The following is a 247802-nucleotide window of genomic DNA, read 5'->3' as shown; positions in this document are numbered from 1 at the left end:
ATTGATTCATGGGACCTCGGCATTCAGTGAGGGAAGTCTCTTCGGAGGAACATCCATGGGTGCTATTCCCCTCACAGCTGTAACACTGGAAACCATTCAGTGGCAGGTTTTGAAGCTCCAGGACTTGGGAGAAGACAAGTGACCCAGAAACCACGGAAATTAGCACAGAGCGTTCACAGCGTTACCTCCCCAGCACGCGCGCGATGTCGTGCAGCCCCCTTGTGGTCAGGCATTTGAACAGCACCCTCTTTGGAGGGTTCTCTAGGGCCTGTGAGAGAAATCCCAACTCCCAGCTCCCCACTCACCCGTATCTATCCAGGTACTGGGTAAGACAAAACAGTCCCTGCCCTCAGAGGACTTACAATTTAGAGCTACACTGTCCAATATGATAGCCACCAGCCCCAAGTGGTTGTTTACATTTAAATTGAAATCAGTAGTCATAGGTGGCCAGGGCTGCCATATTGGACAGTACAGATATAGAACCTTTCCATCACCGTGGAAAGTTCTGTTGGACAGTACTAGTTTATAGAGACAGAGTAACACAAATGATATAGATGATACTGGAGGGCAGAGATAGGGAAGTTTTCCCTGAGGATGACGCTTTATAGCTGAGACTCAACAAATGAGAAGGAGCCAGTCAGGTGAACTCCTGGGGAAGATTGTGTGTCAGGGTACTGCATGTGCAAAGGCCATGAGGCAGGATGGAATTTGGCAGTTGTAGAAATGAAATGAAGACCATGAGGCAGACATAGGATCTAGGAGAGCCTTTGGGTTTCATTCTAAAAGCAAGGGGAAGTCATTGAAGTGTTTGCGGAAGGAGAGTGACATGATCTGATTTACATTAAAAAAAAAAAAAAACCACTCTTGCAGCTGTGTTGAACATTGCAGGAGAGGCAGCAGGAAGACCAGCAAGGAGGTCATTGCAGCAATCTAGGTGGGAGGTCATTGCAGCAATCTAGGTGGGAGGCCATGGTGGCTTGGACCAGGTGGTGAGCCGTGGAAGGACTGAAGAGGATGTAGGGGCATAAAGCATGGGTATTCATGAAGATTTGCTAGTTTCATTGAATTTCTCACAGAATCCTTCTTTGAGGGAGGGCTTGATAGGTCCATTTTTCAGAGAAGGAAACAGAGAGGAGGGTTTGCCTGCCAGCGAGCAGCAGTCAGCCTGAGCATACCTCCTTGCCCCGATCCCGGGGATCCCCTGACTCTTACCTGGGCCCCCATTGCATTTTGTGGTGTTGCAGCACCGCAGGAAGTGGAAGGTATGGTTATTGTGGAAGCCGGTTGGGCCTGGGCATCCTGGAAGGTTGCCACAGCCTCGGGTGTGGCGCTCATCCCTTGGACTCTCTGTAGGGGGCAGAGGAGGAGGTCAGATTGCTAATGTGGGCTGAGACTGGATTTGCCCACTGCAGCAGTTGACTGTCTGTCCTCTGCTTCATCCTTCATTGTAAGACCCTCATTTTCTTTGGGGCAGCCATATATTCCAGCCAAAAGATGCAATTTCCAGCCTCCATGTGGCTAAATTCTGGTCAGTGTGATCTACAGTAGAAAAGTTTTATGGGACTTCCAGAAAGGAGAATTGTTACAAAAGGAGGTATGCCCCTTTTTTGCCCCTTCTTTTCCCCTTCCTCTTTCCTGGAACTTGATCTTGAGACCTCGAGTTCCAGCAGCCATGTTGGACTATGAGGCAATCTTGAGAATGGAAGCAATATGTAAGAAATGAGAAGGCACCTGGATTCCTGGTGACTGTGGAACGGTCCTAGTGGCCCTGGACTTCCTATCACTGGATCTTTTGTGTGAGTACTAACTTTGTGCCTTGCTTAAATCCCTGTTATTTTGGGGTTGTTTAGTGCAGCCTTGGGGAGGAGCAAAGCAGGGAGGCGTGGATTGGCAAGTTGGGACCCACCTTCTAGGCTCCGGTGAGTTACCACCTCCAGGCACTGTTCTCCAGGGTTGTGGCACTGCAGGCTCTGGTCCCAGCCCCTCTCACAGCTCAGGTCTGATGAGGCACAGGAAGAACATTCGAGGTAACGCCTTCGAGGAAAGAGAGGAGGCCGACCTGTTTGGGGAGGAGCAGGAGGGTAAGACTCTGGGAAGAGCCCTAGAGACCCAGCTCCCTCAGCATCAGTTCCTCCTTATCCCACCCTTCAGCCAGTCATCAAGTTCCGCCCACTCCATCTCCTGAAACTTTCTAGAATCCATCCCCTCCTTTCCAGCTTCATGATCAGGTCAGACCTCCTTCAAAACCAGCTTCCTCTCTGGCCTCCTGGTTTCCATTCTTGCCCTTCTCACCCCAGAGCATCCCACATGGCCCAAGAAGGATGCTTCTAATACTCAAATCCAACCCTGCTTCTCCTCTGCTCAAAACCCCTCCATGGGTCCCCAGTGCTCTCAGAATTAAATCCAAGAAACTCAGTGTAGCATTCAAGGCCCATCAAAGGCTGGGTCCTGGCCACCTTTCCTGCCTCATCTACCTCCACTACCCCCTCAGACTTTGCTCCACACTGACTTCCCTCAGTCCCCGAGTGTATCTGCTGCGTGTCATCCAGCCTTTGCATCTGCTGTTGCCTTTGCCTAGAACACTTTCCCTATCTCCTACTCATTCTTCAGGGGTCATCTTCTCCAATTTCACCTCCTCCAAGAAGCCCTCCTCGACCTCCCAGGCTGGATCAGGTGCCCTACTGGGCTCCCCATTTCCAGCCCTGCCCATTCTGGGTCATCCCTGTCTGGTGCCAAGTCTGTTTCCCTTATTGGAGTCCATCCCAGGAGGGTAGGGCCAGGGCTGTCTTGGTCACTACTATGTCCCAACATGACCCAGCACAGGGGCCAGGGCCATGATCTTCAATAAATATTTGTTAAATGAATGAATGAATGAATGAATGAACAATTCCTTAAAACCCTTATGTTGTTCCCTGGGATAGCCAACCTCCAAGATGACCCCCAATGATCCCTGCTTCCTTATACCTGTGCCCTTGTGTAGTCCCTTCCAATAAAGAATAGAGCTCAGGGGAGGGTATAGCTCAGTGGTAGAGTGCGTGCTTAGCATGCGCAAGGTCCTGGGTTCAATCCCCAGTACCTCCATTAAAAAATAAATTAATTAAAAAAAAACTAATTATTCCCCCCAAAACCCCCAAAATAAAATAAAACAGCTGCTTAATAAATTAAAAACAAGAAAAGAATAGAGCTGACCAGACCTGTGGAACTAATAGGATATTGTGGATATGACATGTGTGACTTCTGCACTAGATCATGTAAGACATCACCACATCTGCATGGCTCTCTCTTCAATCACTTGCTCTTCAATCACTTGCTCTGGGGGAGAACAGCTGCTGCCATGTTGTAAGGACACTTAAGCAGCCCCACCGTGAGGTCTATGTGGTGAAGAACAGAGGCCTTGGCCAAAGCCATGGGTGCAGATCATCCACGTGAGAGACACTACCTTGGGCACCTTCAGATGACTGCAGCCCACTGTCAAACCCTGACTACAACCTCATGAAAGATCCAGAACTGCCTAGCTAAACCACTCCCAGATTCTTGACCTTCAAAAACTTTGTGAAATAATAATGCTTATTTTTTTAAGTTTTGTGGCAATAGATAATTAAAACACTACCCAATTGTGTCAGAGGTCAAAGCTTCATGTGATGGAGCTGTGATAACTTGGCCTCTCACACAGACCTCCCAATCCAGGCCAAGTGGATTAAGAGTTAATTTTCCCTGGAAACACCAGTCATTCCTCTGCCCAGGTCTTGGCTCACACTGCTCTAAAGCCTGGCATGCCCTCCCCTTCCTGACCCCAGATGTCCAAGTTGAGTTTGGGCCAAGTCTTAGAGAAATTAGAGGGCTGTCTCCGCCAAGGCTCTCAACTGGCAGGCCAGCAGCTGTAATCCGGTGAATCATTTATAGCCAAAGCCAAATCTTTCTCACCAACCATCCCCAAAAGAATAAAACTGAAAGGCCAACAACCCATGTCCTCTCACGTGAACTCCCATGAAAATGGAAGCATGAATTACCATTATTGCCAAAATGGCGGCCTTCACATCCCCACACCTGTACCCCCAAGTGCCTCCTGGAGGTCTCCTGGCCGTCCGTCAAACACCTGAATCTCTATATGCCCCAAACGGGACTCTCCATCTTCTCCAAATCGCTCCTTCTCCTGAATTCCACACCTCTGAGATGGTCTCATCCAGTCCCCCAGGGTAGAAACCTGGCAGACTCCTTGATCCTCCATATCTAGGCATCAGTCTGGATACTCCCACTTCCCTGTCTTCAAGTTCTGTAATCCTTTTGCTTGGCTGTTTCTGATCTTCACGAAGCCCATCTATTGAGTTCTTAATTTTAGCCACTGTTCTCTGTTTCCTGTTTGACTCATCTTAAAAATGGATTCCAGATATCCACTAAAAATTATCCTTTCCTCTGTTTTCTTGATTATGTTGATCATCGCTATTTTAAAGTTCCCTGTTTAGTAACTCCAATATCTGATTCATGATATGTCTGTTTTTACTGTGGGATTTTTCTCTTGGTTTCTGGTCAGCTGGTTCTTTCTATTTTCTTCAGGATATCTTGTATGTTTTGATTAGATGCCAGACATAGATGACAATTTGTCACGGCTCTAAATGATGTTATCTTCTTCCAAAGAGGATTCAGTTTTATTCCTGTCAAAGATTAGATGTAGGCATTTTGGGGTCTGGTCTATTTCAGTTTTGCCCTAACTCCTAGCACGTGGTCTCAGAGGAAAGCCCGAGACCTCTCTTTCCAACTTGGCAACTTCGTTCCCCCAGCATCATATGCCTGCTGGAGTCTCTGCTCAGTTCTGTAGCTTCCCAGAGACTATTTTCTGTAGAGTTTCTTGGAGTCTCACCCTATGCATGTACAGCTTGCCAATGCACTGAAGGAAATTTGCAGATTTGGGGACTCCCTTTCCTGTGGTGCCATGCATTCTAGGATTTTACTTCTCATTTTTCCAGACACTCTGGCAGCCCCAGACTCCAACCTCTGCCTTCTCAGTCTAGCAACGATCGTTTTCTATTTGTGTTCTATTTCCCTTCCACAGCAGCGAGTTGGAAAGTGCACTCAAGGAAAAAGCCAGCTTGTCTGTGGAATGCAACTTCTGTGCTTCCCTTATTTCAAAGATTGGAGCACCGCCACTTCCTTTCTTCATTTGCTGCTCTTGAGTTACTTCAATAATTGTTTATGGGGAGGCAGGGGAGGGTATAGCTCAGTGGTAGAGTGTGTGCTTAGCAGGCATGAGTTCCTGGGTTCAATCCCCAGTACCTCCGTTAAAAAAAAAACAAACTAATTACTTCCCCAACCAAAAAAAAAAATTGCTTATAGTTTGTCCAGGGTTTATAGCTGTTATTGGCAAGGGGGTTGATCCGATACAAGTGACTCCACATGACCAGAACTGCAAACCACTCCTTACATCTAATCCATCGCAAAGTCCTGCTTATCTACCTGCTAAATAGCCCTTAAATCCGTGCACTTCTCTCCATGGGCACAGCGGACACTTCTTTCTTTATCTGGACAATCTCACCTACCTCCAAGTTGGTCCTCTCTCATTTACCCGCTTTCCATCATTGCTTTCCTGCAATCTATCTTCCAGTCAGAGGTCAGAATAATTTGCTCAAAAATACAAACCGGATCTTGGCACACTCTATTTAAACCCTTTCATGACCTCCTACTGTTCCCCAGATGAAATCTCTATTTCCCACCACAGCCTAGAAGGTCCTATGTAATGTGACCTCACCAATTTCATCAGTTCCTCTTGTCCCATCCTTCCCTTCCTCCAGCCATGCTACTTTCACCCACCTCTGGGCCTCTGTATCTGTTGCTCCCTCCGTCTGAAAAATCCTTTCCCTTGTCTTTTGATCAGTCTGCCTCCTACTCATCCCTCAAGATCAAGGTTAGCTGATGCTTCCTGTAGGAAACCTTCCCTGACCTGAATCAAGTATCTCCCCTAGGGTCCACAGCCCTTACTCTTCACTCATCTCAGCCCTGATCACTCGGGCCTCTGTTTCCCTTATCTCAGCCCTGAACTGTGCTTCCCTGTTACATCTCTGACCTCTCTGGTCTGTTTCCCTGATCATGGTCCTGACCCCTTTGCCTGTGCTCCCCTATCCCAGCTCTGAATCATCTGGGCAGTCACTGTCTGGTGATGAGTCTGTTACCACCACCCTCCCCCCACACACATACCCAAAAACACAGTGGACCATGGGGCCCAAGGCTGCCTTGGTCTTGCTGTGTCCCCAGTATCACATAAGGGCAGGATGCGGTTTAACCAACCTAGTCACCACAAGCAGGGTACGATGGCATTAGAAATGGGGCTGATCTAGGTTTATCAGTTGTTAAATTACTGAATTAACAGCTGCTGCCCAAGCTCCTTGGTGGATCCTTGACCACACCCAACTCTCTTTAAAACCCACATGTCCCTGAGACCCACACCAGACCCAGCAGGAGGCTCCAGGGGAGCCTGTTATGCTTGGTCAACGCCTTCTGCAATGCCCAGGACTGTTAAATATTTGGACTATGATCTCTGGTTACAAGTATTACTTAGACTCAATGTTAGTGCTTTCCTTCAGCACATCTAACAGGGAGAGGAAGCTGGCATCCTCTGTCTTGTCACTTCCTTGAAAACAAACGTCTGAATCAGTCCCCACCAACAGATGAAAGTTTGAGGTTAGGATGAATGAAAATCAAACAGAGTCAGGAGGGATGAGGAACAAACAAAAACCCAGCATAGATGAAGTCACTCTGCTTACTGATGTCATTGTGACGAGACTGGCTTTCTCACCTATTTCCTTCCTCACTAGGGCCAGAAAGAGGTATCTCAGCCTGACCAGGCAACAAGGGTCCATTCTTTCCCCACCCTTCCTCTCTTGTGAGAATTTGGGGAAATTTGAGCCTTTTGTAGTCTTTTTCTTAAACTGACCAGAGCCTAAATCCATGAAACAATCAAAGGTTTTGTGAACTTTCTTGACATCATTTTTCACCACCCAACACAAGGATCGTGTATTCCCGGGGACTTCCCAAGCCCACAGCACCCTGTCTGATTCCCTCCTTTTTTTACTTCCCTTAAGGACTTTCAGTCTCTGGTATCTCTCTGGTCTTTGTATCTTGGTCCCTTCTTAAGGGATCAAGAAACTAAGCACCTACTGCCTGAACCATCTCCTGTCCCATGAAAAAAATTAGATGGCAAAACATCAGTGAGATACCTCACTTACCTTTTGAGTGTGTGTATGTGTGTGTGTGTAGCTTCTTAAAGGCAGGTGTTGCCTCTTATGCATAACAACCACACACACACGTAAAACACATATGGGATGGGATAGGATTAGGGATGGAGGTGAGTCTGCAGTTGGTAGAGGGATTGGGGACAGTCTGAGATGAGGTGGGGTTGATTAGGGGATGGGGTTAGAGATGTGTTTGGAAGGAGAACAGGTATGAGTTGGAGAATGTTGACAGTAAAATGAAGTTGGGGATGGGGTTGAAAGTGAGGTTGAGTTGGGGCCGAGGATGGGGATGGAGCCAGGCTGGAGATGTGTTTGGGATAAGGAAAGGTTTGAGTTGGAGTTGGCAGTGGGGTAAGGCATGGAGTTGGGGTTGGGGTAGCCTAGGATTGGGGACAGGACCAGGATGATGGTGAGGCTGGGTTGGAGATGGTTTGGGGTTGGGGAGGGCCAGGGCTGCCATACTCACTCGGTTTGGGCCGGTTACACAAGTTTGACCCACAGATGAACTCTGTAAGGGTGATGATCTGCATGTCTATCCGATAGCTCATGGTCCTGTTGGTTTTCTCTGGGTGGGCACAGCCTCTCTCCACCACCTCCAGCTCCTCATCTCCTGTGAGGGAAGTCTCTTTGTCACTCCAGAGGCTCCTCTGGGCCCAACCAGCCTCTGACACTCTTGGTTATAAGGTCACCCACTCCCAGGGCTGACCCCTACCAATCCTCTCCTCTAGCTTGAGTCCAACTCTGTCTTTTCTAGAGTTATCCACCCTCTCCCCCACCCCTCTACACTGGGAGCCTACTTTCTCTTAGTGACAACCCTATCCCTGGGACCTTCTCGATCCATCAACCCCTCCCTTCCAACTTGGTCAACTTGACAGGGAGATGCCTCAAATAGGAATCTTTAAAGGAAAATGCTTCAAGCTTACCAAAAAGTATTAAAGAATGATATTATAAATATTGTGCATTCATCATCAAACTTTATAAAATATTATCATTTTGCTTATATTTATTTCAGATTTTTTTAAAACAAGATACCAAATTTAAAAGATACTTAAAGCCTCCTGCTTACCCCCCCAAATCCCATTCCCTTTATGCCCTGTCCGGAGGTGTAGGTAATTCTCATACCATGTATACTTAACAGTATATACTATTGTTTATTTGTATATTGTTTACTTTTTTTGTTGCTCTATACTATTTATATTAAAAGGTATCAGATTCTGCAACATGCTTTTTTCTCTCTCAACTTTATGTTTTTGGGAAGTATCTATGTTTAACCTGCAGCCCTAATTCCTTCATTTAAGCTGCTGTGGGTATAAAATGTGTGATTATACCGTCATGTTTCTCCTCTGCTAACGCCTGACTTCAGGGTGTCTCCAGTTTTCCATATTACAAACATTATTGCTAAAAAACATTCTTATAGATGTGTCTCTGGTCACGGGTGGCCAAGGTGCTTGAGGTCTCTATATTCCTAGGAGTCCAGCGGCTGGCTGTAGGGTATGCTAATCTTTATCTGTACCAGACATTGCCACATCGCTCTGTTTGGTGGATGCACCAATTTACCCTCCTAATAGCAGGGTTGGCAGCACCACATCCTCATTGACCTCAGTATTGTCAGATTTTTAAGCGCTTGTCGATTTGGTGTGCGTGAAACGGGTCTCCTTGTCATTTTCATGCGCATTTCCCTTATTTCTTGTGAGGTAAGATTTCTTGGTCACTCGGCATTCTCTGCCACGCTGGAGTCGGGGAGCTCACCTTCCCGTATGCGCAGGATTGTGGTCCTGCAGAGGTCCTGGCCGGGGGAACACTCTTCCACCCTGCAATTCCCGTTGCTTTTACACAGCATGCACTGCAGGCCCCAGGAGGCTGAGGCAGAGAGAGGAGAGGAGAGGACAGGTGTTATTGCTCCGCACCAGGATCCGCCTCTCGCCCCCTGGAGCCCCGATACCAGCATCAGGTCTCCAGGCCCTGTGCACTCAGGTTCACGCTCCACTTCTGCCCGCCCTTCGGTTCCTAGGCTGGGTTCCCGCGGGCTGTAATTACAGGCTATCTTTAGACCAACGTTCTATCTCCGCCTTCTACCCTACCGTTCCTTCGCGGCCCACAGGTCCTTCCTACTTCCTGCCCCTGCACGTTTTCCCCGTGATCCTGTCTGCGCGCAGGACCTATCCCGAAAGGCCGATCCCCACCATCTCTGCAGGTCTGGACGTTTTAGCCCTGCTCCCATTTAGGTCCTTTCCCCAACCCCACCTGCCCTCTCTCGGTCTATTCCGCCTCGTGAGCTCTCCTCGGGGTGTCCTATCCTCACCTACTCCAGTCGATCTTTACCTTCTACCCCCGTTCCCGGTGCCCCCCGCTAATGCCCACAGGTTCTACTCCCCTTGGTGGCCTCCCCTCAGCGTTCTGTCGCCACCCAGTAGTTCGCGCCAAACTTCTAACTCCGCCCATGAGCCCTGCGGAGATTCTAACCCCAACTAAAGTGGCCTCCTCTGCAGTGTTCGCCCCGCCGACTAGCTGTTCCCGAGCTATTAGCCCTGCCCACTGGCTCCGCCCCAATATTCTGACCCCGCCCACTATCCCCGCCCCAGTGCTATAGCCCCGCCCACTAGCCCTGCCCCAAGGCCTTTTCCTGCGCACCAGAGCTCCTCCGTGGTCCCTTCCCCACTCCAAATTCAGAGTCCTCCCGAGTCATTACTCGTTCTTGGCCTCCCGCGGCCCGGAAAGTTTTCCGAGTTATTCATTACCCAACCACCTCCCAGCCCCTTCCCCCACCTCCCGCCCCGCCCTGACAGTTCCTTCTCTATTTCCTTTCGTTTTTCAAACCTTTTTACATTTTCCAGAGAAAGGGAGTGAGAGGGCCGTGTCGGCTAGAGGACAGTGAAAAGGAAGGCTCCTCGAAGGACAAGGCTTGGGTCCCCGGCGCCTGGCTCTGCCACGTTCAGCCTGACTCTCGTTAGCCCTTTTGTATAAGGAGCTCTGTCTTCCAAGTGTGTCTGCGTGTCAGTGTGTGTGTTGGTGAGGGGTGGTGGGGCGGAATCAGACATAGTGAGGAGCGATGTGGGAGCCTCTGCGGAGTCAGAATCCCACTTACTCAGTGACCTCGGGTCACTTAGTTCACCTCTCTGTGCCTCCTTTTCCTTCTCTGTGAGCTAAATTGTTCCGCCTGCCAAGTTCGAAATTGCAAGGAAGGCGCTTAGGAGAGTGCCTAGAATAAAGAGCCCACTCATTAAATCGTGGTTGTTAAGTGCCTTCACTCATCTATTACTTCCTGAATGTCTGCTATGTGCCAGGTGCTGTATCGTGTGGGGCTGCAGACAGCAGGAGAATTACTTGAGTTGGAGGGAAGGGGGCCTGGAGACTGCGCCCTTCTCCAACTCATCAGACTCTGAGCTCTCTTCCCCTCCCCTCCCCACTCCCTTCCGGGCCATCGGACCCTGTCCCCTGGGATTCGGGCCCCACCCCCTACCTGGAATGCTGGCCTGAATTGACAGCAGCAGCAGCGGCAGTAGCAGCGGCGGGCGGCCCATGTCCGGCGGCTGCTCCTCTCCGTGGTCTCCCTGCACCTCTCAGTCTGGCCCCACGAAGGAGACAGTTTTGTGGCCCTGAGGGCTCCTCCCAGAAATTTTGCGAAAGAACGAGTCAGCCCCAGATGCGTGGTTTATCATGCACCCTCCCTCCTTCCTCAAAAACTTCCTTCTCAGGGTGCGGCCAGCCTGGAGTCGGGGGGGGGGGGGGGGGGGGGGCGGCGGCTCCTCTCTGACTCATGTTGGCCGTGGTCACCTCTGTCATAGACTGCCTGGGTGCAAATTTTCTGTTCTCTCTTCCTGCTATGGGCAAGGGACCTCAGCCCTCGGATTAAAACTCTTCCCCACTGGAAATTTGTGACTGATTATTAGATCATATAGGGCTTTCGTTAGTTTCGTTAGGAGGGATAATGGTATTGTGGTTGTGTAGGAAAATGTCTTTATCCTTTAGACGCTGAAATATTTGGGGATGAAATAATATAATGGCTCCAGTTTACCTTAAAACACTTTAGCCAAAAAGTAGGTATTGCTGTTATGATGGTTTTGTGGTTATGCGGGGAAATTTTTCTTATTTTTTACAGATGCTCACTGAAATATTTAGAGGTTGAATGTCATTGATGTCTGCCTTTCCCTTAAAACACTTTAGGAAAAAAGAAAGGCAAAATAGCAAAATATCTGTATCAATTTTATCAAAGTAACTTACCTGTCTCCTCTGTGTTTGTAAAGATTCAGAATAAGTTTTTTAAAAAGGAAAATGAAGTGCAAACAATAAAATAGTCTATCCCTCTCAAGATGCTTCTAACCAGTCAGAGCAATTTAGTGCAGTTGAATTAAATGCCTGAAACAGTCACTGGCCCATATGCAAGGCTCAACAGATTCTTTCAACATTTACCGAGGACCTGCCAGGCACAGGTCCAGGAGCTGGGAACACAGCAGGAAACAAAATCCCTGTCCTTGTGACTGTGACAGTAGGGAGTAAATACCCGTTGTCTAATCTATCGCTGTCAGGCAGTGATAAGTAAAATGCAGAAAAACAAACCAGATTGAAGTTACTGCAAGGGTACAAGTGAGGCGAGGTTGGTTTTAAGCCAAGTGATCCAGGAGGGCTTTCCTGAAGAGGTGGCATTTGAGCAGAGACTGAATGTAGTGAGGGAAGAAGTCGGACAGATGGTCCAGGGAGAGTTCTAGGGAGAGGAAATAGCCAGTACCAAGGCCCTGACGTGGGAGTGGACCTGATGAGATCTAGGGACAGCAGAGAGGCCAGTGTGACTGCAACAAAATCAGGAGGGACACAGTGGTAGGCAGTGAATAAACAGTAGCTCTGTCTACACTATGGTAATGATTATACAATTGTGATTCTTACTAATTCATCAGAGCCTTAAGGTAATCATTTTAAGATAAAGTGAGAAAAATCCCAAAGAAATTCTCTCTTCTAAGAGGCAGTATAGCTTAGTGGTTAAGAGTGTGGGGGTTGGGACCAGACTGTGAGGGTTCAAATTTCAGCTGCTCATTAGCTGTGTGGCCTTGGGCAGGTTACTTAACCTCTCTGTGCCTCAAGTCCATTATCTGGAAAGGAAAGCTCAGTACCTCCCTCCCAGGGCTGTTGGGCTAGGGACATAAAAGAGGCACCTGCCACATAGTACGTGCTCAATTTAAAAAATCATCGTCACTATTGTTGTTACGCCTGACTCTAGACTCTGGCCCTGCAGTTCCTCTCTGGGGGATGAGCAGGGAGGTGAGAAGTCATAGTCTGAGGATGGCGGTTGTCATGCTGACCCCCTAGCTGGATCACCCTAGATCAACAGATACCCTCCTTCTCGAGCTTCAGTTTCCTCATGTGGAAAATGGGACCCCTCCCGGGACTGGCATGAAGACTGAAGGGGATATTAATGCATATGAGGTGGGGGGATAGAAAGATGGGGTGTTGGTCCAGGTGGGTTTGAGACTCAGCTCACCCACTTGCTCGTGGGGGGCCTTGGGCGGGTGGCTTCAATCCCTGGATCCTGCCTTTTTCCAGCTATGAAATGGGTCTGGGGTGGGTGGTGGCGTCTCTCAGTGGAAGGTAAGTTCAGGTCTGGAGACACACAGAGCTGCGTGGTCTGGCACTAACCACTTCCGGGCAGGATGACCTCACTGCTCTGGGCCGCAATTTCCTTCCTGGTTGGGAGAATGAGAGCTCTGTCTGGGAGCCCTCCCATCTCTACCCAGGCTGCTCTGGTCTCCCGAAATCCGTCCATCTGTCTCCCTGTCTGTGTCTGTCTGTCTTTTTTCCCTCTCTGTTTTGATCTTTTTCTTTGTCTCTGTCTTGCTTTGTCTCTCTCCATCCCTGTCTCTCGTTCTGACTCTGTCCCACTCCCTCTCTGTCCCTCTATTTCTGTATCTTTGTTTCTTCTTTCCGTCTCTTTCTGTCTCTCTGTCCGTGTCTCTCTCTGACTCGTTCTCTCTCACACACACAAGTGACACACACTTGTGAGGCCCAGTGACGTGTTACAGGAGGGCGCAGGCAGGAGGCTGGGCCGTGCTTCATCCCAGAAAAGCGGCAGGAACGTCCCTCCTCCTCGTGACTCACCTGGGCCTCACCCGGCTCCTACCTGTCTGCTGGGTCCCCAGGGAGGCCCCCAGGTTTTGGGGGCTTCCCGGGGCTGAGGAGAGGAGACTCTCGTGTAGAGACAAAGAGGGAGAGAGATCAAGAGAAACAGAGACACAGACAGAGGGAGACAGGAAAGGAGAGACAGTGAGAGAGTAAGAGGCCAAAGATGGACAGATAGGGGACATCTGAGAGGGACAGAGACAGAGACAGAGACTGAGAAAACAGCAACTGAGAGCTGAAGACAGAGACAGCAAGAAATAGAAGGACAGAGAGACAGAGAGAGAGAGAGAGAGATTGACAGATGGAGTTATGGAGAATGACCTCCACTTGCCTTCAAAGAAAGAAAAGCAAAGACAGAGACTGACAGATACTATGCGCATGCAGGCTCATCTGAGAGCCCCTCAGCCTCTTGCCACCTGCCTGAGGAAGTGACCATCTCTGTCCTGGGCTGATTGTGGGGGCAGGTCTGTGGCCATTGCCTCCCTAACTCCAGGAGGCCTGACAGGCAACACTCATGAGCTTTCCCATCCTGGCCTGATCACCTCCTAAATGGGGGGCATCTCCGCTTGGGGCCTCAGATTTCCTCTGTAAAAGCGGGGGACAGAAGAGGAATCACCCTCGGGATTGGCAGAGCCAGGAAACCCCTGAAGTCCACACCCTTCTTCCTCCACTTTCCAGACAGAGAAACTGAGACCTGAAGGGGGAACTTTATTTATTTTTTATTTAACCAATTTTTAAAATTGAAGTATAGTTGATTTACAACCTCGTGTTAGTTTCTGGTGTACAGCAAAGTGATTCAGTCATATATATATATATATATATATATATATATATATATATATATATATATATATACATATTCTTTTTCATTATAACTTATTACAAGATATTGAATAAAACTCCTTGTCCTATATTGTAGGAACTTGTTGCTTATCTGTTTCTTTTTTAAATGGAGATACTGGGGATTGAACCTGGGACCTCATACATGCTAAGCATGAGCTCTACTGACAAAAGGTAAGAAGACCATTGTTCCCCTACAGCCTCCGGAGGGAGGGCTCTGTCAACCCCTTGATTTTGGCCCTTTAAATCATTTCAGATTTCTGACCTCCGGTGCTGTAAGAGAATACATTTTTTGTGGCTTTAGACGCTAAGCTGGTGGTAATTTATCATAGCAACAATAGCAAACGAATACAGGAGGTTAAGCCACTTGCCTATAATGACTTGTAAGTATAGAGTCAGGATTTGGACCCAAGCAGTCTGGCTCTGCCGCCCGCGATCATAACCACCATGCTGAGTGTCGCTGCCCCAGGCAGACAAGAACCAGGAGTTAGAAGCCCCCAGCCTCTTTCCATCCCATCCTCCACCAGTCCTCTTTGCCATGCTTCCCACTGGCTTCATGGGGTTGGGGTGACCTGGGAAGAAGAGGGAATCTAGAGGGAAAAAAATGTGCTGAGTTTGTGCAGAAAAGAAAGGTTCTCCTGCCTCCAGCACGTTGCAGTTCAAGTTCCACTGCTTAGCTGCCATAGCAGAAATAACCATTGCAATCCAGGGGCCAATGCTGCTAATGGGTAAAGAGCTCCTATTAGGGGTTAAAATGTGTGCCCACCCCCCCCCCACCCCTGCCAGGAAAGGAGCGAAGGAAGGAAGGAAGGAAAAAAGAAAGAAAGAAAGAAGGAAAGAAAGATGTTGAAGTCATAACTCCAAGTACTCAGAAAGTGACCTTATTTGGAAACAGGTTTGTTGCTGATGTAATTAGTCAAGATGAGGTCATAGCAGAGTGAGGTGGGCCCCTAATCCAATATGACCAGTGTCTTTATAAGAAGACAGACACTGAAGACAGAGACACAGGGAGAAGGCCATGTGATGGTGAAAGCAGAGGTTGGAGTTATGAGCTGCCAGCCCAAGGCAGCCAGAGAATCACCAGAAGCTCGTAAGGGGCCAGAGAGGATCCCTGTGTTTCAGAGAGAGCACAGTCCTGCCAACACCTTGACTTTGGACTTCCAGCCTCCAGATCGTGAGACAATATATTTCTGTTGTTTTAAGCTCCCCCCACCCCCGCCTTGGTGGTACTTTGCTGTGGCAGCCACTGAAAATGAATACAGATTCAATGAACTAATAGAAAAATTAGGAAAAATGGGAAGCACAATGGCTCTTATAGAAATGAAACTGGAAAGGGGGGAAGGTATAGCTCAGTGGTAAAGCACCTGCTTAGTATGCACAAAGTCCTAGGTTCAATCCCCAGTGCTTCCATTTAAAAAAAAAATTTGACACTAAAATACCTTTTGCATTAGCTGGCTTTTGCTGTTACACCACCCCCAAAATTTAGCGGCTTGAAACAACAAAAATTATGCCTTATGCCTTAAGATTGTGTGGGTTGGCTGGGCCCATCTTGGTCCAGGCTGGCTCAGCGAGGCCTGGTTAGTCTTGGATGGCTTCACTTGTAGGTCATCGGCTGGAGTGGCGGGGGTGCCCAGAGCCCTTCCCATCCTCCGGGAGGTAAGCTTGTTCACATAGTGGCAAAATAGGTTCTCAGGAGCAAGAAAGTGATAACAGAAGCTGCAAGTTCCCCTTAGGCTGAGGCTCAGAACTCACACAACATTATTTCTGCCGCATTCTATTGGTCGAAGAGAGCTCCAAGGCTGGCTCACAGTTGAGGAGAAGGAAAGAGATTCAGCTCTTGATGGAAGGGGATGCACAGAATTCATGGCCACTAGCATCTTACCACGCCCTTTCACCTACAGACTGGCAAAACTAAAAGAGTCAGATGATGCACAGAGTTGGAGAAGCCGGGTGGAAATAGACACTCCCACACGCAGCTGGTGAGAGTGTAAATTGTTACAACCCCACTGATGGTCATTTTGCAATCGCTCTCAAAATTACAAAAGTAGAAAATTCTTTTGATGTTGCAAAACCACTCACCTCTTCTGGAAACTTGGTACACATGTTCTTCACTGCAACGGAGATTGTAATACTGAGCCATAGGAAAATACCTGGCTGTACAAGAGGGACTTTTATCCAATGGGAAAAAGAAAGAGGAAATTGTATAATTCAGATTACACGATGGTCAGGTGGAAAAATCCAAGGGCAGAACAGTGTATGACATACCGCTGTTTGTAGGTAAAAGGTGGCTGGGGAGGGGATGCCCAGCCCTTATTTGTTTGGAAGCGCATTAATTAAAGAACTCTTCTGATATCCCCTCACCTCCAGGTTTCAAATTAAGGGCAGGAAAATGTCCCTTCTCTGCCTCCCTGCCCTTCACGCTCTTCACTCCAAAATCCTCATATTTGTGCAGCTTGTGGCCTGTTTACCCAGACCGAGTTATCAGCTAACTTTTGCGGAGACTGGCTTCTGGTCACAAAGCCTCCAAAACACCAGGCGCCACTCCTTCCTCCCCTACTCCAGCCTCCCTGGGGACTGTTCTCCCTTCTTCCCACTGCCTAAACCAAGGCACTCGGGATTCACCTGGGAAGGAGGTGGGCTTCCTCCCCAAACTTGCCCCTGCCTCAGCACCCCATCAAGAAGAGCTGCCTCCGGGTTCCTGTCTCTCTCCCTTAGGACCGGCACCTTTCAAAGATTGCTCCTTGACTACACACCCTGATTGAGGGACCTGCCCCAGCGTTTGGGAAGCCTGACAAGCCTGCGGAGTGCCCTTGGACTGGTCTTTTCTCTTAGTTGAGACCTCTCCTCTGAGCCAAGGGGAGAGGCCAATTCCAGCCTTGCCAGGCCCACTGCTAGATGATGATGGTGATGATGGTGATGGTGGTGATGATGGTGGTGACAGTGATGAAGGTGATGGTGATGGTGGTGATGGTGGCGATGGTGGTGATGGTGATGGTGATGTAGCGTTGACTGTTCTCAGCACTCTGCATAATTCAGCTCATTTTACCCCCACAGCAGCCCTTTGATGTAGGTCCTCCTAGCTGCTCTATTGGAAAAACAAGAAAGCTGACGCTCAGATGAGTGATTTCTCCAAGACCACCCATCTTGAAGCAGCAGAAGTGGAACCTGAATCCAGGCTTTCTGGCTTCAAAGTGCTCACCCCTCTCTGGATGGGTGTGTGGTTTCCTTGAAGCTTGAGCATCACTAGTAAAAATCCCCCCAGCTGTGACATAGCCAACACTTGTCGAGCGCTTATGGGAGGCCCTGGGGTTTGCCAGTTTAGTGGCTGAACACACTGAGGCCCCAAACAGGGGAAAGGATATCCCCTGAGTTACCCTTCAAAGGTAGGGACCCAAAGCTATTAATAATAATAACAACAACAACATGCCCATCACCCTTCTCCACTATGTAGTTTCGGTCTTGTCCCACGTGCCCCTTGGGACTCAGTTTCCCCATCTCCCTGCTCCCTAACACCCCTTCTCCCCTGCCTGGTATCTCAGTGGCCAGGGTCACAGGTGGGGCCACTATTTCCTCAGCCTATTTGCTTTCCCACGTCCAGGACTGCCACCCCAGCCAAGGCCCTTGAATAAAAGGCCAGGGCACCTGGGTCTGGCTTCCTCCTCTGCGGTCTAGATCATGCTCTGGCTCCTCCCTCCCCTGGCGCTCCTGGGCGCTCTGGCAGCCCCAGAAGGTATGTGCATTGTGTGTGATCCCTCAGAGAGGGGGAGGGTTGGCTCAAAATCAAGCGGGTGGTGGGATTCTGGCTTCAGAGTCTGAGCCCCGGCTCCTTCTACACTCGGCTGTTCGTCCAGCAGAGGCAAGTGGCGGGAGTGTTTGAGAGCATAGTTCTGAAGCCCAGCTGCCTGGGTTGTAATCCTGGCTCTGCCCCCTTCTTAGCTCTGTGACCTTGAGCAAGCCACTTAACCTCTCTGGGCTTTAGTTTCCCCATCTGTGAAATGAGGATGATAATGACCTGGCATCTGGGGACCATGGGGGGCATTCATTGAATCAATACATTTGAGGAGTTTTTTAAGAGCTTAGAGTAGTATCAGGTGGTATGTAGCCTTGTCTGAAGGTGAGCTCTTATTAATAACTTATTATTCCTTTCCTTGGCCTGCCTGTCTCCCCGTTGGTGCTAATTCTACCACCTTTGGCTCAGGCTGGGAATCACAGGATCCTAGCCAGGGTCTCACTGTGTGATCTTGGGTGAGATGCCAAGTCCATCTGGCTTCAGTTTCCTTATCTATAAAAGGAAGGTATGAGATGAGGTCAGCAGTTTTCAGACTGCTCCTTGGAGCCTTGAGGGTTCTTGGAAAAGCTTCAGGGGTCTCTGGGAGGTTAAGAAGAAGGCTTAGTGGACAGACAGGACTCTTCTCAGCCCAGATGATGAAGGGAAATAACACTTTAATCTATCCTGTTCTTCAGTTGTGAGGGAGATGTTGAGAGGAGGCGTTCCATGGCGAGCCCTAAAAGATTAGGGAGACTGTCAGCAGCTCCAGCTTGGAGAGGCTGATTCCATCTCCAGACCTTTGCCCACACTGTTCCACCCACCTGGAATGCCATTCACACACCGCGGGGAAAGTCATTCTTAATGCTCTCCACACATCCCTCCCCTCCCACCCTCAGTCTTTAGATCTATTCTTGAATCATGTGTGAGTGTGTGTGTGTGTGTGTGTGTGTGTGTGTGTGTGTGTGTGTGTGTGTGTGTGTGTGTGTATGAGTGTATGTGTTTGTTCTCTTTCTCAAATTGCAAGGTCTGAGCACACCTCTCTCCCCGCAGGGACCTCCAAGATGTATCCAGTCTGCCCTTGGCTGGGAAACTGCACTGAGAGAACCTGTCCTCCGGCCCAGGACTCCTGCCTGTTTAGCCAGCTGCAGCTGGGTGGGGGCAGAGAGGATGGACAAAGTGCGTGGGCAGGGGGTTGGAGGGGAGAGGCATGGACGGGCCGCCCTGGGCCTGGAGGTTCCCAACTTTGCCTGGTAGCACAGCTCAGTACCGCAGGGAGTGGCAGCGGGGAGGGGTGGTGTCCACACCAGCTGAGGTCCCAGGTTGACCTCCGGGATTTGCTACAGAGTGGGCAGAGGTCTGGGGGGGCGGTGTTGGAGGGGTCTGTAACCTCTCCTTAAATTCTATCATCAGCAAATGGGACTCTCATCAAGCACGGGCCCTGCGTGGCCCCTAGGGAATGCTGAGAAGGTGTCTATGCCCTGACCTACAGCCCCGACTTGGTCTCCGGGTCAGCACAGCCTGCTGTGAATCAAACAACGGCAGCAGGGCTGCCCAACAAGGTCTGTCAGCGGGGCCTGGGGGTCACACACCCGGGTGGGGTGTCACGGGAACCTGGCCCTGGTTGCCAGCTCTGCCTGGCTGCTTGAGGCAAAGACAGCCTTCATTTTCTCCTCTGGAAAATGGGTGTGAAATAACTTTGGCAGGGGGTGCCTCCAGCACAAAGCTGTCGGCACTTGAGAAACGGTAGCTGTGCTTGTTGAGAGCTCGGGGTGGGGGTGGGGGGCTGCGCAGAGGCCCCAGACTCTTATTTTCTCCTTAGGAGAGGGGCTGCCCTGAAGGTTAGCCAAGCAGAACGAGAAATGTCATGCGCGGGGACGGGCCCAGATCCCGGGTGAGGGGAGGTGCTCGCTTTCAGGTGCTGACGCTGCATTTGCTCCACCTGGACAGTGAGCCCCTCCTCACCGGCCTCACTCTAGACCTGGCTCTGAGTGGTGATAAAGATCAGGTTTTTGGCTGCCGGGTTCTTTTTCCAAAGAAGGCATTTGTATCTATTTGACAGGTGTAGCAGTGGGGAGAATGAGGCCTTTCCACACTCGGGGCTCCTAGCCTTCCTTCTAAACCCCTGGGATTTCCCTTCTCTTAAACTGTCCGCATCAACCAAATAAAATAGCCAGGGGCAGGTGGAGAGGCGGGCATGCTATTCTGTACATAAAATGCCAGTTATGATCATAACTGCTTCAAACAAAACTCCTATGTGCAAGGAAAGGTTGAAGGGACCACCTAGGAATACTTTGATCACAGCTGTGCTCTCCGTAGAAACTTTTTTTTAGTATTTTTTGAGGGTAATTAGGTTTATTTATTAATTATTATTATTATTTTTAATGGAGGTACTGGGGATTGAACCCAGGACCCTGCGCATGCTAAGCACTGCACGCTACCACTGAGCTACACCCTCCCTGCTACCATAGAGACATAATGTGAGCCATACAGGGAATGAAAGCTTTTTGAGTAGCCACATTCAAAAGCACAAAGAAATGGATGACATTTATTTTAATAATAGAGCTTATTTAAAGCAACAAATCTAAAATATTATTTCAACAGGGAGATAATCAATATGAAATTACTAATGAGATATTGTACTTTCTTTTTTCAAATGAAGCCTCTGAAATCTAGGGTGTGTTTTATACTCACAGCACATCCCAAAGGGAACCAGCCACATTTTAGGTGCTCAGTAGCCACGTGGAGACACTAGTCACGTGTCAGCCAGCGCAGTTCTCTCATCTGCTTTTCTGTATCTGCCAGTGTTTCCATACAAACCTCCATTAAAACGATTCATGGTTTAGTTTTGACTCAGGAAAAATATGCTTAGACAGCTTCCTCTTAAGTGTTTCAGGTTTCTAAGAAAACTCTGCAAATTAATCAGATGGTGGAGAACCTGCAAGCCACGGTCCTACTCTTTTGCAGAACACCACAACATCTTAAAACCTGAAACACCAGCCTCACTTTTTCATCACTTTTGGAGGCCGGGGTCTTTGAGGGAGGGCTTTTGCCTGTGTGGTCAGTGTTGCGTCTCCAGGACAGAACCTGGCACACAGTAGGTCCTCGAGAAATCTTTGTGGAATTAATTAAAGAACATTTAGGATTCAGCCTGAAGGTTTGTTTAGGACAGAGGAGCAATTTAGGACCAACCCCACCTAGAGGTGCTGTTCACTGCTCCTTGGAAAAAGTCTTCAAGGGCTGGAAAGAGGTGGCTGAGACTAGGCTGGTCCCACTTTGGAGGAAAGTGCCCCGGGGGGTGTGGGTGGAGGCAGCAGGTCCAGAGGGCTGGTGGGGGAAGGAGGGCTGAGAGGTGGGTGGACCTCAGCCCCGTCTCACCCTGACTATACCCACTCCCACCAGAGGCAGGACCCAAAGCCCAGCCCAATGGGGTGAAGTGTCACTATTATTCTGGGGATAAGTTGGCCCCATGTGACTCCCTTTCCATCATGAACTGCACTGGGAACCAGACTCTGTGTCTCACCCTCCATGGGACATGGTCTGGATATAAGAGTTCCTTTCCAGAGGTTATTTGCATGGCTGGCCTCGCTCCCACCTGCACAAATGTGTTGAGGTTTATTTGCATGTCGGTTCTGGTTATCTATTGCTATTTAACCAATCACTCTCACCCGTAGTGGCTTAAAACAACAAGAATCGTATTATTAACTCTTACGGTTTCTGTAGGTGGGAAATTCAGAACACAACTGCAGGAAAGTTTTGAGTCTCTCATGTGGCTGCAGTCAGAGAGCGGCTGGCGCTGGAGCTACAGGGTTGAGAGCAGCCAGGGGCTTGCTAAGCATCTCATCCATGTAGGCTCTGGGCCTTTCCATGTGCTCTCTCCACATTGGTTAGACTGGGCTTCCTCACAGCGTAGCTGCCGCCATCTTTACATGGCAGCGGAAGACTTCAAGAACAAGTATTTCAGCAAGCAAGGTGGCAGCTGCATGGCCTCTTATGACCTAGCCGTGGGAATCACACGATGTCACTTCTGCCACGCTTCACTGGTTGAAATGGTCGCAGAAAGTCCATCTGGTTTCAAGGAGAGGCGATACAGACCCGCCCTTCTTGGTCTCAAAGAATTTGCAGATGTATTTTAAAATCATCACTGTGTGTTTGCAAATGGTTGGAACAGAGGCTTTTTGAGCAAAAGGCTTAGAATAGAGCTACACTGAGCAGAGGACAAACTATGAAACCAACACAGTGATAGAGAGAAGTGGCCTGGGCTTCTGCTCCTGGCAGTCTCAGGGACTAGCTCCCCCAAGAACTTTTCCTGCTATAAGCTGTAGCATGCTGGGAAAGTAGGGTGAGAGGAACCAGAATGGTGGGAGTGGTCCACTCTGGTGGGGAGAGGCATTTTACCACTGCCATTATTTAGAAATGCTGGTATATGGTGATGATAAAAAACAGATTGACTTTCACTTGATTTTATTGTTCTTTTAAACTGCTCTGCAAACAATGCACCCTCTTATATCCTGCTTCTGGGATGGATTGCTCCCACTCCCCATCTCCCTTGGTATTCTGATGTTTACAAATGAACTAGATGCTATAGAAAAAAAAATGTTCCCATGATTTTGGGTGCTTACAGGAAATTAGGGAAATTTCTGAAGGTCTCCAAACAAAACAAAAATGTGAGCAGAAATAAGGAGAGCAGTGAGTAAACATGGATGGCACAGTGGCCCTGAGAACGAATGCTGTTAACAGCCTGCTTTGAGTGATTAGATTTTGGGTCCACAGCATGGTTGTGGAGCTGACCCTTTGACTCCCACATAAGCCAAGGACCTTGGAAGGAGGTTGAAATGATGCCAGCTTGGTAGTACTCCCGGGCTTTCAATATAACCAAAGGCAAATCCCCATCTAGGGAAAAGTCTCCAGGACTCCCACAGATGGACATCAACCGAATATGAACTCATAATCCAGAGCTCAGGAAATGCGCAAGGAAACAAGCCACCATGAGTGATAGCAGAAGTAACAAACAACAGATACAGATCGACAAGGAGCTGTTGTAATTAGCTGCTACAGAACATAGATATATGTGACACATGTTAAAAAAAAATGAAGCTAGGACTGCTCCCCCACAAATGAGCAGGCAACAAGAGGTTGTAGGAAACGACCAGAAAGATTTGAAAATGAATCATATGGAACTATGGGAATTTTCAGACAAAGAAAGGCAGACATCAATGTGAAAAGGCTCAAGCTCTGAGTTTCCCCCCTGCAGCTTACCCCTGTTTCTGCAGTGGATCCCCAAATCCTGAAGAGCCGTGCTACACCAGAGATCTGCCATCTGCAAGCAAACAGCACCCTGGGCCCAGAAGAGTCTGGATTTCATCTGACCGACAAGCCTGAATGCTACTATGTGGCTTCTCTCGCTCAGCCAGGTGTCTTGAACCCTGACTTCCTGAGACCCTACCCTCTCTATCCTTTCTGGATTCCACATGCCCTTCCCAATCCTATATGTTCCCAGGGTACTCCCTCCCACTACCATAATGCTCCCAGGGAGTTCAGTTACCCATATGCACACACACACACACACGCGCGCGCACATACACACACACGCGCGCGCACACGCACACACACGCGCGCGCACACACACACACACGCACACAGATTCACACCACCTGACACCTGGAAGTAGAAAATTCCGTTGGCGCATATCCACACATCCACAAACATCTACATTTACATCCCAGCACCCAAAACACACCTACAGAGGAGCGCACATTTCAAAACACACACATCCTGTTGTGTAAGCGAGACTAAGAGATCTTGGTTTAAATAAGAAACCTGGTGGTCTTTTCCTTTTCTTCACTTCCTTGCTTGTGAAAGAAGACAGATTTGCCAACAGTCTTCTCTGGGTTGAACAAAGAACATGGACAATAATTTTTGTCTTCCAGAAAAGAGAGATGTTAATTGAGATAGTATTTACCAGGGCAACAGCTATCTAAGTGAGACAACTGAACAGAATGACAGGTGTTTCAGAGGCACAAAGGCAATTTTCAAACCTGGACAGAACAGCATCTCGTTAGCTCTGGGGACATAGAAGTCGCTTTTGTTCGAACCTACACAGCAAGGACAGTTCTGTGATGCAGAAGAGGATGTGTCTGCTGAATCTGCAGGCAAAGTGGGAACATTCTCACCAACACTTCCTCAGATTACCAGCTGCTAGGAGTTTTCCTTTTCAAAACTAAGCCCAGGATTAAATGAATGATCACAGTGAAGAAAAAAAAAAAGAGGTAGACTCAATCTACAGATGCTAAAATTTGCACCATGGAAAGGGAAAAAGGGCAAAATAGGATTGCTAACAACTGGAACAAGGGACATGGAATTTTTGTGTATACAACCCCTGTGGACATGTAATATATCCATGCAGGGACACGTTGGTTGTCAGAGCCAAACACATGGACTGGGAAAGAGACAGGTACAAACACAGAAACATACAAAAGTACAAAATATACACAGACGTGCTGAAACACTTAGTAACATCCACAAACATTCGCATCTGAACACCAACGTCTACATCCAAGCACCCCAGACCTTGCTGGAAACACAGACACACCCAGACACAGAAATATACACAGACCCACAAAACCAGCCTTGTACACATACACATAAACACGTGCTCTGTTCACACAGATATGCACGTAGACACCTACACGTACAGCAACTCACGGAGGCAGACACACGAACATCCCCACCCTTCCTTAGACCATTTCAGAACGTATAGACAGAGCGCAACGCGGGCATGCACAACCACGTGTGCACAGAGAAATGGGCCTGCGTGCTTGTACACACAAACTGCATAATCACAGAAGTGCACACAGCAGCGTATTTGCGTAGTCACAGGTACATACCGATATGCTCAGAAATGCACACACACACACACACACACACGTTGTCCTCCAGCCAGCTCATCTGCCTCTTTCCCCAGGTTCCCAGGTACCTGCAGCCCACTCCAAGGCTGAGGGCACCATCTGTTTCACCTGCTCAGACATCTACCATTGTGACCCTCTCCCCTGCACGGAAGACAGGAACTACTGCCTTCAGATGGCAGGCGTCGCAGGTGAGTGCCCTGCGGACAGGACTGGGTAGGAAAAAGCCACAGAGGCTGGTGTCAGTGGAGGATGTGAGTTTAAAGTCTGATGCCACGTTTGTCATAGTTATTTATTGCTGAATAACAAATCAGCTTAAGACGCAGTGCCTTAAACAGCCACCAAAGGACAAATACTGCATGATTCCACTTACATGAGATACTGAGAGAGTCGTCACAATCATGGGAAAAGAAAGAATGGCAATAGTTTCAGTTTTGCGAAATGAAAAAGTTCTAGAGATCCATTACACATCATGTGAATATTGTTGTCACCACTGAACCATACACTTAAAAATGGTTAAGAAGGTAAATCTTGTTTTATGTATTTTTTCAACAATAGCTCCTTTTTTTTTTCTTTTAAAGTTGGGGAGGTAATTAGGTTTATTTATTTATTTATTTTTAGAGGAGGTACTGGGGATTGAACCCACCTTGTACATTCTAAGCATGTGCTCTGCCACTTAGGCTGTATCCTCCCCCCTTAATTATGTTTTTTTTTAAACCACAATGATAAAAAAAATAACTTCATGGCTCAAAACAACTATTTATTATTTCTCACAACTTGTTGAATTGACTGAGCTCAGCTGGGCTGTTTTTTTCTGCTCTAAGGAGTGAAGGCTGAGGTCCAAGGTGTTGGCTGCATTCAGCTGGGAACTCAGCTAAGGCTGAATGTTCGATAGAGCCTCTTACCTTCTGGGACCTCTCTCCATGTGGGCTGTCATTAGTCTGTAACCTAGTTGAGTTTCCTTACAAGACGGCAGTTAGCTTCTGAGGAGAAAGAAGTGGAAACCATCTGCTTCTTAAGAGACAAGCCCGGAAGTGGGGAGGGTAATAGCCCAGTGATACAGTGCATGCTTAGCAGGCATGAGGCCCTGGGTTCTATCCTCAGTACCTCTATTTAAAAAAAAAAAAAAAAGGAAGTAAATTTTGAAAAAAAAGAGATAAGCCGAGAACTGTCATACTGTCACTTCTGCACAGTCTACTGATCAGAACAAGTCACAAGGCCAGCTCAGGGGTGAGGAAATAGATATCACCTCTTAACCTGGGAGTGGTAAAGTCATGTTGCAAAAAAAGCATGCAAAAGTCTGCATCTACTGAAACATTCTGACCAGGGAGCCCCCAAGTCCCCTGTCAGTCTGCCCCATAAAGGGAAAAGCTGGATCTTCTGTAAATGGGATAAAGAGTTGAACTGAAACCAGCTCTTCTCTGGCATAAATTCCAAGAGGCGCATGAATGGGAGAAATAGGAATTCCAAACCAGGAGGAATAGTAAGGATCATGTACCAGACCCAGCGCTGGGCATTTCTGGGGTTCTAGAGAAGTTCCTGGCTAAGCCCATGCAGGACTCACAGAGAGGTTAGGGAGAGATTACAGGTACAGAGCAACCTTGTCAGGGAAAGAAAGACTTTCTGAACCACGTGTCTTGATGAACAATGTCAGCAAGTGCATTAGAGGGCACCTAACGCATCTCAGTGCATCTCAGGCAGAGTGAATGCCAACAATGGCACCCAGAGGGATTTAGGGAGCTCAGCTGGGGGGTGGCTCATGACTACTTCTCCCCCTGCCCTCCATATCTCTCCAGCCTTAGGCAAAGATAACTGTGTTGCTTGGACAAATTATTCCTGCGTGGCCTTCAATGACTGCACATTTGACAACTTCATCTCTACCTTGATGTACAGCATTGGCTTTGGCTTCTGGATCAACATTACCTGTTGTCAAGGCAACTGCCAAGAGCCCCCTCCTCTCGGTATGCTGCCACCAGAAAGCAGGCAAATGGGTGGCCAAGGAGGTGATGGGGTGACTTTGGAGGAGAGTTTGTCCTGGGTTGGGGAGGGCAGGCACTCAACCCCCATTCCCCAACCAAGCTGCCCTAAGGCACCCTGACCCCAGCTCAGTGGGAGAGACCGTTGAGGTCATTAATTCCCCTGTAGTAGAGCCCATGAGTGCACGAAGGGCCCTGGGAGGTCCTGAGAGTCCTCCCTTTTGCCCACGCTCCCCTATACAGCCACTCTGCCAGCCTCAAGAACCCTGAGCACGTTCTTGTGTCCTACGTGTCCTGGGGGCCACTCAGGGCCCTGCAACCACTCCTTCTACATGCAGTGTCCCAGCGGGGAGACTGAGTGTGTCCAGATGAACCTGGTGTCGGAAGAAGGTAAGATGGGCGTGATTGAGCCTGAGTGTACTTGGGTTTGGATCCAGGCATGCCTGGGTTTGGGAGTTCATCTCTATCATTCACTCTGTGTGGCCCAAGATAAGTAACTTCACCTCTCTGAGCCTCAGTTTTCTCTCCTGATAAATGGGAGTGGTGGAAGCACACCTCACAGGGTTTTGGGAGGAGGAAGTGAGCTTATGAGAGCGGTGATGTAGCAGAGGGCATAAAGCAAGATTCTGGGGCCAGGCTGCTTGGGTGCAAATCCTAGATCTTATGAGCTGGATCACCTTAGGCTGGGGGTTTCCTTTCTCTGTGCCTCAATCTCCCCATCTGAGAAAGGGGATAATTAGAGTCTCTTATCCATAAGACTGTTGTGAAAATTAAATAAGATCATCCATTAAACTTCTAGATGAGTGCTGCCCAGAAGAAATACAATGTTCACATGTGTAATTTAAAATTTTCTAGTAGCCGTATGAAAAAGTAACAGGTAAACTTAATTTAATAGTACACTTTATTTAACCAATATATCCAACAGTTATTTCAACATGCAAATGATATAAGAAATTATAAATGAGATATCTTATTCATTTTTTCCTACTAAGTCTTTGAAATCTGGTGTGGATTTTACACTCACAGAATGTCCTAGTTTGTTTGTTTGTTTATTTATTTATTTATTTTTGGATGGAGGTACTGGGGATTAGAACCCAGGACCTCCTGCATGCTAAGCATACACTCTACCACTGAGCCATCCCTCATCTCCATGTCCCAGTTTAAACCAGCCACATGGCAAGCACTCAATAGCCACATGCAGCTAGTGGCTACTGTATTGAAAAGCATAATTCTAGAACATAGTGAGGGCTATGTATGGTGTTTCAGTGAATCTAAAATGATATCCTTGCAGGGGTAGGGTCTAGCTGAGTGGTAGAGCACGTGGGTTCAATCCCCAGTACCTCCATTAAAATGATATTGATGGGAAGACAGGAAGGCAGCTCTATTCAGAAACGTTAAAGTGTATGTGTGATGGGAGCATGGGAATATGCGTCTTGGAATTGACAACATTCAATTTTAGTGGCCATGACTGTTATGTGTGCGTAAGGCTTACATGGACAGACCTTCAGTCAATCACTGTCCAGAGATGGATGTGTCGGCGAACTTGGGTTTGTGTGTACAGTGGCATGTGTGTATTGTGTGTATGTGTGTGTGTTTCCTTAGAGGGGTGATGTGTCAGCAGGGAACCTGGGTGTGTTTGTGCAGATTGTTTGAGCCTCTGGGGGCATCTTGGGTGCTGTATGTGATTGAGATGTGCCTGTGTGCATGTGTATGCGCTTGTGTATATGTGTGTGTGGGTGGGTGTGGGACCATGACTCACAAACACGGCTCTTTGAGGAAGTGTACTCCAGTTCAGTGCAAGAGGAGATAAATACAGACCATGCCGTGACACTAACATTTCTTTCTCAATTTTGTATTCTAGAGAAATTCAAAGATAAATAAAAGAATGAACCATTTAGTAAGCCCCACGTACCCTTCATCCAGCTCCAGTAATTATCATGGCCGATCCTGTTTCATCTCCACCCTAGCCCCATCTAATTTTGAATACACACTCAGATATCCTATGACTCAACCCTAAGTATTTCCACACATCCCTAAAAGATAACTGACCTAAAAATAACCAATCGTGATGAAGTGTTTTACTGTTGGCAAAATAAGGCTATTTCACTTTCACATTCCCCATCAAATCCTCAGTAAACTAGCTACATTTGTATATTTACCTTTATACATAAACAGATCACATCCTATCGTATTTACTATGTCATATACGGCCCTGAGAGGCACAGAAAATAGTTGGGAAACCAGCTGGAGGAATGTGCGATGCAGCGTGGCCTCCAGGTGTTACAGTTTTCATTCATATTGAACACAAGTAAAAGAGCACCTGGAACGTAAGTGTAAGGTGTAAAGACTAAGAACGGAAGGCACGGCCGTGACCAGTCGCAGCTCAAGAATCAGAACATTCCTGGTGAGTTTTCCCGAAGGACATGGATTTGAGGGCCTTAAGTTCCCTCCGAGGTTGGCCCGGTCCCATGTGTCCCTTTCCATGTGACAAAGTCTTTTACGCAGGCGACCCCGCGGGGCTGGAGGGAGTTGCAGGGAAATCTGCTTGGTTTGGAGAAAACCCCGGCATCTGGGGATGGCGGCGCGGAGATGGTGCCAGTGGTGACGCACGTGTGCCAGGCGTGCCCGTGCAGGGGGGACACCTGCCCGCGCGCATCCTCACGTCCCGGTCCCCACGCGCGTCTCCGCAGGCGGCGGGAACGTGAGCTTGGGGGGATGAGGCACGAGCGACCTGTGCGACAACGAGGGGTTCCCCGAGCTCCCCGGCTGCCGGCTGGCACACCCGCCGGTCTGCAGGGCCAGTCAACGCGCGGTCATGGACTCCGAGTGCTACTCGGGCGCGGCGCCTGGCGCCCCCATCGCCCTGCCTCTGCTGGTGGTCGCGCTGGGCATCGCGGCCCTCTCTTGAGCCCTCCCACCCCAACCATCCTCCCCGTCCCCGAACCCCGCTTGTTGTTCGGCTAGATGGCGCTCTGATCTATACTGGGGCATTTCTAGGGGCCTGGAAGATTCTGGTGAGAAAGTAAAAAACCAAGAGTGAGCCTCCTCCCTTAGATGAAGGGCTTCCTTAAGGCTAGTCCTCTGTCCTCACACCCGGACCCCAGAGGCTATACCTCCCCCCTCAGACTAGGCTGTTTTTCTTCCTCATAGTAGAGATGCTGTCATGGTTTACACATTCTCCTTCAGGTTGGGGGCCCCAAAGACTAAGCATCCTTCCACAAAGTAGGGGGTCCCCAACACCAGGATACTCCCTCTGGCTAGGGCTGTGTCTCTTCTCGCCAGCACTGGGAAACAACTCCTGCCTCTGTCTTCCTCTTCAGGGTCTAGCAAAGTCCTGGGCAGCCAAGGCGGAGCTTGAAGACCAAATGCACACCCAAGCCCCCAGGCTTTTAGAGCAGCCCATTCCACTCCCACCATGGGCTCTCCTCAGTCTGGACTCAATCTCCCAGTTGTAACCAAATCTGAATGAATCACATCCCACAATGCCGAGTGCTTTGGGTTTCCTTTTTCTGACATCATACCCTGGAGCCCCTTATATGGTCTGCTCTCTCTTCTGGGGGTTCTGGGATCTGAGGGGATGTGCAGATGACAATGCCTGGGAGCCAGGATGGGCATAAGATCAAATGCTCAGTCTCGAGTGAGCATCATTTTAGAGCAAGCATTGGACCCAAAGGATTGAGCAGAGAGGTAAAGCTGGGGAACTTACAGGAGGCAGAATGCCAGGAACCATTTGCTCTCAGCTGACAGTAATAGAAAGTCCAACTAAAAGAACTGAAACAATTCACCCCGCATTCATTTAACCACTATTTATTGATCACCGTGCTATGCACCAAGCACAGTTCTAGACACTGGAGACACCTAGTAAACAAAATCCCCAGCTCCCAGGAAGGTTATGTTTTCGTGGGGGAGGAAGATGATAAACCTCTCATAGGGTATTCGAGACAGTGATGAGTACTCTGGAGCAAACAGTGCAGGGAAGAGGAGTGGGGACCACTGCTAAAGGAGTGCACTTACGTACAGGGCAGGTGAGGAGGCCTCGGTGAGGTGACAGCTGAGTACAGACCTGATGGGGCTGTAGGGAGGGCCATGCAGATGTTTGGGGAGCCAGCTGGGGGCATTCCAGGCAGAGGGAATGGCAGAGACAAAGGCCCTGAGGCAGGAGCAGTGAGGAATAACTAACGTTGTACAGAATAATAGAAAGAACGGAGGTGGGGGTATCCAGGGGTCATTAATTCAACAGTACAAAGTACTGCTTTTTACTTGTTAAGTAATATGCCTAGAAAGCAAAGATTTTGTGTTTTATTAAAATTATTTCCTCTGCTTCATGTGATCTTAATCAGATCTTTGATTCCTTAGAAAAACAGAAACTTCTTAATATTTAAAGAGCTAAGTTTTGCTCAGAACTATGTAACCTTCTATATTTGCCTTTGAAATCTTTTTGTTACTTTGGTGAAGTAGGCAAGTGTCATTGCATGATAATCTGTGATCCAATTTAGTCAAGTATCCAAAACCTTTTGATGTTTTTTTTGACAAACTTCCCCCAAATAAAATTCTAAATAAAATCTTTTTGACCTGAAAGTAACTTTGGGAGTTTCCAGAGGGCCTCTGCAACATCTTAAAAGATGCATTCCCTTTATTAAAAAATAGATATTAAACTTATTAGGCTAATTTGGAATGTTAAATGGCATGGTAAACATTGTCAAATAAGTGATGGTAAACCTTCTTAGGTTATATTGCATGGGTGAATATTATTAATGTGTGTTCTAGAAATTGTATGAATTCCTAACATTCTGATATGTCCTGGTATGGTATTTTGGGACATAATTCTGGTTACTGTCTTAAAATGTGTGTTTCAGAAATAACCAAATTTCCTTGTCAGTTGCACTATACTGAACTTTCTCTCATCAGAGCCCTAGCCATTGCCATTTTTGAGTCCTTTCTCTTTTATAAACAGTTATTGTTTTATTCAGGTGCTTTTACAAAAGCATTCCTGCAAAAGCACTTCCTATTCAAAGCGATTCAAGGAAAGGACTTTTGACAAGTACAAGTTTCTGCTAACTTTAAGATCATAAAAGTGACCTAGGTAAGAATTTCCAGAACTAAAGAAAAAACTGGATTCAAGCAGAACAAGTATTCATTACATAGGACTGAATGAACTGAGGATGATTATAATGTTTAAAATCACTTTTTGTTTGAAATAATACTGTTCTTTAATGCTTTGTTTTCTCATATTTAAGGAAATCTTTCCTCTTAAGCTATCTATGGCTTAACAATTTGACAAAGTACACCTTTGTAAACAAAAATTAAACATTTACTTTCTCTCTCTACTTGATCTCCCTCAAATTTGGAAATTTTTGAGTATTATTTTTATGGCGATATAGTTATTTACAAAAGTTCAAGAAAAACCTATTCTCCTTGTAATGGGACAATTAGAAACATTGGCTGTGTGACCAAGGCTTTAACTGGAATATCATATTCAAGTGAGATATGCTTAGACTCAGATAGGACCAGACAACTTTAAGGAACTGCTTGAACTTGGGCTTGGCTTCCTGGCCTTGAGAGGTTTTTAAGAGTTCCATCTGAGATTCCTTACAAAAGTTCCAAAAAAAAAGAGATTTAGAAAGAGCTTATATGATCAATCACTATTCTTGCTGCATTTATGTAAATTTATGTAAATAATCAGGCCAAGTTTAATGCAAATAAATTTAATTTTACTCTGTATCTTTGATAAAAATGGGAGCAACTATAGAGAGAGAAATTATGTTTGCATCTTTGTCTATAATCCAATCCTGTAATGGTCTCTGAGGTTTTGCTATATATCTCTAAATTGGACTGGATCCCGAATACTTCTAGTTTCTTCAGATATCTGGCTATGAGTCTCCAAACTAATGTTTCAGTCACTAAGAGCAAAGATTGCCCTTGGATCTCCTTGGAAGGGACTATACCAGGTACTGCTCATTACCTGGATGGCAGCCAAAATTCAGGGACTTGAACCTTAGAGACGCATCTCACAGCTGAGAAAGTCTCTGCTTTCTGCTAAGACCTGTCTGTCTTGGCTTAAAAGCCAGCCTAACCAGTTACTAGTTTTGTGACCTTGGGTGAGTATCTAGACCTCAGCTTTCCCGTTGGTGAAATGTGGTAATGATGGTTTCTACTTATAGAACTGATGTGAGGGTTGAATGAGTTGATACGAGCAGAGAAATCAGAAGAGCACACGTGGTAAAAGTTCAGTCCAAGTAACCAGGAGCCTTTACTATTATTACTGGGGAGGAGGATCCCCTTTGGATCATGCAGCCAGGATATGCATTTGACTCCCAGAACCCCTTTCTTTCTGCTCCCGACATGGCCTGTCTAGAGAATGCCTGCCCTGAGGTGTGGGTGCGGAAGAGCCTGGGGTGGCAGGGCGGGGATGAGGAAGGAAGGAGATGTTTCTGTGGGACTGAATCCCCCACAGATGGGGCCAGGATATGATCCACGTCGCTGAGCCAGCAGCCCGTGGCAGGTGTTCAGGAAATGCTTGCAGGCGGAAGCAGTCATTGAATGAATGACCGTGACCCTGGAGTCTGCAGCGGGGAGAAGGGGACTTTGGGGGTGGGGGTGGGGCCAACCTGGACAGAGACTTTAATTTTATTGTACATTTCTACTGAAATAATCATGACACTCCCGGAAAAGCCTTTGGTTCCCCCCACAGGTGAAAGGTGTAAAATCCTCACTGTGGGCTGTCATGATACCTGGGGCCAGGTCACCTCTCAGGCCTCATCTCCTCGAACTCAACCCCTCGTCACTCATTTCCCTCTGTACTAGCCACCGTGATCCTTCCTGGACACACCAGGCTCACTTCTGCCTCAGGACCTTTGCACTTCCATGCCCTCTGCCTGGAATGCTCTTCATCCTGATGCCCACGGGGCTTGTTTCCTTACTTCATTCAGATCTCTGCTCAAATGGAATGTCACCTTCTCAGACAGGCTTTCCTGGACCACTCTCAAAAATAGCACTCTCCCTCCCCCAAATCACTTGGCTATTTAGTGACCTAAAACTTGTTATTTCTCACAAGTCTGTGGGTTGGCTACTTCCATGTGGTGTCAGCTGGGGTGATTCCTATGGCTGCATTCAGCTGGAGCTCAGCCTGGCTGGAATGTCCCTGATGGCTTCAGGCTCATCTCCACGTGGCCTCTGTCTTCTCCATGGGGTCTCCCCAGCAGGGTAGCAGGACCTCTACATGGTAGCCCAGGGCTCTGAGGAGGAGAAAGCAGAAGCTGCCCTCTTAAAGTCTGGCTGTGGAAATCCCAGAATGTCATTTCTGCTACATTCTGTTGATCACAGCAAGTCACAAGGCCGGCTCAGGTTCCGGAGAGCATAGAGACCCTCTCTCTTGATGGGAAGAGCAGCCTGTGTCTATGGAAAGGGGAGAGATAGTTGGCAGCCATAGCTACAGCAAATACAGGAAGTACCATCTCCATCACTGCTGTGTTCCTGGACTAGCAGACGCCAAGTAGACACTTGGGAAGCACCTTCATTGATTCTGTGATGTGCCTCCCACCTTTGCCGCATTTTAGCAAGTCTGAAATCAGGAAGAGTCACAGTCGATGGCGCCTTACAATCGCCATCAGCCAGGCAGCCATGGTTTCGTAGCTGTCACCGCCTGGATGTGATAATCCAGCTGCTTTGAATTGCTTCACGGCTGCTCCCCAGTGGAGGACAGAGGACTTGTGGTGTGCAACAGCAGGGCTGTCCATGGCTCAGGGGCAGGAGTGACTCCATGGAGCCAGACTCTGCTTGTAGGTACAGCTGAGCCAGTTCACATCCCTTGCATTTTCTTAGTTGGCACAGACAAGATAATAAGACACAGATGGCCTTTGCCTTCATGGAACTTATATTTTTGGGAAGATGTAGATAATAAACAAAAATATGATAGTGTCAAAGAGTATTCCTAGATAGACACATGAGTGGTATATGATAAAAATCCATATATTCTAAGTCTACAAAGAGCTCTTGCAGTAAGTGTAAAATAAACATTTTAAGCGATAAAAGGAAATAGAATTTTATTGGCAGTAACCGCCTCCCCCCCCCCCCCCCCCGCTTGTTAGTGGGATAGAAAATGATGCATCTGACAACCAGTGGCATCTCAGTTTGGATGATCTGGGGAGCAAACTGGTGGAAGGAGTGGATGATGGGAAGATGTGTTCATCTCGTGTGTCTGTCTCCCCTCAGCCTCAGCTCCTGGGTTTTGTGTCTGTCTTGGGAAGACAAGTGGGAAATCAGAATTCTAGCCCTGGTTAGATGAGCCACTCCTTGTGACAGGCTTCACACCCACACCTGGCGCATCCTAAATGCTCAGTAAGGGAACACTGGGCCCTAGAGTGTGATCACATCAGCACCCCCACCAGCCCAGGAGGTCTGTAGGAGCAGAGATGAGTGTGAATCATACATCTGGACCAGCACAGGGACTGGCCTAGAGTCGGGTCTAAACAGATGTTTGTGGAATGACCAAATAACTCAGTGAATTATTGGGGGAATGAGCTCGCTCTCTCGCTCGCTCTCTCTCTCTCTCTCTCTCTCTCAACTCAGCTTCTTTGCACGGGCTGGTGCCTTAGCCTGGGAGGCAACTCCCTAGCAGGCCATGATTCACTCCTACTCATCCTTCAGATCTCAGCTCAGATGCCTCCTCCTCCAGGAAGCTCTCCTTGACCCCTGAGCTGGGTCAGGTGGCCCCTTTGTGCTCCCACAGACCTCCAGTGTTCCCCATTCCAGTCCAGCTGGCTCTGGGCCTCCACTGTCTGGGGATAAATCTCTGAGTCCTGTGGGGGCAGAGGCCGGGGCTATCTGGGACATTGCTGCGTTCCCAGCACCCAGCCCAGGACAGGGCCTGGAGAGATGCTGAATGTTTGATGAGTGAAGAGAGGAGAGGAGGCTTGGCAGACAGGCATGGGTGCAGCGTCTCTGGCTGGCGCTCTCAGGAGCTGAGAGAAAAACCCCTGGCAGCATGCCAGCCAGTATCAGATGCATCTGTCCTGATGGCCCTGCAGCTGTCTTGGCACACAGTCACCCTGAGCTGTGACCACCCCCTTTTCCTCCGACATGGAGCCCCCATGGGCAGAGCCTGTCCTGATGCACTTCTGGGGCCCTGGCTCATGTCTGGGCACATGGGATCAGGAGCTGGAGGAGAATGAATGGACCTGGTGGGTTTCTAGAGATGCCATCCGAATTTATTGTCTGCATGTAATCGTGACTCTTCTGGTCTGGAGGTCTGTGTGCGCCTGAATGCGGGTGGTTTGCGAGGCTGTTGCATCATGTTTGTCTAAGTTTGGTGTTTCCATAATGACTCTGTATTTGAGGATCTGTGTCCTTGCTTTCCCTCGTGGGCTAGAGGTGTGTGTCTGTGAATTTGGCGGGGAGGAAACCAGGTCTGTGTGTTTGCTGCCTGGAAATGTCTGAAACTATTTTGCAATCTCAGGGTCTCTGCATTTGCGTCTGTCAGCGAGGATGTGAATGAATCTGCGTGATTGCTGGTCTGCATTTCCCTCTTGACTGTGGTTTAAGGACGCTGTGCTCTGTAATCAGCAGACTACTCTTCCCCATTCTCAGTGTGGCCTCGAGCTAGTCTCTTCCCCTTCTGGGCCTCCACTTCCTCCTCCGCTGTTTTTGGAGGCTCTTTTCCAGAACTAAGCTTCGAATCCTTCAGGAAAATCCTTTGAGTAGAAGGGACCTCGGGTTACATCGCAGGAAATGGGGGTGGAGGAAGGCTTGGGCAGAGAGGAGGCCAGGAGGAGACAGTTACAAAAGGGCCAGAGGGTCCAGGGGAGGCTTAGAAGCTGCAGAGATGGGGCCGGAACTGAGGGGAGCTGGGGGAGTCCCCTGTGGCTGGGGTTCGGGTATCTTGATCTCTAGAACTTCAGCTCCTTCTCTGTGTGCATCTCAATCCTGTCCCTAGGGTCCCGGCTCTCTGACTCTGAGTCTGTTCTGTCTCTGAGCTGGTCTCTCATTCACTGTGTTCTCCTGCCTGACTCTCCCTCTGTTTTTTTTTTTTTTCCTGGGAGTCTCTTTCCCACCTCAGCTCTCTTCTCTCTCTCTCTCTCTCTTATTTTTTTTTTTTTTTTTTGGAGGGGCAGGTAATTAGGTTTATTCATTTATTTATGTTTGAGGGAGGTACTGGGGATCGAACCCAGGACCTTGGGTGTGCTAAGCATGTGCTCTCCTACTTGAGCTACACCCTCCCTGGCACCCCACCCCTCTTTTTTCTCATTCACATCTCTTCCTACTTCCGTCTCCCTCCTTGTCCCACTGATGCCATTTGTAATGGTCTTGAGGAAGCCGAGGAGGCAGAAAGCAGAATGGAGGAAGGTGTCCTGGAAGAGTCAGCACCTGAGTTGGGATTAGAAGGATGGGCTGGGGGCTTGGGAGGAGAGGATGTTCAAATTCCAGGGCAGGAGGAAGGCCAGGGTCAGGTAGCCTGGAAACCAGATACTGAATTGGGGTGTGGGCACTGCCCCACCGCCACCTTGGGCCACAAGTCCTGGCCAGGGCCAGGCAGGGTCATGCTGGCACAACCTTTGGTGAGGTGGGTAGGTGAGTAGACAGTGCAGAGAAAGGAAAGTGAATGACTTGTTTGGAAAACTGAGTTCTGGGATGGAGGAGAAATAGAGGGTGGAGTGGCCAGCAGGGCCAGGTCCTCAGATGCCAGGCTGCTGAGCTGGGACTTTGTCCTGGGGGTGATGGAGACCACTACCAGGTTTGAACAAGTCTTGGTGTCAGAAAGATCTCTCTGGGTCGCTGGTGGGGGACTGGGGGCCCAGTGAGACCAACCAAGTGAGCAGCTGGGGGTGGGATCCCTGCCCCACCATGGGACCCCGCCCCCTGACATCACTCACATTATTGCACTAGGGCTGGCTGGCCAATAAGCTGCAGCTTGCTATTATAATGGGTCCTAGCAACGGGCCCTGGCCTTGGGCTAACAGGGAGGAGACCCCACCAGCAGGGAGAGTGTGAGGGGAGAGGGAGAGCCTGCAGGGCAGGTGAGTCCCCCCGAGGGCAGAGCTCTCCAGCTGGGCCCCTTGGGTCAGCCAAGGCAGCTGTGTCCAATCCCAATCCCAGCTCCCTCAGCCCTAATTCCACCCAGTGGCCACTGGCTGTCCACCCCTTGCAGTGGGACCCAGGATCTCCCACTTCTCTACCCAGGCCATGCCCAGGGTGCAGGAGGGACTAGGTGGAGCCTGGGGGAAATACCCTTGCCTGGGATAGAGAATCAGACCTGGCGGGAACAAAGGAATAAGAACCTTCTTCTGCAAGGGGTGGGAATGGTGGAGGGGATGGGGGCAGCCAAGGAGATGAGAGGGGAGGCAAAGACACATGGCTGAAGGGAGAGCAGCTCTTCGGAGGGACCTGGGTTTGAATCCTGGCTCTGCCTCTAAGCGGGGACATCACTTTTCTAGTCTGAGTCTCAGTTCATCTCCATCTGATTGGGACAATGATCCCTGACCTGAGCGTCTCTCCCAGGGTTCCCTGAAGAGCCTTAGTCAATGAGGAAGTGTATTTTAGAGGCGATGGACAAGAAGAGAGTGTGACCAGGAAGAGGGAGGGCCAGGGAAGCTCTAAGGTGAGGAGAATGGGATCTCAGGAGAGAACATCATGACGGCTCCGGGAGGTGGGAGGGGACTTGGCCGAGCATGGCCTGCCATGCAGGGCTCAGTGTTTAATGAGATGCCCGGTGTGGGGGTCTCCCCTACGCAGGCACTTCTACCAGCTGAACCCAAGAATGTCTCCAAAGATGACCTAGGGACAGACAGATGATGGCCCTCATGATGGTCACAGCAGCCCCACAGGGTGGGCAAGGTTATCTTCCAGGGTGCAGACCCTGCAGCTGAGGCTCAGAGAGGGCAGGAACATCACATAGCTAGGATTGTTCATCATGATCATAATAATGACAATGCCGATAACACAGACTACCTGCTCTGGGTCAGGCACAATTTTAAGTGCTGTCTATGTATGAACCCATTTCATTCTCAACAGCCCCGGGAGGTGGTTTGCTATCATGATCCTTATGATCTTACAGTTGAGGCTAGTGAGGCAAAGTTAAGGAACTTGCCCCTAGTCACTCAGCCCTTCCGTGGCAGAGCTGGGGCTAGGTCCTAGGCAGCCTGGCTCCAGGGTCTGGGTCTGATTTGCCATCACTTCACGTTGCTCCCAATTGCAGCAGCAGGAACGCAGTCGCTCTCTGCCTGGGCCCAGGAACTGGGCTGAAGTCCCTTCCTTTGCAGTCCTGGCTATGTAAATTGAAGGACCAAGCTTCAGATATTTAGAAATTTCAGTCAGTGTCAGTAGAGCATTAAGCCAAGAGCTGGGCCTTCTAAGTGTGGGGCCCTGTGTGACCGCACGGGTCACAAGTTGCCCATAAAACGGTTCTCATTCCTAGATTATCCCAGAGACTCCTTAGCGCCTCAGAGGCTGGTCAGTCACTAGCAGAGAAGCAAACAGGCTCAGAGAGTGCCTCATTTTACCCCAGGTCACACAGCAAGTTAGCCGTGGAAATGGGATGTGAACCGGAGCCTGCCAGACTCCAAAGCCCCCACCCCACCCCACCCCCGTCCAAAATGCACCCCAGGTTTTTAAGGAGGAGAGGGCTGTGGGGTTCTCGAGGGACTTCCTTTCTACCCCTGGTGTATCTCTCTCTCTCTCTGCCTCATGCCAAGGCCCAGGAGGCGTGAACTGCTCCCTTCCCACCCCTCCCCCGCAGACGCTGAGGCTCCTGCGTCAGTCCGTGACTCTCCCACATCCCCCGCGCCGCTGAACCGCTGGTCACCATGGCTACTTCCAAGTTGCCAGCGGTGCCCAGGGAGGAGGAGACCACCATACTGATGGCCAAGGAAGAGCTGGAGGCCCTGCGCACCGCCTTCGAGTCGGGCGACATCCCCCAGGCTGCCTCCCGCCTCCGGGAGCTGCTGGCCTCCTCGGAGAGCATCAGGCTGGAGGTGGGCGTCACAGGCGAGTCGGGCGCCGGCAAGTCGTCCCTGATCAACGCCCTCCGCGGCCTGGGAGCCGAAGACCCCGGCGCGGCTCTCACCGGCGTCGTGGAGACCACAATGCAGCCCTCGCCCTACCCGCACCCGCAGTTTCCAGACGTGACCCTGTGGGACCTGCCAGGGGCCGGCTCTCCCGGCTGCCCCGCCGACAAGTACCTGAAGCAGGTGGACTTCGGCCGCTATGACTTCTTCCTGCTGGTGTCCCCGCGCCGCTGCGGCGCCGTGGAGATCCGCCTGGCCTCCGAGATCCTGCGCCAGGGCAAGAAGTTCTACTTCGTGCGCACCAAGGTGGATGAGGACCTGGCGGCCACGCGCACGCAGCGGCCCTCGGGCTTCAGCGAGGCGGTGGTCCTGCAGGAAATCCGCGAGCACTGCGCCGAGCGGCTGCGCGGGGCTGGCGTGAGCGATCCCCGCATCTTCCTCGTGTCCAACCTCTCGCCCATGCGCTACGACTTTCCGCTGCTCGTGTCCACCTGGGAGCACGACCTGCCCGCGCACCGGCGCCACGCCGGCCTGCTGTCGCTGCCCGACATCTCACTGGAGGCCCTGCAGAAGAAGAAGGACATGCTCCAGGAGCAGGTGCTCAAGACGGCCCTGGTGTCGGGCGTCATCCAGGCTCTGCCGGTGCCCGGGCTGGCGGCTGCCTACGACGACGCGCTGCTCATCCGCTCGCTGCGCGGCTACCACCGCAGCTTCGGCCTGGACGACGACTCGCTGGCCAAGCTGGCGGAGCAGGTGGGCAAACAGGCCGGGGACCTGCGCTCGGTCATACGCTCCCCGCTGGCCAACGAGGTCTCCCCTGAGACTGTCCTGCGGCTCTACTCGCAGTCTTCCGACGGTGCCATGCGGGTGGCCCGGGCCTTTGAGAAGGGCATCCCTGTGTTTGGTACGCTGGTGGCTGGAGGCATCAGCTTCGGCACCGTCTACACCATGCTCCAGGGCTGCCTCAACGAGATGGCCGAGGACGCCCAGCGGGTTCGCATCAAGGCCCTGGAGGAGGATGAGCCCCAGGCTGAGGTCAGCCTGGAGGCGGCTGGTGACAATAGTGTGGAAAAGCGGGGGTCTGGGGAGGGGAACAGTGAGGAAGCCCCGCTCTCGGCCCGCCGGAAGCTCGGCCTCCTTCTCAAGTACATTCTGGACAGCTGGAAGAGGCGGGACTTGTCCGAAGACAAATGAAAGTGCAGCCCCCACCCCCGCCTCACTCACACACCAAGCCTTAACAAAACCAACCCAGCAAACAAAAAAGGCTGATGAGAGATGCAGTTGCTGAGGGGCGGGGTGTGGAGGGCCAAGGGAGGCAGGTGGGCCCAAGTCCCAGAGGGGATATCCTGACCTGGGGAAGGAACTGACCTTGGGAAGGAGAGGTTCAAGGTGTGGATAGGGGGCCAGGGCTCTTTAATGGTCTCACTCTTCCTGGTCCCCAAGTGGCCAAGGGGGATTTGTGGGGCGAAAAGGCAGCCTGGCCTGGATCCAAGACAAGAGCACACTATCAACCTAGGTGGGTGGCTGAGTAGGGACTGGGGCCTGCAACCTTGTGTCCTATTTGGAGACATCACCCGTGTCCCAAAGGCAGCCTTTGGCAGGGGAGGGGCAACCAATTGGAGCCCGGGATGCGCACAATGCTGCCTAGCAACTGAGTTAAACAGGAAGATGGGACATCCTGGGCCAACCCTGCTGCCTGTGAGTGATGGTGGGACTGGGTGGCAGAGTGGGGGAAGCCAGTTGGCCACTGGGCTGGCCTCTGTGCGTAGCCTGGGGAAACAGAACGGGAGTGAAGGTGGAGAGAGGGTGGGTGGGTGCTTCTATGAGCATCCAAGGGGGGAGGATGCAGGGGCACAAGCGGCCACCTAGAACAGGTCTCGTTTCAGAAAGATGGTGAGTGTGTCTGTGGGTGGATGTGTGTGGCGATAAGCTTGCTGATGTGTCTGTGATTGGGAGGAGTCTTGGTAAGTCTCTGTGATTTTGATGCTGTGGGTCTAAGATGGTGAGTAGTTGGCTGAGACTGGGGTTCCCAGTCTGTGTGCTTGGCTGCTTGGCTGCGTGGCCGTGTGTGAATGATGAGATGGGTCTGAGAGTGAGGCCACCTGGTGGGATTTCTGAAGCTGCACGAGGCTTCGAATGACAGAGAGTGTGCAACACACTGAGTGACGGTATCGGTCTGGCCCAGGCATCCCTGGAAACCCAGCTCCTTGGTACAGCCTCTCGGTCTGTGCTTGGCTCTCCAGCCGGGATGCAAGAGTGAAACTGACACCTCATCTGCTCAAGCTGAATTTATATGCTGAGTCAAGGGTCACAATGTTTAAAAAATTAAAGAACCACCAGACTGGAGGGCTTGGACAGGAAAGATTGCCCCAAGAGCTTCTGTGGGCTTAGATGAGGATCAGGGAAGAGTGGAATTTAGGTGCAGTTCTCTTTAGGGTGAGTTTCCAGGTATTCACTAGGCAGCTCTGGTACAGTGGAGGTGGCCTTACCCCAGGTGCCCACCAGTACTCCCTGAGGATATTCCGGGATCTGGTGATGGTTCTAGCCTCATCTGGGGGCCTCAAACTACCCCTGAGTCTGGGAAACAGACTAAGAGGTTCCACTTATACTTGGAGGATTAAAGAGAGGGTGTCAACGCTTGTTCCTAAAGAGCTCCTTGCTTTGCAAAAAGATTTTTTTTCTTCCCAGAATGCCTCCCACTGTCTCCATTGGGACTATCCGGGTTTCACATGGACCTTTCTGCACCAAAGCTTTGTGGGTGATCATGGTAGGGATATCTCAGACCTCCAGATGCACAAGAAAGATGATTCCTTCCAAATCCATTCCAGAAACAGCCCACATCCCTAGACCTGTGAACCCTCAGACATCATTTTGAGCACAGGGCGACTGGCCTCCAGTGTCTTGGACGGAAAGGTCAGGCGTGAATATAGTGCATGCTCTCACCGCACTGGGTCTAAGGTCAAGAGAGAATGGGTTACTTTTGTCTCCTGCCTCCAACTGTTGGTCTAGTCTGGTCCCTTCTTTCTCCATCTCTCCCTTCCCCATCCCCGGTCTCGACCCTTGGCCCCTGTTCCAGCTCAGACGTCACCCTCCCCACCCAGGTCCTGCCCCCCAGGGCCCTCACCTTGCCTCCCAGGCACCAGTCTCATGTACCATAAATAAGGCCACAGAGGGCTCTTTCTAATGTCCACAGACCTCCCCCTCCCCTGCTCAGAAACCTTCCATGGCTACTCACAGATCAAGATCCAAGCCCATCCCATGCTGGCCTCTGCCTGAACCTCGTCTGCAGTGAGACCCTGAGTCTTCCTAAAACAGCAGAGCTGAGAGGGCTCTGAGGAGTCCGCTCTCCATTCAATAGGTGAGGAAACTGACACCCCCACCCCTCACAGAGGGGAAAATGAAGGCTACAGAGGGGACCTGACTTGCCCAGCATCATCCCGCAAGTCCCTGGCATGGCTGGGACTAGAAGCAGTTGTGCAATCCCAGGAGGTGAGTGCTGCTGCCCCGTCCATCATACCAGCGAGGACTCAGAGGCCAAGTGGCAGGACAGGGCTTGCCTGAGTGCCCACTGTGGTTCCTGAGCAGACGTGGGTACTCACAAGCCAGACAGTGCAGGTGAGCAATGTGTCCACTAACGTACCAGACCCATCGGGTCTCTTTTCTTAAAGTGGTCCTGGCACATAGTGGGGCTCAATTGTGCAAAGATTGGGGGCGGTTTGTAAGACAAAAGCATCAGAGGGAGCTGGTCCATATCCTGGCTCCGGTGCAGGCTGTGAGACATTTAGCAAGTGACCTTTACCTCCCTGAGCCTCTGTTTTCTGCTCTGTAAAGTGAGGACTTGATGAAATGATGCATGTGGTTAGAACAGTGGCTGGCCCAGGGTGAATATTAAACATTAAGCTTACCAGCAATGGATGAGGATTCCAGCTCTGAATCGCTGCCCTGTATGGCAGTGATTGATCCTAGTGCCTCGTGCATGGTCAATGCCCCCCAGAAGTTAAGAATTTGAATTCTAGCATCAGGAGACCTCATTCCCATTCCCAGTATCCCCATGCATGAGCTGGAGGCCTCAGGCACGTGATTCACCTTCTCAGTGCCAAGTGTGGGTAGGAAGGGAATCTCCTTTTCTGGCTCTTCTGAGGCATTTATGAGATACTCCAGGAGGAGAACCTGGCAGTGATGAACAAATGTGAACTAAGATAAAGCACTAGCGCTCGGCCTGGCATACTGTAGCACTCTCCGCGCTATTACTGGTGATGCCTCAAATATTTCGGGCATGCTGAGGGATGGAGAGAAAGCAACTCAGAGTGAAAATCCTCCCTTCCCTGTCCTCTCCAAGGGCAGCAAGTCCTGAAGACAGAGAACTGGGGGTCGGGCAGCCCACGGCAAGCGAAATTTTCCTATCATGCCTCAGCCAGTCCAAAATACTGGAGCTCTCAAGGGACACCAGGGCTCTGAAGGAAGCCTTTGAGGCAGGGGACCTGCCAGCCATAGTCACTAAGTTACAGTCTACACTTCATTTGCTGGAGAATGTCCACCTGGACATTGCTTTAACTGGGGGGACAGGCTTGGGCAAGTCAACCTTTGTCAATGCCTTCGGGGGGCTGGGGGACGAGTACTCCAACTTGGCCTACACAGGCGTGGTGGAAATGACTGTGGACCCTACGCCATCCCCGCACCCCAAGTACCCCAACATTGTCATCTGGGACCTGCCAGGCATAGGCGCACCGGCTTTCCAGGCTGACAGATACCTCCAGTACAACTTCTTCCTCATCCTTAAGTCAGAGAGCTTTACTGCCAGCCACGCCCAGCTGGCCCATGAGATCCTGTAGCAGGGCAAGTGTTTCTACTGCGTCCGCTCCAAGGTGGACATGGACATCGCCGCCTCGCGCAGTTGACCTCGCCTCCTTCTTGGAGGAGAGGGTGCTCAGCCAAATCTGGGATGACTGTGTGCGGTGGCTGGAGGGTGAGGGCCAGGCTTTGGGGGGCTAGATTATAGAGGGATTGCCCACCCCTTCCCCTGCATCATCTCGCTGAGGCCCAGAGTGGGGAAAGGGGCCGCCTAGCGTCACAGAGTATCACAAAGTGGGACATTGCTTACAGCTGCCATTTCCTAGGAGTTGGCACTTCTGAGTCACTGGTGACAGAGCCCAGTCACTTGCATTAAGGAACCAAAATGTAGGTACTGGCTTGTGTATTTCCCAAGTTAGAGCAGTGCCAATGTGATCCATCCATGTGGATGCTGGCACGTGTCGCTGGTGGCAGGTGACGTGTCTTACGGGCTCACTGCAGGCCAGGCACCACTTTTTGAACTCAGTTCCCCACCATGACGACATCCCCAGGAGGTAAGGACAACAATCCCCTTATTTTACAGATAAGAAGCCCAGAGAGGTTTCGTAACTAGCCCGAGGTCACACAGGGAGTAGGGAGCAGGCTGGGATCTGAACTCAGGCAGCCTGGCTCCAGGGCTGATGCTCTTAAACCACGTGCTGTACTGACCCCCGGCAAATGCTTGCGCAAGGCAGCTGGGCCTGCTGGGCGCAGACACCCACTGAAGGTGCTCTTGCCTCCGGCAGCGGAGGGCCTCAGGGACCCCCAGGTCTTCCTGCTCTCCTTGTTTGAGCTGGGCAAGTATGACTTCAGCCTGCTGGAGGAGTCAATGGTGAGGGGGCTAGAGAGCTGCAAGTGGCCCGCATTCCTGGTGGCCCTGCCCAACGTTCCAAAGCCCACACTGGAGAGGAAGGCAGCCTCACTGCAACATCACATCTGGCTGGTGGCCACCGTGGCCTGTGGAGCCAACCCGAGTCCAGTGCCGGGCGTGACAGAAGTGGCGTGCAACCTGTACACACTCACCTGCTCCCTGGAGGGCTACCGCCACAGCTTAGGCCTGGACAAGGGCTCCCTCAATAGGCTGGCAGAACAGACGGGCGACCCCTGCACAAGGTCCTGGAGGCGCTTTGGGGCCCGAAGACCAAGTTCAGTGAGGCGCTGGTGGCAGAATTGCTGGGTCAGGCCTCCAGGGATGCCTCAGCGTTCAGCCAGGAGCTCCTCAACATGCCCACCCCGGGTCACCTGGCTGCCTGTGGCCTCTCCTTCGCCATTGTCTACCGGATGCTCCACACCTCCCTGGAGGTGGCCGTCAAGGATGCCCAGAGTGTGCTGGCTCAGGCCATCAACAACCCCGAGCACAAGCTCCTAGATAAACCTGATCAACAACCCCAGCCCCGAGCCTAGGCCAGCTGCAGGTGGCAGCAAGGGGTTGGGAGCATGCGGGCGCCCATCTGTGGTGTTGGGGGATGGGAAGGAAGAAACTCCAGCTCTCACTCTACTGGACTGACCTGATGTGCTGTTTTGTGCTTTTGTGCCCTGGGTCTCATGCCCTCTGGCCATTGCCCCTGCTTTCCCTACTCCAGTGAACTCCCACATCAACCAGCGGTCCCCCTGGGAAGCCGGGGGAGGGGATGGGACATGGGAGTGCTCAGTTCTGACAAGGCAGGGAAGAGCCACTAGTCTGGTGGAGAGCAGTAAGGAGGGTGTCCATGCAGGTTGGGGCATGGGGACAAAGCATTTAGAAGCACTTCAATAAGAGGGCAGTGAATGTCACAGCCCTCTCGAGCCTTGGGGGGTCATTAAGGGAGGCTTCCACCAAAGGTTTCAGTCAGCAGGTGGCAGGGCCAGAGCCTGCCCTGGGTGTCATATCTCCCGACCTGCCCCAGGTCTGCAGTCTCACATCCCGCCAAGAACCTCTCTGGCCTGAGTGCTTTCTTCACTGCCTACCACCCTCTTCAGCTGTGCATTTTTTTCAAAAGACCCTGGGGATTCCCATGACCTGGACACCTGAGGGCAGGGGGAAGGCATGGGGGACTGGACAGGTGAAATCAGCTGGTTAGATGGGGACAGGCTGCTTTACTGAAGGGTGGAGCGGCCTGATTTGCGCATCAGGACTAATTTGGGATTAGGGTGTGTGACCTGACTCATCTGGAGGTATACTTTGGGAAACACTAAGATGATGTCCCTTGTGTAACTGAGCAGGTGAGGGTAGATATTGTAATGAACTGTACGGTGTATTTAACTGAGAGCAGGCTCTGGATTTAAAGGTAGGGACCACTTCTCAGCAAGAGTAGATGAGGCTTATAGGGGACAGAGGCCACCATGTTTAACCAACAGTAGGCATCGTGTGGAAAGGTAACACCTGAGGACTTGAATGAGGGAAGAACCTGTTTTGACTTTAGGGGAAGCACACTGGGCCCTCTGCATCCGAGGGCTCCACATCCATGGATTCAACCAACCTGGGATTGAAAATACTCAAAGAGAAATTTCAGAAAGTCCCACAAAGCAAAACTTAAATTTTCCAAGTGCTGGCAAGTATTTACATATCACTTACAGTGTATTTACAACTATTTACAAAGCACTGACACAGGATTAGGTTTTTAAAGTAATCTAGAGATGACTTACAGTGGCCAAGAGGGTGTAGGTAGGTTATATGCAAATACCACGCCATTCTACACAGGGGATCAGAGCATTCAAGGACTTTGGTATCTGCAGGGGGTCCTAGAACCAATCCCCAATGGACACTGAGTGACAACTGTACTATATTTAATTAACTGTATTTAAATTAAGGACATGTTCTATTTTTTAACACTGAATTAGGCACTGTATTTAACTAGGCACCAAAAGGCAGGCACCGTCTTCACGTGAGAGTGGCCGACACAAGGGTAGTCACTGCATTTAGCCAGTGGAGGACCCTGTACTTTCCTGTCCATGACAAGGGATGGAAGGCTTGATGTCACCCCAGGAAACAGAACTCCTCTTTCCAGAGGCTTCCTCCTTAGCGGAGACTGGTCTCATCTGCTCCCAACTCAGTGACCTACAGTGGATGTGTCTCCATGGGCGGTTCATTCAGGCTCCAATGGGTGGCCACAGCTCATCTGTCCCCCAAGGGCTGGGACCTGAATTTGTGAAGCTCCCCAGGACAGCATGCTGGGGAAAGGGGAAGAAGAGGAACCCCAGAACAGGCTTGCTTGACAGTTTTTATTCCAACCATCAGATCTGCTCCAGTGAAGAGCCCCTAGATCCTGCCTCACTTAACAGGAAAGGGCCTGCCGTCAGGGGAGAGGGACCTGCTGCTCCTGCCCCTGCAGAGGGAGGCCAAGATGGAGACTGGGCTTCCTGGTGACCATCCAGGCTCCTCCCACTGCCTGTCCCTGTAGGGGACTGAGGATGGGCTGCCCTGCCCACCTTGAGGGCAGGATCTCAAGGTCATCCCCCTAAACAGCGCTCCATTGAGGGTGGGGGGCCTGGCCCTGGACACCTCGTGTCTCTGGGCGAGGAAGTTGTGGTCCCACGCCTGGGAGGTCTGCTGCCACTCTCTACTCCGTGAGGGGAGGACGTGCGTGCCCCTCGCCAACCCCTGGGGCCCGGAGGGGGAGTTCGCTGCCTTACATTCTTCCCCTTGGCTTTAAGCCAGCAGGCGGCTGTACTCTGCCAGGGCAGAGGACTTTTTCACCCCGTCCCAGATCCGGGCGGCGTAGTGGAACCTGTGAGAGGAGGTCAACAGTCAGGGCTGCCCTGCCCGTGGTCCCTGCCTGACCTGAGAGGTCAGTCTCCTCACCCAGGATGCAGGGCAGACGCCAAGCTGAGCTGAGGCAGCCTGGGCGCCTTACTTCTCCCAGAGGAAGAGAGCCTGAAGGTGCCTGGTCTTGGACTAAGACCTCAAGCCCCCACCTCTAAGCTCAAACTTCTTCCCGCTCCACTCGGTGTTGGCCTTTGTGGGTGGCGGGTCTGTCTCCACCTCCCTCCAGAGTCTTGTGATGATCAGAAACGTCTAGCAGCTGTGGAACCCCCCTACTTCCCCGATTCTCCTCCTCCCCACTGGGCTCTGGTTTAGATCAGTGAGAGCAGCGCTCTGACCCCGCTGGCCCTGCCCTCGCCCGAGTGGCCGCCTGCTGCTGTGTGTGCACCCCTGGCCCCTTCTGGCCACAGCTGACTGCAGACAGACCCAGGGGAACCACGCTGGAGCTATGCCTCAAGTTTCTGTTTCCCTTGGAAATTAGATGATGTAGACCTGAATCTGTGGCAGATCTGCTGTGGGCTCTGGACACAAAGTCATGCAGAATTGGGGCTGGGGCGGTGGTGCAGGGCTCAGTGAGGGCAGGTGGAGAAAGCCCGCTGGCAGAGGAGGAAAACTGGATGAGACTTCACTACCCTGTGGGGGCCGATGGAAGCTGCAACTCTGGCTCCCGATGGCTTTTCCATTTCCTCTTCTGTAAGACTATGCTTTCTGCGCTCAGGATCTTAGAACACATCTTTAAACTTGACCAGGCTCACTGGTCTTACTCTGTGCAATCAGGTGACACCTAACCACAGGTGTGTGATCTCCCTGGGTGACACTTTCTCTGAGCCTAAATTTCCTTACTAGGAAAGCTGGTGACAAGATCTACACTCCACTGGCTCATAAGGATTTCATCTTAAAGCAACAAGATGGTAGTAGTCACCTTGCTGCCAAGGTATGGAGGGATTTCTGAAACCCTCGATGTGGTCCAGGTGGGGGCCTTCACCCTGACCCCCTCTGCCAAGTGTTCTCACCAGTTCTTCTCAGTGAGGATCGTGTGTGACAGCTGCGGCCGGGCCATGGACATCACCTGGCTCCGGAGCTTGCTCACTAAGGACTGGAAACTGGGGTGGCCACGGTACCCAGGGAGCAGGGAGAAGAGTGGGCTGGAACCGGGTCCTGGAAAGTTAGAGCAGGATGAGGGGGACAGCCTGCCGAGAGAGGAGGCTTCCTTCCCGTCGACAGCATCCTGGGCTTCCAGGAACACCTTCCAGGACTTGGAATTGTGCTCCTTTGAGAGGGTCCAGGTACCTCAGGAACATGCCAGAGTCTCCCCTCAGACCAGGGTGGGTTCCTGTCACCCCCAGACCGGGGTAGCCTGTGTCTCCCCTCAACCAGGGTGGGCTGTGTCTCCGCAGGGACCAGATCCCTTCAAGGGGGGCTGTACCTGCTCTTGGTGGGTTTTCACTCTCTGCTTCACTGTCCATGAAGGGGACCAGGAACAGGTTGACCTCGGAGTCCAGGAAGTCAGGCGGGAGCCCCGGGAAGACGTTGCACTGTAACATGGACAGAGTACCTGGCGGAGAGAACCTATCAGGCTGCAGGCACCGTGCTGCAGGGCAGCGGGCGGGGTATGCACGTGACGGTCAAGCTGGGGTCAGGAGCGGGCTGGGGCTATATGACCAGGAGCCAGGAGGCCGCTGGCCAGCCTGGGGGACAGTCGGGGGACCCTCACCCTTGTAACGCAAGTGGGAGTGGGCCATCAGCTGGTCAATCATCAGGTGCATCTGCCGCAGCTTCCGGGGACAGAAGTCCTCTCGGCGGGCTTTGTTCTGCAGGAAGACTGAGGGTCGGGGGGGAGACGGGCCTGTGGGGCAGCGCGCACTCGGCCACGTGGACGCCCCTTCCCACATCAAAACTCTGCCTTAAGCCCGAGTTCCCACCACTCATCGTGTTTACATGACCAGGAGCCTCGCTTTAGTACCAGGCCCTGTGCTGGCCCGTGCTGGGGACCAGAGAAATGAGGCAGCTCTGGTTTCTGCCCTCAGGAAGCCCCCTGTCTGCTGCAGACAGAGGCAGAAGAGGAAGACGGCCATGTGATCAGGAGCAGGACAGAAAGACTGAGGGCTTGGTGAGGTGGAAGAACTGGATCTTTACAGAAGCAGTGCGTCCAAGAGCAGAGCAAGGACAGAGCAGGCCAAGGAGCTGCAGGTGCGGGGGCCAGAGCAGGAGAACAGGGTGCACAGGGCCTCTGGGGCTGACTTGACACTCACTCCCTGTGCCCCGCGCCGGGAGATGTCAGGGACCCAGAAAGAGGCAGACTAGGGTCCTGTCCCCAGAGCCAGACTCGGGGGTCCCACTCCTGATGGCCAGGGGCACCTCAGAGGAAGTGGCAGCTAATCCTTTTTGACTTCCCTCCTCAGAAACCTCATAGTTGCTCCCCCAAGCACCCCACTTCCCTAGAGTGCTCCTGGATTTTGCCCGCCCCTCTCCCCACTGCCCACCCTCCAGGCCCCAGAAAGCCACTCACCCAGGTGGGGGTAGTACTCAGTGCCTTCATCGGAGCCTGAGGAGCTGCTGGACTCGTGGCTGGGGGATGGGGTGGAGGGCTTCACCATCTCTGCTGTCTGGAGGAACCTTGGGGTTGAGGGTGAGAGGTTGGTGCTCTGGCCCTGGCCCTCCATGTCCCACAGCCTGGGGAAGGAGGGGGCTCCCTGTGCAGATCCGATTAAAGCTACAGCCACACTCAGAAAAATGCAACATACACACCATATTCCTCATACAATTTCAGGGAATCCGGGACAACCTTGTCAGATACCACTCCATGGTATGTCAACATACGTGTGTTTTTTAATGAGTTTATGCTATCAAGAAAAATATTTTTTAGAGAAGTTTTAAGTTCATAGCAAAAGTGGGTGGAAAGTACAGAGATTTCCTATAGACCCTCTGCTCCCTGCCACAGCCTCCCCATTTGTCAATATTCTGATGACACATCATCATCACTCAAAGTCCATGGTTTACTTCAGGGTTCACTCCCGGCATTGTATGTTCTATGGGTTTTGACAAAAATCACACATATCCACTATAGAGAATCACACTGAAGGGTTTCATGGCCCCCTAAATTCTCTGTGTTCTACCCACTCACCCCTCCTTCCCCCTCCCCACCCCTGGCATCCACCATTACTTTTAGGTCTCCATAGTTTTGCCTTTTCCAGAATGTCACAGAGTTGGAGTCATACAGTATGCAGCCTTTTTAAATTGACTTCTTTCATCTCATAGTATGCATTTAAGGTTCTTCCTGGTCTTTCGTGGCTGGACAGCTCATCTCTTCTGGGCTCTGAGTAGTACTCCACTATGTGGAGGGACCACAGCTCATTTACTCATTTATCTACTGAAGGGCATCTTGGTTGCCCCTTGATTTAGGTCATTAGGAATAAAGCTGCTATAAACATCTGTATGCAGGCTTTTGTGTAAGCTTTCAGTTTATGCGATTTTGAAATAATTTGTCCAAATATGTCAAAGTAAACAGAATAAACCTGTTACCTAAGGTTAAGTGATGATGGGATCTGATCAACTCTGGGCCCTCCCCTCACACAGACACACGTACAAATACGTGGTCCCCAATTTCAAGGGAGTCACCTGCCCTGAGACGCCCAGTTGTAGACTCTGGCTTCAAACCAAGGCTCTGTGCGTGCCAGCCAGGGCCCGTACCCCTACCAGATGTAAACTCCACAGAGCAGTCTGTCTTATCTATGTTTGTCCACACCTGTGTCCCCAGAGCCCAGGACAGCGAATGGCATGCACAAATGTCCAACACATCTGTCATGTGAATGAATCCCAATGAATGATGGTAGCAGGAGGGGGAGTGCAGGTTTTAGAATCAAGTCCCTCAGGTCACAACAGCCAGCTCACCCGGCAGGTCGTTTCAACTGTTGGCCAGACCTTCAGCTCACCCCCAGGGTTACTGACACAAACACTAAGTTCCCATGTGTCAGTTGTTTGCTATGTACCAAGCACTGTGCTGAATGCTTTACATTCTTAAACTCACCGAGTCTGCATGAAAGTTTGCCTATGAGGAACTGTGGGAGAAGCAGGCCCTTGCCTAGCAAGAACTGGGATTCAGACCCAGGGCTGCCTGACTTGAGACATCTGCTTCCTTCGGGTTGGCTCTCCCCTCCCCACAAGCACCTGTTCCTTCCTGCTGTCTGTCTAGGCTCTGGGTCCCAGGCTGCCAGCCTCCCCAGAGCTACCTCCTGGGGCCTGAGGCCAAAAGGAGCCCATGCGGCCACAGGATCAGGATTTTTCCAAGGGGCAGAGCCAGGAGCCCAGCCTGACCTGACTCTTAAGGTCCGATTTGGGGGCATTTCTGGAACCTCCAGCTGCTTCACGCAGGACTCCTGCCAGGTCCTGACTCCCTCCCTCTCCTGTCCACCAGGGTACCATGGGGATGGTGCACACGACTGGAGGAGGACAATGAGCCTCCAAGGACCAGACAAACCAGCTCCCCAGGACGTTATTCGTTCAACAAACCTGGATTAAATATCTGCCTTGTGTTTGGCACTGTGTGAGGCACTGGGGATTCTGTCACCCTGGGGCTTACGTTCTAATGAGGCAGCCAGACCAGAAAGAGGTCTGTGCCATCCCGCCAGGGAGCAATCCGTGCAATAAAGGAAAACACAGCAGGGTGTGAGCGGGAGAGTCACAGGAGATGCAGTGTGAGCAGGTCAGGCAAGGCCTCAGGGTGACCTGAAGGACATGAGGAAGGGAGTCCGACACCTGCAGGAGGAGTGCTTCTGGCTGAGGGATGGGGTGCAGAAGTCCGAAGCTGCACTAGGAAAACCATGAGGCTGCTGTAGCTGTGATGGAGGGGGTGAGGGGAGGGAGGTGGCAGGAGAGGTCAGTGCGGTGATGGTGACCCCATCACGTAGGGCCCCATAAACCACACGTGGGAAGGACCCTGGATTGTAGTCTGAGTGACGTGTGCAGTCATGCCGGGTGGTCCGTGTATTGAGGGAGGTGAGGTGGCTGTGTCCTACTCCAAATTACATTCTCAAAGGGTCCCTATGGCTGCCGTGTGGAACTGTGAGAGCTGGGCAAGGCGCCAAGCCTCAGGGCCTGCCCGGCTCCCCACCCACCAGCTCCTCACCTGTACAGGCTGAGGTCCGTGAACCAGTCCTGGACGACAATCACCACGTGGCACACCGTGAAGAGGAAGGCAGCAATCTGGAGTGACTGAGGGTAGGCGGGAAGGGACACTCGAGTTGAAGCTCCACTCGGCCCACCCTGGGGTTCCTGATCCCAGGACTCAGCTGAGGGGGCAGCAGAGCAACGGCCTCGGAGCCTTTAAGTGCCTACTATGTGCCCAGACTGTGCTGGCACTTCTGCTACAGACCATCCCTCAATTGGGCAAGGGGGGCGTGATCACCTCACTTTACACAAGCGGATATGGAGGCTTGAGGGGGGATTTTTCCAAGGGGCAGAGCCAGCAGCCCAGCCCGACCTGACTCTCAGTGCTGGGGCACCCAGGGCTCTCAGGAGGCAGAACCCAGGCCGACCCACCCCAGCTCCCCGACAGGAGGTGAGGAGCTGAGGAGCTGCAGGCCTGGCTCGGCCCTCACCTGCATCTCCACGTAGGTGTGGGGCAGGCTGTACTCCGGAGGCAGCTTGCGGTCGTTGTTGATGAGGTGGTCCAGGATGGACGGGCTCAGGATGGGCTGGAGCAGGAAGAGAGGGAGGGGTCAGCGAAGGGCTGGGGGCCGGGATCCCAGGGCACATGGCCATCTGAGTTCCACGTGATGATGGCAGATGCAAAATAAGGTCGGAAACACAGGCAGTTTCTAATTAGTACAGAGCCAGTCAGTGGGAGGAGGTGAAAGAGAAGTTTCCAAGCAGACACTTTCCCCAGCTCTTTTACAGAACACCGCTGCTCTCGAGCGCCGCGCGCCCCCGAACTCTCCTCGTGCTCATCCATCCAACGTCTACTTGAATGAGTCACATCCCTTGTTGTGTTAGCTGTTTCAAATGCTTTCAAAACTTCACTAAGATAATGACTTAGGTCAGGAAACAATGATTAGTGTGAAGACTGGTGAGGATTTAAAAACTGCATCAGTGGCTGTAAAAGAATTAGTGGTGAGCTTGTCACCTTTTCTTAAAGGAAAATTCCATTTAAAAATTACAAGAACCAAAATGAACTGGAGAGTCTACCCACTTCTTACTGCAGTGAGTGGAATTCTTTAAGAGAGGCTTCCCTGACGGCTCACTTTCTAAGACTCCAGACTCCACAGTGTTTCACTCTGTCTGGTTTTAACTTCTCCGCCCCACGTGGGCATGGCCCACGCACAGCCGGTTCAGTTCACCTCCAGGTCCCCGGGGTTCCTGGCACTGGGCCTGGCACACAGGTCTCACACCACATCTGTGAAAGGTTTCCCAATCTCCATGTGATCAATGTGCACAGTGGCCAGAACTCTGTTCCTCTAACAGTCAGTGAGCATCAGCGGAGGGCCAGGACCTCTCCCTGGGGAGCTGAGGGCAGGTGGGGAGTGGGTGCAGTGCACAAAAACCAGATCCATCAATCCTGCTGCAGTGGGAGGTGCACATGGGCACTAGCAGGCGCTCAGAGGAGGGGAAGGCTTCCGGGAGGAGGCAACGCCCAGTGGAGTCTTCAGGGAGGAGAAGGGTTAAATTAGCCAGGCAAACAAGGGGAGAGAGTTCTAAAGACAGGGACACCGACAGCCAAGAGTACTGAGACCCTGTTTCATGTCAGGCACTGTTAGGACTTTACTTTCATTAACATGCTGAAACCTCACAAAGACCCTGTGAGGGAGGTAACATTGTTTTTTCCACTTAAGAAAACTGAGGCATGGAAATGTTAAGTAACTCGGCCAACGTTGCACAGCCTGGGAGAGAGACTATGGCGAGGCCTTGTGGTGTGCGTGGTGGGGCCGGTGACTACCCCTGAGAGGAAGCCAGAGTCTGAAGGAGGCAAGCCACACCAGCCCTGGGTGCCAGGCTAAGGAACAGGGACCCTGGGGAAGCTGAGGACAGTGCCAGTTAAACGCAGGGCAGGTCATTTCTAACAAAGAGGAGGAGCCTGGAGGCACACCGCGTGCCCAGTCCCATGTCAAGCCCTCTGCCTGTGCCATTCCCGACTCCTCACAGCCACCTAGGGAAGCTGAGAACAACTGTCACCCGTTTACAGACGAAGAAGCTGAGGGAGGGTGTGTGTGTGGCTGGGATGAGGGAGGGTTAAAACTTACTCAAAGTCACCCAGCTGGTAAGGATTAAAGGCCAGATTTGGATACAGCCCGACTCCAAGGCCCACACTTTGAACTGTGTGTGATTCTTTAGGCGCCTGTGCACACGCTGGATGGGAGGGGAGGGGGGTTAAAACCTGGTAAGAAGAGACGGAGGGCCAGGAAAAGACACACTTGCCCAAGGGCACTAGCAAGGTCATGGCTTGGCTAGAGCCACGGGGCCTCCAAGCAGGGTTCTGGCTTAGGTACACTCGGGGATGGAGCTGAACACAGCACGCGCCAGAGTGAGGCGAGTGGAGGCCGGTACCTGTGTGTCCAGAAAAACAATCCGCTCCTGGGTAATAAAGAAGTCGATGCCACTGGTCTGGTTGCCCCCTCGCTCCTTCATTTCTGCGCTCTGGGCCCGGAAAACATACGCCCTGTGGAGAGGAGCAGATGGGGGCACTAGAGGCCTGGTTCTCGTCCTTCGACGCCTTCAGAGTGTGGCCCAGTGAGCAAGCACGCAAGATGTGATTCCCGCCTGCTCACAAAGCCTTCCATCCATGGCCCCTGCGGTCTAGGGGCTACACTGTATACCACATGACTCCACTCCTATCCATAAGTAGATCTGTTAACATATTCAACAAAATCAGTAAACAGAGGTGTTTAGGAGCAGGGATCCTGCCAGACTGCCAGGATTTAAATCCCAGCTCTGCCTCTTCCTGGCTGTGTGGCTTGAGTAATCTCCTTAATCTTTCTCCTCAGTTTCCTCATCATCAATGGGGATACCAATAGTCTCAAGTTCTCAGGGTGACTGTGAGGTTAATATACGAGAGAGAGGGTAGAGGCTTGGACCGGGAGGTGGGAGTAAAGGAAAGAAGCAGGCAAATTCTCAAGATAATTAGGAGGGAAAACTTAAGAGACCTGATGGCAAGAGCTGGTACCAAAGTCCACTGGCTGACCTGCCTCAAAAAGGTACGTTACGCCTATAAGATTCTCTCTAGCTTGGGAGTCTGAGTTGAGAGCTGTGGGGAAGTTCTTCTAGTTGAGGGTGGAGGCTGACATGAGAAGAAGGCTACCCAAGAGAGTGGCAGCTCTCCCAGAGCAGAGCCGGGCTGCGCTGAAGCCAAAAGTGAGAAGAGAGGGATGGAGCCGACCCGGGAGGCAGAGCAACCCTGCAGTTCTGGTTCTGGTGATGCATATTCTCATGACAGTGGTTCTTAACCTGTGGGTTTCCATCAGGCCCCTCTGAGATCTGGTGGAAACCACAGACCCTTCCCCTAGAAGAAAAGCCTGATTGTAGATGAGTGTAAAATTCTGCATATTCCGTCAGAGGGTGCATGGACCCCTGATGCCCATTCATGGAGTCCAGGGTAGTATCACCTGCTTTGTAAGAAACCAAGCCCCTGTGTTTTTTAAATAACCCCAAGTGCCTAATGCCCCTCTCACTCCCCATCTGGATTCTCCCTTATTAGACTGTCTCTGTCTCCTACTTTGCCTTCTCTCTTTCCTTCCCTGCCCCTAGTCTGGGGCCCTAGTTCTTAAATTCCCTCCTCCCCCAAATCCTCTCCTGTGACTTCATCCTTTATCTTTTTTTAATTTTAATTCTTTAAATTTTGGGGCAGGAGGTAATCAGGTATTTATTTACATATGTTTATTTTTAATGGAGGTACTGGGGATTGAACCCAGGATCTTGTGCATGTTAGGCATGCACTCTACCACTGAGCTATACCTTCCCCCCTCATCCTTCATCTTTGCAATCACTCCCCATTCCTGCAGGGGAATGCAGGACTGAAGCTGGTCTAGAACTCATGCCCCTCATCCAGGTCTCCTGCCCCACTGTCTCCCAGGCCACGTTGGCCACATCCTGGAGCATTTGCTCTGTGTCAGGTTCTTGTTAACTTTTGCCTTCCTGATCTTGTCTCAGCCTCTAAAAACCCACTTTGCAGAAGAGGAAGTGAGATAGTAGGAGGTGAAGGGCCCTAACCAAGGTCAACTAGCTGGTGAGTGGCAGCGCTGAGACAAGAGGTGAATCTAAATCCAGACTTAATGAAGACATCATCCCAGTTCCTGGCTGGGCCCTGTACCATTTTCTGGAGCAAAGCAGGGAGGGAAGGATGGAAGAACAGGACTGGTTACCTTGGAGCTACATGAAGATTTGGTCCAGCCCCTAATCATCCTCGTCTGACAAAGACATTGAGGTCAAGGGAGGAGAAACAACTTCCCAAAGTCCTTGGTGACACCACTTACAATACCCAGGCCCACGCTCCCCTGACCCAGGTGGGTGCCCACCTCCCTCCCAGCCTCTTCCACACACTTCCCCAGTGACTCCCCTCACCTCTGGTCCTCCTCAGGAGTGTTGGCTGACAACAACGACATGACCATGGACTTGCCTGTCCCCTGGAGGCCCAGGACACCAACCACCAAGACATCAGTCTGATCCAACAGGTACTGTGGGAAGATGCAGCAATGTGACCCTGAGAAATCTGTCAGTTGCGGGAGCAGAACGGAGAGAGGGGCCCTGGAGGCTTCCGTGGCTCACATACCTGCCTTGTCAGATATGAAGGGAAAACTGTCATGGCCCCAAATCCCCTCAATTGGGCAAAGGACCTCTGTATGTGCATGGTAGTGAGGCATATGATTGTTCTGGGCACAAAGAATGGCATCTGCGAGAGCTCCAGAGTAGAAAAGAACCTGGTGTGGTCAAGACACTAACAGGAACGCGGGTGGCTGGAACACAGTGGGAAAGGGCTGCTTGACTTTTGGGAGAGAAGGGCAGAGGCACAGAACAAGACAATGGGGGAGGACAGGACTGGGTAACTGAGGACAACTGGAGCAGACTCCCGGGAGGTTTTTGGCTTCAGGTAGGTTGGGAAACACGGGGCAGCAGTGAGCAGGGAGGGGAGGCCAGTCTGTCCTGTCTGTGGGACTTAGAAGAGTCCTGGAGAATCCTGAGATCTACACCTCAGGGCCACTAGCTCTGCTGACTTTCACCACCAGGGGGTGTAAGAGACACGCCTTAAGGAAAACAGTCAAGTACTTAAGGTGGCTGCTGCTCCTTAGAGTCACCTGGAGAGCTTAAAAAAAAAAAAAAAAGACAGCTAATCCTGGGCCTAACCCTAGACACGTTAAGCAGAATATGGATATCTAGGGTTTGCTTTGTTCTATATGATAGAACCTGATTAAGTCTGGCTATTTAAATTTAAATTAATTCAAATTAAACAAAACTAAAAATGTAGTTCCTCAGTTACACTAGCCACAAATGGGGATGTGTGGATCAGTGCTCAATAGCCACACACAAAGACAGTGGCCACCACATCAGATGGCACAAATACAGACCATTTTCATTACTGCAGAGAACCATCAAGTAGAAGGGTGGGGCCTGGACACTGGCTCACTCGCTCTTTTTTAAAGCTCCCCAGTTGATATCAATGTGAGCATGGACATAGAAAGGCAGCAGGGGCCTGAAAACAGATGGGCTTGGCATGCTGTCCTCATAAATCCAAGCTGCTGGAGAAGGAGAGGGGACACCTGGCAGAATCTGAGCAGGGATGTGGTGATAGGTCGGGGGGAAGGCAGCAGGAGAGGGGAAATGAAGACTGGAGATACAATGGTCCAGGAGGAGATACGTAGGAGATACGACAGAGATACGAGGTCTGAACTAGAGTGGGGGCCGCTGGGATGGAGGGAAACCTCTGGAGCGTGACATTCAAACCAGTTAACACTAGGACAGCGCGGGTCTCAACCACTTAGGGGAAGGACTGGAGCAGGCCCAGGAGGGATGGTGCAGGAGATCCCAGCACATCTGCTGTGGTCGTGGCTCCTTCTCTGCTAATCAGTATCAATGTATTTCAGTAGTTCAATGACCAGCACAGCTGAGCTAGTGTAAGCCACTGAAATTCAGCCCAGCTGGCTGAGGACTTTCCAATCCAATCCCTCTCATTGCTGCAATTGCCTGAAAGCTGTCCAGTCTGGCATCACCTACCAAGAGGGTGGGGAGTGGGGAGGAGGCGAGGGTGTGAGACCCGGAGAAGGTGGAGCAGGGAGGACCTCCAAGCCCCCGGTACCTCGATGGCACTGTCGCACCAGTTCATCTGGTCATCCACCAACTTGATGCTGTGTTTCATGCGCTCAGGGGGCAGGAGTTTGGCCTGGCCCACAACAGCTGGAGACAGGAGAAAGCAGGAGACAGAGGGTGTGCTGAGGGCCTGTGCGAGGGGGTTCCAGCTCCCATCCAGACCCCGCCTGGCCCCAACTCACGGTCCATGGCTGCTGGTGCAGCAGTGCCCATGCCCCGGTTCTGAATCTGGTACACAGGCTGCGTGGGCCTCTGCCCTTCCTTCTCCCCCTTGGGTGGCGCGGGGGCCGCAGGGGGTGGGGGCGCGGTGCCCTCGGGGGTTGAGGCACTTGTTGAGGCCACAGGCCCTTTCCCCTCCTCCCGTGGTTTCATGAGGACGATGGGTTTCTCAAGAGGGGTCGGAGCAGGCGGGGCAGCAGGGGCTGCTGGAGGCGGTGGCTGTTTTGACTACGGAGTGAGAAGGTTCCAGTCACTGGAGGAGATCTTGGCCCTAATTGCTCCCAGCCTCCCTTTCCAAAAATTCTTCCCCACTCACCCGCTCTGCTGGAGGTTTGGAGAGGATTATGGGGGTTTTCTGCATGACCGACGCGCTTGCCTCTTCGCTGCCATCCTGCGATCAGGGAGGGCGGTTACTCAGGAACGGCTCCCCTGACTCCCTGGCCACTCCTTTCCATGCCAGGTACCCACCATTCTGAGTAACTCCTTCAATCCTACCAACAACTGTGAGAGATACTATTATCCCCACTTTACAAATGAAGGAATGGAGATCCAGAGAGGTTAACTGGCTTGCCCAAGGTCACACAGCCATTAAACTGTGGAGCCAGGATGTGAAACCAGGCAGCCTGGCTCCAGAACCATGCTGTGGGCCCCTCCATTCGGCTGCCTCTGCTAGACAAACCAAGGGAGGAGGAGCCAGGGCTCTGGAGCTAGATCGAGCCAGGTTCAAACTTGGCCCTGGCTTTTGCTGGCTATGTGAGCGCAGATCAGGGACCGCCCTCACTTAGGCCTGCTTCTTCATCTGGTGAATGGGGATAGAATTCCTTTCAAGGCTGAAAGTAGACAGGACTCATTGAGAGCTGTCCACTGGCATTCAGGGCATGGCAGGTGCACACTACCCTGTCCCAGCCTCTCCTCCTTGGCTCTGCTCCAGGGCTGGCCAAGTCGGCGAGCTGATTCCCACACCTTGTCCTCTTCATGCCTCTGCTGACTCACCCCCGATCTGCTTCAGAAAAGGGAGAGACCCGAGTCTGAGTCTTATTCTTTCTCTGGTTCCCTGAGTAAGACAGAGTCCTGACACCTTTCTGGGTCTGTTCCTTCACCCACATATTGAGGCTACTTACTGAAATCCCGTTCACTCACTGGCCTACGGTGAAGGGCAAACAAAAGGATATGAAAGTGCTTTGGTAGGAATAGTTGAGTGGGGAGAGAAGACAACAGCTGGGAGGCACCATGGTGCCTGACGGCGTGGGGGGAGTCCAGGACGAGGCCCGCTGGGCTATCACTGACACTGGGAGGGAGAGGAATGGCAGGAAGATGCTGAGGTCAGCGGGAGACATGGAGGATGTGAGGAGTCCTCTGCCAGTCAGAAGGCTGCCAGGGCTCAGTTCCAAGGTCAGGGTCAAAGACAAGAGTCCTGGGAGCTATTGTTCAAAGACTGAAGCTGAGGTGCAGGAAGATGGTAATGTTCCCCAGAAGGATGTGTGAGGGAGACTGCGTGTTCTCACTTCTGCTGCAACCCCAGGGGAGGAACAAGCAACAGCCAGGCTCACTGTGAATAAATTTCCTTCATGTTTATAGTTTTATGGCTTAGAAACTGGTCCCAACCGTTACCTTCTTCAGCCCCACCAAATAGCCCTCAGAGGTGGGTGGAGCCCTGGGGAAAGAACCCGGGGGAGGGGGCAGGTTCTGGCAGTGAGTCACCTATGCCCAGGAGAGGAGCCAGGCAGGGGCCGGACCAACACCGAAGCCCACGATTCCCAGGCCGGAACACTCTATGGCAGGCAAAACACTGCTGTGCCTGAGGCTCCCTTGGTTTGGGGTTCGTGTCCTGGCCCCAAAGCTCATTGACTCTGTGACTTTCTAAGCCTCCTCTCATTAGTGAGAATTGGATCTGCCGTAGGCTCCACTTCATGGAGCTGCAGGAGCTCAGGAAGACCCAAAGGGTAGAAAGCACTCTGCACGGGGCCAGCGCACTGCATGCTGCTCAATAAACAGAATCAGCTGCTATGATCATACGACTCCTTCAAACATGAGTGCAGGGCACCTCTCGGCTCAAACTCTCCAATGCCAATTCCATGCAGTGAAATTCTAAGTTTTTCAGGGCCTACCAGGTCCCATGTATGTGGCCCAAGTTCTCCCTCTGACCTCATCCTCTAACACTTTCCCTTCTTCTTCATCCACTGCAGCCACACTGGCCTCTTGGCTACTCCGTGAACTCACCAGGTGAAGGCCTCAGGGCCCTCGCATCTGCTGTTCCTTCTGCTCTGAGTGCTCTTCAATCAGATTTTGTCATGGCCAGTTCCCTCCACCTCCTTCAGGTCTCTGCTCAAAAGTCAGTTCTCCAGAGCGGCCTTCTCTGACTGCTTCATCTACAATAGCCCCTTTATCGCCCTCTGAGGGAGGGCAGTCCGCTTTGTCCCCAGATGTGTCCCTAGCATTAAGATGATGGCCTGGCACCTGGCAGATGCTCACCAAACTGCTGCGGAAGGAGTGGACACATGAATGCTGCCCTTGGGCCCAGACACTCACCCGTCTCTCTCTTTCCCAGGGTGCAACGTAGTCCCTCTCCCGACCGCCAGGCCCAGAGAGATTCTGGGGGCCACCAGGGCCTGGCTCCTTCCACCGTCGTCGCCTCTCTATCCCGTAGAGCCCAGGCTGACTGTGCCCAGACTCAGACATGGTTACCTACAGGGAGAAAGAGGTCAATTCCAGGGTGAAGAGAGTCTCTCCCTACTCTATTTGGCTTACTCTGGACTATTAAGAAGGCACTTCCTTTCAAGAGAGCTCTGTGGCTGTGGTGGTGACTGCTAGCTGGCTCCCAATACCCATTCTTAATTTCTTCAAAGAAAGAAAACCTCCAGTTCTGGGTACATGGCTATCCAGAATACACTTCTCAGCCTAGTCTGCAGTTAGGTGTGGCCATGTGACTAAGTTCTTTCTGGCCAATGGTATGACACTAGAAGTGTGTCATGGCAGCATTCAGAAACTTTTCTTCACAGACTCTGGCACATGTCTTTTGTCCCTTCCTCCTCCTAGCTGAAAGGAATGTGGGTATGGAGGCTGGAACTCAAGCAGCCACTGTGGTCTGTGAGGCAACTTAATGGAAGGAAGGCATGGCAGAACAAAATACAAAGTTCAGGGGTTCCCTACTAACCAACCTTACATTGCCTATCTCTGGAGGCAGTGAGAAACAAATACCCTTCCATTTCTTGTAGCCAAAACTATTCCCAACTATTAACCACTTAGCCACAAAATAAATAATAGCCCAAAGGAGGAAAGTCACATAAAAATGGGACATACTCTTTCTCAAAGTGCAGCAAAGTGTTTCCTTACAAATCTATAACACGATCCCCAGTCTGAAAACTACTCTTTTGATTACACAATATGGGCACATGTTGGGGTGGGGCTGCAGCATTCAAGGGCCTATTTTCATCTGGTGTCCTACATCTCAGCATATTTACCTTCCATTCCTAATGGTCTGCCATCCATCACACTCCAAGGTCTCACTAGTGTTTAATCTAAGATGTTATAAAATGTAGGATAACCTATATGACACTCCCTACCATTCAACTAGCTGTTTACAGGTCCCTAGGGAGTTTCTTCAGCTGTTTATACTTCATTCCAGGGAAGTCTTTGTCTGCAAAACTGTGAGGCCAACCGCTGCAGCTCACAGGTCAAGTGGCAAACTGTAACCTATGAACCAAATCTGGTCTGCCTTCTGTTTTTGTAAATAAAGTTTACTGGAACACAGCCACATCCCTCAATTTACACACTGTCTATGGCTGCCTTCTTGATACACTGGCAGGGCTGAGTAGCCGAGACAGAGACAGTGTGGCCTGCAGGGTCTAAAATAATTAGTCTCTGGCCCTTTACAGAAAAAGTTTGCTGACTCTTGCTTAGCTCTTAAGTGCCTTCATATCATTCTATGAATCCCCCCACCTTCCACCCCAGTATACAGTGACATTAACACGTCCCTGGGAGACACTTTCCCCAGAACTGAGGTTTCTGTTTACAGGATGCAAAAATAATTTTGCTAGCCAGGAAGACATTTGTTTAGCTCCTCTCTCACTGCTGACCTCTCCTTCAAACACAACTAGGTGGAAGACTGTCTTCTGAGACAAAGGAAGGCAAGGCCAGTTTACAGATGCTTCTGCAAACTGATTTATTCAGCACTTAAATGTTTAGTCTCAGATGGAGAGTCCCTTCAGAAACTGGGATTCCGCCCTCCTTTGCAATTAAGCGTCTGTTTACATATTATTCTGGAAACCTCCCTCACACTTACTTACATCTGTCTTCATGCCTCAGTGGAGATCCCGCTCTAGCACTAAGGTGTCTGTTTAAATATCTGTGAGGACCCCCTTCCCACCCGTTATTCTGGGAACTTCCACAGTATTTGAGTCTATTCAACAGTCTCTATGGGGAGCTCCCCAGAATTAAAGGATCTACTTACAAGCATTTTGGGGACCCCCCAATAATTTCCAGGCTCCTCTGGGGATTCCCCCCAAAATTATAAAGCCATCTCTGTTCATTTACAGGACTCTTACAGTAACCTCCCAGAGATTGAGTCTTAATTACAAATTCTCTGGGGGGCCTCCTCAGTACTTAAGCATCTATTCACATGCCCCTTTAGGGAATCTCCCAGAATCTAAGCGTCTATCTGCAAATTATTTGGAGAGACTCCAAATTCCTAACTCCATATTTACGGTCTAATGAAGCACCCCTGGCCGAGAACTTAAGTCTACCCACACTATTTTTCTAAGAACTCTTGAGCACTTACACATACAGATACAGTCTCCTATATGGGGCCTCCTCTAGAACTCAAGTCTACCTATATTTTATTCTGGGGATGCCCCACCATCAGGCATGTGTTTATAAGGCCTCCCGTGGGGAACTCCAGAAGTTCAATTTCTATGTACACAGTATCTGGAGATATCTGGAGGACCTCCCTGTGTTTAAGGATCTGTTTGGACGCCCGCTCCAAGTGCTCCCAGAACTTGTTTCTCTTTACACGTTATTGGAGGGATCTTCGAGGAACTTTCTGGTCAGTTTACAGGCCCTCTCTATTACGGTCTACCAGAACTGAAGTTCCTACATACACATTATTTGCCTTCTTTCCACCCTACTCCCGCCAACCCGGTATTTAACCGGTTACTCTTGGCTCCGTACACAGTTACGCACACCCGCGGGGCGTCCGAGCGACCGGTTAGCGGTCGAGGAGGGGGCGGGGCCCCGAAACGCGCCCCCCGCCCCGCCCCGCGCCTGCCCCGCGCGGGCACGCGAGCCCCTTACCTAAGGCGGCTGCTGATTGGTTCCTGGGGCGCAGCGGGGCGCGCGCTCTCCGTGACGGGGGTGGGTGGGCTGGGGGCGGGGAGTACCACCACAAGCCACCGGCCTGTAAATGGAGTCTGGGGGTGCCGGGAGTGTGGGAGAGAAAGGGAGAGAACCCGCACCAGTTACTCCAGAACCGGTGTGGGCATTCCAGAAGCGGCACCCAAGGAAGGACAGCCCGAAGGAGGAAGAGACAGAGGCGATATCGCGAGGCAAAGCCGAGCTCAGGTCTCGCGGGCTGCCTTACGCACGCGCCGCGGGCTGGGCGCGCGAGCTGGGCGCGCGAGAACCGAGCGTGAGCGCCGGGCTGAGCATGCGCTGATGGAGATGGTTGGACGCAGCACGCATGCGGATTACGGAGGGGCGAAGGGAGGGCGTTGCGACTCCGCCTCAGTGCGCGTGCGCTTCGCTGGAGGTATGAGTGGGCGCACAGAAAAGAGGAAGAGGGGGCGACCCGGGAAATTCGAGGTTCGAGTCCCACCTTCTCAGTGGTGTTGGCGGGATGCGGTCGGGTGGGGCGGCAGGGAGGAATTTCAGTGTCCTGGGCTGAGTAAGTGGTGAATGAGTCAGACCTGGCGTGTGCGCTGGAAGATGTCCCGGTCTGTGGAGGGAGACAGCTAGGGGATCAAATCACTTAGGGAAGGGCGAAGGTCTGGTTAGACCTTGAAGGGCAGGGCGAGGGAACCCCAGGAGAAAGGTCCAGACTGACTAGGACTCATGGAGTTCCACCGGGGTGGGAGGTGAGGCAGCTGAGATGGGCAGGTCAGATCTTGAATGCATGTGAGACGCGGAGTGGTCCCTACGACCACGTAAGTCTCTCAGGGGCCGCGGTGGAGGAGGGATCCAGTACAAAGAGTCGAGATTCAAACGCCTGCGGGCGGATCCCTGAGCGCGCCAAAAACGAAAGGCCAGAGCACCGCCCGCGGAGAGCGCATGCGCAGGCCGAAGGGCTTCGCGACTTTTTACCTGGAGCGGGTGGTTGGTTGCCAGGGGGAACGACAGATTGTTCAAGAGAAGAGAGGAGTATAAATATATTCATAGATACGTGAGTGGGGAGTTTCCCGTTTTTAATTTGAAATCTTAGTAGTTTTTTTTTTTCGGGGTGAGGGGAGGTAATTAGGCTTATGTTATTTATTTTATAATAGAGGTACTGGGGATTGAACCTAGGACCTCGTGCTTGCTAAGCACTCACTCTACCACTGAGCTACACCCCTCCCCAGTAAAGTCTTAAAAGTTATATTTGAGCACAGAATGCATGTACATTCTGACAAAGTTCAAGCAGCCAATGGGGTACATGATAAAAGTAAGTCTCCACTCTGGTTTCCATATTCCTCCATTCCTAGAGCACCAGTTCCCAGTTTCCTGTGAGCTGCTGTTACAGCAAAGCATTGGAGTTGAGAGCTTGAGCCTGGGTTCCCATAAATGGTGGGGGACCTTGGCCAAGTTCCTTAACCCTCTCTGCCTCTAGGTCCCTGTTTTTTTGGAGGGGTGGGTAGCGGGGAGGTAATTAGGTTTACTTATTTTTCTTTTTATTAGAGGTATTGGGGATTGAACCCAGGACCTTGTGCATGCAAGCATGCTCTCTACCACTTGAGCTATACCCTGCTCCTTGGGTTCCTGTTTCTGAAATGGAGATGTGGGGCACCGGCTGATGATACTGGCAGAGTTAAATGGGTGAAAGTGCCTCAAAGAGCGCCTGGTAGCACTACGTGCTGTCATTTTGTAGTTTACGAGGATAATGATAGTGATTGAGTCTGAATCGCCCCCTCCCCTCCAGGCCTCATCCCTGCTACCATTTTCTCAGCACAGGTACCAAGTGGAACCATATCTCCAGGCTGTCACAGGCTGAGTGAAAACAACCACCAGATAGACTAAGTTGAGAGTCCTGTTGTTTATGGATTCTCCAGAAGACTGGGTGTTTGGTGGAGATATACATGACAAGCTACCTTAGTGTTGTTTCTGTCAGTGTCCCTTTTAAGCATCTTCATTTGTTAGCTCGTATCGTTTTCTTACTTGAATTTCTCAACCCCATGTTACCCTCCATGCCAGTTTCACATATGGGCAACCCTCAGAGGTGGAACTTTGACTTAAGGGAAAAGGAAGGACTTGGCGTTGGACCACAGGCCCACTGAATACTAGGTTCTGGCTTACGTACCTCACTCCAACCTTCTCCCCTCCTCATTTAACAGATGCAGAAAATGAATCTGAAAGAGAAGGGCTTACTGAAGTCCCCATAGCCAGGAAGCATCAGGGCCTGGATTCAAACCCAAGCCTGCCTGCCTCTAGGGTGAGCCCACAGTTTTTCCCTGGCAACAGGCAGCCTGCCTAGCGGTGAGTCAGTGGTGCAATCAAACACCCAGAGAGCTGCCTTTTCTCTTATATAGTGAGATGGAATGCTGTTGTGTGAATGTACTTTATTTAATCACTTCCTACTGATAAACATTTAGGCTGTTTCTGAACTTTTGCTCTTGTGAACATTTGCCACAATTAATATGCTTGTACATCTGATTGCATGTATATGATAGTATTATCATTAGAATATCTTACTTGAAGTAGAGTTGCTGACTCAAAGGGTGCATGCACTGGGAATTTTAAGAGCCATTGCCCAATGACCTATTCATTCCTCAGTTCACTTCTCTGTCCATTTCTTTCATTTATTTGTATATACTGAGTGAATTATGGAACTCCAGTCATCTGCCAGGCATGGCTGTCAGCTGGAGATCCTATAGTGAATAGGACAGAGTATCTGTCCTTTAGGAACAATTATCGTAGTGGGGCAGCTGATGCCAGGTAAAAGATGCTTGAAAGGAAAAATCAGGATAAAGGAATTGGAAGTGATGGAGGTCACAGAGAGTGACAGGTCTGTCAGGGAAGGCTGCTCTAAAAAGGTGACATCTGAATAGAGGCCTGAAAGACTGTAAGGAAATGAGCTTCATGAAGATGCTGAAGAACAGTAAGTAGAAAGACCACGAAGCAGGAGTGAACCTGGGTGTTCTTGGAATATCGAGGTGACCAGAGTGGCTGGAGCAGAGTGGAAGAGGATTATTTAGAGATAGAGCTGTAGAGAGGGCCAGGTTGCATGGGGTTCTTATGTGCCATGGTAAGGGCTTTTGAATTTACTTTCAAGTGTAACAGGAAGCCTTTGGAGGGCTGTGAACAAGGACCAGGATGTTGTGATGTATGTTTTATAAAGACTTCCCTTGTGAACATGAAAAAGTAATAACAGGTTGCATGTGGGGGTGAAAGTTATAGGTCAATGTGGATCAGAACCATGAGGAAGACTTCTAAAGACTTACATTTTTGAACCATGTGACTGTCACCTATGCACATAAAAGCTAAAGCGGTCCTGGCTGCCATGAGGAGAGTAGGATGCAGCTGGGCAGGCCTGGAAGCAGAAGATGAGGAAGCTGCTGTCCCTGCCCGGACGAGAAATGATGGTGACTCAGGAAGAGGGTTGTGTGAGAGGAAGCATGAATCAGGGATGACTTGAAAGTTATCCTGAAGGTTTGGGCCCCACCAAGTGCGTGAAGAGTGATGCTTTCTTTTGTTTTAATTAATTTTTTATTGACATATAGTTGATTTACAATATTGTGTTAGTTTCTGGTGTACAGCAAAGTGATTCAGTGATACACACACACACACACACACACATACATACACATATATATATACTCTTTCAGATTCTTTTCCATTATGGTTTATTACAGAATATTGGGTATAGTTCCCTGTGCTCTACAGTAGGACCTTGTTTCGGAGTGATGCTTTTTACCAAGTTGGGGAGGAGTAGTCTTGATGGGAAACTGACAAGCTTTGAACTTCTTAACTTTGAGGTGCACATAGGACATCAGTTAAGTGGTTGCAGTTGGGAGAAGCCAGGGTTTGTAGATACAGAATTTTTACTGCCTTTTCATTATGAAATTTTGAAAACATATATAAAAACATATAAAATTATTTTTAAAAATGTACCATAAAACCTTTGTGTATACTTGGTATGTGTTTGGTCTAAAGAACTCCTTCCTACCCACCACCCAGTATGGACAGTCATCTACATTTTACTTGTTTCTTCTATTTCCTTCTGGTACATACATATAAGCACATTTTTTCCTTTAGTTTCTTTCCTAATTTTTTAAGCATTTAGGCAAATTGCAGCTGTCCTGCCATTTTATCAGTAACTATACAAGTATGCTATTTGAGGGGGTTGTTAATATATAGATGGTATTTAAAGCCTTGGGATTTGCTGAAACCATCCAGACTGAGGGGCTGTAAAGAGCAGAGACTGGGCCCTGGGCCTCTCACATTTAGGAATCAGGGAAAGGACCAGCATTCTGGACAGAGGCTAACAGGGAGCAGGAACATTAGGACAAGCGATGACCTGGGGCCAGGGGAACAAAGGGTTCCAAAAAGATGGTGATCAACTAGAGAGCAGCAGGTGGGGAGGGCAGAACTCAGTGGTAGAGTGGGTGCTTAGCATGCACCAGGTCCTGGGTTCAATCCCCAGTCCATCCATTAAAAATAAATAAATAAACCTAATCCCCCCCCCAAAAAAATTAAAAAACAAGAAAACAAGCAAAACCTAAGGGGCAGAGTTACGGGCAGTAGCTGGAGGTGGACATGGTGTCTGCCATGAAGAAAACATGGCTGTCTTATCCCCCTGTCACTGTGTTATGGAAATGTTTCAATATCATAATACAGATTTTATAAGGAAAAGTTTATGGGTACTTATTTTTCCTTAGCTTTTTACTGGTGAGGTATAACTTAAATGTGGCAAAATACAGAAAAGGCACAGATCTTAAGGGTACCGGTCAATGAATTTTTATAAATATATATACTTGTGTAACCACTATCCAAGTCAAGATACAGACCATTTCCAGCACCCCAGCAATTTCTCTTGGGCCCTTTCCCTGTCAACTCCCCCACTCCAGAAGCAACCACTGGTCTGATTCTGGTCACTGTGGTGAGTTGTGCCTGATCTTGAACTTTATATATATGAAATCTTACAGCAGGTCTTCTGTGTTGTCTGCCTTCTTTAGCTCTTTGGTCTGTAAGAGTCTTCCCTTTTGCTGAACGTAACAGGAGTTAGTTCTATAGAAACTTTGAAAGGATTTCCACACACTGATTATTTTGCAATATCTAAAATAAAGCCTCTGAATATGAATTCCAGATGTTTTGCAGTTTGGTGACTCATAGGGAGCTTTAAGGATAATGGAGGATATAAAGTGCTTCATGTCCCAGTGGCGTGTTTTTAAGATGAGAGGGATGACAGCACGTTTGTGTGCTGATGGAAGTAAGAGCGGGGAAATGGACAAGAGAGGAGACTCAGGACCTGGGTCCTCAAGAAGATAAGAGAAAGTGCAGACGGGGTACAGGTGGAGACGGGGTTGGACCTGAATAGAAGGAGGGCCAGCTCATCCTGGTAAAAGAAAAGAAAGTGTTACCATTTGACATCCCCTCCAAATTATAAAAACCACTCTCCTTGTCTTTATATGTTGGAACTATTCCACACAGCATCAATGCTCAGAACAGGTCCTTGGCGTGCAGTCTGGTGTTGATGGAGATGATATGGCTTCCATTATGGATCACAGTGAAGAACTGGCCAAACACTGGCGATGTTTGTTCTATGTGGGTGAGGCAAAATGGATGCGAGAGTGGTGTGCAGTTACAGCGAGGAGTCTTTGGGAAGGAACAGGAGTCCTGGGGCAGGAGCAGCTGTGATACTGTCATTTGTAATAAATATGTACTTAGTCTTTGTCCTGGAGTCTGGCACAGAGCTCCCAAAACTGTCGGAACTTCCTGTGATGAGAACAGATGCCAGAGTCTTTTGTTATGTTAATGAGGTGGCTTTTGGAAAGCACCTAGGTAACCTAAGGATGGCTGGTTGCCAGGGGACCCGACCATGTGATTAGAGGGTTGAGACTCCTAGTCCTGCACCTCAGCCTCCAGGGAGGGCGGAGGGGTTGGAGGGCAAATCAAGGGCCAATGGTCAATGATATAATCAATCATGACTATATAATGGAGCCTCCATAAAAAACTCAAAAGCATGGAGTTTGGAGAGCTTTCGGGTTGGTTGAACGTGTGATTTGGAGAGAGAGGTACCTGGAGAGGATATGAAAGCTCCCTGCCCCTTCCCTGTACCTTACCCTAGGCATCTCTTCCCTAAAGTAGTTCCTGAGTTACTTCTTTTCATAATAAACCAATAATCTAGTAAGTAAATAGTGTCTCTTGGTTCTGTGAGCCACTCATCAAACCCAGTTGCTGGAACCTCTGATCTGTAGTCAGTTGGTCAGAAGCACAGGTGACAACCTGGATTTGCAATTGGCATCTGAAGGGGGGAGGGTTGGGGGAGTCCTGTAAGACCAAGCCCTTAAGCCATGGATTCTGATGCTGTCTCCAGGCAGTGTCAGGGTTAAGTTGAATTGTGGTGTCTGAGAATTGCTTGGTGTGGGGAAAAACCTCACACACTGGAATTGGGTGCAGAATCCTGAGCAGCCAGGACAGGGAGGCTGGAGGAGGGCTGGAGCCAGAGCCTGGAGAGCCCCTGCTCTGCTACCCCCCACCCCCAGCCACAGGTGAGGCCTGTGGGTGTATTCACACTATCCCGTAGTGAAAACAAATGCATACCTGGCTGGTCCCAAGAAGCAGGTACCAGGTGTGCAGCACGGTTCTTTCAAAGTTGGGCAGAAGGAGTCAAGATGGGAGGGACGTGAGAGTTTTCGGGACCAGAAACGTCAAGCTGGAGCTGTGTGGTGGCTACTTGGGTGAATGCATTTGTAAAAATCAACTAAGCCTACACTTAAAATTTGTGTACTTTATATAAAATCAGTCTCAATGAAAGAGAAAGTGACTTAAGCCTAGGAGCTAGACTTTGACAGAAGGGCAGGTGGGAGCCATGGAAAGGTTTTGAGCAAGAGAAGGGCCCAGTCGTGTCTGGGGCCATGTAGCAGGGGAGAGGGGGTTGTATGTGTGGGAGAGGCCCTGCCCTGAGCCTGGGCTCCTGACTGCCTCTCTAAGCCTGGTAAGCCCCAGGCCTCTCTGGACCCACTTTTCTCCACCCAGTTCTCTTCTGGGAGAGGAGGCAAGACAGAAGGAGGAGAGAGAAATGGCCAAAATCACTGTGAGACAGAGTCCCTCAAGGACGGAGCCCTCCGACTCATGCCTACAGCCCCCACCCCTGGTGCAGGGCCTTCAAGAAGTGCCAGTTGGTTGAGGGGATAGCAAAGGTTGAGGGGTGGGGATCAGGACCCATGCCCCACAGTGGAGAATGGGGGCAGGGAGGTGAATCTGGATCCGAGATAATTCAGAACAGGAGCTCTCTTGCATGTGCCCTTAGTCACTTAGGCAAAGCCCCCTCTAACCAGTTCCCATCTCAGCGAAACTAACGTGGCAGGTGATGAGCCTCTGGCCATCCCAGGTGGTCAGCGTGTTCATTCAGTGCTATTCACCGAGGCTCTGCATACGCCAGGCCCTTGACATTGAAGACATGATAAAGAACAAAAATGAAAATCTTGGATGTAATGATCTCCGAGTGTCTGAATGGGCAGCTGGCTAAGTGCTGGGGCGCTCCAGAGCCAGGCTGCCGGGATCAGATCCCAGCTCCCCCGGCTCTTTCTTGTGGTTTTGGGCAGGTTTCTTAATTTCTGTGTCTCAGTTTCTTCATCTGTCAAATGGGACCAGTAATACCCACCTTACCTCCTTTTGCAGAGGTTCTGTGAGATCATTTATATAAAGGACTTAACATGGGGCTTGGTGCAGTAAATATTCTTGTGATAGAGGCAGGTTCATGGGGCTCTGGGAGCTTCAGAGAGGGCCTCCTGGAGGAGGGGATGTCTAAGCTAAGACCCAAAGGAGAAGTAGGAAGGAGTTCACCAGCTGAAGCAGAGTAGACTAGGAAGGGAATGAGTCTGCAGGGGATCTGGCAACACTGAGGAGGCCTTACTGCAGGGGGAGGGTGTTGGAAATATCTTTGGAGGGCCTGTCTAGTTCCCGTTGACTCTCCCCCCCAGATAGGCTGGCGGCCAGAGGAAGGGCAATCAGTGGGAGTGGGTGGCATAAGCCCCAGTTTAGCTCTGGGGGCTGAGGGGCAAGGCTGGCTGTGGACCTGCAGGGAAATCCAAAGATAGCTCAGCAGGGGATGACTGGCAGCCTGGGCTTCCCCACAAATCAAAGGAAGTGAGGATGAGTCAGCCTCTCAAAATGGAACTAAGTGGCGGTGGGAAGGGAGACCTAGGTCTGGGGTCCAAGGCCACTCTGCCTGTGACTCACCTCAAGTAGGGCAGAGAAGGCGGGCTCAGGAGCAGAATGAGATGGGTGTGAATCTGGGCCCTGCAGCCCAGATTCTCTCTCTGTCTCTCTCTTTTTTTTTTAAATTATTTTAATTTTTCTTACTTTTTTCTGGCCCTACTCTTGAAACTTCAGTTCCTGTGTCTGTACAGTGGGATGGAGTGGGGCAGGGAGTGGGGGTGGTGATTTATAAAAAGAGAGCGCAGAGCTGGGCATACAATAGACCTCCCCTTTTCCTGTCTGAGTCCCAGCAGATACGAAAGGAGTATATGGGATGGTCTGGGGTTCCTGTTAAGTCTCCTGATGGGTGAGTTGTCGTCTAGGTTCTGGTGGATATGAGTAGAGGGAAAAAGGCAGCAGAGAAAAGAAAAAGGGCCGCCATGCATTCCTTGTGTCTGAAAATCAATAGCATAATAAAAACAATTAAGTATCTCACTTCGATTTGCTTCTTACTAAATGCCTGACCTCCCCGCTGCCCCGCTGTGCCACTCCTGGTTTTAATCTTCACAGCAGTCCCATGGGGAGGTTGGCTTCATCTTACAAGTGAGGCAAAATGTTCAGAGAGGTGAAGCCACTTGCCCAAAGTCACACAGCCAGTGGATGGCAGAGCCAGGATTTGGACTGTGATCTGTCTAAATTGGAAGCCCTTGCTCTTAACCTCAGATCTGGGCGAGGCAGGGGGCTGGTGTTGAGGACTCACTAGCCTGCAGACCTGGGAGGGCACTTCTGGAGGCCTCTGTTCTATAGATGAGGAAACAGGTTAAGAGAGGGCAAGGGCCTTTCAGTGGCCGATCTACTTGTTTGGAGTGTGGTTATGTTTAGAAAGAAACAGTAACTTCTGACTTTAACATTTATTACAAATAATGCACCCTCCACCCCCCAGTCCACCTTATCCAGACAGGTAATTCTCTGCTGCTCTGGAAAAATGGTGTCCTCCTCGCTCTCCCACCAGGGGACGCTGCCTCCCACCTCATCCCAGCCTCAGGCCTGGTTCCTTTGGCTCTGCCGGCCAGCGGGTGACTGAGGCAGCCCAGGATCCTGGACGCCCCCACTCCCCTCCTCCTCTGGGACCCAGGAGTCCCAGCTCCCAGGCAACTCCACGTCTCACTGAAAGCAGGTGGTCGTCTGTAGCAGCAGACTGAGGGTGTTTTTGTCGAGGGTATTGGGGTAGGGGTGACCATTTTCCCATTTGGGGCCTCGGTGGGGGTTGGGCCATGGCCTCCCTCCTTCAGCCAGTGTCCCCTCCAGCAGCCAGCAGCAAGTCAGCCCACCCCAAGGTGGGGCCCCCTTAGATCCTCACACTTGAGGTGCTTTCTGCCTGGGGCTGCGTCAGGAGTAGCAGGGAAAATGTCCTTGACCTCAGTCCTGGGGAAAGTAGTCTGGTTCTTCCTCCGTGGGTCCTGGGGAGACACAGAGAAATGGCTAGACAGGCAGGCCAGACACCAGAGGGAGGGCCAGAGCCGGGGCACTGAAGTAGAGACAGACAGGAACCAGTGGGTGGAGGAGGAGGGTAGGTGGTCTTGATACCAAGAGACAAGGGTGTGGATGGGCACTTGGGCAGAGCCAGAGAACATGTCCAGGGACAGGCAGAGACAGAGACCATGCAAAGAGAGAGGGAGAGGGTACTGATGGTCAGCGGAGGGCAGAAGGAATGTCTGCTTCTTTTGCTGCCAGTTCAGCCCGGAACTTGGAGTCCTTTCCTCCAGACAGAGCCAGAGCAGAAGAGAAAGAGTGGCTGGATCCCCATCTCCCACACCCTTAGCCATGTGAGGTGCCAGCCACAGGCATCCTTCCTCCAGGATGCTCTCCTGCCCAAGTCCCAGCCCCCTCACCAGCTACGTGGCCTCCTGGCTTGGTTCTGGAAGCTGCCGGGGCCCCAGGGCCGCACTAAGCAGCTCGGTCAGGGTGTCCAGCCTCCCTGCCAGCACGTCAATCCGCTTCTCCAGGGCCTGGTGTGAGCTGCTCAGACCCAGCTGCAGGTCACACAGGATCATGTGCATCTGGGCAGGGAGAGGTCGGAGGGATCAGGGGGCTGGGGAAGGTGCCCTCCCGCCCTGTGGGGTGAGGCAGCAGAACCAGCATTGACTAAACCCTTACAGGCTCTTGGGGATTATGCCCAATAAAAGCAGTTACCATTCCTGCCACATCCCAGCCACCTGGCCCAGTGCTTCTCATATATAGTTTAAAATCCTCCTAAAAGTGAGGGGAGCGAGAATCTTGTTTCCATTTTTAACTGCTGAGGAAACAGGCCTGGAGCTGTTAAAGGACACGCCCAAGGCAGCACCTAGAATAGGGAGGCCCTGGGACGTAGTAGGTGCTCACTTAAATCTTTGTAGCCTTGATGACCTCCTGGCTTCACAATCCACACAATCCGTGTCCCCTGCCTTCTCAAACTAGGATTCACAGCTTCATCCTTGAGGGTGTGCGAGCTTTCTATAAGAACTCTTAACTTCCGTGTTTTGGGCCGGATGGATAGCCTTGGAAATCAGGACCTGCCAATTCCGGCACATCTAGGCCACCACTGCCTCACGGAGGCCTGCCGTGCAGTTCAGGGGCCGGCATCTGGGACTGTGTTTACCATGGCACAGGTGCCAGGGGCCACTGTTTGAATTGTCGCGGACTAGTGAGAAAAAAACAAAGGCTACCGGATTAGCAAGAGGTTCAGTGAGCCAAGCTGTGGGGCCACAGGGCAGGGTGCTGACGTCACCACCTCCTCCTAGCACTTCAGAGTCAAGTGGCCCCAGCAGGGAGGGCCAGCTGACTCACATCTTGGCCAGGCAAGGGTGCCCAGGATAGGAGCACCCAGGGCCTGGGGCCCCGTCTTCACAGTAACAGCACAGATTGAGTTTTCCCGAAACAGTGTCACCCTTTTGTGTGTCGGGGCTGTTAATTTTCATTTTATTGCTTTGCCCTTTATGTTTGAACTTGGTTTGTCAATTTGCTTTGGTTTTATTGTTGTACAAGAGTTGTAGTTGAAAGGAATTTTTGTATCCGCCTAGTGCAAATAATTTAACATCAAACACTGGAGTTCTTTGTACAAGTTCTTTTAAGTTTGGAGGAAGCTGCATCTTACAGGAGGAACTCTGTTGCATCATTCACTCACTCATTCACTTATTCATTCAACCACAAACCTTTATTGCCTGTGTGTGCCAGTGGTCCCTATTCCCAGGCCAGATTTCCTTACCAGCTGCCCCTAACCTCCCTCTTCCAGACCCCCATTCAGGGGATCCTGGTACCTTGGAGATGTCCACCATGGCATTCACTTGTTCCCGGAGCTTTCTGTGTTTCAGCCGCACCTGGCGGAACCTGTAGGACAAGGAAATGGGGGATCAGAAGTGGCCCTAGCTCGGGGTGAAGTGAGGGGAGGAGAGACCCACGGAGAAAAGTACAAAGAGGAAAAGCCAGAGAACTGAAGGGATGGGAGAGGGTGGCTGCACCTGTGAGCCTACCTCCCAGGTAGAGGCCCAGGCATCCAGTCCCCCAGGCCCTCTGAGACATGCAAACTGAACTGTCACAGACACACAGAGTCAGTGTGAGGTCCAGGTGGGCCCGCACGTGGGCATCCCAACCTGGGCACTCATTCCTGCTCGGACACACAAGCTGTGCATAGAGGAGGAGACGCGGACACAGATGCACACGGCATGCACACACAGGCCCTCACGTGTTGATGGCAGCCAGCAGCCTGCGCTGGTGCCTGCGGGCAGGTCTGGAGTCCTTCCTGCGCGTGTGTTTGTAGAACATCCAGGACTCTTGAAGCACCCGGGCGGCTGACTCCTTCATCTGGGGGTGGGCGGCACAGTGTTGATGGAGATGGACCCCTGGGGCTCTGGGAAGACAGGGCGGGGGTGGGGCCTCCCGAGACTGAGGGAGGGGTGTGCCCTGGGCGCTGAGCCTCACCTCTTTGGCATACTGGATGTCCATCATGAAGTTGTGCACATGCTTCTCTGCCTTATTAAACTCCAGCTTCCGGGCCACCACAGCCACCAGCAGGGCCGTGCAGCAGACCCCCTGTGGGCACAGCAGAGCAGTAGGGCTCTGTGGGCAGCCATGTGCCACCAACTCTCTCCCCTTGAGCCCTCCCCACAGCCACAGATGCAGGCATGACCACCGCTAGTTGACAGAGAAGCATACAGGCCTAGAGAGAACCAGGGTCTCACAGCTCCGACAAGCAGAGCCAGGATCCTAAATTACATGTCTGGGGTCCAACCCCTGGGTGTGGCTTTTACACCATTAGACTGGCCTCTTTTGTTAAGAGTGTGATTGGAGATAGGAGAGAAGGGCTGGTTTTGAGTGAGGGGCCGAGCTCTGGCTCCTGTGGGACCCCCTCCTCCCCACAGCCCAGCCGGCCATCAGGTCACCAAGGGTGTCCCTCCCCCTCCTTCCCACTTCCACAGCCTCTGCCCTGCTCTTGCTGTGTCCTTTCCCTCCTGGACATTCTTTAGCCTCCTCCTTATCCCACCCAAACCCCGGGGAGATCTAATACCCAATTATGACCCTGCCCCCGTCACATGAATCTCCTAGGCTCCAACTGTCGCAAACTTCATAGAGAGGCTTTTAAGGCCTTCCAAGGTCTAGGCTGCTCTTCCTTCTCTGCCCAGCCTCCCTCCCAGGCAACTCAGCCTCAGCATCATTCTTTCTCACCTGCCTGAGCACCTTGGTCTGAACAGTCACTCTTTTCCCTTCCTTTTCCCAAGGCCTCTGGTCCTTCAAGGCCCCATCAAATCCCATTGCTCTATAGCACCTGTTCACTCTCCCTGGAGCTGGAATCGGTCTTTGTAGCCTTCCTCCACCCTATGTGTTTCCGCTTTGGACCATCAGAACTGGCTTGTCATTTACCAGTTACCAACATTGGCTTGGGGACTGCCTCGGTTCCAAGTCCAGCTCTGCGCAAGTTATCTAATCTTGAGTTTCTTATCTGTAAAATGGACACACCCTCACACTATTACTCCGAGGATTCCATAAATTAACACCTGGAAAGTCGTCAGAGCAGGGACTGCACGGAGTCTGTGTCCAATAAAAGTTAGCCATTATTACTATTATTATTGTTATTGTTATTGTTATTATTTTGAAGCTGGGGAAGGTAGCCATTATTATTCCGTTGTGCCATGGAACCTCTGGGCCAGGAGTGGGCTGTGGGCTCTAGTGCAAGTCACTTTCTCTGTCTCTGTCTCAGTTTCTCCTTTTCAAATGAGACAGGAGGTCCCAGGCAGCCCTGAGGGTCCCTGACCCTTTGGGAGTGTTGTGCTGGCTGAGCCTCTGCCCCACTTCCTAGTTGGAAAGGCTCACCAGTTGGTGGGGAGGGGGAGTTGTCACATTTCCCTGCCACCCCATCCAGCACCTGTGGACCCAGGGCTGGAAGATTCAGCATGTCCTTCCTGGGACGACAACAGGGCTAGGGGAGGGCAGCTTGAATCCCTGAGGGTGAGGGGAGCCAGATCTCATGGGGACATGAAGGCCAAGGCATTGGGGGCTGGGTACTGGAGGGGGATAGAGGCTGGGTGGGGGGAACTGGAGGCCTGGGTCTCTGAAGGGAAGGGAGTGGTTGTCTAGATTTGGGAGGAGGCTTGAGTCTGGGGCTTGGGGAGCCTCTGCCTCATCCTTGAGGACACAGGAGCTGGGGTAGGGATAGCTGGATGCTTGGAACCAGTTACGATAACAGTGTCAACCATCCCTACCCCGTGACCCATTTATGGAGCATTTCCTATGTGTTTTAGACCCTTTACATGGTTTAATTCATTTAATATTCTCAGGAAGCCCATGAGGAGGACAGTGGTATCAGCAGCCCTGGTTTTATAGATGAGGAAGCTGAGGCCCAGAAAGGTTATATGGCTGACTCCCAGCTAGGAAGTGGCAGGAGCAGGATTTGGACCCAGGCAGCCTGCCCACACAGGCTGCTTTTGATGATTGGACTCAGTCGCCCTAATGGAGGCTGGGAGACTGGGTTCCTGGATGTTGGAGGAGCCTAGACCTAAGAAACCAGGTTCTTGAGTGATTGAGAGGGCAAGTGGCGGGGGAGACAAGACACCCACGCCTTAATGGAGCTCTGCACTGGATTCCTGGATCCTGGGAGGAAACAGGGCTGGGAAGTCAGGGGCCTTTGTTCCTGAGGAGGATGACGGCTGGGGTCCTAGGTTCTGGAGAGAGCAAGGACTTTGGGGGTGGATTCTTGGGTTTTCAAGGGAAACAGGCTGGTGTCTGTGTCCTGGACTGGGAACAGGACTGTAGGGACAGACACCCAAGTTTCTCAGGGATGTCCCTGAGTGCCTTTGTTGGCTCCATGGTTTCCTGGGGCCCAGGGTATGAGCAGTTTGGGATAAGGGTAGGGTCCCTGAACAGGTAAACTCACCATGACCCCAGTGCAGAGGCAGACAATCTTGCCCCAAATGGTACCCGGCACCACGTCCCCATAGCCGATGGTCAGGAATGTGATGGGGATGAGCCACAGTGTGTCTGAAAGGTGTCCGGTGGCATTAACAGTCTGCCTGTGGGGAAGGGGTGGGGGTTAGTTCTGAAACGCCACCCCAGGGGTTTCTGTGATGTTTGATACCGTTCTTATTAACATGTACCCACTGTCCCAAGAAGCATTCAGAGAAAAAGCCAGTAAGAACTGGGCTTTGGCGCCTGGCTTCCTCTTTGCTGTGAGATTTGAACCTGGATCCGGCCAATTCCTAAGCCTGTTTGGTTTTAGCTAGGCTACCAGGGCTGCCAGGCATGTGATTGAGGGGGTTTAGAGGGGGCCACTTGTCAGACTGGCAGGAAGCTACATGACCCCGAGGAAAGGGCACCTTTTTCTAACTTCTCAAAAACTCCCAGATCCCTGATATGACCTGGAGACGTCCCTATCAGGACTAGAAAGGTGGGACTCTCAAAAGGCTTGGCAGGACTCTACCCCCTTTCCCCCTCATTTCATAGAAAGGGACATTTTAGGCAGTCATGGAAGGGATTGAAAATTAGGATTTGTCTAACTCTGACCCACAGTTAGACCAAAGCAGGGAAAGCATCATTCATCAGCGCCCCAGATACCTCAGACCCACTGAATTAGTGTCTGGAGGTGGAGTTGAATCTTCACTAAGCCCCACCCCCCTCATCCCAAAGTACATTCCAGTTTGAGGACTTCTGTCTTGGGATTTAGAAATTTGACTTCCTCCCCATCCTCCCATTTTTCAGCTGAGAGAATTAGCAGGAGGATCACTTACAGATCCTGACTGATTTCCCCACTGAGAGAACCGAGATCTGTAAGATGAATGAGATTAAAAGCTTGAAAGATTAGAATTGCCAGGGAGATTTTAAAGATGGTGGAATTTGACACCCATTTTACAGAGGCTCAGAGAGAAGAGATCTAAGGGCAGATCTTCTCATTCACCACCTCCCCTCAAGAATCCTTTATCAAATGTACTAAAGTAGAAGTTCTCAGACTTGAGACAGCATCAGAATCAACTGTTAAAACAGATTGCTGGGCCCCTCCCACCAAGAGTCTTGGATTCCATAGATCTGGATGGGGGCCTGGGAATTTGGATATGCAACCAGTTCCCAAGTGATGCTGCTGGTCCTGGAACTACACTTTGAGAACCACTGGCCAAGACTACCCCTGATTTCTTTACCTGTAAGATAAATGGAGGCCCTGAAAAGGTACAGGCCCAGCACCAGGTCAAAGTCTAGCAGGCAGCCTGGAATTCCATACCAATTCCCTGCAGGGCAGTCCCTTCCAGAGCAGCCCCCGGGTCACCCGGAGTGCCTACGGTGCATCTGTGCTAATTCGGAAAAGGTGTCCGGTTCTTCAGTGCAGATGCAGCCCTTGGCCAGGCCCCAGCGCCTAGCTTTGGAGACTGAACAGATGCCTGGAAACCTAAGGTAGGAGAGGTTTGAAAGCAGGAAGGGCAGGGCTTCCTGGGGTCTGTGTGTGTCTGGGGAGACTGGAGGCTGCAGGTGGAGGAAAGGGTCTGGGGCTGCCCTGTGGTGTCCTCCCACCCCAGTGGGTGAGAGTATGGACAGATAGCTTTCCCCAAGTGGCTCCTCCAGATGCTCCAGGTACCCTCACTCCACACCCTCCAGCACCCTCACCTCTCGGCCACCGACAGCACCCAGGCGGTGGTGAGCCAGAGGCCAAGCGTGAGGCAGAGCAGTAGGCGGCCGGGGTGCGTGTTCATGTACAGCTTGGCCACGAACCAGTGGCGGAAGCGGACCTGGTTGAGCGCGCCAATGCTGCGGTAGGAGGCGTTGAGCAGGACGCCGCTGCGCAGGAGCACGGCGCGGGGCACGAGGTAAAGGCGCAGCAGCATGACCAGTGACAGCACTGCCTCCCCCTGGCCCAGGAAGCCCGGCCAGGACTGCGGGACCGCTGTCTGCTGGGACCTGGAACGCAGCGTGCACGGCGGGCCACTCCCAGGCACCGGGTGCAGCCCGCATACCACCAGCTCCAGCACGATCTGCGCCACCTGCCGCCCGGTCAGCGCCACACGCCAGTCCCGGAGCCCGTTATCCGTCATGAACAACTGCGGGGAGGGGGCGGACGGAGAGGAGAAGGGGTCACACGAAGGTCAGGTGCTCGCTCCCCAGCCTGCACTGGAAGATAACGGGGGTGTGCCTGCTGGGCACGAGAGGGGATAGAGCAAGGCCAGGGCATGGGGCTGGGGAGGGTGGGGAAGGAGCAGGGCAGGACCGAAGGAAGACATCTCTCCACCTTCTCCCCTGTCCTAGGTTTAACCCACTTCCAGAGCTTACAGCCCAGGAACACTTATTGAGTGCCTACCGTGTGCCAACATTGTTCTATATACCGAGGATGTGGGCGAACAGAACAGAAACCCTGCCTCCCTGGAGCTTACGTTCCACATCCATGGAGCCATGTCCTGCTCCTTTTTGGGGGGACACTATAGTAACTGCAGTCATCCCAGTAGTAAAAACAATAGTTAGCATGTATGGGGCACTTTGGAGGTACTAGGCATTGCTCCATCCCTTTTATGGGTTGTGACTGCACACAAGTCAGTGAGGTTGAAAGTATCCTTATCCCCATTTTATAGATGTGGAAACTGAGGTCCAGGGCTCAAATAACTGCTATTAATGATAATGTGTACTTATTGAGTGCCACTTGTGTGCCAGGCACTGCAAGGGGCACTACCTCACATGGCCAATAACCCGCATTTTATACCCAAAGGTATGGGGGAAAGAAGGGCAGGCAATGTGATTGGGGATGTGGGGGATGGGATGAGAGGGGAAAGGGTAGAGAGCTGAGTGTCCAGTGAGGCATGAGATAGGAGGCAGGATATGGGTGGGAAGGGCTCCTGGGTTTGGGGGTGGGTTATTGGGAGCTCAGGTGTAGGGAAGGACCTGTGGGCACACAACTAGGATCTTGGGTTGCTTGGGACTGGAATAGGTGAGGACTCAAGGATGCAGAAGGAAGATCTGGGAGGCTGTGCCCTGCCTGAGTCTGCCTGAGGGCAGGAACTCTCAGCATCTACAGGAGTGCAAGGTGAGACCAAGGGCAGCAGGTGGAGAAAGGTCAGAGCTGCTCCAGGTGGCTCTGTCTGTCTGTCAGTGGTTCATCCCCTCCGGGTGGATGAGGGTGTGGATGCATTGCAGGGTGGAGGAAGCACATTACTCAGCCCAGGAGGTGGAAAGTGTGAGCCAACAGGGTGTGGTGGGGGCAGGGGGGAGCAAGGAAGGGACTCAGGGGCTGGGCCTGCCCTACCTGGACCTCTTTGGCGTGAAAGGCCGCAATAAGGCATAGGAGCAACAACGTGGAAATGCTGATCATACATTTAACCAGGAACAGGTAGACCGCCCACTGTCGGGAGGGAGAGAAAAAGGGGTAAGATCCTAGGTCAGTTCCCTCTACCTGCCTCCCAAACCCACATCCCTTCTCAATCCCCAATTTCCTAGTTTCTTAATCCCCAACCCAGTTCCTCCCAATGTCTCAGGTCTGGGGACGTCTCAAAACCATCATCTGGTCCTCAAGGAGAGCACCCTCTTCTTTCCCACTGGGACAGCCCTGGCCTAGATGCCAGTATCCACCCTCCTCCTCAGCTCTTCTAGGACCACACGCCTGAGGAAAGGCCTTGAAACGCACATTCCTTCTTAAATCCCCATACCCTTCCCCGTCAAAAGTAATTCCTCAGTTTGTGTGTGTGTGTGTGTGTGTGTGTGTGAAGGGGTGTCTAGAAACAGACGTTTAGTCTCTAAAGAGCACCCCGCCCCTTCCCTTCCCACTCAACTGGTTTCTGCCCTAGAGAGCAACTTCAAGTCCCCCTGAATCCCCCCCACCCAATCCCCAAGGAATGAGTAACACCCTCCACTGCCCTCATCCAGGGAGCTGGGTCCCTGAGACCCGAGCCTAGCTCTGAGAAGGGCCCCCCAGTCCTGCCCTGTGCATCTCCTCTCCACCTGCCCCCGCAACCTACCTCCTGCCCTCCCTCCTGGCTCTAAGCCCAGGACAGATCTGGCCGGAAGCACATGGCCTCCAGAAACCACGGGAAGTTTTTTTTCCCTCTCTTTGTGTAACAGTAACTTAGAGGAATCTAGAATTCTTGAGCGAAAGATTTAGAGGAGACTGGGGCTGCTGGATTCCCTAGGAGGTGTTGGGGGGGGGTTCCTGCCTGGGAGGTGGTCTGGGGACGAAGGGGCCACCTAGGCTCCCACACGGAGCTCAGCACCTGTTTCTCCTAAAAGGCTGCCAGCTCCCCTCGCCTGGCCAGCCTCTGCAGGGGAAGAGGGCCAGTTTCCTGCCCCAGGGAGCCTACCCCCCCTCCCTGAACAATGGTCCTCTCTTGTCCTTAGCCCTCCCCCCCCTTTCATCCTTCCATGGCTCCGCAGTTACCTGTCTTCTTTGTTTTGTCCCAAACAACACCCCACTAGACACAACCCCCTCCCCACTCCCCAATCCACTTCTCTGGTGGTCCTATCTCCTTTCCAGTTCCTCTTGCCCCAGATCCTAGACCCCTTTCTCTGTGGCTGTACCACTCTGTCTCTCACTGCATCTGTGTCTTGGTCTCTCTCTGTCTTTGTCTCTCTGTGTATCTCTGTCTCTCTCAGTCTCTGCCTCTGTCCCTCTCTCCATCCTCCCCTTTTCCCCAACCCCTGCTGATATCCCCGTCATGTTCCCCTGCACCCGTGGGATTTGGCACCTGCCTCTGCCCCTGTCCCTCCCCTCTGGTGAGCAGGTGCCTGGATCTCAGCAAAATGAGCCATTAGATTGCGATGGAGGTAGAGAGAGGACATGGATGTTGTCAAGGCTGTCACAGAAAGGGGGCTGAGGAAGCATGTATTTCAACCCTTACCCCCAGTTTCCAGTTGGGGAAACTGAGGCTCAGAGAGCTGCAGCAGATTTCAGAGTCCCACTGCTGGACGGAGGCAGCAGCCTGGCAGGTGGTGGAGGGAAGGCAGCCATGGGAGGTGAGAGGGCCAGGGGACAGGGTGGCGAAAGAAAGACCACCCCACCCCCCATCCTTCCCATCAGCCAAAGCTCTGTCCTCACCTCCCCTGCTGGCGGGGCACTGAAGCATGGGAGCGGTGGGTCGGCCCAGCCATGGGCTTCCTGTTGGCAAGGGCTTTAGCGGCCCCGCCCCCTCAGTGCCCGCTGCCCTCGCCTGGCTACCCAGCCAGAGGAAGCCAGCCTGCCCTGACCCTCCGTGTGGCTTCCGGTCACTTCCAAGCTGTCTTCCTGTCCCACCTGCAAATTTCAGCCTGAGCCTTGTCCCCAGGAATCCCCCAACTCAGTCCTCAAATCAGTGTGCCCCAACCAGTCCAATTCCTGGTCCCTTACCCCAGACAGATCCCCAACCCCTCCTTTCCTGTTGAGTAATTCTGTCCTGTCCTTAAGCCACCAATTTTGACCTGGGTCCTTCATCTGCCCCCATTGCTGCCTGGACTGGGGCTGAAATGTGCTGGGAGCCTGCTCAAACCTGTCCTGGGGCCCCATCTGTTCTTTCCTTCCCCACTCACACTAGCCTCAAAGTCAGTCCCTCTTCCCCTAAAGATACTCTAAGCCTCCTTCAAACTCAGGAGTCAGGACCCCCCCAGCCCCTCCTCCCCTGGGACCCAGGAGTCCAGGCTACTATAAACCTACCTCTCCCTTATTTCCCAGCCTGTAGATTCTGGGGAAGCTGAGCTGCTTAATGATAGAGAAAGGGGAGTGGGAGGTGGGGGCTGGTTGTTTTCCATTTCCCATCCCCACTCCAGCCAGTCCTTTGGTTTCTGCCCTTTGCTTTTGAGATACTGGGTAAACGTTAGAGTTTAGATAAGGACCAAGGAACTGCTGCCTACTGGAAGAACTTAATCTCTCTTCTCACCACCCCCTTCCCTGAACCTGGGGTTACTGCTCCACTAATCTGTTCTTGGGAATCTCCAGTATCTTATCAGCCAACCCTGGTCTGCAGGGGTCCTGGACCTCCAACTGTCTAATTGCAGTACCTTTAAGACTGACACTCTGTGACCCCTATTCCCTTCCTTTTGCAGAGAGGGCTGCAAACATTTACCTCCCTAGGTCCCAAGAGTCCAGCCCATAGCCTCCTCCACTCTCAGACCCAGGAATCTTGGTCTCCAGCCCCTCCTCCCTCAGACCCCAGAATCCCAGTCCCCAGCTCCTCCTCCCTCAGACTCAGCAGTCTCAGGCCCCAGCCTCCACTCACCGAGCACCCCCCAAACCATAACATCTCCGCGTGCAGGACCATGAGTCCGATGCCGATTCCTGCCAGTGCCAGTGCCCAGCCGGCCAGCCGCTTCTCCTGCTCCAGCAGGCGTTTTCGCCGCCGCAGGGCCCCCAGGCCCGGCACCAGCTCCCCGCCCATGGCCCCCGGGGTCTTGGGGCTCAGCCAGCTTCCTGCCCAGGGTCCCGCACCTCGCAGCACGCAAAGGGCAGCCACTGTGGCTTGCAGGTCCCTGGCCTGCACTGCTCTCTTGCTCTGGACTCTTGCTTTGAGGCACAGCAAAGCCTGTGCCCTCTGGGGGGTGGTGACTGCTGGGCAGGGCGGGGAGGTGCTGGGGAGGCCCCTGGGCAGAACGGAGGCTCCCCAACCCTCCCTCTCAGACTAAGGAGGGGCTGGGGTGTGTCTTGGGGCCGAGCAAGGAAGAGGCGTGCGTTCACGTGGATGAAGACACACACTGACACACAATGGGCTTTGTCACACAACCGTCTGCAGCGTGTAATACACACCTACACTCAGGCCACACCCAGACACCACGCGACACTGGGTGATACACTCTCACACACAGCGTGGCCGGAGACAGAACCTAACACCCATGAGCACACAACACAACCTACACTGGGTGACTCACAACTCCCGGCAAGCTCTGAAACCCACAGCCACACCCAGACACCACACACATGGTGTGACACACGCCAGCACTTGCCGAGGCAGTCAGCGCCCCGTGGCACACATGGCCACCCAAATACTGTCCACACACAGGCACACACGTTGCAATCAAAGTTGGCACAACCTCCTCAGACACAAATGGCCACACTGAGACGCCACACAGGGTGATGCCAATTCATAGCTACACAGAAACAACAGATACCATGTGTTCCACAAACACACAATCTGTATTGACCTAGCAGTATCCAAATGCCACATGCAACATATCTTTGTGAACAGGGCACTCATAGCACCTAGATGTCACACTCCCATGGAATGATAACCAACAGGTGCAAACATACAATTAAGGACACACCCCTGGCAGCCTCCAATCACTCAGCATGTAGAGGAACACACAGACGTACTTCATGGCACACGGTGACTCCAGCACAAGTGTTCATAAAATGATTCACAACACACATGGATTCACCTCGACACACCATATACCCGGCGCACAACACCATTCAAATACACAGTCAGAGAGAAGGATGCATGTAGGGACCTACAGGCTTAGTGACACACAGAAACCCCAGTAGCACTTGCCCCATGTAAGACATTCTGATCTACTTTGATGCATCACGTGGCACAACCCAGAATGGTGCCCCACGGGGCCAGGCACAAGCTACACGGACCCCGATGCCCAAGAGCAATGTGCACAGAGTAAATCAGGCACCGTCGCCTCAGACTGACAACACATACCGCACCTACACACGGCCTGGGACACCACACACTCCGACACGGGTGGCCACACAAACACAACATATACAGAGTAATATGCAAAGACAAAATGACGCAGAACACATTGATACAGTCTTGCCAGCACAGCCTTTCACAAACACCACGTGTCACACGAATCAGCAGATGCGACCCAGTGACACAGCCGACACTTAGAGCTGCATCAGCACCACACATTGCATCAGGAGACACCCTCTGGTACAGTGAGATCCATAGCCCTGCAAACACAACACTCCAAGTGTGGGTACTTGGGCTGTGTTCTTGGCAGGGAAAGGAGCAGCCCCTGACATGGACAGGTACCTCAAAGGAGACACAGGTCACATCCCTGAGTGATACACAGCTTTACACACACGATGCCATAAAGAGACACAATACACACTGACAGGCAGGAAAGCAAATACTATGCAGAGTGATGCCTGGTGACTCCCAGAAGTCACAGCGACACAGCGTGTGACCACATGCAGCAGCACAGAAGTCACATACGGACCCGTACACACCATACACCTGGACACAGATCAAAACCGTCTTACAGCAATGCACAGGGACCCACTGGCGCAGTGACACAAAACTCCTCGCATGGTGTCACCGGTGGCCCTCTGGACACCACTCTTGGGGGAACACACGGATGTAACTCCTCGCCCCTCCCGTGTCATATGTCATGCAGGAACGTGGACCCGCCAGCCACAGCGCAATAAGACACACAGAGGCATGCCTGGCATCACACCAACGCAACCCACACAGACACACCCAGAGACACCAAACCGCACACATAGACCCACCCAGTGACAAAAACAACCTATGCTGGGGCCCCGCCCCATGGCGCAAATGTGATTCCCACTCGGGGTGAGATGCGGTAGTGGGAGAGTGATGGAGACACTCCTGGACGTCGCTCGCATATCTGCTGGAGAAGATGCCGCCCATCTGTCTCTCCCTCTCTCTGTGCCTCTCTCCTTCCTCTCACCTTCTCGGGGCCTCACCCCAGTCTTTCCTGCTCTGGAAGCCTCTGGGTTCGTCCTTGTCTCTGACCCTGTCTGTCTTCCTCTCCTTTATGCCTTTGTCTCCCTCGGTCTGTTCTGGCTCTGTCTCTAAGTATCTCTCTGTCTGTTTGTGTCCGTTTCTCTCTCTGGCTCTGCCTCTCTTTGTGCCTCTCTGGCTCTCAGCAACTCTTGTCTCTATCTCTGCTTTTCTATTTCATTCTCTCTCCTTGGCACTGACTCTGCCCCCTTGTCCCTCTCTGTGTTCCTCGCTCTCTGTCTCTGTGCTCCCGTCTCTGTCGCTCGCTCTCTGATTCTATCTCCATCTCTGTGCTCTCTTTTCTATTCATTCTCTCTGTCTCTAGTGCTTCGTATCTGCATCTCTTGTTGATTCTAGGTCTTTCTCTCTCTGTCGGTGACGCGGTTTCTCTGTCTTGCTCTCTCCCTGCCTCTAGGTCTCCCTTTGGGCCTCTCTCTATCTCTCTCTTTGAGAGTCTCTAAGCTGACCTCGGCCTCCGTTTCCCTCTCCTGTTCACCAGCGCAGCTGGGGGACAGCCTAGCCCCTTCCAGTCGCGCTCCAGCCTCGCTCAGGTGTCAAGGACCGGAGACGCAGAGTGCAGCTGCCTGAGAGGGTCAGCAGCCACAGAACAAGACCACCAGCCGCAGGCCCTCCACAGCCTCTGTGCTTCAGTGCAGGCAACTGTGAAAAACTGACCCAGACAGAAGAGAGAGGGAAACTTTGAGTTCTGTAGCCAGAGGGGAGGGAGGGAGGGAGACAGACAGAGGAGGTGGGGGAAGAGGTGAAGGAGAGAGAGAAAATTTTTAAAAATCTCAAAAGAGACAGAGACAGAAGAAACCCAGAGGTAAAGAGAAAGCAGGAGTCAGAATGAAGACATGGAAGTTAGAGCAGAGGGAAATTTTGTCTCCAAAGAGATCATGACTAAAAGAGAAAAACAGAGTGAAGGCTGGGTGTGGGAGACGCCAGGGTGGGCAGCAATGGGGTCGCAGTGGGAAGGGCACCTGCCTCCAAAGGGAAGTTCTGGGCTGTGTGGGTCAGTTGGTTGGACACGCGGCTCCAGAGCCAGCTCCCTCCAGCCCAGAGAGGGTGACTCAGGGCCCCAGCGCTTCCTGTGACTCAGTCTTGGTCTCAATCCTGGAGTAGGGAGTGGAGGGGGAGAGGGGTCTCTGGAAAAGAGGGAGGGGGGACCACCAGGGGACCCCTGTGCCGAGAGGAGGGGGTGGGGCAGCTGAATGGGACTTTGAGGGGAGGAGGGGCTGTGGGCCTGGACTCTTGGGTCTGAGGCATAAGGGGCTGAATCCCCTATTCCTGGTCCAGGAAGACTAGAAGAACTGATTCCAAAGTCCCTAAGACTTTTCCTTTGGCTTCGTTCCAGCTGCCCCACCTTCATCCCAGCCCCATCTCCGGGCCTGGAAATGTCCCAGATGCCTTGGGGCCCAGCCGGAAGGGGCCAAAGACAAAGAGTTGTTTAACTAGGCAGGGTGGCGGAGGGGTGAAGAGGGTGTCTCAGACGGAAAGGTCACTCATGGCCCAGGGTTGTTCAGGGAAAGGCGTGGCTCAGCCCCTGGGGGAAGACATCCTGAAAGTCTGAGGTCTGTGGCAGCAAATCCTCCACCGCTGTTTTTTGGATTTAGCCGTTTGGAGGCTTCAGGGCATTGGGGTACTGCCACCTGGTGGTGTCTTTGGAACTGCAGGCTCTCTGCTTGTCTAGCCTCGTTTCTGGCGGGCATTGATGGAGCGTCAGGTACTGCTTTAAGCGTTGGGGATACAGTCTTAACAGATAAAACCCCTGCTCCCATGGAGCTGTCAGGCTAAAGGATGGAGACTTTGTGGCTCTGTCAATCTCTCCCTTTTGCTTTTCTCTCTGTGAGTCTTTCCTTCTCTTTCTGTATCTCACTGGCCTTACTTCTTAGTTTCTGTCTCCCTGGTCTTTGTCTCCAAGTGCATGCCTGTTTTTACTTTCTCTTTGTATCTCCGTGTTCCCCACCAATTAAAAATTATGTATTTTATTAGGTTAAATTTATATATATTTTGGGGGGAGGGTATAGCTCAGTGGTAGAGTGCCTGCTTAGCATGCACAAGGCCCTGGGTTCAATCCCCAGTATCTCCATTAAAAAAAATAAATGGAAAAAAAAGAAAGAAAAAATATATATGTATAGCTCTATCACAATCTGGGTGTCTAGAGACTTTGGGTCAGTTGAGTCAAACCTTAGTGTGACCATGGCCACTGACTTTATATTTTTGTGTGGAACATAACACATGTTCAGCCTGATTTAGAGACAGACCTAAGTTCATGTCCAGCTCTGCTATCCCTATGTGCCCTGTGAAACCTGTCAAATGGGGATGCTTGTATTCTGTTTCACAGGGTTGTTTGAGGATTAGGTGAGGTGGAATATCTGGATCCCTCAGCACAGGACCTGGCATATGTAAGCACTTGTGGTACATTGTCTCCCAAGCTGGTTCCAGTAATTCCTCCTCTCTGTGCCAATGTGTGGCTTCTCCAACCAACAGGTAGGCTCTTTGTTCCTTCTCCTTCAATCTGGCTGGCTTTTGGATTGTTCTGACTAATAGGTTGTGGCAGAAATGCTGCTGGGCCAGTTCCCATTCCAGTTCTTAAGAGATCTAGAAGCTTTTGCTTTTGTTCTCTTCAAACTCTAAGACTGCCATGCTGTGAGGAAGCCCGACTGGTCGAATGGAGAGGCCTTGCAGAGGAGGATCAAAGCATCCTGGCCAAAAGCCCCAGTCCAGCCCCAACTGAATTCAGCTGCTTGAGTGACCTCTGAAGAGACCAGAAGAAGTGCCCAGTCAACCCTCAGAATCCTGAGAAATAATACACAATAGTAACAATAAGTTATCATACTCATCTGTTCACTTTTATGTTTTATTAAAAGTTTCCATAATAAAAGTATATATGAATATGTATATATGAATAGCTAATGGAATAGATAGTAGAAATTGCACTTTCTAAATTGCAGCTAGTATCATTTTGCTTCTCTCTTTTTGCCTCTTAGTCTTTCTTGACTCTTTCAGTCTCTGCTTGTCTTTCATATTTTCCTATCACTCTTTATCTCTTGCTCTTGGTGTGTCTTGGTCTACTACTATCTTGCCCAAACCCCTCCTGCCACTTTCCCCTCCATTTACTTTGCTCCCCCACATTGGCCTTCTTGCTGCTCCTCAAACACGCCTTGCCCTTTCCTGCCTCAGGGTCTTGGTGCCTGCTTTCTCCTCAGCCTGTGTGCTTTTACCTCCAGTCTACTCATGGATCATGCCTTTCCTTCATCCATTTGCTGCTTGATACGGTCTCCTCCTTGACCACCTCTTCAAAAATGGTCTCCTCCCACCTCATAAATAACCCTATATCATATTTCATTGCTTTGTCTTTATCATGGCACTCAGGACTACTCAAATGATCCTGTTTTCTTGTTTTTCTAATTGTTCAGGACAGGGATCTTGCCATTCCCAGCATTCAGAACAGTGCCTGGCGCATCGGAGATGCTCACTGGCTGTTTGTTGAAGGAATGCTCTTATTCAATAGTACTGATTGGTTCTCCTTCAACTCTACCCTCTCACCCTGTTCCATACTGTCCTGGAAATGGGAAGGATGTCATTTCCTCATTTCCTTTGTCCCACCTATAGGAGTTGAGTTGCTGTCTGTGGTTCTGAGACCCAGTGCTGTGGATCTGTCCTTGGTCCTGACTCAGGCTCCCATTTCCATTAATCCGGGGAGGGCAGCAGAATGTTAGGAAAGGGACAGTGTGTGCATGATCCAGGCATTGGACCATCTGGATCACCGAGAGAAGGCAGGCATCTGAATTCTGAAGGGAGGGAGTGCCTGGGTTATTGGGTTCAACAGGTATGTGTTCTGTCTATCATCTATCTATTCATGCATACATACATTTGTATACATATTATTATCATGGAAAACTTCAAACAAACAGAAGTGCACTGAAGAATACAATAAACCTCCATGTACCCATATAACAAATACCAGCTCATGGTTAATTGCATCTCACCTGTGCCTCCTCCCACTTTCTCACTTCCTATGTTATTTTCATGCAAATCCCAGACATGATATCACTTAATTATATGTCGTATTTTGTATTTTGTTTCTTTTTGTTGGGGTTTGGCTCATACATTGTAAAGTTCACAGTTCTTAGGAGTACAGCTTGATGCTGTCCTACCTGTGTATAGACACGTGTGACCATTACCTCAAGCAAGCCATTGAGCACCTTCATTGTCACAAGAGGTTCTCCTGTGCCCTCTCCCAGTTGATACACCAGAGGTAGCCAGTATTCTGATCTCTGTCACCAAAGATTAAAAAGCCACACTCGGAGAGTCCCAAGACCTGGGCTCTAGCCTTGACTTTACTGTTGGCATTAGTAATTTTTTTGGTATGAAATATACCATGCGTGCAGAGAGTGCATAACTATAGAGCTATATATTGGACAAGTGACTATATTTGTGAACCTCCATGAAATCACCACACACCGAGAGAGAAAACTGCCACTCCCCAGAATCTTCCTGTGTGTTCTTTTGTGACCACATCCCCCTTCCCAACCTCTAGAGGAAACCAGTCTCCTCACTCGTCAGGAATTTTACTCCTCAGCCCTGACACATTCTGTTTTCTTGGTTCTTCCTTCTCCCTCTGAGCCCTTCAACACTAAATGACCTCTGACCCTGGAAACCGTGAATGAGAGACCCCATCACCAACCTCTTCCTGGTCTTGCTGCCTCTTTCCCTGCCGTGGGTCCCCTGCAGGATCACAGGGACAGCTGGCTTTGACCATGCTTCTCCCCTGCTTGAAGCCCTTCTGTGGATCTCCATTGGCTGCAGGGTAAGTTCTGGAAACTTTATCCTCATCTGACATTTTAAGCCCCTCAGGGGTGCTGCCATCCTCTCCATCCTCATCTTCTTTTCTCACTTTGTACACAGACCACGCCCCGCCCTGATGCATACAGTCCTTCCTACCTGGAATGCCCTTCCTCCTGCTCCTTTGCCAATTCCTGCTTGTCATTTAGGAGTCTTCTCAGAGATCCATTCTCATCAAGAGCCTTCTCTGGTCTACCTCTTTGGAGTTCCCTTAGACCTTCGTGCTTTGTGATTCATCAGCCATGAGCCTCCAGGTTTGGGACTGTCTCTTTCCAGGCCAGGAGGGCTGGGTTGGGTCTGACTCATTGCTGGGTCCCTGGCATCACCCAGTTCAGAAGAAGAGGTTATAAATGTTTGCTGACTGTCCTTCCCTGTAGCTCCCTCTGTCGCTTATTTGTTCCTGCTTCTGTCCTGCTGTCTCTCTGCCATTTAACAAATGTTTTCTGAGACCTTGTTGTGGGGTGGCCCTCCTGCCTGGAATGCTCTTCCCTACTCTGTCCACCTGGTGACCTCCTACTCACCCTTCAGGACCCAGCACAGGCTTCGTCCTCAGTGAAGTCACCCCCGATGCCCCAACCCCTAATCAGAGTAGCATATCTATCTATCTATCTATCTATCTATCTATCTATCTATCTATCCACCTGGTGTAAATCCTCCAATGGATTCTGTATCACTCTGGAATCGAACAACAGAACTAGTGGGAGATATATATTAAGAGATTGATTGCAAGGAATTGGCTTATGTGATTTTGGGGGGCTGCCAGGCAAGTTCAAAATCATAGGGCAGACTGTCAGGAAGGGCAGGCTGTCAGGAAGGACAGGCTGGAACTGTTGGTCATGGGCTGAAGCTACTGTCTACAGGTGGATTTCTTTTGCAGGGAGGCCTCAGCTCTGCTCTTAAGGTGTTTGAACTGGCTGAATCAGCCCCTGGCCAGATGATCTTGGATAATCTCCCTTAGTTAAAGTCAACTGATCATGGACTTTCATCCCATCTCCAAAAACCATTCACAGCAACAATGAGATTAGCATTTGAATAAATAACTGGGACTGTAGCCTAACCAAGTGGACACATCAGACAGACCACTGTAGCTTTGAACCACATTTGCAATCAAATTCAAAGTCAGCTTTCCCCACTAGAAAGGCTATTTCCTAGACGGTGGGCACTTTTGCCTGTTTTGTTTACTGCTGTAGGCCCAGCAACTGGAACAGTGTCTGGCACACAGTAGGTGCTCAGTAGTTGGGACAAATGTACGAATAATGACATTCAGCTTCCCCATCTTTGTCAGGCTGTAGGGACACCTAGAGCCCCTCTCCTTGTCCTCACAGGCATGTAGCAGCGTTTCTGAGATGCCCTCCTCCCCACAAAGCTGCCTGGCAGAATAGAGTTGAAGATGTGGAAGTCCATCCTTGCTATGGCACTTACTTGGAAAATCACTCTCTCTTCCTGTGCCTTGGGCAACTTGTCTGCAAAACGGGGATGCAGCGCCCTTTCTTGTTTACCTCACCAGGTCATTGGGAGGATTAAGTTGGGGGGAAATGATGGGAAAGGACACTGTAAAGCACGTGCACAGAGGATGTGCTGGAGGATTCCATGTCTATGAAGCTCACTTGCTTGTGTAAGTGTCCTGCACACCCTGGGTCCCTTCCTACCTCCAGCTCTTTGTCCAGGCTTTCTCCTTGACCCAGAATGCCCTTCCTCCTCCTTCTCTTTGCCATTTCCTCTTTATCCTTTAGGATTTTGCTTAAGGTTGCTTCCTCCAGGAAGTCTTCCCTGATCTCCATTGGTTGGAGAATTTTGCCTGGTTCAGCTTTGCCTCCAGTGTTTTTCTGTCAGTTTAATCAACACTCATGTGTCTGGGAGGTGGAGTTGCCTAGCAGTTCATAGGGCTTGAAGTCACACTCCAGGTTCCCCATTTACTGGATATATGAGCTCAAACAAATGCCTTCACCTCTGATTTCCTCATCTGTAACATGGGGATTAAGGCAGTTGGCTACTTGGGTGACTTTTGTGTCCCTGGGACTCCATATTCATCCCATTAAATCCTGATCACAACCACTCTGAAGTAGTTCTTGTCATTATGGTAGGTTTTATTTTCACCCCTGCCTGACAGATGAGGAAACATAGGCTCAGAGAGGTTAAGGATCTTGCCCAAGGTCACCCACAGGCAAGTAGAACTAGGGTTGGAATCTATGCAGCCTAGCTCCAAGGTCTGGGCTCTGAACTTCTAGAATATACTGGATATACTGCTTCTTGAGGCTCCCCTGATGATACTAATAAAGACATCATCGTAGCTCCTTGCTGGAGCTGGTCCTAGGCTCTGGAGAGAGAGCACAGGAAATGGGTTTTGAGGAACCAGGGCTTGGTGCTGAGCAAGTGATATCTACGATCAGGTCTGCTCTTCATGCAGGGTGGGATGTGGCTGTTTCTTCCCACTCTGGGATGCTGGGGACTCTGCCAAATTTCTCCTAGGCCTGCTGACCAGGTAAGGACTGGGCATTGGTGGGAAAGTAGGAGGAAGAAAGAGACAGACAGGAGTGCAACATTCCAGGGACTGGGCAGTGAGAACGGGGTGCGTGTGCCCTGCCCCCAGCATCCTGCCTGTGGAGAGGCTGGAGGGGCTGTCTATGAGGAGAGCCCGAGGGGCCCTCTCAGAGTGCCAACCATTAGGGGGACCGTGAGGAGCAGGAGCAGGAGGTGGGGCGCCCGGGGAGGGGCAGTGGCCGAGGCACTGGTGAAGGACTGGCTCACGGAGTCCTTGTTGCAGAGATGCCCCTCACAGCAGGAGCCCTGGAGGTCGATGTTGGTCCACGGGCTGGTGGTGCCCTTGATGGTACAGGAGGGCCGCTGGCAGGTTCTGATGTACACAGGGACTGAGAGATTGCCTGGGGGTAGAGCAGTGGGGAGGGGTCAGAATCGAGGGAGGCAGCTGCACCTGAACCTCCATCTCAGAGGCCAGGGTCACGACTGGGCCCTTAGATCACCTTCCAGTCTCCCTCTTTAGAATAGGGCCATGCCTCCTCCTTCAGACCGGAGCCACGTCTCCCTGTCAGGCCTGCCCTGTCTCCACACCGGTTGCCCAGGCTTTCCTACAATCCCAGGTCCTCACCAGCGGTCATTTGGCCATTGCCCTGGAAGCAGACCCTTTGGTCCTGGTGACACTGGACCCGTCGGGATTTCTCCGGGGTGCAGTCCTCTGGATGGATCCCCACGCAGGCGTAGCACTCGATGCCGCTGAGCGTGGGTGGGTTGGGCGCTGGCAAGAGTGGAGACGTACACTCAGATAATGGTCCTCAGGTACGGTCGTGCGGGTTGCGTGCGCACTGCCTGGCTCCAAGTAGGGGCTGGAATCCTAGCGGGCCTACGGGAGGAGCCCGGCGGAAGCCACGCCCCTCCCGCCTGGGCCTGGGCCCCTCCCAGCCCGGTTGGTCCCGCCCCACGCCCAGCCCCGCCCCCTCGCACACCTGGGCTCAGATTGGGGAGGGAGTCGTGGGTCAAGAGGTGCGCGTTACAGAAGTCGGTCCCACAGCCGCGCACCACGGAGTAGTCGGGCGGCAGCGCCTTGTCGTTCCACTGCATCTGGCCCGTAGGCGGGCCTGTCCAGCACCCCTTCTGTACCAGGGTCACTGCGGCGCGGTACCCTGGGGGCAGGAGGGGATGGGGTCTGGTGCACTGCCTTCTCCTCCCCAGCCCTCTCCTCCTCTCCCACGCCCCCTCCTGTCTTACCTCTCCACCTCTCTCCCTCCGGTCTCTAATCTCTCTCTCCTCTCTCTTCCGCCTTCTCCTCCTCCCCTCCTCCTTCTCCTCCAACTCCTCCTGGGCTCTCCTCTCTCACACAGCCCCACTTCTCCTTCCTGCCCTGCCCTTCCCTTCCATCGCTTTCTCCCTCCCTCTCAAACTCCGCTTTCCCCTACAGCTCCTCCCCTCGCCTCTTCCCCTCCCTCTCATCACCAACCCTCTCTGCCTCATCTCTCCCTCCCGGCTTCCTTTCTGCCCTCTCCCACCTCCTCTTCCTGGCCTCCCACTGTCTCCTCCTCCCATCTCCTGCCCTCATCCCCTTTTCTCTCTCTCCCTTCTCCTCCCTCCACCTCCCTATCTCTAGCCTTATCTTTCCCCTCCTCTTCTACCCAATTCCACCCCCAGCCCCCTGACTCCTCTCCCTCCCCGCATCTTTCATCCTTGTCCCTGTCTCACAGCCCTCCCTTTTCTGCACTTCTTGCCCCTCACCTGTGTTCAGAGACAAGACAGCCTCAGAGCATCCGTGGAGACAGGAGATGTTGAGGAATTTCGTGCCACTGAGGTCAAAGGGCCCAAAGTAGATGTGCTGAAAACTGTAGCATTGCAGGGCTTGGGACCCTGGGGAGAGGAGCAGGGGTGGGGTGAGAGGAGCAGGCCAGAGATGAGCCTGTGCCAGGAACTCAGGGCTCCACCCTGCAGGTGACAGTCACACGGGCCAGGTTCTTCTGCTCTGAGGGGAGACAGGCCTTATTGCCTTGAGTTAAGCAGGGTGGTTCTCACAGGATGCTGTGGCTGGTCATGGCTGTGTCTACCTCTTGACACAGTAATGACCTCTGCACCTGTCAGTCCAGTTCTTTCCCCCTAGGCTGTTCCAGATCTCCACCCTCTCTGGAAGCCCACTGAGATTTTGATAAAGGAGGAAGTGATTCACTTCTGCTCTGTTTGTCCCTCTCCCAACTAATCTCACCATGTCCAGCAGCACCAAAAGGCCACCAGTTGAAAACAGACACTTTAATACAGTCAGTGGGATGTGCAATCTCATATACAAATACACACACAGCCCCAGCAATACACACACAGAACAGATACACAAACAGGCCACACAAAATAAGTACCATACAGACCCTCCAGTAGAACTCCCCCAAACTAAGGCACAGCATCTCACACAAGCAAAATCACAATCACAGGCAGAAAAACATATGGATACAGAAACAGTCACAACACACAGACCCAGAAACAGAGGAAGTCATACCCAGAGAGAGACAGATACAGACCCAAGAATCACAGACTCACAAATAAAATGAGAGACCACAATTAGGTGAAGTGAGAGATCCACCAAAAAGAGACCCACAAAAATAGACAACTTAAAATTGTATTCATATGCAGGATACACAGAGACGCGTGACACAGATACACAGAGAGACAGACACACACATCAAAGCACCCAAACATAGGTACACGGAGAGAAATACACGCCTGCCAATCACAGAGATGCACAGACACAAAGAGAAACAGATATGCAAATTGATACACACATCTCTTTTACAAAGAAACCGAGGCTCAGAGATAAACAGACCCATAAAAGCATTTGTTCAAACACGCAGACACCAAATCTTGATACAGAGAAGCACACACAAGCGCAGAGACCCACAGGACATGCTAACACTTAGACACAAACAGAAATCAAATTCTCTTCTGTGAATGAGCGCACACACACACATACACAATCACTGGGAGCAGGCGTAGCCTCCTTCCGGCCTCTTGAATTCCCTGTCTTTGTACTTGCTTCAGTCCTGATATGAATATGTCCCTGTCCTGACCCAAACTGGGGGAGGGGGTTGCCCAAGGATGAGGCTAAGGTTCCCCGCCAGTTCTGGAGGGAGCCTCCATGATTCTCCAGAAGAACCTTTGAATGGGGGCGTGGGCAAGGAGGATGGGAAAGGCTGGGGTGGTGGACGAGAGACAATAGAGGAAATCAGTGATATCGGAAGAATGGAGGAGGGAATGAGAAATGGAGAGGACACGGTCTCCAGGCCTCTTCCTACCAAGACCCAGGATTCAGGCCCCCAGCCCCTCCTCCCTCAGACCCAGGATCCAGGCCCCAGCCCCTCCTCCTTCAGACCCAGGAGAATCCTACGTCCCCCCACCCAACTGCCCTTCTTACCATTGGACTCAAAAGTCTGGACACCTGTCAGGCAGAGAACAGTCCCAAAGAGGCACAGCTGGACGGTTCTGGGGACTCCCATTGCCAGATTGTGGAGCTGAATGGAGACACCGAGGACAGCTCCTCTTGCTCTGATTTCTGCCAGGCTGGTTCTCCCAGCCAAGCCCCAGGCATGCCGGCTACCCAGCCTGGCCAGGATTCCTCCACCCCCGCCCTCCCTCCCTCGCTTGGGCTGGTCTCCTCCTAGATAATCACGATGGGGTTGTGTTGTGTCCTGGGTTTGAGGGAGGAGGGGCTGGGGCTCTGGATCCTGGGTCTGAGGGAAGAGGGGCTGGGGGCCTGGATCCTGGGTCTGAGGAAGGAGAGGCTGGAGCCCTGGATCCTGTGTCTGAAGGAGCAGGGAGCTAGGGGCCTGGAACCCTTAATTTGGGGGGGGATTTGTGTTTTGCAGGCTCTTTCTACCCTGTTCCCCACACTGTTCTAGTCTGAGGTTGGCACATGTGGTCTCTTGATTTCTCTCCTCTTCTTCTGCCCCAGCACACACCACCTAAATGGGACCACGTCTCCAGGCCCAGAGACACAAACATCACCTCCTTCCTGAAGACTTCTCTGACTCTCCCCACCTCAATCATCTGCCCACCCTCAGCCTCAAGCACCTCCCTGTCTCCCAGCCTTGGTCACCCTGGGTTGGGCTGGTGTCTGTCTCTTCCATCAGGCTGTGAACTCCTCAGAGGCCTCAGGGGATGTTGGTGATGTATGAATGAGTGAATTGATGAAACTTACAAGCAAACAGAGAGGCAGAAAGAGAGTGACAGGGAGATAGAGACACCTGGAGAGGCAGTTACACATGGGATGCAGAAAGACAGACAGACCTGGTGTGGACAAATGCAAAGGTAAACAAACCCAGACTTGATGAACGGGCCATGCCCACAGAAGGTGCTTAATAAGTGTGTATTAGATTCTTAAATGAATGAATTAAAAAACATTGGGGGAGGAGGGGGAGAGTATAGCTCAGTGGTGGAGTGCATGTCTAGCATGCACAAGGTCCTGGGTTCAATCCTCAGTACCTCCATTAAATAAATAAATAAACCTAATTATCGCCCCCACCCCAAAAACCCCCCAAACCCAACCAAACAAAAACATTGGAGGAGATGAGACACAGGCAGACAACCAGAGGGATACACTGTCCCCTAAAGACACAGACAAACCCACATGGACACTCAGACACTGGTCCACATGGATGTCCCTGCAGGCGGTGGGAGCCAGGGCAGAGACCCCAGGTCGGTACCTCCTAATCTGCCTTGCTTCTCGCGGCTTGGAGGAGCACCAGGCAGGTGCAGAGGCCGTTTGGATGGGCAGAGGCGACATAATGGCAGTGACGAGCGCAGCCTTAAGAGTCCCCTGAGCTCACCGAAATTTTACATGGATTTCTTCCTGACTGGGTCCGCGACCTCCCTTTTCTTAGAACAGTTACTTGGGAACACGTGTCACTGCAAATTCTTCCTCTGTTCCTTTGAAATGGAGGTAAATCTTCTCCCGGCTCTTGCCAGTTATACAACCCAGGAATGACTTTCTTAGGGACCTGGAGCCATCCCTTTGAGATATCATCAAGGAATATAGAAGCCCTGTCCCTCGGGCTCTGTGAGAAGGTAGGAGTTGAACTTGAATACACAGCAATTAGCAAACACAGATGGCCAGATCACAGACAAAAACATTTGCAAACTCAGGAGTAGGTCAGTGTGCTATCTACTCCCATGGATCAATCTCCCCTCTGTCTCTGGCACTTTCCCACGAGCCCATCCAGCGCTGAAAGCCCCTCCCATCTTTTGTTTCAGCGGAGTTGAGTTTAGTTTCTTTCTCCTATTGCCATAGTCTTGAATAAAGTCTGCTGTGCCTGTTTAACTTTTCTCAGTGCAATTTTCCCTTGACAGCAAACACCCAGGCACGGTGGACACTCACCAGAGTCCTGGACCCACTCTTGCCAAATCCCTGCTCCTCCCAGCAGACCCCAGTTACCCAAACCTGTTTTGTATCTAAATTATTCTTCCTGTTTCTCCCATCTCTGCCCCAGGCTCTCTGTCAGGGGCTGGTCCCTCAGGGGCAGGGTGGAGCTAAGGGCCCCTAGAGAGTAGAGACTGGCCAGGGGAGGAGGCTGGGTTTTCTGAAGCCCGTTTGAAAGGTGGAGGCATTGGAGGTGTCCACAGAGCTTCACAGTTTCAGAGTTTGAGTTGGGCAACCAGTGTGGGAGTGTGTGTGTGTGAGAGTGTAAGTGGCTGTGTTAGTGTGTGGTTGTGTCTGTGTGATTTTAACTCTGGCCACCTTCAGATCCCTTAGGATGCTGTGAGATATCAGGTGGGCAGCTCCCCACTGCAGGAGGTTGTTGACAAAAAAAATTAATCAGTAGTCCATCTAAGAAATAAATGAAAAATTGTATTCAAGCCAACCCGAGGATTATAACTCAGGAGACAGTCTTTCCGAAAGCTCGGAGGACTGTTTCCACCCATCAGAGGTTAAAGCACAGTTATATACGTTTTTGAGACAAAGGGGTAGCTGTCAAAATGTGAAGGAAAAGCCCAGCTGGGCTAAGAAGCTAAGTCACAAATCTAAGTGTAACAAGTGTCGGATTACTGATGTGAGTTCTGCTGGGCTAACTCGTAAATCTGAAGTTTAGTGTCAGTTTACTGGGCTAACAAGCTAACTCGTAAATCCAAGCTCTATAAGTGTCAGTAACATGATCTGTTCCAAACTGATAAGCTCCAGTGTACTGATTCCTTGCTTTTTGTTGTTTGAACCTTATTGGCTAATAGCCCCATACTTGTAATTAACCCTATAAAACCTCATGTGCACGTCTTGGAGGTGCTCAGAGCTTCGGAGCAGAAGCCTCTCTGAGCCCGCCGGTGTAATAAATCTGAGTATTCCAACCCTCCGAGTGGTGCTTGTTTCTTGGCTGGCCTGTCATTTCCATAACAGAATGACAGATTGACAGTTTACACAACCCTGATCTGCAGGTACAGAGCAAATCCTGGGGCTTCATGATCCTTTACACGTTGAAGAAGGAAGTTATCTCTTAAGGAGGTCTGGTTAATGCAGATGTACAATATACACTAAGGGGAAAGGAGGATGCCCAAATGGGCAGAGAGAATTTTTATGTTTAGATTTTTCTTATCTTGCCATAAAATAGGAATTTTATTTCATCAAGGGTAATCACGTGGAGACCCAGTGATCTAGGTCTAGAGATCTTGGCAGGGCTCCTGCATCTACAGAGGATGAACTCCGAGTTCCCTATGAACCCAGAGGTTCTTCTTCTTTTTTTTTTTTTTTTGGTAATCACTTTTTAGTAATTAAACTGGCAATTAAGTGATTAATTATTTGAGAGATTGGGGAAAACTGAGGGTGTTTTGTGGTGGCCATTAAGGTGCTACTTTTCAAACTTTTCAAAAATTGTCAAACACACACAAACACGCAGAGAATAGTGCACCCATCACCTGGACTTGGCAATTTTTAACATATCGCTAATCTTGCATTATTCTTCCCAGCTTCGGTGCTCTTAACCAAATCTTGAATTGGATTCTTGCATTTGTTTTCTCAAAATATTAATTTTACTGAAAACACCATTTCAGTGTAGGTGATTTTCAAAAGGTAACTTTGGCTTATGTTCTAAGGTACCAATCTTTAGGAACATCATGAACAATTTCTAAAAGGGTGCCACTTGCTACCTTGAATTGAATTCTTAGTGTGTTCATGTCACCAAATCCACTTTCTCTTTGCATGTTGAATAGTTTCAAGTCTATTTTCAATAAATGTATTTTCAATACACTCATTTATTAGAAGCTGGAGAGTGGTTGTGGAGTGCTTGAATAATGTTTAAAAATTCAGTGGTATAGAAAGAACTTTTTGCTGCATTATTCGTTACTCGGTTTAAAGAATGGGCAGAAGAAGGATTAGCTCTTCCAAGAAGAGAGAAAGGAGGCAGATCAGGAGGTGTTACCCAGTCTCTGCCCAACTCCAACCACCTACTGGAGCATCTGTGTGGATGTCTTCAACTGCCTGTTGTTGGAGCATCCACATGGGTGGGTTGAATGCTTTGAACAATTGTCAAGGATCTTTGGTTGTATTCCATAAGTCCCCATGAACTTTTCCATTCCCATGCACACTTACAAAGCCCTGGCTTCTCAAATGATTTTTCCCCCAGATTTGATTTGTTTCAGCAGTTTACTAAACGCAGGCATCATCTGTGTTGGTGTGTATCCTCTACTGGACAAAAGTCCCCGAAGCGCTTACACATACGAACAGGTGCAATCTAGAAATTCACCTACCTAGCAAGAACTGTTAACTGGCTTTTAACTACAAACAGGCTTTTGTAGCCAAAACAATTAAGAGTTACTTAGTATTCCTTACCTTATTCGAAATGATTCCACTAATCCTTAACATGATATAATTGTAATGATTTGTGTTTTTTTAAAATGTCATCTCCTAAAATAGTGTGTGACTTCACTTGCTGACAATCTTTATATTCTGCATAAATGTTCTTTGATACGTTATTAGAACTGGGGAGTTTTCTTCTGGAACTCTAGTCACTGACTTGCCAAAAAACTGAATTGTGTGTATTGTGTGCCAGTATTTTCTTTTATTTTCATGTAAACTCTGCCTGCCACATCAATATTTCTTTTTCAGATCAGATTTACTTTTTTTTTTTTACAGTTTAGTAGTGTTAAGTATGTTTATATTGTTGTGTGACCAATCTTTCGACCTTTTTCGTCCTGCAAAACTGAAACTTTAGACCCATTAAACAACATCTTCTCATACCCTCTCCCCACAAACCTGAGCATCCACCATTCTACTTTGTGTTTCTATGAATTTGACTACTCTAGATACTTCGTATAGGTGGAATCGTACAGTGTTTATCTTGTTAGGACTGGCTTATTTCATTTAATATCATATCCACATGGTTCATCCATGTTGTAGCATGTATAAGAATTTCCTTTCTTTTTAAAGGTTGAATAATATTCCATCATATTTATATACTGCATTTGCTTTATCCATTCACCCATCGAAGTGCACTTGGATTGCTTCCACCTCTCGGCCATTGTGAATAAGGCTGCAGTGAACATTGGTGTACAGATGTCTGTTTGGGACCTTGTTTTCAATTCTTTTGGGTGTATACTAAATCAGATCCTAACTTTGAATACTGCAAACTATTGTGGATGTGCCCTTCACTTTCTTGTTTTTAAATATGTGATCAAGGCTACCAGTTTGTGTGTGGCCCCTTGGGAGGCAAGACTGAGGCAGAGATTAGTGCTAAGGACAGTGGGACCCAAGGTGTGGAAGGGAAGCAAAGGGTGCAGGTCCAGGAGAAGCAGGGCTGTGATGCAGTCCCAACAGAGGACTCAGTCCACCCCAGGAAGCTCTGGTGTGTGGGGCTCTCAGCAGCTGAGGCAATCTTCAAGGGGGCATCAGCTGAGAGAAATCCTTCGTTCCTAAGCAGTTCTTGGTGGCAGATCACAGCATCTGCCACACTCTACTCATTCTCTTTTTTAGTGTATTTTTTTTCCAGTCTCCAGAGTTTGACATAAAGATGGGTTACAGGAATCTTTGAGATGAAATAAGCTTACCCGAATCTGATCATTTATTTCCCAATTGGAACGATATGGTGAAACAACATTTCTGTCTACCATATTGTCTTTTGGAAGTTAAACATTCTTATTTAAAGGGAATAATTTTAAAGAGTTTAAATTTGAGTTTGATATCGTAACATTCAAATGTTGAGTTTAGATTTAAGACTCTAATATTCAAATTAGATGGCTGGGTACCTGAATTGAATTAAAGATGCAAAAACCATATTGAATTAAAGGATTCTTCATTTTCATTTTTCTCCTCTTCCACTCATTTCTTGAAATTTTTCCTTCATGGTTTACATGGAGGTAGGAGGTAAATTCATGCCAATCATTAATGGGTCTGGATTCATCTATATTCACCTGAAATAACATCTGTGGAAAATTTTTCCCCGTGCCACCTTATTTTTCACAAAATGTATTCAGTGAACCAGTTAATTCTGTAATAGTTTTCCACTTTCTGATCCTGATTATTTTTCCTTCTTGATAGTGTCAAATAGAGTTAGTTTTTTTCTTTTAAGAATTTTAACATCTTAAAATAATATGCAGGTAACAAGTCATTAAATTTAAATAATTGTTAATTTTTATACTGTTGCAATTTCTAAAGCAATAATAAACACTGCTATAATAATATAATTAACAGACTATTGTGTAATACTCTTTAATTTCCACCCACCTACGTTCTTTGTGTATTACTAATGGTAATTGGATGTTGGTTATTATATAGTGATTTATGCCAAGTGAAAAGACATATGCATTTAAATTTGGAATTCAATAATTCTGGTCTGGTGCAGTAAATAATTTGTAGAAATATGAACTGCAATATGAAACACTGACTGCAGCCAAAGCACAGATACCAATAGGGATTTTTTTTTTAAGATTCTCTGTATATTGGGTGGAAAAGTAGTTCTTTGTTTAGAAGCATGGGCTATTTTAGATGCTATGAGATCGACAAAGTCTTTCCATTTTCAGACTTTTCCTTTGTAAGTGGAAGATGAATGGGTGCTACCAACTCTGTTGGAACAAGACACTTTACTGCCATCTGCTGGAAAGTGGTTGCAATAAATTATAAATCACTTTGAAGTCAGCAAAAGAATAACAATATACACAAACATTTCCAAAAATTTGTTTTCAAAATAATAAAGATGTCCATGATGTGAATGGTACTCCCTTAGGTGTAGTGCTCTTGTGCAGTCCCCAACACAAACAACTGTACATGGTGACACTGGAAAGCCACACACAGATGAGGCAGATGTGGGAGAGGGATGGGAGGATTGGCTCATGACAAAGAAGTCAGAAGGCTTCTAGGAAGAGATCCACAGCCAGAAGTAGCAGGACTTGGGAGTTAGATAGGAGTGGGTTTTAAGACCATCTCAGTGGATGATTGGGATCAGGGACAGGCAAATCAAGATGGCAGGTGTTGTTGGAAGGTCATCATTTGTGGGCCAGGAGAGCCAGGCTCTACCCTGCATTTAATGTGTCTCCTTAAAAGAATCCCTCCTTCTCCCTGAGTTTCTTTTGCTCCTTTTGGATGTGGGGGAGGGCAAGATTTGCTGTACTCTGGGAGCCCTGACCTTTTTGACCTTCCAGGTTTCTGAGAACTAAAGAGACTGGGGTCTCCAGGAATGGATGGGAGGGGGCAGGGATCATATGGTGTCACTGTAGGAGCAGAAATGGCTGAACTTCAGGGAAAATTTGGCCATGTTCTGGCCACACCAATGTATACACTCACTCATGGTCTACACTGGTGGGGTGAAGGACTAGGGGATCTCAGATAGTGTTGGGAAGAACACTCAGAAGAGTCTCTCTTGATCCCTGGATTTCTATCCACAAATTTTTTGGGGGGAGGGCGGTAATTAGGCTTATTTATTTATTTATTAATGGAGGCACTGGGATTGAACCCAGGACCTCGTGCATGCTAAGTATTCACTCTACCACTGAGCTATACCCTCCTCCTGCGTCAGTTAGCTTCTGCTGCACAACAAGCAACAGACAGAACTTAGTGGTTTAAAACAACAAGTATTTTATGTATCTCCTGATTCTGTGTCTCCCGGGTTGTTCTTCTGGTATGGGCTGATTTGACTGGTCACTGTTGGGCTCTCTCACGTGTCTGTGGTCAGCTGTTGGGTTGGATGGTGGCTAGATGATCTAGGCTGGTCTCACTCACAAGACTGCTAGCCAGTCAGGCCTCAGTTCTCCTCCCCATGGGAATGGCAAAATTCCAATGGGCAGCGAAAAAGGACAACCTCCAGTAAGCAAGTGATTTTCATGCCTTTGCTCTGCAAAGTTATGTTTGCTAATGTCCCTGGCCAGCAAGTCACCAGGCTTGCTCAGTCAGTGTGGAAGGGCACTAACAAACTGTGTGGACAGAAGGGAGGGGAATAATTCATGGTTATTTTTGCCCTGTCTGTCTACCTATCTGGGTTGAATCACTAAAGTCCAGTGACAGATATCATTTTGCTTCACTTCTAAATATAAATCCTGGAGTAGGCAAGGGATCTTTCCTCAGTGTGACTCTCCTCTTCCCTCTCTGCAGGCGATTTTTAAAAATTTTTTTTAAAATTGAAGTATAGTTGTTTTACAATGTTGTGTTAGTTTCAAGTGTACAGCAAAGGGATTCAGATATATATCTATATGTAGAATATCTATATATTCAGATTCCTTTCCATTATAGGTTATTACAAGATAACCCTGTGCTATACAATAGGTCCTTGTTGTTTTTCTATTTTATGTATAGTAGTGTGTATCTGCTAATCCCAAACTCCTAATTTATCCCTCCCCTCCTTTCCCCTTTGGTAACCATAAGTTTGTTTTCTGTGTCTGTGAGTCTGTTTCTGTTTTGTAAATAAGTTCATTTTTACCATGTTTTTAGATTCTACATATAAGTGATATCATATAGTATTTGTCTTTCTCTTTCTGGCTTACTACACTTAGAATGATGATCTCCAGGTCCATCCATGTTGTTGCATATGGCATTATTTTATTTTTTATGGCTAAGTAGTATACCATTATATAAATATACCACAACTTCTTTATCCAGTCATCTGTCCATGGACATTTCGGTTGTTTCCATATCTTGGCTATTATAAATAGTGCTGCTGTGAACATTGGGGTGTCAAATACTCACTTTAAATAATCAGTTATTGGTGTTTAGCCTCTCTGTTGCATCAGTGTTTTCTACTTAATTTATGCTTATTACTTGCTTTGACACTTTTTTTTGTTATTCACTCTGGTATTCTTTGTTTTCTAACTTCCCAAGTTGGACAAAGCCTATAATTTTCATCCTTTTTACTTTTCTTTCTTTTGAACTTATGTTACATTCTGTACGCAATAAATGTAATACCTAAATTTCTTGGTGTTCTATTTATGTTGTTTGTTGTTTTTGCTACTGAAATTCATGGTGGCTTGTCTCCTTATGTTAAATTTAGGGTCATCTGTAAAAATTCTTCAAGACATGAATGGATGTTAAAATCCTCCAGAAATTTCCTTGATGATTTCTCCAAACATCCTGGCACTCCAAGCTGAGGATCAATTTTATACTAATATCTCAGCCCAAGTTTCCCAGTACATGCTGGCAATATAAGTCAAGCTACTAACAAAGTATTAACAGAAGTATACAACAATTTACAAAAAGGATCTTACATCATGCTGTAGTTGGCTTATTCCAAAAATATAAGGTTGGTTTAACATTCAAACAACCAATGTATTCTTACCATGTTATCAAAATAAAGAAGAACTTTACGGTCATATTAGAGGATACAGAAAAGACATTTGATGAAAAATCAGCATAAATAATAATAATAATAACAACAACAACAACAACAATAATAATAAAATAATAATAATGATGAAAACTCTTAGCAAACGAATTGAAGTGAACTTACTTCTTCAGATTAAGAGTGTCTATTTTTTAAAAAGAAAGAGCAAACATAATACTAAGCAGCGCCCCCAACAAACGTACCACGCAACAAACGTACCACTCAACAAACACACACAATACTTGTCACACATAGTCACAGAGCTATATGCTGACGTGTCGCAGGCATTGATGGTCATACATACACACTTGTACCACATAATCACAGAGCTACACCCCAGACCTGTCACACATCACACAACACGTTCACACCCCTGCTCATGATACACAAAAACACGGTTCCATCACAGTCACAGATTCAGCCTGATCCTGTCGTGCAGAAAGTGCTGTCTTCTCTCTGGTGCACACACACATACAGTTTGTCACACAGTCGTGGAGAAACACTCCAGATCCGCCCTGAGCACCAGATAAGCACATGCAACGCATTCTACATACAGTCACAGAGACATACACTGGCCATTTCGTGTGCACAGACGCCCTCTTTTACAAACACTTAAACACACACACTCCATCCGTCACAGGACATCCCAGTCCTGTCATGTGCGCAGTCATGCAAATGCAACATCATCTTTCACACAGTGAAAGATGTGGCTCTACCATGCACACGATGTTCACACACAACCCCTACACCATGTCTGTCCCTCACCATCATGGAAACGTCGTGTCCCATACCTGACTCTCCGTTGCACCTGTCCAGGAGACACCCTGACCTGTTTTGACCACCCCTCCCCGTCACATCTGTCACACCAGCAATTCCTTCAGCAGCTTGCGTTCTCCTGGAGCGCTTCCCTCCCGCCAGTGGCCGCCGGCTGGGCTCCGAGTTCCCAAATTTCTCTCCGCTTCGCTCTGCATCGATTTGTCCTTCCACTGGACCTGCTCACACGCGGAGCCCCAAAACCACTAGGATGCTGTAGGGACACTTGGGAAATTCCAGGTTGTTTGGGCCCAGTGGCCTATGGGAAATGTAGTCCAGAGCTGGAAAAGCAGGAGACACAGGAATCCCAAGGTCCATGGAACCACCCGCCTCGGGGGTTTCTGGGAGTTGTAGTCGTTGCTAGCATTGCGCAGGCGCCTGCACCTGAAGGCCTTAGAGGGGGGTATGCGTGTGTGCGTGCGCGCGCGCGCGCGCGCGCGAGCGATTAAACGGCTGTAGATAGATGTAGCTTTGTTCTGGAGGCAGTTCCTAGCGGCAGATTCTCACAAAATTTGAGATGGTATCCACTGGGGTTCCAGGGCTCCCACCTGGGATTAGTGCTGAGGATGCTTAAGTCCCTTACACAAAACGGTGTAGTATTTGCATGTAACCTATGTGCATCCTTCCTTATACTTTAAATCATCTGTAGATTACTTGTACTTAATACAATGTAAATTCTATGTAAATAGTTACTACTTGCAGCAAATTCATTTTACTTTTTGGAAATTTCTGGAATTTTAAAAAATATTTTGGATTAACGGTTGAATCCAGTGATGCCGAATGGGTGGATATGGAGGGCTGACTGTATTTAAAAATTATGTAGACTTACAACAAAGTGAATACATTTAGAAAACTAAGGTAATAAATATCCAACATGTTACTTCCTAATTATTAACTATCCTCTTGAGATTATGTCTATTGCATCTGTATGGTGGAAATACTGTATCATGGTATACTACTGTCCATCTCTTCCCAACCCCACCTGCAGGAATACCACATTGGTAGCTAGAAATTGGCCATGACCAGGACTGTTCACACCATGGGAACTGACAATTGCAACAAATCAGGGCTTGATTTACTGTTTGTTGATTGGGGGTTGGGGAGCTCCCCAAAGGCCTATCTCCTCCTTCTGCAATGTCCCCCTAGTGCCGTTTCCTGGTAAGGCTTACCATTGTGAGCTGAGGCAAAAAACTGATAACAGAAAAAAATGACATACTACATTTTCACTTATCAAATTTAAAAAACATGTACATAGTATACAGTATTGTTGAGAATGTGTCAGAAATGAGAACTCTCATAGGTAGCTATTGGTAAGGACAACAACCTTTTGACAATTGAGTTGAATTAGTAACTATTACAATGTCTGAAAACAAACCCCTAATCAATGAGCATTTTTACATTTAAGAATACAGCTTACAAAAATGCTGACTTGAAGGGAAAAGGTGTGGATATAGTAATGCTAACTGAAGCCATGTCTGTAATACTGAAGAACTGAAACCAACCTCAGTGTTCATCTTTTGAGGAATTGTTACTCTCAGTTGACCAATATGGTAGCTATTTGTGGCTATTTAAAGTTATTAAAATTAAGTAAAATTTAATAGTCAGTTACTTAGTCAGTCTAGTCACATTTCAAATCCTCAGTAGCCAGTGTGACTAGTCATTACTATATTGGACAACACAGATATAAATAAAACATTATCAGCATCACAGAAAGTTATATTGGACAGTTAGATAATAATTCAACATTTAAAAGGTGTTAAATCTCTATATTCCACACTGGGAATAAATCTGAAAAAAACCAAAAACTCTAATTTGAAAAGATACATGCACCCCAGTGTTCATAGCAACATTATTTAAAATTGCCAAGGTATGGAAGCAACGTGTGTCCGTCAACAGATGAATGGATAAAGAAGATGTGGCATATATATATATATATATATATATATATATGTATATATATATTACTCAACCATAAGAATGAAATTTTGTCATTTGCAGCAACATGGATGGACTTAGAGGGCATCATGCTAGGTGAAATAAGTCAGAGAAAAAACAAATGCTGTATGATTTCACTCATATGTGGAATATAAAAACCAAGCAAAAAACAAAATCATGAACAAATCCAACCAAATCTAACCAAACATGTAGTTACAGAGAACAGAATGGTGGTTACCAGAGTGGGAGGCAAGTGGTGGGGTGGAAAGTGAAACAGGTAAAGTGTGTGTGTGAGTCAACCACACTGACTCCATTTTGCCAGCTCCATCTCAGGCCCACAGTCCTACTCCCACGCCTCTCTGCATGACTGAAACTTAGCCCACTCACAAGGGCTGCGCCCAGTGTCACTGTTTGCTTCTCCGGAGTAGATCCTTGGAGCTACATGAGAGGCTGTCTGCTGGGCTATAGTTCTGAGTTTGGCTCAAATGACTCTTTTCTATTCCAAGTATAGGTGGCTTAGTGATGATTTCCGTCGACAGATGGATGTATGGATAAAAGGAAAGATGGATTGATGGATGAATAGAGAAGAAAGCAGGGGTGGCCATACTTACATTACACAAAATACACTTTGTCAAAATTTCAAGCAGGGCATAAAAATACCAAGAGAAAATACGTGAAAGCCTACTACCTTGTGATAATGATTTTGAGTATTTCTTAGTATCTTCTAATGCATACACATGTAAATAACAGAGATGTATGTATGTATTTTATTTTAAACTTTTAACAGGCATTTTTCTTACATCACTTACCAGTTTCTCCTCTGTACCTACTTTCACAAGCCCCTGCACTCTCCTTGTGTAGAACAATGTTAAAAATCTGGCATACATATCCCATAACTTTCTCCATGTTCATACAATTCATATACAAATGCACACAGTTCCCTTCAACCTCTATATCAAGACATATTTAAATTTCATCACAAGTAAATTATTTATAACTAATGAGGAATATACTTTGAAAGTATACAATTATGTAAATACAATCCAACTTAAGAAATAGAGTACACAAAGTAACTCAGAATCCTTCTGCAAACTTATCTCTTCATCTTCCTGCCTTCCTGTAGTTTCCGCATTCCTGAATTTTGTCATATCCTGTTTTTTTAAAATTACGTACCATTTATGCATAAAATACCATTTATTTTGCCTCTTTTTAAAGTTTTGTGAATGGAATTATACAGTATGTATATTTCTGACTCGTTGCTCATCGTATTTGTTAAATTCTGTAGCTTTCACTGCTGTGCACTATTTCACTGTAGAGGTCCTCCACACCTAATTATCCATCTTTGATTCATTATAAAATATCCAAATTTTTGGCAGGTAAGTTGCAAACCTTTTTCTGCATGTTAAATTTGATTCTTCCAAGACGATGTAGTAACACTATTTTATAGGTAACAAAATTGTGGACTATTGTCACTCACTGTCACAACACACAGTCACATATAGTGGTTGGTAGTCAGATAATCAAACTAACACATACCAAGCGAGGCAACGTTGTACAGTTTTTCAGTCCCAGCTGGATGGTGGTCTACTTTCACAATCAAAAGAAAAGCGTATCAGGAAAAATATCTCACAAATATTGTCACCTTCAGTTACTGACATTAAGAGAAACATACAAAGTCACAGACCTCAAGTCTCAGTCCTACAGACACCTCCTCAAGGTCCCCATGGGCACAATTACCATTCACGACCACTTATTGTTGCTTTCCAACAGTGGCATATAATATCTAATATAAACCACCTTACCCCAAAGGAAACAAAGATTCACATTTGCAGAAACTACCCCATGAATATAAACAACTCTACACAGATTTCCAGACACCGAATCGGACCCACAAGCTCACGGAAAGCAAGACACACTCATTTTTTCAACTGCCAGACCCTGCTCCAGTCTCTCGTACCCCGATTAACGCGCGATGTCTCAGCTCACCGAGGGGTCCCTGGTCACCTCCCACCCCATTCCCATCCCCACCCGCTCTGGATTCCACAATGGGTTCCTCAGCTTTCGCTGAGAACCTTTTAATTCGCCCTTGGCCACGATAAAGACAAATGAGCCATCAGGTTCGCGCAAGACACAAATGTCTCCCTCCAGCAAAGACCAGAAATCCCGGCGACCTTTGGAAAACCTTCCTCTGATAGGCAGAGCCGAGTTGCATGCTGGGAACTTCCGGGGCTTCACCTACTGCGGACTACATTTCCCAGAAGTCGCCGAGCACAGGTTTTTCGCTGGGTGGGGCCAGTTTGCCTAGGAAGAGTGCTTTGAACCGCCTGGCTCCGAGCCTCCGAGGATTTTCCGGCTCTTATTTCCCATGAGCCTCTGGGCCCAAATTAACCTCCGTCTCTAGGTCCCTTTCCGGTGTCTTCAAGGTGCTTGGACTCTGGGCGGTGAGTTGGACCTGTCCGAGGAAGTAGTCAGTGCAGAATGAGGGTGGGAGGGCTCCGGCGACTTCACCGGAGCCGAGTCGCAACCGGCAGTGAGGGTGGGGTGGGGTGACACTGGGAGGCGCTCGGGGTAAGAAGGTCCTTGTCACGAACAGGCGCCTCAGGGCGTGTCGTGTCTGGAGCCTCAGTCTTGTATGTGAGAAGAGTAGTGCGTGACAGATGGCGTGACAGGGCCCGGGGGTGTCTCCCTCACGATGTGTGCCTTTGGGAATATGTTGGTGGGGTAATGAGATGCGTGGCCTTATTTGTAGGTTCAGTTTGCTTTGGCTGTGTGCTCTGGGTTCCCTCTAGACTGTCTTAGGGACTGCTGAAGTTAAATGACCGCAAGAAAAGAAGTCCTGTACTAAGCCCTAGAATGTACATTTCCAGCAACAAGGCAGAGATCTAGTCTTGGAATGAGAATTTTACATCTGGAAGGGTCCTCGTGACAGGTTTCTGGGAAGACATGATGGGGAAGTCCAGGAAGTAGAATTCCTAGAAGGGGGCACTTCATTTGATACAGGAAAAACAAATGTGAGGCAAGAGCAGGGCCATGTCCCAGGTCTCAGTTGAGCCCCTGGGATGTGCCCCGGCTTCATAGAGAAAAGAATTCAAGAGTGGACCACAGTTGAGTAAAGGTAGGTTTATTTAGGGAGATACATATTACATAGAGTGTAGGCTTTTTCAGAAGATGAGAGAAAGGCCTTGATGTGTAGGGGTTGGGTGCTCAAGTTAAAGTGTAGATACACACTGTGTAGGCAGAGTGTGGGCATCTCCCAAGAGGAGGGAGCAAGAAAGGCAGCAAGGTGCCGTGTTGCTAGTTTTTATGGGCTGCGTAGCTTCATGTGCCAGGAAGTGGGAGGACCATTCCAACTACCCTGGGGAAGGGGCTGGGATTCCCAGGAATTGGGCCACCACCCACTCTTTGACCTTTTATGGTCAACCTCAAAGCTGTCACGGTGCCAGTGGGAGTGTCATTTACCATGTCAGTAACATAATGAGCATATAATGAAGCTCAAGGTCTACTAGAAGTCAAATGTCCTACCATCATGAGCCTCAAGGCCTACTGGGAATTGAATCTTCCACCATTTGGGTGTTAATTGCTCTATCATTCCTTGAACGGCTATGCCTTGCCCTACTTTCCTCCTGTCTCACCCTGGGGGCCAGCTACATGTTTCACTGGAACCAGAATCCTGTCCCCAAGAACTGCTGTCAACTCAATTCCAGCTTCCCCTTTAATTCCATTTGTTTATGTGTGGATAAGGCAGATGTGGCCCTGGAGGGTGTTTCATTTCTGTTTTGTTTTTGGTTTTGTTTTTAGTTAAGTCTCCCAGTGTTCCAAGAAATACTAGCGTCTTGTGGTTTCTTTTTTCTCCCTCTTGCTGCTCGGTTTCTAAAAAGGACCATGAGGAGGAGTGGAAATTGTTGCATATTTAGAAATCACAGATCTGAGTTTTCCAGAGAGATAAGATGGAATGTGGGATTTCTTGGTCTCAGCCTCAACTTGTATGAGATCACAGGCTTTGTGAGCTTTCAGGATTAGAGTGGGGAGTGAGTGGTTCTTTCCAGGGACTCTCTAGACAATAAACACCAGTGTCAAAGTCCATTTTGTTATTGGCCAGGATGTGCCGTCTGTGCCGTGTCTGATATCCTTTATCAATATCCTCCAACTTGGGGACAAGGAATATGTTAAGTGATGGGTGGTTGATGATACCATGTAAGAAAATGATCTAGACTCCTAACTGCTGGGTGATAATAGACTCCTAGAATTAAGAAAATCTTTAGAAGTTTTGTTCAAACTAAATGTATAATAGTTATTGGTCTCATATATCAATATGATGAACTGAATTACAGCTCATAAACATTTTGTGTATTCATCATAATAAAAAAAATGCTTGTGATATAATCTAATAGAATCATCCACTTGAGGCTTAATGGTAATTCTTTATGGAAGTCACTTTTCTAAAACAGATTTTATAGTACATTTGGGAAAAAAGTCTTTTTTTGTGTGTTTCTTTTAAAGGGAAAAGATGGTATAGCAATTCACATTTATAAGGAATTTATGAAACAGGCACTTAGCAGGTTGTATATATGTATATACACCCATAAACATCTGTATCACTTCCCCCAACACACACTATTTTTATTTAATAGAAGAGAAACTGGGATTATTTTATATATTATTAGATCTGGATAGCTGAGTTATCTCACAGAATCCAGGAAGTTTTTTTCTGCTGTAACTGGATTCTTCTAGAACATGAAAACACTCTGCTTTAGTCCTATTAATTTTCTTACTTTTCCCTACCTGTACATCTCACAGTGATTGTTATATTTTCTTCTTCTTATAGTTTATTCTTCATAGTCCTCTTTTTTTCCCCTTGGAAATATTTTCTGAAACTCTTAAATGTCTTTAATTTCACAAGTAATGTGTGGCCATCATTAAAAAGTCCACACTGTCTCCAACATTTATTATTCATGGACTTTTTAACGATGGCTATTCTGACTGGTGTGAGGTGATACCTCATTGTAGTTTTTCTTTGCATTTCTCTGATAATTAGCAATAAATTAAGGAGTTTTGTATGTAAACTTTTTCTCAAAATCTTGTGAATATCAGGAGAAAAGACTGTCTCTTCGATAAGTGGTGCTAGGAAACCTGGACATGTAAAAGAATGAAATTAGAACACTCTCTAACACCATATACAAAAATAAAATCAAAATGGATTAAAGACCTAAATGGAAGATCAGATACTCTAAAACTCCTAGAGGAAAACATAGGCAGAACACTGACATAAATCACAGCAATATTTTTTTTTTAGATCTCTCTCCTAAAGTAAAGAAAACAAAAGCAAAAATAAACTTATGGGACCTAATTAAACTTAAAAGCTTTTGTACACAAAGGAAACCATCGACAAAATGAAAAGACAGTTCTACTGAATGGGAGAAGATCATTGCAAATAAGGGGTTAATATCCAATGTATTAAACAGCTTATACAACTCAACGTCAAAAAAACAAGTAACCTGATTAAAAAATGGGCGAAAGAACTGAATAGACATTTTTCCAAAGAGGACATGTAGAAGGCCAATAGGCACACAGAAAGATGTGTGTGCCTCAACATCACAAATCATCAAGGACATGAAAGTCAAATCCACCATGAGATATCGCATCACACCAGTCAGAATGGCTATCATCAAAAAGAACACAAATAACAAATGTTGGCAAGAATGTGGAGAAAAGGGAACCTTTGTACATTGTTGGTGGGAATGTAAATTGGTGCAGCAACTGTGGAAAACAGTATGGAGGTTTCTCAAAAAACTACAAATAGAACTACCATATGACCCAGCAATTCCTCTTCTGGATATATATCTGAAAAAAAAAACACTAATTCAAAAAGATACATGCACCCCAATGTTCATAGCAGCATTATTTACAATTGCCAAGGTATAGAAGCAATCTAAGTGTCCATCAACAAATGAATAGATAGAGATGTGGTATATATTCACAATGGAATACTACCCAGCCATAAAAAAGAATGAAAATCTGCCATTTGCAGCAACATGGATGGACTTGGAGGGCATTATGCTAAGTGAAATAAGTCAGAGAAAGACATCACTTTTGTGTGGAATCTAAAAAATACCACAAACTAGTGAACAAAAAGAAGCCGACTCACAGATATAGAGAACAAACTAGTGGTAACCAGTGGGGAAATGGGAGGAGGGGCAGTATAGGGGTAGGGAGGACAAAAGGGTTTTTATGAGATTACATGAAGTCATGTGTGTGAAATTTTTGAAAATTGTAAAACACCACAGAATTTAAAGAACCTTTTTATTCAATAAAAATCAACTAAAAAAGAAACAAGTCTTGTGAATATCATTTATTATATCTACATAATTAAAATATCTATCAAGTTTTCCAAATTTTTTTGGAATACAATACTTTATCTTTCTGTACATAATTGTTGTTGATCATTTTCAAACCTTGTTAATAGAAATAATTGTATAGAAATGTACTTTTTTCACTCTAGTTTATCTCATTAACATGAGATACATAGATGGATTGCTGGACTTAAACATATGCTTATTTTAAATAAGGATATAACATACTCTCTACAAATGTTATGTATGATTTATTTACCACCAAAATTGATTAGGGATTAATAGCACATCAAAGTTAAGGTACAATGGATATTATTTTAATAAAAACTTGCTAGTGTCAGTTTTAAGGCCAATATGGCATATTTTATAACATTTTTATTTGTCGTAAGCTAGACAGTTTTTATGTACACATTCATTCATTTTTTATTCCTCTTTTATTAAATCTCCATTTCTATCCTTAGCTCATTCTTTTTACATTGATGTATTCATATGTATATTATTTTTAAAATTAAGTTCAGTATTTTGTTTCTCATAGTTGGAACAAAAATTTTCCACTTAATTTGCTTTAACTTTGCTCAAGGGAATATTGAAACAGGAGCTTTACTATTTTCATAGGTAAGTTTATTCATTATTTACTTTGTTTTCTACTTGGATGTCATGCACCCACACATGGATTATAAAAGCCTTCATTTATATTTTATAAATATATTGGTAGTCTATGTTTCTTTCATTATTTTTCTTATTATAGTTAAAATACATATTATAATGTTTACCATTTTAACCATTTTTAAGTGTTCAGCTCAGTAGAACTAAGCAATTCACACTACCACTATCCATCTCCAGAACCTCTGCATCATCCAAAACTGAAACTCTGTACTTATCAAACAGTAACTCCCCATCACCCCAGCCTCTGCTCCTGTAAGCCCCTGGTAACCACCTTCTACTTTCTGTCTCTGAATTTGACTGTTCTAAGTACCTTATATAAGTGAAATCATACAATATTTGATATTTTGTGTCTAGTTTATTTCATTTAGCGTAATATTTTCAGGGTTTCCATGTGGTAGCATGTATTAAAATTGTACTCCTTTTTAAAGCTGAATAATATTTCATAATATGTGTAAACTACATTTTGTTTATGCACTCATCTATTGTGTACATGTGTTTTTTTCCACCACCTTTGGCTATTGTAATGTTGCTATGAACATTGGTGTACAAATACCATTTAAATTCTTGCTTTCAGTTCTTTTGGGTATATACCTAAAAGTGGGATTGTTGGATTACAGGGTAATTGTATGTCAAAATTTTCGAGGAACCACCATATTGTTTTCCACAGCAGCTGCACCGTTTTACATTCCTACCAGCAATGCACAAGAGTTCTAATTTCTCCACATCCTCTCCAACACTTGTCATTATCTTTTTTCTTTTATAATAGTAGCCATCATAATGCATGTGAAGTGGTATCTAATTGTGGTTTTGATTTGCATTTCCCCAATAATGAATGATATTGATCATCTTTTCATGTTCTTTTTGGCCATTTGTATATTTTCATGGAAGAAATATCTGTTCATTTGCTCACTTAACAATGGGGTTGTTTGTTTTCTGTTGTTGAGTTGTAGAAATTCTTTATATATTTTGAATATTAATCTCCTGTCAGATAAATAATTTGAAATTTTTTTCCCTTTCTGAGGGTTGCCTTTTTACTACATTTATATTTACCTTTGATGCACAAAAGTACTTAATTTTGATGAAGCCCAATTGATTTATTTTTTCTGTGCTTTCGGTTTCATGTCCAAGAAATCATTGCCAAATCCAGTGTCATGAAGATTCCCCTATATGTTTTATTTTAAGAGTTTTATAGTATTAACTCTTACTTTTAAATCTTTGATCCATTTTGAGTTAATTTTTGATTATGGTGTGAGGTACGTGTCCAAATTCATTCTTCTGCATGTAGGTGTCTAGTTTTCCCAGCACCATTTGTTGAAGAGACTGTTCTTTCCCCCATTGAATGGTCTTAGCCCCCTTGTCAAAATCAATTGACAATTGATGTGTGAGTTTTTATGGACTCTGAATTCTATTCCATTGATCTGTATGCCTGTCTTTATGTCAGCAACACAGTTTTTTATTATGATACCTTTGTGTAGGCCCCCGCTGAAGGCTCTGGAGAATAAGCCATGGGCTGAACTGATAAACAAGCTATGAGGAATATCATGTATCCAGTATGGATGGCTGGATAGCCAATGACAGGTAAGATCCTCAGAGGAGGACAACCTAAGACAGGCACAGCCGGCTGGATGAGAGATGGCCTACTTAATGAAGTTTCGTGATGAACTTTAAAACATAATCTGTCCTTGATCATGTAACATCCTGTGCTTACTGCAGGAACTTGGGGACCTAAATAGATTAAGATTATTAACATTGTCCTAACTTAGATGATATGTGAGGCATCGTGCATGTCTGATATAAACCCTTTTCCAAGCATCAATAAACAGAGAACTGCTTCGCTTCTCTCCACACGGTGTTCGTGTGTACATGATATCACACCACCGACATTTGGTGACCCGATGTGATATCAGCGTGGCAACTACATGTAAGTAAGGGGAAAAATTTATATCGGGGACTTTCAGCCTATCAGGCATGCCACAATGTAACTATGGGACAGCAGCTGACAGTACAGCAGACAATTTATTTCCGTATTCTGCAGCAATTGTTAAAGGCTATTTCAAAGCAGGGCACTCTCCCAGGTGCCCCTCAAAAACAAATATAGGAAGTCACTGTCAGCCAAAGTCCCATCTCACCATTTCTGACCTCATCACAGCTTCCCCCGGGAGCGCAAGTTTAGCTCTAATGACTATTGATAATGAGTTGATACATGACAGTAATAAAACCTACTTAATCTCTACTGGAGTTTGGGGACCTTTACCTTCTGGGTATTTTGGATTGCTATTAGGGAGATCATCTGTGGGCTTAAAAGGGTTAACAGTTTTACATGGTGTTATTGATAATGATTATACTGGAAAAATTAAAATTATGGTTCATGCCTCTTCTTATTACATTATTCCTAAGCAATCTCGAATTGCTCAAATTATTTTGATACCTTATTTACCTGCTCAAAAATTTGCTGAAAATAATAGAGGAGATAAGGGCTTCGGACATACAGGACAGAAAGCTTTTGGGACACATCCATTAACTGATAACAGACCTGTTTTAACAGTTTCAATACAAGGAAAGCAATTTACAGGGTTATTAGACACAGGAGTGGACAAAACTATTATTTCCAGTTTCCATTGGCCTTCTTATTGGCAAAAACACAAATCTGATGTCACTATCAAGGAGTTGATGGACTGATGGCACCTAAAATAAGTTCTCACCCACTAAAGGTCCAAGGGCCTAAAAATAAAATGGCCTTTGTAACTCCTTTTATATTACCAATACCCTGCACTCTATGGGGCAGGGACTTTCTTGCTCAGTGAAACCTGACCTTAAAGATGATCCTTTTTAATAGGGGCTGCTGCTACTATCCCAAATATTATTCCCATTGCTCTAACATGGACCCAACAGCAACCTGTTTGGGTGGAGCAATGGCCCCTTCCTAAAGAAAAATTACAAACATTACAAAAATGGGTTGCAAAACAACTAAAGTTGGGTCATTTAAAACATTCTACTAGTCCTTAAAACACACCTGTTTTTGTAATAAAAAAAAATGGAGGTTATTGCAAGATTTGCATGCAAAAAATGCTGTAATGCAACCTATGGGACCCTTACATAAGGGGCTGCCCAATCCTTCACTTATTCCTGACTCTTGGCCCTTACTTGTTTTTAACATAAAGGATTGTTTTTTCTCATTACCTTTGCACAAAGCTAATAAGAAAAATTTGCCTTTACTGTTCCTACCTGTAACAATCAGGAGTTTTCATACTACTTCATGAAGTCCTGCTAGACTCTGTTTTTGGTGCCTACCTGCCTCAGCCCCCTTTCTTAGCTCTTAGTTGCAATACATATGAGTATCTTTTTATTGATCTGCCTTTCTAAATTAACAGGCAGATCTTTGTAGGCAGATACATTTCAGATTTGTCTGTATGTCCCCTTAGAAAGGCTATCTTAGGCTAGAAGAAGGTCCTTGGTCCCAGCATCCTGATAGGAAATGAAATCACAGAGACAGAGTGTCAGAGGTTGTGATTAGAACTTATGCAAATTTAGTAGATGGTAGGTTGGTGGAGGAAGGAGTTGAAATATTTGTTTCTGGGCTGAGAGGGGTAAGGGCCAATCACATGTCTACAGGGGTTAATTTGGGTATAGGAGTTCACGGGAGTATTTATTCCCGGCCTTAGGACAGAAACTTCCATCCTTACAGTGTGAAGGACATACGTCTTATATCTGGTTCTTTATGTCAGGAATTTACCTCAAAATAGGTCAAGGATGGACATCATAGCCTTAATCCCCAGACTTTTCTGTGGGTCTAGTTTCAGTTCTGCCTCTTTAAAGAAAAGCTGTAATCACCCTCTGCAAACTCTGAATGAATCAGAATATGGCATCCGTTTGGCTAGAGTTCTATCTTCACTCTTGAAAGAAACTAGGATTCCCACAGTTGGAGTTAGGAGTCCAGAGTTAATAAGTCCAAGTGTCAGAATGGTATTATTGTAAATTGGTCATTTAGGAGATGGCAAGACAAGACTGTTCCCTCCTGGATTGTAACCCCCCTTTCTCTACCTGCCTCAAAGCATTGCTCTATTTCAGTTTCCCAAAGACAGACATGGGGGAACAATCAGTTACTCTAATCATAAAAGCCAAAGATAGCAGGGTTTGATAATTCCACTTACTTCTGCCAATGCCCACTACTTGTGTTTCTCAAGCTTAGGAGCCTTTATTTCCATAAATCAACATGGCTGCTCTTCTTCCCTCAGGGATAATCTCAAATAGCATCCCCTAATGCCTTTACTTCTAAAAGTCATGCAACTTTCAAAAATGTCATTTAGCACTTCCCTCATCCTGCCAGAAAAACATGTCCTAGAAGGAAAATATAAGTGCTTCCCTCTTGCAGGTACTTGAGTTTTTGATGAGGTGGGGATGAGTACTTACAAGGGAACATTCACGGGAAATCTTTACTCTGCTTTTGATGGAGATGAGATAGGAGGGTTTGATGACTATTCTTAGTGTACAGCAACCTGGGTGCACTGATAAAGATTATGTTTGGCTGTGAGTAAGACAGATAGACCCAGAAGGACAGTGGTTCAACCAAGAAAAATTTTCTGTCACATAAAATTCTGGAGGTGGGCAATTTAAGTCTGGCATTGTGGCTCTGCTCCAAAGCCCTCCAAATCATCGTATTCAAATCCGGGCAGCAGAATGGAGGCATAGAGGAAGAGAGAGAGAAAAGGGGATGAGCCAGGTACACTTAAGGAATGTTCCCCCAAACTGCCACACAATTCTAATTATCTCCAATTGGCCATAACTGAAGATCCATGGACCAATAAAGTGGGGAAAGAACCATGAACCTAAGTGACTTACATGAGCAAAATTTTTAAAAATTTTTATTATTGGAAGAAAGGGGGATAAATACTGGGAGTAATTAGCAGACGTGGCCCCTAATTCAGATACCAGTGACAAACACAACTTCTGGACACTAGCACTGGTATAGAGGATCTAGCAGATTGGAATAAATTAACTGAGATGGAGGCTTACAGGTATACTTTACAGTGTTTGAAAATCTTTCCGGAATTTTTGGTTTCTCACATCCCATTAGTCACCATGTCTTGCTGATTCTACTTGATACATGAAAAATATTTGAGATTTTTCTATCACAGCTGTAGTGGAGCTTCCTTATGTCCAATCTGGATTATTGTGATAATCCTAGTGATAATGTGCAGATACCTTGCATTTAGTTTTTTCTGATACTCCTCTTATTCCCACACTACATCTAATATATTATATATTTCCACCAGGTTGAACTTTCTAAGACATAAGATTAGTGTGACTAAAGAACTAACTTTTTAATTTTATCTGATTTTAATTAATTAAATCTAAATTTAAGAACTGAAGCAGCATCAAATATTTTCCTATTATTGACAACATTGTTTTGCTAAGACTGCATTTCACTGTAGTCACTGCATTGCATAGATATTTTGTACAAGTGTTCATGTTATATGTATATGTTGTGTCTAGCATTACACAAATACAGCACTGATCTAGTTGATGTCATGAAATTGATGTGTTTATCTGAATATTTTATGAAGACAACATGAGTTCTGCTGATATGAAGGAAATAATAGTTGGTAACTAAATTAATTATGATTAAATTAGTATTCTAGGTTTAAAAATAAGTATGTACATATTTTTAAACTTTAAAGAAAAATGTACTACTGATGCAGAATCAAATGGAGGTCAGTGCTGTGGCCAGAACAGTAAAAAATAATAGACTGGAAGTAGATATACTGTGAATTTCATGACTAATGCCAACTACAGTTTGCTGTGGCAGAGCAAAACAAAAAAGCTGTTTAATTATGTTAAAAAAAAAAAAGGTTACGTTAATAAAGTGGAAAACATTGTGAGACATTTTCAGCAGATACATAGCAAATTTGATGAGAAATTTCCTCTTGATAAGCAAATAAGAATAAATGAAATTAGTTGCCTGAAATCAGAATTAAATGTGCAATGAAAATTTTAAATAAATTTTAAACAAATAAAATTTAAATAAATTTAAAACATAATCTGAGCCTATAACTTTGTCTAGCTATAAAATGGCTTCGGTCTTGCACAAAAGAATAAATCAAATTTTAGATGGTGATATAGCAAGATAAATGATTAGTTTTAATTGTGGAAATTTTATTATGATTTTATAAGAGACTAAAAATTATACAAAAAGTGAAAAAGTCTTCAATTACCATCTAACAACTGCTCATAGAATACAAGATCTTTCTAACAATGTAAAAAATCAGCTATCTCAACATTAGAAAAGCTACACATACTCTTCTTTAGCTTCAGATGAGTTGTACAGTATAAGATACTGCTCAGTTATTACTCTGGGTATATTTTATCTCAAAATATTTCCAGATCAAAAAGAAATGTTGTCCGTTTGCAGCCTACAAAATCAGATTCATAGCATAGATATTTTCAAATTTTTTATATATGTCAAAAAACAATTTCCACTAGGTATGAAAAAATTCATTTCTAAAACAATGCTCTAGCTATGTTAGGTTAAAAATGTGGATTCCTTAGAATTTTAAGGCAAAAGTCTAATGTCTCCCTAATTGCTTTGCTCCACAGTATGAAAAGTATCATGGTTTAGTATATACACATAGATATTATGAATCATTATTACTTTATGGAACTGTTGAAACAGGAAACAATGAATTAATTTATCATATGTTCTTTGCCAATGTGCACTGGTTGAATGATTGAGTTTTACAAAGATTTACCATACTTTGAACTTTGAGACTTAAAAAAAATTTGCCAAATGTTTCATAATCAAAACCCCCAAAATGACAATGTGATGTATGTTTTCTCACATACCACACTGCATATAAACAAACAAAATCTGAAACTCCAAGGAGAGGAAAACTTTTTTGTGGCCTAGATAAAAAAGTAGGAACATTTGTTGAAACTGAAACTTTTCATACATTAATAAAAATAATTTTACATATTTTCTAGATGAATCAATATAGAAAATATTTTCACTGTAATCAAAAGCATTGTGAAAATATTGCTTGCAATGAAGAAATAGGAAATCTTAGTTAAGAAATAGAAATTATAACAAAGTACTAAATAAAAAGTCTAGAATTGAAAAGTGCAATATCTCAAAATTTGATAAAACATTTGATAAAAAAAGCTTAACAGCAGAATTGAGAGGACAAAAAAAAAAAAATCAGTGAATCTGAAGACAGAGCAATAGAAATTATCCAACCTGAAAAACTGAGAAAAAACATTGATAAAGAACAGAGCCAATGACCTGTGAGACAGTATCAAAAGATTTAACATATGACTAGCTACTTGGAATCCCAGAAGGAGAAGTAAGGGCAGAAAAAAAATCTGACACATTACACACAGAGGAAAAACAGTTCAAATGACTTCTTATAACCTATGGAGACCAGAAGTCAGTGATATAATATCTTTAAATATATCTGTATCTGTATCTATATGTGTATAACAAACCTCAGAATTCCATAGCAAGAAAAAAAATCCTTTAAGAACAAAGGCAATCCAGAAAAAAAAAAAAAAACCTATGAAAATTCATTAGCAGACATGTACTCCAAGAAATGCTAAATTAAATTCCTCACGCTGAAGGGAAATGATACCAGATGGAAATTTAGATCATGTGGAAGGAATGAAGAGCATGTGAAAAGGTAAATATATGAGTAAATATTTAAGATGAGGGGTTTTTTTTGGTCTTGATTTTTAAAAATACGTAAGGCTGCTTCAATTTCCAAGTGGAGTGCTGATGTGATTTTCCATGGATTACTTCTTAATTGCAAAGAAAAAACTGTACCAATACAATGGAGAGAGCTGGTGGTCAACACATGAACCAAGAGATCAAACATAGCTTCACTTTATGTCACCTGCTCTTGTACAAATATTGAATACACAGTATTATCTATGAAGTTATCTTGCCAAAAATTTAAAATCTGAAACATAATGAGGCCTCTAGACGTAACAATCCAGTTCACAATAAATAGGAGGGATAGAGAAACCAGTTAAGCCTGCCTGGAGAAAAATTAGGGCAAATACAGAATGTGGAACATTATATGCGTTACTTCTCCTGAGTCTTCAAAAAGTTTAAGTTACAAAGCAGGTGGAGGATAAGTTCTTGACTAAAAGAGACTCAATAGCCATAATCATGTAAAATATATGGGCTTAGCTTGGTTTTTGGCTTTTAAAAAAAGCCAGCACTTTTAAAAGACATTCTCTAAACTGGAGAAATTTGTAAATGGACTGATTACAGAATGGTATAGGTCTACTGTTAATGTTTTTAAGGTGACAGTGGCTCATTGGTCATATAGATTATCTTTAAATCCAGGAGTTGTATGTTGATTTTTTAGAGGTGAAGTGATGCCTAAATCATTCACTCCAAAAGCACAGAAAAATGATTATGCAGTATATATATTCAATATGTGATAAGTGTGATACATGTGAATCTGTATATATACATTTTTATATGAGAGAGAGAGAGAGAGAGATACTGAAGGTAGAGGGAGAATAAACAAACCTAAACCTTCATTGGACCACTGTTGTGTCTTTTCTGTAAATTTGAAAATTTTCAGAAACTTGAGGGAAACTTTTCCATGTCAACATCTGTTTTCTGTCAACCTGTCACTGTTAATATCTTAAGTTCCCTGAATTGTAGAGAATGTAGATTCTGTTACCTGTATTATAGAACTTATCATAAGAAAATTTCTTCAAATCACTTTCCAATTTTTCATTAGCTATGCTCTCACTCTTCAACAAAAGCATAGAGTTTCTTCCCATTATTAATCTTCAGGGGGATAAGCTTTGAATAAAACAGTTTCTTGTTTAATATGTTCTATGGGAATTTGTCCAAAATGAATTATCTAAAGTAAAATATGGATAAGTGATGATAGAAGGATTTAAAAAATATACTCATAGGGTCTTCCTTCCACATGAATTTGTTTATAGTAATGCTAGTAATTATCATTTTAAATGATAACAATATTTAGTAAGCAAATACTGTATCAGACGCCCTACCAAGCATTTATAATTTACATTAAATAATTTAACCTTTACCATAATATCATTATGTGGTGGAAGAGTGATAATGTTAAAGGATGTGCCATGGCTAACAGCTTTCTGACTCTCATTCCATTAAGAGTTTCTCACCTGTGTGAAGTCTTTGATGTTGCGTAAGTTGATAGCAATGAGGAAAGGCCTTCCCGCATTCCTTACATTTGTGTGGTTTCACACCAGTATGAATTCTCTGATGTTGAGTAAGTCGATCGCTTCGATTAAAGGCCTTCCCACATTCTTTACATTCATAAGGTTTCTCACCAGTGTGAATTCTCTTATGTTGAGAAAGACCTGAGATAGAACGAAAGGCCTTCCTACATTCTTTACATACATATGGTTTCAAACCAGTATGGACTGTCTGATGATAAATTAGTTGAGAATTAAGTCTAAAGGTTTTTCCACATTCCTTACATTCATAAGGTTTCTCCCCGGCATGGATTGACTGATGTGTTTTAAGGTCTCCTACACGACTGAAGGCTTTCCCACATTGTTTACATTCATACGGTTTCAAATCACTATGAATTATCTGATGTTGAAGAAGGTATGAATGGAGCTTAAACATCTTCCCACATTCTTTGCATTCATGTGGCTTCTCACCAGTATGAATTCTCTGATGTTGTGTAAGTTGAGATCCTCTACAGAAGGCCTTCCCACATTCCTTACAGTCATAGAATTTCTCACTGCTATGAACTCTCTTATGTTTAAGAAGGCTTGAGCCCCTACTAAAGGCCTTTCCACATTCCTTACATTCATGAGGCTTCTCACCAGTATGACTTCTCTGATGTTCAATAAGCAGATAGTTGCGAACAAACACCTTTCCACATTGTTTACATTTATATGGTTTCTCACCAGAATGAATTTTCTTATGTTGATAGAGACTTGAACGATGACCAAAGGACTTTCCACATTCCTTACAGATATAGGGTTTCACACCATGATGAATTTTCTGATGTAGACACATATGTCGATATAACCTAAAAGTTTCCCCACATTCGTTACATTCATAGGATTTCAAGCCAATATGAATTTTCTGATGTTCAGTAAGGTGAGAATGACGTCTGAAGGCCTTCCCACATTGCTTACATTCATAAGGTTTCACACCAGTGTGAATTATCTGATGTTGAATAAGCTGTGAATAAAACCTAACGGCCTTCTCGCATCCGTTACATTCATAGGGTTTCAAATCAGTGTGACTTTTTTTATGCCTAATAAAATGCTGGAGAACTATAAAGGCCTTTCCACATTCCTTACATTCATAGGATCTCACACCACTGTGGTCTCTCAGATGTTCAGTAGGGTGTGAATATTTCCTAAAGCCCTTCCTACATTCCTTACATTCATATGACTTCTCTCTAGTGTGAATTTTCTGCTGTAGGGGAAGGGATGTATGTTTTCTGAATATCATTTGACTAAAGTATCCCACTTTAGGTGCCTGTTGTCTCTCAAATTCAGTTCTGATCCATGAGTCATTCCTGAAAATAAATCCCATAAGGTTGAGAGTTGAAGGTTTACTTCTTTTCATTGGCTCACAATGGTATGAATTTACTTCATAGCTGCTTTTTTCTGAAGATAATCCTTTGCTCTCAGTTGTGAAGTCAATGTCTGAAAGAAAACGAGAAAATGTTAAACAAATGCTATCTTCCTATACTGGGGGTCAGAAAAGGCCTTCCATAGTGAGAACAGTGATAAATTGACAAGTATATCCATTAGAAATGAAAGGGTCGTCAAATCCTAAAATACAGTGATGAAATTGTTTAAAGGCAAGAAGAGCTCAGAAAATTATGAAAGTTCACACAAAACTATAAAGTTTGTGAGGAGGCAAAGAGAAAAAGTCAGCAGTTCTCATATTTAGTGTGGATCAGAATTACCAAGGGAATTTATTACACATACTACCCTTCCGATATCCACTGAGACTAAGCAAATCAGAATGTATGAGTGGGTCCTGTTCGTCTGCATTTCTAATATTCTCTACCAGATGGCTCTCTGTGATTTTTTTCAATGGTCTGTCTTCACCTTAGAATGAAACCCAACCACATAACCATGAATAAGAAGACTCTTATCTTATTTCTACAAATTTTCATTTCAAGCCCCTGACATCTTTGTTCCCTAAATCCGACAACACTGCATCTTTTCAGCTACCAGAACATACCACAACCTTTCCCACTGCCTGGGGCTTCATGCAAGATGCTCTACCTTTCAGGAATCCTCTTAGATGGCTTCTTTCCATTACTGTCTCCAGGTGTTGCAAGTTAGAAACCACTTCCTCAGAAAGGCTGGCTCTGCTAACTCTGTGTAAATTCATATCCTTTATTCTACCTCCAACAGCTAAGTCTGTGTCTTCATGGTACTCTTCTCTATTACATATTTATTGTCTCATTTGTTTTTCTACTTATTTTCTTACTCTAAAACTCACTTATGGACTTGAAATTCCTTTCAACTACCACTGAAAAACAAGTTCTACCACAAGGTAAGTATTAAATAATTATCTGTAGAATAAAATACTGAATTAAAAAAGTAATGGGTGAAAAATCAAGGTAAGGATGAAAATCAAGGTCACTGGAGAAGGCAGCTAAGTAAAATAAACATCTAGTTTCTGAAAATTATGCAACAGTTACCAGCTATCTTTCTTTGACTCTAGTCTCCCACCTCTTATTATTGTAAAATGTGCTTTCCTCTCTCATTTACCTTACAGATGAGAAAAGTGCACATCCAAACCAACTCAAAAACATAAACGGAAAAGTTGATACCTGACTGTTCTCCAGCTGCCTGCCCCCTTAAAACTATACACATCTTTACCACTGTTGTTTAATCCTTCTGTGCATGGCCATGATTGGTTTTGTTTTCAAGTAATCAGATGTTATACTACCTTCATCAGGATACTTTCAGTATTATCCATCCACCCTACAGATCTCAATGTTTTGTCTCCAAGGTCTTTCCCCAATTGTCCCTTTTATTCCTTTATAGCCAAGGCCAATTGTTTTTGAATTTTACAGAAATGTGTATCAATAATTTATCAGGAATTCTATCAATTGATTACAAAAGTCTAAGCAAATGAACTTGGGGATGTTGAGGGAAAAACAGAGTAACTGAATGGGAGAAACTTGAGTGGCTAGGACTCTACAACAAGGGATATGCTGAATGTAGGCTGAAGACTGGTAATCCAGATGGTGGAGCAGCCTGAGGAAATCTGATGTGCTTAGTGGATCAAGTATGAATTGAAGACAAGTGGAATTCTTCTTTGAATAAAGTATGATATGTTTAAAATGTCAAAATAATACAAGCAATATTCTCTGAACCAATGAGAAATGAGTAACAATCTCAAAAAGCCAAAACATTTTCTATTTATAAATGAAAAGCTCTCAACAACTGCTGTTAGGTCAATGAGAAAATACAAACTGAAACCACAGAACTTCTTGAAAACAATGATAATGAAAACACCACACTTCAGAATCTATGGATTTCAACCACAGTGCAGCAAACTCAAGAGACTAAAGACTAATGTCTATTGAAAAATAAAATAATTAAAATGAATAAATTAAGCATTCCATTTAAAGATTAGGAAAAGTAAACAGAGAAAGAATGGTAAATTACACTGAAAGAAGACAGAAAAGGGAAGTTAATACAAGAAAAGCAAAATGTAAATAAAATAGTATAATTAACATACAAACCACTAGCCTTATTCAAGGAGGCTAGTGGTTTGGATTTTATAGGAGGAAAATCCAAACATAACGGCAACAGAGAAATAGTCATCAATCAAGAAAGAGAAAATTTAGGAAAAAAATCATACAACTATGCAAGTAAATTTGAGATGTACATGAAATGATGGCTCTTTCTGAAAATATAATTCATCAAAACTGACACCAGCTAAATTTACTGACTTGCTTCTAACAAATAAGAATATAGAAAGGGTAAAATAACTTTACAGTGAAGAAAACTGACAGGAACCACCTTCAACAAGTTTTTAAGGCTAATACCCCAGTATAAATCATGTTGCTATGTACCCCCAATATCAGAAAGGTACTTCTCTGGTATTCTTCCCACAAATCTATAATCTCAGCTTAATCATAAGAAAGCATCAAACAAACCCAAAATGTGGGGCAATTACAAAATATCTGACCAGTATTCTTGCAAAGTACCAAGGTTATGAAATACAAGGAAAGACTGAGAAACTGTCACAGATTGGAGGAGACTAAGGTCATGTGTTGACTAAATACAATATAGTATCCTGGATTGGATCCTAGAATAGAAAAAAAGAATGCAAAAACTGGTGAAACCTGAATAAAATAGGTAGTTAATAGTATGGTAAAACATTAATTTGATAGGTTTATAGATGTACCATGGTTGTGTAAGGGACCAGTACATTGGAACTCTCTGTACTGCATTTGTAACTCTTCTGTAAATCTAAAATAATTTCAAAATAAAAAGTAAAACAACAACAACTACAGACTCCAGAACAGATGAAAAATCTAAACAAACCGATTTCCACAGAAGAAATAGGGGAAAAATGTGAATTTATCCCCACCAAAAGGCAATCGCAATGAGCTCCCCCTGTTGGCCAGGTTTCAGTCTCTATAAATTATTTCCACTAATATGAACTAGGGTGCCTAGAAGAAGCAACTGCAGGATGGATCAGAGGGAAGTAGGAAGGTAAATGAAGGAGGGAAAATTTAGGTGCTGAATGCAGATGCCCATTTCAACCTAACAAAGCTCAAACTAGTCCTTTGAGACCATGGAGCAAAAACTTAACTGGTTTCTTGGCACAGAGCATAAAATATAAAGTAGAGAAAGTGGATATTTCAGATAACAGATTCTACATTATTTCAGCCAGATGTCCTTACCCAGTGATACCAAGTTAGTATAATTCTCCAACATCACATCTCTGTACAAATTCTTCTGATCTGAGTTTAGGCATTCCCACTCCTCCTGAGAGAAGTCTATGGCAACATCACTGAATGTCAGTGGCACCTGAAATGACAAATCCATGCATTATTTGTAAAAGTAAAAAAAAAATTTCAAGATGGAATACTGAATTGCAGTATGAGCGATATATAAAAACAATAGGCTTAAGTTAAAGATCATGACATGATTATATGACAATAAATAAATTAGCATATCTGAAGTAGGGTGCCTACACGATCTTTAAGAATACTGTTAGAGTACACAAACTTTCTCTTAAAATATAGAAAAACTGATATATCCAAATGTATGAAAATGAAGAAAGTAATCAGACTTTCCCAATTAAATGAAATCGTATATGTAAGCACATACTTATATACATACCTGCTATGTGCCCTAGTCACAAGCTATTAATAAATGCAAGTTCTTACATGTTTTCTCTTCAAGGAATATGTAAAAAGAATTGATTCTTCCCTAAAAGTGAATTATAAAATCCCAGCCAAAATGAGATAACAGGGCTTGGATTGACCCTCCCAAAAATGAAAAAATAACCAAAAACCTGGACAAAATGTATGAAACAATGGTTTTTCAAGACATAAGTCATTGGGCAATGAAAAACTGATCCCTGAGAGACAAGTAACAAATGAAGTGAACCCTATAATTGCCCTCACTTACTACCAGGAGAGAGGACTCTTATACAACTATCAGAATGGCTATATGTTTAAACACTGACCATTTTTAGCACTGGTGAGGATGTGAAAAAAATAGAACTCTCATACACTGCTGTGGGAATATAAAATGGTACAATCACTTTAAGAATAGTTTGTTGGTTTCCTAAAAGGTTAAACATCCATATGACCCAGCTATTCTACTTCCAGTGTTTACCCAAGAGACATGAAAGCATATGTCCATGCAAAGATCTGTGCATGAAGGTTCACAGTAGCTTTATTTGTAGAAAGTAGAAAGAACCCAAATGTCCATCAACAGAGAACAGATAAATTGCAGTACATCCTGAGAAGACTAGTCAGCAATTAATATGGAATGCACAACATGCATGAATCTCAAACTAAATATGCCAAGTGAAATAAGACAGACAAAAAAGAGCACATAATGTATGGTTCTATTTGCATAAAATTCTAGAAAAACCAACCAACCTATAGTGATATAAAGCAGAACAGTGGTTGCCTGGGCATGTAGGGTAGGAGGAGGAAGGGACACATAAAAGGAGAAATGAGAAAAATGTTGGAGCAATGGATATGTTCATTATCTTAACTGTGGTGATGGTTTCATGGTTGCATACATCTGTCAAAACTTATCACATTCCACATGTAAAAGATGAGCAGTTTATTGTCAGTTACATTTAAGTAAATATGCCTTAAAAAGATAAAATACATACAACTAATTTTATGTCAGATATCCCCCAAAAGCTGATGAAGTTTCCTTCTTAGAAATAGGGTTGTATAAAATTAAGTAATTTTACCAAGACACAAGTTTATTATATGTCAGATTATATCATAAGCATTTCCTTTATTCTGACAAATTAACATTTTCATTTAGTCTCTCTTAAAGACATCAGATTTAATCTTAAAGTACTAAGGTATTATTAATAATATTAATATAGAGAGTATTATACTATAATAGTATTTAGGTGGGCATAAATCCTAGCCTCTTCCCCACTGTTCAGTATTATCCACCAGACATGGTTCTAGATGATCTTCCTCTCTACAATCCTTTACTGAACTTCTGGTTCATGAGTTAGAACACACTAACGTTGGATGACTCAGAACAACGCTGAATCACTCAAGACCAGCAATTTCTCTTCCACCACAAAGTGGACCTCCAAACCCTACTCATTTCTCAGAGACTCCTTAGCCAAACCATTCCCCTCACCTCTAGGCAGGCACCAAGTCCATTTCTATCCCAACCCAAAAGATTTTCAAAGCTGAGATGAGACCATTCATTACCAAATTCTCCCTTATCTACCTGGAAAATTATAGAGGAAGTTCTCCCTCCTCTGGTCAGACAGGACCACCATTTCTATATAACAAAACTGTAAATCTGACAAGGGAAGCTCAAATATTTCCTTCAAGGTACTTCAACCTTTCACTGCTCCAATACTGCTCTCAAGAGAAGACTGAACACAGAAGATGAATAAATTATTTGATGGATAAGTGAAAAATCAGTTTGAAAAAAGGGGGCAAATAAGAAGGGCACCATCCTTCTCCTTAAGGAGAGGAACTCTGAAATAGGTTCAGAGATACAGGTTTCCTAGGAGGAAGGTTTGGGGATAAAGAATGAAAATATTACCTGAATTAAAAATCCTAATATTTCAGGAAGGAGAGACATCTACTTACCTGGGACATGGTTTTTGAACTGCCGTCCTCCTCAGAAACTCAGTCCAGAGAAGCCAGAGCTGAGGGAGGAAAAAGAAGCCTTGAGACGCAACATATCTCAGAACTCCAAAAATTGTTTAAGGTAAGAGAGCCTTTCTTTTTTCTTATTTATTCCTGCTTCCCACCATCCTCACCCACTCCCTGCCCTCCCAAACACATAAACACACTTTAGGGGATATGAAAAGGAGTCCAGACAAATCCAAGCCCCTTCCATGCCTGGGGAAACAAGCCACACAAGCATGGATGCAGAGCAGAGGCCCTCATGCACCAAAGCCAGATCCAGACACCCAGCTCTGGTCTGTTTCTCATTCTGATCATGCCTAATGTACCCAGCCTGGGTTGCCCGGTCATACTGAGTAGATCCCAATCCAGCCCTACCTTCCAGGGTTGAGACTGCGCCATACAACCCAAGCTTCAACAACCTTATTGGCCCCAAGGTGGACCTGGACTCTGCCAGTCAAAAGGCAGACAACAGCAGAGACCAACCTGGAAGCCTTGACCACTATAAATAAAACTGCCTGTCCATGTGAAGCCTGAACTTGACTCCCATGATCCTCTGGGCTGACCAACCTGGACTTCCCCATCAGGGTCCACTGTGCTTGCTGATACGAACCATTGCCTGTGACCCCTCTCCCCTGCTCCCAACCCACCCACTACCCACGAGGGTGGAGTGGATTCATGCTCACTGAAGCTGTATGGCAACACATAGATTTTTGTAACCTTCTGTGTGATAGATGTAACTATCTATCATTAACATGTAATCCTGAAATGTACTGATAATCAGTTCAATAGATAAGGAAATAGAAGCTCAAAGAAGTAAAGATATTTTCCCATGTCACAACAAGTAGAAGTGATGTGTTTTTAATCACATTTTTTTCTATTTTTAATTTTTAATTTTTTTGGTTTTTTTCTTCATTTGTATTGAATCACATTTCTGTAATTATAAAGCCAACTTTTTTTCCCAACTGTTGCCCCTGATGGCCAGACTTTGTTCCATTGTATGAAACCTGAGCGTAGGTGTTTAAGACATCACCTATCAAAAGATTTACTAAAGAGATGTTTTAAAGCAATAAAGATACTATCATTTTACAGGTATTCAGCTGTCAGATTTTAAAAGTTGATGACGCACTACATATTAGTAAGGTCGTAGGGAGAAGCACATCCTCATTGCTGTCCTGTAGACCTGTGAAAACCTAGTGCAACTGAGACACGTAAGTAGAATTCTGCATAAGAATTTAACAATGAAGGGCCATTTCTGAGATTCCATCCAAAGGAGGTAAACCATAAAATGTGCCTAGAGATGTATAAAGGAATATGGTGATGGACACTTACTAAAATGAAAAAAAAAAAAGCTGCAGGAAAATCTAAAGGTACTTAGATGAGCAGTTAATTAAATAATTGAAAGTGTATTCATAATTGCACCTCTTGGGGAGTGATGGAAATGTTAGCTATCTTTATTGTGGTGGCGGTTTCATGGGTGTATACATCTATCAACATTCATCAAATTGTATATCTGAAATATGTGTAGTTTACTGTACAGGAACCATAACACAAGGGTGTTTAAAAAAGTATGTTCATATAATGGAAAATGAAGTAGATACTGAATATATTTAAGCAGATCATTGGTTCTCAGTAGGCAGTGATTCTGCTCCCCAGAACGCATTCACAATGTCTGGCGACATATTTGGTTGCCAAGATGTGTGGAGGGGTGCTCCTGTCTCTAATGGGTAGAGATCAGGGATGCTGCTGACCATCCTACAATGCACAGGAAAGCCCCCCACCACAAAGAATTACCTATCCAAAAATATCAACAGTGCTAAGGTTGAGAAACCCCAATCTAGACTTATTGAAGGAACATAACATAATCTAGAGTCTCAATAATATATTATCCACAATGCCAGCATATGATAAAACTTATGAAAAATGAAAAGAAACAAGAAAGAGTTACTGATACTCAAGGGAGAAAAATCTCAAGAGAAACAATCTCAGAGATGATCCAGATAGTGGAGCTAGTTTACAAGGACTTGAAGATACTATGATTAACATGCTAAAGAAAATAGAGGAAAAGACAGGTGAGGTGGAATGCAAATGGAGTATATCAATAAAGATTTAGAATCTTTAAAGGGAAAATCACTTGAATGTTTTATAGTTGTAAAAACATCATATCAAAAATTAAAAATGTATTGGATAGATTTAACAGCAGAAAATTCTATTAATTAACATAAAGTCAAATTAACAATAATCAAACAAACAATAAGAGAAATATATGAAACAGTCAAAATGTGAAATTGGACACCTAAAAGAAAATAGAACAGAAAATTTATTTGAGGAAATAATGGACAAAACATTCCAAATCTCATGAAATACCCTGATACACAATTCAAAAAACTCAGCAAAATACCTAACCAAATGAAATAAAGAAACCCCCACCTAGGCACGTCATGGCCAGATTGTTGAAAAACAAAGTTGAAAATATATCGTAATGTATGTTTTTAAATTTTTGTTTTGTTTTGTTTTTACAAATGCTGTAGAAATGCCATTCATTACTTAATCACCATTGGTAGTTACTAGGTGCACTGAAAACATACGGACATAGCAAATCAATTAGTAGTGAAGTCATTATGAAAATCCTTTGTCAAATTACTTCAGTGCCAAATAAATCCATAATTTATTTTCTACCAATAGATAGCATGAGCATTGTAATGTTTGTCCATTTATTTTTTTTCCTTTTTGCCTTTTGACCCCCTTCATCCAAACATAAATGTATGTTTGGTAATAGCAGAATAGTTAAAAATCAATGATCTACCTTTGGAAGCTAGAAAAGGAAAAGCAAATTATAGAAAGTAAAACACTAAAAGAAACCAATGACATAAAAACTCAAGTACACAACAGAGAAAAATCAATAAAGCCAAAAGCTATTTCACTGAAGAGATACAATTAATAAGTCTCTAGCTGTACTGATCAAGAAAAAATCACCAATATCAGGAATATAAAAGGAGATATCACTACATATATTACAGGCATTAAATTGATAACAGAATTTTATGAACAACTGTAGGACAATAAACCTGAAAATGTAGATGAAATTTTAAAATTTCTGGAAAACACAATTTAATGAAACTGATCTAAGAAGTAGAAAATCTGAATATTATTGTATTTCTTAAAGAAGTTAAATCTATTTTAAGGACCTTCCCACAAAATGTCAGGCCCAGAGGCTTCAGTTGCAAATTCTCCAAACATTAATTAAAAATTAAAAATGCCAATCAAATTCAGTCTCTTCTAGACAAACCAAAAAATGGACCATATCATGAGGCCAGCATAACTGTGACATCAAAACTTGACAAGGATATTACAAGAAAGGAAAATTATGGTGTATCTTTCTCATGAACAAAGGTATATGCATATTAAACAAAATCTTAGCAAGGAGAAACCAGTGATACATCTGACCAAGACATTTATTCGAGAAATTCAAAAGTCACTTAATTTTCAGAAAGCAGTCAATGTAACCTTCCAATTTTAAATAATAAAGGAGAAAAATCCGTTCATTAGATGTAGAAAAACCAGTTGATAATATGAACATCAGTTCGTGATAAAAATTCTCAGCAAACTAGGAACAGAAGAGAACTTCTTTAATCTGATAAAGGGGATCTTACAGAATAAAACTGAGAGGTGACAATATGGACCGCTGTCTTTCTGAGTTCAGGAATAAGGCAAGGTTGTCCACTTTTATCACTAGTTCAACTTTGTGCAGAAGACCTATCCAATACTGTAAGAGAAAAAAGTGAAATGAGTGGTATGAAGATTGGAAAGAAAGAAGTAAATCCATCTTTATTTGCAGATAACATCATTTTGTACATAGAATACTTCAGTTCTACAAACAACTAGAATTAACATGAATTTATTAGCAAAATTGTGAAATAAAAGGTCACAGTATAAAACACAATTGTATGAAAGCAAAGCTACTGAAAAATGAAATTTTAAAGATCCCAACAGTTTATAAAAAGCATGAAAAATGTAAAACACTTTGGAATAAGTCTAACAAAAGAGGTGCAAGACTTTTAGACTGAAAGCAAACATTAAGGAAAGAAATTAAAGAAAAATTAAATAAATGGAAACATTTCATGTTCATGAATTGGAGGAATCACTTTTATCAATTCTCTCTAAATTGATCTATTGATTCAATGCATCTCCAAACAATGTCAGCAGATTTTTTTTTAGAACATTAACACACTCATTTTAAAATTATATGGAAATTCTAAGAATCCAGAAAAGTCAGGACAATTTTGAAGAACAAAGTTGTCAAGTACATATTACCAGATATCAAGACATAATGTAAAACTATTGTAATTAAAACAGGAGGACTGACACAGGATTGATAAACAGACCAACAGAATAGAGTCCAGAAAGAGACCTGCATATAGTCACATTTTTTAACAATAAAAGTCTGACTGCAACTTAGAGCAGAAAGGATAGTCTTTTCAAAATAAAAAATGGTGCCTGAACAATTGCCTACCTGCATGAAGAAAATGATTATGACCCTGATCCCACCACATACACAGATATAAATTCAAGATGGATCACAGGCCTAAACGTGAAAACTAAAGCAATAAAGTTTCTGGTAGGAGAAACACGAAAATATCTTCATGATCTCAGGGTAGGCAAAATTTTCCTTTTTTTTTTTTGTTTAATTTTATTTCCACTTACTTTAGACTTAGAGAAAAGTTGCAAGAGTATTACAGAGAGTCCCTGTATGCGCCTCAACCTGATGTTAACATCTTACATAGGACGATGATCAAAACCAGGAAATTAACATTGGTACAGTACTACAGATGGCATATCTTATTCAGATATCACCAGTTTTCCCCATTAATGTCCTTTTTCTTTCCAGGATCCTATATGTGATCCCACATTGCATTTAGCTGTTATTTCTCCTTAGTCCCTTCCAGTCTCCACAGTCTTTCTTGTGGTAATAGTTGTCAGTGGCTGCCATAACAGATTACCACAAATTTAGCTTAAAACAACACACATTTATTATCTCACAGTTTCTGTGGACCCGGAGTCTGGACACAGTTTCACTAGGTGCCCTCCTCACGCTGGTCTCATAAGCTGAAAACAAGTTGTCAGCTGGGCTGTGTTCTCATTCAGAGGCTCAGCTGGGGAAGAGTCCATTTCCAAGTTCATTCAGATTAGTGGCAGGATTCACTTCCTTGCGGCTGGATGACTGAGGGCCCCAACTTTTTGCTGGCTGTCAGCTGGAGGACACTTTCAGGTCCTAGAGGCTGCCTGCAGTTTCTTGCAATATGGGCTCCTCCAAAATTGCTACTTAGTTCAAGTCCACAAGAAGAGTCTCTTGCTCCAGTCTGCTGTGATGGAGTCTTTTATGACATAATATAACCACAGCAGGGACATCCTATTACTTTTGCCATAAAAACTAACCTAATCACATCACAGGAGTGGCATCCGTTCACCTTTGCCATTTCCTATTGGTTAGAAGCAAGTCACAGGTCCCGCTTGCACTCCAAAGGAGGGGATTATACAATGGCATAGGCACCGGCAGGCAGGAACCATGGGGTCACCCTAACGTCTGTCCACCACGTCTATCTTCATGACCTTTTCACTTTGGAAGAGTACCAATCGTTTATATCATCAAATGTTCCCTCCACTTGGTTTGTCTGGTGTTTTCGTAATTGGAATGAGGCTCTGCATTTTCGGCAGTACCACCACAATTCTGTGTCCTTCTCACTGCATCATATGAAAGGGCTCACGATCACGATGTCAGTGCTTTACCACTGATGACGTTAACCTTGATCACTTGGTGAAACTACTTTCTGATGGGTTTCCCCACTAGAAAGTTACTCCCTTTCCCTCCGTAGGTATTATCTTGAGTGGTGGAAAATACTTTGACACTATGCAAATCCTTTCTCACTTCAAACTTTCACCCACTAATTTCAGCATCTATCCATGGATCTGGTCTGAACCAACTGTTACTGTGGTGTTTGCCTAATGGCTGGTTTCTTTGTCCCTCTTTCCCCCTATATTCAACAACTGGAAATCTACTGTAAGGAAGAGCTGTCCCTTCTTCCTCAGGAAAAGATGTTTTAAGGAGAACAAAAATGCAATAACCATAAAAAAAATTGGTAAATGAACTCTGTTAAAATGAAGAACATCTCTTCATTATAGGACATCATTAAGAAATTGAATAAGAAGCGTCAGGCTAATAGAAGATACTCCCTTTGTCTCTGTCTCTACACACACACACACACACACACACACACAGGTTTATATACACACATAGAGGACTTGTATTCAAAATATATCTAAAATCCCTATAAATCAATAGGAAAATGAACAAAAGCCAGGCTAAAGAAATGGACAAAAGATCTGAATAGACACTTAAGAGTATGTCAGAATGGGCAGTATCATATGAAAAGATGCTCACATCATTATCAGAAAAATGCAATTTAAAATCACAATGAGATACAGTTACACATGCATCAGAATGGCTAAATTTAAAATGACTGACACTATCAAGTGTTGGCCAGTTTGAAAAGGAACTAGACCCTGCACACATTGCACTGGAGTGTTAATTAAGCCAACCACTTCCACCCCCAGGTATAGTCTCCGGAAAAACAAGACCGTATGTCCACAAAAAAGACGTGTACAAGAATTTTCGTAAAAGGTTTATTCATATTAGGCAAATACTGGAAACAATTCATCATCATAAGAATGAATAAACAAGTTGTGGTAAAGGCATTCAGTGGACTACTATACAACACCTGGGTGGCGGGGGGACCTACTGATTGACAACACAACATACATAAATCTCAAAAGTACAATTTTGGACAAAAGGCAGCAGATACAGGAGATTCCATTCACATGAAGTTCAAGAAACAGCAAATCTCAATATGAGTGATAGAAGTCAGAATAATATTTACTTCTTGTGGGCGAGGGGTGTTCTAACTGGGATGGGACAGGTAAATCCTCCAAGTGGGGATAGAAACACTCAATGTCTTGATCTGAGTGGTGTTTTCAGATGTAAAGATTAAGCTAAGTGCACAGCTAAGATTCGTGTACTTAAAAAAAATGTGTATTTTATTATACATATTAAATTAAAAAATTATATATATTATATGTATTTCAATGAAAAATGATACAGACCTTTATTTGATGATAATCAGTAAAAATATTATATTTCTAATGTTATCCTGTTATGGCAAATAAAATAACACGTGTGAATAAATGCATGTGCATTGGGGGATGGATTAAAAAAATTTGGAGTAAAATGTTTACAGAGGTTGTCTCTTCACTTTGGTCTTTTCTGTATTTTCTGAATTACTGTATGAGAATGGATTGCTTTTATAATAAAAATTATAATAGAGCTAATCACTCTCTTTTGAGATTGGGGGGTGAAATAAAAGAGATATGAATATGGTGATATTTCAGGTATTATGATAAGGCTTTTTTTTTCTCCAAGGGCTTGAAGTCTTTTTTTGTTTTAATTGAAGTATAGTTGGTTTACAGTGTTGTGTTAGTTTTTGGTGTACAGCACAGTGATTCACTTACACATACATACGTATGTATATATATTCATTTTCATATTATTTTTCATTATAGGCTATTACAAGGTATTGAATATAGTTCCCTATACTATACAGTAAGACTTTGTTGTTTACCTATTTTATGTATAGTAGTGGGTATCTCCATGTCCTGAACTCCCAATTTATCCCTTCCCACCTGCTGTACCCTCCTGGTAATCATAAGTTTGTTCTCTATGCCTGTAAGTCTGTTTCTGTTCTGTAAATAAGTTCATTTGTGTCCTTTTTTTTTAGATTCCACATATAAGTGATATCATATGATATTTGTCTTTCTCTGTCTGACTTACTTCACCTAGTACGACAATCTCCAGGTCCATCCATGTTGCTGCAAATAGCATTATTTTATTATTTTTGGTGGCTGAGTAGTATTCCATTGTGTATATACACCACAACTTCTTTATCCAATCATCTGTCAAAGGACATTTAGGTTGCTTCCATGTCTTGGTGATTGTAAATAGTGCTGCTATGAACACTGGGGTGCATGTACCTTTTCAAATTAGAGTTTCCTTTGGATATATGCAAGGGCTTAAAGTCTTTGAGTTCATTGTCTCCTATTGGAATATCAAGGTTCTGTGTCTTGAGTCATGAGCTTTGATATGCAGTAGTTCTCCCTTTACTGGTTTCCCCTGACTCACCCAGACAAATCCGCTTGTCACTACACTCTCCACCTACTAGGTCTGGAACCCTTGTTCCAACTCAGGAATTACACCTGGCTTGGAAACAGAAAAACTTGCACATAAAAGAAACAGTGCTTAGGCCTGTTGTGGCTGTCAGCGAATTCAGATACAGTCCTGTGGTGAAGGGGCAGGGAAGTCCAGTACAAGAAGGGCCAAAGGAAAGCCACTCAAGGAAACAGGGTGGTGATGCTTCAAGGAACACAGAGTAGAACATCACTGAATCTCAGATTCCTCATAAACTCAAACACTTCAGCTTCCCTAGAGGGTCACATTAAGGGACTAAAAAAGCTCCAGAGATCAGATTTTAAATTTAAAGATTTGATCATAAAATAAGAAGAGAAGGTATAGCTCAGTGGTAGAGCACATGCTTAGCATGCACGAGGTCCTGGGTTCAATCCCTAGTACCTTCATTTAAAAAAAATTTTTTAAATAAAGATTTGATCATAAATGCTCTGCTTCTGTGTTTCAGCATCGCATCCCTATACAAGTTCTGAGAGGGTATGGTCATCAGTACTGCACCCAGCAGAGGCTGTTGCCACATTCCCAAATGTCACTACCCTGAAATTACAAGGACCTAAGTTCCCATATGGCCCTGAGAAACTGGAAGAAGTAAAGTTGATCAAGGTATGGAAGTGGAACAGCATGGAGAGCAGGTGTGTTTAGCATTCTGAATTCAGCAGCAGCTGATTGGCTAAATGTGTAACAGAACATCCATGTAATGAAATATTAAGCAGTCATTAAATGCTAAGTCTGAGAACCTGTTAAGGGAATGAAAATATTCAAAAATATCATGTCAGTTGAAAAAACCAGGTTACAAAAACAAAAAACTCAATTAAAAAGTGGACAAAAATGTGAATAGACATTTCTCCAAAGAAGATACACAGATGGCCAATAAGCACATGAAAAGGTGCTCAACCTCACTAATCATCAGAAAAAATGCAAATCATAAACCACAAGACCCACTTCATACTCACTAGGATAACAACAGGCACTGGTGAAAATGTGGAGAAACTGGAACCCTCACACACGGCTGGTAGGAATGTAAAAAGGTATAGACATTTTGGAAAAGAATCTGACAGGTCCTTAAAAGAGTTACCATATGACACAGCAATTCCACTCCTAAGTATATACTTAAGAAAAATAAAAATATATGTCTACACAAAAACTTGTACACCAATGTTCACGGCAGCGTTATTCACCACAGCTAAGTAGAAAAAACTCAGACGTCCACCAGCTGATGAATGGATAAGTAAAATGTGGTATATCTGTACAATGGAATATTATTCAGCCTTAAAAAGGAAGGAAATTCTGAAGCATACTACAACATGGATGAATCGATGTGAATCATATTGGAAACACCATGCTAAGTAAAAGAAGCCAGTCACATTCAGGAATTCACAATAAAAATATATATTTATTCAAATTATACATTGAAGGGCTGGGCTATTAGCTAGAGACATTTATATGTGAAGCAGCTCTTTAAAGAAGTAAAATGCACAAATAGGTCTGTAATACACATATTTGGTATAATATACATAATTGAAATTAATAAAACCTGGAAGACCAACTATTATTATGCTACGTTCTGTTAGGATCTTTTAAAAAGCACACATTTAGTAGTCCATTTGTGCTTAAAATATTCCTATGCGTGAGAAGCTTAAAGAAAAAAAAACAGCTCTGTACATGATGATGAAAAGAAAGTAATAAATTTTTTTGAAATTGCACTGTTGAAAAAAAAAAAGCCAGTCACAAAAGACCACAGATTGTGTAATTCTAGTTCTACAAAATGTCCAAAAGGGGAAAATTAATAGAGACAGAAAGAAGATAAGTGGTTGTGGGATACATATAGTGACTGCTAATGGGTTAGGGTTTCCTTTTAGGGTGATGAAAATGTTCTAAAGTTGACTGTGGTGATGGATGCACAAAAATTGTGCACTTCAAATGGGTGAATGGTGTGGTGTGTGAATTTCATCTCAATAAAGCTGTTGAAATATCAGGTTATGAATGCACAAAATTATACACATACAAAATATTATTATGAAATATATGTACTTATCAATATAGAGAGAAAAGTGACAGACATCAATAAACAGATAAACGTATATAAAAGCATATACCCATTTATTAATATTTCTTATTTGTGTGTCATAGCCCTGGTTTTCTTCCTTTTCCTAAAAGTATATTTCAGAAAATTTTAAACAATAGCCGTTCCTTAATTTGATATTCACATACAGAGACACACAGACACAGACACACACGTTTTTTATTTTCTAAAGGAGAAACCTCTTCTCCAAACAGGTGGGAGAAAAAGTCTCATCCCTCTCTCCTTTTAATATCCCTGAACCTGAAGATTAAGCCTGGTACACTCTAGAACAAAGGTCCTCAAAATTTTGTCTCTGGGAACTTACCAGAAATGCCGGTTCTCAGCTCCATCCCAGACCTGCTGAGTTGGAAACTCTGAGGCTGGGGCTCAGCAAACTGTATCTGAACAAGCCCTGCAGGTGACTCTGATGCACCTGACATTTGAGAACCAACACTGTTCTAAAAACAGTTGCTGTGTTTTTACTGAAAGATTTTACTTCATTTCTGTCAGCTCCCAGGACCTGAACCAACCCTAATTTGTTTGCCTACAGAAATGTACATCCGTGTAAACTGGAGGCTGTGATGGTTTGTATATATTAGTAGGAGTCTCAGTGCTGCTTCCTGGAATTCTATGTTCCTGACTGATAGGTTTATTTTGATTCTGAACCTGTCCTCCTAGCCACAATGTCCTACAAACAGCTGATAAGACATCTTGTCACATTTAATGTCACTAGAATAAAAAGTCTAAGGTATAAAATCCATTATCCTTCACAGATTTCTCATAGTTTGACCATATTCTGGCAGCGCTACTATAGAGAGAGTGATGTCTCTTTCTATCAGCTCCAAGGCAGGTCACCTGAATTTCTCTAGTGGCATTTCACATCCTCTATCTTACTTATTCCTATTCTGATTTCATTTCTTTACTGGATAACAAGTCATTTAAGGATAGCAGCTATATCTTTTTGTCATTGCATTCCAACAAGTACAAGCCTAAATATGTGGTATTTGACTCAAATTCCAAACTAGAAATTTATCCTTAGGAAATGACTATAAAAGGGCATAAAGATCTATGCATAATGATGTTCGTTGTAGACAAATTTTGTTTTTAATTAAAAATTAGAAATATAATAGCTAACAGTAGGCCACAGGTTAAATAAATTATGGTGAGAAGGGTTTGGGGTTCTGACAAGGGTGATTCATCTGTGTGGCCCTACAATTTACAGATATGTCACTATCAGGCAGGACATTTCAGCAGAAGGAAAAGAAGGATCTCATGCCTTTAAAATTAAAGTGTTTTATGAATAATGAGGAAACACAAACTCACCTGAACTTAAACTTTTTGAAGTGTAACAAAAAATTCTTTCCTCTCTCAGGATCCTTTTTTGTGTAAGAGACAAGCAGCACTGGGAAGAGAGAAGGCAATCATGAGACATCAGGATGTTCTTGGATAGCACATTCACTTACAAAACACCCTCCCTCCATGACCACACCTCACCCAGTCCACCGCAACCAGATGGGAGGAGGAAGGAGACTGAAACAGCATTGACTTTTCCCAGTATGAGAGAGGCCAGGGTCACTGATGTCGAGGGTGAAATCTGTCTAATTCACATTAGGTTCCTGTGGCTAGAGTTCTGGAAATGTTGAGGTTCTGAAACGTATAGCTGGCCTCTCGGAGCTTCCAATGGGGACCCTCCCAGGAGGGAATCCTACTTCTGGGACCTCATCAGGTCTTCCCAGAAGCCTGTCTTGCGGCTACATCCCGCTTCAGAAAAGTCTCATCTCATGATCAAGTCTGTGTCTTCTTGCTGGGATCCTCCATTCTTACATTCGAAAGCTCAGAACCTGGTTTACCGCCTTGATCTGCGGCAGACACCAAGTGGCTGTGAGGGGAGAGAGCTGAGGACTCAGTACAGCCTAGAGCCAAGAGTTCCAGCGACAACCCACACGGACACACAACCCTCGCTCATCCAAAAGCCACGCAGTTAAATAAGCACAATCACCCAGTTAAATACTGACACAAACAGACACATCATCATGGAGACACGCCTACACACACACACACACACACACGCACACGCGAGTCTCAATAGGCACACAAATCTGCTGCTCAAGCAGACACGGGCCTGCGACTCGAGGCCCGACACGCCCTGTCCGCGCCCGGAGAGTCCTCGCCTTGAGCGCCTGTCACCTCACCACGGGTTCCAGTCCGGCTGTAGTCAGGGACTATGAAAGCCTCCTCCGATTTTTTTCTTTGGATACGATCTACTCACCACGTAGGGACCACAGCTGCTGGGCCACCGGAAGAGGACCCAGGACCGAGGCTGAAGCGAGTCCGGTGGCTTCTGGGAAATGCAGTCCATCCGGAATAGCCCCGGCTGCAGGGAACCCGCGGTGCTCCGTGTGCGCAGGCGCAGGCTTGTGTCGGCGGGCGGCCGAGGTAGACCCCTATCCCGAAGGACCGTGGTTTCAGGTGGTCCTGCGAAAGTGGAAAAGGAGAGTGGAATCGGAGTCTAGGATGTAGAGGGCAGAGCAGGCGGTTGCTGACTTCAGAGCCTCAGACCTGCGTGCAGAAGGAGGAGAAGGTGGTGGGCTCCTGGGTAGGGTAGTCCCCTAGGTGTGAGCTCTGTGAGGACAAGGTCTTTATAGTCTTTCACGCCCCCGCCATCAGCACCTGGAGTAGCACCAGGAGCACAGCAAGCGTTAAGTGTGCATTTGTTTTAAAGAAAGAATGCCTGGGCATGGGTGGGTGTGTTCGAGTCTTCATTCTCTGTGACATTGTGGGACCCACTGTGTGTCTGTAACCGCGTATGTGGTTGTGTTTCTGTTTGTGGTTTGTTTCGTTGAGTGTGGATGCGAAAATGGTTTATGTTTCAGATTTTGAGATATTATACGATTTGTTAAGCACACTTCCTCCCCGCTTCTTCATCCCACCGCGAAATTCCACATGCCCAGTAATTTGCCTTTCTCTCCATTAAAGGCCCAGTCTGGCTGACTTGCCGAAGACACATCCTTGCAGGGCAGACTCATCCATTAGGCACAGTGGGCAAAGTGCCTAGGGCCCACAATACTTTTAGGGGCCCACAAGTAAAAGTCTTTAAATGTCGGAAATAAACATTAAGTTTTAGGTCAAAGAAATGTTTAATTGGAAGAAATTATTTATCTACTATTAATTTATTATTATTACTATACCTGAACAGTTGTAAAATACTGTTATGTTTATTTTATGTTTCATGGAAGAAGAGGCCGACGAAAGTCATAATGCAGCCATGCATCTTAGCCAAATCAAATCAGATTTCAATCTAGCCTTAATCCTCTCCCAACTCCCCACTGGAATTTGTGAAAACACCACAGTACCTGCTGACCTTAGGTGAACTGCGGTGAACTCTGAGCTTCCCTCTGATACCAAAGCCAAATAAGGACACTACCTCAAGAAGACAAGAGAAAACAAGCGTTGGTGAAGATGTGGAGATAAGGGAACTCTTGTACACCATTGATGGGGATGTAAATTGGTGTATCCATTGTGGAAAACAGCATAGAGGAAAAATTCAAAAATAGAATTACCTGACATTATGACACTAATTCTACTTCTGGGTATATATTGAAAGTAAATGAAAACAGGAAATTGAAGAGATATGCACTCTCATGTTTATTTCAGCATCATTCACAATACGGAAACAACCTAAGTGTCAACAGATGAATGGATAAGGAAGTTGTGGCATATATACAATGGAATATTATTCAGCTGTGAGAAAGAAGGAAATGCTGCCATTTGCAACAGTATGGGTGGACTTTGGGGGCATTATGCTAGGCGAGATAAATCAGACAAAGACAAATACTGTATGATATCACTTATATGTGGAATCTAAAAAAAACAAACTCATAAATATAGAGAGTAGAATGATGGTTATCACAGGTTGGGGGAGGGGTGGGGAAATAGGATATATTGTTTAAGGGTACAAATTTGAAACTAGTAGATAAATAAGTCCTGGAAAGTTAATGCATTGCATAGTGATTATAGACAAAATATTGTATTTTAAACTTCAAAGTTGTTAAGAAAGTAGATCTGAATTGCTCTTACCACAAAAAAGACATGAAAATTAGGTGAGGCAATAGAAGTGTTAGCTAACACTAAGGTGGTAATTATCTTGCCATATATAGATGTATCAAATCAACATGTTGTATACCTTAAATTTACACAATGTTATACATCAGTTACATTTCAGTTAAAAAGGAGCAAGAATTACCTGATGTGATTTCTTAATTGGAACTCAAAGAATAACTTTTCAAGATATTACATAGGGTGGACTCCATTCTATACTATAATATTTTCTCCAATTACCTAACAATGCATAAAAAACAAAGCAAAGGAAAAGCAGAATATTTTGCTGTTTCTGCTTCACATCACACTAGACAGTTTCATGTTCTTTTTTTATGAGCTTTTGGAAAAGGGTGAATCCAGGTCTATGTAATAAAGTCTTGCTCAGTATAGCTCAGCCCATCTCTTTTGTTTTTTTAATTTATTTTTTTATTGAAGTATAGTCAGTTATAATGTGTCAATTTCTGGTGTACAGCACAATGCTTCAGACATACATGAATATACATATATTCATTTTCATATTCTTTTTCAATGTAAGCTACTACAATATATCAAATATAGTTCCCTGTGCTATACAGTATAAACTTGTTTATCTATTTTATATGTACCAGTCAGTAGCTGCAAATCTCAAACTCCCAATTTATCCCTTCCCATCCCTACCCCCTTCCCCCCTGGTAACAGCTTACTTCATTTAGTATGATATTCTCCAGGGCCATCCATGTTGATGCAAATGACATTATTTCATTTTTAATGGCTGAGTAGTACTCCATTGTATAAATATACCACGACTTCTTTATCCATTCACCTGTTGATGGACATTTAGGTTGTCTTCATGTCTTGGCTATTGTAAATAGTGCTGCTATGAGCATTGGGGTGCAGGTGTCTTTTCAAATTAAGGTTCCCTCTGGCTATATGCCCAGGAGTGGGATTGCTGGATCATATGGCAAGTCTATTTTTAGTCTTTTGAGGAATCTCCATACTCTCTTCCACAATGGCTGCACCAAACTGCATTCCTACCAACAGTGTAGGAGGGTTCCCTTTTCTCCACACCCTCTCCAGCATTTATCGTTTGTGGACTTTTGAATGATGGCCATTCTGACTGGTGTGAGGTGATATCTCATCATAGTTTTTATTTGCATTTCTCTGATAATTAGCGATATTGAGCATTTTCTCAGGTGCCTATTGGCCATTTGTATGTCTTCATTAGAGAATTGCTTGTTTAGGTCTTCTGCCCATTTTTGGATTGGGTTGTTTGCTTTTTTCTTATTAAGTTTTATGAGCTGTTTATATATTCTGGAAATCAAGCCCTTGTCAGTCTCAACTTTTCCAAATATTTTCCCCCATTCCATAGCTTGTCATTTTGTTTTGTTTATGATTTCCTTTGTTATATTCTTTTTCATTAAAGGTTATTACAAGATATTAACTATAGTTCCCTGTGCTATATGGAAGAAATGTTTTTTATCTATTTTTATATTCAACCCATCCCTTTCATGATCTCTTTTTACCTCACACATAGCACGCCGTTATCATTATTTTCCATTTATTTTTTCATTTACATTTCCAACGTCTGTCAGGGAAACAATAAGAAAACGAAAACGCAAGCCAAGCCCTACAAACACCCTATGGCTTATTCAGACTCCACCTGCTAATTCAAAAGTAAAATTGCGCAGGCAGGCGGGAAGCTCAGCCCCACAGAGAATTCTGGGACGTGTAGTCGCCACGCTTCCTGTGATTGGAGCACTTCCGCTGCGAGAAAGTTCGGTTCTGTTCTTTGCTCCGCTGCGGACATAGGAGCGTTTAATCCAATGCTATGCGTGTTTGGAAGCATTTCGGCTACTGTAGGGCGAGAATAAGAAGCTCGCTCCTTTCGTGGACTCTCGGAACTTCGATTCAGGCCGTGGCTGTTGGAGCCCGCACTTCCGCCTCAGGGGGCGGGGCAGAGGATCCTATTCCTCTCGAGGAAGCTGGGAAATGTAGTCCAGAAGCTCCGCGTAATCGAAGGTATTTCCGCTTCAGAAGGTTGAGTTTGCGGCCTTCGGTTCTCTCCGGGAGGTGAGTGATCTCTGGGACCGTGCGATCTCTTTTAACTTTTCTGACCTGGTGGTGGGATCAGCCAGTCAGGGTCCTCAGTCACAGGGCAGAAAAGCCTCGGCCAGCGGCAGAGGGCAGGGTGGAGGGGCGGGGCGGCAGCTTGCCTTCCACTCATCGGATTCTTTGCGTTTGAGGCGGTTCTCGAGTCCCCAGGTTGTAGGTGGACGGGAATCGGCAGTTTGACGGCCTCCTGTGCTCTGCGCTGTGCAGCCCGCCTCCCCTCGCACCTCCACACGCTCTGTCACTTCCTAGCGAGGATGAGAATTTAATCTTTCTGTGACTCGGTTTCCTTTTCTGTAAAACGGGATATTTCGCCTTATATAAGTGAAATGTCTGGAACAGATCAGGCATGTGGCAAGGCGTTAACTGTTAAGATTAATGGCTGTTATAATAATTAGAAAAGCAGCCCTTCCTCTGAAAGCTCTTTTAAGTGCCCCCTGGCTTCTCCTTCTCATCCCTACGGAAAGGAGGCTGTGCCTGGACTACTTCTGACCCATTTTTAAAGAAAGAGTGCGTCACGCATACATATCCTCAGTGGTTTTTCCAGGACCACAGAGTCGTGGCATCTCCCAACCTCCTTTCCTTTCCCGGCCCTGACTTCTGAAAGAGGGGCTGTAGGAAGAGGGGAGTGAGCGCAGGGCTCCTGGCAGCAGAGCCCCACCGTGACAGGACTTAGCATCTTCCTTTTCTGTCCTGAGTGGTAAAAGGTATTTTATTCATTAGTAAATGTTTCTGCTACAGAAGTATTCGATTACTGTTAAGTAATTGTGAAAGTATGTAGATCATGTACAGGGCAAAAGTGATGGTCATGATAGTTAAACAGTGAGTGCATAAGTATCCTTCTAAGGGCTTTATAAAAGTTAGCACATTTAACCTTCACAAGGCACTATTAAGTGAATATTGTTATTACTTATCTTTAACAGATGAAGAAATGGAGACAGAGAGAGCATAAGTTACTTAAGAGCAGTGGGATTTGAGTCCAGGGCCTGTATTCCTTATATCTTAGGATATCCTTGGTTCCTTAGTTTAAAATCCCCAAATTGGAATTAGGAAACAAAATAGAAAAACAGTCTATCAAAATATGCAACCATAGGAACTGGCTGCAGAGGTGGCATTTGGGATCAAGTTGTGGAGGTAGGATTGGAATTATATTGTAGAGGATTTGAAAGCAGGGTTAGTGAGTTTGGGCATTTTTCTAAATTTTTGAAAATCTCATTTAATCTTGTTTGAATAATATTTATAAAATAATATTTATAGTTCTTATTTTGATTATAGAAGATATGCACATTCATTGTAAAGAATTCAGAAAACGTAGAGATATGACATAATAAAAAACATTAAGAATTAACCATATAGACGTATATGTTATAACGTGTAGGATATGTGTGACATATACAAGATATAGACATAGAGTATATAGATATTATTAACATTTCAATGCATTTCATTTTAGCAGCTTTTCAGTGTGTATTTACCTATGTTTCATAGAATTGTTATCAGATTATTCATATCCTTAAGTCTTTTTTTCTTTCTTTTTTTTTAAACTTTTTTTATTGAGTTATAGTCATTTTACAATGTTGTGTCAAATTCCAGTGTAGAGCACAATTTTTCAGTTATACATGAACATATATATATTCATTGTCACTTTTTTTTCACTGTGAGTTCATATCCTTAACTCTTAATTCTGGACATTTCTAGATATACCCAAAGTATAATATTAATGAACTACTCTGTAACAATCACCCCACGTCAATCCTTGCTAATCTGTTGCTTCTCCCTCTCACCATGCACGTATTTTTTTCTCATTGAGTATTTGGAAGCAAAGCCAGATGTTGACTCAGAAGGACTTAAAAATTAATTATTATAAGTTGCTTGCATATAGAGACCTAGAGAGGGGAGGTCGTATTAGTTTGCTAGAGCTGCTGTAACAAAATATCACAAACTGGTGGCTTAAACAACAGAAATTAATTTTTCTCACAGTTCTGGAGCTAGGAATACAAGATTGAGGTGTCAGCAGGTTTGGTTTCTTCTGAGGCCTCTGTCCATGGCTTGCCGGTGGCTGCCTTCTTGCTGTGTCCTCACGGGCTCTTTCCTTTGTGTGTGTGCATGTCCCTTTTTGTGTCCACATTTTCTCTTAGAAGAACACTAGTCAGATTGATTTAGGGCCCACCTTAACGGCCTCGTTTTAACTTAATCACCTTTTTAAATGCCCTATCTCCAAATAAAATCACATTCTGAGGTCCTGGAGATTAGGACTTTAACATATGCATTTGGAGGTGGTGATCACAGTTCATCCCATAACAGGTATTAACCACAACTTCGAGGTTTTTCACACTTGGCAACTAGGAGAATGTTATTTATATGAGCAAGTTAGAAAGAGTTGCAGTTAGGGAAGGAAGATGATGGAGTTTTTTGCTCCTTTGGCGTTGCACTGGCCACTAGTGTATAACTCTCAGTTTCATTTCTCTTTCCTATTAAGTTACAAGGACCTCTTTCATGGATCTGGTCATGTTCTTTACAGAGTGCCCAGCACAGGGCTGATGGAGAGGAGTTATTTAGTGGGTAAGTGTGACTCACATAGCCATCCAAAAGGGTGCTAAAGCCTGGGACTAGAGAACAAAATAGAAACAGTCTATAACCATATGCCTTGTCTTGTACCTCACTTACTTTAGGTGAGCTGTAGAATCCATCAACTTTTTCAGAGTATTCAAAAGTTGATATATCATCATGCCTAATATTGTCTTGCTCTAAACAAATTTCCTTAGAAACAAACTGATGTTAATGTTTAATTTTTTGTTTATTCCTTTGGGATCATAATGAGAATGATGAGGATAGCTAACATTTTGGGGGCACCTCTTATGACTCATCGAATTTCCAATGCTGTCTGTGCACAGATGCGTTTATCTTTCATACTAATGCTATTACTATTCTCATTTTTAAAATGAAGAAACACTCATGGACAATTGAAGAAATGACAGCGAGGTATAGTCAGCGAGGGGCAGAGCCAGGATCAAACCTCAGAAGCTGGGTTTAAAACCTCACTCCAGCACTGGGAGACTGGATAACCTTGGGCAAGTTACTTAACTTCTCTGTGCCTCTCTTAAGGTTTTTCAGTGATTATGCATCTCTTTGGTTAACTCAGTCATCCTCCAGGGCCCAGATCAAGCCACACTGATGTAGAACCTGATCTAATCACATGTGGACCTCAAGACCCATAATTTGTGCTTCCCAAGTACCCTGTCCACTACCCTGGTACTTAGCATTGTGTAGCATAATTGCTGGTTTCCCAATCACTAGACTATGAACAGCTTGACACTGAGTAATTGCATCTCTTTGAGCCTGGTTTCCTTAAGTGTTCATTGAATTAATAGACTCATTTATTTAATAAAGAATTAGTAAGTTAGCCTACCTAGTGCTAATCGTGCAGGCAGTGAAATTGTTATTCTCAATCTTTTGATGGACACATTCTGTGGATTTTGTAACAGGAGTTTCTTTAGGCACTGACTTTGAAGAGTAGAAAGCACCTTCCCAAGATGGTATTAAAAATCCAGAGGCCCTTTTCCTTCCACAGATGACCTTGCAAATATCTTGCAAATATTATGAAAGACCTAGAGGGGAAACTTGGAAATAAAACTTCCACTGTCCAAATTTCCCAGGTGGGACCAGCTTCACAATTTCACATCTCAAAGAGACCTTGGACTGACTAGTCTAGTCTTTCCATGTGCCTCTGCTGGAATGTTCCTGGATGGTGGGCTTGACACGTGTCAAAATTCCAAGATTGACACCGACACTGACTGCCGAGTGTCTGCTGAGCGATTACTGTATTACAGGCATTTTTTTTTTTAATGGAGGTACTGGAGATTGAAGCTGAGCATGCGCTCTACCACTGTGCTGTACCCACCCCCCAGGCACTGTTCTAGGTGCTTGGAATATAAAGCTGAGTAAGTATCAATCACAAGACACATAGTTGATTTACTGATTATCCCCTTTCCCCAGAGGTGGTGGAAAGATCTCCCTGTAAAACATTTTCTAGTGAGCAGAAGTCACTGTGCAAACACAGAGTGAGAGCAAAGTGAGTTCCAGATTCTGAAAGGATCCTTCCTCTAAGATGGGAAAGTTTTACACAGCCTTTTTCCATACAGGGTTCTGTCTGGAGTAGGACTAACTAATCATAATTAACTAATAAGTCATAGATTAACCAATAATTAACTAATAATAATCTCTTGACCTGGATATTTTACTCTCAATCTCCACCTTCCCCAGAATCAGAATCATACCCCTAGAGCTACACGAACTTGTATTAGGGCCACCACGTGTGGTGGGGCGGGCCGCTCACCACACAAGGGCTCTTGGCTGAAGGCAGGGTTGGTGTCTGGAATCCAGCCCACGTCTGCTCATCAAGCCGTGTACGGCCGCAGCCGCCCTGAGGGAGGAGGGCTTCCTTGACTGTTTCCTGTAAAACAGCCAGAGTGAGTGGTTAAGCTGCCAGACTCTGATCCACATGTTTTATATAGTCACTTAGATTGACTAACCCTCCTGTGAGATTGGTTGTTTTATATTATTATTATCCCCAATTTATAGATCAGTCATTCAGACACGTTGAGACTAAGTGGGAGCACGTTGCAGATGCCAGCATTCAGATACTGGTGGTCCGATTCCAGAGCCCGTACACTGAGCAAATCTGTTCTTTTCTCCTTCAGGCACATCCTCTGGCTTCAGGGTCCTGTCCCTGCTTATATCTGTCTTTCATCCCTCACTCTCAAAACTCTCATTTCTCTTTCCGTGAGACCTTAGACTCCCGTCTGTTTTTTGCTTTGTTTTGTTTTTCTCTTTAGACGCCACAGAGAGACAAGATCTAGCAGGCTGGCTCCAGTGTGAGAGCCGGCTTTGTTTTCCGCCCCTGCCCCTTGACATCACCAAGCCTCTGCTTCCTCTTTTGTTCCGTGGGAGCAACAGCCATCCCCGCCATCATTTCTTGAGAACTTCGTAAGACACCAGGTACAGCACCTACGGCATCGCATAAGTTAGCTCGTTTATTCCCCACCTTAATCCAATGACTGATGTTCTTTTTTCCCTCCTTGTTACAGCTGTGGAGCGGCACACAGGTGTAGGTGATTGGACCAGAGTCAGGCGACTGTCAGTAGGTGGCAGCTTCCTCACAGGTGTGTGGGAGGCACCTTAATGAAACAATGCATGTCAAGTGCTTCTCAAGGCCCCTAACATGTACTTAGCGGTCATTTAGTGTTAGATACTGCCGTTTTGTTGTTTTATCATTACTATGATTACCATAGCTTGGTGATTTAAATGACATATTGATCACCTAACTGACAGTTAGATGTAGCTTGCAGAGTCACATGGGTTTATTGATTTTTCTTTATCTCTACAGTAGAGTCTTTTTAAGGGCCTACTGTTAACCAAGTACATTTAAAAATTTTTTTTATTAAAAAATATTTTGTGTGGGGGGTAAAGTTTACTTATTTATTTATTTTTAGAGGCGGCATTGGGGATTGAACCCAGGACCTTGTGTATGCTAAGCTTGCACTCTACCACTTGAGCTACACCCTCCACTCCAGCCAAGTGAATTTGACAAGGTCTTATATCATTTAAAAAACAGTCATCCATCATGTCAAACTCATACAGAAAGTAGAATAGCGGTTTCCAGGGGCCGAGAGGAGAAAGAATGGACCATTATTGTTTAACGAGTACAGAGTTTCAGTTTGGGCTGGTGAAAAATTTCTAGAGGTGGATAGTGGTGATGGTTACACAACCACGTGAAGGCACTGAATGAACTTTACACCTAAAAAATGGTTAAAAGGGAACATTTCATGTTATATATATTTTACACAGGAAAAAAAATGAAGGAAATCTTAAATATTACTGCAAAGGCACCAAATTCAGTATGACAAACCGAGAGAAAATAACATATTTCAGAGGTTAAAGGTGATTTTCATATGACAAAGCAACAGCCTCTTAAGGCTCCATTGATGGAAACTATTTATGAGGGCAGGTTTTATGTCACTGAATGTTACCTGCTTTTCCCCTGCTACTGAGAAATAAGGTACCCTGAAGGTGTTCTTTGAACTTTCTGCCTACTCATTTAATTCTTAAAACAGTCCTATGAGGTGGGCATTGTTAATACCTCCATTTTACAGATGGACGAATTGAGGCACAAAGATACTAATAATTTGTCTAAGATTTCACAGCTAATATGTAGCAGGTCCATGAACCTAGACAGGTTACTCTCCTAACCTGGGTACTTCATTCTCAATTTCCACCCTCCCCAGAATCAGAGTCATACCCCGAGAGCCACACAAACTTGTATTGGGGCCACCGTGTATGGTTGGACTGCAGACTGTTCACTGCGCAGGGGCTCCTGGCTAAAGGGGTGGGTAGTATCTGGAATCCAGCTCACGTCTGCTCACGAAGGGGCCTCAAGGAAGGGGCACCGTTGCTCTTTCACACTAAGCGGCCACTTGGGTTAGTGACATCCTTTGGCCAGAATCTGACGGCTTTCTTCTCCTTCCCCCATTGTGCCTTTCCAAGACTCAGTGCTTCCCCAGAAGGAGAAGGACAAAATGACCAAGTTCAAGGTAAGTTGGGCTCGCCTTTCCAGGTTTTAAATTCTCAGCTCATTTCTCAGTGATTAGGCACATCCTGTTTCTCCTTCTTGGAAAGGATTAAAGAGAACAGCAGGCATTTGGAAACCTCTTATGTACCAGATACGCTGTCACTACTTTTTGTTTTAGTGTAGTTTCATTTTTGTTGTTTTATCCCCTTTTCTAATTTCACAAAGGAGAGTAGACTAGACAAAGTTAATAGCAGTGAAAAACATCTCCCGCTTTACCACCATTTTCCTTACAAAACAACTGTCTTCATTTTCCCGTGTTCTTTTCCTTATATGCGTTTATAACGTATATTTGTAATCCCTGTAGTATAGTTACAATTCTCAAAGTGTACCTTTTATAATTAATATTTTATACCCCACATCTTTAATGGCCCTATCATATCCCCTTGAATTTGTGTACGCTGTGTGTGCGGCGTGTGTGTTATGAATGTCTTGTAACTTTTCCCCACTCATGGACATCAGGTAGTTTAGAATTTTTTCTATTTTAAAGAACATTTTAGTAACAGTTTTCCTACTACAACTATTTTCCTTAAAAGGGAATTTGAAAAAGTTTACCATTTTTTGGTCTTAATGTTCTAGGAACTTTAAATTGAAAAGGTACATTTGATATGCGGTACCTCGCGTATTTTGTATGTAGAATATTCAGATATGGCTTAGTGCACAGGATCTAAGCGATGCTTCGCACAGAGAAATATTATTAGATATTTTCACATAAGCAAGCTAGGTAGTTTCTTATATCTGGGTCATGTCGTGTGCATGCTTTATTTACTGATTTATATTTTTTATTCATGCATTAATTTTATCAAAGTAATAATATACTTAATTTTAAAAGTACAAGAGGACTTGCCAGATAATTCTCATTTCCTAGTGCATTTAGTCTCAAACCACCCTTTCGAGGCAGAACTTGGTCTCATCTGCATTTTAATTACAAAGAAACAGGATTGTAGAGTTGGAGAGAACTGCTTAAGTTCACATAGGAAACCAAAGATTCAACTGATCCAAAAATACTCCTGGGTTTTTTACTTGGATGAAGAGAGCGAGGCCAGGGAAAAGAATTCACCAATCAGACTTAGCCCTTTCTGTGTCCTGGTGGGTGAACGGTAGCACAGATAACAGCCCCCACTCCGTACCATAGGTCACTCTCGGTGGCCCCTTCTCCATGATCTCTGTTGCCCATTTAGGGCAACCAGATGTGCTGTGTTTCAGCGATGAACACAGTCAAGACAACACTGTATACAAGTGATTCTTAATCACGGGCAATTCTGCCCATAGGCAACGTCTGGAAACATTTTTGGTGTCACAGCTTAGGGGATGCTACTGACATCTAGTACGAAGAAGCCAGGGGGGCTGCACCCATCCTACAGTGCACCCAGCAGCCCCCCTGCAACAAAGAATTATCTCTCCCCAAATGTCAGTAGTGCCAAGGATGAGAAACTATACTGTACCCAAAGCTGTACAAGAACAATAGCAAAATGTGGGTAAAGAGTTTATAATACACATGCTTTTAAAAAAAGCTTTAAATCTCTAATAGAAATTTTATATAATCATAAGATAAAACCCCAATTGGAGCATGAGCAGAGAACATGAGCAGGCAAGGTTCTGAGGGAAGAAAATTAAGATGGCTAGTAAATAGGTGAAAATATGATGAGTTTATTCATGAACAAATAAGTACGAACAATCAAAATAAGTTGTTTTTTACTGATAGGATTGCCTAGGATTTAAAAATGTGGTTATATTCAGTGTGTATGGTAGGAAGAATCAGGGACACATATTCTCTTGGGGGAAGGGTGAAATAGGGGAAAAGTTGAAAAGAAAATCTGTTGTCCGTCATAGTTTTGAAGCTGCATATTTGACATTGCAGTTTTCACTTTTTGGAACTTACCCTAAGGAAATAATTAGATGGGAAGCTGATACCTATGTAAAAAATTGTTCCTTTCAGCACATGTTATGAAAAGAAAAAAACCTAAAACATAGATGCATTATTGGAAATGTTTAACTACCTGACAGTGAAATTCACTCTGGTCTCTCAGAATCTAGAACTACTTCGTACACATCCTCTTCCCTTTTCTCAGTGCTACCCTTCCTCCAGGGAACCTCTGTTGCAGGATTCACTTGGGATGTGTTTGATGTTGTAGGAGGCAGTGACATTCAAGGACGTGGCCGTGACCTTCACAGAGGAGGAGCTGGGGCTGCTGGACCCTGCCCAAAGGGAGCTGTACCGAGACGTGATGCTGGAGAACTTCCGGAACCTGGTCTCCGTGGGTGAGAACGGGCACTCTGTGACTGAATGTCCTTGGATATGCCGGGCTTTGGAGCTCTTGACCTGGTTTCTAGTTTCCCGATCGGCATGAGATAGAGAGATGGCATTTTTCTAATCTTTCTCCCCTGGCCAAAATGTGTCTACATTGACAGCACGACTGCTATACATTTTTGGCTTTTCAAATTGTGGTCATCTCCAGTTAGTGGGTCCTGACACTCATTAGGGAATTGAAATACAGTAGGGTAGAGAATATCAGTGGCCTTGGCAGTAACTGCTTGCTGCAGTAAAAACTGCCCATTACCAAGAATAGCATGAGAAACTGTGAAAAGGGTGCAACGAAAATAGATCATTTTCTTCCAGTAATTTATATTTATGTCTGCCTGTCTTAGGTTTTTGCATAAGATACATTTCTTCCCGTGGGTCTTACTTAAAAGTTGGGAAAACACTGATTTGGGTGTCCCAAAGATGATGCAGTGAGAACCACAAGTTTTAAAAATTTTGGCCTCTAATGCATTAATTCTAAATGTTTGTCCTTGCCTTCTCACAGGGCACCAATGCTTCACATCAGACGTAATATCCCAGTTGGAGAGAGAAGAAAAGCTTTGGATGATACGGACAGCAGCCCAGAGCCGTTGCTCCTCAGGTGAGAGCCATGTGACTCTGAGTCTGTCCCGCTTTGTGTCACTTCCACAGCCACGGCTCTGGTCCACATCAGTGCCTGGACTGTGGACCACCGCAGCAGTCTTCGTATTGCTCTCTCTCCTGCTCTGCTCATTTATAATCGATTCTCCACTCAGAGTGTTTCTTCTAAGTTCAGATCTTGTCATGTCTCTGCTCAAAACCACTCGGAGTTTCTCACCTGATTTAGAGCACAGTTCAAGTACTTAACGGGAGTCAGGATGTCCCATGTGTCCACCAGTTCCGTAGTCTGCTTTCAGATACAACATTTCACCTGAGGCTCTAAATACCGACTCCCCCTTGAAAAAGGAGAAAGTTTACACACACAGGAAGATAGTACAAAAATTTCAGAAGCACTCAATCCATGGCCATTTTTACGCTTTATGCTTTTTTTAAAAAAATTTTTTATTGATTCACAATGCTGGTTTCAGATGTACAGCAAAGTGATTCAGTTATACATGTACATACATATATATTTTTTCTTTCCATATTCTTTTCCATTATACGTTATTATAAGAAATTGAACGTAGTTCCCTGTACTGTACAGCAGGGCCTTGTTTAAAGTGATTCTTGCCATGATTTTGTGATCATCATTATGTTCTCATCCCCTTAGTTTAGCCATGCATCTAGGGAAGCCTTTCAGCTTCCCAGCAAGACTACTGTTTCCAATTCCTTTCCTGTTGTGGGTAACTTGCTGGAAAAAGCTCTTTTATTTTTCTAACATGGCTCAGACTCTCACGAAGAAGTCAGACCGGGATTCACTTATCCTTTCAACGTGTATTTGTTGAACACCATGTCAGACAGTGCCTTGGGAGTGGTGACAAAGATATAGAATGCTTGTCCTCATGGATATTGCATTCAAGGGGGAGAAGACATAAAAGGAAAAAGATCAAGGACATTGGCAGTGTGTCGGACAGGACCATGTGCTGGGTCAAAACAAAGCAGGGTAAGGCGAGTAGAGATTACCTAGACTGTGGAATGAATAGGGAGAATTTACTCTTATGATATTGGATGGTAAAAGCGGCCTCCCTGATAAGGTGCTGTTTGAAGAGAGACCTGAGAAGAAGTAAGTAGCCAGCTATATGGCTAATTGGTGGAACAGAGTTCCAAGGACAACATAACTCTTCCTGTCCAGTAATGACTTTAAGTATTTGTACTATGCTCTGTTTATTTCCTCCTCACAGATTCTTGCTCTGTGGTGAAAGATTACCTTCTGTGACATTGTGCCTACACCAGAAATTGCCACATTGTAACTGACTGTACTTCAATTTGAAAAAAAATTTTTTTAATTAAAAAAAAAAGATTACCTTCTAATTTTTCACTTATTTTCCCCCCTGGAGGTTGTAGGAAATTTATTACCATGAGGCTTTAGAATAATGTATGTTATTACAGTAAACCTCTTCCCCCATTTGTCTTCCTGAAGTATATTTCTTAGCAAGAGATGGCAGGATCGCTCTCTGCTTATACTGTGAACTTTAGGCACTTAGGTATAAGGTATTTTCTCCCAAACATGTATCTTTCCAGCCTATCCAATGTCTCCCACCATCGGAATAAATTTCCAATAAAATAAAGCAAAGATTTTTCAACATTGCCTGGGAACATCTTCTGATAATCTGTCTGTAAGGGCCTTGCTAGAGATTTGGAGCATTTTGATCGGATGTGCATGCAATAGGCAGAATTATGTGAAAGCTGTTTATCAGACACCAACTGCAGCAAAAAAGAGATAAGGCTTATCATAAGGTGCAGCTTCATCTTTGTAAACATTGCCTAGGAGGTATTTTTCTTGCTCTGTAGCCACCAGATTTCTAGCTTGTATCTCACTATGAAACTTACTAGGATTCAAAATGGATCCCGTTAGTGTGTAGTGAACCCCCAAGAGATTTATGGAGGTGTGCGAATCAGAGAACATGATACATGATGTTAAAAAATGGAAATTTTTGATGGTTCAGTAAAGCCTGGGGGTGTAGGCCTAAGTTTATAACATTGACATCTCTGGACAAGGCATTCACATGCCCCATCTCCAAATTCTTTTTATCCTTTTAGGAGACAAGAATCTAAGTGATATGGATGCTCTTCAAGAAGTTGGATTAAGGTATCTCCCACACGAAGAGCTTTTCTGCTCGCAAATCTGGCAACAAGTTACCAGGGAATCAACCAGGTGTCATGATTCTGTGGTAAATAGTCAAGGATCTGGCTCTCAGTTGGAAAAACAAAGTGATGCTCTCTATAAAGATGTGGAGTTCGGTGAAGACTTTAATCAGAGTCCACATCTTCAGGTTCACCGCAGAGACCACACTGGGAAAAAACCCGACAAAGGGATAGAGTGTGAGAAAGGTTTCATTCGGGGCTTTCAGCTTCAAATTAACCCAAGAGCCCAGGTAGGAGAGAAGCCCTATACATGTGAAAAATGTGAAAACACCTTCCGTCGGCTTACAACTCTTCAAGCCCATCAGAGAGTCCACAGTAGAACGAAGTCTTCCAAATATGATACATCACATAAGGGTTTCAGTCGGAGGTCATATCTTCATCATCGTCCGAGAATCCCCACTGGAGAGAATCCACACAGGTATGAGGAGTGTGGGAGGAATGTCAGGAAAAGTTCACATCATCAAGCTCCTCTTATGGTCCACCCGTTGGAGAAACCCTATAAATGTGAGGAGTGTGGGCTGGGCTTCAGTCAGGCCTCCTATCTTCAAGTCCATCAGGGAGTCCATGCGGGAAAGAAACCTTATAAATGCGAAGAGTGTGGGAAGGGCTTCAGTTGGCGTTCACGACTACAGGCCCATCAGCGAATCCACACTGGGGAGAAACCATACAAATGTGATGCATGTGGCAAGGGCTTCAGTTACAGCTCACATCTTAACATTCACTGTAGAATCCACACAGGTGAGAAACCCTATAAATGTGAAGAGTGTGGGAAAGGCTTCAGTGTAGGTTCCCACCTCCAAGCCCATCAGATAAGCCACACAGGAGAGAAACCATACAAATGTGAGGAGTGTGGGAAGGGCTTCTGTCGGGCCTCAAATCTTCTAGACCATCAGAGAGGCCACAGCGGTGAGAAACCATATCAATGTGATGCATGTGGAAAGGGCTTCAGTCGTAGCTCAGACTTTAACATTCATTTCAGAGTCCACACAGGAGAGAAACCCTATAAATGTGAGGAGTGTGGGAAGGGTTTCAGTCAGGCCTCAAATCTGCTGGCCCATCAAAGAGGCCACACTGGAGAAAAACCATACAAGTGTGGTACCTGTGGGAAGGGTTTCAGCCGGAGTTCAGATCTCAATGTTCATTGTAGAATCCACACAGGTGAGAAACCCTATAAATGTGAGAAGTGTGGGAAAGCCTTCAGTCAGTTCTCAAGTCTTCAAGTGCATCAGAGAGTCCACACTGGAGAGAAACCGTATCAGTGTGCTGAGTGTGGGAAGGGCTTCAGTGTGGGCTCACAGCTTCAAGCCCATCAGAGGTGCCACACTGGAGAGAAACCCTACCAGTGTGAGGAATGTGGAAAGGGCTTCTGTCGGGCCTCAAATTTTCTGGCTCATCGTGGCGTCCACACAGGAGAGAAACCATACCGATGTGATGTGTGTGGTAAGCGCTTCAGACAGAGATCATACCTTCAAGCCCACCAGAGGGTCCACACTGGAGAGAAACCATATAAGTGTGAGGAATGTGGGAAGGTCTTCAGTTGGAGCTCATATCTTCAAGCTCATCAGAGAGTCCACACTGGAGAAAAACCATACAAATGTGAGGAGTGTGGGAAGGGCTTCAGTTGGAGCTCAAGTCTTATAATTCACCAGCGAGTCCATGCTGGTGATGAAGGTGACAAGGACTTTCCCTCATCAGGGAAGGCATACAGCAAAGAAGCTCCATAAAGTTACATGTTTTAATACCTCAAATGGGTGCTGAACTAGTCCACTTATCAGACCTGTCATAGAAGACCAAACATTTGTTTCATAAAAGAGTATTTCAGCCAGAGCTTGACATGTCATAGTGGTTGGGTGACCATACAGCAGAGAAGCCTCATGAAGGTGGAGACAAAAGGACTTTATTCAGAAACTTGACATCTAGCAGATGTCACACAGAACGGAAGAGAGCCTTAGGAAGGATGAGTCTGATCTGGAGTGAACCCAAAGTACTAAGACAGAAATGCCAAAAATCTCTTCCACTAGAATATAAGCTCCCAGAGGGCAGGGACTTTGTTTACTGCCAAGTCGCTTCTGCCTCTTCAGTGCCTAACACACTGCAGGTATTAAGTAAGGTTAAATGAGTAAAGGGGAGGACAGTCACATTGGAAATTTTTACTCAGTTCCTCTCTAAAAATTTCTATTAAGTTCTACTTAGAAGAAGAATTCTCCAAGCCTCGGAGGACATGAATTGAGACTCATGGGCTCATTTTCCCAACCCTGCAGGTCCTGTAAACTAGTGTTTATCAAACTGAAGGTGGTAACCCATTAGTGGGTCCAGAAGTCCATTCAGCGTGTTGTGACCAGCACTTTTGTATGCTAACAGTACTTTACTGAAGTGTAATTTGCATGCAGTAACCTGCATAAATCTCAAGTTTACAACTTCATGAATTTTGACAAATGTTATCTACTTGTGTAATCATCACCAAGATCAATATCTACAATATTTCTATTAAACCAGAATGTTTCCTTGTGTACATGTCTCATCATTCCTAACTCCGGTGGCCACAAGTGTTGTGATTTCAATGTCGTATATTAGTTTGATCTGTCTGTTCTTGAGGTTCATACGTGTTCAGTACATACTCTTTTATGTCTGGATCCTTTTCATCAAATATATGATTGTCTTGGAGTCACAGAAAGCAATTGATAAAATTCAGTATCCATTCATGATAAAAATTCTTCAGTGAGATAAAAGGCATCTATGAAGATCTTGTAAGCTAATCCTTTTTTTTTAAATTAGGAAATAATTTATAGACAGTAAAATCAACTCTTTGGTGGGTTATTCTGTGTTTTGGCAAATGCTTACTATCTTATTACCACCACCACGATCAAGACATTTAACAATTCCAGCACGCCCTGCCCTGAAATTCCTTTCTACTCTTGTAGTCATCCCCTCCCCCCATGCTCTGCCCCCTCCCCATCTTTAGCAACCACTGACTCGTTTTTTTGTCCCTATAGTTTACCTTTTCCAGAATGGCGTATAAATAGAATCATACAGTATGTAAACTTTGGAGTCTGGCTTCTTTCAGTTAATGCTTCTGAGATTCATCAATCTTAATGTATGTTTGGATAGTCATTCCTTTTCTTGCTGAGTGATATTTTATTGTATGGATGTATCATATTTTCTTTATCCATTTACAACTTGAAGGATATATTTGGGTTTCCAGTCTTTAGCACTTAAGAAAGCAACTATAAGTATTTGCATACAGATTTGTATGTCAGCACAAGTTTTCTTTGCCTTAGTAAATACTTAGGAGTGGGATTTTGTTGGGTTGTACAGTAAGAAAATGTTTCACTTTATGAAAAACTAACAGATGTTTCTAAAATAGGTATACCATTTTGATTTCCCAGCATCAGTGCATATCAGATCTTTGTTTTGTTTTTAGCATTTCAGTAGGTTTGTAGTTGTATCTTATTTTGGTTTTAATTTATATTTCCCTCATGGTTAAGTTGAGCATCTTTATATATGAATGTTTGCTAGCCATATAAATATTTTCTTTGGTGATATGTTTTCTTTTTCTCAATTTATGAGAGTTTTTAATATGTTCTGGACACGTGTCCTTTGTCAGTTATGTGTCTGCAAATATTTTATCCCTGTGTGTGGTTTGTGTTTTTATTCCATAAATGGTATTTTTTTAACAGAGTGAAAGTGGGTTTTTTTTTTTTTTTTGGATGAAGTTCAATCTTTGTCTTCTGTGGGTTGTGTTTTTGGTTTCACATATAAGAACTTCACCTACTCTAAAGTCACAAAGATTTTTCTCCTCTTTTTTTTTTCATCTAAAACTCTTGTGCTTTCAGGTTTTACATTTAGGTCTGTGATCCATGTGAATTAATCTTTATAAAAGTATGAGATCAAGGTCCATTTTTTTGGCATAGGAACATTTAATTAATCATCCTTTCAACATCAAATTGCTGTTGCACCTTTGTGAAAAATCCATTGATTGTACATGTGTGGGTCTATTTGTGGTCTCTCTTTGAATCCATTGATCTATGTGTCTATCATTTTGCCAATATATATGCAGCTTTATACACTAAATCTGGAAATCAGATAGTATGAGTCTTCCAACTCCATTCTTCTTTTTCAAAACAACTTTGGCTATTCTGATTTGTTTTCTTTTCCATAACTTTTAGAGTCAACTTTGTGATTTGAAAAATAAACTCTAGCTGGGAGTTTTATTGGGGATTGCATTGACTATATACAGATGACTCTGGGGAGAATTGACATCTTAGCAATATTCTAAATGATTGACAGTTTATCTGCCTATTTTTAAAGGACTCCTTTGATTCTTTCATCAGTAATTTGTAGTTTTCAGCATATAGATCCTGCACAAATTTTGTTATATTTCTACCTAAAACCTCTTTTTTTGGTGCTAAATTAATTGGTACTATTTTTCAAATTTTAATTTCCAGTTGTTCATTACTGGTATATAGAAATATAATTGATTGGTTTATGTTAACTTTGCATCCTACAGTCTTGCCAAACTTGCATACTGTTCTGTAGGTTCCTTGAGATTTTCTGTGTAGGCATGTCATGTTATGTCTTTGACTTCTAACTTTTACCTCACTCTGTGAGACCTGGTGTGGTTCTAAATTGGTTTCATTGATGTTTAGTGGATAGGCGCCTACTGGACTACTTCTTGGTGGCTGTAGCCATGCAAATCAGAGACCATGTTATACATCCAAAGGATATGGTGGATATTCCATGGATTCATTAGAGTCTCATGCTCTTTCCTAACTAAAATCTTGAAGACACTGGACACAGTATTCACTTGTCCAGATCTCTGCATTCCTTGTCCTTAGAGGAGGCAAGATCCAGCAGGAGATGGAAACTGTTTCACAAGGAGAAACACAAGAATTTCCTGCTGGCAGATCTGGCAACAAATTGCCAGTGACTTAACCAGATGTCAAGATTCCATGATAAAAAGTTCTCAGTTCCACCAAGACAAGGTGATTCACTTGACCAGGTTGGGGCAGGACTATCTATAACTCACACTGGCCAGAGACCCTTACCAAGGAAATGAGTGTAGAGAATTATTTGATGATTTCTCCAAGTTTGATCTTCATCAACAGTGGAACTCAGGAGGGAATTCTCATCCATATTGTGAGTACAGGAAAAACTTCTTTTACAGCTCAGCGCTCCACATTCATCAGAGCACTCACATAGGAGAAAAACGCTGTAAGTGTGGTGAGTGTGGGAAGGAATTCAGGAATTCAGAAATCACGTCTGCAAACTCACCAGAAGATCCACACCAGAGAGAAGCCATTCAAATGTGAGCAATGTGGGAAAGGCTTCAATTGTAGACCAACACTTAGTGACCATCACAAATTACACTTGGGAGAGAAATCTAAGTGTCAGGAGATGTGGAAGGGTCTTCATTCATGGTTGCCATCTTCAGGACCATCAGAGAATCCACACTGGGACCATTCAAATGTGATCTTTGTGGTAAGAACTTTCATCATAGATTGGCACTTACTAGTCATTGTGTGGTCCACGCCAGGGAGAAAAACTGTACAAATGTGAGGAGCGTGGAAAGAGCTTCTTTTCTAGAGCAAATCTCTATAACCATCAGGGGATCCACACAGGTGAGGTAATCCCCTGATTGTCACAGTATTTAAGATACAAGATAGCAAAGAGGAAGAGTGAACATCACCCAGAACTTTGCATCCTGTTCTAGAAAAAAGACATAATGTGTTTTTTTATTGTATGCAAGATACTTGTATCAAAGTAGATTGAAGTATGATTTTGTTATGGTATTTATTTGGAGATTAAGTATGGCTTAAGGAGATGTGTATAGGTGCCAATTTAACAGAGTGGACTATGATGATCAGCATCATGTGTCAACTTGGCTAGACCACAGCAACTAGTTATTCAGTCAGACACTAAAGTATTTTGTAGATGTGATTAACATCTACAGTTGACTTTGAGTAAGGGAGATTATCATAAATAATCTGGATGAGCCCAACTCCATCAGTTGAATGGCCTACTCAGGTTCCCTTGAGATGGTATATAAATTTTAGGGTGGATTTCTCTATTTCTGCAAAAAAGGTCATTGGAATTTTGATGGAGATTGCGTTGAACCTGTAGATCACTTTGTGTATTTGTGACATTTTAACAATAGTAAGTCTTTCAATCCATGAACATGGGATATGTTTTCATCTATTTATGTCTTCTTTAATTTTTTCATCACTGTTTTCTGATTTTCATCATACAAGTTTCCTTCCTTGATTAACTTTATTGGTAAGTATTTTACTCTCTTTGCTACTATTATAAATGGAATTGCTTTTATAATTTCCTTTTTAGTTTGTCCACTATTTGTATATAGTAATGCAACTGATTTTTATATGTTGACTTTGTATCCTGCTACATTGCTGAGTTCATGTATTCTAACAGTTTTTTAGTGGACTCTTTAGGGTTTTCTACATATAAGATCATGTCATCTACAAACAGAGATAATTTTACTTCTTCATTTCCAACTTAGATACTTTTTAGTCCTTTTTCTTGCCTAATTGCTATGATTAGAACTTCCACTGCTGTGTTAAATAGAAATGGTAAAAGTGGACATCCCTGTTCCTGATCTTAGAGAAAAAGCTCTCAGTTTTTCATCATTGAGTGTGATATTCACTGTGGGTTTTTAATATATGGCTTTTTTATGTTAAAGTAATTTCCTTCTAGTCTTAGTTTGTTGGTCATCTTTATCATAAAAAGGTGATAGATTTTGTCAAAAGCTTTTTCTGTGTTAATTGAGATAATCATGTGTTTTTCCCTTCATTCTGTTGATGTGGCATATTGTATTGATCCATAATCATATGTTGAACAATCCTTGCATTCCAGGAATAAATCCCTCTTGCTCATGGTATATAATCCTTTTCATATGCTACTGAATTTGGTTTGCTAGTATTTTGTTGAGGATTTTTGCATCAATGTTCACAAGGGATATTGGCCCTTCCTTTTCTTGTAATGTCTTTGTCTGGCTATGGTAACAGGATAATGCTTGCTTCATAGAATAAGTTAGAAAGTATTTCTTTCTCTTCAATTTTTTGAAAAAGTTTGAGAAAGACTGATGTTAGTTTTTCTTTAAATGTTTGGTAGAATTCACCAGTGATACCATTAGATCCAAGGCTTTTCTTTGTTAAGAGATTTTTTTTATTACTGGTTCAATCTCCTTACTAGTTATAGGTCTGTTCAAATTTTCTCTTTCTCTTTGATTTTAGCTTGATAGATTTTGTGTTTCTAAGAATTTGTCCATTTCACCTAGTATATCTAATTTGTTGGTGTACAGTTGTTCATAGTACTCTTACAATTCTTTTTATTTTTGTAAAATCAGCAGTTATGTCCCTACTTTCATTTCTGGTTTTAATAATTTGAGTCTTCTCTCTTTTTTTCTTGCATGTATGTGTAGTGAGAACATATAATACCTACTCTTTTAATGAATTTCAAGTATTTAATGCAGAATTATTAACTATAGTCACAATGCTGTACATTAGATCCCCAGAACTTACTCATCTTATGCTGATGTGTCCTTTGACCAACATCTCATTTCCTCACCCCCCAGCCTATTGCAATGACTATCCTATTCTTCTTTCTGTCCCACCCACTGGTGGCATTTTGCAGGGGAATTGAGATATCACTGTAGAACCACAGTAAAAGTGTACTGCTCCAGGCCATTCCATGTAACAATCTCAGGACAGTTGCCACTGTCCTGATGATGGGGATGATATCGGGTGCTGCAGGGCCAAAAGGCAGAGCCTTGGCATTCAGCCTGCAATAGTTCACTGTCGGTTTCCATGCCCCAGGGTCCTTTTTGACTGGCCAAACCAGGCTGTTAAATTGTGACAAAGTGGCATGAAGCACTCTGGCTTGCACCAAGTCCTGAATTAAAGTAATGTTCTTTTTTCACACCTGGTATTTAGTACCGATTTTGTTGGAAAACCCATTTGTGCTTGGGTAACTTAGATGGCAGGCAGGAGTCACACCCCCAGCTATGGCTCAAGTTCTTTGCTGTGAGTGGGCATACCCACTGAGGAGGTGGTGACATTCTGTACCACAAGCAGCAAAAATGAGTGTCTATATTGCACTCAGCTATGAAAACCACAGTGATCAGCACCTGAAATGTCCCAAAGGATCCCACCCACAAGCACATCAGGCATATAAGTAGATAAGCACCATGGGTCACCATATTCACCCAAAACCCCCCCAGTGTCACCAGTTTAATCTTCAGACCTACAGGGGCCTGGAAAAACTGTCACATGGGCCTCAGTATCTAAGAGCTTCAGAAAAGTCTGAATTCCTCTCTTCTCCCCTTTCATTGTGACAGGAGAATAGGGCCACTGATCTCCAGTGGGGAAATGGAGACCTTGACCCCATGCCTAACTGCCATTTGGCCAGAGACATTTGGATCTGCAGTGTTCCCTTATCAAACAGACAGACCATACAGGTAGCATGAGATTTTCTTGGCTTCTGCCTGTGTCTGTCCTTCAACTTTTAAAATTCTCCCTCAGAGAAGACCTTATTTCAACAGTCTCATTTTCAGCAAAGCCATCAGTTGTATGGTGTTGCATGAAAACGGGTCTTACTTGAGGTTGTCAAGCAACACAGACCAGGAAAAGCTTCTATTTCCCCCACACATTGTTGGCAACCTCTGGGATACTATGGGAGTTGGCAAATGGTGTTCAAGTTTAAGGTTGGCCAAAAGTCTGGATATAGTTTCCCTGCTCTTCTTAGGACTCACCTCTCATACTTCTGCCCACATGCATTGTACCAACTCATCCCTCTTAACAGGGAGATTATCTCCATTCCATTTGTCCCCATGTGGTCAAAGAGTGGCCAGAACCTCAGTTAGCTCATCACCCCCTTGGGATCTGGCACCACTGTGGGGCCATTGGGACTAACAAGGCATTGCATTTCCATCATGCCATACTGTGTTTCCTTGGTGACTGCTTGCTGCACCAAACTGTCAAGCAGATACCAGTGCATGGTAACCTATTCCCTTGGGGTTGATAATCAGTGTATAATAATCTGCTCCAACAGTATGTCATTGGCCAGTTTTATTTATGGACACACATATGGCCAGCTTCAAGGACGGTGGGAAAGTAAGCATTTAGCTTTTCTATTCTCTACAGTGGAGGTAAGTAAAACAAAAGGGATTATGACTGGCATTTGGTTCACTAGCCAACAGTGTCTGTCCCAGAAGAACATAAAACAATGTTCATTGCAGCTTCATACAGAATAGCAAATGTAGTACTCATGAAGGGATGTTCCAAAATGCTTATTTAATTCATCCAGAAACACCAGTAGTTTGATAAATTGAGTTTATTATTTGTTTCAGTGAGAGACTACAACCACCACAGGAAGCCATGAGGTGTCACAAGGGTAAGAGGGTGTCAGCAAGAATCTATTATAGGATTTCGGCTTTGGTTGGGTGTTTTGGGAGACGGCCTAGGGAAGCAGGATTCTAGATTGGGTGCTGTCAGAAAGCAGGAGTGATTTTAAGATTTAGTATCTCAATAAATTTTGTATTTTGGGAGTGCATACTAGAACAAGGATAAAGCTCTAAGTGGTAAAGAAGTAGCAGTGACTCATTTAGCCAAGAAGGAGATGTTTGGCATTGTGTGGGTGGCACAGTGACCTTGTTTTTGTCTGTCTAAACAAAATTATGAAAGGGCCTTGTGCGTCCTTTTACCATGGTTTCAAAGAAACCTCATTTGAGGATGATATTCTGTTATTTATGGCCCAAAGAAGAATAACATTGGTCTAGTTGTGAGTGCCATGCCAGCTTCCAGATGTCAGGGGCTGTTTTGTTTTCAGTTCTCACTTCATTCCATGAAAGATTATATAGCCATCATTTGGATGGAGTTAGATTTTCAGTGGCTCATACTGGAAAATGTCTAGCTCATACTGAGTTGAGGAAAACAGATACAGAACATGAGACTTCATTTAAAAATATGTATGTTGATAGGTACGTGTATATTTACTGGGAGAAAAAAGTCTGCTTATCTTCAAGGGAAAGGAGTCAGAGTGTGTCCCCTCTCCTCTTTATTTTGCTTTATACTGTTTTTAATTAGTGTAATTTAATTTCAGTAACATGTTTTCAAATTGCTAACTATAATAAAGATATTTTAACCAGAAAATATAAAGGAAAAAACAATATAAAACGTGCTCCCTAACCTACAGAATCCTCCTCAGTGTTCTGGCAGTAAATCATAGGCTTTGGGAGTGAGAATGACTCCAACGCCAAGCTCTTCAGGCATTATGCTTGCTTTGAAATAGAGGACAATTTCTTAACTTCTCTGAAATGTGGTGTTTTCCCCTCCAAAGTAGGGATAATAATAACTTAAGTGAAACGTTTAAATGAGGGAAGAGCGCTTTTCCTTCAGGACAAGCTTCCATTTTGGCCCTCTCAAGTTGCTTTTCCTGCGAAACCGGTGATAGGTACCACAGGGTCTGGAGTAATGGCTGGTACCAGCTTTGCTCCTCATTGCCCCTCCCAAATCATTCTACCTCATCTATTCGTTAACCTCTCAGTTTTAGCCTCACATCGTGAGATTATACTAAAATTATCCTCCTTTCAATCACCTAGTTTTCCCCTAAACAGCCATTCCCCATTAATTTCTCGAAGATTGTATCTCCTCACTTGTTCACTTTCCAAAAATACTCCTGCCCATAATTGGAGGCATTTCGACTTCAGAAAGTCGTGTCTATAGAATATTTTCGCTGGACGACTAGGGGAAAGGTAACACCGCCTACTAGCTCAGGCATCAACGTGACCGTCCCGGAAGTCGGGAGTGTGGGACTTCCCTACTCTTCTTCCCGGAAAGTGAAACTCTGGACTTTTTTTTTTCTTTTTCCCCAGCTCTGGCATTCAGGGAGGTGTAGTCCAGGCGCTCTGTGTAGTCGCTTGCACTTCCGCTCAGGAAGGCGGCCCTGGTGGATTCTGGGAAGTGTAGTCCAGAAGCAACATAGACTCTTCGGCACTTCCGTTCCCGAAGTGAGAGGTTGATGGTGTATTTTCCGTGAAGGCGGTGCGTCAGTTCCGTGTCTCACTGACTCCTCCGAACTTCCTGGATCTATGCTTGGGACCCGCGACGACCCGGCAGTCGGTTTAGGGGAAAAGAATCCACGGCAGAGAGCGCAGGTATGGGGGCTCCTAGGGCGGCGGTGTCCGTTCCCCTCGGCGGAGCCTCTGTGCGTTTGAGGCATTCTCACGACCCAGAGAGAGGGCGGGCTCTGGTCGCGTATCCGCTGAGTTGAGAGTTTCCGCGGCTCTCTGCTCTCCCAGTCCGCCTCCCTGCATCTTCCACGCGTGCTCCTATTTTCCTCGCATTGGGAGTTAATTTCCTTGTGCCTCCTGTTGCTTTTCTTTATAATATTAGGCTATTACCTTCCTAATAGAATTCTTTTGGGAATTGAGAGGTGGTACACCTAGAGGTCTAAACCAGTTCCTGGCTCGTAGTGAATGGTGATCTTTCCTTAGTGTTGTTTTCCCCACGAGCGGTCAGGTCCCCGGGTTAGGGTCAGAGATACAGCTTCAGTGAGTGACCTTATTCTTTTCTCTATCCCTGCGTGACACTGGATAATCCCAGACTGCATCTGACTTTTTTGAGGGGGAAGGTAAGGGTTGCTTTCAGATTGCTCGTGGGGAGTGGGGAGACTTTTAACTTTATCTGGGACCGCGACTCGTTGGTGGCATTTCATAGCATTCGTTCTTTCCCCAGCGTGACTTCTCCAAAAGGACTACACGGAGGTAGAGGCAGTGACTCCAGGGCTACTGACAGCAAAGCTCCACCTAAGTGGGACTTGACACTTTTTTTTACAATAATATTCACGTCAATCAGAGGATGTGTAGGAAGTGTAATTGGACACGGGTATTGATAATAGTTGATTCTTAACTAGTAACTTCAACGATGACAGCTTTATACAAATAAATACATTAAGCCACACCATGATTGTGAAGAAATAGTGCTTTTTTCCTTTTCTGTAAAATGATACTGAGACCCAGGGAGCTGGAAGTTAGTTGCCAATAGTCACCCCTCTAGTAAGCGACTGAGCTGGGGTTGGAATTCAGGCAGTCTGATTCCAGAGTTCATAATCTCTTGGATGTAGTCTCCTTAAATCGTAGGAACCAAGTGGAATCAGGCCCTGTAGCTAGGACTTGATTGTGAGGGACCTTAAAAGCAAAGCAAATGGGCTTGGACTTTTCTATGAGTTTTTAAAAACGTTGTCAACTATTTTGCTTCACTTGTTACAAATAATATTCCATAGTCTTAAAGAACCATGCCGTTGTGGATCATTCACCAATTGCAGAAATATCTTAGGAAAAAAATTATTTTAAATACTTATCAATCCAGGATGTAAAGATAGCAACTGTTAAGCTTCTAATGCATTTCTGTTTATTGGTTCTTTTGATATATTTGTTTATAAACATTTTACAACTTGTTTTATCATCCTTTTCTGAATGGTTTTTACCTCATGTGTTTTAACTATGGAAATTTCCAAACACTGACAAGAAAGAATAAACAAATGGACTTCCATATAATTTCACAATCATCCTTACTATTCTCATTAATATTGTTATTCCTGTGACTGTTTTTGATTTTTAAAAACTTTTTTTTATATAATTTTAAACCTATAGAAGAGTTGCAGAAATAGAGTAAGGAACTCTCATATACTTGTTACCCAAATTCACCAACTGTTTACATTCTGCCTGTCTGCTCTGTGCTCCATCAGCCAGATGACACCAAGAATGTACCTGTATTCAGTGGCAACTGGTCTTAGCTTCCTGCATGAAGGATGCCGGCATGTCCTGGGTGATCAGGAGGTGTCTTGTTAAGAGGGATTTAGAGAAGACTGATTAGAGGATTTCAGCATCACATGCTTGGTAATATTAGACACTATACTAGAGGATAGTATGTATCTACTAGGTATCTATTGAGTTATTGGTAATTGTAGCTAGCAGGTAACAGTAGATAATGCTGGATGGTACATTAGATGATGTACTGATATATAATCCAGGGTCCTATATTTATTTTGTTCTGTTTTTCATTGGAAGTCTTCATAATTGAGTTTCCTTCAGTTCAAAGTCCAGGTTTGTGCCTTTCCTTAAGTTGTAGATTTGTTTATAAACATTTCGCAGAACTTTTGTCATACTTTCTTCATGTTCTTCTTTAACACAGAATGATTCCACAGCCTTTGTCTTTTTCATTCTTGAAACCCCTATTTTATCCCCTCCTTTTCCCCTTTGGTAACCGTAAGTTTGTTTTCTATGTCTGTGAGTCTATTCCTGTTTTGTAAGTAAGTTCATTTGTATCATTTTTTAGATTCCACATATAAGTGATATCATATGGTATTTGTCTTTCTAGTTTTGCTAATTTAAATGATTTGTAGATTAACACTTATTTTTACCAACTTGAGATACGGGGTACATATTTTAGAATTCCCCCATTTCAGGTGTACAAATCAATGATTTTTTTGTAACTTTGCTGGGTAGGGCCACCATCGCCATGATACGGTTTAGAACATTTTCATTTCGCTAGTTGGATTCCTCAGTTAATCCTCTTTCTCTCCACGGGTACCCGGGCTACCACTCACCTACTTTCTGTCTCCATAGATTTGCCTATTCTGGATATTTCATATAAATGGAATTGTACAGTATGACGTCTTTTGTGTCTGTCTTCTCTTGCTCTCCACAGTGTTTGCAAGATTCATCTGTGTTGTAGTGTAATCAGTACTTCATTCCTTGCAGTTGGCACGTGAACACTCCATTGTATGGATCTTGCCGCAGTTTGTCTGTTCATTCACGCCTGGGCCAACATTTCGGTTGTTTCTGGCTTTAGGTTATGAGTCATGAGCTGTGATCACGCATATGCTTGTTCACAGTCCAGGTCAGGGCAGGTGAGCAGCATCCCAGGCCACTCTTTGATGTCTTTTTCCTGCCTTCCCAGGCACCCTGCTGTGCAGTTTTGACTTCCCAGGATCTGTGTCCCTTGGGACTCTGCTTGTCCCCAGAAGTGGGAGGAACAATGAACACGTTCAAGGTGAGTAGGGCCAGCCTTTCTCACTTTCAAAATTCCATCCCATTACTCAGATTGTCGCACGCTTTTCTTGGGACGACTCAAGCAGAACAACAGGCATTGGAAGGCCTGTTCTGCCCCCAGCTCTTACTTTGCCCTTTGAGTTCTCTTTGCATTTGTTTTTATTTTTTGCTTTATTTTATTATTTATTTTATGGAGAAGAAAAACTTCTAGAAATACACGACTCTCCCACTTCGCTACTTCTCTTTGGACAGACTAGCTGTTTTTATTTTCTTGTACTCTTCCTCAGAGACATTCATAACTGTATTTGTATTCATGGTATACATCTAATTTCATCTACTTGTTTGTGTATTTTTTACTAGAGAATTTTTTAATCTTTTTTTTAATTGAACTATAGTTAATTTACAGTGTTGTATTAGTTTCAGATGTACAGCAAAGTGATTCAGTTATGTCTGTATATGCGTGTATATATATTTCCTTTTTCAGATTCTTTCCCGTAATAGGTTATTACAGGATATTAAGTATAGTTCCCTGTGCTATGTATAGTTTTATATATAGTAGTTTTATATATTTATATATATAGTGTGTGTGTGTGTGTGTGTGTATATATATCTTTTTATATATAGTAGTATGTATATGTTAATCCCAAACTCCTAATTTATCCCTTCCTCACCCCTGCTTTTGCCCTCTGGTAACCATAAATTTGTTTTCTATGTCTGTGAGTCTGTTTCTGTTTTGTAAATAAGTTCATTTGCATCATTTTTAAAGATTACACATATAAGTGGTATCATATGGTATTTTTCTTTCTTTGTCTGATTTACCTAACTTAGTGTGATAATCTCTAGGTCCATTCATGTAGCTGCAAATGGCAATATTTCATTCTTTTTTATGGCTGAGTAATAGTCCATTGTTTACATACACTACACCTTCTTTATCCATTCATCTGTTGATGGACATTCAGGTTGCTTCCATGTCTTGGCTGTTGTGAAAAGTGCTGCTGTGAGCACTGGGGTGCATGCAGCTTTTTGAATTAGAGTTTTCTACAAATAGATGCCCAGGAGTGGGATTGCAGGATCATAGGTTAACTCTATTTTTAGTTTTTTAAGGAACGTCCATACTGTTCTCCTGAGTGGCTGCAGCAGTTTGCATTCCCACCAGCAGTAGTATATATACATCTAATTCTAAATTGTGACTTCTTTCCTTTAATATTATATAACGTTCATTTTTTAATGGATACTCTGCAGTCCCATTGAATTGATGTACCTTTTCATTTTTAACTACTTCCTACCTGTAGACATTTAGGTGGCTTAGGAATTTGATGGTTTTAAGCAATACTGAGTGATTGCTTTCCTGCATAAAGCCCTTCCCCCCAAAATCAGCTCTGAAAGCAATCTGCCAATTTTTTGTCCTCATAGGCTGTGAGCTCAGTATAGACAGAGTACATTTGGTATGTGTCGTGTTGGCTGTTTTCTAGGTAGAATATCCGAATACGAGCTCCAACTGCTGCTTCACACAAACACGTTTTATTCATTAGGCACTTATACTGTGCCATTTACTCTTCCAAATGCTGTAGATATTCCCTCATTTAATCCTTGAAAGAAGTCTGTCATGTAAGGACCACTCTACAGAGAGGAAACTCAGGCATGCAGGCACACTTGTCCAAGGTCACACAGCTAGTAAGGGTTAGGGCCGCCCAGACCTTTGGGAATCGTGCGGAGGTGTGCTGGTCCCAGAGCGGGACACTGAATGCTCCAATTAGGTGTACTGTGTGCAAGATGGGAACCCTCGTCTCCAGGAAGACCCCAGAACCAGGGAGGGATCTGCAACCTGTGGAACTCAGAGAATAGAAATGTTGTCACGAAAGCCCTTTATGGGGCAAGAAGTCCTTTAAGAAGGAAAATCTGGCTTCCAACCTCATGAGTAGTTTATATGGACCAATTCAAGGCAGCCAGTCACCTTCCAAGTTTGAAATGCCCTCAACCCCTTAAATTTTGCCCCAAACTGTGGATCAAGTAGATTGATTTGAGAGCCTTGCCTCCTGCCTCTTTGTCAGTGGACTTTACAATAAAGCTTTTTCACAAAAAAAAAAAAGAGAGAGATGTGGTGTGTGCCTTGAGGATACATAGGACGAACTACATAGCTCTCCCACACAGGTTCCTAAAAGCATGTTAGTTTTTCTGATAGAAAAATATCAGAATTTGACACTAAAGAAAAGGGCTAGCTTTTCTGTCACAGGAGGGTTTGTGTGTCTAAGAGGAAGAAGGCAGGTGCTATCAAATATGTCTGGATTAAATCACTCAACTCTTCTGGGGACAAATAGCAATATTCACAAAAAAGTAAAATGCATGTAGCCCAGGATACACGTTTAGGGTTTCAGGGGTTACTTGTAAGTAGACTCAATGAGGTTACAAAATATATACAAAGACTGTTATCACTGCTGCATTTGGGACGTGGCTGAGGAAAATCAGCGTGTGGCATTGGCAGGAGAGAAAGAGAAGGGTCAGGGAGTCTACAGATTGACTTATATGCCTCAGAATCTGGACTCACTTCTCACCCATCCTCACCACCACCTCAGTGCTGTCTGTTTTCAAGTGGCCATTGATTGTAACATTGAGGTTGCGTGTGTTTGGTGTTGTAGGAGGCAGTGACTTTCAAGGACGTGGCCGTGGTCTTCACAGAGGAGGAGCTGAGGCTGCTGGACTCCACCCAGAGGGAGCTGTACCAGGACGTGATGCTGGAGAACTTCCAGAACCTGGTCTCCGTGGGTGAGCACAGGCTAAACCTCTCTAACTAAATGTCAGCTCCCTGGTCTGGCTTTGTGTCCTCAGGTGTTGAAGGGGTCTTGAAATGGTCCCCTTGCATTGGTGGACCTGACTTTTATGCCAACGATTTTTCTTTATTGTACATCTTTTTTATTTTATTTTTTATTGATGTATAGTCAGTTTACAGTGTTTCATCAATTTCTGGTGTACAACATAATGTTTTAGTCATACATATATATATTCATTTTCATATTCTTTTTGATACATATACATGTGTTCATTTTCATATTCTTTTTCATTATAGATTACTACAAGATATTGAATATAGTTCTCTGTCCTATACAGTATAAATTTGTTGTCTATTTTATATATGGTAGTTAGTATCTGCAAATCTCGAACTCCCAATTTATCCCTTCCCACCCCCTTCCCCCACTGGTAACCATAAGTTTGTTTTCTGTGTCTGTGAGTCTGTTTCTGTTTTGTAAATAAGTTCATTTGTGTCTTTTTTTTTTAGATTCCACATATAAATGATATCATGTGGTATTTTTCTTTTTCTTTCTGTCTTATTTCACTTAGAATGACCATCTCCAGGTCCATCTATGTTGCAGCAAATGGCATTAATTTATTCTTTTTTATGTCTGAGTAATACTCCATTGTGTATATATACCACAACTTCAGCTTCTTCATCCAGTCGTCTGTCAGTGGCATTAGTTGCTTCCGTGTCTTGGCTATTGTATATAGTGCTGCTGTGAACACTGGGGTGCATGTATCTTTTTGAATTTGAGTTCTCTCTGGATATACGCCCTGGAGCGGGATTGCAGATCATATTATGCCAGCAATTTTTAAGGAAATAAAATAAGATAGAAAAATATCAGAATTTGTAAGGAAGAATGGAATCCATTGCAGCAAAAACTCTAGCCAATTAAGTGAATGATATAAGAACCGAGGGGAGGAGAGTTAATGAAAATAGACATTAGTGAGAAACAGGTTTTTGTAATACTTATGCATATGTGTCTACGTCTTGAAATGTCAGTGTTTCTTCAAGTACATCGTGTTTTGAAAAACATCGGTTTTGATTAATTGATCAACATTAAATTCAGGAATCTAAATTTCCAGTTAATTATACCTTTGGTGTATTCATTTTAAATAAGTAACTTTTCATGTTCACAGGGTGTCACCCCTTCAAACATGATATATTCCACTTAGAAAAGGCAGATGGACTTTGGTGGGTAAAGACAGCAGCCCAAAGAGAAAGGAAGTCAGGTAAGAACCGGGTGGATGGGAGTCCCTGTGGATGCTCTCCCACGTATCTGACTTCTCTCCAGCCATTTTGCTCTCATCTGCTCCATCTGCACACCTCTCTGCTGAATTCTTTCAGTCACCTTCGTACTGGTTGCCCCTCTGCCACTCCTCCCCTCTTATAGTCTGTTCTCCGTGTAGCAGCCAAAGTGATCCTTAGGAAATGTAAGTCAGGTTATAATTCCTCTATTAAACCCTTTATGGCTTCTTATTTTTCTTAAAGTTAAAACCTCTTAAAGTGGCTCCTGGACTCCTCCAGACTCTGCTCTTGGTTGTCCCTCCCCCCACCCCACCAAGCCTTCTTGATGCATCTCCCCTTCTGTCCCTCTTCCTCCATCTCTTGCAGCCACACTGGCCTCCCCGCTGTCCTCAAACCTGCTAGGGATGCCGTGTCACCCGTGGCTGCCCTGACAAACTACCACAGACCTCATGGCTTAGCACAGCACACGTTGATTGCCTCACAGTTCTAGAGGTCAGAGGTGTGGTATGGTTCTTACTGGGCTGAAGTCAACTGAGGGGTTTTATGGGATGCTACATGGATACTGGCCAACTAGACCTCTTGGTTTCCATTGTCAGGCAAACCAGAACACGTGGTACACAATGGAAGAGACAAACTGAACATTCTCTGGACTCATTCTAGTCTCACACTCTCTCCTGAATGTGAAATCTTGAAAACCCTGAACAGAGTCTTCAGATGTTCACGTCTCTGAATTTTGTGTCTTTACAGAAGGAAAGATCCCAAGTGAGATGGAGGCTGTTCCAGAAGCAGGACCACATGGAGAGCGTCCCTGCTGGCAGACGTGGCATCAGATTGCCAGTGACTTAAGCAGGTGTCAAGACTCCATGATAAAAAGTTCTGAGTTCCACAGGCAAGGCGACTCACCTGGCCAGGGTGGGGCAGGACTGGCTTTAACTCACATAGGCCAGAAACTTTACCCATGTAATGAGTGTGAAAAAGCTTTCAGCGATGTCTCCCACTTTGATCTTCACCAACAAATGCACTCAGGAGAGAAGTCTCATACGTGTAGTGTGTGTGGAAAAAGCTTCTGTTACAGCTCAGCACTTCGTATTCATCAGAGAGTCCACTTGGGAGAGAAACGCTATAAATGTGATGAGTGTGGGAAGGAATTCAGTCAGAGCACACAGCTGCAAACTCATCAGAAAGTCCACACCATCGAGAAGCCATTCAAATGTGAGCAGTGTGGGAAAGGCTTCAGCCGTCGGTCCACACTTACTGTTCACTGTAAATTACACACGGGAGAGAAGCCTTACAGTTGTGACGAATGTGGAAGGGCCTTCATTCATGCTTCGCACCTGCAGGAACATCAGAGAATCCACACTGGGGAGAAACCGTTCAAATGTGATATATGCAGTAAGAACTTCCGCCGTAGATCAGCACTTAACAGTCACTGTATGGTCCACACCGGGGAGAAACCATACAAATGTGAGGAGTGCGGGAAGTGTTTCACTTGTAGCTCCAATCTTCATATCCACCAGAGAGTCCACACGGGAGAGAAACCTTATAAGTGTGAAGAATGCGGTAAGTGCTTCATTCAGCCTTCACAATTTCAGGCCCATCGGAGAATCCACACTGGAGAGAAGCCATATGTATGTCAAGTGTGTGGTAAAGGCTTCATTTACAGTTCAAGTTTTCAAGCCCATCAGGGAGTCCACACAGGAGAGAAACCATACAAATGCGGTGAGTGTGGGAAGAGCTTCAGGATGAAAATCCATTATCAGGTTCATCTGGTCGTCCACACAGGGGAGAAACCCTACAAATGTGAGGTGTGTGGGAAGGGCTTCCGTCAGAGTTCGTATCTCAAAATCCATCAGAAGGCCCACAGCATAGAGAAACCTTTCAAGTGTGAGGAGTGCGGGCAGGGCTTCAATCAGAGTTCCCGACTCCAGATTCACCAGCTGACGCACACCGGTGAGAAACCATACAAATGTGAAGAGTGCGGGAAGGGATTCAGTCGTAGAGCAGATCTTAAAATTCACTGCAGAATCCACACAGGAGAGAAACCGTATAATTGTGAGGAGTGTGGGAAGGTTTTCAGTCAGGCCTCTCATCTCCTGACCCATCAGCGAGTCCATAGCGGAGAAAAACCATTCAAATGTGAGGAGTGTGGGAAAAGCTTCAGCCGCAGCTCACACCTTCAGGCCCATCAGAAAGTCCACACTGGAGAAAAGCCGTACAAATGTGAGGAGTGTGGGAAGGGCTTCAAGTGGAGCTTGAATCTTGACATGCACCAGAGGGTCCACACGGGAGAGAAACCCTACAAGTGTGGGGAGTGTGGGAAGCACTTCAGTCAGGCCTCGAGTCTTCAGCTTCACCAGAGCGTCCACACTGGGGAGAAGCCGTACAGATGTGATGTGTGTGGGAAGGTCTTCAGTCGGTCTTCACAGCTTCAGTATCACAGGCGCGTTCACACAGGGGAGAAGCCTTACAAGTGTGAGGCGTGTGGTAAGAGCTTCAGCTGGCGCTCCAATCTTGTGAGTCATCACAAAATTCACACAGGCGATGCATTTTACGAAAGTGACGAGAGTGGTCAGAACCTCAAGGAACTATCAGAGGAAGGAAGTCCTACAGAATGATGCTTTCAGAACCCTCATGTGCTGCCTGAGTTCTTGTCATCATTAGGTCTCAGAGGAGAGAAAATATTGGAGGTTAGTCGGTGTGGAAGCAGTCGCTGAACAGAGCCCAGTTCTCTCTAGACGGCACAGCAGAGAACCCTTCTAAGTGGTGCAGTGGGGGCTGCTGTCAGAACTGTGACATGTCACTTCGGAGATAGGACTTAGAAGGGAAAAGAGTTTGGCCTGGCCTTTAGCAAAAGCATAGGGACGGGCTCGTCAGAATCTCTGTCCTTAGAGTGTGAGCTCGAGGAGGGCAGGGACCTGCCTTCTCGGTCTCCCCCGTCTTAACACTGCCTAGCGCTTGCAGGTGTGCTCAGTGCTTGGCTGTCAAGTAATCCAAAAGGCGAAAAGGTACAACATATGAAAATTATATCCAGAGGAGGAAACCCGCAAAATAAGATTAATTCAGGAAAGGAACATTTGTTGAGATGCAGAAAACCACTCGGTATGACAGTCCATGAAATTAACGTGGTGTTAGTCGGTTGCAGTTGGCGTCTTTCCTCCCACAGCGTCTGTTCTACAGGTCAGGGGATTATTTGGGGCCCTGTCTGGTTTTCCAAGGATTGTGTCTAGTGTAAACTGAACTATCTCATGATTTTTTTTTCTAACAATGCAGACTGAAAAATAGTGGTTAACTCTACAACAGCAGGTTAAATGCATATTATACAATTGATTTTTGTCTATCAGTGTTAAGGCAGGGCTTACTGTAACACTTTGAAAGCATCGCAGGTGGTTACCAATGACAAGCATGTTCTTAGTCGATCTGGAGATTTTTATGGATTTCTAATTGTCTGTGTTTTCAGCCAGAAATGTTTGCATTCTAATTATGGTAGCATTTCTTCTTTAAGAACTTCTCAGGGGTCTTTGCCATAGTCTTCCCCCACATCCATGGGGCAAATCACCAGAAAACTTGCAGGAATTTGATCAAATTATCAAATGTATTACTGAGGTGAGACTGGCATTTATATGCTTTTCCCTATTGGTAGCAGGAAAGCATGGTTTGGGGAAAGGAGAACATATCAGAATATAGATTGTACATCTCTTGCAACTGGAAATCATATCATTGGATGCTATGATTATGAAATTAAAATACCAAAAAATTGAGCACCACATCCATGATGTCACTGAATTTTTTAATTGAAATAAATGTGCATCTGTAGAAATTCGAGTTTTGCTATATTCCTGTGTGAATCTGAAGCCATTAAAATTATGGCAGATACCTGTAATGGCAGAAAAAATACATAATCCAGACTTTGAGAGATCACAGATTGTAGTCTTCTTGATATAATCAACCATAAATCTTTGTGTGTGTGTGCGTGCGCACATGTATGTGTACGTGCATAAAGTAATTTGTAAAAGATACTCTTCCATAGTGGATTTCCTTGGCAAGGAACATTTTACAGGTTTTTTTCCATTTTTTAATTTCAGGTTATGTTTTCATTTTTCACTGAACATTGAATATTACCAAAGCAGTAAATTCTTACAACAGAATTTGTAAAAGTACTACATATTTTTTTTTAAGTACTGAATAATTATCCCTTGCAGTTAAGACCTCTTAATATGATTGTTCTATATTGTCATTTAGGTTGTAAGATCAAAATTAAGGTATGGACTCTGGAAGGCAATTTCTTTTTTTTGTTTGTTTTGGTTTTTCTTTGGGGGAGGTTGGGGTTTGCTTTTCGGGAGGCAATTAGGTATTTATTTATTTATAATGGAGATACTGGGGATTGAACCCAGGATCTCAAGCATGCTAGGCATGCACTCTGCCACTGAGCCAAACCCTTCCCCGTGGGAGGCAATTTCAAAAGGAAAAAATTCTCAGATTCTTTTCCATACACATTTAAGTTGATGAGTTTCAACAATTGAATCTTTTTTAAAAACATTTTTTATTGAAGTACAGTTGATTTACAATGTATTAGTTTCTGGTGTACAGCATAGTGATTCAGTTATACATATACTTTTTCATATTCTTTTTTTATTGAAATATAGTAAGTTTACAATGTGGCAATTTCTGGTGTACAGCATAATGTTTCAGTCATACATATATATACATGTATTCCTTTTCATACTCTTTCATTTCAGGTTACTAAAAGCTGTTAAATATAGTTCCCTGTGCTCTACAGTAGGACCTTGTTGTTTATGTATTTGTACATAATAGTTTGTATCTGCCGATCAAAAACTCCCAATTTATCCCTCCCTCCCTTCTCTCCCTCCTGGTAACCATACGTTTGTTTTCTATGTCTGTGAGTCTCTTTCTGTTTCAACAATTGAATGTTTGTAAGTTATGCTACACTTTAATTATAAATCCATAACAGGGAGAGGGCAAATCCTGGAGCTAGAAACAAAATGGATGTACATATATTCTGGAGGTTTGTTTTTTTTTTTAAAGGTTTCCTGTGAAAGGATGTACATGAGGAGAGAACATAGCATAATAGTGGAGGACGCTCTGGATGTGGAGCCAGTAAAGACAAAGGACAAAGCCGGTTTGGTTGTCATTCCATACTCAGACACAGTGGTGATATTTTCAGTGTAATTGGTTAAAGGGCTTTACTCATCACCAAGTTACAGCTGACCCTTGAACAATATAGGTTTGAACTGGGCAGGTCCACTGATAAGACAAAATTTTAAAATAGTACTGCAGTGCTACACAGTTTGTGGTTGATTGAACCCATGGAAGCAGGACTGCAGATACAGAGGAGCCACAGATATAGAGGTCTGACCATAAGTTATTTATATATATGGAGAGAGAGAGATAGAGCATGAGTGCACGTGCTAGGTGTTTACAGAAGTAGATGCAGATGTGTGTGGGTGTACAAACACGTGTATGTGGTGTAAGTAAGCATATATATCCACATACCTATTTCAGGGCTAGAGCAGGAAAAGTACAAAATAATCATGGAAAAATTTTGCTGTGCAAGAAAGTGGGAAAGAGCAATGGTACATATAAAAAGATCCAGCTCAAAAGGATTCACACTGGGGAAATCTGAGCAATTTGACCATAAAAAGAAATAATTAGCAAGATAAAATATGAATTAAAAAGGAGAGAGGGAAAGAAGGAAGGAAAGAAGCAAGGAAGGAAGGGCTCTTATAGTAGAATGCCCAGCCATAAGTATAGTGTTGCAGGAAAATGTGCTACAGCTCAGCGTTACAGCTCGGTTTTACAGCTCAGTTGTGACACCTGGATCCTGGCCAGAGAGCACCTGGAGAGTTGGAGGACTCAGGTTTATTATGTCAGCCGGCCCAGAGGAATTAACACTCCAAGCTCTGGACCCGGTCTGTAGGTTTACACAGGCTCTTACAGGCTGCCAGTTTACACTTTGCAACATCATATGCAAGTAAGGTATAACAAAAGTTGACTAATTAGGAACAAACTTTGTAGAAATGGACCAATCAGGAGGGAGAGAAATAACCAATCAGGAGTGAGCTCAGGGAACCAACAGAATTTTAGGGGTAAGTAAGCCGTTTCAGAGGCAAAAAGTGAGATAGAGCTTCCCAGTCAGGGAACCGGATGGTGCTGGCAGGAGCTTAGTGGCCCTGCGTGGGGGTCCTGCTGATCTTTTTATGGGCTTCCCACCTCAATAGAAGGAATTATATAATTTAAAAATCATTTACAACTATCATAGTAATAATTGATTCTGGCAAGAATAATCAATGAATTCTAAAACTGTTGGTTAAAAGTTAATAAGTAGGAGGAGGATGCTACAAAGCCCAAAATGCCTCTCCACAAAGTAGTGTTAATTTCAAAAGGAAATATAGTAGGTGTATCATGGAGAAATTTGGTGAACACGACCTTAGCCAAGATGTTCACATTATCAATAATAGAACAAGTCAACATTTTTAGACCTCCTGATATGTGCTGAGAATCTCAGGACACATTGTTGCTTCAGTATTAGTCCTGCTGAAAATACGCAACCAAATATAATGACAAGGAAAACCCAAATTAAGAGACAGTCTACTTCATACTGATGACTGCTGGGAGCATAATTGACCAAAGGTCCCATCTTCTGTGCTCAAATCCATCACCACGTTTGCACGGAGACCCACAACTGCTCCTGGTGGACTCAGCAGGAATCCTAAGGTAGGTGCATTTTTGGAGGCCAAGACTCTTCCGTCCAATGACTTTTTTTTTTTTTTTAAGAACAGCCTGGAGGAATTTTACTTAGATTACAAAGCAGTCTAGGGTGATTCACCAAATCTTTCTTCCAAATCTCCTTCATTCAAAGTCAGACTTACACCATGATCTGATGGTTCTGCCAACCTCCCAGAGCTCCCTGCCATTTTCTCTCAGATGTGTCCCCTAATAAAACATTTGTTCATTAAAGTCTTTCTTAGCATCTTGCAGTCTACTTCTTGGAGGACCAGGACAAAATACCCCTTTTTGGCTCATTCTAGTAATGTCACTTTCCATATGGTAATCACTAACTTGTAATGGCATAGGTTCATTTAGCCTGTTTTGTATTTTATATAAATGGAATTATACAATATGTACTATTCTGTGTCTAGCTTCACTTGCTCAACATTATGTCCATGATGTGCATCCATGTTGTTAGGAGTGTATAACTGATTCACTTTCATTGGTGGATATTATTGCAGTGGGTAAACATACCAAAATCTATTTATTCATTCCGTTAGTGATGGATATTGGCTAATCTTTCCAGTCACAGTTAGTGCTGATCTGAACAATCTAGAACATGTCTTGTGCCTAATGTATGATATACTTTATCTGAGGGATCTTTCTATGGTTGGAACCAGTTATAAGGTGTATGTTCAACTTTAGTAGATATGGTTGACCCTTGAAGAACACACAGGACTTAGGGGAAGGAAGGAAGAGAATGAAAGGAGAGAGAAAGAAAAGGAAAGGGAGGGAAAGAAAATTGTTGATAGGTGAATTATTTTTTCTAAAAATATATCCCATCTAAATTTACATATATATTTTTATAAAGTTGTTCACCACATCCTCCTATATTTAATGATGGTCACTTATAAAATTTCTGACTTTGGCAGTTTTTCATATCTGTCTTTTTTCTTGGTCATTCTCACCACACTTTTTATCAGTTCTATTGTTTATGCATAGGATGATCTTTTGGTGTGTGTGAGTGTGTGTGTGTGTAGGATCTACTTTATTTTGTTTGTTTTGTATTTCACGAATCTGCTGTTATTTTCTACCATCTGCCTTCTTTGGCTTTATTATTCATTTATTAACTCCCTGAAATGGATGTTTTCTGAATCAATTTTCAGCTTCCTTTCTATTTTAATACATGCATTTAAGGCTCAACATTTTCCTCTATGTATGTGTTAAAATCTCCAGAACCAATTATGAATTTGAATCTTTCTTTTAATGGCTGTCAATTTCCCCTTTATAAAGTATGAACTGAAATTATTAGTTTCTAGTAACTTGAAACTTTTATCACTATGAACTGTCCCTCCGTCTGTCAAGTAGTACTTTTTTTTCCCCTTAAAGTTCACTTGGACAAATATCAGTATCACAAATATTATAATTACAGAAATAACTTGAGACTTAGGATGATGGTATCTTTCTTTTCTAGAAACGATTTTCACTTGCTTCTGCAAGGGTTGGAAAATGCTAACAAAACACGTTCACCTTTCCGCAGTTTCAGGGATTGAGGTGTTTTGGCGTTTGACTTCAGTTCCTGCCAAAGAAAGCCCAGTTTCCTCCTGCTCTTTTTCCAACGGTGAAACTCTTTGGGGTTTAGAAAGAGGCCTCTGCGGTAGGCAATGCATTTATGTCGTTTAGCACCCTTGAACATGTCCAACGTGCTACTGAGCTTGTAAGCCTTAAAATAAACAGAATCTACACTCTTCTAAGGCCGACACGCGAACAAGATTTTTGCCCCACACCTTCTCCGGGATTCCGGGAAGTGAAAACCAGGAGAGTAGGGCACTTCCGCGTCAGCCGGCGAGGCTTCGCCCGTTAGTACAGTCCAGGAGGGCGGTACTGTAGCCAGTGCACACACGCTCCCCTTGCATTCTGGGACATGTAGTCCAGAGCTCTGTGTCGTCCCACATACTGCCGCTACAATGAGGCCACTGTAACCGGTTTCCCCGTGGAATTCTGGGAAATGTAGTTCAGGTGCTTCGGATAGCAGCAGGCACTTCCGCCCCAAGAGGACTGCGTAGCAGCCATCTTTTCCCTGATTAGGGTGATTCACGTCAGCTATTTATGATCTGTTCAGACTTCCCCAAAACGCGCCTGGGGCCAAAATTAGCGACCTTTCATTTGGGGAGAAAGAGGAGAAGCGGCTCAAGGCGGAGGTTTGGGGATCGAGAGTGGTGGTGTGCGTCCCCCTGGGAGGAGCTTCTTTCCGTTTAATGCGTCCCCGGGATGGGGCGGGCTCAGGTCGTGCTTCTCGGGTTTGAGGGTCTCCGGGGCTTAACGCACCACTAACCGTCTCCCATCTATGAGCTAGCCCTACCACTTCCTACAGCATCAAACTAGGTGAGTTACTTAACCCCTCTGTGCCTCCATTTGCTGTTCTGTAGAAGGGAGATAAAAGTAATGCCTTCCTAATACAGTGTTTTGAGGAAAAAAGGAGACAATACAAGTAAAAGGTTTACAACGGCCTGACACCTTGATTGTTGTGATTAATACTATCGTAATTCTCCGAGAAGCACCCATCTCTCAGTGAGGTTCTGTGAGCGTAGGAAGCTGAATTGTCCTCGACTCGTGACCTGTTTTGGAAGGAGAGAGCTTCTAGCTGGTAGCGGGGGTTATGAATTACAGGGGATGGAAACACAATCCTGGTATTTCACAACCTCCTTTCCTTCCCCGGCCCTGACTTCTCAGAAAGTACTGCACGGAGGACTTGGCACTCTTCTCCTTAAGATGTTCACATAAATTGTAGAACGTATGGGACACAAACTTGGGCATAGGTAATGATTATAACTAAGCCATCGTCTCTAAGTTTCATTCGAAAAACTTTGTACAGATGAACATATTCTGTCACACAGTGGCGGCTCTGTGAAGTGGGGCTGCTATTTTCTCTACTTTAAAGATGGTGGAGATGGAGGCAGGGAACACAGCCTGTTGGCCGGTGCTCACCCAGATGGTAGGAGGCAGAGCTGGGGTTGGAACCTAGGCAGTCTGAGTCCAGCACCTGATTGTATTAATCTCTTTGGTATATTCTCCTTGAGCATAGGGAGCTGGCTAAAATTTTTGTGAAAGTAGGTGGGACTTAATTGTGGGGACCTTGAGAGCAAGATTTAGGCTATTATATGAGTTTTTACAGATTTTCTCAACTGGGTCGTTTACTTTATTTCAAATAATATTTATATTATAGGAGTGACGTAATCATTGTGGAAAATGCAGATATACATAAAGAAAAATGTTAATTACCCATCACCTTAAGCTGTAGAAATAACAGTTGTTAATGTTTTAGTGCCTTTTTGTCTGGTTACTCTGTGTGTGTTTCTGTTTCATGGAGGCTGTTTTCTTTGGAACTGATGTTACGGTTCCATGCTGCTCAGATTGTGGTCCACAAGCCAGTGGCATTGGCACTGGCATCACTCGTGTAGAAATGCACATCATTGGACCCCATATGAGACCTTCTGATTTAGAATTTCCGTGTATGGGACCCAGGAGTCTGAATTCTAACCAGATCTTGCGGTAATTCCTATGCACGTGAAAATTCGAGAAGCTCAGGAAAGGGTCTTGTCTGGAAACTGGGGCCTACCTATAAAATTGTCCCTGCTGGGTGTCCCAGATAAAACTGAGCTGGATATCCCGGAGCCCTACTCAGTCCAGTGATTTTATTCCCCAACGAATTATTGTCAACTGTCAGGTCTCCTTGCAAAATCCTGACCTAAGCAAAAGGCAGCTGGCAAATAATGAGTCAAAATGGAAGGAATTAGAAGTTGTGAAGATGTATTTTCCCAAACTATGGGGAGTGGATTCATTGCCATCTTTTATACTAGAGGGCTTCTGCCTGAAGGGGGAAGATGAACTAGGAGTTACTGGTAGTGACACTAGATATTTTTGCTATAGTCATCATCATTGGACCTACTACTACTGTTATTACTATGACTGTTTCCTAATTTCTTTAACTTTTTATTTTTATATAATTTCAAACACATAAAAAAGTTGCAAAAGTAGTATAAGGAAGTCTCATATATTCTTTACGCAGAATCATCAATTATTTATGTTTTGCCCCTTTGCTTCTTTGTGACCATCAGCCAGAAACCACCAGGAATGTCCCTGTAATCGAAGAGCTGAGTTGTTTCAGTTGACGGCGCTGAGAAAACCCACACGCCACGGTAAGAGGCAGTTAGGCAGGGCTGCTCACAGGGTTTTGGCTTGTGTTTGCTGAGTTGGGGAGGGTTTTAGGCAGGGAGGGTTTATTCTGGATTGGATGCTGTCAAGAGTCAGATGCAATTTGATGACTGAATATCTCAGTACTTTTTGTCCAGTAGATGGGAGAAACAAAATGAGACTGGAGTTGTCACCGCTGTTCAGGAAGTAATCACTCCTGTTAGCTGAGAGGGGCAGTTCTTTGGTTATTTTTGTCATTGTAGAATGCCTCTGCATTATGGGATGGCTTATCTTTTTCTTGTTCAGCACAATTCTTGTTTCACAGTTAAAAACACCGAGTCCTAGCTGTTGCTGCTCTTAGCTGTCCGTGCTGTGTAGTTTTTTCTCTTTCACAGCTGTATCATGTTTATATATTTTTTTGTTTGCTGAACCAGTTGAGAACAAGCTAAAGACTGATCAAAATGAGATTAATTACATTGACAACACAGTTACCTAATCCGCAATCCATAAATTTTTTCTGTTTTCCTAATACAGTCTTTGAGAGCTAGTTTTCTTTCCTAATTAAGGGTCCAGTCCAGTTATATGCACTATGCTTAGTTTTTGTTTCATTAGTCTCCTTCAATCTAGAATGATTCCTCAGACTTTATTTTCCTTTCTGGCTCTTGATATTTTTGAAGAGCATTGGCCATTTATATTGTAAAATGTCCCCTTTTTTGGTTTGCTTGATATTTGTTCACAGTGAGATTCAGGTTATGAGTCATCAGCAGGGATGCCGCAGGAGTGGTGAGGCAACCTTCTCAGGGCATCATCCGAAGCCAATGTCAGTTTGTGGGTTTGTCCCAACTGGTGGTTTCAACTTTGTTTTCTTGGCTAAGGTGTCTGCCATGTTACTGGTTTTTTTTTTTTTTTTTGCAACAGTGTGGCTATCTTATTCCTCCCCCAACTTTCCCCGATGTTTAGCATCCATTGATTTTCTAACTATCTTTGATTCTACAGTCACTAGTTTGCATCTTGCCGTAGGAAGAGCTTTCTCTTCTCATCCATTTATTTCTTGTACATTCATCTATTTATAACTACATATTTATAACTCAGATTCTTGTCGTTTTCATTTAAATTAGGTACAGGGTGTCAAATAGTTTTGTTGTTGTTGCAGAATCTTGGCTTTTACTAGTTTTCTTCACCTCTGTGCATAGTTGTCAAAAGAGTACTTCCTGTTTAAAAAGAAACAAAAGCGAGGAAAGCATAGCTTAATGGTAGAGTGCATGCTTAGCATGCACAAAGTCCTGGATTCAATCCCCAGTACCATCATTTAAAAAATTAAAAAAAAAAATAGAAACAACATATTGTTACACCTTTTATAAAAAGTCGTCCATGTCAATTTAAGTATATTGCTGAGGTAACAAAATTCTTAGGAAGACAACCAGAGATTTTGAGAAATCTAAAGACTCTTGCATGACAGAGCAACAACCTGGGAACTCCACATGTCTTACAGTATTCTGTTGGGAGAACTTGCCTTTATAAGGATAGTTTCAAACTATAAAATATCATCTGCTTTACTGCAGTTGCTGAGAAGTAAGAAACCCTGACAATGTTCTCAGAGCTTTCTACCTCACAGCAGTCCTACGAGGTGGATACCACTGTTCCTCCCCCCACTTGCAGGTGACAGATTTGAGACAAAGAGACGTTAATAATTTGCTGAAGATGACACTGCTGGTGAAAGGCCTCGCTAGGATTTCAGCCCATGCATATTGACTCCATAGCCTACTCTTGTTTTTTTAATCGAAGTATAGTCAGTTTACAATGTTGTGTTAATTTCTGGTGTACAGCATAGTGATTCGGTTATGTGTGTGTATGTATGTATATTCCTTTTCATATTCTTTTTCATTGTAGGCTATTACGAGGTATTGTATATAGTTCCCTGTGCTGTACAGTAGGTCCTTGTTTATCTAGTTAATATATATAGTAGTTAGTATCTGCAAATCCCAAGCTCCCAATTTATCCCTCCCCACCCCCTTTCTCTCCCAGTAACCATAAGTTTGTTTTTTGTGTCTGTGAGTCTGTTTCTGTTTTGCAAATAAGTTCATTTGTCTCACTTTTTCAGATTCTGCATATAAGTGATATCATATGATATTTGTCTTTCTTTGACTTACTTTACCTATTGTGACAATCTCCAGGTCCATCCATGTTGCTGTACATGGCATTATTTTATTCTTTTTTATGGCTGAGTAGTATTCCATTGTATGTATATATACCACAACTTCTTTACGTGGTCATCTGTCAGTGGACATCTAGGTTGCTTCCATGTCTTGGCCTCCATAGCCTCCTCTTATGTTGTCTAGTTTACACCATACCGGGGATGAGAATGACCACTGTGGAAGCTGCAGGCACATCGTGATGGGGCCACTGTGTGTATTTGGGTGGGTTGTTCCTTGAACTAGCTCCAGGCTCATGGGGGCATCTGGTATCCATGCTGGGCTCTGCTCATCAAGCACGGTCAGCTGCAGCCACCTCGAGGACTGGGTGCCTTGCTGATTCACAGCGAGCAGCCATGTGGCTAGTGACATTCTTGACCAGTGTCCATTGACTTCTGTATCCTTTCCTGTCTTCCCAGGGCTCTGCATGTCCCCAGAAGGAAAGAGGAAATGAGCACTTTCCAAGTGAGTATGGCTTGCCTTTCTTGCTGTTAAAAAGGCCAGTTAGTACTCAAAGATTGGACACAAGTTTTTATTTTTCAAGGAGAGTCAAGGTGTATGAGGACCTGAGTGCGTCACGTGCTTTTTTTAAATCCCTGTTAAGTTTAATTAGTTTTGGTTTCAGTTTTTATTTTATTTCATCTTTTTTTATTTCGCAAGTGAAAGAAAAATTAATAGAAATGAAGAACATCTACTTACTTCTCTACTTACAAATTAGCCTCTTATATTATTGTATTATAATATATATTATAGTACTGTATAATAGTGCACATTCTAAATTTGTACATATGCATTACAAAATTGTATAATAATACATAATACAATATAATGTATTACAATGTATTATATTTCTGTAACCTTTTTTTAGGGGGAGGTAATTAGGTTTATTTATTATTTTTTTAGAGGAGGTACTGGGGCTTGAACCCAGGACCTCGTGCATGCTAAGCACACACTCTACCACTTGAGTTATACTGTGTCCCCTGTAATCTCTTAATCATATGTATTCATAGCCATGCATTTGTATTTATAACAAATACACTTTAAAATTTTTTTCATTTGATACTATACAACACTTTCTTTTTTTTAATTTATTTTTTATGTTTTGACATTCACTTTCAATTGCTTTTTCATGTTCCCGCAAACTTATGTACCTATTTTTTTTTTAAGTATTCTCTACTCATAGACACTTCGTTTAGGACTTTTACTGTTTTAGGAACACTACAGTGACAGTGTTCCTGATCGAATCTTTTTCTCAAAAAAAATCCATTCTGAAAAATATTGCCCCCATTTGCCCTTAACGAACTGTGGCTTCTGTGCGGTGCCCCGGGTGTTTCGGATAGAACATCCAAGCAGGGCAGGGCACAGCACGATCGCACTGCTGCTTCACACAGAGGAAGTAGGTCTTGTTAGCTGTTTTCTCACTCGCAGAGCAACAGCCTGTCTCCCCCATGCCTGAGTCATATCCTGTGTGTATTTTATTTACTGGTTGGTTTGTTTTCCCATTTTTTTTAATCAAAGTAATACATGACCTTAGTTTTAAAAGACCCAGTGGTCCTTAAAGGATTTGTTATTGCACTGATACCTCAGAACAATCGTATAAAGAGGTGCATGGTTTCCTCTTTATTTTATTTTATTAAATTTTATTTTATTTTATTTTTAATTTATTTAATTTTTTAAACATTTTTTATTGAGTTGTAATAATTTTACAGTGTTATGTCAAATCCTCTTCATTTTAAATATAAAGAAAAGGAATTGTGAGAAGTTAAGAACCTGCTCAGGCTTCCCTAGAAACCCGAGGATCTGGAGGCAGAGAACTGCACTCGAGCAAGAGACAGGGAAAGAGAGTTTCCCTGGGAGGCCGGGCACACCCTCTTGGTTCATTTCCACACATGCCACCCCTCCTCACCTGGTTCCCTCTGTGGGAAGGCAGGTGCCGTCGCGTGCCCCTGGGACTAAATTGGGAAAAATTTCTGGGGCACTTGGCAATATTAAATAAAAAGTAAGACCTCTTCAGTTCAGGAGGCAGCAGTTAGAATTTTAGGGAGTTTACTGAGAGCATCAGGTGAGTACACAAACTTTCTCTTTCACAGCAGCACTTGGGGTGAGGCCGAGGAGAGCCAGTGTGTGGCACTGGCAGGAGAGGAGGGGGGCTGGGAAGTCTACAGATGGCACGGGAGCCACAGCAGCTTCCCACCCATCCTCCTCACCTTATTGGCACCACCCCTCTTCTGTGGACATGGCGTTTATCGTATTGTTTGTTGCAGGAGGCAGTGACCTTCAAGGATGTGGCTGTGGCCTTCACGGAGGAGGAGCTGGGGCTGCTGGACTCCACCCAGAGGAAGCTGTACCAGGACGTCATGGTGGAAAACTTCAGGAACCTGGTCTCAGTAGGTGAGGACAGCCTTTCTCTGGAGTGTCTTTGTGACCTTGGCATTTTAAGGCTTTGGGACCCTTAAAATGGTTCCCTGAGTTTGGGGACCAGACTGCCAGTTCCTGTGCAACACAAGGGGGTCTTTCTAAACAGGATGTTTTAGGTCTTTTTCTTTTGTGTTTTGTGGAAGAACTGTAAATGGATAGGATGCTGCTGCACCTTGTCTGTTTTTTTCAGGTTTCACTCCTGTCCCTTAGTGGATTAGGAAGCCAATTTATTGAGTCCTATGTGCAATTTTTAAAATATAGGAAATATCAGCGCTTCTTAGGGAAGGTAGAACACACTGCAGCAAGAACTCTGGCCGATTGCATGAGTGGTGTGAGAGCCAGTGGGAACGGATTTAATGAAAATAGAAATTGCTTAGAAATAGATCATTCAGCCTTCATTTTAATAATACATATTTTTACACATCTGGGTCATGAAGTAAATGCTGTTTCTTCAGTGGGTCACGATACAAAGTTTGAAAGACACCGCTTTCAATCTCTTGAATACACAGTTGGAGATCAAATTTCCAGTGAATTTTAGCTCTAGCATGTTCATTTTAACTTGTGACTTTGTTCTCAGGACATCAACCCTTCAAACGAGATACATCGCATATAGAAAGAGAAGAGAGGCTTTGGATGACGAATACAGCATCCCAGATGGAGAGAAATTTTGGTAAGAACCAAGCGGTTACAAGTTCTTGTAATTAATTCTCTGTTTTGCTTCTCATCGTGCCAGTGCTGTCCGCCACCTGGTCCAGATCAGAAATCTCTTTCTTGGGTTATTGCATGGTCTGTACTGGTTGCCTGCTCTCACCCTTCTCCTGTAGCCTGTTCTTTAACTGGCAGTCAGACTGATCTTTTGTGACTCTAAGGCAGGTTACGTGAGTTCTCTGTTCAAGATTCTCTTATGGCTTATTTTACTTAGAGTAAAAACCACTTAAGGTGGCTTCTTGAGTCCTCTGTGGTCTGCTGTTCGGCCCCCACTACCTCTCTGAGCACATCTCCTGTCCTCTGTCTTGGCTCTGTCTTTTCCACATGTATTGTCCTCCCTGCTGCTTCTCAGACCTGCAAAGGATGCTTATGCCTCACGGCCCTTTATGTATCCACCCCTCTGCCTGGAATACTCTTTTCACCTGCAATCCTTCAGGCCTCTTTACTTCATTCAGGTCACTCACTTTTAATGTCATAAGAGGGCTGTCCTTGACCATCCTATTGAAACTACAGTCTCCTCTTTATTATTCTCTCTGCCCTGCCTAATTTTGTATCCAAGCATTGGTCATCACTCAGGTATATTTTTGTTCATTTGTTTCTCACCTCTCTCTTCACTGGAGTGTAATCCCCAAGGGTAGAGGAATTTTGTCTGTTACGGCAGTGTCAAAGCTGTGAGCACAACAAAACGCTTGCCTTTACTGGTACTGCGTTAAGGTAGGAGTGGCATGTTAATTTTTTAAAAATGACTTAAATAGTATGTCAGATGGTGATTTTATTTTCAACGGGTTTTATTAACGCTAAGTATTTGGGAGTTTAATGGACCATCTCTTGATCTCTGTCAGTATACAAACCAAAGGACTTCATAGGTGGTGAAAAAGAAAAGATGAACCATGCTGACGTTCATTAAAGTCTTACACTGTGTCTTAAGTGTAAAGTCTCAAATCTGTAAACAGAGCTATCAGTTGTCCACATCTCTGAGTTCTCTGTCCTTACAGGAGAAGACCATCCAAGTGAGTTGAGAACTGTTCAAGACAGAAGATCACATGAAGAGCTTTCCTGCTGGCAAATCTGGCAACAGATTGCAAATGACTTAACCAGATGTCACGACTCCACGGTAAATAGTTGTCAGTTCCACAAACAAGGTGATTCCCCCTGTCAGGTTGGGGTAGGGCTATCAATTCCAATTTCTGAAGATAAGAACTATATATTAAATGATAAAGTAGATGGTCCCAATGGTCCAGGGAATCCAGAGTTTGCCCAGGATTCTTGGAGGAAGACTTCCTTGACCAAGTCACAGAATCATCAAGATGGATACCAGCAAATTGCCATGAAAAATAAACTGTGTCTGGGTAAAGAGGATATTGACACCACCAGTTGGATTTCTCATCACCTTGATCATGGAGTATACAAAAGTGCAAAGTCTTACAGCCACAATGATTATGGAAAAGACAGCATAAGGATTTCAACATCAGATCAGAATAGAGTGATTGGCACAAGACAAAAACCCTACCAGTGTCATGAATGTAGAGAAACCTTCACCAGTCTCTCCACCTTTGACCTGCACCAGCAATTACACTCAAAAGAGAACTCTCATGTGTGCCGTAAGTGTGGAAAGGGCTTGTGTTACAGCTCAGTTCTCCACATTCATCAGAGAGTTCACGTGGGAGAAAAACACAGTAAGTGTGATGCATGTGGAAAGGAATTCAGTCAGAGCTCCCATCTGCAAACTCATCAGAAAGTCCACACCATAAAGAAACCATTCACATGTGAAGAATGTGGGAAAGGCTTCAGTCGTAGATCAGCACTGACTGTTCACCGCAAAGTCCACACAGGAGAGAAACCTTATAATTGTAAGGAGTGTGGGAGGGCCTTCAGTCAGGCCTCTCATCTTCAGGACCATCAGAGAGTCCACACTGGGGAGAAACCGTTCAAATGTGATGCATGTGGTAAGAGCTTCAGTCGGAATTCACATCTTCAGTCCCACCGGAGAGTCCATACAGGAGAGAAACCATACAAATGTGAGGAATGTGGGAAGGGTTTCATTTGTAGCTCAAATCTGTACATTCATCAGAGGGTCCACACAGGAGAAAAGCCCTACAAATGTGAGAAATGTGGTAAAGGCTTTAGTCGGCCTTCAAGTCTTCAGGCCCATCAGGGAATCCACACTGGAGAGAAATCATACGTATGTAATGTGTGTGGTAAAGGCTTTACTTTGAGTTCAAACCTTCAGGCGCATCAAAGAGTCCACACAGGAGAGAAACCATACAAATGCGGTGAGTGTGGGAAGAGCTTCAGGAGGAACTCCCATTATCAGGTTCATCTGGTCGTCCACACAGGGGAGAAACCCTACAAATGTGAGGTGTGTGGGAAGGGCTTCAGTCAGAGTTCGTATCTTCAGATCCATCAGAAGGCCCACAGCGTAGAGAAACCTTTCAAGTGTGAGGAGTGCGGGCAGGGCTTCAATCAGAGTTCCCGACTCCAGATTCACCAGCTGACGCACACCGGTGAGAAACCATACAAATGTGAAGAGTGCGGGAAGGGATTCAGTCGTAGAGCAGATCTTAAAATTCACTGCAGAATCCACACAGGAGAGAAACCGTATAATTGTGAGGAGTGTGGGAAAGTCTTCAGGCAGGCCTCAAATCTTCTTGCCCATCAGCGAGTCCATAGCGGAGAAAAACCATTCAAATGTGAGGAGTGTGGGAAAAGCTTTGGTCGGAGTTCACACCTTCAGGCGCATCAGAAAGTCCACACTGGAGAAAAGCCGTACAAATGTGAGGAGTGTGGGAAGGGCTTCAAGTGGAGCTTGAATCTTGACATGCACCAGAGGGTCCACACGGGAGAGAAACCCTACAAGTGTGGGGAGTGTGGGAAGCACTTCAGTCAGGCCTCGAGTCTTCAGCTTCACCAGAGCGTCCACACTGGGGAGAAGCCATACAGATGTGATGTGTGTGGGAAGGTCTTCAGTCGGTCTTCACAACTACAGTCTCATCAGAGAGTTCACACAGGGGAGAAACCTTACAAGTGTGAGATATGTGGTAAGAGCTTCAGTTGGCGATCAAATCTAACAATTCATCACAGAATCCATGCGGGTGATAAATCCTACAAAAGTGATAGGGGTGATAAGACCATCAGAGGGTCCACTCAGGAAAAAAGTTCTATAAAGTGATTAAAAAAATACTCAAGTGTCATGTGAATTCTTCCAATCATCAAGTTCAAGAGGAAAAACTCATTTGCTTCATTAAAGTCCGTGTTTCAGCCATAGCTCAACACGTCCCTGTAGTCAGGAGGCCACACAGCAGAGAACCCTTATAAGTGGTATAGTAGGGCTTCAGTTTGAACTTTGACCTTTATTAAATATTACTCAGGGGAGAGGCCTTAGTATGAGTTGTGTCAGGCCTTGTACAAAAATATGATGGACATGCCACAATGAATGCCCATTGGGATGTGAGCTCCATAAAGGCAAAGACTTTTGTTCTGAATCTGTGTAGTCTGAACATTGCCAAGCACTTCACAGGTGCCCAATATTTATTAAATTAAGAAATGAGAAAAAAATTTTTGAAAATTATGTTGAGAGCACTTCCAAAATTTCATAAAAATTTGTATTCAGAACAGGCAACCTAAATGTGGCCTTAAAATTAATTCAGGGAGGCAAAGAGTTAAAGTGTTAGAAAACCACTCAGTTCTGTAATGTTAATTTGGCATTGTCCTACTCTGATTTGCTCCTGTTCCATCAGCCTGACTTCAGGTTGGATCTTTCCATCTTGGACTTTGTCTATTGTTCTGTTGATTGTATACCATACAAATTATGTTAATCTTTTTTGACAGTATAGACTTAATGGAAAATGGATTGTTAATCTTGCAATACAGAAAACATGTTATACTACTGACTTTGTTTCCAGAAATGTGAAGGCAGAGGTTTTAGTGTCAGAGTTACTAATGACAATGACAAATGATAAACATTTCTTCACAGAGTTAAGAAATTCATTTGTGAGGGGGGCACTGGCAGTCTTGGAATGCTCTGTAGTGACTTTTCTCTGCAGGCCAGCAATGAGAGAAGGAAATTATGACATCAAAATGAGCTTCCTAAATCCAGTGAGGATGGGGAGTTCCTAGGGCATCACTGATAAAGTGGAGGCATTCATTAGCAGAGATAAAAGTGAATGTATTTTTCACAGTGAACAACAAAACCAGAGAGATCATTAGAATAGTTTGATACACAGAGACTTTTGAATTTTCTCATTGACTGTGGTATCTCTGAGACTGAAATAAATGGGAAGCCTATTAATATCCTGCTTGATTTGAATCAGTGGAAAAGCTCCAGGTCTGATAAACAAGTCAGACCTAAATCAACATGAGAGTTGTGGCCCCTCAGCCAATTCCTTAACATCCATTCCCATTTTTAGAGCATCTTGAATGAACGGCAGGCCGGATCCCCTTGAAGAAGGAAGCATCCTGATAATGCTACCAAAACTGTATACCGTAAGTCAGCCCCAGACTTCTTCAAAGTAACTTCCAGCTGTATTTTATGGAGGTTGTGCCTCAGGTAAGTGGAAATAACCAGAATATGGAGGAATCACTAGACACTAGAGCTGACGTTAAGTCCTGGACCCCACAATGGCATTGCGGTTTACCAGTTAGTAGAGGGGTTTATAAAAGACAATTAATGGACGTTTTTGCTCAGGTCCATATGTGGTGGTCTGAATGGATCCCTAAACTCATCCTATGATTATTTCCAAAGTTCCAGAATGCTGAGTTGCAATAGAAATAACCAACAACTGGCAGAATCCTCACACTGGTTCCCTGACCCGTGGTGCAGGGGCTACTTTGATAAGAAAGAACCAAATGAACACTGTAACTACCTTGTATGTACCAAAATAGAAAACCAAAAGCAATATTATATTCCTGGAAGGATTGAAGAGATTAGTGCCACTAGCAGTATCTTGAAAGCTGGAGGGGTCATGGTGTCTGTTATATCCCATTTCAGTTCACCCATTTGACCTGTGCAGAAGACAGGTGAGTCTTGGATAATGACATGGGGTTATTGTAAACTTAATCAGGAGTTGATGCCAGTTTCAATTCCAGATGTGTCTTTATTGCTAGAGAATCAACATCTGCTAGCACCTGATATGCAGCTGTTGAACTGACATAGTGCTTGTTTTTCTCTATATCTGTTAGTAAATATCATCCAGTGAAGTTCAGTTTCATCTGGTAGGGCTGTCAATACACTTTTATGACCCCAGCTCAGGGCTGCATGAACTTTCCAGTCTTCTTTCCAGTTGAGTCCAGCATGGAGATCGCAACACAGGTACTTAGGATTTAGGGGCAAAGTTATGTCATTCTCTGCATATGGCATTACTACTTCTGTGAAAGCAGCTTCTGGTTTTATTGGTCCCTAGTTAAAACTAAGTATGTGACCATGAGCCAGAAAATTATCATTTAGTGAAGTCATAAACTTGGGCATGCCAGAAGCACTTCATCATCAAGTGGAAGTGATGCATGTGACACTGGGCTCCAACAGAAGCCACAGGCAAGCTGCATGAGCAAGTGGCTCAGATTCCCACAGCTCCAGTTCCCTCTGCAATGACTCACATCTCTCCACCCATGCCTGTGACCTCAGGAGGAGTTCTGTGTGGTCAGCTGAATGAGGAGGAAGAATGTGCTCTTCTCCAAAGGGCGCTCCCCAGCCCCCCGCTGGGAGTTTGGTTATATGAGACCACTTCCATCAGGGAAGGGACAGCATCTTTCACCGGAAAACAGTTGCTCTAAATACGAAGGAAACCGCCTTTTCTGTTATGGTGCTTCTGCCAGAAGCACAATCTATGGACCTTACAGAATGCCTTATTCTTTGTATTCCACCCATCATTGCTTGTGAACAGTGAAGTCATTTTATGAAAAATGAATTGCGGCAACTGGACTCAACGCTCACAGAATTCACCTATCTCATACCATGTTTCCTCTTAAGTTCCACTTCAGTAGTTGAATTTGCCCGGATTCTCAGGATTCCTACCAGCTCTGATTGCTCCTGCCACATTTGTTTCTAATTCCTATTTTAAAATTCTCTTATTTCTAAAATCATAGTGACACAGCTTTCCTGATTGAACCCTGATACTGAACCCTCCAGTGTAAGTGGCTGACATTAAACTTTTGATGGCCAAGGCTTCCATTAAAAATGATATCCATTTAGAGTAAACGTATGGCCAGCTGTGTGACACAACCAAATAAGGAATTGGGCCACCCGCACCCATGAAGTTTCCCTTTCAGAAACCCTTGGCAATCTAGATAACTGATCGCTTGACTGACCCTGCCTCCATTCTCCCACGCCCTAATTTTCATTTATGCTTCAAATTAGCCAATAATGAGTGAAACCCCACACACCCCACCTTTGAACCCGAATACAGGCAGGGCCCCAGGTCCAAGGTCTCTACTGAGTAGAAATTCTGAGAATCCAGCCACATCTAGCTACTGAAATGGAACTGTTAACAGGGAACATGGTGTAAGATCAGTGAATTTGCATTCCCAAAGCCACCACAGCAAGGTGGAAAGTAGAGAGCATCTGTGAGTGATAAATCTTGTTTTTCAAAGTTCCCTGAAGGTCTTTTTCTGAGATGTGTCCTGTGATCGTAATAACCATAAAGGCTGGCCCAGCCACAACATTTGGCCCCAGTGTCTTGGGGGCTCTGTGCGGGTAATACGGAGCTCAGGCATTATAGCCCAGAGAAATACCATCAGTAGACTGGGACAGACACCACAAACCCTTTCTGCTGCTTTTTCAGTTACTACCCCTCTTTCTCAAATGCACTTTCCTAACTTTTAACTCCATTGACTATTTTTCCTTTGGTTTATATAAATAGGATCATGTTGTATATATTCTCTGGGGTTTTGCTTGCTTTGCTCAGTATTGAGTTTGTGAGGTTGAACCATGTTACTGTTTATAGCCATTGTTCACTTATTTTGTAGGGCAGGGGTAGGCAAACTATTATCTTATGGGCCAAATCCTGTATATATTTTGGGGGTGTATATAGTGTGTTTCTTTTTCTACTTCCAGAGGTAGAATTCTTATGTCACAGGGGAGGCATATATTTAACTTTTAACTTTATCAGATACTGCCAAACATTTCCCAAAGTGATTGTACCAGTTTACACGCTCACAAGCAAGATGATGGTTAGTTGCTCCATATCCTTGCCAGCACTTGATACTGTCAGATTTTTAAAATTTTTAAAATTAATATGTATTTTAAAATTAGTCACTCTGATATGTGGGTAGCGGTGTCCCATTGAGGTTTCTGTTAGGACTCTAATGACTAATGAAGTTAAGCATATTGGGGACCTATTCAAAGGCTCATTGTACAGTTGTGTATTCTCCTTTATGTAGTGCTGGTTCAAGTAATTTGTGGATTTTTCTATTGGGTTGTCAGTCGTACTCTTGGATTTACAGGGTTTCTTTATATTCTGCTTACAAGTATTTCAACAGATGTGTGTAATGTGATTATTTCCTCAATTCCGTGGCGTGCATTTTCCCTTTCTTCATGGTGCCTTTTGATGAACAACCAATCTGAATTTTAAATTTTCTTTTTTTTTAAGTTAGTGACTTTTAGAAATCTTTGCCCATCACAAGGTCACAAAGATATTTTAATAGCTAGTTTTAATTCTTTTACTCTTCAGATCCACAATCCATTTCATACTGATATTTGTATGTGGGATGAAGTAAAGGTCAAGATGAATTTTCTTCCCATATGAATTCACAAAGGACTAGCCCCACCACTTCCGGAAAAGACTATAGGTCCCTCATTGTACTTCAGTGCCATCTTTGTCATATATCAAGTGACTAGATGTGTGTGAATTTGTTTCTGAACCTTCTATTGTCTTCCATTAGTCTTTTCATATATCCTTGAATATATACCACACTGTTTTACTACTGTAAATTCATAAAAGTCTTGTAGTATAAATCCACTTCTTTATATTTTCTTTTGGATGGTCCTAGTTACTATTTTAAATATATATATATTTAAATAAATATATATATACACACACATACAGTAGTGTGTATCTGTTAATCCCAAGCTCCTACTCCCTGCCACATACCCCTGCTACCAGCTTTTCTGTTTGGTAACCATAAGTTTGTTTTCTATGTCTGTGAGTCTGTTTCTGTTTTGTGAATAAGTTTATTTGTATCATCTTTTAAGAGTCCACATATAAGTGATAGCATATGATTTTAGTCTTTTTCTGATTTACTTCACTTAGTATGATAATCTCTAGGTCCCTACATGTTGCTGCAACATGTACTTTGAGTGTTTTAAAATTTTACCAAGCACTTTTATTCTTTTTTATGGCTGAGTGGTATTCCATTGTGGAATCTTCTTTATCCAGTCATCTGTTGATGGACATTTAGGCTGCTTCCATGTCTTGGCTATTGTAAATAGTGCTGCTGTGAATATTAGGGTGCATATATCTTTTCAAACTAGAGTTTTCTCTGGATAAATGCCCAGGACTGGATCATATGGTAACTATTTTTAGGAAACTCTATACTGTTCTCCATGGTGGCTGCACCTTCAGAACGTTCCCACCTTCAGTGTAGGAGGGTTCCCTTTTCTTCACACCCTAGCCAGCATTTACTATTTGTAGAATTTTTGATGATGACCATTCTGACCAGTGTGAGGTGATACCACCTTGTAGTTCTGATTTGCACTTCTCTGATAATTAGTGATGTTGAGCATCTTTTCATATGCCTGTTGACCATCCAAATGTCTTCTTCAGAGAAATGTCTATTTAGGTCTTCTGCCAATTTTTTGATTGGGTTGTTTGTTAGTTTATTTTGATATTGAGCTGTATGAGCTGTTTGTATATTTTGGAAATTAATCCCTTGTTGGTTACAACATTTGTAAATATTTTCTTCCATTCTATAGGTTTTTCATTTTGTTTATGGTTTCCTTTGCTGTGCAAAAGCTTGTAAGTTTGATTAGGTCCCATTTGTTATTTTTGCTTGTATTTCTTTTGCCTTGGGAGACTGACCTAAGAAAGCATTGCTATGACATGTAAAATTTTCAACATTTAAAAAATTACTTATTTATTTTGTCTTTTTGGGGGGAGGAGGTAATTAGGTTTATTCATCTGTTTATTTAATGGAGGTACTGGGCTTGAACCCAGGACCTCGTGCATGCTAGACATGCACTCACCACTGAGCTATATCCTCCCCTCCTAAAATTTTCAACATTTTATCACTAAGCGTTATGCGTGATTTTTGTGTCAGTTTATTTCAGTTTTAGGGGGATTTTTCTAGAACTTAAAACCATTTTACATAATTTTCAAATTTACCATAATATTCCTCATAATGCTCTCTTCATATCTTTAGTGATGTTTCATTTTTAATTTTGGGAATTGGTAATAATGTCATTTTTGTCTTTGTTTCTTGGTCACTCTTACTGGACTTCGTCAATTTTATTGCTTTATTCACAGAATGGCCTTCAGCCCTTTTAAAAAAAATACACTTATTTTGTTTGTTTTCTATTTCATCAATCTCTTATCGTCATCAATTTCTTCCATCTACTTACTGCATTTTTTGTTACTAAATTCCTGAGAGAGATGTTTTCACTTTCATATTCAGCTTCTCTTCTATTTTAGTATATACTTTTAAAATTCTACAAGTATGTATTAAGAATTCCCTTTGTGATTGTGAATTTTGTTTTTCTCCTCGTGGTTCTGTCAACTTTTCTTTTTAAAGTTTGCTTTATATTATTTGTATTTGTGAAGCTGTTATTCTTGATAGTTTAAAACTTATGAAGTCTTTTCTTTGTATTTCTTATAATGCATTTTTCTTCGAGGACTACTTTGTCCAATATTAATGTATTTTTAGATTATAGAAATAGTTGGAAACCTAGGATGATGCTCTCTTCCCTAGAGAGGATTTTCCTTTGTTTCTGTTAGGTCTTTGAAGATACTAACAAAAAAGTTTCACTCTAATCCAATTTCAAGTGCGGCGGTAATTTGGAGTTTGTCTTCAGCCTCTATCAAAGAGAATTCATTTCCTTTTATCCGTCTTCCTATAAGGCAGCTCTTTTGGGTTTTACCGCGGACTCTTCTCCTCCCCATTCAGACCTCGTCCCAAGCCCCTTGAACGTGGCTAAAGTGCTGCTTAACTTTCAACAACAGAATGGGTAGGAGTCACCAAGGAAGACACTAGCAGCTCACAACAGCACAACTTGGCCGGGCCCCGCGCATACATTGTAGGAATCAGTCGGTAGAAGCTCAAGGTACTTGGTAGTCTTTCAGCTTCAGGGGGCGGGGCCGTGGCCGTCGTTTCTCTCAGGCATTCTGGGAAGTGTAGTCTCGTGTCCGTGCGACCCAGACCACTTCCGCTCCTGGACGTCGGGGGTAGGGAATTCTGGGAAGTGGTCCTCGGGCTCCCTCTAGTAGCCTCGCTTTGGGTAGATGAGTCGTCCATCACCCGGGCTTCTCCACACCTGGGACTTCCCAAGCCTGGGCGGAGAATCAGCGAAGCCCGGGCCCTCGTCCTCGGGGAGAGTAAGAGAAGCTGCGGCCGGCTGCAGAGCATGGTGTTGGGGAAAGTTTGCGTTCCCCTCCGGTGAACCTCCGGTTTGGAGCAGTCCGTGCGGCCCCGGTTGGGGGGCTGCCCTGGTCACCTGTCGCCTGATTTGCGGGCCTCCTGGCTCTTCAACCGGCTTCCCTCGCCAACGAGCCGGCTTTGCGTCTTCCTAGTGGAATAACATTATGCGAGTTACTTAATCTCTCTTGGCCTCATTATCCTCATTTAATGTCATTAATAGTAGTAACCCCTTATCGTTTTATACGAATTAATTCATTAAGTGACTGCAACAGCCTTAAGAGGTAGGTAAAGCCATTAGGCTCTTTTTTGTTTTGTTTTGTTTTGTTTTGTTTTAAACAGATAAAGAAATGAACGTTGTGTTGGGGAAATAAAGCATCCTACCAACGCAAAGTCCTCTGTACCCAATGTAGAAAAAAGAAAGCAATCTTATTACTGAGTAAGCATTTCTAGAGTACAGTATTGTAGATATTTGCGGAAAGATATTACAAAGAAGGGAATTTAACCCTATTTATATAGTCAAGCAATTATAAACTTTTTCTACTATTCTATTTTTAACCACTCGGTACATACATTCTCAACATTAACGGTATCTTGTCTTCCAATAAGAGGTCGTGACTGTCCCATTTGCTGCAAGTTCTTTGATAAATTCATCTTAAATTTACTTGGGAGTCGGATCTTTGTTAGTTGACTTCATCCAAAGGAATAATAAAATTTACCTTATCTCCTCTGCCAGCACGTTTACAGCTCAGAGAAAGGCACCTTCGTCAAACTCCACAGTGATAGGGACACTGGATTGTTATTTTCTCAGATGTTTATATTCAAAAGGGACAAACCTCAGGACTTTGCAAAACATTCTTGGGTTATAAACTTGGTAAGAAGCTTACTTAACCTTTAACAAAATTTACATGCAAATCGAAAAGGTTAGAGAAAGGATCTGAAAGCACTTGGATTCTTATGGAATTACTCTAAGAAAAAGGACAGGGAAAATGGACCCTTTGGACAAAGAAAATTCTTTTTTATGTTTTTCATTTACTCTTAGTGAGTTTATCTTATGTGTCCAAGACTTAACAGCTAGTAAGAGGCAGAACTACCATTTGAACCCAAAGAGTTGGAACTTCAAGTCTGTGTTTTTAATCTCTATTTTTTTTAATCATAGGAAATAGTCGTGTATATGGTTTAAGGAAATCTTTTTTCTATCAGGTTTGGAAGGCGGTTTGGGGCTTTGTAGTTTATATCTTCATTATAGAAGGAATGTATGCCCATTATGGAGAGATTATGAAATACAGAAATATAAGAAGGAAAGAATCCAAATTACCCATAATCTTGGGGTTTGAAAGTAACCACTGTTTACATTTTTAATGCATTTTATGTTGGAGCTGTACTATGCATGATATTTTTTCCTTAAATTTTATTAAGAAACAGCCCAGACATACACACAGAAAATAGTGTAATGAAACCTGCCCCCCTCCATCAGTCATCTGCAACCCTTGTCAGTGTTTTGCTTGTCTTTTTGTATCCATTCCCTTTGTCACACAAAATACTTCTGGGGGATATTAAGGGGAGGAGGAGATGGAATCTTTCAAATTAAAAACAAACCCCAGTCATGGAGTCACTATTTAAAATCCACTAACATAAAATTATCTAAAACAGAGAGCAAAGGAAAAGCTCTTTGTTAACTTAACAGTTTTCATTCTTGACAACCAGGAGGATCGTAGTTATGTATGTAAGAAAGCTAAGGGACATAGAAACATTGAAATTTGAAGAGGAATAATTACGAATTTGGTTTCTTTAATTGGAGTTTGACTTGAAACAGTCTTCTAGATCTTGGTCTCTGATCTGTTTCTCCGTTAGGCTTTGTGGTACTTTGTTGCAGCGAGAATGTCACAGTCTTTAAAGTGTGCTTCGCACCCAGCAAAGAGACGCTTTTCAGTGTTTGTGGCTGGTGAGGCTGCCCAACATCCTGAAACAGGGACCTGCAGCCCAGTTAGATTTTATTCAGAATTCCTGAAATGGATTTCGGAAACAATAAAGGGGAATCATACAAACTTTATCGATCCTAACAGGCCACGAAACAGGCTGTTCCCGTTAGCATCAAGTTTAAAGTTAAATTATGTACAAGCTAGAATGACTTCCCCATACCTCAATATGTGAAAATTTCTTCCATCAGTACATTTGAGCAAATAACAAGTCTTTATCGTGACTGTTGTATAAACACTTAACAATAACGTGTTCATCTTTCAAATTCAGAAACTCCCTGAGGAATGATTACAACGGACCTGATTGTATTGAGAAATTGATCACATAGGTCCATGCGGAAGCTTGTTTTTTTCACCCCATGTCTAGCTGTCCTTAGCAGCCAATTTCTGAATTATTTGACTATTCTGTTAACAGTAGTGGGAATTTGCAATATAATCTGTCCCCATTGGGGAGAGGGGGGTTTTTCATTCTTTTTTATATCTAAAAAGTGTCTTAAAACTTCATTTTAAAAGCTCTCATTTTTTTCCTCTTTTTTCTTGTAGAATAGGTACAATTTTATTACAGTGTTCTGTTACTTACAGTCCTTTTAAGATTCTGACTTTTCAAATATATGCTATTATGTTTTGTTTGTCAGTGAGAAAAAGCTAAATTCTACTGGCGCCAGAGAACTGCTTCAGGTCGGCAGGGAACCATAAAGGGGATTCGTGAAGTTGTTGGCCAAGAACTTCCGAGAGATCGGGGTTGTTTTGAAGCTCTGAGGGCGCGGGCGTGTCCCTCACTCCTCTTGCTATTCTGAGAAATGTGTTCCCCGAATTCTATCCGGAAACAAAAGGCTGAGGCACTCTTTCCCTGGGGCTTCTGGGAAGTGTAGTTCCGGAGCTCAGTGTAGTCAGAGGCACTTCCGTCCTTGGGAAGCGAGACTGCCACCATCTTTTCGGTCCGGGAGGTGAGTTAGCCCTGCGTCCCCACGACCCCTCTGAGCCTTTTCGGCCTGAGCGTGGGACTAGTCGCTACCTAGCCGGCTGTCTTAGGATGGAGAAGTCGCGGCCGCCGGCGGAGGCTGAGAGGCGGAGGGCAGAAGTGTGGATTCCCTCAGCTCTCCTCCCCCACTTACCAAGCAGCGCTACTACTTCCATCGGTACAATATATGGCGAGTTGTTTATTATCTGTGCCCTACTTTTCTCCTATAAGATAGCGAGAGAGACAGTAACTCCTAGGTAGGGGTGAGATGAGACGTAAACGGGACCACACGCGTCAACAGCATAGAACCTAGCTGGTGGCACCTAACGGGTTGGCTCTTGCTATTGATCCTGTTAGTTTTCTCACCAGCGCAGTTTCTGTTGGACGCCCCAGTGAAGGGAGAGAGCGAGGAGCAATGCCGCGGCCCGCCCGTCATCCGTCAGGAGACTGAGCTCTTTTCCGAACTTTTACTGATCCCTTTTTTAGGAAGCATCGAGCCCCGCGTCAGTGCCTGGAGATGTTCGCTGAAGTTTATCCGGGAGACAGATACAGCCGGGCTGTCCCACCGCATCCTTCTCGTTCCACTCCTGAATTCGGAGAGGGGAAGAAGGAGGGAATTCTTGGCTTCTCACAGCCTAGCCTCAGGTACATACTCCTTCCTGAAGGTTCTTTCTTGCTCCATCATCTTTCAGTTAATCAGATTTCCTTCAGTCAGTAAATTACTGCTAGGAAAATGTTTAATTATTTGTTGAATAAACCTGAGAATGTTTACTCTGCTTGTTAATATGCACGTGTGTATTTCCACCATACATATATTTTTAAATAAATACATAACTTTTTATTTATTTTTTTAGTGTTTTTTGTATTTTTATTGAAGTATAGTCAGTTTACAATAATGTGTCAACTTCTAGTGTACAGCACAATGTTTCAGTCATATATAAACATACATATATTCGTTTTCATATTCTTTTTCATTTTAAGTTACTACAAGATATTGAATATAGTTCTCTGTCCTATGCAGTATAAACTTGTTTATCTGTTTTATATATATTAGTTAGTATCTGCAAATCTCGAACTCCCAATTAAATACATAAATTTTTAAAATACATAAATACAGACATTTTATTTGCTTGTTTTAAAATTTTTTAAAAATATTTTAACATATACATTTATTTTTAAATCTATCATGCTTTCCTTTTCTTCCTTTTATTCTTTGCTGTCTTCAGTTCTGTTTACTCCCCCCCCCTTTTTTTTAACTCTCAACTGAGTTGGAAATTATGTGGTCTTGTATTATTTTTTTAACTTTTGAAAACGATGTATGTCTCAACAAATACTAAATTTAATCAGAGTGTATTCTCATTCTGAAAAATATAGAGACTGAAAATATATTTGAAAGTTGATGGCTTCCCAAACCCTTTTTTTTTTTTTTTTTTTTTGACTGTAGGTTAGGTTATAGGTCTACTAGGTTTAGTTTTTATTGTAACTACCCTCAAAAGTTGTCATTGCGGTCTTGGGTTTTTTTCCTTTTTTCTTTTAACAAAGATGTTACCAACATGTTTACGTGTTTTCTTGCCATTGCTTCTTTCAGGGTTCATTTAGTCATAAATTTTCTTCATTTTTTTTCAGCTAAGATGCCTTTGTTCCTCTCCTATGTACATAATCATTTAGTTGAGTGTAGAAATCAGGTTCACAAATTTTCTTCTTCATTTTCCCACTACTCAGTTATTTTAGCTCTCCATTTTGCTTCCTTGTTTCTGTCAATGTAATGATCATTTCTATGTGGTAAATTATACTCTCTCTGGGAGCTTTAAGGATTTTTGTCACTATTTTTAGTTATTTATTTATCCTTTGCCTTCCTGATTTTCACTCTGATTTGTTTGGGAATACACTTATTTTTATTTCTACTGATCAGAATCTCGATATATGAACTCAGCACTTGTCTCCTGAAATGAGACCTCTCTGCCATTGCTTTTGTTCTCTCCTTCTTACACTCTTATTGGACACGTGTTGGAGCCTCTCAGTCTCTCTTCTATGTTTCCTGATTTTTTTTTTGTCTTTTTCTTTTCTCTGTGTTTTTCTTTATCCCCACGCAGATAGACTAAAAGCTTTCTACCAATAAGCCTTTTCTGGTTTCAGTGAAATAAATTGACCTGCAATGATTTGTTTTAGAAAATTAATAATAGCATGAATATAATGTTATTAGCTCGGCAGTAAATTAAGTAGGGAGAAATTTTAAGTCAGAATCGGGGCTTTTGACTCTGGAAAACAGTATGGAGATTCCTTAAAAAAACTAAAAATCGAGTTACCATAGGATCCAGCAATCCCACTCCTGGGCATATAGCCAGAGAAAACTCTAAAATTCAAAAAGGTAATGCACCCTAATGTTCACAGCAGCACTATTTACAACAGCCAAGAAATGGAAACAACTGGTTTCCATGAACAGATAACTGGATAAAGAAGCTGTGGTGTATGTATATATAGTAGAATACTGCTCACCATAAAAACGGGTGAAATAATGCTGTTTGCAGCAACATGGATGGACATGGAGATTGTCACACTAAGTAAAGTCAGACAAATATCTTATGATGTCACTTATATGTGGAATCTTAAAAATGAACAAATGAACTTACTTACCAAACAAAAACAGACTCACAGACGTAGAAAACAAACTTACGGTTACCAAAGGGGAAAGGAGGTGGGGAGGGCTAAATTAGGAATTCGAGACTTGCAGATACAAACTACTAGATGTAAAATAGATAAACAACATGGTCCTACTGTCTAGTACAGGGAACTACATTCGATATCTTATAATAATGTACAATGGAAAAGAATCTGAAAAAAACATACATATGAATATGTATAACCGAATCACTATACTGTGCACCAGAAACTAATACAACATTGTGAATCAAGTATCCTTCCTGTTTTTTTTTAAAAAAAAAAAAAAAGGGTGGGGGAGAATCAGGGCTTTCAGAAAAGAAAGATGACTTTCATAGGAGAGCAGTCACATATGAAGTCCAGATGCCTTTCAGGTCTTTTTTGTTGTCATTAAAAAGGCATTTGCAGATACAGTGATGCCAAGTATCTCATCTGCTTTTTTGCAGCTGCAAGAGAAAGGGACTCCTGGTTTTTTGAACTTCCCGTCTGCTCATTCACTCCTTGGAACAGCCCTATGAGGTGGGTATGACTTAACAATTCTTATCTTCTCGTCATTATGCAGGTGACCAAGCGAGGCACAGAGAGATTTTTGGAACACCCCTGATGTTACCCAGGTGGGAAGTATCATTTCCAGGATTGAAACCCATGCCTGGGGCCCCCTTTTTTTTCAGCCCCACATGTTGTTACAGTGCCTCTCATTTCCTACTATCCCCAGGATCTGAAATCTTTATGGCAGGGATACCGCGTTTGGCTGTGCGAGTTGTTGACTGTCCAGTGGCCACTGGCTGACAGACCTGTCAGTGGCTGCCGTGTCCCCCAGGCTCCGCGCACCGAGCTGTGCGTGGCTGCATGTGCTGGAGGTAGGGTGCTCTTGTATAACTTCTGCAGGGACGCACGTGGGCTAGTGGCAGCTCTGGCCTGTGTCTCATGGCTTCTTTGTCCTTCCCCAGTTATGCCTTCTCAGGACTCTGCCCTTCCGCAGAGGGAGCGGGAGGAAGTGACCGAGTTTCAGGTGAGTGAGGCATGGCTTTCCATCCCCTAACGTGGGACTTTGCTTCTCAGAGTTGAGGCGCGTCTTTTTTCTCTGCCTTGGAAAGGTGAATGGAACACAGCAGATCTGGAGAGCCTGTTGTCTGCCTGACTGTGTGCATGTGCATGTGTATGTTTGTTTTTATCGTCTTTATTATTTCACAAAGCAATCTTTGAAAAAAAATAGAGAAATCTGAAGTCGGCAAAAATAATTCACAGTACAGCCCTGCTCACAAACTAGCTCTTTTCGCTTTCCTATATTCTTTTTTCACATGCGTTCACAGTTGCATATTTGCATTATTAGAGTCAATGGGATATACTTACAAACATTAGATAAAGGCTTACTGTCTCTAATTCTTATTAAAATTAGTGAGATAAAGTAAGACCCAATTGGAATATGAGTGAAAGAAGTGAATGAGAGTGTCATAAAAAAGGAAAGTAGATTCATGAGGAAAATACTGATCATTAATACCTAAATGTGTGCAAACGTTAATAAAAGCTCTCTGTTTTTTTATCTCACTTAGATTGTTGAAGATTTCTTTAAAAAGGGAGGTGTGTCTTATTTGGCCAGTATAGAGATTCAGGAACATTTGTGCTCTCACATGCAAGATGAATTGGGAAAGGCCCCCCCCCTTTTTGTTTTAAATATTTCCCCTTAACAGAGGCCCTGGGGACTGAACCCAGGACCTCGTGCATACCAAGCATGTGCTGTGCCACTGAGCTATACCCTACCTCCCGGGAAAGCCTTTTGAGAGGGAGATATGCCACTATGGTTTCAAAAATTTTAAAGTGCATGTTTTGTGACTTTGCAGTTGCTACCACTTGGCTAAGGTCTCTGTAAAAGGATCTTTGCAGCATTGATGATAAATAAAAATCTGTAACTGATTATACCTTATTTGGATTGAGTGAAGCTAAATCGCCGGTTCTAAGGAATACTATACTGTGTAGTTCACAACATGGAGTGAAAGATGATCATGACGTGACTTGCTCAGATGTGTGAGTGCTTGTCACGTGCTAGGCATCATTCTAAGTGCTTTACGTGTACTCACTCATCTAACTCTTCCAAACACCTTGTGATTTGGACACCGTTATACAGAGGAAGAAATGGAGACAGTGAGAGGTTAAGGAATTTGCCAAGGGTCCTGTCATTAAAACCTTGACATTTGAGCTCAGCCTGTGTCCTCACCACCTGTGCATACGGTGGATACGGCTTGTGCCTCAAAAACACAAAGGAGGAGCTAGATGCCTGTCTTGGAGGGTTGCTGAGGGCCTGGGAGCTTTGCCAACATTAAAAACAGTGATGGAGTGGGGAGGGTATAGCTCAGTGGTAGAGCGTGTGCCTAGGATGACAAGGTCCTGGGGTCAATTACCCATTAGCTCAATTAAAGATAAATAAATAAAAACCTAATTACCACCCCCCCAAAAAATAATTTAAAAATTAAAAAAAAAAAAAACAGTGATGGGGTAGGTGGGGAGGGAACATCACCATCACCGAGAGGGACAGTTTTGGGGACTAAGGACTGCATGGAGACCTCCAAATTGGTAACAATTTGGGGGGAAATCTTTTTTATCCTTGTCAGTGCTGCCCTTCTTCCAGTGGGGTTGTACAATTGAAGTTACCTGTAGTTGATGTTGCAGGAGGCAGTGACATTCAAGGACGTGGCTGTGGTCTTCACGGAGGAGGAGCTGGGGCTGTTGGACTCCGCCCAGAGGGAGCTGTACCAGGATGTGATGCTGGAGAACTTCCGGAACCTGGTCTCTGTGGGTGAGGATGGGCGCCCTCGGACACTGAATCCCAGCCCCCTTGAGATCTCTGGTCCTCAGTTGTTCAAAGCTTTGGACCTTTTGAAAGGGCTCCCTGACCTTGAAGACACAAATCTTTCTAATCCATAGATTTTTCTGGTCCCTCTCTGCTCAGGCAGAGTTCTGTTCAGGGGTGATTTTGCCTCCCTGGGAACACTTGACAACGTCTGGAGACAGTTTGGATCGTCACAGCTGAGGGTGGGGTGCTACTGGCATCTAGTGGCTAGTGATGCCGTTGACGTTCCGGCAGTGCCCGGGACAAGCCCCACCACAGAGAAGCAGCCAGTCCGGACTAGCAGTAGCGCCTCTGCTTAAATGAACTGTAAACGGGCAGCCTAGTTTCTCTACTTTGTCTTGCAAATACTTTCATGGGAAATGGAGTCCACTGAGTACATTGTACTGGGGTTACTTTCTTTGGTTGAATCAAATAGAATAAAATAGAAAAAGGATAGAAAGGATCAGCATTCCTTCTCAAGACCTCACGTTGCAGCAAAACTGACCATTAGCAGTACATGGTGGGAGGGTGTGGGGACTATGATGAAAACAGGCAACTCTGGCTAAGTCTGATTTTATCTCTATTTGGATGTGAACTAGGTCGTAACTTGAATTTATTTCTTATTGCAGTTCATAATCAAAAAGTTCTTAAAATATCACTTGAGAGGCCTGAGGGTTATAGAACTTGGACTGAGGTCTGTATGAGCCATGTATTCATCTGAAATGTGTGTCTGTCTTTTCATAGGACATCTTCCCTTCAAACCAAATATGGTGTCCCAGCTGGAGGCAGAAGAAGAACTTTGGATGACGGAACGAGAAACGCAAAGAAACGGGTGTTCCGGTGAGAACCGCGCTGCCGTTCTTTCAGGTACCTGCCCACCCGCTTCTCACCACGCCCGCGACGTGGTTATCACCCTTGTCCAGGCACTGTCGTCTCTTCCCTGGACTCTGACAGCTGCCTCCACGCTGGTCTCCGTGCTTCTGCCTTTGCCCTCCTGTCTTCTTTCCTTCCTAGTGGCCAGAGTGGTTCTTTAGAACACTGTTCCTCTGTCCCAGCCCTCCCAAGGCTCCACGTTTCACTCACAGTCTTACGTGATCTGGCCTCCTCACCAGGTTCCTCTTCGCTCTCCCATCCTTTCACCCTTGTGGGGATCATTCCTGCCATCCTGGCCACTCAGTGTTCACCTCTGTTTCCTGGCTTTGGACTAGCTCTCCCCTCTGCCTCGGTGTGCAGGTCCCCGGCCACGCCCTTACTCACTTGGGTCTTTGCTCAGATTTCATGTCGTCAGACAGGCCGTCTGCGTCTGCCCCAGGTGAAATATTGTCCTCTCTCCACTCTCTGTGCCCTCGCTCTGCCTTCTGAGCCCTGATCACCTCGTGCCCTGGTAACCTGTTTTTGTTCACTTGTTCATCACCTGTCTCCCCATGAAAGTAGGAGTTTGGGCAGTTTGATTTGCTGTCAAGATTTCTGCTCCTAATCTGAATGAGTATAACTTGGAGACACCAGCCTTCTTGAATAGTTAGTGCCTTTGTTGGATGTATTGAGAGAACCCAGAGTGGGGTGGAGAGATGGCAGCAGTTCTCGGATGTAGATTCAGGACTTGGAGAATCTGTTACTCGTCATATTATTTGAAATAAGTCACTTTCCTGTATGCCTTGGTGAATACATTTTAAGTTTTCTAGCACATGCTGGGGAAAAAAAGGCCTCTGATGGGCCCTTTGCATAGTAGGTGCTTAGCACGTACTTGTGGGATGAATAAATTGTTTTAAAAGTTACTCCTGTTTTGAGCAGAAATGAGGACTCTCCTGACAGCTCCTCCTAACCTGTGAGCCCCGCCTCCCCTCTCCGTGGCAAGCACCTCATCCAGGTCCCCAGTGGCCGTCTCACTGCTCTGCCTTGGCTTTCAGTGCCCCGTTGCCCTGCCTTCTCTCAGTTCTTCACTTTTTAACTTCACTTTATTTATTTATTCATTTATTTATTTTTTATTGTAGTATAGTTGGTTTATAATGTATTAGTTTCTGGTGTACAGCATAATGATTCAGTCATGCATACATGTATATATTCCTTTTCATATTCTTTTTCATTATAGGCGATTACAAGGTATTGAATATAGTTCCCTGTGCTGTATAGTAGGACTTTACTGTTTATCTATTTTGTATATTGTGTGTGTATCTGCAAATCTCGAACTACCAGTTTATCCTTCCACCCTCCCCTTCGCCCCGCCAGTAACCATAAGTTTATTTCCTATGTCTTTGAGTCTCTGTTTTGTAACTCAGTTCGTTTGTATCTTTTTATTAGATTCAACAAGTAACTGATATCATATAGTATTTACCTCACTTTTTTACTCCTTTCCTTTTTCTCCACGTCTTTCTTTTCTCTTTGCATATTCTGCAGTTCTACCCATTTAAAAATATCAGCTCTTCCTAGGGAGTGTAAATTTATATACTCTCCCTCTGTCTGAAAAACAAAGCAGAGACGCTTCTCTGCAAACGTGATGGATTAGGCCCTGAATTCTGTGAGTAGGCGGTGGATACAATTCGTCTGCTCCTGTCCGTCTCCCTTCTTGTGTATGTACATAGGATGCGCACTTGGTGTATTCAGGAATGTGAGACACTTGCTTCACTTTACCGAGGCTCATCTTCATAGGCAAACAGCCTCAGGAATCGTGATTCTACGTATTGTCATGTTTCAGTTTGGTGTGGTAGACCAAGTCTCTTTTTAAATAACTCTGGTGGCTTTTTCTGCTACCCTTTCTCAAAGGTTTTTTTTGACCTCCTCAACATCAGTGTGTTTCTGGATTTTGCAACCGTGCTGCATGTTCAAATGCTACCTAAAATACTCTTTGTAGGTCGCCTGAGCGCAAATTGAAGGGCTTGTTTCTGTAAGAATTCTTGAAACCCGAAACCCTGCAGATCACAGAGACAAGAGGATCTCATGTCTCTGTTACCTCTAGAGATGGCTCCTGGGCTTAGAGCACACGAATGTGATTAAGTGGATAATTTCAGAACTTTGTCTTCCTGTGAACTTCTAACGTACTTATGATCTTTTAGACATCTTCATATAAGTAAAGATTCACACTTACTAACCATAGAAGATAAAAGCTGTTTACAGTTATCAGAATGTATAACTACATTATCAAAAATTATCAATACCACGGAATAGAGAAACAAAGTCCTACTGAGTAGCACAGAGAACTATATTCAGTGGCTTGCAGTAACCTGTGATGAAAAAGAACATATTTACATGTATACCTGAATCACTGTGCTGTATACCAGAAATTAATACAATATTGTAAATCAACTATATTTCAACAAAAAATTTACAAAAGATTACCAACACCAATGTGCCAGGCATTACAATTCATCGGTTCTCAGGTAGCAATTTCAAGTCAGCTGCTTATGAGTGAAAACTGCCTCATCCGTGCAGCTGGTGTCCCACTGGTACCTCAGCACCCAGGACCTAGGCGGTCATGTAACATACATGGTAGCTGTGCGTAGATTCCGATTGGGTATTTCCAGAAGTCAGAAGACACTGGCATATGTGGAGATGAAGAGTCCTGGTTAGGAAAGAAAATTACAGAATTTCTAAGTAAGTTCTCCAGTGTAACTTGCATCCTAGTGGGATGAACTAGTTGATGTCACAGGTGACACAAGCCTGTTACATGTTGCAGAGCGTTCTGATCCCAAACCTCCAAGATTCACCCCAACTTCACAGATTAAGGGCACAGTCCTCCACAAGACTGCCCCCCGAGACTTCAGGCCCCCGCTGGGGTTCTCTTCTGACCCAGCTGGCTATAGATTTGTGGGTTCTGATGATAGTTGGCTAGAATGGCTCACAGAACTCAGGGAAGTGCTCTGCTTAAAGTTAACCATTTCATTATAGCAAACAGTACAAATTGGAACTGGCAAAAGGAAGATGCATAGGGTGAGGTCTGGGGGAGTTCCCTCCCTTCTGCCTCTTGTAAGGACCCTTGTGATCAGTTTGGGCCCATCCAGAGAATCCAGGGTAACCTCATCTCAAGATCCTCAAAGCAATCAAATCTGAAGTCCCTTTTGCATGTTAACTTACTGTTAATTAACTGGACAATTAATATGTTAATTGTATAATTAGCTGTACAATTAATATGTTAATCACACAGTTAACTGCACAATAAACATGTTAATTGTACATTGACATAGTCACAGGTTCCAGGGAATAGGGCACGGGCATCCTGAGGGCATTGGATTCGCCTGCCTCACCCAGAAACCTGCACGTACCTGTTGAGACTGTTCCAGTGTGTATTTGAATGTAACTTTCCGTTTAAGCAAATGAATCATTAAGGACTTGGTACCCCCATCCACACTTCAAGCCAGTGGCTTCCATGCATTTTTAACTACGCTCCTCAATAAGGAATACTTCACATCTCACCCCAACATAAATACAATGTATGGGCATATTTGTGTGTGTGTCTACAGCTGAAACAAGCATCTCCTATAGTGGTACCCTTTCCACTTGTAATGCACACTTCATGTTTGTATTCTTTTAATTTTTCTTTTCACGTGTCACAAGGTCTGGAATGGGTTTCACAGTTCACTCATACATGCCAGCAAGTTAAAAAACTCTGTCACAGTGGGGCTAAAGCAATGAAAAAAAGGGCATGTCTTCCTCGTGTCTTTTCCATTCTGATGGGTCTAAAAAGACGAGCACAAATGAGGAAGGCTGGAGGGAAGCAGAGAGTAAGTGCTGCAGGGGAAGATAAAGCAGAATAAGGCAGAGGGGAAGGTGAAGGTGTGTGCAGCTGGGGAGGAATGACTTTCTGCTGGGTGAGGAGGATGGCCCCCCTGCCTTGACTGACATGTGCGTAGAGAGACCTGCAGGGAGTGAGAGGAAAGGCCAGCTTTGCAGCCCTCTGGGGGGAAGCTTTCCCAGCGGAAGATGACTCTTCCCTCTCTCTCACTTCAAGGCTGCCTTTGAGAGTCTGGACGGTGCCCTGTTTCTTTCCTTTGCCCAAGTGCTTTCTCAGCCACAGAAGATGAGTTTTTCCCTTTTCCACTTCTTTCAACAGAGACCTAAATTACTACCAGGTTTAGAACAATGAATGTAATTATTCCAACCACTTCCCAAGTTTTCTCTGGGAATATCCTATCTACAAGGACCTAAAATACCTTCATAGGCCCATAGTCTGAGCTTTTGGGACCTAACTGGGTAGAAGCCCACTTGTCCTAAGCCCGCTAAGGAGAAGGTGAGTAGGCTTTTCATTGATGTTGTTGTAGGTTGGAATGTGGGTTGTCTTGGTTGCAGCCATCTGGTTTCAGCCTTAGAGCCCAGGTATTAAACTGTTAGACTTACGGTTCTCAGTGGGTCACATGTACAGAAGAGTCTGTTGACTGCATTCTTTGCTTCCACTTGTACAGAAAAGCATAACAAAATGATAAATGGTGTTATACAGACATGTCCCTTCCCCTGGCCTATTAAGGCCTTATCTCCTGGCCTAAGTGTGAAATCCTGATACTTCTGAACAAAGCATTTACTTGTCCTGGTCTCTGAATATTGCCTTTTCTCGTAGGCAACAGGAATCAAAATGAGATGGAGAATCCACGAAAAGCTGCGTTAAAATACATTTCATGGGAAGAGCCATCCTGCTGGCAAATCTGGAACCAGGTTGCAAGTGATTTAACCAGGGGTCTTTACTGGAAGAGTTCCCCATTACTACAGGGCGATTCTGTTCAGGTTTCTGAAAATGGGAACCATGTAATGAATCGTAAAGGAAATAACTCCATTTGCCTTGAAAATCAAGAGTTTTTGGTGTTGAGAACACAGGATTCTCGTGTGAACACCTACCTGAGTGAGTCGCAGAATCAGAGTAGAGCTGAGCACATCAACAGGAAAAATGACCTGCGTGTGTGTGAAGGCTTCATGAGGAAACCACCACTCAGTGAGCCCGCTGAAACTGACACGGACCAGAAACCCTCCAAACGTAACGGATGTGGCAGGAGCCTTGGTGACGGCTTCACTCGGCACTGCCCCTTTGGAGAGAGGCTCCGTCCATGCAGAGAGTGTGGGAAAGGCTTCAGTCATCGCTCGGTGCTGCCAGCTCACCAGAAAGTTCACACAGGAGAGAGATGGCCCTGTCAGAGCTCACACCTTCAGACATGTCTGAGGATTCCCCGAGGAGAGAAAGTCGATGAATGTCATGAATCAGGTGACTGTTTCAGTAAGACGTCTTTTTATCCTCATCAGTCTCATCATATGGGAGAGAAGTCATATCAGTGTGGCAGTTGTGGCAAAGGGTTCAGTAGCAGCACGGGGCTTACCGTCCACTACAGAACGCACACGGGAGAGAAGCCTTACAAATGTGAAGAGTGTGGTAAATGCTTCAGTCAGAGTTCAAATTTTCAGTGCCATCAGAGAGTCCACACAGAAGAAAAACCATACAAATGTGAAGAGTGTGGGAAGGGCTTCGGCTGGAGCGTTAATCTTCGTGTTCATCAGAGGGTCCACAGGGGTGAGAAACCCTATAAGTGTGGGGAGTGTGGGAAGGGTTTCACTCAGGCCGCACATTATCACATCCATCGGCGGGTCCACACTGGGGAGAAACCTTACAAATGTGATGTCTGTGGCAAGGGCTTCAGTCACAATTCCCCTTTAATATGCCACCGGAGGGTCCACACCGGAGAGAAACCCTACAAATGTGAGGTGTGTGGGAAAGGCTTCACCCGGAATACCGATCTTCACATCCATTTCAGAGTCCACACGGGAGAGAAGCCCTACAAATGTAAGGAGTGCGGGAAGGGCTTCAGTCAGGCTTCCAATCTTCAGGTCCATCAGAACGTCCACACCGGGGAGAAACGATTCAAATGCGAAACGTGTGGGAAGGGCTTCAGCCAGTCGTCAAAGCTTCAGACCCATCAGAGAGTCCACACCGGAGAGAAGCCATACAAATGTGACGTGTGTGGTAAGGACTTCAGTTACAGTTCAAATCTTAAACTGCACCAAGTGATCCACACCGGAGAAAAACCATATAAATGCGAGGAGTGCGGGAAGGGCTTCAGCTGGAGGTCAAATCTTCACGCACATCAGAGAGTCCACTCAGGAGAGAAACCCTACAGATGTAAGGAGTGTGATAAGGGCTTCAGTCAGGCCATAGATTTTCGGGTCCATCAGAGAGTCCACACTGGAGAGAAACCCTACAAATGTGAGGTGTGTGGGAAGGGCTTCAGTCAGTCCTCTGGTCTGCAGTCCCACCAGAGAGTCCACACTGGGGAAAAGCCATACAAATGTGATGTCTGTGGAAAGGGTTTTAGATACAGTTCACAGTTTATATACCATCAGAGAGGCCACACTGGCGAGAAACCGTACAAATGTGAAGAGTGTGGGAAAGGCTTCGGCAGGAGTTTGAATCTTCGCCATCACCAGAGGGTCCACACGGGAGAGAAACCCCATAAGTGTGAGGAATGTGGGAAGGCCTTCAGTCTCCCCTCAAATCTTCGAGTCCATCTGAGTGTTCACACTCGGGAGAAACTATTTAAATGTGAGGTGTGTGGTAAGGGCTTTAATCAGAGTTCACGTCTTCAAGCCCATCGGAGAGTCCACACTGGAGAAAAACCATACAAGTGTGATGTCTGTGGTAAGGACTTCAGTCACCGTTCCCGCCTCACGTACCATCAGAAAGTCCATACTGGCAAGAATCTTTAAAAATCAGAAACATGTTATTGACTTCGGTCAGGATGCATGTCTTCAAGCTTTTGGTGATTCCATGCTGGTGATAAACTCTATAATAAAGTATTGAGGGTGGAGAGGGATTTCTTCAGATGGAATCTTTCTAACAAATCCATTAAAATGACATAGACCCATACATTGTAACAGAAGAATTAAGTTGTAACCCTCCTGGTGAGATCCACTTGATATAAATCATCTTTCAAAGTGAATATATGCCTGAAAATAATGTGTGATAAGGCTATTTGCTGTATACTAGCTAGGTTTTTGGGGAATTAAGGGGATTATTTTCCCTTCAGCTTCCATTTTATACTTACTTACAGTGACCGTTATTTTTACTAAAGCTGTAAAACTATGAAAAATGAATAAAATTACTGACAAAATTTCCAGTAGCCAAGAATTCATAATATGATCACTTCATTCCGTATGGTAGATTGGATTAAAATTAAAGAATAGATCCCCAGAGATGAATCTTTGATCCTCAGAAGTAAAAATCTGTCTACTGTAGATGTATATGAAGGGATGTTCATTGCATCATTGTTTATAATAGCAAACATAGAAATAATCAGTTGGATTGCCAAAATATTTTATGATTTATTGACCCAGTGGATCTCTATACGGACATCAAATGAGAGAAGGTAAATTTGCATTACGTATGTTGGAAGATGCCCAGGACACATTCACCTGGAAAAACACAAAGCATGGGATTTTCGCGTGGTCTCATTTAAAAAAAAAAAAAAAAAGCATATGTAGATGTTTATTTCTAGTTATTTCTAAATGATGAGAGTTTGCTTCTTATATATTTTTTACCTCTTTTTAACTTTCTTGTCTTGAAAAAATTTAAAACTTCCCAAAAGTTGTAAAAATTATATAAAATCTCTCATATACCCTTTACTCAGATTCACCAGTTAACATGTTTGAGTCGTTCTCTTTTTGTGTATGAATGTGTATACATGCACGTGCATATTGACATATTTTTCTTTAACCACGAGTATGTTCCAGACCTCTTACCCTTTGCATCTAAATACTTAAGTGTGTGTATCTTAGAACAAGGATATTTACTTAACATACCTACATCAGGAAAATTGAATTTTGATACACAACATTATCTAACATACAGACCTTACTGAAATTTTATCAGTTGTCCTGATAATATGTTTATCACACATTTTCCTGGTCTAGAATCCAGTTAATGATTATATATTTCACATAGACTCCTTTATTCTGGTTTAGAACTCATTCTTTGTCTTTAATGACCTTGATTAAAAATTTTTTTTGCTTGTTCTTTTTTTTAATTGAAGTATAGTCAGTTTACAATGTGTTAATTTCTGGTGTACAGCATAGTGTTTCAGTTATACATACACTTTTTCATATTCTTTCTCATAGGCCAATACAAGATATTGAATGTAGTTCCCTGTGCTATACAGTAGACCCTTGTTTATCTGTTTAAGTTACTATCTGCAAATCCCTAACTCCCAACTTATCCCTCCACCCCTCCCCTTCCCCCCAGTAACCATAGCTTGTTTTCTGTCTGAGTCTGTTTCTCTTTTGTAAATAAGTTCATTTGTGCCATTTTTTTAGATTCCACATGTAAGTGATAGACCTTGGTATTTTTGAATGTCACTTAACTTGGATTTTTCTAAGGTTTTCTCCTTACTGGATTTAAATTGTACATTTTTGGGTACAAGGATTCCATAAGTGAAATGTCCTTGGCGTATCATGTTAAGGAAACATGATATGTTTGTCCCGTTGTAAGTGAGGTTAATGTGGTTAACTTGATTAAGGTAGACATGAACTGGGGCTTTCCACTGTAGAGTTACCATTTTTGCCTTTGTAATTAATCATTTGTGAGGAGATAATTTTCTGGTTCCTCAAATGGCTTGTTTTTACGAATATTCCTATTCTAGTTTAAGCATCCATTGTAAAACCTAGCCTAAATAGATTATTACTGATGGTTACAAATGGGTGATGTTTCTGCCTTCCTCATTCCCTCAACATTTGTTAGCAGACATCTGTCCATTATTCACTTTTTGTAAGTTTGAGCATGTCTCTCACTCTCTGATACAATACGATATTCCGTATGCATCTTGTACCCCACTGCCCCAGCCAGGGGGTTTGCTCTTTCTTTGAGAGCCCTGGTTCCTTATGGTGGGGACTGGTGTTTAGAAAGATCTGAGTAATAGATGTGCTCATTTTCACTCCTGTGGGCAGAGAGATGATAGGCAGGCAGACAGGTGGGTAGAGAGGGAGGTACATATGTCAAAAGAACAAATCATGAGTTCATACTTTAACCACCAGTAATTCCTCATTCAACATCAGTGTTCATCCTAGCCTCCCCCAAACTGCAAATTCATTCTCCAAGAATCAGAAATGTGGCTCCCGATATTATCCACATATACCAGCTAGGACTTCACAGGAAGAGAAAATGGAGTATTGGACAGCTGATGCCAGAAATGATTGTTGAATGGCATAGCTCCCCTCAATCCCCCAACTAAAACTTTTCCCATCGTTATGGCATTAACTCTTTTTTGTTCAATTGAACTACAGTCAATTTCTGGTGTACAGCACAATGTCCCAGTCCTGCTTATACATACATTCATTTTCATTTTTTTCCATTAAAGGTTATTACAAGATAATTGCTATACAGAAGAAACTTTTTTTTAAAATCTATTTTTATATATAGTGGCTAACATTTGTAAATCTCAAACTCCCAAATTTATCTCTTCCCACCCCCTTTCCCCAGTAACCATAAGATTGTTTACTATGTCTGGGAGTCTGTTTCTGTTTTGTAGATGAGTTCATGGTGTCCTTTTTTGATTCCACATATGAGTGATACCATAGGTATTCTTCTTTCTCTTTCTGGCTTCACTTAGAATGACGATCTGTAAGTCCATCCATGCTGCTGCAAATGGCGTTATTTTATTCTTTTTTATGGCTGAGTAGTATTCTATTCATTCTCTCTCTCTCTCTCTCTCTCTCTCTCCATATGTATGTGTATATACATTTTCTTTATCCAGTCATCTGTTGATGGACATTTAGATATTTTCCATGTCTTGGCTGCTGTAAATAGTGCTGCTATGAACATTGGGGGGGGGGGTGTTTGCAAATTATAGTTTTCTCTGGATATATGCTCAGGAGTGGGATTGCTGGGTCATATGGTAAGTCTATTTTTAGTTATTTAAGGAACCTCCATATTGTCCTCCATAGCAGCTGCACAGTTTACATTCCCACCAACAGTGTAGGAGGTCTCATCTTGATTTCTAAAAAAATTTGCTGAGATTTTGATGGGAAGTGTGTTAGACGATTTGGTATCTTAATTTAAGTCTTCCAATCCATGGACATGGTGTAGATCTCTGTTTAGGTCTTTTATTTCATCAGTGATTTTTTGAGTTTCAGTACACATATGTTGCCTGTGTTTTGTTAGATCTATATTTAAGTATTTTCTGAAATTTTTGTTCTTTGTAGCTTCTTTATAATAGAGTGTCTGCAAACGGAGACAATTATTTCTTTTTTTCCAATGTGTTTTTGTTGTTTGTTTTTTCCTTATAGTAATGTCTGGACCCTCCAGAAAGCTATTGAATGGGAATATTGAAAGCAGACATCTTTGCCTTTTTCCTCATCCTAGGGGAAAACATTTAGTCTTTTAAGTGTTATATTAACCTTAGGCTTTTGTAAATGCCTTTTATGCCGTTAAGGAGAGTCCTTTTATCCCTGGTTTGCTGAAAAATTTTCATCATGAATGTATGTTAAATTTTCTCAAGAGTTTTTTTCTGCGTCTGTTAAATGGTTATATAGTTTTTCTTCTTTAGACTATTACTATAGTAAGTTACATTAATTTTCAAATATTGGAACAACATTGCATTCCTCGGATAAACCCACTTGATCATGATGTATTATTATTTTCAAATATTGTATTCTACTTAATATTTGTTGAGGGATTTTGCATCTATGTTCATGAGGGATGTTGGCCTGTAGTCTTTCTTCATGTAATGTCTTTTTCTTATTTTGGTAACAAGGTAATGCTGGCCTCATAAAATGAGTTGAGAAGTGTTTTATTCTGTTCTCTCAAAATGCTTTTGTAGAATTGTTTTTTTTTTTCTTTTAATGATTGGTAGATGTAAGCAATCTAGGCCTGGTTTTGTTGTTGTTGTTTTAGAAATTTTTAAAACTTGAATTCAGAATGGGTACAGAAATACTCTGGCTATTTATTTTTCCTTGAATGAGTTTTGGAAGTTTGTGCTCTTTTAAGGAATTTGTCCTTTCACCCACGTTGTCACATGTGGCACAACACTGTTTACAGTATCCTTTTAATTATCCTTATTTATATTGAATTATCTTACTATCCTTTTAGGATCTGTAATCATATCTTTCTTTCAGTCCTGCAATTGGTAAATTTCTATTTTATTATAGTTCTTTTCAAAGCTTACTGCTTTTTCTCTATTGTTGTTCTTTCAGTTCCAGTGATTTCTGCTTTCCCTCTTTATTATCTCCTTCCTTCTTTTCCTGAATACCATTATTAGAACTCACTTGAAGTTCCTGCTATGGACTTTTGTTCATTTTTTCCCTCCCCAGCATTAGCTCCCTTATCCATGCCTATGTTCCCTCCTCACTCGGTTGTGTTACCCAGCTCTCTGGGGGTTATAGAGAACTCTGTTTTGCCAGGTGTTTAAACTACAGGAATTATTGCTACATTCAGCCCCTCATTCCAGTTATACTTGAAAATACATTTTTAAAATACATCTTAACCCATTAAAGTTAAACTGCTTTGAGAGTTGTAGAGTTGACACCAGTGAAAATGATGGAGTAGGTAGTTCCAAGGGCCCAACCTCCATAGAAACAACAAAATCAACAACTGTCAGAATCTGCTTCTTTGGAACTCTGGAAAAATAGCCAAAGGTTCACAACAACTCAGTGAATGTTGAATAGAGAAAACAGCAACTTTAAAATGGTAGAAAGGCTTTGTGGTATTTTTACGTGCCTTTGCTTCACCCTTCTCTCCAGATCAGTGATGGTCTTGAAAGTGACAGCCTACATTCCCAGTGTAGGACCCTTATCCTTGGCTTCTAAGGAAGCAGAGCTGAACTTGTTCTCCAAGAACTGTGTTTGTCTGTTTTGAACTCTTTGGGAGCTGGCTGGAGGACTAATGCAAGGTTTCTGATTCTGTTTCACCTAACTTAGAAGTTTCTTATAGTGGAAAAGCAGCTAAATGGAGACTTCCTTGAAACATCAAAAGGCAGATGAACAAACCACTGCCATCTGTGGTAAGAGATTACAGTTGAGGCAAACAATAGATGAGCTGAAAGCCTGGGAGGAAAATCTGGAGAGAGATTCTGTGGGAGAAGTAGGGCATTGAAAAGCTCTGTGTATACTGGGGAATTTAGAAAGCCATGAGTATGCCTTTCATGTCTTCAGAAATGACCTGTTAAGCCTCTAAGCTTTTACCTGTGGCTGATCTTTGGCTACCAGTGAAACAAGAGGTGAAAGCTAAGGCAGGGTTGTAAATGGTTTGGCTAAGTGTGAAAGGAGGGTTCCAATACAGAGCCATTAGCTAAAGACTGGGAGTATTTTTTTTCTTTTATTTCTTTTTCTTCCCTTCCTCCTCCTCCTTGTCCTCCTTCTCTTCGCCCTCCATATCCTCTTCCTCCTCTTCCTGCTTCTCTACCCAGATATTCCAGGAAATCTCTATTAGCACTGTAGCTGAACAGAAACTAAAAGAACAGTGACTTTAGAGACCACATAAGACAGTTTTTAAAAGAGTTTAGAAAAGTCATTATGTTTATTCCTATTCTACTGTAACAACATACCACAAACATGGGTGGCTTAAAACACAGAAATTTGTTCTCTCATATTCGGGAGGCTAGATGTTTAATCAAGGTGTCAGCAGGGCCGTGCTCTCCATCCTCATGTCTTACTACCTTCTGGTGGTGGCCATTGATCCTGGTTCCTTGGCTTTCAGCTGCATCACTCTAATCTCTGTCTCTGTAGTCACATGGTGTTCTCCCTGTGTATTGTTCTAGTCACATGGCATTTTCCTCTCCTTACAAGGACACCAGTCATATTGGATTATGGTACACTTAACTTGATTATATCAAGTTGCCCAATAAGGTCACATTCACAAATACTGGAGGTTAGGACTTCAGTGTATCTTTTGATGGCACACAAGCCCTTAACAGTCACTTAAAAACAAATCATTGCAACCCACAGCAAGCAATAAAAAACAAGTGGAAGAATCTGATTTCAAGAAATAGCACATTATAATATTCAACAGAAAATTACACAATGTGAAAAGAAACAAAAAATATGAACCATCCACAGGAGAAAATCCAAATTATCCCCAATGAGGTACAGATATTGAGCTTACTTGAGAAAGATTTTAAATCAACTGTCTTAAATATTCTCAAAGTACTAAAATCCATGGACAAAGAATACACAGAAACCAGGAGAATGTTCTCTGAACAAATAGAGAATATCAGTAGATGAAAATTGTAAAAAGGAAAAAAATTCTGGGGCTGAAAAACCTTTTTTTTTTTTCCTGGAAAAAATACTAGAGGGCTTCCACATCAGATTCTTCAGCAGGCAGAAGAATTGGTGAACTAAAAGATAGGTTAATTGAAATTATTTAGTCTGAGGAATGGAAAGAAAAATAAACAGAGCCTAAGAGTACACCATTAAACATACCAACATATGCATAATGAGAGTCTCATAGGAGAGGAAGGAGAGAAAGAGGCAAAAAGAACATTTGAAGAAATAATGATCAAAAATGTCACAAAATATATGATATAAATCTACACATCTAAGGTCAAGAGGGATAAATGCAAAGAGATCCACACCAAGACATTTTAATCAAACCGTCAAAAGCCAAAGCCAAAGCATCTTGAAAGCAAGAGGGATTATGACTCATCATGTACAAGGGATCTACGATCCAATTAACAATTAAAAAGGAAAAACCTATAGTTCTCCTGTATAGGAAAAGACATGATTCTTCCCCACTGTTTGTTTCCTCCCTGTGAGTCTCCTTTACTACTCACATAGAACACATTCCTTCTGACACTTCTGGTCACCAAATGTGTGGAGGTTTTTGCCCACAGCAAGCACTCTCCTGTGACACCAGCTGGGTGTCCTACAATTTAGCTCAATTCAGACACTATTTACCAGGAGATAGCATCAGAGCCCACAGGTTAAGGGCTCAGTTCCACAAGTCTGTTCCCAGCCCACTTCTAATGCCAGTTGCAAATTGTAGGTTCCCAGGTTACCAATAACTTCTGTCTGATTTGGCTACAAATTGAAGATTCCCATAATCTCCTTTCAGTTTCAATTAATTTGCTAGAGTGGCTCACATAACTCAGGGAAACACTAACATTTACCAGTTTATTAAAAGTATATAATAAAGGACACAGATGAACAACCAGATGAAGAGATACAGAGGGCAAGGTATATGGAAAGGGGAACAAAGATTCCATGCCCTCTCTTGGCAAGTGACTTTCCCTGAAATTCCACCTGTTCACCAACCTGGAACTTTCCAAACCCTGTCCTTTTGGGATTTTTATGGGAGCTTCTTCACTTAGGCATGACCAATCATTATTTCAATTTTCAGCCCTTCTGCCTTCTTAAGAGAATGGGGAGTGGAGCTGAAATCCCAAGCTTCTAATCATGGCTTGTACTTTCTGGTGATCAACCCTTACTTAGGAGCTGTCCAGGTGCTCAGCCAGAGTTGCGTTTTAGATTAAAAGACACTTCTATCATCCAGGGAATTACAAGAATTTCAGGAGCTCTGTGTCAGGAACTGGAGTTAGAGACTAAATATTAAAACAAAAGATGCTCCTAGTGCTCTTAACACTTAGGAACCTACAAAGGTTTCAGGAGCTCTGTACCAGGAACTGTGGGCAGAGCCCAATACACAGTTTTTATTATCTCAACCAATTTCTCATCAGAAACCATGGAATTCACAAGGCAGTGGGGATGATATACTTAAAGTACCAAAAGAAAAAAAAACCTGTTAACAAGGAATCCTATACCTGGCAAAACAATCCTTCAAAAATAAAGGAGAAATTAAGACACTCCCAGATAAACAAATGCTGAAGGAGTTCATTGCTAGTAGACCTGCCCTACAAGAAATACTAAAGTGATTCATTCAGGTAAAAGTGAAAGGACACTCAGACAGTATCTTGAAGCCATATGACTAGTAAAGAACACTGGTAATGCAACTATGTAGATAAGTTTAGATAAAGTAACTACATAGGTAAATATTACAAAAGCCAGTATTACTTTATTTTGGTTTGTTACTTCTATATGATTTAAAAGAAAATTCATAAACAATACTTATAAGTCTATGTTAATGTGTATGCAATGTATAAAAATGAAATTTGTGACAACAAAAATCTAAAGGAAAAAGAGGTGTGTGGGAACATAGTTTTTCTGTACTATTGAAGACTGGCAGGTATTCATTCAAAATAAGCTATAATACATTTAAGAGGTTAAATGAAACCTCAGAGTAACTACCAAGAAAATAACTTTAAAACATGCAGATGAAGAAATGAGGAGGAAGTAAAAATGATGTATTTTTTAAAAACAATTAAAATTTAAAAAGGCATTAATGGAGGAATCAAGCAACAAAAAGATGACATATGGAAAACCAGTAGCAAAATGGCAGGGATAATCTTCCTGATCAAGAATTAATTTAATGTGAGTGGGTTATACTTTCCAATTAAAAAGCAGAGATTGGCAAAATGAATAAAACATGATTCAACTGTATACTGTCTGCAAGAGACTCATTTTAAAGCCAAAGTTGTATCTAGATTGAGTGTATATAAATTTGTATATGGATTGTATATAGATTTGTATACAGATTGAGTGAAAGGATGGAAAAAGATATTCCATGCAAATTGTAAACAAAAGAGATCTGGCATGGTTACACTAATATCAGATAAAATAGGCTTTATGTAAAAAACTTTATGAGACAAAGAAGTATATGGTATATCCTTAAAGGGTTAATCTATGGAGATACAACAACTATAGACATTATGCACCTAGCAACAGAGTCCTAAAATGTGTGAAGTGGAAATTGACAGAAATGAAGGGGAAAATAGTTCTATAATAAAATTTTGAGACCTCACCAGCTCCACTTTCAATAACACATACAACAACCAGATCAATAAGGAAATAAAGAATTTGAAAGCACTATAAACCAAACACATAACAGATATATACACAGTACTCCACCTAAAAATCAGCATAATACACATTTCTCTCAAATGGACACAGAATACTGAACAAGATAGACCATATATTAAGTCACAAAACAAGTCTCGATACATTTAAAAAGAAATCATACAAAGTATATTCTCTGACCACAGTGGAACTAAATTAGACTCCATAGAAGGAGAAAACTGGAAAATTCACAAATATGTGGAATATAAACACCACACTTGTAAAAGCTAGTGGGGCAAGAAAAAAATCACAGGGAAATTATGAAGGACTTTGAGATGAAAACAGGTCCACAGCAGTTAGTAAGTTCTTAGGGCTGTATTTTCTACATAAAAGATGGTTTATCCATCTTTATTTCCTAAAATTTACTCAAGCCTGGAAGGTGGGGCAGTTGTTTCTGTGGCTTCTCTGGCTGTTCTTCCACCTCCATCGTCCAGGCCACCATGACTGCCTCTCCTGTCTGTCCTGCGACTGGCTCTGCTGCACTTTATCCCTGACTCTGGCTGGAGCCATGTCCCACACTAACCCAGATGTAATTGTAATGTGATTATTATCACATATGAATAGAAGTCTGGGGAAACTCATCAATGAATTCAGTAAAGTTGTAGGATACAAAATTAATGTACAGAAATCTCTTGCATTTCTATACACTAACAATGAAATATCAGAAAGAGAAATTAAGGAAAAATCTAATTTACCATCACATCAAAAAGAATAAAATACCTAGGAATAAACCTACCTAAGGAGGCAAAAGACCTGTGCTCTGAAAACTATAAGACACTGATGAAAGAAATTGAGGATGACACAACAGATGGAAAGATATATTGTGTTCTTAGATTGGAAGAATCAATACTGTTAAAATGACCATACTACCCAAGACAATCTACAGATTCAGTGCAATTCCTATCAAATTACCAATGGCATTTTTCACAGAACTGGGACAAAATTTTTGAAAAATTTGTATGGAAACACAAAAGACTCTGAATAGCATAAACAATCTTGAGAAAGAAAAACAGAGCTAGAGGAATCATGCTGCCCGACTTCAAACTATACTATGAAGTAATCAAAACAGTGTGATACTGGCACAAAAAGATACATAGATCAATGAAACAAGATAGAAAGCCCAGAAATAAACTTGCATTTATGGTCAATTAATCTATCTAATCTATGGCCAATTGCACACTGAATAGACTGCAGTGTAGTGTCAACATAACTTTTGTATGCTCTAGGAAACAAAAATTCATGTGATGCATTTTATTGTGATATTTGCTTTATTGCAGTGGTCTGGAATTGAATCTGAAATATTTCTGAGGTATGCCTATATTCTAGGCTTTTCTTTTTAAAATTACAGTATTTCTTTTACTTCTTGCCAATGCCTCTTCTTTCATTTGCCAGAAAACCCCAGATTTCAAGTGAGCAATTTAAACAAATAAGAGTGTGAAACTTTTTAAATCTGTCCTGTTGTTGGATCAAAGGTTACTTTTTCTTTTCACGAGTCTCTAGCACTTAGAATAAATACTCAAGCCCGAAAAAACTATCGGGGGTCTAGCTGCATTCAGGCACAAGTAAAGTAAAGCAAAAGCATCAAGCCAAGTTTGGTAGACTTTCGTCAGCTTTAGTTCCTGTACAGCCACATTTACTTTTCAGTCACACTTGTTTGTAATGTGGTTTAAGAAGAAAAAAAAAAAGGGAAGAAAGGAAAAATAAACAAACAGCAAAATCAAGCTCTAATAGCGCCTGTAGACTGAACCGAACCATCTACATATGCCTAAAAAAAAAGTGGCACTTTCTTGCCGAGGATTCTGGGAAGTGTAGTCCACGAGGGCCGGGTAGTCAGAGCCACTTCCGCTCTCCAAGGGAGGAGCTGTAGCCCTTGTTTCCGCTCAGGAATTCTGGGAAATATGGTCCAGGTGCAGCTAAGAGTCCGGGCACTTCCGCTACAGGAGAGGGAGGCCGGCGTTATCAGTACCTGCTGGGAGGTGAGTCGGTTTCTAGAACCTGCGTCGCTTCGAGCCTGCCTGGGCGTGGGAACTGCAGGTACCACTCTCGCCCTTGGGGAATAGAAGCCGCGGAGGGCAGGGGCGACAATTTGGTCACTTTGGTGTTTAGGGCGGCTGGCGGGCGGCGGTCGTAATCTCCGTTTTGAGAGTCTCTGGGACGCAGGTTTTCCCTCGCCTCCCCCACCTTCCGCACGCTCTGTCGTTTTTTTAGGGATTATATCCAAGTAGAGTTATTTAATTTCTCCGTTTCTCTTCTATAAAGTGGAGTTAATGTAGTACCTTACTAGTAGGCGTGAGGTGAGATTTACGTGACGTAAATGGATGTAAAAATGCTTAGAACCGGGCAGCGGCACATGCTGAAAGGCGGTCGGTTGTTCCTAGTCTTTTATGTCTCTCCGAGAAGCACTCAGTACCTGAAAGCCTCTGTGAGCCCGCACTGGGTTCTGAGCTCCAGTTGCAGAGCCACTGGCTCGTCTCTGACCCCTGCGGAAAGAGGGGGTTTTCGTGGATTCCTAATGACTCCCTGCAACCCCGCCTCCCCCCCCCCCCCACACACTTTTTTAATGGAAAGAGTGGGTCTCACCCCCTAGCTGGTGCCTGGGGATGTCAGCTGTGATTTATCCTGGACGAGAGATATGGTTGTAATATCTTCTAGCCTCCTTTCCTTTCTCCACCTTGACTTCTCAAAAAGGGCGCAGAGAGGATGGAGTGACCCTTGACGCCAGGTAATTGTCCCAACGTGAGAGCATTTATCGTGTTATTTCTGCTCTCAAGTGAGCAAGACTTCCTTCACTATCAGGTTTTTTTCTACTGGACAAGTATTCAAATATTTATAGAGTAAATGGGATGAGACGTGTTGGTGAATGAGTAATAATAATTTGTTAACATACTGAATGCTAAATACTCTTCTACAGGCTTCATATGCATTAATTAGCATGATCTTCACGACAGAGATACTGTTAGTATCTGTATTTTACAGATGAGAACATTAATAGTTGAAGAATTTAAGTTGTTTTCCCAAAGCCGAACAACAGGGAAGAGACAGAACTGGGAATCTGAACACAGGCAGCCTGAGTTCTTGACCTTTAAGCCATACTCTTGAAACTGCAGGACCCTTGGGGGCTTCTCAAGGTTGTTATTATGTACCAGGCACTGAGCCAAGGCTTTCCCCCACTGTTTTTAAACTTGAGATGTAATTTACATATCATAAGATTTCCCCCCTTTAAAATATACAACTCACTGTTTTTTAGTATGTTCACAAGGTTTTGCAGCCATCACCATTGTCTAATTCCAGAACGTTTTTGTCACCCCCAAAATGCCCCTGAGCCATCACTTCCCACCTGCTGCACTCCCAGCCCCTGACAACCACTAATTTACTCTCTGTCCTTGTGGACTTGCCTAGTCATGGCTACTGGACTTGCTCACTTAATCTCCAAAGCACCCTTATAAATTGTTACCTGTTATGGCCACTACAGCCTTGTTCATTTAAGTGAGGCAGACTGTCGGACTTTTGTTTAAAATGAAGGAGAAAAAATAGCAGTCATATTTTAAAACGGTTTTTCTTTACTACTGTCAGTGTGGGAGAGGACATGGGCCATTGAGACTCTTCTGGCTGCATGAGGAAAATTCACAAGTACTCACGTCTTTTACAAAACCAGATGCTGATATCAATGAAATATCATTAGAGAAGAACAAATGACTAATTAATAAAGCCAGTCAGAACTATGGGCTTGTCAGAGATAGAGGTGAATTTCTGAAGACAAAGCAGTGTACAGTCTCTGAAATCTGGATGTTGTAAAAGCCCCCTTTGTTGGAAAGGATGGTAGAAGATGTTTGCAAGGACAGTTTTAGGATGCATAATATCACCTTCTTTTCTGCAGATACAGTGAGATCAGTTTTAAGTTTCTGTCTACTCACACATTTGACCCTCATAGCAATCCTGTAGGGAAGCACTGTTTTTTTGTTTGCTTGTTTGTTTGTTTTTTTAATGGAGGTACAGGGGATTGAACCTAGGACCTTGTGCATGCTAAGCATGCGCTCTACCACTGAGCTATACTGCTTCCCCTGACCCTGCCAGAAGCACTGTTCTTATTTTGCAGATGACAGCTTTGAGGCATAGGGAGGTTAATTAACTTAAGCAGAGTTAGTAGCAGCGTAAGAAAAACTCAGTCTTCCTCCTGCTTTTCTCCTTTATTCTTACACTGCTAGCCCATTCACCACATTTCTTTTTTTCCCTTAATTTTATACTATTATTATTTTTAATGGCGGTACTGGGGATTGAACTCAGGACCTTGTGATGCTAAGTAGCACTCTACTGCTGAGCTATAACCAGCCCCCTTCACCACATTTCTGACACCAGATGTGGATGGTTTCCTGCCCCCCACACCAGGCAATTCTGCTTTACCAGCTGGGTGCCCTACAATGTAACTCAATTCTAACACTATCTACTTGGGTATAGCTTCAGATCCCACAGGCGAAGGACTCAGTCCCACAAGATTGCCCTCCCCCACTTCAGGTGCCATTCATAAGTAGTAGGTCCCCAGGTGACTTCCGTCTTCTGACTTGGCTACAGATCAGAGGTTCCCATGACTCCTCCCCTTTGGATTTGATTGTTTGCTGGTATGTTCACAGAGCTCAGAGAAACACCTACTTAACATTTACCAAGTTGTTAAAGGATATGTTAAGGTTACAGAGCCAGATGAAAAGAGCTACCTAAGGCGAGGTCTGGGAGGGCGGGTCCCAAGCACGGGCACGTCAGTCCCTCCTGGTGTGTGCATGTACTCACCCACCTGGAAGCTTCCGGAACCCCATACTATTGGAGTTTTATGGAGGCTTCCTCCGTAGGCGGAATCAAATGTTAACTCCATTTCCAGCCCCCTCCCCTCTCTGGAGAATGGTGGGGTGGTGAGGCTGAAAAATTCCAAGCTTCAAATCATGGTTTGGCCGTCCCGGTGACCAGCCCCCATCCAGGAGCCCATCAAGAGTCACCTCATTAGAACAAAAACACCCCTCCACCCCCAGGAAATCACAAGGGCTTCTGGGGCCCTGAGTCAGGAACTGGAGGCAAAAACCAATAGATGATTTCCCAGTTGCTTTACCATGATTGACCTGTTGGCCCCAGAGTCTACTCTTATAGCCAGTATATTCCACTGCCCTTTCATTTTCCCTGATACCGAGGATAAGAATAAGGATCCTGAACCCTGGAGACCACAAGGGACTCGTGTGTGAGCCCTGCTGCCTAGACCTGAGCAGAGTGTCCACTGCACAGGGGCCCCTGGCTGGGGGGCTAGTGACTTACACACGGCAGGCACGTGGGCTCGGACCTCCGTCTCATGGCTTCTTTCTCCTTCGCCAGCTGTGCCTTCCCAGGACTCTGCGCTTCCACAGAAGGGGCAAGAAAAATGACCAAATGTCAGGTGAGTTGATGTTTATCTCTTAAGATTACATCTCTTTTCTCAAAGATGAGACACATCTTTTTTCTCTTCCAGGGGAAGGATAAAGGAAGAGAACAGGTGTCTGTTATGTGCCAGTTACTTGCTTCTTTGTTGGTTCTAGTTATTGTTTTTGCTTTTAGTTTTTGTTTCATATTATTATCATCTTCATTTCACAAATAACAGTGCAGAAATTCACAGAGACCAAGAAATTTTAAAAGCCCAACTTAATACATTGCCTGTGAATCAGCTATACTTGATATAATTACAATCACAGTATACGTACACTTTTCAGTTTTATTTTTTCATCTAATGTTATCACTTGAGTTTTTTATGATTCAGTATTCTTCTATGAATTGTCTCAGAAGGGTTTTGATTTTTTTTTGTCTGACATTTCAGAAGCTCCACTTCCTCATACAGACTGCTGTGCCTCTGAGCAAATTTTGTTTTGATTCATAACACTTGCACAGGGCTTTTAGAAATGAAATATAATTTACTTGAAAAAATGACACAGATCCTAAGTGTCAGATCAGTGACAGTTGTAGGCCCCATTTTGAAAGTTGTGTAATTGCATTAGCCCACTACCCAAAACAGAAATAGAACATTTACTTTACCTTCCAGAGTTCTCTCCTGTCTCTTTCAAGTCAGTTTCTTACCCCTGGAGGGCATCAACTGTTCTGATCTGTCATTGCATCATTAGATTTCCTTGTTTTCAAATTAAATATCATCAGTGAAATCATACTGTATGTACTCTTGTGTCTGGCTTTTCACTCAGCATAATGTTTTTGAGATTCATCTATGCTGTTGCTTGTGTCAGTAATTCAGATCTTTATCCTATTCCATTTTCTGAATGTATCAAAGTGTGCTTATCCTTTTGAAGGAGCTTTGAGTTGTTTACAGCTTTTAATTGTTATGCATAAAGCTTCTTTGAGCATTCTGGGCTGGTCTTATAGACATATATTTTTGTATCTCTTGGGTAAACATCTCGAAGTGGAACAACTGGGTTTGTAGGTGAATATAAACTGTTTTCCAGACTGGTTGTACCATTTTACAACCCATCAGCGGTGCATAAAGGTTTCAGCTTGCTCCTTTGCCGCCATTTGCTGCTGTAGATTTTTATTTTAGCCATTCTAATAAAATGACATCTCACCGTGACTGTGACTTGTATTTCCCTCATGATAAATGACGTTGGATGCTTTTTCATGTGTTTTTGCCATTGGCAGATCCTTTTTGAAAAGTTTATTGAAGTCATTTGCCTGTAAAATTTGACTTCTACTTTTTATTATTAAGGAGTTCCTTATATTTTTGGAGTTCAAGTCCCTTGTCAGATATATGTACTGTGAATAATTTTTTTCCATTCTGTGGTTTGTCTATTTTTCTTAATTGTGCCTTTAAAAGTCATTTCTGAGGTGAAATTTACATATAACTTACATATAATGTATTCAATCACTTTTGACAAATATGCATACCTGCGTGACCATTGTCACAATCCAAGTGTAGATCTCCATCATCAGAAAGGTTCTCTGAATACCAAATGTTATCACTTATATGTGGAATCTAAAAAAAAAAAGACACAAATAGACTTGTTTACAAAACAGAGACAGACTCACAGACATAGAAAACAAACTTGTGGTTACCAGGGAGCAAAGGGGGTGGGAAGGGTTAAATTGGGAGTTCGAGATTTTCAAATACTACTATATGTAAAATAGATAAACAACAAGGTCTTATTGTATAGCACAGAGAACTATATTCAGTATCTTGTAGTAATCTATAATGAAAATATATGTATATATACGTATGACTGAAGCATTATGTTGTACACCAGAAATTGACACAACATTGTAAACTGACTATATGTCGATTTAAAAAAATAATAAAATCACAAAAAAAGGTTGTCTGGTGCCCCTTCCCAGTTAATCACAATCCCATATCCCCAGCTGTAGGCAACAACTGATTTACTTTATGTCACTGTAGGTGCGATTCATCTCTTCTTGCATTTCATGCTGATGGAATTCTACAGTGTGTACTTTCTGTGCCTGGCTTCATCTGTTCTTCATGATGTTTGTGAACACGTGTCAACAGTTTGCTTCTTATTGCTGCATAGTGCTTTGTTGCATGGGTATACCACAGCTTAGTTATTCATTCACCTGTTGATGGACATTTTTGATTGTGGTAAAATATATATAGAAAGTACCATTTTAAGTGTACAGTTCGGTGGCATTAGGTACATTCACTGTTGGGCTACTGTCACCACCACCCATCTCTAGAACTCTTTTTCATCATCTCAAAGTGAAATTCCATACCCATTAAACAGTCATTCCCTACCCTCCTCTCGCCCAGTCTCTGGCAACCATCATTTTACTTTCTGTCTCTGTGTATTTGACTACTCTAGTCTATCTCATGTAAGTGGAATCATCCACGTAATCCTTTTGTGACTGGCTTGTTTCAAACTTCATCCATCTGACCAGGATTTTAAATCAGCCATCATAAATAGTTAATTCTAGCATACAGGATTGATATGCGAGGTGGAGAAGAGGAGGAAACAACATAAGGTAGACTCAAGGCCCTCAGAATCCAGAACAGCTTCCCACCCATCCTTTCCACCCACTCAGTGCTGCCCCTTCCTAGTGGCCGCTGATCAGAAGATTGAAGTTGTATGTGCTTCATGTTGTAGGAGGTGACATTCAGTGATGTAGCTGTGACCTTCACCAGGGAGGAGCTGGGGCTGTTGGACTCTGCCCAGAGGGAGCTGCACCGAGATGTGATGCTGGAGAACTTCCGGAACCTGCTGTCAGTGGGTGAGGACAGGTGCCTGCTGTGATTCAGTGTCAGCCCCCAGGAGTGGCTTTGTATCCTTGGTTTCAAATGTTTAAGACTTTGGGGCTCTTGAAATGCTTCCCTGGGGCGTGGGTACAGCTCAGGGGTGGAGCATATGCTTAGCATGCATGAGGTCCTGGGTTCAATCCCCAGTACCTCCATTAACAAAAATTTTAAAATAAAAACATTTTTTAAATTAAAAAAGTTTAAAAAAGAAGTGCTTCACTGAATCTAGGGGCCTGAACATCCTAATTCCTGTGGAATATCTCATCTATACCTTGTCTGTTTTTTCAAATTGTATTTGTGACATCTTGGTGGGGTTTAAAATCAGTGAGTGGATTGCATCAATATTGCATTTAATGCAATAGGACAGAAATAGCATAGCTTCTTGTCAGGAACTGCGTATAGTGCAACAAAAATTGTGAGTAAAAGACAGGAAAGGAGAAGAGGTAGGAGCAGATGATGGTTAGGATCAGGTCATTTGATCCCTTGACTCAGTGATGTGCATCTGTGTGTTTGCATACTGGGTCACAGCATAAAAGGTGTTTATTACAACGGGTCACCATCAGAATTTGGAAAAATACTACTTAGCCGCATGAAGATCATTACATTGGAATGAAAATTTTTGCCTTTAATGCGTTCACCTTATACATGTGCCACTTCTTTTTCACAGGCCATCCATCCTTCAGGTTAGGGTTGATATTACAGGTCGGGAGAGAGGAGAAGCTTTGGGCGATGGAGACAGAAATCCAAGGAGGTGGGTGTTCAAGAGAGAACTGTGCAGGTGTGAGTCCTTGCAGCTCACAGAGTGGATGATGAGGCAGTGTGATGAAAGAATTATTTCAGAACACTGGTAATCTCCTGTTGGATGTCTAGCCTAATTTTAATTTCTGTGCTGCTTGTATTTGCCATCTATTGCCGAAGGGCAAATTACTCTTAAACCTAGCAGTTAAAACTACAGGCATTAGGCCGCTCTCACCTTCTGAGATGGACTGCATTCTGCCTACGGAATGTGTAGCTCTCTAAATAAACTCGCTTTCACTTAAAAACAAAGAGTACAGGCGTCACGGATTCTGTGTCAGGAACCTGAGGGCAGCTCAGCTGGGGGGTCCTGGCTCAGGGTCTCGGGGAGCGGTTGTGAGGGAGGTGGCCAGGACTGCAGTTCTCTAAAGGCTTCAGGGGCCTGAAGGATCTGCTTCCAAGAAGGGCTCATTCCCAGGGTTATTGACAGAAGGCCCCAGTCCTTCCCCGGCTGTTGGCAGGAGACCTCAGTTCCTTGCCACGTGGGCGTCTCCCTGGGGCTGCCTGAGTGTCCTCAAAACATGGCAGCCGGTTTCCCCAAGCTAATCGCACCCAAGGGAGTGGGAGGCAGAGACCACAAGGCCTTTTGTGACATAACCTTGGAAGTGACACACCATCACTTCTGCCATATTCCATTGGCTTCGCAGACCAATACTGAAACATTGTGGAGGGGACTTCAGTAGGGTGTGGGTATCAGGAGGGAGGGATCCTTGGGGACTGCCTTGTCTGCTGGCTGCACAGCACCTTTTGATATTTGCAGATGGATGTCTGCAGGACCTGGAAGATAATTCAGTTTTGTCAAAAAATTCAGCTGAGTTAAGTGGCAATAATTATCATAGGATTTTTACTCCAATAGGATGTATCAGTTATGAGAGGAAGTTTTCTGGTTTTTTTTTTTTTCAGTTATAGTGTTCACTAGTCGAATATTATATTTTAGGACATCATTGAATCAAGGGGAATTTTCTCAGATCTAGCCTGTGTATAACAAGTGTGTTTAATGGCTAAATTAAGGAAACAAATTTACCATCTCATGGGTTCATCATCAGAACAGAGGAGATATTTCCCTTTGCCAATATATTCTTTTCACTTTTGCTGAGAACATCCCCTGCTCTGTAGCCTTGTATTTCTAATTTTGACCTCGTTCGTAAGTCTCCGTATATTAGTTCTCAATGAGTCTCATTAACACTTAGTGGATGGGAGCCTACTTATCACCTCTTTGTTTCCATAGGCATGAAAAAACTAAGATTGTTTCTAGCTGAACTCTGCGCTGATTGAATAGAATCTCCCAATAGGGCCGACTTGTTAAATATTTTTATCCCTGAACATTCGTTTGTCCTCACTTCCATCTCTGAATTCTCTTTGTCCTTCCAGGACACAGGAATCCAAATGAACTAGAGATTCTTCAAGAAGGAGGGTTAAGATACCTTTTACATGAAGACCTTATGGGCTGGCAGATATGGGAACAACTTAAAAGTAAACTACCCAGAACTCAAGACCCGATAATAAATCTGCAAGGTAGGAAGTCCAAGTTGCCAAAACAAGGTGATGCCTCCTGTCAGATGTGGGCAGGAGAATCTACTCAGGTTCCTGAAGATGGGAACTATGTAGCAGAGCCTCAAGGGGAGAGTTCCAGCAGTATCAAAAATCAAGAATTTCCAACTCGGCCCTCCTGGGATTTCTGGAAGAAAATGTACCTGAGAGAGTCACAGAATTATCAGAGGAGGAGTCAGCAAATTGACATAAAAAATAAGCCGGGTAAGTGTGGTCATTGTATTATGAGAAGGATACCTGCTCAGCGTGGTGACCAGGAAGTACACAGAAGCGGGGAGGCTCGTAGCCACAATAATCATGGAAAAGACTCCACAGAGAACTCATCCCAGCATGGTATGATCCACCCAGGAGAGCAGACCTCTGATGAGAATGGAAAAGCCTTCAGCCTTGACTCTGATCTTGAATTCCATCAGCAACTGCCCCAAGGAGAGAAGCCCTGTGTGTGTAGTGAGTGTAGGAAGGGCACCAGTTCTAGCTTAGTGTTTCACATCCATCCGAGTGTTCACACAGGGGAGAGATGCAGTAGGAGTGATGAGTGTGGTACAGACCTGAGAGCCAGCACAGATGAGAAACGCTTCCACTGTCAGGTGCGTGCTGAGAGCTTCCATCAGAACTCCTCCCTTCCCACCTGGGAGCCTGATCACCCAGGGGAGCATCGGTATGTGCGTGGCAGGCATGGGAGGGCTGCCAGTCACAGCTTCAACCTTAACAGTCACTGTATAGCCGACACTGAAGGGGAATCCTGGAAACATGAGCAGTGTGATACAGGCCTCAGTCAGACATCACAACCTCAAGGTCATCAGAGAGCCCAACCCAGAGACAAAACATACAAAAAGGCATGTGACAGGATATCCAGCCAGAACTCTGCTCCTCAGCGGAGAGTTCACACTGGAGAGAAACTGTATCAATGCGAGGTGTGTGGGAAGGACTTCAGTAAGGCCTCAAACCTCCAGGCCCATCAGAGGATCCATACCGGGGAGAAACCATACAAGTGTGATGTATGTGATAAGAACTTCAGCCGGAATTCCCACCTCCAGGCCCATCAGAGAGTCCACACTGGAGAAAAACCCTACAGATGTGACATGTGTGGCAAGGACTTCAGTCAGATCTCCCATCTCCAGGCCCACCAGAGAGTCCACACCGGAGAGAAGCCCTACAAATGTGAGACATGCGGGAAGGGCTTCAGTCAGAGCTCACATGTGCAAGACCACCAGAGGGTCCACACTGGAGAGAAACCCTACACGTGTGACGTGTGTGGGAAGGGTTTCAGCTGGAGTTCACACCTTCAGGCCCATCAGAGAGTTCACACTGGGGAGAAACCCTACAGGTGTGAAGCATGTGGGAAAGGCTTCATCTGGAACTCCTACCTTCATGTCCATCAGAGGATCCACACGGGAGAGAAACCCTACAAGTGTGGCATGTGTGGGAGGAGCTTCAGTCAGACCTCACACCTTCAGGCCCATCGGAGGGTCCACACAGGCGAGAAACCCTACAGATGTATTGATTGTGGTCAAGGCTTTAGCAAGCGTTCCTGTCTTCAAGTTCATCAGAGAGTCCATAATGGTGGTCAACCCAGTTCACATGCCAAGTGTGAGAAGAGTGTTCTTCAGACTGCAGACTTCCCATTTCCATCAGAAAACCTGCACAGCTGGGGCTATTTATAAAATGTTGGGTTTTCAGAATTCAGGAGTGAGCTGCATTTTTTACAATCATTCCATCGAAGGAAACCTATTGGTTGTATGAACATGGCCAGTGTTTCCCACAGAGCCCCAAACTTCACAATTCTCAAAGAGAATGCACAACAGGGAAACCTGGTCAGAATGGTACAGTTTAAGTTTCAGTCCAAACCTTCATATTCAGTAGAATCCACACCGGGAGAGGCTGCCAGAATGATACAGGGTCAGGATGTCAACAAAAGTAATGATGGGGGAGGGGCGGATACAGTATAGGTCAGTGGTAGAGTGCATGCTTAGCATGCATGAGGTCCTGGGTTCAATCCCCAGTAACTCCACTAAAAAAAAAACAAACAAAAAACCTAATTACCTCCCTGCACCAAAAGCCAAAATGACAGATGTGGCAAAATCCACAGCCACTAGAGTGTCAGCTCCATGGGGGCAGAGGGTTTGTTTACTGCTGTGTGACATGGCCCGGAACCAGTGCCTGATGTACAAGGTGCCCAGGAATTGTCTAACGTGGAGAGGAAAGCTATTATAAGGAAGACAAAACAGTTGAACATCTCAGTGAGCTCAGCCCCAATTAGTCCAAGTAAATTGTCCTGGGAGAAAGATTCTTGTAAGAAGCCTTCAAAGTAAATTCAAGGAAATGATCATTTAGTAAAAATAAGTAAAATCGAACAGTCTGCAATTTGAATGTTAGATTTTTGCCGCTGGCTCCTGTTCTCAGCCTCACCTTTCAAGCAGTGAAGGGCTAAAGTATTTAATCTCATCATTTATGACTTTCTCTGTACCGGGTACCATCAGTTGTGTCCAGCCTAAGTTTCACTATTTTTCTTTCTTTGGGTCTTTGGTGACAAGAACAGACTGAATGAAAAAAAAAAAAAAAAGAAAAACTCATTTTTAATTCCATCAAGCTTCATGAGCAAGAGGTGTGCAAAAAAGGGGGAAAATATTAGAGCATGCATTTTTTCTTACTTTTTATTGAAGTTTAAGTGTAGTTGACTTGCAACAGAGCATGCATTTTGGGTGCCGAACTAAGCTATTAAGGGCCAGGACATTCTGGACACCACTACCCCCTTCTCAGATGCATCAGTAGCTTTCAAGATGGTTGAAATGGTTTTTGCTTGGTTGAACAGTTTACTCAGGTGTCTTATTTCCTGGAGGTAGGGGATGGTTTCCCACAGTTTCTTCTGGACCTCACCTTCCTGGACACTGGAACCCTAAGTCCCACGCTATCTCAAGTTTCATGGTTCCATCGGAAATCCAGGGCCAGTACCAGACCCTGGGGGTGACTACTGGAGCTTACGGTTGTTTCTGTCCATTAGGACGTTTTCAGCTGTGAGAAATGGGAAAGCCAACTCAAACCAGCGAGACAAAGAGGAGGCTCAGTCCTTTAAAATTCTTGTCAGCAAATCGCCACATCTCAGTTACCTTGGTGTGTCTGTCTGTTGACTGCCTTTTCTCTTTCAAGTTCTGATTGTTCTGGTCTCCGTTTGATGGGTGGTGGGTTTTGGTTTTGGTTTTGGTTTCTGTTTTATTGTATCCTGGATATTTAGGTTGTAAGACTTTGGGTCCCATTTAATCTTTTTGAGCAGGAAGTCACCCATTTGGGTGTAGTCGACAGGTCCAAGTGGGGGTGGAAGTTCCTTCCCTCTGGGCCCTTTTAATACACTGTGTGTGGCGGAGGTAGGAGGGGTGCACGTGGCAGGTGGGGGTGGGTGGCAGAGAGCCAGCTGCCACCATCTCCTTGCTGCTGGGAGAGGCTGTCCCTGTTCAGCTGTCCCCACTCAGCCTCCTGACACTAGTCTGGTGGGGGGAATTAGAGTGTGGCCTAGGCCAGCCTCATTTCTGTGAGTGGTGAGGGTGAGGTGAGGAGGGGAATTCAGCCCCACTGACACTGTCTGGCTGGGGAGGGGCAGGCAGACCCAATATTACGGTCTCTTCTGTCATACTTGCCTTCTCCTGTTCCAAAAAGGATAGTTCAGTCAATTGCAGAGGAGTAAGATTTTCTTTCTTGCTTAAACACCTTGTCCATTTTCAGAATAGACATGTCTCTTATGAAGGGAGCTTAACATCCACGGCAGGACACTGCAAGATCCCCATTGTTACCGTGTTTAAGCCTCAGTGAGGTAAGTGATACTGTTCCTATCATAACATGAGGAAGAGTTAAAACCATTGCCCTAGTTCACACAAGTAGCACAATTTGAACAGGTCGGCAA

General features: G+C 44.6%; 10 protein-coding genes, 2 long non-coding RNA genes and 2 pseudogenes across 26 annotated transcripts in view; 9 read left to right on the top strand and 5 right to left on the bottom strand.

Annotated features, from left to right (window-relative positions):
* PLAUR (plasminogen activator, urokinase receptor) overlaps positions 1-10912 on the bottom strand; it is a 14139-nt gene extending 3227 nt beyond the window's left edge. The window contains exons 1-6 of the mRNA XM_074369508.1: positions 10684-10912; positions 8973-9083; positions 7690-7833; positions 1907-2059; positions 1213-1347; positions 1-123 (exon numbers count right to left, since the gene is read on the bottom strand). The exon at positions 1-123 is cut by the window's left edge and continues 24 nt beyond it. Coding sequence (XP_074225609.1) covers positions 1-123; positions 1213-1347; positions 1907-2059; positions 7690-7833; positions 8973-9083; positions 10684-10744 — 727 coding nt within the window. The 5' untranslated portion in view covers positions 10745-10912. The remainder of the gene's footprint in view (positions 124-1212; positions 1348-1906; positions 2060-7689; positions 7834-8972; positions 9084-10683) is intronic.
* Positions 10913-39557: 28645 nt separating this feature from the next.
* Positions 39558-41099, top strand: LOC105062704 (interferon-inducible GTPase 5). Its single transcript, XM_074369507.1, has one exon. The coding sequence runs from the start codon at positions 39616-39618 to the stop codon at positions 41008-41010; it is 1395 nt and encodes a 464-aa protein (XP_074225608.1). The 5' UTR covers positions 39558-39615; the 3' UTR covers positions 41011-41099.
* Positions 41100-43046: 1947 nt separating this feature from the next.
* Positions 43047-47447, top strand: LOC105062705 (interferon-inducible GTPase 5-like; annotated as a pseudogene).
* A 386-nt stretch (positions 47448-47833) lies between these two features.
* On the bottom strand, positions 47834-65424 carry SMG9 (SMG9 nonsense mediated mRNA decay factor). The gene is made up of 14 exons (XM_074369505.1): positions 65186-65424; positions 62426-62581; positions 60213-60287; positions 59860-60124; positions 59667-59764; positions 57938-58050; positions 55928-56039; positions 53986-54081; positions 53514-53599; positions 50898-51004; positions 50103-50210; positions 49815-49943; positions 49402-49546; positions 47834-48353 (listed from the first exon to the last, which is right to left on the bottom strand). The coding sequence occupies exons 2-14, from the start codon at positions 62573-62575 to the stop codon at positions 48275-48277; spliced, it is 1563 nt and encodes a 520-aa protein (XP_074225606.1). The 5' UTR covers positions 62576-62581; positions 65186-65424; the 3' UTR covers positions 47834-48274.
* A 162-nt stretch (positions 65425-65586) lies between these two features.
* Positions 65587-91423, top strand: LOC123614536 (uncharacterized). Its single transcript, XR_006721941.2, has 4 exons — positions 65587-65692; positions 67414-67555; positions 90938-91083; positions 91232-91423. It is a non-coding gene; the product is annotated as an uncharacterized LOC123614536 (long non-coding RNA).
* KCNN4 (potassium calcium-activated channel subfamily N member 4) lies at positions 74338-86453 on the bottom strand. Of its 2 annotated transcripts, none has more exons than XM_010946775.3 (9): positions 86122-86453; positions 83187-83282; positions 81563-81993; positions 79848-79983; positions 77399-77509; positions 77163-77281; positions 76738-76807; positions 75334-75501; positions 74338-74901 (listed from the first exon to the last, which is right to left on the bottom strand). In XM_010946775.3, the coding sequence occupies exons 1-8, from the start codon at positions 86278-86280 to the stop codon at positions 75337-75339; spliced, it is 1287 nt and encodes a 428-aa protein (XP_010945077.1). In that variant the 5' UTR covers positions 86281-86453; the 3' UTR covers positions 74338-74901; positions 75334-75336. The 2 variants fall into 2 exon arrangements, with proteins under 2 accessions (XP_010945077.1, XP_074225607.1); XM_074369506.1 differs by lacking the exon at positions 86122-86453 and adding an exon at positions 85560-85676.
* A 4064-nt stretch (positions 91424-95487) lies between the features above and the next one.
* LYPD5 (LY6/PLAUR domain containing 5) lies at positions 95488-99501 on the bottom strand. Its single transcript, XM_010946776.3, has 5 exons — positions 99341-99501; positions 97666-97794; positions 96903-97079; positions 96548-96694; positions 95488-96323 (listed from the first exon to the last, which is right to left on the bottom strand). The coding sequence occupies exons 1-5, from the start codon at positions 99420-99422 to the stop codon at positions 96064-96066; spliced, it is 795 nt and encodes a 264-aa protein (XP_010945078.3). The 5' UTR covers positions 99423-99501; the 3' UTR covers positions 95488-96063.
* A 14224-nt stretch (positions 99502-113725) lies between these two features.
* LOC105062487 (uncharacterized) lies at positions 113726-132339 on the top strand. Its single transcript, XR_834696.3, has 3 exons — positions 113726-113899; positions 119950-120052; positions 130233-132339. It is a non-coding gene; the product is annotated as an uncharacterized LOC105062487 (long non-coding RNA).
* LOC105062486 (uncharacterized) lies at positions 122496-147514 on the bottom strand. Of its 5 annotated transcripts, none has more exons than XM_045510551.2 (6): positions 147454-147514; positions 146508-146586; positions 138483-138595; positions 134791-134849; positions 132379-132505; positions 122496-129142 (listed from the first exon to the last, which is right to left on the bottom strand). In XM_045510551.2, the coding sequence occupies exons 4-6, from the start codon at positions 134797-134799 to the stop codon at positions 127611-127613; spliced, it is 1668 nt and encodes a 555-aa protein (XP_045366507.2). In that variant the 5' UTR covers positions 134800-134849; positions 138483-138595; positions 146508-146586; positions 147454-147514; the 3' UTR covers positions 122496-127610. The 5 variants fall into 5 exon arrangements, with proteins under 5 accessions (XP_045366507.2, XP_045366506.2, XP_045366508.2 ...); XM_045510550.2 differs by having other exon boundaries at positions 147377-147483; XM_045510552.2 differs by lacking the exon at positions 138483-138595.
* Positions 147515-151173: 3659 nt separating this feature from the next.
* Positions 151174-165593, top strand: LOC105062492 (uncharacterized). Of its 3 annotated transcripts, XM_045510553.2 has the most exons (8): positions 151264-151331; positions 153850-153932; positions 156206-156368; positions 156458-156532; positions 157914-157960; positions 160131-160257; positions 160803-160898; positions 162977-165593. In XM_045510553.2, the coding sequence occupies exons 5-8, from the start codon at positions 157946-157948 to the stop codon at positions 164803-164805; spliced, it is 2067 nt and encodes a 688-aa protein (XP_045366509.1). In that variant the 5' UTR covers positions 151264-151331; positions 153850-153932; positions 156206-156368; positions 156458-156532; positions 157914-157945; the 3' UTR covers positions 164806-165593. The 3 variants fall into 3 exon arrangements, with proteins under 3 accessions (XP_010945084.1, XP_045366509.1, XP_045366510.1); XM_010946782.3 differs by lacking the exon at positions 153850-153932 and having other exon boundaries at positions 151174-151331; XM_045510554.2 differs by lacking the exons at positions 151264-151331; positions 153850-153932; positions 156206-156368; positions 156458-156532 and having other exon boundaries at positions 156542-157960.
* A 496-nt stretch (positions 165594-166089) lies between these two features.
* Positions 166090-169934, top strand: LOC123614563 (zinc finger protein 112-like; annotated as a pseudogene).
* A 4158-nt stretch (positions 169935-174092) lies between these two features.
* LOC105062489 (uncharacterized) lies at positions 174093-201711 on the top strand. Of its 4 annotated transcripts, none has more exons than XM_074369502.1 (6): positions 174093-174248; positions 177055-177147; positions 179783-179909; positions 181077-181169; positions 181933-183728; positions 199177-201711. In XM_074369502.1, exons 1-6 carry the CDS (start codon positions 174183-174185, stop codon positions 200590-200592), a joined length of 3591 nt encoding a protein of 1196 aa, XP_074225603.1. In that variant the 5' UTR covers positions 174093-174182; the 3' UTR covers positions 200593-201711. The 4 variants fall into 4 exon arrangements, with proteins under 4 accessions (XP_074225603.1, XP_074225602.1, XP_074225601.1 ...); XM_074369500.1 differs by lacking the exons at positions 174093-174248; positions 177055-177147; positions 179783-179909; positions 181077-181169; positions 181933-183728 and adding exons at positions 189955-190296; positions 192034-192110; positions 194717-194762; positions 196562-196688; positions 197293-197385 and having other exon boundaries at positions 198419-201711; XM_010946779.3 differs by lacking the exons at positions 174093-174248; positions 177055-177147; positions 179783-179909; positions 181077-181169; positions 181933-183728 and adding exons at positions 189955-190296; positions 192030-192110; positions 194717-194762; positions 196562-196688; positions 197293-197385 and having other exon boundaries at positions 198419-201711.
* A 203-nt stretch (positions 201712-201914) lies between these two features.
* On the top strand, positions 201915-224486 carry LOC105062706 (uncharacterized). Of its 5 annotated transcripts, none has more exons than XM_045510556.2 (8): positions 207066-210909; positions 211410-211568; positions 214028-214100; positions 214297-214441; positions 214532-214593; positions 216237-216375; positions 217153-217275; positions 221954-224486. In XM_045510556.2, the coding sequence occupies exons 5-8, from the start codon at positions 214534-214536 to the stop codon at positions 224080-224082; spliced, it is 2451 nt and encodes an 816-aa protein (XP_045366512.2). In that variant the 5' UTR covers positions 207066-210909; positions 211410-211568; positions 214028-214100; positions 214297-214441; positions 214532-214533; the 3' UTR covers positions 224083-224486. The 5 variants fall into 5 exon arrangements, with proteins under 5 accessions (XP_074225599.1, XP_074225600.1, XP_045366512.2 ...); XM_045510555.2 differs by having other exon boundaries at positions 207066-211101; XM_074369498.1 differs by having other exon boundaries at positions 201915-211568; positions 217153-217248.
* Positions 224487-235210: 10724 nt separating this feature from the next.
* Positions 235211-246488, top strand: ZNF233 (zinc finger protein 233). The gene is given in 6 exon segments (XM_045510560.2): positions 235211-235344; positions 238663-238723; positions 241413-241536; positions 242229-242312; positions 243728-245434; positions 245437-246488. Coding segments are annotated over 5 exon segments (1962 nt in total). The 5' UTR covers positions 235211-235344; positions 238663-238708; the 3' UTR covers positions 245469-246488.
* The last annotated feature ends 1314 nt before the right edge of the window (positions 246489-247802 follow it).

This window comes from Camelus bactrianus, chromosome 9 (genome assembly GCF_048773025.1).
Source record: "Camelus bactrianus isolate YW-2024 breed Bactrian camel chromosome 9, ASM4877302v1, whole genome shotgun sequence".
Lineage (NCBI taxonomy): Eukaryota > Metazoa > Chordata > Mammalia > Artiodactyla > Camelidae > Camelus > Camelus bactrianus.
Note: the sequence above shows the minus strand (reverse complement) of the source record. Positions and strands in the feature narration are given on the sequence as shown.

Bases quoted from the DNA above. Each gene is read 5' to 3' on its own strand.
- LOC105062492 (XM_010946782.3), top strand. The intron at 160,258-160,802 runs GTGAGAACGGGC...GCCTTCTCACAG, and splicing joins CCGGAACCTGGTCTCCGTGG to GGCACCAATGCTTCACATCA. The intron at 160,899-162,976 runs GTGAGAGCCATG...TTATCCTTTTAG, and splicing joins CCAGAGCCGTTGCTCCTCAG to GAGACAAGAATCTAAGTGAT.
- LOC105062489 (XM_074369502.1), top strand. From the start codon at position 174,183: ATGCTTGGGACCCGCGACGACCCGGCAGTCGGTTTAGGGGAAAAGAAT. The intron at 177,148-179,782 runs GTGAGTAGGGCC...TTGGTGTTGTAG, and splicing joins GAACAATGAACACGTTCAAG to GAGGCAGTGACTTTCAAGGA. The intron at 183,729-199,176 runs GCATTTTACGAA...CACACCATAAAG, and splicing joins ACAAAATTCACACAGGCGAT to AAACCATTCACATGTGAAGA.
- LOC105062704 (XM_074369507.1), top strand. From the start codon at position 39,616: ATGGCTACTTCCAAGTTGCCAGCGGTGCCCAGGGAGGAGGAGACCACC.
- SMG9 (XM_074369505.1), bottom strand. From the start codon at position 62,575: ATGTCTGAGTCTGGGCACAGTCAGCCTGGGCTCTACGGGATAGAGAGG. The intron at 60,125-60,212 runs GTGAGTGGGGAA...CTCACTCCGTAG, and splicing joins CCAAACCTCCAGCAGAGCGG to TCAAAACAGCCACCGCCTCC. The intron at 54,082-55,927 runs GTACCGGCCTCC...TTCCTGCTCCAG, and splicing joins TTGTTTTTCTGGACACACAG to CCCATCCTGAGCCCGTCCAT.
- LOC105062706 (XM_045510556.2), top strand. From the start codon at position 214,534: ATGCCTTCTCAGGACTCTGCCCTTCCGCAGAGGGAGCGGGAGGAAGTG. The intron at 214,594-216,236 runs GTGAGTGAGGCA...AGTTACCTGTAG, and splicing joins AGGAAGTGACCGAGTTTCAG to TTGATGTTGCAGGAGGCAGT. The intron at 217,276-221,953 runs GTACCTGCCCAC...CTTTTCTCGTAG, and splicing joins CCGCGCTGCCGTTCTTTCAG to GCAACAGGAATCAAAATGAG.
- LOC105062486 (XM_074369504.1), bottom strand. From the start codon at position 132,523: ATGGATTTGTCATTTCAGGTGCCACTGACATTCAGTGATGTTGCCATA. The intron at 129,143-132,378 runs GTAAGGACATCT...GTTTTCTTTCAG, and splicing joins TACTAACTTGGTATCACTGG to ACATTGACTTCACAACTGAG.
- LYPD5 (XM_010946776.3), bottom strand. From the start codon at position 99,422: ATGGGAGTCCCCAGAACCGTCCAGCTGTGCCTCTTTGGGACTGTTCTC. The intron at 97,080-97,665 runs GTGAGGGGCAAG...TCCTGCCCCCAG, and splicing joins TGTCTTGTCTCTGAACACAG to GGTACCGCGCCGCAGTGACC. The intron at 96,695-96,902 runs GTGTGCGAGGGG...CACTCTTGCCAG, and splicing joins CCTCCCCAATCTGAGCCCAG to CGCCCAACCCACCCACGCTC.
- KCNN4 (XM_010946775.3), bottom strand. From the start codon at position 86,280: ATGGGCGGGGAGCTGGTGCCGGGCCTGGGGGCCCTGCGGCGGCGAAAA. The intron at 79,984-81,562 runs GTGAGGGTGCTG...CCTTCCCCACAG, and splicing joins GTGCTGTCGGTGGCCGAGAG to GCAGACTGTTAATGCCACCG. The intron at 76,808-77,162 runs GTGAGGGCCTGT...CTTGTCCTACAG, and splicing joins CTGCTGGCTGCCATCAACAC to GTTCCGCCAGGTGCGGCTGA.